The sequence below is a fragment of the Gouania willdenowi genome, chromosome 13 (assembly GCF_900634775.1).
Source record: "Gouania willdenowi chromosome 13, fGouWil2.1, whole genome shotgun sequence".
NCBI classification, from domain to species: domain Eukaryota; kingdom Metazoa; phylum Chordata; class Actinopteri; order Blenniiformes; family Gobiesocidae; genus Gouania; species Gouania willdenowi.
This window is the reverse complement of record NC_041056.1, coordinates 10,115,340-10,377,608: the sequence shown is the minus strand read 5'-3', so window position 1 is coordinate 10,377,608 and position 262,269 is coordinate 10,115,340. Positions and strand designations below refer to the sequence as shown.

The 262,269-nt window shown below is 38.0% G+C and overlaps 17 protein-coding genes and 6 non-coding genes across 35 annotated transcripts in view; 6 read left to right on the top strand and 17 right to left on the bottom strand.

Moving 5' to 3' along the window:
* ywhag2 (3-monooxygenase/tryptophan 5-monooxygenase activation protein, gamma polypeptide 2) overlaps positions 1-2,008 on the top strand; it is an 8,465-nt gene extending 6,457 nt beyond the window's left edge. The window contains exon 2 of the mRNA XM_028464390.1: positions 1-2,008. This exon is cut by the window's left edge and continues 2,544 nt beyond it. The gene's annotated coding sequence lies outside the window, so the exon portion shown is untranslated.
* An 11,127-nt stretch (positions 2,009-13,135) lies between these two features.
* Positions 13,136-27,250, bottom strand: camkk1b (calcium/calmodulin-dependent protein kinase kinase 1, alpha b). 4 transcript variants are annotated; one of them, XM_028465367.1, is made up of 18 exons: positions 27,114-27,250; positions 24,188-24,505; positions 24,052-24,099; positions 23,920-23,973; positions 23,788-23,839; positions 23,555-23,694; positions 23,246-23,282; positions 23,143-23,164; positions 22,943-23,031; positions 21,594-21,793; positions 19,867-19,920; positions 19,714-19,787; positions 19,088-19,175; positions 18,881-19,009; positions 17,396-17,476; positions 15,414-15,517; positions 13,714-13,764; positions 13,136-13,414 (listed from the first exon to the last, which is right to left on the bottom strand). In XM_028465367.1, the coding sequence occupies exons 2-18, from the start codon at positions 24,437-24,439 to the stop codon at positions 13,333-13,335; spliced, it is 1,557 nt and encodes a 518-aa protein (XP_028321168.1). In that variant the 5' UTR covers positions 24,440-24,505; positions 27,114-27,250; the 3' UTR covers positions 13,136-13,332. The 4 variants fall into 4 exon arrangements, with proteins under 4 accessions (XP_028321168.1, XP_028321169.1, XP_028321170.1 ...); XM_028465368.1 differs by lacking the exon at positions 13,714-13,764; XM_028465369.1 differs by lacking the exon at positions 17,396-17,476.
* A 4,088-nt stretch (positions 27,251-31,338) lies between these two features.
* On the top strand, positions 31,339-35,090 carry LOC114474212 (vacuolar protein sorting-associated protein 37D-like). 2 transcript variants are annotated; one of them, XM_028464351.1, is made up of 5 exons: positions 31,339-31,552; positions 32,531-32,702; positions 32,874-32,947; positions 33,013-33,437; positions 34,226-35,090. In XM_028464351.1, the coding sequence occupies exons 1-4, from the start codon at positions 31,343-31,345 to the stop codon at positions 33,415-33,417; spliced, it is 861 nt and encodes a 286-aa protein (XP_028320152.1). In that variant the 5' UTR covers positions 31,339-31,342; the 3' UTR covers positions 33,418-33,437; positions 34,226-35,090. The 2 variants fall into 2 exon arrangements, with proteins under 2 accessions (XP_028320152.1, XP_028320151.1); XM_028464350.1 differs by lacking the exon at positions 34,226-35,090 and having other exon boundaries at positions 33,013-33,580.
* LOC114474211 (mitochondrial uncoupling protein 2-like) lies at positions 33,945-40,336 on the bottom strand. Its single transcript, XM_028464348.1, has 6 exons — positions 40,027-40,336; positions 38,804-39,011; positions 37,836-38,039; positions 36,988-37,089; positions 36,177-36,357; positions 33,945-36,091 (listed from the first exon to the last, which is right to left on the bottom strand). The coding sequence occupies exons 1-6, from the start codon at positions 40,150-40,152 to the stop codon at positions 36,001-36,003; spliced, it is 912 nt and encodes a 303-aa protein (XP_028320149.1). The 5' UTR covers positions 40,153-40,336; the 3' UTR covers positions 33,945-36,000.
* A 1,301-nt stretch (positions 40,337-41,637) lies between these two features.
* c2cd3 (C2 domain containing 3 centriole elongation regulator) lies at positions 41,638-83,488 on the bottom strand. 4 transcript variants are annotated; one of them, XM_028464633.1, is made up of 35 exons: positions 83,402-83,488; positions 71,412-71,478; positions 71,247-71,327; positions 70,011-70,280; positions 69,778-69,935; positions 68,983-69,161; positions 68,089-68,228; positions 67,877-68,009; positions 67,646-67,798; positions 67,400-67,547; positions 67,213-67,310; positions 66,251-66,454; positions 66,053-66,150; positions 65,848-65,966; positions 64,875-65,006; positions 64,355-64,786; positions 60,869-61,020; positions 59,998-60,241; positions 58,784-58,967; positions 58,506-58,689; positions 57,346-57,518; positions 57,122-57,257; positions 55,505-55,773; positions 54,758-54,838; positions 54,056-54,655; positions 52,471-52,815; positions 51,117-51,255; positions 50,967-51,031; positions 50,675-50,880; positions 49,822-49,952; positions 48,843-48,974; positions 48,564-48,751; positions 45,830-46,577; positions 45,522-45,636; positions 41,638-41,859 (listed from the first exon to the last, which is right to left on the bottom strand). In XM_028464633.1, the coding sequence occupies exons 3-35, from the start codon at positions 71,296-71,298 to the stop codon at positions 41,722-41,724; spliced, it is 6,546 nt and encodes a 2,181-aa protein (XP_028320434.1). In that variant the 5' UTR covers positions 71,299-71,327; positions 71,412-71,478; positions 83,402-83,488; the 3' UTR covers positions 41,638-41,721. The 4 variants fall into 4 exon arrangements, with proteins under 4 accessions (XP_028320434.1, XP_028320436.1, XP_028320435.1 ...); XM_028464635.1 differs by having other exon boundaries at positions 71,416-71,478; positions 83,402-83,487; XM_028464634.1 differs by lacking the exon at positions 83,402-83,488 and adding an exon at positions 72,918-73,047.
* Positions 72,460-72,623, bottom strand: LOC114475088 (U1 spliceosomal RNA). Its single transcript, XR_003675421.1, has one exon. It is a non-coding gene; the product is annotated as a U1 spliceosomal RNA (small nuclear RNA).
* On the bottom strand, positions 75,251-75,441 carry LOC114475093 (U2 spliceosomal RNA). Its single transcript, XR_003675425.1, has one exon. It is a non-coding gene; the product is annotated as a U2 spliceosomal RNA (small nuclear RNA).
* On the bottom strand, positions 77,300-77,463 carry LOC114475087 (U1 spliceosomal RNA). Its single transcript, XR_003675420.1, has one exon. It is a non-coding gene; the product is annotated as a U1 spliceosomal RNA (small nuclear RNA).
* LOC114475092 (U2 spliceosomal RNA) lies at positions 78,712-78,902 on the bottom strand. Its single transcript, XR_003675424.1, has one exon. It is a non-coding gene; the product is annotated as a U2 spliceosomal RNA (small nuclear RNA).
* On the bottom strand, positions 80,747-80,910 carry LOC114475086 (U1 spliceosomal RNA). The gene has a single exon (XR_003675419.1). It is a non-coding gene; the product is annotated as a U1 spliceosomal RNA (small nuclear RNA).
* Positions 82,174-82,364, bottom strand: LOC114475091 (U2 spliceosomal RNA). The gene has a single exon (XR_003675423.1). It is a non-coding gene; the product is annotated as a U2 spliceosomal RNA (small nuclear RNA).
* A 1,920-nt stretch (positions 83,489-85,408) lies between the features above and the next one.
* p4ha3 (prolyl 4-hydroxylase, alpha polypeptide III) lies at positions 85,409-105,601 on the bottom strand. 6 transcript variants are annotated; one of them, XM_028464647.1, is made up of 13 exons: positions 105,345-105,601; positions 97,522-97,676; positions 97,234-97,457; positions 94,093-94,242; positions 93,973-94,024; positions 93,741-93,898; positions 92,757-92,936; positions 90,142-90,206; positions 89,868-90,027; positions 89,703-89,765; positions 87,423-87,491; positions 86,633-86,729; positions 85,409-86,063 (listed from the first exon to the last, which is right to left on the bottom strand). In XM_028464647.1, exons 1-13 carry the CDS (start codon positions 105,530-105,532, stop codon positions 85,993-85,995), a joined length of 1,632 nt encoding a protein of 543 aa, XP_028320448.1. In that variant the 5' UTR covers positions 105,533-105,601; the 3' UTR covers positions 85,409-85,992. The 6 variants fall into 6 exon arrangements, 4 of the variants coding, with proteins under 4 accessions (XP_028320448.1, XP_028320445.1, XP_028320447.1 ...); XM_028464644.1 differs by lacking the exon at positions 105,345-105,601 and adding an exon at positions 98,358-98,617 and having other exon boundaries at positions 93,741-93,901; XM_028464646.1 differs by lacking the exon at positions 105,345-105,601 and adding an exon at positions 98,358-98,617 and having other exon boundaries at positions 89,919-90,027; positions 93,741-93,901.
* LOC114474112 (odorant receptor 131-2-like) lies at positions 101,457-102,618 on the bottom strand. Its single transcript, XM_028464147.1, has one exon. It carries the CDS (start codon positions 102,616-102,618, stop codon positions 101,587-101,589), a length of 1,032 nt encoding a protein of 343 aa, XP_028319948.1. The 3' UTR covers positions 101,457-101,586.
* A 1,699-nt stretch (positions 105,602-107,300) lies between the features above and the next one.
* LOC114474594 (odorant receptor 131-2-like) lies at positions 107,301-111,868 on the bottom strand. Its single transcript, XM_028465012.1, has 3 exons — positions 111,835-111,868; positions 111,093-111,337; positions 107,301-108,086 (listed from the first exon to the last, which is right to left on the bottom strand). The coding sequence occupies exons 1-3, from the start codon at positions 111,866-111,868 to the stop codon at positions 107,301-107,303; spliced, it is 1,065 nt and encodes a 354-aa protein (XP_028320813.1).
* Positions 111,869-113,345: 1,477 nt separating this feature from the next.
* On the bottom strand, positions 113,346-114,377 carry LOC114474593 (odorant receptor 131-2-like). The gene has a single exon (XM_028465011.1). It carries the CDS (start codon positions 114,375-114,377, stop codon positions 113,346-113,348), a length of 1,032 nt encoding a protein of 343 aa, XP_028320812.1.
* A 2,654-nt stretch (positions 114,378-117,031) lies between these two features.
* On the bottom strand, positions 117,032-119,928 carry LOC114474592 (odorant receptor 131-2-like). Its single transcript, XM_028465010.1, has 2 exons — positions 118,959-119,928; positions 117,032-117,171 (listed from the first exon to the last, which is right to left on the bottom strand). The coding sequence occupies exons 1-2, from the start codon at positions 119,926-119,928 to the stop codon at positions 117,032-117,034; spliced, it is 1,110 nt and encodes a 369-aa protein (XP_028320811.1).
* Positions 119,929-124,008: 4,080 nt separating this feature from the next.
* LOC114474589 (odorant receptor 131-2-like) lies at positions 124,009-126,245 on the bottom strand. The gene is made up of 3 exons (XM_028465006.1): positions 125,276-126,245; positions 124,159-124,322; positions 124,009-124,014 (listed from the first exon to the last, which is right to left on the bottom strand). The coding sequence occupies exons 1-3, from the start codon at positions 126,243-126,245 to the stop codon at positions 124,009-124,011; spliced, it is 1,140 nt and encodes a 379-aa protein (XP_028320807.1).
* A 1,708-nt stretch (positions 126,246-127,953) lies between these two features.
* On the bottom strand, positions 127,954-134,975 carry LOC114474586 (uncharacterized). Its single transcript, XM_028465002.1, has 3 exons — positions 134,913-134,975; positions 134,006-134,603; positions 127,954-128,321 (listed from the first exon to the last, which is right to left on the bottom strand). Exons 1-3 carry the CDS (start codon positions 134,973-134,975, stop codon positions 127,954-127,956), a joined length of 1,029 nt encoding a protein of 342 aa, XP_028320803.1.
* Positions 134,976-139,415: 4,440 nt separating this feature from the next.
* On the top strand, positions 139,416-141,209 carry LOC114474585 (diablo homolog, mitochondrial-like). Its single transcript, XM_028465001.1, has 6 exons — positions 139,416-139,555; positions 139,642-139,762; positions 139,845-139,970; positions 140,069-140,179; positions 140,803-140,899; positions 141,004-141,209. The coding sequence occupies exons 1-6, from the start codon at positions 139,416-139,418 to the stop codon at positions 141,207-141,209; spliced, it is 801 nt and encodes a 266-aa protein (XP_028320802.1).
* Positions 141,210-143,287: 2,078 nt separating this feature from the next.
* On the top strand, positions 143,288-148,556 carry LOC114474584 (diablo homolog, mitochondrial-like). Its single transcript, XM_028465000.1, has 6 exons — positions 143,288-143,424; positions 144,976-145,093; positions 145,183-145,308; positions 146,220-146,330; positions 147,047-147,143; positions 148,104-148,556. The coding sequence occupies exons 1-6, from the start codon at positions 143,288-143,290 to the stop codon at positions 148,307-148,309; spliced, it is 795 nt and encodes a 264-aa protein (XP_028320801.1). The 3' UTR covers positions 148,310-148,556.
* A 7,581-nt stretch (positions 148,557-156,137) lies between these two features.
* LOC114474583 (serine/threonine-protein kinase pim-1-like) lies at positions 156,138-156,989 on the bottom strand. The gene has a single exon (XM_028464999.1). The coding sequence runs from the start codon at positions 156,987-156,989 to the stop codon at positions 156,138-156,140; it is 852 nt and encodes a 283-aa protein (XP_028320800.1).
* Positions 156,990-167,383: 10,394 nt separating this feature from the next.
* LOC114474405 (diablo homolog, mitochondrial-like) lies at positions 167,384-173,667 on the top strand. The gene is made up of 6 exons (XM_028464698.1): positions 167,384-167,517; positions 169,571-169,703; positions 169,810-169,932; positions 170,698-170,808; positions 170,962-171,058; positions 173,013-173,667. Exons 1-6 carry the CDS (start codon positions 167,438-167,440, stop codon positions 173,219-173,221), a joined length of 753 nt encoding a protein of 250 aa, XP_028320499.1. The 5' UTR covers positions 167,384-167,437; the 3' UTR covers positions 173,222-173,667.
* A 14,327-nt stretch (positions 173,668-187,994) lies between these two features.
* nectin3a (nectin cell adhesion molecule 3a) lies at positions 187,995-227,141 on the top strand. Its single transcript, XM_028465766.1, has 6 exons — positions 187,995-188,211; positions 206,360-206,707; positions 214,253-214,552; positions 216,608-216,725; positions 218,198-218,349; positions 224,930-227,141. The coding sequence occupies exons 1-6, from the start codon at positions 188,025-188,027 to the stop codon at positions 225,580-225,582; spliced, it is 1,758 nt and encodes a 585-aa protein (XP_028321567.1). The 5' UTR covers positions 187,995-188,024; the 3' UTR covers positions 225,583-227,141.
* The last annotated feature ends 35,128 nt before the right edge of the window (positions 227,142-262,269 follow it).

Sequence of the window (262,269 nt, the reverse complement as noted above, 5' to 3'; positions counted from 1 at the left end):
TTGATATAGGCAAAATATAATCTTAAATTAAAACAACAGCTCTCAGAGAGCGCAAATCTCCACCAAGCCCCAAATATCCTCTTTTGCCAAATATTTGTAGGTATCTGTGAATGATCATGTACCATGATTATTTATATTTTAAAGGCTTGTAAGAGCCTTTAAAGATTTCTATCCCCATAATTAATAATCAAGTAGGTCAAAATGCGCGATGAAATGCACAATTTGGATCCGATCTGGGAAACCGAGTTAAATTTCATAAAGATCGATCAATTATGGACCGAGATATGCATTTTTGAAATTTCGCCATTGATGAGAGAAAGGGATTTTTAGATTTTTATTTTTTCATTTTTATTTTAAACTGATCCAGAATCAGAATATTGATTGAAGGTTTATCTTTGGTTGAAATTTTGTCCAATAATTTAAGTCATGTTAACGTAATCCTGCAAAAAGATAAACAAAGAAATAAATAAAAGCTAGTGAAAATATGACCTTCTTGGTGGAGGTAAACGTTGTAGTTCAGTCAGGATAACTTTTGTGAAATTGTTTATTAACATGCAGTTTAGACTTGGTGGTAAGGATCTGTTCTGGGACCTCTCTGCCATTCCATGCAGCTGAGTGGAAAGCTCGAAGCCAAGGGAGCTCCCCTCGCTTTTCCATGAGCTACATGGAAAGGCATAAAGCAGAGAGAGCGGTCAGCAGGTCCCCCTGGATCAGAAGCACAGATGTTAGATGGAGACACTGTTTAATTAGACAGAAGAAGGGGAGCTGAGGTGGAGGTGGGTTGCGAGGCATTTGCGGACGAAGTGTGCAGAAGTAGGCGTCTAAATACAGCGCCGTGACTAATTCTAACTAACGAGAAGCTTGGAACCTGATCTGCTGGAAGATTAACTGAATTAGGGGATGGATGCTGTCAGTTGTTAACAGCTACTGTCAGCTGGGGCTGAGCTATAGCTTGACTTCCGTGCCTGCCTGAACTAACGCAATTCTCAATTTCTATCAATATGAATCTAAAACTGATACTGATTATTTGCTATCACACAGGAAGTTGTGCCCATTCTCTCCAGCAGTGCCTCTGGAATTAAATCAGATAATTTAGGATTCGAGATTCATTATTCCTATTAGGAGCTGTGGCTCTTTTTGAGTTTGGGAATGGCTGCTTTACAGGTTTTGATCTGCCAGTGTTTAAGCTTCTTCACATTACACTGTCTTCTCTTCTGGGTCCTGCACCGCAACAGTCAGCACCACTGCACACACTTATTAACACATAGAAAATGACATGAAAGCTATTGTTTGGTACATTTATGTCTTCAGAACAAAAGGATTCTGGTTGTGAGCCCAGGCTTTTAAACATACTGCTGCTATAGCTCTGTAAATGATATATCTATATATTCAGAACAAATCTAAATATATTCATTTAGATGGTGGATTATTTATCTATTTATTTATTTTACGGGATGCCAGGTTTGATGAAAACTCCTGTTTTGTCAGTTGTGATGGTTTTCAGAAAGGAGAACCATAAGCCTTAAAGTCAGTCCCACTACCTTGGTCATGTATACCAACTACTGTATGTCACTTCCATGAGTTCAGAACGCACACTGTATGTCACAGCCACTTTAAAGTTTACCACTTTGCAAACACTGAGTTTTAAATATGTTAGCAACATGCCAGTGAATGCTCACTCATTGCCAAGAAGACATACACTGTGCTTGCTTAGTTTTTTTATGTTCCTTGGTGTTTTTCTTCTCTGTCATCATTCTTTGATTTTCAGTTTTGAATATGTTTCAATGTTGCCGATTGTTTCTGTGACATATAAAGATGCAAGTTCATCATCTGACGTACAAAAAAACGATGACAACAACAGCACTCAGTTACACATTTGACAGAGGAGGAACTGACTTAGGATGCTTTGGATGGATGATAGGAGCTCAAAAAAAGGATTGAGTTTGTATGATCTGAAGAACTGATTGATTGCCATTTGTTGCCCATTAAAGTTATTTGTTTATCTGTATTTTCTGATATTCTTTTATTTCTGTCTATAATTGAGCTTTTTACACTGATTTCAAAACACATTCATTTATCCTTTCCTCTGATACACTGATAGAGTACACTTGCCAGCACTCTAATAAAGAAAGTGTGACCTTATGCAACCCCTGTGCTCTGGGGGCCACATTGTGCGTGTGTGTGTGTGTGTGTGTGTGTGTGTGTGTGTGTGTGTGTGTGTGTGTGTGTGTGTGTGTGTGTGTGTGTGTGTGTGTGTGTGTGTGTGTGTGTGTGTGTGTGTGTGTGAGTTTGAACATATTGCAGTTGGACAGCTGCATGTGTGAAGGGTGTGTGTGGGTGAGTCTGTGAGGTGAGTTTGTATCAGCTGCAGTGCAGATGCTGTTATACATGTTAAAATAAGCTATAGCAGTGGTTCCCAAACAGGGGTACTGGAGAACATTGCGGGGATACTTGGAAAGATTTAACAAATAATTGAAAAAAATAATCAGGAAATGTTCATAGTTATTTTCCAGGCTGTTTTTTTTTTTTGCTTAATAAGATATTATATTTATTGAAATAGAATTATTTTATGCTGTAGAGGCCATTTTATCACACTTCTGACAATAGGACACAATAGGTGAGGAGAGCTCGCTGTTCCACAAATGAAAAAAGCATATGCAATTATGGCGAAGGTACTCATGATATGACAACTAGGCTATAGGCTACTTTGCTAATCTTTTTTATTTTTTACATTGTAGCAAATATAACAGGTTTTATTCTGCATGTGCCACATTAGAGTAATTGAATGCCAACATTCAGCATCTTTAGATAAAAGGAAATTATTTAAAGCTATGCACAGATGTTGGCGTTTACGTTCCAATCAGTGTTACGAAGGCTGCTCATATACGTGTGTATTTCAGCACAGATGCTGATTAAAGAGCTGCTGCTCCCTCTCACTGCAGCCTCCTGCTGCAGCTTGCTGCTGCTGCTGCTGCTGCTGCTGCACTCAACCCTTCATGAGATGAAATTCTCTGCTTTGAAAAGCTCGTCCTCGCCAGCCAATGGCAGGCGGGCATCCTTCCAGGCAGCCACCAATCCCGCCCCTGTTGCTAGGGCTATAATAAGCATCCAACCATCAGCCTGGCTCCTTGCTGCACTGCTCAGACACCTATTGCATCCTTTACAAAAAAATAAAAAATAAAAGCATGCAGCACATGGAAGGCATTAAGGGCTGAGAACCAATCTGTCTTCAAGCTGCTGTTTTAATGGACTGCTTCACTGTCAGGGACACTAGTGTCATCATTAGGACGTATCAGCGGTGATAATGCATTTCAAACCCATTGATGGACAATATAAATGATAAACCACTTCAAATTGATTGTTTTAATGTAAATTACTTTACAAATTGTTGGTTTACAACAGTTGCATCTGTTCACTTTAATTGTTTGTAATTTGCTTTCCTATGAGATTACATTTAGTTGTAAAGGTCACATCTACAGGAAATAGAAATTGTTCATCCAAGCTTACCTACATAATAGCTGCACTGTCACCCTCGTTACGTCAAGGAGGATTTCCCCAGAGGGGCAAAACGGCTCAAGTTTTCAGGATAACGTCACACTACAGAAGCCACTAAAACTCCACGGCGAGCGCTCGCCAGCTTCACTGGAGATCAGAAAAACACTTTGTGGAGAATTTGGAAGAGGAGCATCATTGATGATGGAATAAAAATAACTTGTGGTGTTCAGGTGTTTGATGGAGAAGATACAGGAAGGTTATTTTGGTCCTCTCCACTGTTTCATGAGCTCTTTCAGGTTTGTAGAAGATAAGAATAAAAGCGAGCGTCCCTTTTTTTAAACATGGTGCTGCAAAATAAAAAAGTCAATTATTCTAGTGTCAGTGTTGAAGGTTTAATGCTGGTGTTTCAAATGACCTGGACATCAGTAATTTTCTTTCTTTATTAACATAATCAATAACTCTGATACATGTAATCAATAACCTGATACAAGCATGATGAAGGTTCTCTGCTTCCTTTGCAGCAGGCTGCACTGGATGTCAAAGACCTCTTACTCTCTCTGACTCCTAGTTCAGAGTCCAGGGGTGGGGGTAGGACCTCCCCACCACTTCTTCACTATTTGCTGGTCCTGTGATAACCAACAGCGTGACTTCCTTGGTTCTCTTCTGATCCTGTTCCAATAATCAGTATCTGACACCATTCACTGGGTTGTTGAAAACTTTTGTCTAATTTTCAACTTTTAAACCCACACTAGTACAATAAATAAATTTTTCCATTTTCGCCCACAAGATTATGCCAGTTAAAATGTATTTAACCATTGTTGCACTGCAAATGAAGATAAAACACATATTTTCAGGCTGTGAAAAAAAACAAACTATATGACCAGAAAAAAAAAATCCCACGGCCACATGTGCGCATGACTGACACACAATAGAAGGTTGTCTCATTGTGAATGAAGCTAAAAATCCACCACACCATGCAACTCATCGTGATGAAATAACACGTAAGGCAACACCACTTCATGTGCCGACAATTGCTCATTTTAGACTTCTGTTATCCTGGCACAATATCTGAATATTGGAAGGAAATCGGAGTCCCTGGATGCAACCCAGACATCTTTTAGCCGTGGACAGTGTTGCTTGTTACATCCAAACAATATGTTTATGGATCATCTAGTAACAGGAGGGAGATGTGAAATAAAACCTCAACTAAAACCTTGGCGATTATTCTGTGAAGAACAAACCTCTTACCATCAATAAAAGAATAGATAGCTGCTTGAAAATATGTAAAAACTGTAGGCTAATTCTTATTTCAGGGTCTGCTGCTGGTCCTAGAGACTTATTATCCAACCTTCTGCATGCATGCAGATCTTATTGATGACATTAAATAAATTCAGGCATTTTGAGGTAGGAAAGCATCCTAAACATACAGGATTGAGGCTCTTAGTAAGAACCAATCACAAGTTTCCATTATTGTTTTGGAGGCTTTAAGAAAACCAAAATGTGTTTTTGGACTGTGAAAGAAACCTGGAGTACTCAGTGACATCCCACACCCACATAGATAAACACACAATACAAACTAGGGGTGTGCATTGCCATGAATCTGACGATACGATTCGCTATATGCATGTCACAATACAATATATCCCGATACTAAACAATACGAAATAGGGTGGTAGTTACTGTAGTGTTACGCTCTGAGTCAGATCTAAGTGTTTACATGTTATGTAGACGGTGCTACATAGTGAAGGTCACCTGATTACTGCAGCTTCACCCACGACACACCTGCCACTACATCTAACTACTGAAAATAGATACGTTTAGTGAAAGTTCGGGCGGTAGGTACACGTGGATGGACTGGTGCGCATGAATTTAGAATGGATTTACCCCCTCCTGAATCACACCGCAATGGCACCAAAAAAACAATAATTATACAAAAAATGCACAAAAAGACAACTGAAAGTTAAAAAAAAAACACGTAATGATGACTTCAAAAAACATACATTACAGAAAAATACAACAAAAATACACAAAACCAAATATTTATACAGAAAATTCACAAAACTAAATATTTACACAAAAAATACGCAAAATGACTCCTGAATCACACTAAAATGGCAAAAAAAAAAAAAACAGCAAACATTTATGCACAAAACACAACAGAAAGATACACAAATACACATGACTCCAAAAAACATACGTTACAGAAAAATACATCAAACAAAAAAATATCACCTACTGTTTACGTGCTATGCATATGATATTTTATTTTTTTTGGTTAACAGACATGATTTATTTATTTTTATGTAACAATTTAATTTAAAATACTGCCATAAATTGCCTTTTCTTTATTGCTTTTACATATTAAGAGTATTTTCATTTAGAAATATCCGTACAAAATATATCTCTTCCCTGGCACATGTCCCTTTAAAAGAAAGAGAAACAAACAAGGTTGACAATAATAGTATAGATTAAAAATCACAGGAATTTTCAGAATTCCCTCCAGTTCAAGATGACAATCTGTGCATTTAACATATCACTAAAAGGGGTTCCAAGTTTTTGCAAAGGTCCTCTCAGATCCAGATAGGGTTAACCTGAATTTTTCCAAATCCGAATCAATTTTTTCTTACACCCTTAATACAGACTACACAGTTAACCCTGGGGTACAGAAGTCTTTGACACTATTTGAATTGGGTCATTGTTTAAGCTGATTAGCGTCCATCAAAGTGCATCTACTGTTTGTCATAAATACAAGACAAATGGAGAAAAACTTCCCTGCGGCTCACAGAAGGGACAGATTTTAACATGTTTGTGATCTGACTCAATGTGATCAGCACCTCAAAAATGAACAAAAAAGAAAAGGAAAAAGATAATATCAGCACAGCCACAGCTCCAGAAATATCAACCCCATTAGGGGCCATGAAGAAGAGAGTTGGAGAGAAAGAGCGGCCCGAGAACTGAGACACATCTATAAATAGTCCTCCCTGCAGCCTGCGAGTATAGACCACAGACATGAAAAGTGACTGACTCTCCACAACAGAGAAGAAGACATTTGGTTTCATGTGTCCATCCCAAAAAAAGTGAGACTTCGTTTTATCAAAGGACACAAAATGATGATGAACTCTCGACTCTTACGTTCTCCTCTGGTCTTTTTTAACGTAGCATCATGAGACACGGGATGTTGACTTTTTCAGGACACAGAGACAGATGTTATGCATGACTGCTACAAAATAAATTATTCAGACTATCATTAGGACTTTCTATTATTTATCACAAAGTGCCACAATGTTCAACTGAAGGCTTTAAGAGACTATTTTAGGGACGCATCCTAAGACTGAGGGATACGTTGCATCTCACTTTATCTATAATTAATGCACTCTACAATCACTCTATAATGTTAATGTTATTTTATTTTTCAACTGAAGGTGATTTTTCATAACCATTGAGATTTTAAAAGACAATTTTAGAATGAGTCTGACAATAAATAACAAAAAAAAAACTATGGCTGACTATATGAGTATTGGGACATTTGGCAGCCTAGGGGCCACATATGGCCCTCTGTCTTAATTTGTTCAGCCCCCAACACGAATCACATACAAATTGTACTTCAAGATGTTGGGAGGAATATGAAGCCCAACATAGCAAAATGCACGACAAGTCAACAACAGTACAAAAAATGACAACAAAGACAAAAAAAAAAAACCACTTCAACACATAAAATTACTACAAAACATATACAGATTGCCTACAAAGACACAAATTGACAACATTACAGAAAATTGCTTCAAATTTACTGCACAAATTTAAAAAAAAAAAGTAAAACTAACAGAAAAATACAAAACTAACATAAAAAACATAAAAAATATTAACAAAAACAGACAAAGTTAGTCAAAAATGACTAAGAATGACACAGAAAGTCACAAAACAACAACGAAGCTCAGATTGATCATCATTCTAAATGCTGACATGAATTTTGATAATATGGCCCATCTGGGATCAAAACAATCACATTTTTGTGACCTCCAAGTGGAAGGACCTCCTAGAGGTCAAAAGTTTTCACTAAGACTTTCCCAAATTAATTTGAAAAAATACAATTCTTGATATAATGTACACAATATACAAATATTTCAAGCGCCATAAAACAGTATGTATTACTGGTAGTTTCATGTCACAGATGTTGGTTCTACCTTAGATGTTTTCAATGAAATGGCCCCAAACCTTTGAGGCTTTAGGTTGGTTCTTCTTCTGTTGGACAATTCTCCTTCACATTGTAAATGGTGATAGCGACACTGTGCCCAGCAGTTCATGTCTGGTACTGCAGCAAAAATGAAGCAGGAAACAGCCGCTGGTCTGATTTTATTATGAATTTACAACATTAAAACAACGCGTCGACGCCAATTTTTCTCGTCAACATTATCAAGTATTTTACTATCATTTTTTGCATTATTGTATATGTTTTACACATTGTGGTTCGGCGCAAATCTCGAGACAGTCTATAGACCTATATTTCATTCTACCGGTATTTTTTTTAAAAAAAATTATTTTCCCCAGCAAGAATCTTAAATTCAGCCTATGGTCTGTGCCTGACTGGCATTTTGTATTTTACTTTTACTGTGATTTTAGTCAGAGTCCAGTGATTCATTCTTTGCTTTTCGAAACAACCTTCAGATATCAACCAGTCGTCATAATAGACAATGTTAGTCTTCGTGGGTTTGCCTTGAGCTGGTGTGACTCATTGTGTCTGAATGCTCAGGGGATTCCCCACACTTACTGTAAGCAAAAACCATACCTTAAACAGAAAAACTACTCATGCTCTCACAGCCTGCAGGGGATGTACAGCTCATCTGAAGAGACCGGTATGCTCCCTGATGGGATTTTTTTATTTTTATTTATTTTTTATAGCAGTATTTGGCTACATTAATGAAACGATGGCAGCAAGATGGCAGCAAGGGAAAAGAAAAGGGATTAGGGTGGCAGCGTGAGGACATTTGTTAGTCACATTTGGGCAACAGCTTGAAAACGAACCATTGGGTGGGAAATAAAAGGAGTTTGGGTGTGGTAGCGAAGCACATTATCTCTAATAAACACGAAATGAAGACAATAAATATGCTTCATGTGGACATGCAGTAAAAAACGTGATAAAACTCATTAGATTTGATAAGGACGTTGTGTTACGACTCAGGGGGTGAGAGCTGTGGATAAAGAGCGGTCACATATGCTGAAGTTACTACTCCGTATGAAAGCTGTGTTATGCTGTTGCATGGCAACAGTTTCCACAGAAATCATTGCCCAAAAAAAAAAAACATTCTCTCTTCTCAGGTCTTCACAAAACTGCAGCCAGCAGAAACACTGGCTTTACCGCAGGATTACTAATGAACAATTTGAGCTTTTAGGGAATAAATACTGCGTTTTAATTCTTACTTTTTGAACATTTTGACGAGGAAGTCAAAGCAGAATGTGCCTTTCGTTGTATTTCTTATTATACATTTTTTGACGAATGTTTAATTCAGGTGACAGACTGTGGGCCTCTTACATCATGTTTTCTATACTTTTTTATAACACGAGTAACTCAAGACATTAAAGTAAGACTGATTATTAACAATTGATATTTCTTTCATTTCATGGCATAAATTAAAAACACTTGCCGTGGGCTGTGTTCCTAGAGTATATCACATTTACAGGAAAGTAAATAAACCAGATGGAGGGCGGATGTGCAGTTCCTCATTCAACATAAGCACCTCTTCTCACTCGTTCGAGAAAGAAGGGTTGTCTGGTGAGACATCTCACTCATATTACTCATAGAACCGGGGTTACGAAAGAAACCTATAGTTCTATTTCATAATATTTCGTGAGATGTCTCACTATGGGATATGGCAGCTCTCGTTGAGCAGACATTCTTATTGAGCGAATAAACTAGCCCGTAGAGTCCGTTATACATCAGGACAGCAAAACAGTCCAGCATGTAAACCCGGATAAACGTGAGAGACAAGGATCAACTCACCGCTGCAAAAATGTCCTGAACAGACACTCCTCTGAATAAGGCACAGGATGTGGCGTGACAGCAAGTCGAGTGTGCGTGCAGGCCCTCAGGCAGTTTCAGACCCCAACCCTCGAAAGCCAAAACATTGGGACCCATTGTTGTTGCCCCATAAGCAACAACTGTGACAGGTGTTGCTTATGGGTGCATAGCAACAGGCTTCCCCTGTGGGAAATAGAGCGCATAGCAGCTGGTAAACCTCTGCCAGCCAGTGCATGGCTGGCCAGTGAGGGGCCACCAAGATCAGTGCATGACCTTGCTCCCTCACCCTGGACAAAGTGGGTGGTACAAGGGCCAACAAGGGAAACGCTTGAAGTAGTGCACGCGGACAGCCGTGCAGGGAGAAAAATGCACACTGCATGTTTTTCTTCGCGATAAACAGATCAACCTCCCAACCAATTTCCCTGACATTCCAAACGTAAAAGTAAGGCGTGCGTAAGTATCCTGAACTTATATTTCCTGAGAAATCTGTCGTAGATCCAGGATAGGGCAAATGCCGCCCCCACCCCTCATTTTGGGACCAGAAAATAGCTGGAGTAAAAACTGCTCCGGGACAGTGCGGGTGGAACGATAGAGATTGCTCCTCTGCTCAGCAGAGAGCCTATCTCCTCCTGTATTACATGCTCATCACGCTACCCAAGGCCCACACGGAGCTGCGCTGGGTGCGGGGACACACACCTGTGACAGATGAAGTTTCCTTCACTGTTGCTGGGTCCTGAGACTGAGCAAAATCCTCACACAGTTCAGCTTGGTAAGCCGGGACGAGGGAGGACATTTAGAGCTCTCATTGAGAGCGCGCTGCAGCGTACGCCCTGCTCGAAAGGTCCGACTGAAGACGGTCCATCCCGGTCGGTAGCATCACTTACCTGTGAAAGTGCAGCACTTACCGAGCAGAGCAAGGTAAGCGCTGGTGGCTTCTCGACCTGTTGTGGTCCACAAAATGCATTTATACTTACCAGCGCCCGGGACTGGAATCTGCCTGTGGACAGTTCAGCTGATAAAAACACGAGATGTGCATGAGAGAGAGAAGAGGTGTTTGAATGAGGAACTGCACATCCGCCCTCCCTCTTATAGAAGGTGGGAATGTCCCTGGCAGATGGATAGTTCTTTTCCAGCCAATCAGGACTTGGCGGATTGAAAAAAGTGCTTCTGAGGGCTACAGGGAGTGTGTATCCCATAGTGAGACATTTCTCAAAATATTATGAAAGAAATAGAACTGACTTTTGTCTTGTTGCTGGACAGAGTTTTGCCTTTTTGTCCTACCTATAGGACACATAAGACTGGCCAGAATATAAAATTGTGTCTGATTTGAACTTTTTTCAGTTTTTTCGTTGTTTTCATCCTAATTTGAGTCATCTAACCTAAAAATTCTGGAGATAATTCTTTTTTTAATAAGATAAAGACATAGTGTAGGCCTCATAGATTTACAAATTAGCTTCAAAATTTGATTTAAAAGGTTAAAATTGATGCTCAAAACTTTGTTTTGATCTCCACTGTGAACACTCTCATTGACATTGTGGGATGTGGATTCCTGTAAATGGATGCAAGTGTTTTTACTTAATTCTTGATTTCTTTTGTTTACTCTGAAAAACTGCCAAAGTGACTTCCCAACACATTTCACCATAGGCGTAAAATACTGCATTTTATTTGGACAAAATTTATATTTGAGCATAATTTAAGTATAGAATACAGTAGTTTGATATTTAGTGTGTGTGATGTGTTGATTTGAAAAAGAATGATAATTATAAAAAGTTAAAGCATGCTGTATCTTAATGAATAGAATCTTCATCAAAGTGAGTCGTTTATTGAAACCAGCTCAGTGTGACACACCTGAACAGGTCTATACTAGGATGGATTTTTTGCATGTTGCAGCATCATGCCACTCCCTCACACACAGCACAGAAACATCTATTTTTAAAGCACCTTTAAAAAAAAGAGGAGGGAATAGTGATAGCAGTAAAGTGAAGCACAAGCGACATCAAAAGCTCATCGAGCAGGAATAATATTAGAAGTCCTATTACTAGTTTGCATATGCTTTCAATGAGTAATGTAATAGTTCATTTAAAGTTGATTTTTTTAAAAATAATTTTTAAAGACATTGTTTTACTGAGGCAGTAACATTCTGTCCATTCCCATAAAATAACAATTAATTTTAAAACTTATAATTTCACTTTACTTTTTTCCTTTTTACAAGTACCTTCAGTGTTATTTGTTTATTTATTGTAAATACCTGTGGAAAAAGGACTTTTATTCCCTAGAGCAAGAGCAGCAGCCCAGATATTAAATATTTTATTCATTTTTGTTCAAGGTTACTGCTGCACTCCTGCATGCAACTCAATGCTGCCCCCTGTTGGCTGACCCATAGACATACAAATATTTACAATCCTCCTGGTGATGAGTTCCATTGCATTTGCCATTTAAATAAACACATCAAACTATAATAATCAGACCAAACACACAGTTTTTTTTTCAGCCATCAGCTCTGGTGTCGATAAAGTTTGAAAGAATTTACTTTAAAACCAATGTATTCCCAAACATGTACTTGAACACCTTTTTCATCTGCTAGACTAATTAAAATCCATTAAATTATTGCAGTTTCCACAAAACAAAGCAAAAAACACAAAAGAAGCTTTGACCAAATCTGTACTTTTCTTTCTTTTTAATAATCAAAGACAAATTTCTCACATTCCTTTTAACAGATACCAGAATAAAATGATCTATGGCCCAGCGGCCAAATCTGGTCATTTAGAGCAGCTCAAGAAAATAGAAATCAGAGATAAAAACATGAAACATTTTGTAAATGAGCAACTAGATCAATTGTAGATATCGCAGCTCCTCCAAAATTAAAAATTCAATCAAAATTTAAAACATTCAGAGTTCAGTTTTCCAATTCTTATATCACATGACGGAGTTATGGCAAAAATTATTAGTTATGTTTATTTATATATTTACTCATACCTTATTCCTTAAGCCTTAGGTTGTAACTTTCCATTGTGTGCTCTTCATGTCTTCAACTTCGCTTCTAGCTCTAGGTCAGGTCACCCTCCCAAAAACACATGAAATCTTCAAGGCTAGACATAGAGGCACCCTCAATCATTTTTAACCTGAAATTGTTGAAATAACTCTTAGATTTTCCAAAATCTGGCAAAATTTCCTCAAGATATTCCAAGAAAATTCCCGAAATAAGGGAAATCTAAGTGAAAACCCTGCAGGGACTGTCGATATACTTGCATATTTTATAGTTAATATATCATTTATATGTAGAAATGGCAACCAGGGCATATTAATGTTGATTTTTCTCTTTTTCCCCACAAAAATCTGAAGCCCACTAAAGGTCAAACTGGTCCATATTTGGCCCCTGAACTAAAACACACCTGATCTATGGGATTTTACTTAGTTTGTGATTTATTGGAACGTCATAGCTGATGTAGATGCTATTATGGGATAGCTGGCCAAAAGTTAAGGATCAGATTAACTACCAATAATGAAAGAAAAAAACTTGTAAAAACTGTGATTTTGTATGTTTTTGGTTAAAAACATTTTGAAAAATGGTTTGTTCTCCTCAAAAGTAATTTATAAAATCAATACAGACACAATAAGAGGCCATTGTTTTAATCTTATGTTTATTATTGTTTGCAGATGTAAAAAAAAAATACTTCTATGAAGTATATCTACACTACGGGGATTTAAGTCTCGATATAAGCACACAAACGTAAAGCAAAATTTGTGTGACAAAAGACGTAAAATAAGCAACGTAACGTAAAAAAAAAAAAAACATAATCATGTGAAAATGTGACTTCGTTTCAGTCATTGCATTCAGTAAATGACTCGTCCTCATACAAGTCTTCAAGCTCCCCATCTCTGCTCCCGTCTTTGCTGGTTTTCCTGCAGGGGACAAAAGCTCAATCATGTTCTGGGAGTGAAATTAAAGTTAAGGTTCGGGGACTGACACCACAGCACGACTCATTTTTTCTCATCCACATTAACCTGGAGAGGACAGAGGAGACGAGGAACACAAAGAGCTCATCCACGTGTTGTTCTTTTTTTATTCTTGGTACAAATACCTGCTGAGAGCTTTGTGTCGTCGCGTCCGTCCTAAATCCTCTTAAGGTTGAACAAACAACTAAAGAGCTGCTGCTAAGCCACAAACGTTAATGCTGTACACTTTCATGTAAAGCCATTACCTCAGGGATGGATGAAGCAGAGGTGAAGACTTCAACAAGCCCAAAGATTCACTGCAGGAAGGAGATATAGTAGAAGATGCTGGGATACTGGTATTGAAAGCAGCATTACTAACAGATTTTTATATAGCCTTAGAAATTCCCTTAGAAAGATAAAGGTCGAAGTTAAACGAGGGGGTAAGAGTATCTGCTTTTTAAGCTCTAAACACCGTCCGTGTTGTTTGATGAATGCATTTATCTATGATTTTAGTAAAATTCACTCCCTCACAGGCTTTAGATGTCATATATCCTTTATTTATCCTTACTCCACTGTTTGTCTCCTTATGCAAGACTCTTAACCCCAAAACGCCCTTAACCCTGGGCACCTGCAATGACGCAGCTTTTCAATTACAATTACGTCTTCAATTATCCATGTTCACTTATAACTCAATTACAATTGCAGTGACCAGATTTGTTTCCATCACGTCACTCATTTTATGACCCGTTTCTTCCTGTTTTCAGAGTTGCGGGGGCATATTTTCCAATTACACTTAAAATTGCATCTATTACTTTTTCCCTGAATGTCAATTACAATTATGTTTTCAATTATTGAAGTTCAAAATCAATTAATCACAAATACCAATTCTGAAACAAGCAGAGCTTTGTGGTCAAAATTAATTACAAAAAAATTCTTAATTCTTAATTTTATGTACATAATATCCAAATACTTTAAGTGCCATAAAATACAGTGACTGTACAAAACATATATTAATTAACATGTTGTTCTTTTAAAAAATACTCGTATAATTTTGCAGTCGTAAACTTTTGAGATTTTAGGTTGGTTCTTCTTCAGTTGCGCAATTCTTCTTCACAATGTAAATGGTGAAGCAACACTGCGCCTAGCAGTTCATGCATCATACTGCAGAAAGCTGACGCCGGCTTGATTCTATTATGAATTTACAATATTAAATTAAGCGTCGACGGAAATTTTTTTGTAGTCAAAGTTATCAATTATATTAGTAATTATTTTAGCACTATTGTATATGCTACACACATTGTGGTTGGTGTGAATCTCAAGACGGCCTATATATTTAATTTGTTCTTTTTGCCCCACCTGGCAAGAATCTCAAACTCTGCCTATGTTTAGTTGTACATATTGCAGTAAATTGTCTTTAATTGACGTGAGGGTTGTCCCCTATGGATCCAAAAAGTTTGAAAACCCCTGCTTTAGAAAGCAAAGGGCTCATATAACATGTTATACTGGATGCAAAAAGCACCATGTTAAGATGAAAGGCAGCACCCAAAGGACATCCTCATTTTTGTTTGAATGTGGAGCTAAAATGCTGACACAGGGTAAACCAGCTGCTTTATCGGGCAGGTGTAATTAGCTGTGCTCCTCCAAACCACCCACAAAGAAAAAAGCTCATTATTGGGGAAACAGCTTGGAAGTCAATGCTGCTGTCTGCATGGGGGGGGGGGGGGGGGGGGTGTAGTTTTAACTTATCAGCAGAACAAATGCTTTCATCTGACTGAGTCTAAACCCAAACACAGTGATAACAATCTAGTCAGTGCTCAAAGATCAGATGTTTAGTAGATGTTGGTTGTGCTATTTATATCCAAGCATCTGCTGGCTGCATGCTCTGTTCTGTCCTGTTGGAGCCTCTATAATCGCAGCAGCGGCGCTTTGCCAGAGAAATGCAGGATTTGCAGAGAAGGCTACTTACGTAAGAAGTCCTCCAGGAGCAGACATGGACCTCTTCGCCCGCCGGGCCTGACACTCAAAGGGATTACTGAAGGAGCGCTTCCTCAGCATGTACTTCACCAGGATCTGCAGTGGACAGTCAATACACACACAGGTTATATACAGAAAACACACTAATGGCTGAACAAGGAGATGAGATTAGACTCAGGCAATGATCTATGCCACATACACTACAGGTCAGAAGTTTTAGAACACCAGAATTTTTCCAGTTATTTATTTCAATTCAAGTCGTGCAAATCTAATGAACAGCTTGAAATGAATTATACAAATAGGCCTTTTTCAGGGAACATTAAGTGGGTCAACAATTTAAATCTGTTCTGTTGAATCAGCCTTGAAAGCTGGTGCCACTAATTACTACAGGTGTTCTAACTTTTCTTGGTTACTTCCGACCCCCTCTGTCTGCATAAAAGCAGTGTTGGAACACACTGTGGTACCAGACCTTGATGAGCATCAGGTGAACAGTATTGTTTGTGGACTCAAATTGCTTATTTGTTGTATGCTTTCATTTCAGAGTGCAATGACACAATGAACTGAATCATTTTCAGTAAAAAATAAATGGATAAAGTGTGGTGTTCTACAACTTTTGACCGGTAGTGTATGTCAAACTCATGGCCCACGGGCCACGTTTGGCCCGTCAGATGATCTAGTCCGAAGATTTTGTTCAAACTACAAATTACTGCAAAAAAAGGACTTTTTGTAATTTTCCATATATGTTTGTAGATAAAATACAATAGGGGTTGCAATACTACATTCTTTACAGTGAAAATTTATGCAATTATTTTTTTAAAAGCCGCAAAATTATCCCACAGAATTCCAGGAAAACTGCATTACAAATTTTGAGAAAATTTGTTGCAAAGTCAAGGAATTTTCACCAATTTTGGATTTTGCTTGAAATTGTGCTCTGGGTCAATTTGACACAATTTATTGGCTATTAATCAAAAAATGATAGTTGACTTTATTAGTTTTGCTTCATATTTCATGACTTTCCCTAATTTGATGGGTACAGTTTATTGAGCATAAAATTATCATGAAGATATTTTTCAATGTGCTGAACACATGGTGGTGGCGCTGCACAAAAGGGGTCATATTCATACTCTTGTGGTCATTTAATGTTGTCAGTAAATTTGAGAAGATTTGGATGAAAACCATTTTTAATTGCAAATTGTTGAAAAATGTATCTTTATCTTTTCTAAAATCCTGCAAATGTATTAAAATTATTCCACAAAGTTTGCCCAAATTGAATAAAAATACTCAAGGAAATGTAAAGACTGGATATTGTGTGTAACTTTTATTACTTTACATATATTTATTATAGGGCAGAATATTGTTGAAATTTTCCCGCCTAAAATTTGCAGCCCACTTGAGATCAAACTGGTCCGTATTTGGCCATGGAACTAAACTATGTTTGACTCCCCTGACTTATCCTAATCTTTAAGCCTAAAAGCAAAAACATAAGTTAAAGATAAATTATTATTTTAAAAGTTCGGCCCTGATGGTGGCACAAGAGAACAGGTCACGTTTCATTACCAAGGGGTTATTTATGTTTTCAACAAATAAACAAAGTGGCTGACAAAAAAAACTTGGTCAACAATTTTCTGGAGGCAAAGATCCCTGGGGTCGGATTGACCCCAAGAGTAAAATGTGTTGATAATATTTCAGGACATTAGGAGAGTTAAAGTGGATTCATTCACACAGCAGAGTGTCTTCTATTATATGACATCATACTTTTTTAATTTTTTTTTTAAAGACAAACCTTTTTCTTTAGAATATTCAGAGATTAATTTATGTATTCACTGATTACACTATACTGTGCAAACGTTAGAGGCAGGAGTGAAAGCTAATATACTGTTCATTTTTCTATAGACTGTGGCTGATCTTTAGTCTTTTAACGTAAACTCAGAAAGACTCAACCATGTTGAGGTTATGACTCCGTGGGGCCCATACCATCATTTCCAGGACTTCTCGACCTTCTTTATGCTGAAGATAGCTCCCAATGATATTGGCTGTATTTTTGGAGTTGTTGTCCTGCATTAGAATAGAAGTGAGGCCAATTAGAAGCATCTCTGACGTTACAGCATTGAGGACACAATCATTATCCTGATCAAATCTATACTTCAGCTGGAGATACAAAACATCTACATCATCAGGCCACCTCTGGCCTGACCTTGGGGATGCAGTAGAACTACCTCATGTTGTGCTAAATTAACTCAATTCCCACAATTTGCTGCTTTAAAAATCACACCTGCCTAAAACGTTTCCACAGTACAATTATTTTATTGCTAATTATTACAAGACCATTTCGTTTTAGATGGAGATCTAAAAAGGTATTTTGGTTCTTTATTGCATGAATCTGACCTCTAACCCCCTAAGACCCAGTATTGGGGGGGGACACATGATTGCCTTCAGCTGTGATTCAGAAGAGATTACTGGATAAGAGCCTAATCAGAAACCAACCCAGGACAATTGTTCTGATCTGTAAAAAGTGTAAATATCTGCCTTATTCTGTGTTTTTCAGATTTGTTCAAAATGAAAATCACCATTCAGAAAAATCTGACAGACGTTGATGATGAATATATGTATCATCAGTATCACCGTTTTATAGGGCCAAATAATAACTAGTCAACCATCCACATAAAACCTTCATTATTATTATTTTTTTTTTACTTAAGTGCTTACTTTTTATTCCATCTTATTCTGACAATGCGTATAAATGGTCTGTGGACATTTTGCTACTCTATTCATCCAAAATTGTAATATTACATCTCAAAAACTTTTTTCAGCCATCCCCAAATTTTCATCCCTAAAGTGCTCGTACAACAGTGTTTATAAATTTATATTCATAAATCACAAAAATGTAGTCATTTGAGTAAAATGTAACTTAGTTTTAATTCAAATTTGGTCATCAGGACTATTTCAGTTATTTTATTTTTAAATTAGAATCTAGTTTCAGTCAACAAAATGACATTAGGATTTTAGTTGACTAAAATATACAAGATGAGTTTATATTTTTTTTTTTAAAGATTCAATTACCATTGATCAACCTGATTTGGGATTGTATTCATGTTTGTAAATACAAACATGACTGCTTTGATGTGATCAATACATAAAACCACATGATCACATGAGTTTTGATATGATTTCATCTCATGAGATACAATTACAGTTTAGTTTTTATTAGTCCACAAATATATATACATTCATTTCAATAGGTTTAGTTTTTTAAATTAGTCATAGTCGACTTATTGGCACTTGAAAAAGTGTAGTTGACAAAAAACTATGTTGAAAATTTTTAGTCGATAAAACACTGATTTGAAAGGTGGAAAAATATGTGTCATACAGGGTTATGCAGATCATAAAGGCTATTAAAATCATTACAAAGAAGCACAACAATCATGCAAAAAGCAAAAAGGGGGGGTGTGTGTATCTCACCACAGCGGAGAGGCTGGGGATGAGTTTGACGCTGTTCTGCACCTCCTCATCAGTGACCTCCACTGCCGTGCAGTGCTCCTCTTCCAGAGGGAGAGGGTTGGAGCCGTTCTCCGTCACCCACGGGTGCAGCTGAAGGACAAAAACAATCAGTGGAAATGTAGCTCTCCCTTTACATGTCACCTGTCATTGCACAGCATCAAGTCTTACCTTCATTTCAGGGATGGTGATTCTTGTTTCTGGGTTTTTGTCCAGCATTCTTTCAATCAGCTCCTTCACGTCGTCACTTGTCCATGGCCTGGTAAAAAACACAGACATGATGCAATAATAGAGCTTAAGATCATCATACAAGTCATTCATATGCACTGAGGGAATAACACATATTTGAGAACTGGTTTGAATGCACATTACTACAACATTGCAATGGGAAAGTTGCTAATTTTTAGAACAGAGACAACATGACTTAACATGAGCAAGGACCAACTAACACAGGATCACACACTTTGTTTTGAGAGACCCTTTTTGTCTGCTACTGAAACTCTGCAAATTTCCCTTTTGTGGGACAAATAAAGGATATCTTAACTCACAAAATGTTGAGTGGGGCACAGCATGGCCTCGCCCTACATGTCTACTGCTGGTCTAATGACGTGTGTCACTTCTTCTGGTCCTTTCAGCCCTTTTATACAGCTCCTCCTCCCTCTCCACCTGATTACTGATGTGAATCAGGTGTGTTGGTTGAGCGGTGGAAAGGACAGGCTGAAAGGCCAGGAAGCACCAGCCCCTAACACTGCTTAGGTACATGGATTTCATATGTTCTCTGTTGAGAGTTTTCTTACATGTCTGGAAAATCCACAGGTTCGTTCTTGATCTTGTTGTGCAGTGACACAATGTATTCATCATAAAAAGGACACTGGAGCAAAAACAAATACCACGGTTAAACATTTCCCAGTAAACAACTTGTGGATACATGCAGCAATAAACCAGCTCACCGTCCCATAGAGGAAACAGTAGAGAGTAACTCCCATCGCCCACACGTCAATAGCCTGGAAAACAAACACAAATGATCAGAATCAATGCAAAGCTCTCAGTGTGATATTAGGACAGATACGCTACTGTTAATATTTTACAGCCTGATATGATGAGTCACCAGAAGGGAAAGTAATGGATTACAAGTACTCACATTACTGCAATTTAGTAGCTCTTATGGGTACTTGTACTTTTTTGAGTATATTTCTAAATCAGCAATTTTACTTGTACTTAAGTATGTTTTAAAAGTGGTAATTAGTAACATTTCTACACCCAGCCATTACTAAGTAAAGTTAAAGAAAGTGTTATTTTTTATTAGTTTCATGATCTACATTGATCATAAAAATAATAAATGTTCATTGTCGTGCCATTTCTGATCAATGCTCACGCTTACCGAGTAAATTATAATTTTTTTATTTTAATATGATCAACAAACATTGTGAAACTACAAAAAAATGAAATGACCAGACAACAATCAAATGTATCACATCATAGCTGACCAACCAGATTAAAGGGAAAGCACGGCACCAAAACAGCATTGAATGGAGGTTATTTTCTCAGTTTTAGAGTTCATAGATTTAGCTATACAGTACTTAAAGCCTGAGAATTCTTCTTCTTCTTCTTCTATTTATTTGATAATAATTCATTGGTGTTTTTCTAATATAAAAAAAAGACAAGAAGACATGTCATCAACATCCCTGCCAGATTGGTTGTCATTATAACTCACAACTTTTTCCTAAATGTCCTAAATCTAAGAAGTTAGATGTATACATAAGAAAATATTATCACATCAGAATATAAAATTACCATCTTAAATGGTTTCTAAGAAAAGCTGTCCCCTTTGAAGTTACTTTGAACAGAGTAAAAAAAAAAAACGGCACAAGGGCAATAACGCCAGAAAAAATATTTGAGCACTTCTCATTTTCGAACTCCATCAAGGTATTGATACCCTGAAGCCACACACCGAATTTGGTTATCCTATCTTAAATGGTTTCTGAGAAAAGCTGTCCCATTTCAAGATACCTCGAATAGAGTAAAAAAACAGAACAAGAGCAATAACTCTGGAAAAAAATCATTGTGCGCTTCTCATTTTCAAACTCCATCAAGGTATTGATACCCTGAAGCCCCACACCAAATATGGTTATCCTATCTTCAACGGTTTCTGAGAAAAGCTGTCCCTTTTGAAGACACCTCAAATAGAGTTAAGGAAAAAAAAAACGGAACAAGGGCAATAACTCCGGAAAAAATTATTGCGCACTTCTCATTTTCAAACTTTTAACTCGGACGGACAAACGGACAGAGCTCAAACCTATATCCCCCTTCCACACTTTGTGGCGGGAGATAATTATACATTTTGACAAACCTTTTATTTTTTACAGAATAAAAAAAATTAATTCCAATTGTGCAAGATTTTATCTCTTCCTTTTTAAGTTCATACATGATATATTTACTGTATGCAAGGGAATCATGGCAAAATTTATCACCAAAAAATTAACGTGGGGGTGAAAGTAACTAGTAACTTTTACTTTGAGTATTATTTAATTTTCATTTTTATGTATGACTTACTTTAACGTGTACTTGAGTACAATTCCAATCAAGTAACACAGTACTTCTACTTGAATAGGATACATCAGTACTCTTTACACCACTGTGAGTCACATATAAAACATTTGATGAAGTTTGGTCTCACTTTGCCACTGAAGCTCTGCTCATGTTCGCTCATGCTCTCTGGAGCCATGAAGGCTGGGGTCCCCACGGTGCCGGACAGCAGAGCATCAGCTCCCTCGAACTCTTTACTCACACCAAAATCTGCAATTTTCACGTGACCGTCGTCTCCTAGCAGGAGGTTGGGGGGTTTGATGTCCCTGTGGATGATCTTGTGGTAGTGCACTGGGGGGAGAAAAACACAGTTTTTACAATTTACTTTTTAAGATTTATTGTCATCTGGAAAAAACACATTTAATAATTGTCTTTTTGAAAATCTCCAAAATACAATTTTGACCATCAAAGACGGCAGGGTTGCAGAATGCAAGCATATGAAACAAGCATTGAGAATTATAAGTGGAAGTGGATACAGGGAACATACAAATCCAATATTTATACAGCAAAAAATGTTAAAATTTCATAATTTGGTAGAATATTTTAAGAACCATGTACAAAGCTCATTTACAAATCTTACCCACAAATCTGCAAAAATAATCATTAAGAGTGAAAGTAATTATAAATTGCGAGGTATAGAGATATTCGAAAAATCCAAATAGAGAACATTGGCAAAAGAAAGGTGCGTTTCAGCTCAGAGGGTCAGACTATGGAACAATCTGATGATGACATCAAATTATCAAGATAATTTAATATGTTCAAAAAGAATGTGAAATGTATTATGTTGAAGAAATACGAGAACTGTATAGTGGATTAAAACGAGATATGACAATGACTGCATTGCAGTTTGCCTTTGTGTAATGTAATAATTGTTTTATGGAGGGGACAGATGTTATAAGTTTTACTTCTTCCTGCTCCTTTCCATTCATCTTTTCTTCTCTTTTTAATATGGAGGAGAAATAAATGTGACGTCTTGAATGAAATAAATAAACAAAACAAACAAGCATGTTATTGTCTTTTTCCCTTAAATTAATATTTAGCTATTAAAAACAGTTATGTCAATCTTTTGATTGATTTTTGTAGCATTTATTGCAGATTTGTGGAAATGTTTCATGTACATTTTCAGAAAATGGAGCTAATGATGCTATATGTGAAATGCTTCAATTGCAGATTGTTTTTCTGCAGTTGTATCTAAGTTGGAAAGTAAAGGACTTTGAAGAACTTGATAACTCGGACTCCCCGAACCAGACTCATGCTCAGTGAGAGCAGACAAACCTCTACCGCAAGGCCTCAATCTAAAGGAAATGTGCCTTAAAATCAAAAAGTTGTACCTAGCTGGAGACATACAGTGAAGGAAATCTACAGATAGATTGATACAAAACTTGTATTTTGAAGTAAAGCAATAAATTCAAAGTCAGGGTTCCAGTTTTGTAAACTCACAGTATTCGATTCCAAGAACTACATCCCTGAAGTAGAAGCGTGCGAGCTCCTCATTTAAAGGATCGTCTGTTGGCACCTCCATCACCGGCCTTTGCAAAGAGAGAAAAAGTTAAAGGAAAAATAACTTTAAAAAAAGCCTCCAATGTGATATGACTCTTCACACTATGTCTGAGTCAGAACACATGATGGCTCAAACTTACCCTTTGGTAACCAATTCGAAAGCTTCATGAAACAAATATTCAGAATTTAATGATGTTTAATATTTAAAGTGGATAAATTCATACGACATGTGTGATCCCATACCCATGTGGAGTCCATCTTCATCCGGGTCATCAAGTACCTACAAGACAAGTTTGAGCTTGTTTTTGCATTAAAATTAAGAAAAAGGGTTTAACTTTAAGTATTTTATGTTTTGTTGTTGTAAAAATTACTGCATGGACAAATTGGCTGATGATAGCTAGCAAAAAATTAAATATCCCAATATCCTCAATTTTATATTTTTAAGCTCTTTCCTAACTAAACCAAAGTCTCAGACTCTTATTGGTCAGTTTCACCATCCTCATGTTGCTTCTCTATTACCTTCTAAGTGTTAAATGAAGTCATTTCACTGACCTCCACCAGCTTCACAACATTGGGATGGTCCAGTTTCTTTAGGATGGCAATCTCCCTGTAAACTCTGTCCAAAGGTAACACGGCTTTTGGGAACGGGTCCAGCTGCTGCTGCGTGATTGGTATAGGTGATGATTTTCGACCTTTAAAGCGCACAGCCACAAACACAAACACTTCTCATCACGATGTCGGCAGGCAGGTGAATCCTCAAAAGTCCTGACGTGTGTTTGACTTACGGAGAAATCCACACTGCCTCATCAGCTTCTTCTTTGAAACTACTTTCATAGCCTGGGAAATCAGGACAACGTCAATAATAGTTATAGTAGGTAAACAGACGGATGGTGTAAAAGTTGCGCCTTTAAACGTACATAATACTCCTCAGAATCTTCGTTATAGGCTAATTTCACCACTCCATAAGACCCCTGTGATGGAGAAATAAAAGTTTTGCGTTACACTGGTTTTAATAAACACTGCAGGAGGAGTTATTCGTGTTTTATCACCTTTCCAATCTCATTCTTCAGTTTGTATTGGTTGAGCTGGAGACAATCCTGAAGATTAGAGAATTCATGGTCAATACAATTTGTTACTTTGTAAAACAAACAAAAAAAAACTCTCCACACTGATGAGGTTTCTCACATCTGCTCCTGTGATGGACACTCGTTTGGTCTCGATGGTCCGCTGTCGAGGAATTCGGTTTCCTCTCTCTTGCAGAGACATTTTACGATCTGAGAGTCGGCTCTTGTGGACGCCTGCGGTCCTCGGGGTGCCTGACCTATAGCCGTTGGTCGGGCTAACGTGGCTGGCCGCCATGTTAATGGCCGCCATCATTTCAGCCAGCTCACAATGATCGGAGTCCAGCTCGGACCTGCAATCAGCGTCTGTGGTCATTGTGTTTGGTGTATCAGCTCAATCACAGGTCAACGTTGATGGATCTGGAGAAGCTTCATCTCAGTGCTGAAAAGGAAGAAAACTGTCTCATGACTAAATTCATTCATTCCCAGGTATAATATGTATGGTACTTAAAGTCTGAGTCATGATCCTTAGCCAAGAGGTGTTTCTCAGAACTCTGTGTTCATCAATGACGTGCCATGAGCACTAGGGTTGGGTAGGCAGGGCGTTGCAAATCGAGACCACCAATGTCAACAACAATGACAATTTCATATGTTTCTGCTGGCAAGTGTTCATTCAATTCAACTTTATTTATATAGCACAATTTACAACAAAGTCATCTCAATGCACTTTTCAAAATATAAAATTCATAATGAGAAAGAAAAAACCCAACAAGATCCACATGAACAAGTATTTAGCCATCTAACTAAAAAAACATCGTAAAACACCATTAAAGAAACATAAACAATTATTCAAAAGCAGCCTCCATACTCTCCCAACAAAATTAATCTCATGACACGGCAGCACATCCGTTGTTTGTGTTGGAAACACAAAAACACAGAGAAAATGACAACAACAACAACTCAGAACAACCTCACTGAGGTGGATCCACAAAGCCGATCCTACCAATCACTGTAGAAAATGCGAACAATTTTCTGACCTTTGCTGAAGGTCTGGTAGCTCAAGTGTTGGTCTCCCATCTTTTAAAAGCTGTCGTTTTTCCTCAAAAGAAAGTTTGTTTATCGTCTCTGGCGCTGTTGTCATCCTGCCTGTAGTGTTATCCCGCTTCAAGCTAGAGAACGTAGCAGCGGCGGCCACGTGATATCAATTCACTAATGCACTGTGGACTTACATATAGCATTTAGCATAGCGCGGTTACGTCCAAAGGCAGCGTGGAGAGCTGCCTTTTTATGTAAATGGTTGTCATCTTGGGGAACTGACTGCGCATGCGCAAACACATAAAAACACGCTATGGGAACAGAGGCAGAGCAGCACTGTGCTTTTGGGAGGGGGCGTGGCCTCCTCCTGCCTTACAGCAGAGTGAGACTGTGCAGCATCTCTGCCGTACCAGGAAATAGCGATGTTTAGTCATTTAGGCTATGACAAGCACAAAATGCTGACACTTGCAAACTTATAGGTACTGTAGGTTATTGGAAATTGAAAAATAAATAATTTATAATTATATTATAATCAAAACAAAAAATCTAAATATCAGTTCACCCTTGGATAGGCACTGCCTATCTTGCCTACCCTGACTGCACATCACTGGTGTTCATTAATCCTCAACAATAATAAATGTGGTTTAGATGGAGAAGAACAAGATACAGTAACTTGTCTATCCAGAGCAACTTTTGCAATGTTTCTGCAACACAGTTATTCAATTTATCTGTTTTAACTTATATTTGAGGCTTAAAATCCATTTATAAAACCCTTTTCTCTTGAAGGCTTTGCTGGTGCTTTGTAACCACCTTGTGTCTCGTGCTGCTTAGTCCTGTTGTGGTGCATCAGCTGATTGTACAACTATGATACAAACTTTACATGATTCAACAACGTCTCTGAGTTTGTAAGCCAAAATAAATTAATGCTGTAGTTTAAAAGTAGAGGGCAGTAATACCAACATACTTGGATTTAGATAATGTAAAAATCTACTGATATTAGCAATAACGTATCTTCAAAAACAAAGAGTTACAGCATTATTACACATCTGTCAAAAGCATTTGCGCTGACAAATAAATTAAATTACCAACAGGGGAGTTGTTGAAGCAAATCTTGAAGAGGTGAATCTTTGTTACACGACACCTTTTAAAAGATTATGTTGTACCTAAGTTATTAAAATATGTTTGAATGTGTTATTGTCAAGCAGATGTTTGAACTATTTGCATGTAGCATAAAAACAATATGATACAAAGATAAATAAAGATCCCAAAAGTCATGAAAACTGAATAAAATACCATCTTGAGATCAATGGCAGGTGTACATAGGTGTACATAGCAATATATTTTCCATCAGAGAAATGCATCTTTCAAATCTTGCTGAAACTTTAGTAGCAATAAGTAATAAAAATTAAGGAAAAAAAAACAAAAAACACTGTTAATGTCAACAAAAAAATGCATTGTTGGCATTTTAAACATTTGCTATTTTATTAAATGCTTTCTAGTGCAGAGGGTTGATCTGGAGCCGACACAACTATGAAAGCTATTAGAAACCAATGACTTTTTTTTTTTTTTTGGTCGATATTTATCACGTGCTGTTCACAGTTTGAGATATAAAATGGACACAAAAAATAAAAACAACTTAAAAAAATGAATTAATGAATTAAAACACATTATAAGCCGGACTCACGGTTTCCTAGAATACAGCAGGGTGAACCTCTTATGCAACATACTGGGTAAGCTTTAACAGGCTTTAAGTAATACCTCATCCACAAAGAGCAGAGTGACACAAAAAGACAAGTTGTATTTAGAAATTCAGACTAACAGTTCCATAGTTTGATAGCTTGCAAACCTTTTTAATGTGCGTTTAGCTTTGAATTTAATCGGTGTTTGAATTATTGAAATAAAGTGATAAATAAGTAAAAATTTCACACATGTATAAAACAAAGGACTGATCCTGATGTACACCTCACAGCGTTAATGCAAATTTCAATAAAGAATAAGAGGAATGATGCACTCACACAGTGGAAGCGTCCTGGAGGTAGATCTGCATGCTGTCAGGAGTCCCAGTGAGTGTCAGAGCACCAGCAGCAGCAGCAGCAGCAACAGAACTGCTGCCCTTAAGGATTATCTGAGGCCACATTAGGCTGAGGCTGAGTTATTCTGAGAGTGAACACTAGAGATGAACATCAGGACGAGTCAACAACACATGACAGAGAAACACCACACACAGTCACACACCGTGCATGGAAACACGACAGGTAATCACATTTCCACATGTTAGATAGCTAATAAATATACAGTGATTAATTAGTGACTAATTACAGTAGGTTTCATATGTGCACAATTTGTCTTTCTGCATATATTGATTTAAAAGGTATTTTCAGGGGCTTTCAAAACTAATTCTATAATTTAAAAAAAAAATGGTTTATTAAAAATACTATTTTAATGTGGAAGCCCATTTCTGTCATTCAGAATTATGAGATACTAAGTCATAATTATGATCTTGCATCTCATAAACATGAAATGGTATCTTATAACTTAGTATCTAAATTTGTTTACCTTTCCTAGTTTTCTTTTTGCTGGCGGGAATGGGCGTATAGCCTCTATTCATAATTTGTTGCAGCTTTACACTACCGTACAACATCGATTATAACTAATAATTTACTTGTTTACTTAAAAAGTACTCGTTGAAATTATTTTTTTGTAGTTTTTTAGATTATTATTCTATTTCAAATTAAAACACCATCACATATTATCAAACAACTGTATTCTATAAGTACTTCCTCAAAAACATGAGTCTAGTTTCAAAAATACAGTACAAAAATGTAATTATTAAATAATTTTTTAATGAAATGAAAATGAAAATAAAATAATATTTTTGCAAGTTTTTAGATTAATATAATTTTTCAAATTAAAACACTGTCACACAAACTCAACTTTATTTTATACGTTCAATTCCTCAAATATAAATCTAGTTTAAAAGAAAATACAGTGTCAAATTCTTAAATGGTTAATTACCTAAATAAAAATAAATATACCATATTTGTAATTTTTTAGATTTTCATTCTATCTCAAATTAAAACACAATCACACATTCTCAATGTTCCATTCCTCAAACATAAATATAGTTTAAAAATACAGTTAAACTTTTTTCTTACAGTTTATTAAAAAATTAAATAAAAAAAAATGTAATTCTATAGATTATTATTTTTCAAAAGGTCTTTTTTATTCATTTCTTGTTATTCATATGTTTACTTTTGTAGTTATGATGTATATTTTCGTGTATCTTTTCTGTCATTTTGTGTATGTTATAGTAATTTTGTATTCAGATTCAGATAACTTTATTTGTCTCTGAGGGGCAATTCATTTTCAGTTTCTGTACATCCCGACCAAGAAACATGAAAGTCAATAACATATCACATGGGGGACAGGTACAGGGGTACTGGGGAGCAGCCACAAGAGCAGCACCTTGTTTCATAGATGAGAAATATGAAACAAGGGGTAAGAAGAAGAGAAATATTAAAAAAAGCAAAAACCAAACTGGGCCCTTGTAGAGAGGGCGGAGTTTGGAATCATGAAAAAAAATATTCAGCAAACATTGCACCAAAAACCAACAAACACAACGTTCAATATTCAATACAACAGCACGTTAGCAAAGGGAATGGGTCAAAGGATGGGTAGTTTGCAGGTCGGCCACAGGATGGCGCTGCCCTTACGGCTCGTCTCCTGCTGCCTCTGCAGGGAGGGAGGAGGGATGGGGGCCAGAGGAGTCGGTGAAATTGTGTGTGATATAGGAGTGAAAGTGTTCGTTTGAGAGATAAGCCTGTTTGCTGAGACTCACCTACTCTAGTTCATCGCCAATGACGTGGGACGGCGTTGCCGTAGAGATGACCTTGAGAGTTTGTTAGCCGATGCAGATCCAGGTGTTCATGTAAAGTGGGAGGGAAAGGTCAGAGCATGGAATCAACATCCATCTATGGAGATTGTAGAGAAAAACAGACCTTGGCAGGCTGTTCATCGTGGAGCCAAATGAAGATAAAATATGTAGTTGTCAGACGGGCTAGCCATTACATTAAGTTCCTGGTTCCTTCGTGTCAATAATCCAATGATGTGGCCATTTCACTTGAGACAAACTCTCCACTCCTCTTAAAGTTCACATGGGGGAATCCATCTTAGAGTTCTGAGAGTTCGGTCCCTTCTGTCAATGACTAGTGGCTTCCAATAATGCTGCCAACGTACTCCAAATTTGTGATGAATCAGGAAAATGCCAGATCCAATCAGCACAAGACCTGCTATCATATCCAGTCTGGTGGACGTCTTCCACGTCCTCAGAATATACGGACTCCCTATTACGCAGAATCCTTGTTGAAAATTTTGGCCAAAGGCGAAGAAAGACAAGCTGATCAATTCCATGATTTCGATTCAGGATCGGGATGTAGATAGAGAGACTTGTTAGATTAGAACAAGACAAAGAGCAGCAAGCGAGGAAAAGTGGGAGTGAGGGAGAACGTGTCCTTCTTCTCTGAGAGCAAGCAGGAAAGCAGTTTTGGCATTTTTGTGCGTATATTTTCTGGATCCATTTGTGCGTTTACTGTTGGGGGGGAAGAGGCGCACACACTTAGTCCGTGGGCCACCAGTTGCCCATGTCTGTTATAGTGGGTGACGTGTAAGTATATTTTGTGCGTGTGCACGTGTTGCAAATAACGCTAATAAAAATATTTTGTAGAGAAATGTGGTGATGGCGCCCCCCTGTGGAGGCTGGAATTTGAAGCGAGCAAAACTTAGAGCGCCTGGTGTTTCTGCTTCCTCCACCTTCTCTCTGCACTGATCAAACTATACGCTTGGTTTTTCAACCTTGGTGTTGTGACCCAACGTGGGGTCGCCCGGAATTCAAATGGGCTTGCCTGAAATGTCTAGTAATTGATTAAAAAATTACTGGTTAAAATTAAATTTTTTAGAATATTATTCTTTCTCAAGTTTAATCACCATCACACAATCTCAAACAATCTGTATTCTATACGTTCACTGCCTCAAATATAAATCTAGTTAAAAATAATTAAATAAAGTTGAAAAATTTGACGAATGAAGTATTGCAAAATATGGATGAAACAGAAAAACTTGTGCTGGCTGCCTTCATGCCCAAAGTTCATCTGCACAGATTAAAACTCCAGCAGTCGTCAGTCACTGATAGTGTTTTCAGTGACAGGAAGAATATGGAGCAGCTGCTCACAGAGTGTCTCCACATAAAGCAGGAACCAGAGACGCTCAGTGAAGGTCAGGAGGGAAACCAGCTTTGTGTGGAGCAGGAGACAAACACTGCTGCTTCTCCTGTTAAATGTGAAGATGAAGAGGAGAATCCTCAGGCCTCCCAGCTACACTGGAGACAACTAACAGAAGTCAACATAAAGGAGAAACCTTCAACCTGCAGTTTAAATAGAATAGAATCAAGTTTATTGGCCAAGTTATGTAAGTTATACACACGAGGAATTTGACTTGGTGAACTGTGCTCTCTCCAATAGTGTAAACATTAAATAATAACAATTAACTAGAAAAAATATATAACCATAAATATAAACAGTAGTTAGACTAATATGTGCAAAACTAAATAAAATAATATAACAAGATAATAATAATAATAATAATAATAATAATAATAATAAGATAATAGTGCAGTAGTGCAGATTAATTCATAAAAAGACAAACTGTGGAAATTAACAGCAAAGGACCAGAAGCAGCCCAGAACCCAGATCTAAGCAGTTTAGTAGACTGAAGTGATGATGATGATGATGATGATGATGATGATGATGATGATGAAGACTCTGATCAATGGCAGAAACCTCTGTCACAGTCTGATACTGAAGCTTCCAATGAATGTGTGGCTTGTAAAATAAATCATCACCCAGTGCTGATTAAAAAAATGAGAATCCACAAAGGAGAAAGACCATTTAAACGTGATGTTTGTAGTAAATGTTTTAAACGAAAGGATCACCTGCAGTTACACTTGACACAATCCACACAGGAGAGAAACCATTTAAATATCATGTTTGTAGTGAATGTTTTACCTGTAAGGCTAACCTGCAGTTACAATGCACAAAGAAAAGGAACCGTTCGGGCTCGGCTTGCTTTAATAGTTTATAAAAACTTAGATTCCAATACACTATTTATTTACTACTATATTATTTTTTATTCTTCAGAAAAGGTTATGTGTCAAATTAAAGTTTACACCAGTTACTTTCCACAGACGTACATGCAGTTTCCGACAGAACCTGAATGCAGCAGCAGGTGGCCCTCGGTGAAAACAGACCCAGCGGAGCTCAACAGCAAACCAGTCCGGTGGACAGTGGCCATGTGGCGGCTAAACGGAGCGCTTGGGGCCGGTGTGTGGAGCAGTGGAGAACTGCTGGAGCTGCTGGGGGATGAGGACCGGATCAACCTGATGGTCAACCGCAGCGACCAGGTGAAATAAATTAACCTGATCAAATGCTGTGCCGTTTTATATGACGTTATTTTTATTTATTTATTTATTTATTTATTTATTTATTTATTTATTTGACATTATTTGGGAGAACATTTTATTATTATTATTATTATTATTATTATTATTATTATTATTATTATTATTATTATTATTATTATTTATTTTTTATTTTTTTTATTTTATTTTATTTATTTATTTATTTTTTTTTATCTTATCATCACAAAATAATAATAATAATAATCAACGAAAAAAGTGTTCAAATGCAATTATTTGGGTCACAAATATTTTTTGCATTCAAACACTTTTTTATTTGACTGAAAATATGTATTTTTGATTGAAAGGTTGTTGTTATTTTATTTTTTATTTTTTTTAATGATAATAATAAAGACAAATCTACCTCCATATTAGTAGACTGTAAAGTCTACTAGTACAAGTAAAGCCAAAGGATTCACTAGTAGTAGTACTAGTAGAGCTAATGCAAATGAAGTAGGAGGGATTATAACCAAATCCAGCCCCCTAATTTGTTGTAATATTTTTGAAAGAGAATGGCAAGCCTGAATTTGCTGTTCCCCTTATTAGCATAGAATGCTCACAAGTGCCACTTTTTACTTCACTATTACACTAGTGGTCTACCTGCGCACAAGTAAAATTGACTCCAAATTCCTGTGGCTTTTTTTAATCACTGATATTAGATTTATGCTCAAACTGTTTTCCATAGATTTCACTATAAGTGCAGCCTGTGGGTTTAAGTTTACTGTAAATAACTGGAGTTAAACCAGACCAGGTTAACATCCTGGTCTCCTTGATGCTCATGTAGCAATTAGTTACTAAATGGCAAACCAATAATGATATTGTTCTAATAATGACAGTAGTTGTTGTGTTGATGATGTAGTCAGTGTTTCTCGTTCCACCAATCAAAGGTCAAAGGTTACTGTGTTCCTGAATGTTCCTCCCCAGGTTCAGAAGCTACAGAGAGCTGCAGAAAACATTCTGATCTCAAATCAGAAACTGGCCAAAGCTAATCTGTCTCAACAACCCAAACTCAGGGACACAAAACTGCTCCTCGCTGTCAAATACAAAGAGTTGGAGACGCTGAGGAACATCGTCCAGGTCAAACAGGAACTGCTGGGTGAGTGGGTGCTATTGGCTGCTGAGGCTTGTTCCTAACCCTTGTCGAATTATCAAATATATTATATGGAAATTTACTTATTTCTGTTGAGATTTGCTTATTCGTTTTCATTTATTTTTATATTCATTTGTTTGAAATGAATAAGCAAACACTGAAATCTTCTTTTTCCAGGAGAAAAATGCAGCTTGTGTTACGCTCGGCTGTGCCTCCAGAGGAAGATCGATCACGCAGAAGAAGAGATTGAGGTGAGGTGAGATGATGCTTTGAAGGCTTCAGCTCACAGTAACACACAGCGTGTTTCCTCTCCCAGCTGCTGCTCCGGAGGTTCACAGAGGGAAGAACGCTGCTGGAGGATTTCCTGGACGTCTTCCTCTCCTCCAGGATGCTCCAACACGTCAGGCTGGTTGTGTTGAAGAAGCTTCAGGAAATGATCAGAGTGCAGCAGACACACAGCCTGGGTGAAGTAGTTCAGAGTGTCTCTGAAGGCGTTTCTGAGCAGATCTGCAGCTCCTTCCTCCTACCAGTCTGCATCCACCCTCCGTTCCTGCTGCCAATAAATGTCATCCATCCTGTCACACGTTCAACTATTTCCACCGACGATTTTCTCGGTTTAGGCGTTTACAGAGTGGGCCTTCGATGGCCAGCGAGACCCGACCAACTTCAACCTCTGGGGCTTCATCAGAGGAGGAATAAGCAAGCACAGACGGAAAGATGAACTTCAGAAACTGCATCGATGTGTGTTAATATTTTATTTTTGACTGTAATAATTCATTTTAAATCTATCTCTTGCTCATATTTTAGCTGGTTGCGGTTGCTAAATCACCATAACTTCCTTTTTATCTCCAAATTTTAATCAGCATCCTAATAGAAAAGTTTAATCATACAACCATTGAAATAAAAAGGAGGTTTTTGTCATGATTTAAAAAAAACAATGTTTTACTTTTTGTCTAAAATATCTCTAAAACCAAACCAAATAAAGATTCACTGCTTTTAAAATCAAATAAATCCTCTGAAGATTTTGTGTAAATTTAGTCTAAATGTGAGTGAGTGAAACGAGACATTGACTAACATTAAAAACAATTCTAAAACTAGGACAAAAACTAAACTCCATATCAAAAAGAAAACCTGGACTAAGACTAAAGTTGCTGCCAATCATTAAAACCTGCTGTAGGATAGAATTAGATGATCAATGCATGCAAATATACTGCGAAAAGCTCTTTTTTAAATCCTCTGCAGCGTTGCCATTAAAACGTTGTGCCCTAAAGTTAGCAATCAATTCATCAATCCAAGCGTTTATGTTTCTAATCTGAAACTAAGCTAAGTACTAACTTGTTGGACTAAGTGTTTATTTTGCAGGGAGTTTTAAAAGAGACACACTTCATGCTGTGAATCCTGCTAAAGTGAAATTTAAGCTTCTGCGTCATTACGAACACCTTCTTATCTCCATGTTTACTGATAAGAGTTGTGTAAACTGTCATTGTGGGTTCATCTCTGTGGTTGTTCTGGTTCTCTATAACACACAGGAAGGTGAGCCAGAGGGTGGTGTGTTGTTCATCCAACCGGCTGGAGCGTGGACGGATGGTTGGCACCACAGGAGGTGATCATTAAGGTGGAGCGTGATGGTGGGCTTTTGTTCTACCGCAGACTTCAGTTACATCTTTGTCAGCAACCGCTTTTGTCCCACAAAACTCAAACTGGTGCAATTTTCTTGTCAGTCAACGGATTGTTTTGTTCCATTAACTTCTTTTGCATCCGCGTCTTTGCACTGACGTTGATTAGATTTCACATTCAAAGTGAACTTATTGGTTAAAATCAATTTTACTGAGCCAGGATCTTTATACAGTAGCTATCATTCAGAGGCAGGGTGGCTGATTTTCCACTGTGTGAGGGTGTTTACTTGCATATGTGTTTGCGTAGCTGCGGTTTGTCGCCCTGAAAGGACTGAAGTGGAGGATTATCCAACAGAGTATCTGTCACCACATACTCACATATAGAACAGGTATGAAGTGTCTCTCTGAGGGGTTAATGTCATTCAATGTGGATCAGTTTTAGATCCAAAAACTGCATTTATACCAGCTTTTTGCTATGAATATTTTATCTGTTGACTCCTATAAGATATGTCCTCCTAATTAGAACATTTGATACATTTTCATCATTTTCACTGGTGTTTTTTTTTTGTTTTTTACCTCATTCATTAATTCACATCTTTATAAATGTTAATATTTAACATACAATATTTATGCACTTTCACACTGCCTTATGTGTCGCATATCATGGTGAGCTTTAGAAAACATCATCATTATTAAGATTAAGATTAAATCAGGGCTTTCGCCTTTAATTGGCCATGTAATGTAATTACATTAATGGATTTGTCCTCTGCATTTAACCCATCCCTACACTATTAACCTATGCTGTTTTTATTTTTTGTTTTATTATCCTATGTTGTATTGTGTTTATTGATGTTCTTACTGTTTGCTCTTTTTTATAGTATAAAAATGTGTTGCTGCATAATGTGAATTTCCCCTCTGGGTATCAATAAAGGTATTTTATTCTATTTGAACATATCAAAGTGAAGCTCAGAAAAATTCCTGCATGATAAATCATTACATTTTTATTTAGAGTTTCTTTCCTCTTTATTTCACCATCATCACAAAATTCCTCAAAATGTTTTCAGGCTTTGACAAAATGTATTGCCTTATATTTAATTTGTTCATATTTTCCTCTAAAGTAAAACTCATTAAGTGATTAAGTGAACAGCTTTTCAGGTTTTTCCTCATATTTTCTGTTTTTGTATTAACTATATCAAAGGGATTGCGGTCAGACGGTTAAAAATGTTTTTTTGCAGCTATTATCACATTCATAAAAAAAAAAAAAATGGCATCAGTGCTTTGGGATACAAAAACTTAATTAAATCCGATATAATGTATTTAAAAAATAAAATAAAATAAATAATGACCAGTCAACACTATCTTTGGGAGACAGCAGAGAAAAACATACACAAAGTAAAAAAAGATTAGCCTTGGCTTGTTTTGAGTGTCACCATCAAACGTAGCCACTGGGTGTTGCTAATTCTTTTCAGGTTTTTTGTCTTTCTATCCCAACAGTACAGTGCAAACTTTGGGTTCCATCTGAAATCAAGTATTATTTTGAATACATTTAACAATATGTTAAAATTTTTGAAAATGTCCTCATTGGCCAGAAGACATCTGAGAACATACGACAATGTTTTCGTCCCTGAAGACACACTGATCCATGCGAGCTACAGGCCTTGAATTCTCCTTTGAAGCCACATCCACTGCTATAGTCTCACCAAAAGTCTCTTGATCTGCTCGTAGCTCACAAACATCACAATGTTCCAAGATCCCAGACGAAGAAACGAAGGCATGAAGCTGAAGAGAAAATAAAATATTCATTCACATCTTTAGTTTTTGGTCAAACGACTGCGCACTGCTCACTTCCTGTCACTGTACTGACCCTTTGTAAAATGCTTTAGGTCCTTCGTTGACCTGCATGGTTAGGGCACAGTTGATGGCACTGCTGTACTGGCCTGGCACTGAGTTCATGTAGCGAGTTTTCACCACATCCACTGGAGACGCCATGATGGTGGTGCAGAAACCGGCAGCGAAACCAGCAGTGAAGTGACACGGCATGTTGTCTGTAGGAGAAAAAAAAACCTAAGTGCTTCATGATTAGCCTATAGCAGACATAGGCAACTAGTGCCCAGGGGTCATCACTTGCGGCCCTCAGTCTAATTTTGTGCGGCCTCAACAACAAAATTGTAATTCATAAAGTTGGAAGTTATACGAAGAACAACATAATACACAAAACTCCAGAAACACAGAAAGCGATAGCAAAATGCACAAAATGTCAAGAAAAGTACAGAAGGTAACAACAAAAAGATAAAAAAAAAATATATACAAAAAATGTATCAGAAAACACACAAAATGACTGCAAAAACAACATGTACAAAAATAATTCAAAGAAGAATGACAGAAAAATATAACAAACACACATATTGACTTGAAAAACACACAAAAAAGACAACAAATATTTTCCATATTGTCGAGAAAATCTACAAAATCAATATAAAAACACATGAAATGTGTATTCTCAAGCTTGTATAAATGCTCAGATGGGTCATTCTTCTAAATGCTGACATGAATGTTGATAATGTGGCCCTCGGAACAGATACAATCACATTTTTGTGGCCCCCGCTGTGATAGAAGCTGCCCACCTCTGGAATGTAGGACACGAAGTGTGGAAAGCAGGAAGATGAAGCTCTCACCTGTCATCAAGTTGTAGTTGAGAATGAGCTCTTTGATGATGTCATAGGTCACCAGCTCAGAGCAGTTGACGATGGCGTTGCGGACGATGTTCGGCAGACACCCTGAGAAGAGTCATTATTATTGATTGAATCACATTACTTAACTACATGACAAAAAACAAACTATTGCAGAGAAATACTCATGCAGGGTGTGTCCAAATATGCAAATACTTCAGTGTGTTAATATGTTAGAGCAGATAGACAGCAAACACCTGCAGGACTACAGCCCTCCACAACTAAATTGCACCCCTTTTAATTCAGACAAATATCACAGGAAGATTAATTCTATTCAAGCCAGTGAGGCCAAGACGCTGAGAGTGTAGGAGCTGAACAGTGGGCGATCTATTATTATTATGTTTCTACTGCTGTTTATTTATTTGTCTGTTAGCAAGATTATATCAAAAGTATTTTACGGATTTTGACAAAATTTTAATCAGAGTAGGACCAAAGGTCATGGAAGATTATGGAGGGAATCAGCGTCAATATGTTGATTATAGATCACTTTTTAAAAACCCTATCTCTCATCATCGGCAAGTTTAAAAAAAAAAATGCATATCTCGGTTCGCAACTGACTGATCTTCATGAAATTCAACTCAGTTATGTCAGATTGTTATCTCCATTACCTCACCAAGTTTAATCTGGATTGGATAAGGATTACGCATTTCATTGCCATACATTTGGAACTCCTGTATTGTTAATCATGGGGATAAAATGTCTTTAAAGCCAGGCCCCAATATCTGGCAAAGAGGATTTCTGACGAAAAATAAAACAAAAGGTGTCACATGTGCCAAGGTTCAGGTGTGATTCACCTTTCCACAGGCCTCTAATGCCCTCGTCCCTGGTGATGGTCCTGTAGGCTTCGATGGTGCCACTGTATCTTTTCAAGGAGCCGCTCTCTGGAAGTCGAGCCTGAGCCTGAAACCTAACTTTCACCACGTCTGTGGGCTGAGCGAAGGCCACTGCCATCGCCCCCGTCGTGCTGCCTGCCAGCAGCCGTGCCACGATCCCAGGATCTGTAACAGTAGGAGTGGCTTTAATCAGTCAATAGACAGACAAAACAGTAGCATGATTATTGAGTGCTGCATACACTTTAATTTCAAATGTCCAGGAATCTGATTTTTACTGTAGGTGCTAATCTAACCTCCCTAATTAGGACAAATACGTTGAAATTACACAATAATAAACAAATAAATGAACACTTAAATCCTAAATCTTCTTTACCTCCTTATTTTGAAGCCTTATAGCAGTTTGCTATTCCACCACAGGGCGGCTGACACACGTGGAGCAATTAGACACATGCACATTAACTCACAGAGGAGAACATGCAAACCAAAAAAAACCAAAAACCTGGATTTACAAATGTATGGCTTTATTTGAAGTTTTATACATACGCTGTCATTAGCATGAATAAGGTGTCATGAAAGCTGTCATTAAGTGTTGTTTGTTACCCTAACCCCACGAGATCCCTCCACCTAACCCAAAAAATGCCAACATAGCGTCAAAGGTGTCATAATTTAGTGAAAAGTGTCATAATTCAGCGAACAACACTTAATGACAGCCTTCATGACACCCTAGTCATGACAGGTAATGACAGCGTAATGTCAACCTAAAATATAACACATCAAATGAAGTGTGACCCTGTATTTTACAAGGCAGCGATTCTTCCATTAGCTTAAAGTCTAACCTTTCTTTTCTTAGTACTTTACTGAGTGAAAGTCTTGATAATCGAATACTTCATTGTGTGTGGTTGAGTGTGTGGTGATGTTGGTCAACACACTTTGTGAGCCTCTAGCGTAAAAATCCTTCATGGTGTCGTACATGCCAACCCGGACTGAAGCGAAGCACATCTGTCTGTGTAGTCCAGCCACCAGCCCACTGTACAGACCCCTCGGCCCTTCTGTCTTCACGATGGTGCAGATGGTGCCAAAAACTCCTCTGTATTTCACCCCCTGGCTGCGAGAGGAGAGCCCAGACTCACCTTGGACCTGAAGACACATTATATTGCAAGTGTTATTTGAAAAAATAATAATAATAATAAAAATTCTTAATACAATACAGTACATTTCTTTAAGTTACAATAAATAGACAACGACTAATTTAAAAACTCACGAATCGATGAAAACTATAGCAAATATTTTTATATTACATCTTTTTGATTGAAATTCTTAAACCTGATTATGGCACCTCTTAATGTAAGATATGTTTTGATGTTTTGGAAGTAGGAATATGGTACAATTGCAATTATCCCCCGCCACAAAGCGTGGAAGGGGGATATGGTCATCCGTGCATCTCTGTTTGAGTCAAAGGAGACAGCTTTTCTCAGAAACTGTTTAAGATAAGATAACCAAATCCAGTGTGTGGCTTCAGGCTATCAATACCTTGATGGAGTTCGAAAATGAGAAGTGCGCAAATATTTTTCCGGAGTTAACTTTTTGCCCTTGTGCTGTTTTTTTTTTTTTTTTTTTTTACTCTGTTCGAGGTATCTTCAAAGGGGATAGCTTTTCTAACAAACCATTTAAAATAGTAATTTTATATTCTGATGTGATAATATTTTCTTATGTATACATGTAAGTTCTTAGATTTAGGAAAATGTTGTGAGTTATAATGACAACCAATCTGGCAGGGGATGTTGATGACATGTTGCTTCTGTATTCGATATTTTCTCTTGCTTATACATGATAGATTCAAAGCTCTTTAATGAGGGCGTTCCTGGTCTGCTGAGATCAGCATTTTTCAAAGGTTGGCAGCTGAGGCTCAGTGATGCACCACTTGAAGTACAGTTGACTCTGAGTGCTCTGATGCTACTGTTTATACCATGAAGAGTTTGATGGGTCTAATAAGAATGAGTGAGCAAAAACTTTACAATACTTAACCCCACCCCCCCTTAACATTTAAATGGGATCTCTGGCCTTGGTAAAATAATTTAACTACTCTGACTATTGTTATTGTCAGAGATACACACACAAAGTGGTTGGTATTGACTTTTCTTGTGAGTCTCACCTGCAGGCGCACTTTGGCAGTGTCCAAAGGGAAGGTGACCAGGTCAGCCACGCACCCAGCTGTTCCCGCAGAGAAGACCTTCACACATACTGACGGTGTCAGGTCTGTAGATGATGCCCCAGTCATCGTCTGAGCTGTGGAGCCTCACAGATATTTTTTAAATATATAAAAGAGCAGCCGTAGGTAATCAGACACTACACGTAGAGTCCATGATCTGGATGGTACTCATGAGTTTGGCAACTGGTGCAGACTTGGTCCTCCTCTCCCTCCGGTGCACCATTGCACCTGTAATGTTGAATCTTCAGTAAGGGAGTGACTCAAGCAAACTCTTTCAACAGCTGGTAGTCTTTGTTAACTTTTTCAACCCGCCCTTTTCCAAGCTGACACATGGGGTTACAGGTACAGCTCAGATGATTCATGTCACACCGGTTTGGTAAAGATTAGTAGCGTGGCCATGATGAAGGAATGTTAATCTAGGATGTTGTAAATAAATATTAAATAAGGTTCCATTTACCATCATCACAATAAAAAGTTCCTGCTTCCACATTTGGCACCTGTTAGTAGATGACATTCACCAGTTGGTGAAGAATATCTGGGATCTATAACATCTTTATGTAGTATTTATAAGATTCTCTTAACTAAAAAGACCAGTTCATGGGTGGAAACTGATGTACGGAAGCAGATTAGGGACATTTTTTATGGAGAAAAATCAAGAATAAAATCGAAAGTTGAAATATAATGTCAAGATTCGCAGGTTTGCTAATAAAGTCAAATCTACGGAAACTGACGAGGGCTAATTCACCAAATGACAACAAAAAGTAGATTATGGTCATCTACAAAAGTGTATTGATGAATGTGTTAAACTATACTTCAAAGTTGTGTTAAAAAACAAAGAGATTCTTTCTTTTTTAGCTCATAAACATAGCATTGTAATCTCTTTAAGTACAGTACCTTGAATGGATATTGCCAAAAATATAATCTGTTCAGAAGGAAAAAACAATCAAATTTGGATGAGGTGTAGCATTCAGTCCCGTCTGTGACTATTGAGGAGCTACGGAAACAGATTAGGGCCAGTTTTGATGACTGTTGTCATATATACTGAATTTGTCTTAGTCCGCTTCTGGAAATGTATTAGTAAACCTTCGACTTTTATCACAATATTGTATTTTGAGTTTATTTTCCAAATTTCCACTTTCATCTCAACATTATTCTTTACTTTTCTGTACTGATGAAAAGCCAACAATTGAACATTTTCATACACATTGTAGGTTTTAGACGGACGCAGGAACAGGACAGAATAAACTCAGGTTGTTGTGAGGATTTCAAATTACAACACAATCGATTTCAAGAACTCCCTGAGCATGTGTTGCATAATGACTTCAGCACAGACTATTTACAGTCGTGTAGAGACATTGAAAAGAGGACAAAAGTCAAGCTTTGTCTCACTTTGCAGAACTGCTCTAACGTTAAAATATGCTGAACATGTTTCAAACTTGTTTTAAAACCCCCGAGGCTCAGCACAGCTGCTGAACGCGAGGCGTAAACACAAAACAGAGCAGAAAATCTGCAGAGATTAAACATATTACATAATAACTACACACAAGACACATAGGGGTGAAAACTATCAACATTTATTTATACAAATCAATACAGTTCATGTACATAGTGGATTTGTGTCATTGGACACAACACATCCTAATGAGTCTCATCAAAGTGAGCCGCAAAGATTTTAGCTATTCTCTCCGTCTCTTTCTTCATGGATGAAGGCGACATGTCGGGGTGTCTGCGACGGCCTCGCTGAGGACGATCACTGTGACCTGAAGAGCTGCAACCCTGAGAAGACAAACATAATCCATCACCTGAGCGCTAAACCTAGCATGAATTAGGAACAACGCCACGGTTTCTTTTAAGATTTAAAGCTAGGGGAGGCGATTTCCTCCAGATACACTTTTAAAGTTTTTGGTTGAAATTGTCTTTATGTCCCGATAGAAATTAAGATCTTATGTGCTCTGAAAAAGGAACGAAGAAAATCTGTCATCTGTCGCAGCTGTAAATCTGTAATAACTTTGATCAGTGGAAAAAAACGAATCGTTTTTTTTTTTTGACTTATCACGTCTCCCTGTCTCCCTGCTCGTTCTCGACCCCTGGTATGCACGAGCTCACACTGAAAGCATGTCACCGCTGATAGAGCTTTTGGTCACGATTTATAACATATATAATGGTAAAGTTTATTGTTTACTTACTGCTGAATGAGACATGAGACAACAAAGTTTCTACACAATACAAGCGATGAGCTGAGTTCCTCTTCTGCAGCAGCTGTGCACGAGACGGAGCACAGAGGAGAGGGGCGAGGGGGGTAAAGGCGGAGCCGTCGGGGAGGCTACATTCAAAATCATGCTAGCTTTTGAAAATTGCCTACCCTACCTTTATAATGATTAAATATCCTTAAAGTTGGAAAAACTTTCTGTTCTCTCCAACAACTTTACTTACTTTTTTGGTCAACTTTGTCTTGATTTGAAAGGCTCCCTGACGATTATTTCCCCCTCCTTTGTCTATCCTGTCTCATCTATCGCTATTGGTGTGGAGCTGCCGCTCTGAACCAATCATGGGCCGCGTCTTCATATTGCGAAAAACAAACGAACACCCCAACAAACGAGAGTCAGCGATTTCGAGGACCTCATTTTTAGTGAAAAACGGGTCATATCTTTTTTAAACACCGCAGTATCGGCATGTATTGGTATCGGCCGTTACTAAGTAAATGGGTATCGGTAAAGGCATTGGGACAAAAAAAGGGTATCGGAACAACACAAGTTGCTTTAGGAAGAAACTGTGGAAATAAAGTAGAGAACCGGCAGTAAAGCCAAGCAGGCTGAGTGAGAACATGCAAACTACACATCATAGAGACCTTTTATCTCTGAGGCTAAGCCAAACTCCATAGCTCATTCTGCTTTGACAAGACCTTTTAATCAAATGTAGCTTAAAAACTACTTTTGTGATGACTGCATGCCTGAGTAGCTTTGTTTTCACAGCATTTACTTCATGTTAGTTTTATACTTTAAGTTGTTTATTTAGGCATTAAATTCAGCCTTAAATGTATTTTGAAATTCATTTTTTTTTTTTTACTTCATAATTTACCTTTTCCCTTTCAATTGCAAAATATTTTTTAAAGAAATATTTCTAATAAACTAAACTTGTTTTTCCTTTGATGTGTGTAATCATCTGTATTACACTAGCATAAGCTCACAACGTGAAGCTACAAAAACAAGTGAAATGTATTCAAAGGGAAGTAAAGCAAAGCATTATCTCCTTAATGGAGGCATGTGTCACTGTGTGGACCATTCAAACATTTATTGTCAAACAGGATCAACATGTGTTCATCTCCAGAGTACAAAACAAACTCGTTCAAACTGGAATTTCAAAAGGTAAGCGCACACACTTATTGTACAGACATTATAGGTGTGTCTGATGGCTCCCAGCATGCAATGGGGCTGAAAAAAAAATCTCCTGTACCGCCCATCCTCAATTTAAGGAAGTGCTTACCCGTTGGGAAATAGAGATATCGGTTTTGCGGTATATAAGCAGTGTTTTTTTTTCTTTGGGCGTGGTTGATCATCTTCTTTTCTGGTGGTTTGGCGGAAGATCGTTGCAGTGGTTTGGCTTCAATGGGTCTGTTTGGTGTTTTATTTTTTAACAATCAGTCATAAAAGCTTAAAACACTGGCTTGGAAATGACAGCACGTTTCATAAGTCATTCCATTCTCTTGCTGCAGCAGACTGCAAAGGACAACAAACCTGAAGAACAATTTGTTTTAGGTTTGCATCTGTATTGGCAAGTTTCCTCTTTGTGGGGGCTGTTGTTGGGAGGCTTGGTCTGTGGACCCGCTATCGGGGGCTTCCAGCCCTTATGTCCATTCAACCCCATACCCATTCTCATTCCACTCACACATAGTCTAGCACCAGGTGTTTCCATGCAGGCAGACCTGCTAATACTGTATCGTGTAAAACATGCAGTTGTCACAAAAAGATTGCACTACATACTGTATAGTATTGTCCTATGGTGACAGAGGGCTGGGCAAAAAATTGATTTAATCGATGAATCGAATTTGTAGATAAAAACGATTTTTTATTTTGCAAATTCGAGTTTAAAAAAAAAAAAAAATATATATATATATGTGTATTCATATATATTTATTTCACTTTTTTTTTTTTTCTTCCCACCACAGATTTTTCAAACTTTTTCACGTTCCAATGTGAGCCAGCCCCCACTTTGTTTACATGTATTTACCCTTTGAGTAGGATATATGTACCACAAACATGTAAAAAATTTTAATTGCACTATGCTGAGATGCTAAAGGAAGAGTTTATTATTTTTTTTAATTGTAATGTTATATGTTATAGAGTATGTAGTAGTAGTTATCTGATTTTTTTCTTATTATTTAATCACAACATTTAAGCTACGGTGTGCTGTTGCACTCTTGCTTAAACCTGGGTTAAAGCTTGAAATTGTTGAATGACTGAGTCTCATTTACTTTTTATTTTGGGATTGTTCTTTGTATTTTAACTCTTGAGGAGAATCACAGCAATAAAGTTGCACTTTTGACAATATATCTGATGCATTACTGCAGAACTAAATACTCTGTGATAAACAATAAGAGGTGTACTGTACATCTCATTAAGAAGAGTAGCTAGAATATTATTGGGCGATTATAACAACCAAACAACGGGTATAAATAAAATGTTAGCATGCACATGTACGTATAGAATTTTATGCTTGTGAGAAAACTGAGAAAAACTACGTAGCAACACTCCCTCTTGTGGATTCTGCAGAAGGACGGATGTAGTGTAAATTTATATACAGAATATGATGATCCAACATTTTTTTTAAATATCTATAGTTTTCTTTTACATTTTTTAATACAGCACCTGCACATCGCAGCTACAATGACATCTAATAGAATATTGAAACTATAGTCACATGCTCTTTTAGGTCTATTTCATTTATAAGACATAGTGCATGAAAAGTTTACTAAAATACTAAGGGAAATGACTATAAATCTATGGTAAATTCTAACTTATTGATAATCTTGGTTCTAAAACGTTCATCTTTTTGTATTTTTTTGCTGCTTTTATGGCCTTGAATTGCCCCTTGGGGATAAATAAAGTTTTATTGATTGAGTCTAAGTTCATAAAGATCGGTCAATTACAAACCGAGAAATTTTTTAAATTTTGTTAATGATGAGAGACAGAGATTTTTTAAATTTTTGAAGCTGATATAGAATCTGTATATTGATCCAGATATCCTCCAAATGTAATCTTTCATGGTGTAGGGATCTCCTTGGTGGATGTAGTAAAAAAAACAGTAGTACAATCCACATCATTCCATTGCTAAGACTTGAACTTTGTCATGTATCCATAGGACACTAAGAACCTGCTGTGAGAGGGCAGCTAACAGTAAAAGAATAGAGAAAGTGAGTACCAGAGGCTGATTACACTCACCGGGTTGACGAGTGTCTGTGAAAAAGACGGAGCCAAACGTATGGCTCTCATTGAAGCCTCCAGCTGGTGGGAGGGCAAAAAAAAATTGGGGACCTCCACCGGGTCCATCACAGTACTGTGAGAATCATGATTAAAGAAATTTAAAAAAAAAAAATACTCCTTTGGGTTCTTTCTTTGTATTTTACAACAACCCAACTTGGGATAAACTTGGACAATATTGAATAAATGTTAGTTTCTCCATGCAAACTAAGTCCAATAAAAACAAACCTAAAACTAATCGGTTTACAGATACTACAGATCAAGGATACCATTGGAGGTTCGTGTTTAGATTTCCCGGAGGGCCAGGTGCATTGTGGGTGTCCGTAGCATGCGTAGTGGTGGATAAAGGACTCTTTGGTTCTTTGTCTTGACTTCTATCAGATGTTCGTGGCTTCTTAACTTCCTCACTTTCTGTGTCAGATTGGTTCAAACTGTGAATCCATTGGTCCTCCTCTCTCGGGTTACCATGGATACATTTCTCCCGTTTGTCCATCTCTGTCCTCTCGCTCTCATCTGCACTCAGAGCAGAAACGTCCGCTGCTTCTAGACTCTCTAGTGAAGTCAGATCAGGATCTGAAAGGACACTGGTCCATGGACTGGTTTTGTCTGTCAATGAGGTCACCTCGTTCAGAGGCCTTGGCTTAACCAAGACCTCCACGTAATCCTCATTATCATCATCATCATCAATTTCCTCTTGCATGTCTTTCTCTGAATTGCCTTCACTTTCCTCCTCTGTCTCACTTACTTCACAGCTTTGTTTTCCTTCGTGAATGTCATGGATGACTTCTCGGCTTTTGTTTTCGTCTCTTTCCTCGGGCTCAGAGTCTGTGGGCTCCTCAGATATCTCCTGAGGTGACGAATCTGGAAGAAATGCAATGTTGGGATGACAATCTAGATCATTGTTTGCACTGCAGTCGTCCTCAGTTATGGTCTGATGGTTGTTTTTTCCAGCAGAAGATGATGTGGAGCAGCTCTGCATGGTGGGGAGGATTGTTTCAAGCTGAGATCTACGTAGACCTGAGTAAGGAGGAAGAGTTTATTATTGATTGAGAAAAGGTATTTAATCACAGCATGACCTCAGCTTTATTTAAGACCATAATCTTTTTCAAGAGGCTCACACTAGCGCCTGTTATTCAACGCTGCTGGAGATGAAAATGTTCCATGCACATTGCATTGTTGGATTTGGAGTTCCATAGACAGATGTATTAAAGTGTATTTATTTAATTCTTACTGTGAGTTCTTGTGTTTTTTTGGCAGTCAAGGAGGACAGTGATTGGCTTGACACCTTTTTTTGTTCTAGCTTGTTTCCAGTATTCCTCGTGATATCACTTCACTACGCAAAACTTTTGATTTTCATCAGATTCTGATTTTTCCATGTCAGTCCCAAAACAATCAATCATTTTTATTTTGCCACAACTTTCAGGCCATGAAAACACCAGAAATGTGTTGGGAAGTCACTTTGGCAAAGTGTTTGAAGGCAAACACAAGGGACTCCACATCCCATAATGCAATGCGTGAAACTTTTTAAAGGCAAGGCAAATTTATTTGTTTAGCGCATTTCATACACAAGGCAATTCAATGTGATTTACATGATTTAAAAGTGCAACAGAAGACATTTGAAGGTGCGTTCACACCGACTGAAGTCGATTAGTTGCCCATGATGAGTCGCTTGAACATTGTCTTGCTTTCTGGTCACATCGCTCCAGTGACGTGATGACCTAGTAAGAGTATGTGTCTGCAGAGCCGGTGGCAGCTCTGAGAGAGCTGCTGCATCGAGAGGGCTGATCACTTGTTTTCCGGCCGTACATTTACAGCACTTATCATAGACAGCGCCGCATGTACTTACGGTTTAAATGATAAACTTATGGAGTTAGTAAAGGATGAGTTTACTCAGAATATACTTAGAATGTAGGCTTATTGAAGGAGCATGGTGCTTTCATTTTGCCCCGGTAAGTTGAGGAAGTGTACAGTCGGGGGAGTTGTTGCTTGAAGTCGCTTGAAATATTCAAATTTTTCAACTTTGAGCGACAAGGTCGCACACCGGAATCACCCAAGTCGCGTCCTATACATTGATTTTGAATGTAATCTAGTCGCCAGAGTAGCTTCAGTCGTGTTTGGTGTGAACGCCCCTTAACAGTTTTAAAATGAGACTTTTAGCGCTGGTGCTCCCAGAACATCCCACATCACCCCCATTCTTTCTACTCTGCACTGGCTTCCAGTTAAGGTTCGAATAGAGTACAAAATATTAGTTCTTACGTTCCGAGCGTTACATGTTCAGGCCCCTAAATATATCTCGGACTTGTTGTGCCCCTACTCATCAGGGCGAAGCCTTCGGTCTTCAGGTCAGGGTCTCCTAAAGACCCCAAAAACTAAATTTAAAACCCGAGGAGACCTGGCGTTCCAGGCTGTAGCTCCCAGACTCTGGAATAACCTGCACCAGTCTCTCAGGGAGCTCAACTGTGTGGACACTTTAAAAAAAAAACTGTTTTCAGAAAAGCTTTTAGTTAACTGGATATTACATTTTTATTATCCTTTAATGTTGCTGCTCTTAAGATGTTTATGCACCCATGTTTTATCATTCTATTATGATGTTGCATTTGTATTTTTACCACAACTCTGTACAGCACTTTGTGATTTTATCTGCAAAAAGCGCTTTATAAATAAATGACTTACTAAACATCAAAATCAGCAGTAAAAACATTTTAAAATGTTAGCATTTAAACAATGCCAACAAACTCAAAGTCTTTTTTCATCTTTATTGTAAACACTCACACTGCAATTTGAGTTTCCTTCCATGCAAATCATTTATGATATATTGATTCATGAGCCCTACACAATGCATTTCTGCTTTAAAATGAACAATGTTATGAACGCTGAAGTTAAGTTGAAAGTTTAAGCCGTTTTACATTTGCTCTTTTCGGAAAGCGCCCCCCCCCCAAGTATTGCCTTCCCTTTTTAAACTTTTAGGTCAAAACAGGAAGTATAAACAAACTCTCAGCTCACCGTTGATGTCATTGACTTCTCGAACCAAGGGAATGGACTTGAGAAGCAGCTGAGACGCTTCGCTCTCTGAGTCCCTGTGTTCCCCTTGTTTAGAGCAAACATCATGTTGCGGCCTTGAAGGAAACACTGGCACTGAAAGCTTTTGGCTGAAATATCTCTGAATGTCATCAAGTTCACCGAGTTTCTTTCTGCAAAAATCATGAAGCACAGTCATTGGTCGGCTAGATAATACCGTCAAACAGGTCACAATGCTGTCATTCAGTGGTTTAGCAGCAATACCGCAGTGTTGAAACTAAGAAAGAGCTGGAGGGGTTGATGTCAGCAGGATGAGACGTGGTTTGTTCCTGCAGACTCTGATGGTAAAGGCGGACTCCATCCATGTGTTCACAATGGCGACTGCTCTCACTGGATCTGTCAGAGTTATAATAGCCACTTACTTATAAGGTGACAACCATTAGGGTAAAAACAGTTTAACTTTATATGCTTTTATACCTTTAGTAAAGCATTCATCAACAATTTTAAGACCAGGCACCACTTAACCCAGTGGTTACCAACTTTTTTTGGATTGCGACCCATATTTTACACATTTTGACACATTTCTGGTGACCTCAAATCATTCTTTTCTATAATTAGATTTTGATCATGTTTGTTATACATTGTAACAAATACAGAGTAGCCAGAATTAGTGCACGAAGTGACACGATGCACCATCTCAGATATTTTTATACTGTATTTCCTTATTTTTTGCTTTCTTTTTTTCTTTATGCTGAAGTTCATTTAAACTAGATTTATATTTGAGAAAGTGAAAGTATAGAATACAGTTGTTTAAGATTGTGTGTTGTGTTTTCATTTGAAAAAGAATGATTAAAACATTTAATACATATTTTTAATTAGTAATTATTTTTTTGACACATTCCAGGAGGCGACCCTACATGGGGTCACGACCCCAAGGTTGAAAAATTTCTGACTTAATCCATAAAAAACATACACTGTAAATACTTTAAAAATCGATTTAAAAAAAGTTAAACAAAAAAATACAAAAGTAAACAAGATTATAGATCCTGCTTTGACAACAACTACTAAAGAGAAATTAAAATTACAACTGAGCGTGACTTCTGACATCATTATGAGCAGCGTATTTAATTTGACCTCAGCAAATGTTTTGAGATTCTATGCATTAAAAACTGGAGATATTGTTGTTGTTTTTTTCCTTTTCCAACCAAAACTGCCCTTCATAGTTTCTCCTGGATGTTCTGACCTCTCAGAGAAGAGCCTGTCCGTGCAGTCCGGTGAAGAAATCTTCTGTTCTGGATATCTGCTGATGTGAGCAGGAAAGCTACTGTAGGTGGCTGAGGTTTGGTAGGTGATGGGAACAGACTGTAAAAAAGACTGTAAATCAAACAACGCGGTTTCTTTAAAATCTGTATTTTGTTTGTATGATTAATAAAAACACATAGTAGTTGTGATAGTGAAGCCAGTGATATAACATAATGAGAATAATTTAACTTTTGAGGAATAATTTAAGTTTGTTTAAATTACACACATGTACTGTATTACACTTGCACACCTGAGCAATAGAGCTCACAGAAAAGGAAAATAAAATAAATGCTCTGATTTGTGTGTTTTTGTGAAAGTATAGAATACAGTTGTTTAAGATTGTGTTGTGTTTTAATTTGAAAAAGAACAATGATTAAAATGTCGTAATATATATTTTAACTACATAATTAATTATCTTTGACACATTCCTGGCGACCCCACATGAGATCACAACTCCAAGGTGGAAAAACACTGATTTAACCCTTAAAAACAAACACTGAATATCCTTTAAAATCCTGTAAATCAAACACATTGCAGTTTCTTTCGAATCTGTATTACGATTTTACTCGTATGGTAATAAAGACATACTGGGATATATATTAGTTGTGATAGTAAAGCCAGTGTTACTAGAAAGTTTGAGGAATAACAGAAGTTTGTTTAAATTACACATTACACATATTTGCACACCTAAGCAATAACATTAAACAGAGCTCATAGAAAAGCAAAATAAAATAAAATGCTTTGATTTGTGTGTGTGTGTGTGTGTGTTTAACAGTGACTGTTGCATCTCTCACCGGTGAGTCTTTGGGAACTTCTTCATTCACAGTTTTTCTCAGAGCTCGCAGGCCTTCAATGCCCTTGAGTGGAGTGATGGACACTTTGAGCTGCCCGTGACATTGACCGTTCAAGTCTGTAATGTTGTACCAACCACACACGGACGGGAACCCACAAAGTAACGGAGACAAGTCAACAGATGCAAATCCGATGACTTGCTCCATTTCTAGAGAGACAAACCAAACCATAAGCCAACTAACGCATTAAAAAGATCAAAGAGACACAGGTCATGAGCTAAAGCTGCTCCTTTACCTCCTTTGTGCCAAACTTTGAAGACCAGGAACTCCCGAGCTTCAACCAACAACTGTTTTGAAAACCTGAAGTTGTGAAACCACAACCATGAGCATCATAATGAATCATCTACAGTCAAATGTTTAGGTTTAGGATGTGAGGAAACTCTACCAGCACAAGTGTTGATGGTCCCAGATTGGGCAGTCGGTGTTGGTTATAACGTCTGTGGACACGGGCTCAGCAGAGTCAGCAGTGATGTAAGAAACACGGCAACATGGCGACCCTTCGTTGCGCTCTGCTAGTGGACAACCTGTCAGAGAAACACATAGGAATGAATCCATAAACTTTCACCTTAAGCCACAGGTGTCAAACTCAAGGCCCGGGGTCCAAATCTGGGCCTTTAGAGCACGTGTCAAACTCAAGGCCCGGGGGCTAAATCCAGCCCTTTAGAGCATCCAACTCCACCAGTAGCAGAAAGCAAAAAAGTCACAGAAACCATGAATTATTGTGTAAATTACCAACTAATTCAGTTGTAGATAATTCCAAATAATATACAAATTCGATGCCCACATTTTCCCCATGCTTATATGACATGATAGAAGTCATTTTTAATCTGAAATTGTTAAAAGAACCTCAATTTTCCCAAAATCCTGCAATTTTCTTCAAATTATTCCACAATATTTCCCTAAATTACATATAAATGGGTCACTCACAAAATCCTGCCGGGACTGATATTTCACTTATTACTCATCTCATCCACTCCTACTGCTTCCTGTAAAGCATCTTTCTTTGAATAGCGCCATATAAAACTTTATTATTATTACTATTATTATTATTATTGTATATATTTTATAATTTTTTTTAAATCGTGGAAGTGCAAACTAGAACACAATAATGTTTAAATTACAAATGTTCAAGCCTAAAATCTGGGACCCACTTAAGATAAACTGCTCCACATTTGGTCCCTGTACTAAAATGAGTTTGACACTCCTACTGTACAGCATTCAATGTGGCCCGCAGGAGAGAGTAAAAAAGATGACAGAAAAAAACATGAAGAATCAATGTGTAAATTACCAACTAATTTGGTTGTTAATATCGCATTTTGTCAAAATACACAAATTTTACAATATTTCCAGCGCTCCCATCTTTATATCACATGATGGAAATCATTATTAAAAGCTAAATTGTTGTAAGAACTCTCAATTTTTTTTCCCAAAATCCTGCAATTCTCCTCAAATTATTCCACAAGATTTCCCAAATAAATTAAATAAAAATTAATTACAAAATCAAGTAAATTTAGGTGAAAATCCTGTCACTTATTGCTTGGATATTGTTGGTGCTTTACATACTTTACGTATCTTTTAAAGGTGGAAGTGCAAAGTAGGACATATTGTTGAAATCTCCCGTTTTCCCACCTATACGTATAATCTACGGCCCACTTGAGATCAAACTGGTCCGTATTTGGCCCCTGAACAAAAATAAGTGTGACACCCCTGCCTTAAACAAAGGACATCCAACGACTCACCTTTCAAGTTCAAATGCATCGCCCGGTCTACGGTGACAGTGACAGGGAAACACTCCTCCAGGCCTGTTTCTGAGCGTTGCACAGCTGTGGTGATGTCTGGAGACACTCTGGGAGTTCCTTCACTGTGCTCTGGTGGATGAGACGTTGTAGGTGCAGTTACAGAAATGAAGGGTTGATCTGCTTCTTCTACATCTGGAAGGAGGTCCTCCTGACTGTCAGAATCCATCTGAGCGTCAGCTTTAACAGAGACTTCTGTGGCATCGGAAGCTGACGTCAGCGAGATGTGAACCCTGAGTGCTGCTCCTTGTAGGTCAGCTGCTGAACGCCTGAACAGTGGATACACACCTGAAACATCACAGTCAACAAAGTCACAGTCAAGCAAAGGGAGCAGTAACTACAATTATTCACATTTCATGTCTCCCTGAATAATTTGACAACAGCAGTGTATATAAAGAGAGAATAAATAGTTACAAAATCCTGCAAGTGAAGCCTGTACATGTTCGAAAAAGAGTAAGAGGAAGTACAAACTCCTACCCCTTGTAATATCTAGTCCTGTTCTTTATTTCTATAAATTGATCTTCTCATAATAGATACATACATGTATTTAAACTATAAAAGGAGACATAATTCATTGATACAGTATATATCTATATAATTATACAATTCATATATGTCACTATACATTAATTTGTCCACCACATACATAAGTATATACACACCTGTTTATAATTTTTCTCCCTTTAGCACTTATGCTTAGAGAAGAGATATGTTATGGATTATGTTTAAATTTCTTTAAATTCTGCCAACTAATTTGATTGTCTAGTACAGTGGTTCTCAAACTTTTTTGGCTCAAATACCCCCTTTCTCTTATTTCTGAATCCAAGTACCCCCATTTGTCCATCTTTAACACTGAGTGATGAGACATTTTAAAGAATCTCAATTTGTAAATGAGTGGATAGTGCAGTGGTTCCCAGAATTTCTGGTGATCCCAAAGAGATAAAAAAAAAAAAAAAAATATATATATATATATATATATATATATATATACATTTATTTTTTTTACTGCATTTAAGTTTAACTTGATTTATGTTTTACAAAGTGAAAGCATAGAATTACAGTTGTTTAAGATTGTGTGTTATTTTGATTTAAAAAAGAATAATAATGAAAAAAATTTTTAAAACTAATTTCATTTTTCTGAAGTGCGACCCCACATGGGGTCCAGAACCCCAAGGTTGAAAAACACTGATTTAGTGGCTCCTGAATAGATTTATTTCTATAGTTTTTTTTTATAATTTCTGGTCATCTCACGACTGGGGTGGGCCCAAGACTGACACTTTATTTGTTCATTTTCCATTCTCTCTCTCTCAAGTACCCCCTGAAGTGCCATCGCGTACCCGTTCATTTGAGAAAAACCGGTCTAGTATAACGACGATAAATTTTGTTTAATTTACTTGTTTAATGTGATTGCCATCAAGAAAAACCCTAATATCAATATCATTTTTTTTTAAAATACGTAATTTGTGTTTTGTCCATATTAAATGACATAAAGCTAATTCTTTTTAACTCGTACAACAAAAATACGTACCAGTAAGAGTCTGCTTCTGTTGTGCGGTTTGTGAGAGGGACGACAAATCGATGAACGCTGAGCCCAACAATCTGTCCTTGTCACTGGGTCGTGTAGTTTTGTCTTTCTTGAAGGCGACCCACACCTGCACCTCCAGCTTCTCCTCTCGCAGATACCACAGTAAAGGCAGAGAGCTCCTCAGCTCCACAGTCTGACTTCCTTCAAAACCCACAGTGGCCTGTTCGCCCTTCCCGTCTTCCACCCGTGGGTGCTTCATCTGAGAGCAGAAAGCCTCCTGGTCGTAAAACCTGCATCTGAGGTAGCAGTACGTGGAGCGCTGAAGCTCATTCACGCCAGGCAGCAGTAGACAGTGGACAGGGAGCCACGCTCGAGGCATGGACAAAGTCACAGAGAGTTTTTTCTTATCGTGCTCCCAGGATTCCCCGTCCTCCAGACCTGTGGTGTCTTCCCAAGCCAAACCCTGAGCAGCTTTTATGACCCGCTCTCTGTCTGAATGGTGAGAAAAGCTGATGGAGATCTCAAGGCCGCCAACCGTGAGGTGCTGATGCTGTGAGGAAATAGTTTCTTCTGTAGAAGATATTCCAAACCAGCCAGAAATGCCTTTATGTTTAATAATAAAAAAAAACAGAAAAAAAACCCAGTGATCGAATCATTATTTAAATTTTTTTTAAAAATGAACAAGTCATCATTAGTGGGACCTACCTGTTTTTTTATGAATCAAGTCAACCAATGGGATTTTTACAGTGCCCAAAGTCAAATCTTTAGGTTTGGAAAAATCCATTGCTGCAACCATGAGTAAACATTACAATTATTAATCATTTTCATACATGTATTTTTACATTTTGCATTGAAAAAGATACATTTACTCTGAAGAGTTTAAGTTGTCCGCAAAGAAGTAACCACTAAAATTAACAGGTTTATACACTTATAGTAATCAAAGTGCTTCACAGAAATTTGCTAACGTTATTGAAAAAGAGGTTGTGAGACTAATGCACACAGAAGTATTTTAATAAAATAATTAAAAAGATGACAAAATAAGAAAGAGTCAGATATAAAAACAAAGCAGAGAAGGAAACAATTTTTAAAATATATAACATTTAAAGTTAAGAACCCTAAAAATCATAAAGTACTACATAAAAGGTAAACTGCATAAACAGGTTTTTAGCTTGCATTTAAAAATCGTGATTTGATGGTGATTAACACATTCTTATAGTTTGTTTTTGAGACTAGGCATTATAACGGAATAAAAACATCTAAAGCTAAAGAGCTTGGACATATCTAATATTTATTACAAAAGAAATAGAATAAAAACAGCTCTTTAATGTCAAAACATTAAGAATATCCTAGTGTGAAAACTAAAAGAAAAACATTTGCTCGTATTGAAAGTTTGCTTGGAAGTAGAATAGAAATCCGTACATTGTGCTGCGTGTGATAATAAGCTTTGCAAACCTTTGCGGTTGTCCCTGTTCCACACGGTAAAGATGGCAGACGCCTGCTCCAGCTGCTCAGCCAGGCTGCAGGTCTCCCCGCTGCTCCCCTGAGCCAGAAGATCACAGGACAACTCCGTATGATGGTCGAACTCAGGACAGAAGGTCCTGGCTGAAGTGCGCGTGCATCTCCGCTCACTGTCGGGCAGAAACGAGAGCTGGAACGAAACGAAAGGATTCAAGCCCACGCTGAGGAAGTAGCTGAACCCTTCAACTTGCTGGGAAAGAACCCTGAAACATAAAAGAGAAGGTCTACAGATCAGGGTTGGGGTCAATTACATTTTTCAATTGCAATTATGTCTTCAATTAATAAAGTTCAAAAACAATTAATCACAATTACTGAGCCAATAATCAAATAAAACATAGCCACCTCTTGTGCTAGCTTTCTGTAAGCATCTCGTATGATAACAGGTCAGTTTGACCCATGTTAGCTGTAAAATACACTAAAAAATTATATCTATCATCAAATTTGTTTGTCATCTCTTGGTTACATTGATAGACTTCCTTATCCATGAAATAATATGTTAACATTTTTGGTGTGAATGTCTGAGCCTTTTTTTTCCTGTCAGTAGATTCCTTGATTTATATAATTTTTAAATGGTAAAATGATCCTGAAAAGAACTGACAGGTAGTGGGAAAGTTTGATATGAAACTAAATGTAATAATTATTACCTATGTATGTGTAAGCCATAAAACAGTAACATGCTTTCCCCGGGTTTGCGTTTAATTGAATTGTAAAACACAGTTTTGAAAGAATTTTCATGCCAATTACAATTACAAAGTCAATTATCTGAACTCAATTACAATTCAATTAGAGTTAAAATGGCAACAAATATATTCAATTGCAATTACGTCATAATTGTAATTAATTACCAATTACCAAAGACCCCAGCCCAGCTACAAGTTTTTAAAGTTATGCTTAAGTCGCAATAATCTTTATTCTTAATCTTAACCAAATCCTTAAGTTAAATAACATATTCGAAACAGCAATGGCCTCCAATAAACTTAAAACTTTCTTTTCTTTATTTAAATTAGGGCTGAACGATTTTGGAAACTAATCAAAGCAATTTTTTTCCTCAATATTGCAATTGCGATTCAATATGCAATTACTTTTTTTAAAGGCATCTTGTCATGTATTTTTCAATGAACACAAGCAATAAATAAATCTGTTTCATAATAAACAATTTTAGATTTATTTAAACTTCAAATAAATATAAAAAATACATTTTAAAGCACAGATTACAACAATAAAGCAAACAAATATGTACCTCTTCAACATACCTAACTACATGAAACATGTAAAAGTGTGGACTGCACTTCTTAAACACTCTCTAAACTTAACAGGACAGAATAAAACAGGACAAAAAGAAAAAAAAATTAAATTGCAGCCTTTGCGATTACAAAATCGCATTTCATGGTATTGCAATAATATCGCATATGCAATTAACCGTTCAGCCCTAGTTTAAATAAATATTCTTGTTGTGTGAACATTTTTCCAACTTCAATCTGGATTGTGGATTTTTATGAAAGAAGAAGAAAAAAAATGCAGAAATGTAGATGGTCAGTCACTGTGATGTACCTGGCTGCTGCCTTCAGACCACACGCTCTGTGCACTTGAATAACGAGCGTCACAAGTCGAGAAGCCACTCCAAGCCCCGCCTGCCTGCCCGTTCTCACATGTCGGTGTTTGTATGTGATGCATACGTCGAGGAGACCTGGTGATGCAAAACCATTTAACAGGACAAACGGTGAAATGTAGCGTTACCTTTCTTACAGTGTGTGTGTGTGTGTGTGTGTGTGTACCTGAGGGCTGTGGCTGGTGTCCAGTACAATCGTCCGTCCTGGGAATCAGGGGCAGGGAAAACATCTGGGCCTCATTGGGATGTTGCCTCTGCATGGTGACCATGGCACAGAGTTTGGACAGTGGTAAACATCCTCTGGCCACGAGCTGATCCCTGACGTTTGGATAATAATACCTACGAAAATAATGGCCAATATTTATTTCTATCAGAAGTCAGTTGTAAAATATAATTTGCTAAGTGTGTGCTTGTAGTAATACAGTATAGTCACAGTATAATGCAAGATATTTTTTAACATCAGACCTGTATTAGTTTGAGTGAGCTTAAAGAGTAACTGAACACCAAAACCATTAATTCTGCTGAAAACAAATGTATTTGTGTATGAAGTAGTGCTGTTGATTGATAATAGTCAAACTCTTGACATTTGAGTCAAAGTATTTAAATTTAGCATCATTTTTTGTAAAAATGTAACAGTGGCTGGTCTCTGTGCGTTGAAACCCAGCTAACATAATTAAATATTCCCACTGTCCTCCATTTTGGTGGCTTCTCACGTCATTAACCACCACTGTTGGCTCCGCCTCTCCAATAAAAAGTAGCACCTGTGGACTCTGCAATCTGTTGTGAATAAGTTGGATTGGGCGAATTGTGAATAATGAAATATAGTGATTATTGAGTAGCTAGTTAGGGTAAGAGAGATTTTATGGTATAGACTCGGTGTGTCTTAACTGCTCCAGAGGAACCCCGCCCATAATCAAGGCATTTTTTTATATTTCCAGCCTAGAAGCACGTCAGTCAAAAGCTCATTGTTTAGTTACTCATTAAGATTGTAGAGTAGTAAAACTACAGACTCACGGTTCTTCTACATATGCTTTTTCTTATTTTATGTATTTATTTTACAAATGAACTAATTTTTCTATTAGTGCAAACTAGGTAAAAGGAAAATGCAAAGATAATTTAGAAAAAATCTGCATCTCTAAATAACCACAACTTTTTCAATCACATGGATCAGGTGTTTATTTTACGAGATGTTGTTGATTAGGTTGTGTTTTTTAGTGTTGTATCCGACACCTCTGAACTACAGAATATTATTTTTTTTTACCAAAATCACAGAATGATGTAAAATAGAAGCAACTAGAAGTGAAATAATTCAAACAGAATACATACCTGCACCACACTTCAAACTGGATGCCTCCTCCATTGCTCAGGCCCTGACTGGACAGTGAGCTGAGAAGCAGCCTCTGCACAGGAACTCCTTCAGGGGCCAGTAGCACATGAGTCTCAGTGTGACCAAACACTGGGTCAGGGACACAGAGGGTGGTCGTAGTACGAAAGGACCTCAGGTTCACACCTGTTTGGAGACAAGTATGAGGATACAATAAAATATGGAACAATAGATTTTTGCTTTTTTAAGTAAATGTGTAAACCTAGTGCATGTATCTTACTACTCTCTATGAGGTTTAGATCCTCCTCTGTTGCAGCTTGTTGGTCCTGACAGGGGAAAGTGTACTGGACATAGCAGTCAGCCTCACCCCACACCGTGGACTGCAGAGGCATCAGTCCGCTCACCTTCTCCACTTTAATCACAAACAGATGTTCTCTTAGAGGTTCAACCTGAGTTTTGATCCCCTGAGGAAAAGATAGGAAAGCAAAACAAAATGAGAGAATATCATTCATATCATACTATATATACAGAAAAGTGATTTTTTTCAACGGATGAAGACATAGTATAGGTCTCATAGATCAATAAATAGAAAATAATTTGCTGGATGAGAAGACTTAAAGAAGAAAATGAAAATGCAATTTGGATTATTCATTATCAATTTTATTTATGAGTCAAATAATGCAGCTATAATATTCTGCTAATGCATTTTAATTTTCAAATTTGCCATTTCAAATTGAATTTTGGTAACTATTTGCTGGGGCATCTTTTGAAAATTGAATCTTAAATGTAATTTCTATAATCATTTCAACTAAGTTACAAAATGAGCAGTCTTGAAGAAGCAAATGAAAATGCAGTTTGGATTATTTATTATTAATTTTATTCACAAGATAAAAAATGCAACTATATTCTGAAAATGAAAATGCATTTCTGTTAATTAATTTTAAATTGAATTGTGGTACAGATATGTTTCCATAGAAAAAAGTTTGTTTTTATCTCCATTGTAAATACTAATTTTAATGACAATGTTAGAAACGTTTTGTGCATTGCATTGTGGGATATGGACTGTGGAGTACCATAGATCAATGGTTCCCAAACTTTTCACAGTCCCGTACCCCTTCAGACATTTAATCTGAAGCCATGTACCCCCTACTCCTGCAGACTAATAAACATAATAATGTAATGTCATATACAATGTAGCCCCACAGCACAAATCTGACCCTTTAGACCAACAAATTTGGCTTGCTGGAGAAAGTTAAAAAGACAGAAAAACAAATTATTTGGAGAATCACATTTTTCCCATGACTGCAATCATTTTCAAATTAAAACTGTTCAAAAAAGTCAATTTTCCTGCAATTATTTAACACAATTTCCACAAATTCAATAAAAATTGACCCCATGACAATTTGCCCCCATACCCCACTTTGGGAACCTAGGCCATAGATGGATGAAAAGAAAGACATTTCGGGTGTTGCGTGTGTGTGTGTGTGTGCTGACCTGTGTGTGTGAATGACACTTATGATCCAGCAAATGAACCGGTCTCACGAGGTGCGGAAACGCATCCCACTCTTTGTCCCTTGATCGCTGAAGGGAAACAATTTGCTCCGATTGGCCCATGGCCAAAACAACCCTGAGGTTCCCTTTACAGGTGCCTGAGAACACATCGATGACCGGCATGTAGCAGTCCACACCGAGAACTGGGTACTGAGCCTGGAGAAGCAGTTGTGTGATCCTAGGATCCCTGCACAGGACATGAGCAAGTTTAATTGCTTTTTCAGAATATTTAATACTAACAATTTAAGGGGAAAAAAACCCCTTAAAGTGATGAAACACTTCATCACATATTAAAATTTTGGAAGGAAATCTAATCTAATCTGATTTTTTTGTTATTGTTTTTTAAAATCATGCAATTTCTTACAAATAATTCCACTAAACAATACAAAAATTGGTTACAAATTCAAAGATTTTTTTAAATGAAGATCCTCAGGGACTGATATTGAAAACTAGATCACAATAATGTTGAAATTGCTCTTTTTACCCCCAAACCTAAAATCTGTGGACCCCTTGAGATCAAACTGGTCCGTATTTGAGACCAGAACTAAAATGAGTTGAACACCACTGGGTTAGATGGAAGCAGAGAATTTGCTGTGGCGACCCCTGAAGAGAACAGCCAAAGGGAAAAGAAGAGGAATAAGAAAAAAACAAAACAAAAAAACCCCTAAAAGAACATTTTATTTAACTCAATCTTTAAGAAAGGTTTGACAGGTCAGTTCTTTTTTTATTTTGTAAAACTGAAAAATAGTGGTCAAGTAGTAATCAATTTTAGTAAATTAAAGTACAGACAGAATAGTGTTTCTCCATGCCTCACCTGAATGACATGTAAAATTGATGAAGAGGTAGTTTTACGAGGCCAAGGAGCTGGTCCTGCCCTGATACCCTTGTTTTCTGCCACACTTCGATCACCATCACGTTGTTCTTCATTCGTTCTAGCAGCCTGTTTGTTAAAGCTACGGGTGTGACCTGAAACACAAAAAGCAATCAAAGGATTTATTATTTATATTATTCCCCTTGGCATTTATATACCCGGTCAGTCACAGTCAGGTAACACACAGTGACGTGCAGTCAGGGTAGGCAGTGTAGGCAGCGCCTACCCAAGGATGAATTGAAATAAATTAAATATTAATTTAAATTATTTGTCTTAATTATAATATAATTATAATTTATTTTTCAATTTCCAATAGTCTACAGTACCCATAAGTTTGAAAGTGTGAGCATTTTGTGCTTTTCATAGCCCAAATGACTGAACATCACTATTTCCTGGTACGGCAGAGACGCTGCACAAGTCACTCACTCCTGCGCTGGATTACGGTGAAGGCCACACCCTCTCCCAAAGGCACACAGCTGCTCTGCCTTTGCCCCTCCTATCAGTGTATGGATGCACATGCGCAGTCAGTTCCTCAATATCAAAACCATTTATGTAAACAGGAGGATCGCTATGCTGCCTTTGGACATAACCGTGCTATGCTAAATGTTATACGTACGTTCACAGTGCATTAGTGTTTTTCAACCTTTTATTAGCCAAGGTACATCTTTTCATTAAAAAAATCCCAAGGCACACCACTAACCAACATTTTTTACTTTGTAGCCTATATTAACAATATACAGTCATTCTTATCAAAATGTCTTGAATGGCAATCAAATAAACACAAAGAAAAAAGTTTTTATGATATTTCATATTTCTTTTTTCTAATAAAAAGTGCAAATAACAATCTGCAGTCATTCTTATGAGTGTTTTTAATAGGAATCAAATGAACAACAAAAACAATTTATATATGAATTCTTTAAAAATACACATCAAGGAACATAAAATAACAGAAACAAAACAGAAACAAAAACTCTTTTCATACCTCTTAAATGAAATCACATTTAGACCAGAAATAGATTAACTCTTGCCAGCTGAAAAATATGAAATTGTCATTGGTGGTCTCGTTTTGCAACGCCCTGCCTACCCAACCCTAGTGCTCACGGCACGTCACTGATAACACATATGGTACAATGAAAAAAAAAAAGCATTAGCCACGCCACAAAAACAGTTCAATAAACATTTAATTTGAACTCTTTTAGTTCAAGGGCCAAATAGGGACAATTTCGATCACAAGTGGGCCGTAGGTTTTAGGCGGGAAAACCAACAATTTCCAAATGAATGTGCCAATGTTCTTTTAGTTCTATATTAGACAAAGTATGGAAGGCATTAACAATAAATATGCAATAACTGACAGATACAGATGACAGATTAAATGTCCTTTGATTGATTTATTTTTTGATCAACTTTTATTTAATTTAGGAAGATTTTGTGGAATAATGTAGGAAAATTTTCAGGATTTTGGAAAATTATTCATGTTTTCTCTGTAATTTTCACATTCTCCAGTGGGCCGAATCGAATGCTCTGAAGGGCTGGATTTGGCCCCCGGGCCTTGAGTTTGACACAAATGCTTTAAGATGTCTGACTTACAAGGCAAGGCAAGGCAAGGCAAATTTATTTATATAGCGCATTTCATACTCAAGGCAACTCAATGTGCTTTACATGATAAAACATTCAATTGTTTAAAATCAATAAGAACATTTAAATCAATAAGAACATTTAAAATCATCAGTAAAATCAATTAAAATCATCAGTAAAATCATCATTACATCAACAACATGACAAAAAATCTCTCTCTCAATCATATGCAGTAGAGAAAAAAAAGTGCCTTTAACTTTGATTTAAAAATGTTCACATTGGATGCTGACTTCAGCTCCGCTGGCAGTTTGTTCCACTTCTTTGCAGCATAACAACTAAAAGCAGCATCACCATGTTTACTGTGAACTCTGGGCTCCACTATCTGATCTGTGTCCATAGATCTGAGAGACCTGCTGGGTTCATACCTGACTAACATGTCACTGATGTATTCTGGACCAAACCCATTCACAGATTTATACACCAGCAGCAGAACTTTAAAGTCTATTCTGAGGCTGACTGGGAGCCAGTGTAAAGACTTTAAAACTGGAGTAATGTGCTCTGACCTCTTTGTTCTGGTTAAGACCCGAGCTGCAGCGTTCTGAACCAGCTGTAGCTGTTTGATGCTCTTTTGGGGGATTCCTGTCAGAAGACCATTACAATAGTCCAGTCTGCTGGAGATAAAAGCATGGACCAGTTTCTCCTGATCTTTCTGAGCCATTAAACCTTTCACTCTGGCGATGTTCTTTAGGTGGTAGAAGGCTGTTTTGTGATAGATTTGATCTGACTGCTGAATGTAAGATCTGAGTCAATCAGAACACCAAGGTTTTTGACTTGGTCTTTAGCTTTTAAAGATCGAGACTCAAGATAATTGCTGACAGCAGTCCTCTTTTCCTTGTTACCAAAGACAATCACCTCCGTCTTGTCATGGTTTAGTTGAAGGAAGTTTTCACTCATCCAGCAGTTTACTTTTTCTAAACAGTCACACAACACCTCAATGGGACCATGGTCATCTGGGTTCAGTGATAGATATAGTTGTGTGTCATCTGCATAGCTCTGATAATCAACCTTACAGTTCTGTAAAATTTGTCCTAAAGGAAGCATGTAAAGGTTAAACAGAAGAGGTCCAAGAACAGAGCCATGAGGAACCCCACAGGACATTGGTAATCTGTCAGATTCAAAGTTTCCAATGCTTACAAAATAGCTTCGCTCCTCCAAGTATGACTTAAACCATTGCATTACTTTTCCATTTAGTCCAACCCATGTTTGCAATCTGTGCAACAAAATTGTATGATCTACAGTGTCAAATGCAGCACTTAGATCCAACAGAATGAGAACAGATACTTTTCCTGAATCAGTGTTCAACCTTATGTCATTGATCACTTTGATAAGAGCAGTTTCAGTGCTGTGATGAGAACGAAAACCTGACTGAAATTTATCAAATATTTTGTTGAATGTTAAGAATTGACTCAGTTGGTTGAAGACCACCTTCTCAATGATCTTGGCCATGAATGGAAGGTTGCTGATTGGTCTATAGTTAGCCAGTATAGAGGCATCCAGTGTTCTCTTTTTTAACAGAGGTTTCACAGCAGCTACTTTCAGGGATTTTGGTACGGTGCCTGATTGGAATGAGCAGTTAATTATCTGACACAAATCAGTGACAATTGACTTTACAACAGTTTTAAAGAAGTTTGAGGGTATTGTGTCAAGGCAACACGTTGATGACAGTACTAATATTTAAAAAACAAGACCCTAAATATTTTTTTTTGTCAATTACAAAACAATTAAAGGATTTTATTCATTGCGTAAATACAACATACAACAGAACGACTGCTGTGTTCTTCTCGTGAGTCTTACCTGAACAAAGTTGAATGTTGGGCTTTTCTGACCCCAGCTGACCACAGATCTTGCCGTCTCATCACACCAAAACAGTTTACAATTCAAGTAAATGTTGGGTGCCTGCAGAGGTCCACAGTTAAAGTTTTTCCCATCTGGAACCATCAGCAGAGCGTGCAGCAACACTTCAGCGATTTCTAATTCAGGAGGAGACGTGTGGAGGACAGGGTGGGGATGTGCAACTTTTAAGGGGTTCTCAGGGGTCCTAACGGTCGTCCTTGTGTTTTCTATGTGCAGATGATTAAACTTGTCTTTGTTTGTGGGTTGAGATCTGAAGCTGAGGTTTGGATCAGGACTTGGTGCGGTTTGTGTGTTCGGTGCGTCTTTCCATGACAATTTGTTCTTACTTTTTTCAGAAAGACTTTTGCTGTCTGCTGCCAGCTCTAATGTCACCTGTAAAAAACATTAGTGGGAATTCTGTTGAAGGCTTTTGCGATCATAATTTTACAGTGAAAATAAATGAACAAATAAATAAAGCTACCTTTAGTGGTCCAATGCCTTGAGTTTGGATGTCATGCTCTAAGCTCTGAATGGGTAAAACAATGGACTGGATCAGCTGCTTGCTCTGCAGCAGACATCTCAGAGGATAAACTGCTGTTCCAATGGCAGAAGCCTGCAAAACACACATTGTTTAGAGCAGAAGTTCCCAGAGAACGGCAAGTTTTACCACAGCTCGGTCATAAAAATGTGACAGTCAGATCCTAGGGGCCAAGTTATGAACATTCATGTCAGCATTTAGAATAATGAATATTAATACAAGAAAAGCTTTTGTGGTCGTTTTAAATATTTTATTGTTTTTTTTTTGTAATCATCTTATGTGTTTTAAGAGTCATCTTGTGTATTTTGTATAGTTCTTGAGCAAGTCCCTTAACCCCCAACTGCTCCCACTGCTCCACAGGGATAGGTTAAATGCAGAAAACAAATTTCGTACACGTGTAAAAACATATGTCACAATAAATAAAGACGAAAGCCCTGATTCTTCTTCTTCTGTGTACTTGTGTTGTCTTCTATGCTTTTCTCTCATTCAGTGTGGTTTTGAAGTGAATGTGTTGTAGGAGTCATTTTTGATGTTTTCTGTAGTTTTGTGGTCATCTACTGAGTTTTTAGATGTTAATATTGGGTAATTTTCTGTCATTTTGTGTGTTTTTTAGGTCATTTTGTGCATATGCTTTTGGGGGCTCCACAAAATTAGACAGAGGGCCACATGTGGGCGCAGGGCCGGCAGATGCCTATATGTCTGACATGGGATATATAGTTATTTGATATCTGTGTATCTATGTGTGATGTGTAAAAAATTCCATTTTAATAATTTTTTTTGTTTGTTTTTTACCAATTACTAGACATTTCAGGAGACCGCACATAGGGTCCCGACCCCTGGGTTGAAAAACTTTAGTTTAGAGCCTCATAAAATTTTGGTTTTTCATTGACGACAGATATTATTTAAAGATACTTGCCTTTATTTGATTGCTTTTTCGAGAGAAGATCTTAAAAAGCAGATCAGTTTTTAACCAATGTTGAACTGTTGCTGTACTAAAGTGAACAGGAAAAAAGGAGGACTGGTGGAAATCCACAGCTAAAAGAAAAAGATATAAAAAAACAAATCGTAAAACACAAAAAACAACAACCAGAAATTTAGAAAAATAAACAATTGGGACCAACCTCCTTCTGTGATTTTACTTGACGCAACCCTAGTAACCTCGTGGCTCCCAGTTTTACTGCGAAGAGACATCGGGGCTGTGTACTCGACAAAATATGTGCTTAAAAATATAAATAGATAAATAAATTAACACATTCAGTCAGTACTTCTGCATTGATTTTAAAAAACAATGGGTGGATGTGAAAGTATTAGCTTCATACCACTTCTTGCTCATTAAAGGTCGCAGACATTTGCCATTACTGGATGTTTTTTTATGCGTGATGGCAGAACTGACTTTAGGCACCGTTAACGAGTTGATGGTCACTTTGAAAAGTCGGGTTGAACTTAACAAAGCCAACTGTTCCTCACTGAGGAGAGATAGTCGATCACAGTCATGCATAGGGTTGAGATGGACTGGATTAGTTCTGTAAAAGAAAGAAACGTTCAGAAAATTGACTAAAATTGTCTCTAATAGAGCTTTTCTTATCATATTTACTCATTTGAATCGAAATTATTTTCTGCATAAGACTTTTTGGACCCACTACAGGCTACATTGAGATGAAAGGATAAACAACATTAAACTTCTAAAGAGGTTGTTTTTTTTTTATACCATAAATTAATGGAAGAATGTGCTATAAACAAGCCTATAGATCAGTGGTTCCCAATCTTTTTTTCCCCGTGTACCCTCTTTGCATTTTTGGCAGATCATGTGTACCCCCTTCATATTATGAGCACTTTCGCCATAATTTCATATGATTTTCATTTGTGGAACAGCAGGCTCTCCTAAACCCTTACCTGTGTCTTCAACATTGGTTCCCTAAAGCTTCAATTTCTAAACAATGAGTGGAATTTAAAGTGGATTTTTTTGTCTCTTAAATACCAATGTCACCTTTATGTGATTACATCATAGTAATTTAATACAGTCTAATATGTAAAATGTAGCTAAAAATAGTGTCCTGTCATCAAGAGTCTGATGAAATGGCCTCTACAGCATAAAATTATCCTGTTTCAATAGATAACAAAAAAATATAACATTTTATTGAGCAACAGTGCTGTTAGTTTGTGGTGTATTTGTCAAAAACCAAAGTAGTTATATCTTCCCAAGTACCCCTCCAATGTGCTCCTGTAGCTCCTAGGGGCACGCGTACCCCTGTTTGGGAATCAATGCTGTAGATGAACTCACACTTCACTCATCTTAGGTCCAGACTGTTGTTTTTGTACGGAGGATATTTTCCCTTGACCATCCTCCTCAATAATGTCCGCTGGTGCTCTGTCCAATATCTAAAATCATAAAATCAGTTTGTTTCAAACATCCATAAATGTAGTAAATGTTTTAAGGGGGTAAAAATCAAAGAGAGTGGAATACTAACAGGATTCTTATAGAATAACTTTTCCAGTAAACTCTGATCATACTGTGGATCATTGAGTTCACTGTCTGCACACAAACTGCTCTGTCCTGAGAGAAGTTCCAGTGGGGAAAGACGGCCATCCCTGGCTTGAAGGATTGTTTGGTGTGAGCTTTGAAAATATAAAGAGCAAGACATAGAAAGTCAAATGTTATGGCCTTTTTGTTCTTTTCCTTTCACTTGGGGATTGAATACACACAGGTACCATACCTGCTAAGGAGCAAATCAACAGCAACGTCATCAATACTGGAGGGACACTCCCTCCCACAGTCTGAAACTAAAGCAACCAGCTCAGACGACTTTAGCTCAGAATCATCCTGAAGGATATTTTCAAGAAACTTTGCCGGGTGAGAAACACACAGCCTGCAGAGAGAAGATGAAAAAGATAAATTACAGAGTGATACTGTAGATGAAATACAGAGGCTTCTTATTAAAACTAACTTGGAGGATGGTTGAATGTTGTCCCTTGGGAGGGGCAGAGGAGTGTCTTTTAGAGCTGGGGATGGGTCCATTTCACATTTAAAGGCTGATACCACCATCGCATCTCGAAGCTTGTTACCACGCTGAAGAATAACTGTGGAAAACAAAAATAGTGATGAAACTGGTGATCTTTTATCAGTTTGTAGGTATGAATTTTGTAATCTGTGATGAACCTGAGAGGACGTCGTTGCTTGTTTGTCTGTGCGAGGACTCCTCATTGGAAACTGCACTTTCTTTATATTTTGGCGTCTGATTCTCTAACGTCTCTGGAAAATCTTTCTCTGCAGTTTGGAAGAATAGGTGGTCTCTACCTCTGCAAAATAAATAAAATAATATCAGCATCAGAATCAAACATTATAGTGTGGTTTGTTAAGGGAAGAATTGTGCAAATGTCTACTCTACAAGCATGAAATTTGGCACACTTATAGTTTTTGACCTGCTAAATTCAAATCTGCCAGAAGCCGGAGCTAATTCTCAGTGGTGGTTGCCATATTGGACAATTAAAATGGCGTCCACCCACAAACAGGTTTTTCTGTTACTACTTACTAGCCAAACAAAAGTCACATAATTAAAATTAAAAACAGTTTTCTAAGGTTTGGAATCCCAGGGATTCTAAATATGATGCCTATTTGACAGTAACCTTGACTGGCATCACCATATTGGAAAATCCAATATGGCCACCTGTGAATATTTAACATTGAACATTTACGACTAAAAATGTCTTTATTTTACCTTGATCTGGGATGACAGGCTTCTATGTTGTGAAATAAAGACATTTTAGGTCATAAATGTTCAATGTTAAATAGTCACAGGTGGCCATATTGGAAATGCCAGTCAAGGTTACTGTCAAACAGGCATCATATTTAGAATCCCTGAGGTCCAAAATCTTACAAAAGTGTTTTTAATTTGAATTATGTAACTTTTGGTTGGCTAGTAAGTAGTAACAGAAAAACCTGTTCATGGGTGGCCACCATTTGGAGCTGCGTAATATCATGACCCCCCTTGATACTTGATAATTGGCTAACAGACCAGACTATTATGAGTATTATGAAGTTTTGCTTCCAAACCTTGGAGTATTTCCACCGCTGTTCCCGCCAGATGTTTTATCGCTTCCAGATGTGAGCTGTGTGTGCTGCGAAGGCACATTCGGTGTTTTGACATGTCGTCCTTCGTGACTGATGTCTATGACGGGAGCTGAACCACTGCTGTCATAGGCTTCCGTCAGAGGCTCTATGGTCAATGAGACCTAAGAAAAAAACAGAAAGTAAACCAAAGTAGCACTGAAATTGAATTTGATAAAGAAACTTACAAACTAAAAATCTCAGTACCAGTAAAAAATATAAGGATTATAACTGTATACATGTAACAAATTTTAATAGCCACAAGGTAGCCAATCATTATCGGATAACGAATGAATTAAATTTAATTTGACCAACAAATGTATTCATGCATGTAAATAAAAAAAACTTGATTATGAACAAAAAGGAATATTTCCCTTAAACTTGGATTCTCACAAAACGTTCCAATACTAGTTCATTATATTGTGCACTGCACACACAGAGAAATACTGTTTAATACTCTTTTTCTCTACTGTGTATGATTGAGAGCAAGATTTTTTTGTTCATATTGTTGATTTAATGTTATTATTGCTGGTTTTTTAATGTTTTTACTGCTGATTCTAATTTTCTTATTGATTTTTAAACTGTTAAATGTTTTCTGTTGCACTTTTAATCATGTAAAGCACATTGCTATACAAATAAATTAGCTTTGCCTTAAAAAATAATATGAAGTCTATTCAGTCTATTATGACAAGTTGTTTTTTCCCTATTAGCAAAAAAAAAAGGAATAATGATTAGGCTCACATGTAATTCTCCCATCTTGTCAGATGTTGGCGATACCAGAGTGTAAGAGCCACTAATTGGTTGCGACAGAGTCAGACTGGAGATGCCAGCAACTTGAGCGCGAGCAACTGGCAAATGATCCGTCTTTGTCAGAACTTCCAGCACTAAAGACCCCATATCTGTAAATAGATGTCATCGTCAGGATTTAATGATTACATCTCCTTATTCTTGAAATTGTCAACAATTGTGAGTACCTGTTAGATATGAGGTGAACTGCTTTGGCCCACATCGTATTGGGAAGCGAGCTGTGGTCTTGATGGTTTTCTGTGACGGCTGGGATCCATCTCTGGGAAAGAAGTGAGTGCCGTTGGAAGACTCTCCCCACCAGCGAAGCCGGATGAAAACTGGTGATGGCGGCTTGTGGATAGCCCATAACAAACGGCTTATGGTCACACGCAGGAAGCATCTCAACTGGCCTTCAACCAAAGGTGGGAGACTGGTGGAGGGTGACACGTCGCTGGGGACTACCAGAGATATTCATTAATACACAAAAAATAACAAAATGAAAACTTGCATCTCAAAGATTGACAGAAAATGTGCTGATAATCTACAGGAACATGGTAAAACGCTGCTGATACACAAAATCCTCTTGTATGACGTTTTATTTCCCAGATGAAATGAATGATGATAAACCAAAACTCTATGTTATTTAGGGTTGTTTTCAAATTATTTATCTATGTATCAATCCACAACAGAAATGTAAACAAAATAGAGAAAATAGTAAATTAAAAATATAGACCTGAAAATAATACTGAGAAACTTTTCAATGTGCCATCTATAACTGACTTAAAGTATTTACTTTTCAATAATAATGTGACATAAGTACAAACACACACACATAACAAAGACTGTTTGTACGTATATGCATATGTTTAAATTTTGCATTTAAATTCTGATTTTCAATTAATATTTGTTAAATATTTCCATTGTCTTTTTATATAAATTTTTGTGTATTTTGTTTATATATTATTTTCCCTCATATATCAAAGATGAATTATGCATTTTTTTAAAGTGTTTTAACAGTTATAAATTGTATTTAGCCCCTTTGGACTTCGATCCTTCCTTGCACCTTTAATGTTGTCTTTTTTTTCTCCTTAATATGTGCTAAATAAATAAAAGATTAAATGAATGACTATGAGAAAAGCAAATTGGTCGTGAAACCTCTTCACATAGCTTTAGCATCAGTTAGCAAAACAAAAAAAACTGCGCAACATGTTTACCAAAAATAGTGGCAACTACTTTAATAAAGGGCAAAGTGCATAAGCATCATGCTAAGAACAACTAAGCCTCAAACTCAGAGATAATGCGAATATTTCAGCTAATCATTAACGTAGCTGCTATTGTAAAATACGAAGATTAAGGGGAATGAATAACAGCTACCAGTGACAGCGACTTAAAAGTTAGCATCTGTATTGCAAAGTTAGCTGTACCTTTCCTTTTAATGCTTTCGATTCTGACAGACCGGAGTTTCCTGCTCTTCATCCCTCATACCGTGGGTGACAGTCCGGGGTCTGAACGGAAGATGTTCATGTTCACCGGGTGATCTATTTCACATTAAAACACACATACAAAAGCTGGCAGTGCGGAATACAGACCGACCGTCTCCGGGCAACGAGCTTCACCAATCCCGCTTCAGCGACCGCTTATTTTGACAGATGCATTCTGGGAAAATAAGTTTATATTACAGCGGGAGTTGTAGTGAAGTTATGCTTTTTTAAAATTTTTTTATATATAAACACAACATTAAACTACATAATGGATAAAATACAAACCATACATGTATATAATGAAAAAAGAAAAAAGATACAACTGAAAAAAAATAAACTCATTACATTGACATGGAATCAAACTTACCGTCACCCTGGTCATGCAAAAAAAAAAAAAAAAAACATTTTAAACCCTGCATAAACCTCTAAATCCTCCTCGATATGGAAATATCTCGTATGAAACACGTTATAAGACACCAAAACAATGTTTTTTTCTGATCGAATAACAATCACTTCCGGTGTTTAAGTTCCACACGCACTTTTTCAGGTACTGCCCTCTGGTGGCCAAAACAGTAACAAACAACTGTAGAAAACAATAAATATAAAGAAAATATAAATAACACAAAACTAAAAGTAATTCACACATAGAAAATTCCAAGAAAAATAATAAATACAGTAAACAAAAAGAAAAAAGACATCCAACTATTAACAACATCCTGTGGAGTTTTTGTAATTACCACTTCTAACCAGGAATTACACAATAAACATCACACAGAGCTTGTTAAAAAAAAGTGATTATTACAATGATTAATACAAAATAAATGAATAGTCATTTCTACATTAAAATAATTTCAATGGGCAAAAAAGAACAATATGGTTAAAATAATATTTACCTTCCAGTTAATCATATATGGTACCGTTCCTCTGAAATTCTGAATACTTGTTATATGTAACCTACTAGTTACAGTGAATCCGTTATGGACAAATAAAACTGTTTCAACAAAAACATAATCTATATAGTGTAAATAACATCTGCAGTTAACCCGCTTTGTGCTTCACATCATCAATAGACATTGGTAACTGTTATGATTTTTTTTTACTATTGTACAATGTATCATAACACTTTATTTCTTTCATATTGTCTTAACATAATGATCAGGGGAGAGCGCGAACGCAGTCCCCCACTACCACAAATTATGCAGTCGAGATTCCCACATTTGGGGAATTCGTAAAGGTCAGCGTAGCCGCAGTGCAATGGCTAAGCCTCGCCCTAGGTGAACCTCCTTCATGATCAAAGTGTCTCCCCTGCCAGGTAAGTATGAGTTGTACACGGAGAACTCAGGGACGTCATTCACCGACAGACACAAGAGATTCACGATCAAACAGCTACAAGTTTTATTTTAACCTATGATCACAATTCAATAATAACGCTGATCAGATATTCACAATACTGATCGATTAAATGACATATTGGCGAATAATAATAGTTATAACCGTTATAACATGAAGAAAGTGTTTAGGTTTCCCATCATGCATTTCTGTGATTACACACGACAAACATGAGGACCAATGAGCTGCTTTATCGGTTCCTCTACATCCTTAACAAAGGTTTACCTTCATATATGTGCTTCATGTTGTTACATTGGAACATAAATACAATTGGTGGATAAATATCTCGTATGAGACACGTTAAAAGACACCAAAACTATGTTTTTCTGATCGAACTACGACCACTTCCGGTGTTTAATTTCCACACGCAGACTATTCCAGCTGCTGCCCTCTGCTGGTCAGAACGGTAACAAACAACTGTAGAGAACTAATTACAGCCTTCACATTATATTGGTAAAAACAGCAAAAACCCAGGCAGAACAAAATAAAAACGTTTTAATTAGTGGAATGTGTGACATTTTTACTATATATGCATCATGGAGTCACTGATAAGAGTCTTTAAGATGATTAGATTGCATTATGACACCTAATACAACGTCTGGACAATGGACTGCTGTTTCTATCATGTTATCTACCTTCACTGATTTTGTTTTTGTTCTGTTCAGAGATTCCGTTCAACTGTTTTCACAATGTTTATTTTTCTTTTATGTAACAATCATATTATTATAAAACCTTAAATCACCAAATAATGAACTCAAAGCACAACAACACAATGAGGGACAATTTTATAGATTGTGCCACAGAATAAAAGAGTATTCTAGTTAAAACTGTCCCTTCACTCACTGGGCTCAAGAATGAGATGTAATTCAGTACAAAACACAAATTACGGCCTTAACACTTATAAATGTAGATGTGAAATAATATTACACTTCTGTGAAATAACAAAATATTCAATTCAATTCAATTCAAATCTTTATTTCGGACACAGCGGCGGTCCATAGAAACAACAAAGTACAAAAGACATACACATGTACACCAAAACAGACAGATATTCCAATATCACATATTTACGTATAAGCTAAAACGCCAATGCCTCCAGAGCCTTGAAGTGAACCGAAGTGTATTCAGGGCAGGGTTTGCCGGTGCAGAAATGATGCCATTTTCAGATTTAGATATTCTATATATAAAGCTGAACATAAGGTTCCTGAGTACAGCAGGACATGTAGAAACACCAGCACTCACAAACATTTGGCTTGCACTGCTCCCTCTCAGCACATTGAGCAGCATCCTCAGGCCATCATTATATGCCACCTTAAGTCTCTGCATGGAACTCCTTTAGTAGTGCCGCCACAAGTGGGCAGTATACATTGGGGTGAAAAACGTTTTAAAAAGAGTTATCTTAACAGGCACAGAGCACATACTAAATTTTCTCTTCAGCATATTAGCCTGTGCATACATCATACGGCATTGTCTTTGTATATCCCTATCATCAGACAGGTCGTCACTCAAATTATGTCCGAGGTATTTAACTTCCTCACACGTTTTAAGGACAGTACCAGAGAGAGAGAAGACAGGAAATGATAACTCTTTGTCTTCCTTGCTTCTGACGATCATTATGTTACTCTTTTTACCATTAAATTTAATGTCAAAGTCAGAGCCATATTGGGAACATATTCTGAGTAACTGCTGGAGGCCAGCACTGGATGGACACAGGACAACCAGATCATCTGCGTATACATCAGGTGGTTCACAACAGCATCTCCAACCATACAGCCTGTTCTGCAACTGTTCAGTTGGTTGGATAACTCATCCATATAAATATTAAAAAGAAATGGAGATAAAATACCCCCCTGCCTAACTCCATTACATACGTTGAAGGGAGCAGATGTAAAATCACCCCATTTCACGTACATTGTCTGGTGTGAATACCAGAAAATGAGGATTCTTATAAGTGACATAGGAACCCCTCTATTTTGCAATTTAAAAAATCATTTTTCGTGATTCACACGATCAAAGGCCTTAGAGGCATCAATAAAACACATAAAAATCGTGGAATTTTGTCTGTTGTAAAAGTCTAGAATCTCTTTAAGAGCAAAAATACATGTATCTGTCCCATGTTTAGGTTTAAAACCAAACTGGTTGTCGGAGGTCAGGATAAACTGTTCCAGCCTATTCAATATTGTCCTCTCCAAAACCTTGGATAGGATACTGGCCAGGGCTATAGGCCGGTAGTTATCTGAACTGTTAATTTTCCCAGATTTATTTTTGATAATTGGCATTAGTAAAACAGATAAAATAGAATCAGGTAAAATACCATGGACTAATAATTGAATAATTTATAAGATTAGGGACAGAGTATAAATAATGATATGATTACCGTTTTTTCCTTACAACTATCAGTTTTCTGAGTTCCGTATTAAAATGGTCTTTTTTACTAAATACTTAAGAGCGGATCATTAGCAATAATAAACAGACAATTGATAACTGAATTAATAACGTCACTGTGGCCTGTATTTCTTTCATTATGTATTCCTCATTAATATTATCTTTACACTGTGAGGGGGTGCACCGTTCCTGGAAGTACTGCAATACCAGGTCGATGCGTGGAGTGGACGGAGCAAGCCCCTATTCCATCTCCCAGTTCCAAAAATCAATTTAATATATGGTCCCCGGATAGGGGACGTATCAGATATTAAACTGATAAGAACAGATACTACACTTGATCTTAGCCAAAAGGCCGAGAAGCGATACCTGAGAACTGTCAGAAACAGGGAAGTGATTCCCGTAAACCTCCTTTACTCTAGCGGTGGAAAATTAACACGATCACCTTTCGAGTCACAACACCACATATACGGTAATTCTTCAATATGGATGTATTGAGTTCATTCGCCCCTGGCGGTAACTGAGAAAAAAAACCACGTTTTAATCAAGTTTATGTGAGATGACGTGACCACGTGACCAAATCTAGTCCAATGGAAAGCAAAGAAGCTAGCAGCTACAAAAACAGTTCTAATGTTAATAAAACCAGACAGAAACAGTACACACACCAACGTAGATGGTACATTATACGGGTTTAAAGTGGACTTTGATGCACAGATATAACTAATCTGAGCGAATTAAGGGATTGTAGTTTATCCAGTCTCCATCGCCTGTGACGTAATGTTTTACTACCATCTAGTGGACAACCAACCATGCTACATCCTGCTGCTCCAACAGATTAATTAAAAAGTGAAAATCACAGTTTGTCTGTAGAGATCTAAAATATTTGACTAACTGGATATATGAGTAATGTTCAGACCTAAAAATGTATAAAAATGCAATCACTGAAGACAGATAAACTCTTAATAACCACTAATTGGGTGAATAAAGAACTTCTGATAAAACTCGTACATTGAAACAACTCACATTGTATAATATGCAGTATGTTAAAGTTAAACTAACAATGATGTGTCAATAAAAAGTTGGCATTTAGAATTACGGTATCACAACAATTAAGCGTAGCTCCTGTCCTTGTGTTTAAAGCAACTGAAAATTTGCAAGAAAACTCAAAGGTATACAGAGTATTTTTATTATTAACAGATGGTCAGAAAGATATGATAGATATGATAATATAATATATATATATAATTGAATAAAACAACAGGAATGAGGCTAAATTTCACATTTTTCCTTAGCTCAACCTGACCTGTTCCCTTAGCTTGCATGCTGACTTCGTTTTAAAACATTCAGACACCCTGATTTTTTCAGATAATAAGCACATATTTTTTAAACAATAAATGTTGTAATTTATAATAATACTTACTACCGGTAGTAATATGATTTCCCAGGAAATATTTTCCCCCTGTAAATAATATTGACATTTCCAACTGAACATAATCAACATTTTTATATTATGTTTATTAATTAAAAAAACAAAAACAAAAAAACGCACATTCTAACATAGACACAGTGGACGTTTAGAAGCAGCATCAGGACTCCATGAGCTAAATGTACCTGCATAAAATCTGACACTTAAATATCACAGAAAACAAACGTAAATAACACAAAACTACATGTAATGGTAATATTCACGTGGCGAAAATTCCAACAAAAAAATAAAAAATAAATAAATAAGCAAACAAATAGAAGACACTCAACTATTAACAACATCCTGTGGAGTTTTTGTAATTACCGCTTCTAACTAGGAATTACACAATAAACATTACACAGTGCATGTAAAAAATAAAAATAAAAAAAAGGTGATTGGATTATTACAATGATTAATACAAAATGAATGAATCGTCATTTCTATTTTAAGATAATTACAAAGGGAAAAAAAGAACAATATGGTCAAAATAATATTTACCTTCCAATTAATCATATATGGTACCGTTCCTCTGAAATTCTGAATACTTTTTTATATGTCGTCTACTAGTTATAGTGAATCCATTATGGACAAATAAAAGTGTTTCAATAAAAACATAATCTATATTGTGTAAATAACATCTGCAGTTAACCCGCTATGTGCTTCACATCATCATTAGACAATGTTAACTGTTATGATTTAATTACTATTGTACAATGTATTATAACACTTTATTTCTTTCATTTTGTCTTAACAAAATGATCAGGGGAGAGCGCGAACGCAGTCCCCCACTACCACAAATTATGCAGTCGAGATTCCCACATTTGGGGAATTCGTAAAGGTCAGCGTAGCCGCAGTGCAATGGCTAAGCCTCGCCCTAGGTGAACCTCCTTCATGATCAAAGTGTCTCCCCTGCCAGGTAAGTATGAGTTGTACACGGAGAACTCAGGGACGTCATTCACCGACAGACACAAGAGATTCACGATCAAACAGCTACAAGTTTTATTTTAACCTATGATCACAATTCAATAATAACGCTGATCAGATATTCACAATGCTGATCGATTAAATGACATATTGGCGAATAATAATAGTTAAAACCGTTATAACATGAAGAAAGTGTTTAGGTTTCCCATCATGCATTTCTGTGATTACACACGACAAACATGAGGACCAATGAGCTGCTTTATCGGTTCCTCTACATCCTTAACAAAGGTTTACCTTCATATATGTGCTTCATGTTGTTACATTAGAACATAAATACAATTGGTAGAGAAATATCTCGTATGAGACACGTTAAAAGACACCAAAACTATGTTTTTCTGATCGAACTACGACCACTTCCGGTGTTTAATTTCCACACGCAGACTCTTCCAGCTGCTGCCCTCTGCTGGTCAGAACGGTAACAAACAACTGTAGAGAACTAATTACAGCCTTCACATTATATTGGTAAAAACAGCAAAAACCCAGGCATAACAAAATAAAAACGTTTTAATTAGTGGGATGTGTGACATTTTTACTATATATGTATCATGAGCCACTGATAAGAGTCTTTAAGATGATTAGATTGCATTATGACACCTAATACAACGTCTGGACAATGGACTGCTGTTTCTATCATGTTATCTACCTTCACTGATTTTGTTTTTGTTCTGTTCAGAGATTCCGTTCAACTGTTTTCACAATGTTTATTTTTCTTTTATGTAACAATCATATTATTATAAAACCTTAAATCACCAAATAATGAATTCAAAGCACAACAACACAATGAGGGACAATTTTATAGATTCTGCCACAGAATAAAAGAGTATTCTAGTTAAAACTGTCCCTTCACTCACTGGGCTCAAGAATGAGATGTAATTCAATACAAAACACAAATTACGGCCTTAACACTTACAAATGTAGATGTGAAATAATATTACACTTCTGTGAAATAACAAAATAATTTAATAATTTATAAGATTAGGGACAGAGTATAAATAGTGATATGATTACCTTTTTTCCTTACAACTATCAGTTTTCTGAGTTCCGTATTATAATTTTCTTTTTTACTAAATACTTAAGAGCGGATCATTAGCAATAATAAAGAAATTATTGATGACTGAATCAATCACGTCACTCTGATCTGTACTTCTTTCGTAATGTATTATTTATTAATATTATCTTTACACTGTGAGGGGGTGCACCGTTCCTGGAAGTACTGCAATACCAGGTCGATGCGTGGAGTGGACGGAGCAAGCCCCTATTCCATCTCCCAGTTCCAAAAATCAATTTAATATATGGTCCCCGGATAGGGGACGTATCAGATATTAAACTGATAAGAACAGATACTACACTTGATCTTAGCCAAAAGGCCGAGAAGCGATACCTGAGAACTGTCAGAAACAGGGAAGTGATTCCCGTAAACCTCCTTTACTCTAGCGGTGGAAAATTAACACGCTCACCTTTCGAGTCACAACACCACATATACGGTAATTCTTCAACATGGATGTATTGAGTTCATTCGTCCCTGGCGGTAACTGAGAAAAAAAACCACGTTTTAATCAAGTTTATGTGCGATGACGTGATCACGTGACCAAATCTAGTCCAATGGAAAGCAAAGAAGCTAGCAGCTACAAAAACAGTTCTCATGTTCATAAAACCAGACAGAAACAGTACAAACACCAACGTAGATGGTACATTATACGGGTTTAAAGTGGACTTTGGTGCACAGATATAACTAATCTGAGCGAATTAAGGGATTGTAGTTTATCCAGTCTCCATCGCCTGTGACGTAATGTTTTACTACCATCTAGTGGACAACCAACCATGCTACATCCTGCTGCTCCAACATATGAATTAAAAAGTAAAAATCACAGTTTGTCTGTAGAGATCTAAAATATTTGACTCATTGGATATATGAGTAATGTTCAGACCTAAAAATGTATAAAAATGCAATCACTAAAGACAGATAAACTCTTAATAACCACTAATTGGGTGAATAAAAAACTTCTGATGAAACTCATACATATAAACAACTCACATTGTATAATATGCAGTATGTTAAAGTTAAACTAACAAATATGTGTCAATAAAAAGTTGGCATTTAGAATTACGGTATCACAATAATTGAGCGTAGCTCCTGTCCTTGTGTTTAAAGCAACTGAAAATTTGCAAGAAATTCACAGGTATACAGAGTATTTTTATTATTAACAGATGGTCAGAAAGATATGATAGATATGATAATATAATATATATAATTGAATAAAACAACAGGAATGAGGCTAAATTTCACATTTTTCCTTAGCTCAACCTAACCTGTTCCCTTAGCTTGCATGCTGACTTTGTTTTAAAACTTTCAGACACCCTGATTTTTTCAGATAATAAGCACATATTTTTTAAACAATAAATGTTGTAATTTATAATAATACTTACTAACGGTAGTAATATGATTTCCCAGGAAATATTTTCCCCCTGTAAATAATATTGACATTTCCAACAGAACATGATCAACATTTTTATATTATGTTTGATAATTAAAAAAAACCAAAAAAAAAAACGCACATTCTAACATAGACACAGTGGACGTTTAGAAGCAGCATCAGGACTCCATGAGCTAAATGTACCTGCATAAAATCTGACACTTAAATATCACAGAAAACAAACGTAAATAACACAAAACTACATGTAATGGTAATATTCACGTGGCAAAAATTCCAACAAAAAAATAAATAAAAAATAAACAAACAAATAGAAGACATCCAACTATTAACAACATCCTGTGGAGTTTTTGTAATTACAGCTTCTAACAAGGAATTACACAATAAACATTACACAGTGCATGTAAAAAAAAAAAAAAAAAAAAGGTGATTGGATTATTAGAATGATTAATACAAAATAAATAGTCATTTCTATTTTAAGATAATTACAAAGTGAAAAAAAGAACAATATGGTCAAAATAATATTTACCTTCCAGTTAATCATATATGGTACCGTTCCTCTGAAATTCTGAATACTTTTTTATATGTAGTCTACTAGTTATAGTGAATCCATTATGGACAAATAAAAGTGTTTCAACAAAAACATAATCTATATAGTGTAAATAACATCTGCAGTTAACCCGCTATGTGCTTCACATCATTATTAGTCAATGTTAGCTGTTATGAATTAATTACTATTGTACAATGTATCATAACACTTTATTTCTTTCATATTGTCTCAACATAATGATCAGGGGAGAGCGCGAACGCAGTCCCCCACTACCACAAATTATGCAGTCGAGATTCCCACATTTGGGGAATTCGTAAAGGTCAGCGTAGCCGCAGTGCAATGGCTAAGCCTCGCCCTAGGTGAACCTCCTTCATGATCAAAGTGTCTCCCCTGCCAGGTAAGTATGAGTTGTACACGGAGAACTCAGGGACGTCATTCACCGACAGACACAAGAGATTCACGATCAAACAGCTACAAGTTTTATTTTAACCTATGATCACAATTCAATAATAACGCTGATCAGATATTCACAATGCTGATCGATTAAATGACATATTGGCGAATAATAATAGTTATAACCGTTATAACATGAAGAAAGTGTTTAGGTTTCCCATCATGCATTTCTGTGATTACACACGACAAACATGAGGACCAATGAGCTGCTTTATCGGTTCCTCTACATCCTTAACAAAGGTTTACCTTCATATATGTGCTTCATGTTGTTACATTGGAACATAAATACAATTGGAGAAATATCTCGTATGAGACACGTTAAAAGACACCAAAACTATGTTTTTCTGATCGAACTACGACCACTTCCGGTGTTTAATTTCCACACGCAGACTATTCCAGCTGCTGCCCTCTGCTGGTCAGAACGGTAACAAACAACTGTAGAGAACTAATTACAGCCTTCACATTATATTGGTAAAAACAGCAAAAACCCAGGCATAACAAAATAAAAACGGTTTAATTAGTGGAATGTGTGACATTTTTACTATATATGCATCATGGAGTCACTGATAAGAGTCTTTAAGATGATTAGATTGCATTATGACACCTAATACAACGTCTGGACAATGGACTGCTGTTTCTATCATGTTATCTACCTTCACTGATTTTATTTTTGTTCTGTTCAGAGATTCCGTTCAACTGTTTTCACAATGTTTATTTTTCTTTTATGTAACAATCATATTATTATAAAACCATAAATCACCAAATACAAATAATGAACTCAAAGCACAACAACACAATGAGGAACAATTTTAGAGATTCTGCCACAGAATAAAAGAGTATTCTAGTTAAAACTGTCCCTTCACTCACTGGGCTCAAGAATGAGATGTAATTCAAAACAAAACACAAATTACGGCCTTAACACTTATAAATGTACAATGTAGATGTGAAATAATAATATTACACTTCTATGAAATAACAAAATAATTGAATAATTTGTAGGATTAGGGTCAGAGTATAAATAATGATATGATTACCTTTATTTTCCTGACAACTATCAGTTTTCTGAGTTCAATTTTAAAATGGTCTTTTTTACTAAATACATAACACAGATCATTAGCAAAAATAAACAGACAATTGATAACTAAATCAATAACGTCACTCTGATCTGTATTTCTTTCATTATGTGTTACTTATTAATATTTTCTTTACACTGTGAGGGGGTGCACCGTTCCTGGAAGTACTGCAATACCAGGTCGATGCGTGGAGTGGACGGAGCAAGCCCCTATTCCATCTCCCAGTTCCAAAAATCAATTTAATATATGGTCCCCGGATAGGGGACGTATCAGATATTAAACTGATAAGAACAGATACTACACTTGATCTTAGCCAAAAGGCCGAGAAGCGATACCTGAGAACTGTCAGAAACAGGGAAGTGATTCCCGTAAACCTCCTTTACTCTAGCGGTGGAAAATTAACACGCTCACCTTTCGAGTCACAACACCACATATACGGTAATTCTTCAACATGGATGTATTGAGTTCATTCGCCCCTGGCGGTAAGTGAGAAAAAAAAAACCACGTTTTAATCAAGTTTATGTGAGATGACGTGACCACGTGACCAAATCTAGTCCAATGGAAAGCAAAGAAGCTAGCAGCTACAAAAACAGTTCTAATATTCATAAAACCAGACAGAAACAGTACAAACACCAACGTAGATGGTACATTATACGGGTTTAAAGTGGACTTTGATGCACAGATATAACTTATCTGAGCGAATTAAGGGATTGTAGTTTATCCAGTCTCCATCGCCTGTGACGTAATGTTTTACTACCATCTAGTGGACAACCAACCATGCTACATACTGCTGCTCAACGCAACCCATCCATTCATCTATTTTCAGATCCACTTCAAAAAAAAAAAAGATCCACTTCTTCCTGTTTTTAGGGTCTGCTGGTGCCCATCTCCAGCTCACACTGGGCGTTAGGCACGGTACACCCTGGACAGGTTGTCTGTAAAGTGTAAAGATCTCATATATATAATATATATTTACATGATTCACAAATTTAATACATACCTATGTTCTTATACATTGCTCATGGGCAAAAAAAATGTACTTGTTTAATAAATCTATAGACATGTTAACTTTACAAAGTTAATTTGTACATGACAGTAGACACCCCTAATTTTGACTTACACAATAGCCAACAAGCTACATCGACATTTAGATAGTCTCAGGATTCATTAGAGCTTATTTTGAGCTTCAACTTTAATTTTAAGACATGTTTTCGCCACATTGTCTAATTAGCCTCGAGCTACATTAAAGCTAACGTTAGCTTTCATAGCATTAGCCTATAGATACGCACACACAGCTGAACTACAAAAGGCAGAATCTCTCCTCTTCTACATTAGTTTGAAAGTTATCAGGAAAGCAGTTTAAAACTCACCTCATAAAGATGTATCCAACAGGTGTTCAAATGGTCCTCTTCATCCACAAAATATGACGCATTAAAATGCAATCACTAGGAACACACACAATACTAATGATGTGAATGGAGAACTTCTGATATAACTGGTTATATCACTGAGAGTGATGTGTATATGGAGGTAGATTTTTGTCTTTACCATTCAATCCAAATTATAGTTCTCTTAATCAAAAACGTATTTTAAATTAAAAATAATAATTAAAAAAAACTTCACTTCAATCAATAAACACCTTTTCAATTAAAAAAAACGCTTTCAGAGGAATTCATCTTAAATGATATGCATTTGAACACTTTTTTATTGAAAAAGGTTGCTGTTTTTAGGATTAAAATTAGTCATATTTTGATTGAAAATAATTTTTTGATTAAAGCAGTATTTTTGGGGATTGAATAACAAAGACACAAATGTCCAACCCATAATATGGCCTAATTGAAAAAAAGATGACATCAATAATATATACATATGTTTATTTTTTTTAATTTTAGAAGTAAATATCATTTGCATTTGAACACTTCGTTTTTGCTCTATTTGAAAATGTGTTTTTTGATTCAAAATGTCCTTTGATCGAAAACACTTTATTGATTTAAGTAAAAAAATTTTTCAAATGAATAATAAAGACACAAATCTACCTCCATAGACGTGTTGAATACCAGCCAATTGATATTTAATAGTCCTTAGCACTGCAGAAGCCACCAATACTTCTGTTCAGAAATATACAGACTAAAAAAAATAATATTCGAAATGTTGATTAACCTATAAATGCTTGGACCAGCAGTTTCATAATCCTAGGGGTAAAAAGCAAAAGCAAACTTATGATACGGCCCCCAACTCAAATTCTAGGGGGATTTGCCTTCTCATATCCCTCCTGCAATTAAATGATTACAATCAAGATTGTAATACACCATGAACAGGATAATAATGAATTAAAATATAGGCGATAATGCACAAAAACATAAATTCCCTCCTACTGCCAGTGAATATTGTAAACGATAACTGAGAAAAAAACCAAGTCCGGCTATTTTCAGTAATGTAAACCAGGTTTTTTTCTCCTCTTTATATATATATATATATATATATATATATATATATATATATATATATATATATATATATATATACATATATATATATATATATATATGTGTATATATATATATATATATATATATATATTCTTAGCTGAACAGCAACTCTTATTAAGCAAAGGTACGACAGACAGAGGGACGCCATTCAAGCAGCAGGACATCCTGAGAGGTCACGCATTGGAGACGTCTGGTGCTCATGAAGTGTAATTTAATCGTGTACCGTGAGAGTAAGTTTGTAAAGTTCACAATCTGAAAACACAAAGTTTCAAATCATTTTCCAGACAGTAATAATGGCCACATGATACAATCATCTTAAAACAAATAGGCTCACTCCCAATGACCACTTCCTTCGACTCAGAGCATCAGTCACAAGAAGAGATCTATGAACAGAAGAAAAAAACAAAACTCTGCAGACAATCTGCTACAAATCAGCCAAGTATGGAAACAAGGGTGTCAGATTTTACCCAGAGGAGAAAAGGCAAGAATCCAAGAAAAACTTAACAGTTTTGTGAGCTGCACAGCAACATAGAACGTGAAAAAATGTATAGAAAAAAAATTAATTTTATGTGTAAAGTGATGAAGTGTCTCCTCTGTCAGTACCTCTCCTTTTAAAGGGGTTTTTAGGTGTCAGTGTAACATTCAACTGGTGAAATAAAATATGTCCATGTCCACCAACCAGCTATTTCCTGATCAGTCATTGTAAATGGTTGGACACTTATACAGACACATGCATGCGCAACACACACACACACAAAATACATTTTTGAGGAGAAAAACAATATCAATTTAATTTAACCAATGCGCCACCAGGAAGCAACTCTAATAATCTTTAAAAATCTATGAGGAAATTATACGGATTCTTTTTAAATGTTTTTTTTTTTTTTTTTTTAAATGCAGATTTTGAAGTTAAATTTCTAAAAGAAAAAAAGAAGGAAGAAGAAAAAGGAAAAAAAAACAACAGAAAAATTAAGGCAAGTACAAGTGTTTTTCACAGTTTCACTGTTTGTTACAGGATTCATTTGTTCTAATGATGCACAATACATTTTATTAATATATTCATCTATTTTTTACCTTGCACTCAAGTACAGTTATTGTTATTGTTTTACATCATTATCATTATTATTATTATACTTTTCTTTTCTTTGTTTTTAATCTTTATATAGTATCCAGTGTGGACAGAAAAGTAAGAACTTCCTTGTATAGGGAAACAAGTTTCGTTACGGTGCACATGATAATAAATACTTTGAATCTTGAATCTCTCTCCGTCTGCACATGTTGGATGAACGCAACCATTGTCCTCAGGAAGGCTGACCACCTACTGTGCTACACTTTGTGTCCTCTTCAAGTTTTCACTGTACCCTCGAGGAGCCGTGGGGTCAGGAGCCCATATGCAGGCCGTCCTCTACGGCTCTAGCCTTGCTTAGGCCACTGTGCGCTCAGGAAGCCATTTAGCTTCGAAGACTCTCCGTTTACTCCTCTGGATTAAGGCTACAGGGATGGTGGAACTCTTGACCAAACTCGTGGATCCATTTGTTTGCCACTAAACAAGATAATGGACATGTCTAATGTTATACAATAAAATAATCTTCAACTTTATTCACACTTGAGTGTTTGAAAAGTTTAAATACATCTGCAACCCTCCTGCTATAAAAAATGTAACATGTAACTAATACCAAGAGTAATTCTAGCAGGATTATTTTTGCCTTCTTTTTTAATAATATGTTATGGTTTCATTTATTCAGACAGCAGTTCCTCAGGAAATCCACTCTGATCTCCTGACATGTTTTGACTGTCAACTGCCAGTCTTCGTCAAAGGCGTCTGCTGATCGTTTTGATGTTTTCTTTGAAGTTTCCTTGACTTCCATGTAATAATTCTGAATAAATGAAACCTTAACCTATTATTCAAAAAAAAAAAAGAAAAAAAAAGAAAAATAATCTTGCTGGAATTATTGTGTAAGTTAAATCTCCTCATTTTTTGATCTGCACTCACGTGATGTCAAAGTCTGCACAAATGTGGTCCTCTCCTGGACATGAGATCAAGCGTCTCTATTTTGATTGTCTTACTATGTGAAACTTGAGGTATTGGACTCTGAACATCAGGCATCTCACCCCATTTGTCTCCAACTAGAACTGGACAGCCTGCATGCAGCGTGTCCACATCTCCTTCACCATTTCTATGAAGGTTCCACCAAAAGATGGCAGCTCTCTGAAACAAGCAAACCACAGAGGTGTCCCTTAGTCAGTCAAGAAAGCTGTTTATTTTAAGGTCATAATGCAAAACAAGGGTGTCAAACTCATTTACTTTCAGGGACCAAATAGCGACCAGTTTGATCTCTCGTGGGCCGCAGATTTTAGGTGGAAAAAATTAGATTTTTTTTAACACAATACTTAAAACTTCTATGTATAAATTACATATAAAGTATGTAAGTTACAGACAATATAGTAATAAGTGACAGATATCAGTCCCTGCAGGAAAATTCATTTCATTTTGTGACAAATTGTTTTACACATTTTTAGTTTTGTGGAATAATTTCAGAAAAATTGCAGGATTTTGGGGAATTGAGAGTCTTTTCAACAGTATGTGATTTAAAAAGAAAGACAGACTGCCATCATGTGATATAATCATGGGAAAACTGCGATCCCTGGCAAATATTGTGGAGTTTATTTGAATTTGTTTGTTTGGAGGCACTGAGGTATCTAATTCATTGTTTCACTGTCATTTCTATTTTTCTCCTGCGGCCCAAATTGGATCCTCTAAAGGATCAGTTTTGTGTTTGTAAAATTCACACAATCAATCAGAAACAACCCCATAATGCTACATGGAGAATAAACTCAAAGCAATGCAAAATGTTTCTTTACTTTTATTACAGTAAAACCACCTGAAGCTCCACATGTTTACCTCCACTACTGGAACACTGAAGTTGCCGTAGATGAAGGCTGTGGAGCCCCCGGCCTCTACAGAGCTCAGCTGTGGGGAAAAGAACGTGTTTTCAAAGATCATTTTACATCAATCAAATGAATCCTCTCTGTGTGCTGCCCCATTTGAAATTAATTATGCTATACTGTGTACATTTTAGAAAGTGTCTATTCGTATGGTTGCCATACGGACAACCCCCAGGGCTATTGGTACGGTTACCAAAGTACAAGTACGTAGCGTCTTAGGGTTAAGTTTAGGGTTAGGTATAGGGTTATGTTTAGGGTTATGTTTAGGGTTATGTTTAAACCAGTGACGTGCCGTGAGCACTAGGGTAGGGTAGGCAGGCCATTCCAAATCGAGACCACCAATGTCAACACCAATGACAATTTCATATGTTTCTGCTGGCTAGTGTTAATTCAATTCAGTTCAATCAAATTCAACTTTATTTGTATAGCGCAATTTACAACAATGTCATCTCAATGTGCTTACCAAAATATAAAATTCATAATAAGAAAGAAAAAACCCAACAAGATCCACATGAACAAGCATTTAGCCATCTAACAAAATCAACATCATAAAACACCATTAAAGAAACATAAACAATTATTCAATATACCCTCCATACTCTCCCAACAAAATGTATCTCATGACACAGCAGTGCATTCATTGTTTGTGTTGGAAACACAGAAACACGGAGAAAATGACAACAACAACAACTCAGAACAGCCTCAGGTGTTGGTCTCCCATCTTTTAAAAGCTGTCGTTTTTCCTCAAAAAAAAGTTTCTTTATCGTGTCTAGCGTTGTCATCCTGACTGTTGTGTTATCCCGCCCACTAGCTAGAAAACGTAGCAGCAGCGGTCACGGGATATCAATTCACTAATGTACTGTGAACTTAGGTATAGCATTTAGCATAGCATACCATTTAAATGGTTTTCATCTTGGGGAACTGACTGCGCATGTGCAAACACATAAAAACACGCTATGGGAACAGAGGCAGAGCAGCAACGTGCCTTTGAGAAGGGGTGTGGCCTCCTCCTGCCTTATAGCGGTTAGGAAATAGCGATGTTTAGCGATTTGGGCTATGAAAAGCACAAAATGCGGACACTTTCAAACTTATAGGTACTGTTAACTATCGGAAATTGAAAAATAAATAATTTATAATTATATTATAATTAAAACAAATAATCAAAGTATCAATTCACCCTTGGGTAGGCACTGCCTACCTTGCCTACCCTGACTGCACGTCACTGGTTATAACCCAATACCGCAACAATTTTTAGGGTTAGGGTTAGGTTTAGGGTAAGGTTTAGTCTTAGTCACGCGACCTAAACTGGCCAATGACTGACCTATCATGTCACCTAAACTGGCCAAATAGGGGCGCTGCGTATGGATAGAACAGTGGTATATTGATACGGCAACCGTACGAATAGCCACTGCTACATTTTAGGACATCCTCAGGCCTCAGCGTGAAGTATTAGTATCAGGAAAACCTCCGTCAGATGAAACGGCCTCACTTGTCAAAGCCAACAGCATCCGGCTTCAAAATAAAAGTCCTCAGACTTAACGACCTCAGGCCATAAAGCACAATATGGTGTTTTATTTTGAAAGAACCGGAAGTACACATGACAAAGTAAGTCAAAAAGCCGTTCTTTCCTTTTATTTTTCTAAAGTTAAAAGGTTTGATTGATGAATACATAGGTAAATAAAATTTTGATGTATCTTAACCTTTAAAAATAAACAGAAAACAACAGCTTTCAACTTACTTTCGTATCCGAAACAGCATATATTGATGATGTCTTGGGTATTTCCGTTTTTTTCAAAATACAATGTCATGTCGTGTTTTACAGACTGAGGCGGTATTATTTGTGGCCGCTTAGTCTGATGACTTTTATTTTGAAGCCTGAGCCCGTTTCATCTGACGGTGTTTGGTTTGACAAATTACAGAGGTTTTACACACTCTGAGACCTGAAGATGTCCTAAAATGTACATTGTACTGCTATTCAATCTCTAACATGATATCTAACATGACAGAAAGTGTAAAAATATTGATCAAGTTAATTGCATTAATAAACAACAGACATACAATGTAATAAAAGTCAAGGTTTAGATCAGATCCATTCAGAGTTTCTCAAGCCACTTGTTTCATTTTTTTTTTCATTATAAAGTTTTAATTCTGAGCCAGCACAAAGTCAGTCATTGTCACACCTCTCATTAATGCAAGAATACATGAAAATTGGCAAGTGAATTCAAAATGTACTTACGTACATCATGAATGTTGCAACACGATTCCCAGTTTTCAGCCGGTAGACCGGACTGGAAGGCGACTGGTTTATTAAAAGAAAAAAAAGAAGAAGTAAAAAGACATCATACATGATATCAGCTGTGCGACAATCCATTACAGCTGCACACGACTACTGAAAACTAACTGTTGCATGATCAAAATGTGGCTCATAATGGCCACCGATCCCATAATTCACCACTTGGAGGTACTCGCTGTACGGCTGCTTCACATTCAGACCAGTGAGCGTGGAGATCCTGTGGTCCAGGGTTGTAACAATGGGGTGTGCTGAGCTCTTTAGCCAAGCACTACAACAGAGAAACGGGCGTCAACACTTCAATCTGCAGCTGATTCAACACAGTTAATTATTTATTACATGCATTTATCAGTGAAAATGGAGAATACAAAGCAGTATATTGTACCTTTTACTGATACGATACTCTGCAGCTGCTTGTTTCTCTCCTGCTGCCACCACAGATCTCCTTAACTATTTAACAGTAAGAGGACACAGTCTGTCACATTCAGGAATGTTTCTGTCACAGCACATGTTTACAATAGGCTCCTTGTGTCATTGGAACAAAGTGGTTTAAGCATCAGGCTAGAAAATAAGTCAAATTTCCTGTTTTGCCCAGATTTGCAGATGTTTCTGATTATATTGCGCATAGAAATTCCAGCTTTGTACATTTTTTGATTTCTTAGTGTATTTACTTGTCTTCAGAATAGGAAAAGCAAGCAACACGAAGTGGAGCCTCAAACTAGTCTAAAAATTAAGTTTCATAAACCTGTACAATCTACTGCACTGATTCGCAAATTGGGGTATGCGATGGCAGTATAGGGGGTACTTGAGAGAGAGAGACAGTGGAAAATTAACAATCTTGGTCCCACCCCAGGCGTGAGATAACCAGAAATGATAAAAACTATAGAAATAAATCTATTCAGTGTCCTTCAACCTTGGGGTTACCTGAAATTTCTGAAAAATAAAATAGATTTTTGAAATTTTGAATTATTATTCTTTAAAAAAAGAAAAAATCAAAACAACCCAATCTTAAACAACTGTATTTCTGTACTTTCACTTTGTGAATCTAGTTCATCTAAAATGCAGTAAAAAAAAATAAAAAAAAATCTGAGTTCAAACATAATAATAATAATTAAAAAAAAAAAAATAATTCTAAAAAGAAAATGTGTTTCGGGTCGCCGGAAATTCTTGATATCAAAATGGGGTCACGATCCAAACAAGGTTGGTAACAACTGCACTAAATACTGTTTCTTTCCACTTTTCATTTACAAAATTAGATTCTTTAAAATGTGTGTTATCACTCTATAGTTGTTTTTAAATAGTTTTCTATGCAAAATGTTGTATTCAGGAATCAGAGAAAGTGGGTACTTGAACCAAAAGAGTTTGAGAACCACTAATCTACTCAACACTTCTCAGTTGATTATCCTGCTTTAGTCGATGTCTTCTGAAACTTTAAAATATTCAACCCTGTAAGGAAAACAGATTGAACTTATTTGAAATATTATTAAAAACCCGCTTTAAACCGGCTGGCATTCCTCTCACCACTGTGGGATTGCTGATAAAGCAGAATTTATGCCAATATTATGGTTAACAAATGTTTTTCATGCTGACAGCTAAAGCTCCCTTCAGGGTCTGTTTTCATTCAACACTGAGGAAACAAGGAAACTCCCTGAACTTTGCCAAAAGGCTCACAGGACCCATAGGACCACTGAGTAAATCCCTGATGTAACCAAGCTTAGGTCAAAGCTCTTGAAGCAGCGGCAGCAAATTTTGATTATTAAGTATTTTTGAGTGGTTTAGAAGAGTACCAGTATATGAACCAGTAAACCTCAGTGAGGTGTTTCGGATAGTTTGGGGAGCTCAACCAAGTTTTTGTAGTAATTGATCCCCAATATTCCCACTTGGATTCAAACCAGTTCCTCCACTATAGCGTCTTAATAGCAGGAAAACGCTGCATAGGCTCACATTTTAGTCAGATGTATTTTACCACTGAAATATGTGATTACAGGCAGCTACAGTTGAGCACCAAAAGCTTCGGTTCCACTGTCAGGCGGGGCCTGGCACAGAACTTTAGTTGGAACAAGCAAGATTATAGAAGCCCATGTCTCTGGTTTCTACAGATGTGAGAACCACACTGAGAATTCAGTGATAACCATGATTTACACCCTGCAGTAACATTTCTACAACATGGGGGGTAGTTAAACCACAACTAAACAGACAGAATGAGCCAAAGATGCAGCACTCGTGTAAAAAACAAAAACAAAAAAAAGCAAAAAATGTCATCACTTTCTGACTTTCTGAACACCAGAGGTAAAAGTGATGGATTACAAGTACTCACGTTACTGTAATTGAGTTGCTTTTAAGGGTACTTGTACTTTTTTGAGCATATTTCTCAATGAGTAATTTTACTTGTACTTAGCTACTTTTTAAAAGTAAAGTCATTTATTACAATTCTACACCCAACCATTACTGAGTAAATTATTGTTTTTTTTTTGTTTTGAAATGATCAACGGGCATTGTGAAACTACAAAAAATGAAATGACCAGACAACAATCAAATGCATCACATAAAACATAATGCCTAAACAGCTGTGAATGGAGGTTATTTTCTCTGACCATCACCAAAGGAAGAACTAGCAACACATACTGCTGCTTTTGTGGACTGAAGTGAACCATGAATGGCATAGGAGACAGTCCAGAGAAAACACCACAAGAGAGAGAAGCTGAAGATTATGCAAATCCTTGGTCGCATCTTTCTAAAATATTCATACCCATTTAAACATAGGAAAAGAGCATCATAATGCTATGTAAACTCTGCCTACCTTTTTAAGCTTATACATGAGATGTTTACTGTAGAGAATAGTGAAAGTAACCAGTAACTTTTACTTTGAGTACAAAGTGAGCTACTTTTTACTTGCACTTGAGTACAATTTCAATCAAGTAAGTGAGTAGGATATACAGTATCAGCACTCTTTACACCTCTGCTGAACATATATATATTGCAAAAAAAATGCACACTTACCCCAGGCTCTGCGACCCTTTTGATATCTTCGGCCTCTGTGTCAGTGATGAACTGATGGTAAAGGACGACATACGGCTGCAGGCTGAGCACCTCACGTCGGACAGGCTGCAGCAGCAGTGCCGGGTTGTTGTTGTTGTTGTAAATATCGCAGAAGAGTTTAGGGTTTTTAAAATGCTGTGGCTGCTTGGAGAGAAATGTATCTTAATTACATTAAGTTGTTTAAATTGCTGCTCATCCATGCAAAAATTAATCATCAATCAGTGGTCTTTTGAAATTTGAAATAAAATAAGTTCTAAAACCTTCATATTTTTTGTCCCAGACCCAATTTGTGGTGGTCAATGCAATCTTATAATAATCTTGTCCAGACCAGTTCAAAGCAACCAGATGTGCTGCATTGCGAAACCTTTTTAGGCCCAAGAGTGCAATTTTAAAAAAAAATTCAAAGAGAACTTGTTTAATGCTGTATTTACCGCCAGTAAATGAACTTGTTTCCCCCAAAACTCTTACTGAAATGGTTTATTATGGATTTTAATGCTTTATAATATTAGACGATTAAAAAAAAGCCCAAAAATCCCTAAAATCCAAAATAAGTGACACAAAAATAGAAGAACACAATCAGTGTTGTGGAAAGTGTCAACTTTTCTGTCCTTTGCGTTTTTTCCAGCTATAGATTTTCGTTACAGATGTTTGTTTGGACAACAGCCTACTTTTTTAATCACACAAGTGTAAAATCAGCACAATTTAGATTAAATGATCACTTGATGGTGACTAATTAATCAGAAAAAGTGCCTCAGATCTGATTTCTTCCTAATACTTGTATTACTGGTCTTTATCTTGTGCAATAAATGATGAATTGTTGAAATGTAACCTGACTTGCAATGGTAATTGTTTGCAGTTAAAGAAATATTGATTACATGAAGTTTATTTTTTACTTTATTTAATGTACCCTTGAAGACAAAAACAGTGAAGTTTGTTAAGGAGTACCTGAATGCCCTGAGTCTGGCAGAGTCTCTCGTACGAGTCCCGGGTCCTTAGATAGGTGGAGTCAGGTCTCCTCAGTCCTGGAGCTTTGGAAACATCTCCAGCCTCCAGCAGTTTCTCATATTTTTCGACATTCTGCAAAACTCTATCATTCCTTGGATCTGCTAGAGAACAGATAACCAGTATGAGCCCAAAGTTCACTTAAGGCAGACAAAGTAATAAAAAGAAGGCTCACCGTGATGAAGTAACTCCCGAGACAAGCTCAGAGCGTAGGAGATATTTCCTGTCTAACACAATGAGAAGATTGTCAGACTTTCTGTTTTCACATAAACATGCTTATTTTTTCTGTATTTACTTTGTATTGTGAGAAAGCCAGATGGTCCAGAGCATCCTCTAAGGTGCCTTGATTCTCAGGACTCCATTCTCCTCCTGTTCCTCTGAAGAGATGGACCGACTCCTCCATCCACTGCACAGAGTGGTAATAATCCTCCTGCTCATAGGCCACCTGTACACAACAATGTCTGAGTTAAGTTGGATCCATCCTGCAGAATTAATAGTAGGGCTGTGCATTGCTATGAATCTGACGATACGATACGATTTATGATTTGTGTGTCACAATACAATATATCATAGGTGGAGTTTGAGATTCTTGCCGGGGGGGCAAAAGAAAAAATACAATAAAATATATAGACCGTCTTGAGATTTACGCCAACCACAATGTGTGTAACATACAATAATGCAAACATTATTAGTAACATAGTTTATAATGTTGACTACAAAAATTTGTGTCCACGCAATGTTGTAAATTCATGATAAAATCAGGCCGGCGGCCGTGTTCTGCTTTATTTTTGCAGCAGTACCATATATGAACTGCTGGGTGCAGTGTCTCCTCACCATTTACATTGTGAAGAAGAATTGCGCAACAGAAGAAGAACCAACCTAAAGTCTCAAAAGTTTGCGACCGTTTCACTGAAAAACTGAGAAAAAATTCTCCTGTGAAATGTGTGACCTGTTGACCTGCACAACTCAAAGAATCGGAATCGAGAATCGTTTAGAAGATTAATCAAAATTGAGAATCGGAATCATTAAAATTCAAACAAGGCCCAAACCTAATTACAATATATCGCGATATCAATAATTACAAATTTCACCTTACAAGTACAAAATGGTATGAAATACAATTGAAGCAAATGGCAACCAATTGTATTTCAAGTACCAATATCAAAAACAAGTGGTATGTTTATCAAACTGTCAAATTACATTTTTCGTAAAAGTTTAAAGCAGAACTAAGTAATTTTTTCACCTTAATAAATCCTTCTCATAGTCCCTGTGAGGGTAATACAAGTGTTTATGGGGTGATTGGGGGGTCTCTGGCCAGAAAACAGCATTTGCAACTTCCCTGCCTCTGACCCGGTGGCAAGACGTACTGCTGCAGGCCAATACAAACTAATGCTAGATTATGAATTGTCTTTAAATTCACTTTTCTCAAACTTATATCATGGCGGAGCCAGCAAAAAAAAGGCAGAGAAGACCTTTGTCCATGGAGCAACTCCATGCAGTGACAGCTCAGCAGCGACACACACCGCGACGACAGTATGTGTCATTGCGCAACAGGCCCGCACACACACTAACAACCCAGTGCTCCAGCAGGCAGCACACACACAAATATCCATCCATCCATCCATCCATTTTCAGAGCCACTTTGTCAGCACATCACACACATTTCCTCACTCCCTTCCCTCCCACATCATTCATTTATTTTACTTGTCTCTCTTCCTCATATTGTTCACATGGCCACATGGAACTATTTGTGTGAAAGCACCCTTAGTGTCACTGTTGTATTATGATTTTTCAGTGATCGGTTGCTAACGTCTTTGGAGAGCAAAGGCGCGCATGTCGCTGTGGGGTGGGGCAGGCGGCAGTGGGTGTGGAGTGTTTACGAAAGTGACATAACCAAAAGGGACCTTTAGGGGTAATTCTTAGAAAAAAGTAACCACATACATCTATAAAAGTGCCCAGTATGTTTTATGAAAAATAAAGTGCAATCAAATGCCAAGCTAAAATGCAATAAGAAGTGAGATAGTTTAACAAGGTCTGATGTGGTTCACTGACACCTAGTGACCGGGCGTTTATGTGCTATGCATATGTTAGCACAATGAAATGCTTTTTTTCATTAAAAAAAACACACTTGATTCTGTGAAATATTGCGATATATCGCCAACAATTTTTCTTAAACCCTTAATTAATAGTAATGGAAAAGGACTTTTATATGATAGTTTGCTCATTCTTAATCAGTGAAACCAAATATATACCTTTAAACAGCAGTCACTGAGAATCTGCAGGTTTACGTTGACATAACCTGTAATCATACCAATAAATCACCAAGAATACATCATTATGGGTTGTCAACTTGTATTCAAACTGCCTTTAAAAGACTCCAAGTAAGGCAGGCTGTAGCTACAAACGCTTTACTGCCAAGTTAAAGCCTCCGTCACTGAAAGAGCTACAAACTCCACATCTTTACCACAGTCTAGTCAGACTGCTGCTGATGAACAAGTGGAGGCAGGCATGGCTCCGGAGCCGTGTGTGGTATGAGATAATGTCTTTTCCATACAGCAGCTGCTCTCTCCCACACAGTTCTCTGCCCTGACACATCAGCACTGCATGAATACTGTGGAAATTATTGACAGAGGGGGAAGCTTCGTTTTTTCCTCCTGTACACATGCTTAACGCTAAATGCTTCCTCACATTCGAAGCTTCAGGCCATCTTTTTCCACAGCACAATGACTGGCAGGAATGAGAACACACAGCTTACGTTTGAGCTCACTCTCATGGTTTCTCTGTCATTTTATTTTCTCCTGCGGGCCAAATTGGATGCTCCTAAGGGCCGAACTTGGTACATCGCCTTGAGTTTGACACGTGGGTTAAGAGGAGTCTCTAAATTTGCCCTATGAGCAACTTTTTGATTAAGTCAGTTACTGGGCCTGGGGGCCACATCCAGCCCATCAGAGCATCCAATCTGGCACACACAAAAGTTTTTTTTTTTTTACCTCTAAGTACTAGTTCCAGAGGGAAACTGATCATTAAGTAAACCACACCACAGAGGTAAAAACTACAGATATCAGTGGCTGAATGTAGTATTGATCACTGTAAGAAGGAGGTAATATTTATAGGTGTTAATGTGTTAATTTTTCATGCATTTGTTGTGTATCATCCCTAAATAATAATGTGTATTAAATGCATATAATAGTACTTTTTATCCATATTTTTTATAGTTTTTAAAGTTTCTGTTGATATTTTTGAATTTAAAATATAATATTTTATGTGTTGCAATGATTGAATTAGGCGGGGTGCTTCTTGTTGGCTTGTGACGCAGTTGTTTTTTCTCTATTTCTTTTAATCTTATTTGAATTCAATATTTTTCTCGTTTTAGTTTAGTTTACCAAGCTGGTTGTAAAAACAGATGAATGGATGAAATGAAATTAACTTTATACACCTTCCCAACCAGAAAGCAGTCATCTCCAGACAGTCGGGCGGACACCGCAGGCCTGTAAACATCGACGGACTCGCCATCTGTGACCTTCTGGAAGTGACCCTTGACGAGGCCGGAGACGCTGAGACCATAAACGTCCTGCAGCCTCATCAGTCCCTTAGCAGCTCCCTGGACGTCTTCCATGTTGGGCAGGTTGGCCTCCTGGTCCGTGTACGCAGACCTGAGGGCTGAGTAGCAGAGGGTGAGCTGGAGCTGCAGCAGAAACAAAGGAGACCCAAACTCACGTCCAACCTTCTATATTTTCCAGGGCTTCGTTGCTGTCGACCATATTTAGCCACTCTGAATGAAGGCGCTTGATGAAGGTGAAGGCCACCAATGGATTTGCCATTGCTGCTGCAGAACCTTTGTAAAGTTTAGTGTGCTGGTTGGAAACCTTGGTATAAAACCTGCATGAAAAGATGAACTACAATTAAAAAAAATTAACAATACATTACAAACTTTAGCTAGATAATTTTCCATAATCATAGAAGGCAAGTCTTTCCACCCTACCAACTCAGAGTTTATTATGCTACGACTCATGAACTTATCCAGGAAAGTATGATGCAACAAAAAAAATCAGTTGAATCAGGGACATAAATTATTTGTGACGTAGTATGAAAAGAAATCTATGAGCAAAATGACTTATTATTGATTGTTAATATATTCAGAAAAAGCTTCTTTTTCCTTGTTAAATTTTCATAAACAATAGATTTTATATTGTTAGTTATGGTGATATATTTGTAAGCCCAGAACATTCTTTTTTTATTTGCAGCTGTCCAAAGTTGACAGTGTTCTTAGTCATGAAAAATCTGCACGTGCTACATAAATCCCTGAGAACTTGTCCTTTTTATAATTCACTGCCCCTGGAGCTGCTCCTAAACAGTGATTTCACCACTGTAACAGTCTCATGAGTCCATTTAAACACACAGTCAGGGCTTCTTTGCTTTAGGTTGGTTCATTCTAAAGCACTTTACAGGCGTGTGAACACAATTCCAGGAGCTTTTGTGTTGCACAGATTCAGCGACATTCTAAACAAGTTTAAGATTTATAGATTTTTCCAACGTGTGAGTCATGTTTTGTGGTCTCACCGTTTGATGTCGTGCAGTCTCTGCTCTTCCAGGTCCAGGTACGTCTTCAGCTGCTTCATCAGTGTCTGTTCCACACTGATCGCCCTCCTCACATTCAGCAGAGACGTGAACATCTCCCCAAAACCTCCTGAAAACACTGCGACAAACAGCAGAAGAGGCCAAACACAAGCATGAGGAGCACACTTCATCCTCTCCACTAGTGGTTTCTCTCTGACCAGTGTTTCCAGTATTCCCACCACCAGCCTCTACTCCATTCCAGGCTTTCTACTCTACTCTGGGTTTCCCTGAACAGGTCTGAGGATCCAGATGTGACTCTGGGCTCCCCCAAAAGATCAGTTTACATGACGATGCACCACCAATGTAATGTGCCTGGGTCTGTGTGTGCGGTTCATAGTAGATTAATTAATAAAATAAAATAAAGTGATTATATTATATTAATGTAGATATCATAATAAAGTGATATTATTATAATAAAATAATAATAATAATAATAATAATAATAATAATAATAATAATAATAATAATAATAATAATAATAATAATAATAATATATTGTTATTATTACTATGACTTCCATTGACCTTAAAAAACACTAAAAAAGAAAAATAACCCTCTGTGGACATTTATTCATTATTTGTATAAAGTTAGTTAATGTTTAGTTGAGAGAAAAAGACATTTTGGTCAGACTTAAAACGAAAACACACAATGGAAGGACATTGCTTTACTCTGATGTTTTTTTTTTTTTTTTTTTTTTTTTATTTTTTTTAATCAAGTTAAAACCAACAGTGACATCTATTGGCTGAATGGAAGTATAACATTCGGTGTATGTAATACACAAAGTACATTGTTTATAAACGTTAGATATATTTATTTTTTTGTGGTTTTAATGTTGTTGGTTTTTGCTTATAGTTTAAAAAGTAGGCTCGATCATCTAGTATCAGTGAATAGCATATACATGTATGATGTTATATTTTCATTATATAGTGTTGAATTTCCCATATTATTGTGGCACAAATAAAAAAAAATTAAAAAATAAAGCATGACAATACATGTAGTATTTGATAATATACTATTCTGGATGTGGTTTCTCTCTGACCAGTGTTTCCAGTGTTCCCACCACCAGCCTCTACTCCATTCCAGGCTTTCTACTCTACTCTGGGTTTCCCTGAACAGCTCTGAGGATCCAGATGTGATTCTGGGCTCCCCCAAAAGATCAGTTTACATGAAGATGCACCACCACTGTAATGTGCCTGGGTCTGTGTGTGCGGTTTATAGCAGATTCATTAATAAAATAAGATATTATATTAAATTGATATTGTTATTATAAAGTAATATTATTATTATTATTATTATTATTATTATTATTATTATTATTATTATTATTATTATTATAATAATAATAATAAAAATAATAATAATAATAATAATAATAATAATAATAATATATTGTCGTTATTATTATTATGACTTCCATTGACCTAAAAAAAAAACTAAAAAAGAAAATAAACCTCTGTGCACATTTATTCATTATTTGTATAAAGATAGTTAATGTTTAGTTGAGAGAAAAAGACATTTTGGTCTGACTTAAAACGAAAACACACAACGGAAAGACATTGTTTTACATGTTTTTTTTTATTTATTTATTTATTTTTTTAATCAAGTTAAAAACAACAGTGACATCTGTTGGCTGAATCGAAGTATAACAGATTTTTTTTTATTTTTTTTTATTTTTTGTGGTTTTAATGTTGTTGGTTTTTGTTTATATATTAAAAAGTAGGCTATATCATGTAGTATCAGTGAATAGCATATACATTTATGATGTTAAATTTTCATTATACAGTGTTGAATTTCCCATATTATTGCTGTAAATAAAAAAAGCTCAGTAATGTGGTTTAATTTGTACAATTTATTCCTGAGAGTGATGTAGTTCAGAGAAAATAATACAATAACCATAATTCATAGATTTCAGATAAAAAATAATCTTGTTTATTTTCTTTCAAGCCATTGGGAGGTAACGTATCATGAATATATATATATTTATATATATATATATATATATATATATATATATATATATATATATATATATATATATATATATATATATATATATATATATATATACATATATATATATATACATTCATTGATTATTGAGACATTTTTTTGATACTAACACTATGTGCACATCATTTAATAAAGATTTAAAAAAGGAAATCACAGCCATTTTTTGGAAAAACCTGAGCCATCAAAAAAATCTATAAAAATATGCACAATTAATAAAAAAAAAATTTCAAGCATGAAAATAAATACATGTAGTATTTGATCATATACTATTCTGGATGTGTCCTCTCAGATTCTAATATATTAAGCACAATGAGATATAAATGATCAACAATTGTTCAAATAATATCCACACAATCTATATTTAATGTTTTATGCATTTTTGTGACTAATAATGCATTTATTAGTAATGATATTTATGGCTTCAGAGTCTAAAACGTTTAGACTGGATAATAGTGATTGTTTAATTATCATAAAAGACCTTTTAATACAGTTTTATCACATCTTAAGCCACAATAAAGATGGATTTAGTTTTGTGTTTTCATTGGCAGAAGATTTTACGGAAACCTATTGCATTCACTTGAAATAAGAAACAACATTTTCTCTGAATCATTTCTTTTTTTCTTTACTTCTGTTTTTCAGAGTAATTTTTTTTTTCAGTTTTTCAGAGCAATTTTTTCAGTTTTTCAGAGTAATTCTTTCAGTTTTTTTTGCTAGATTTCCGAGTGTGAAAAGGCTTATTGTAATGCCATCAATATGGCCTAAAGATAGAACTATCAAGTGTCTAAAACCAAACTGAAAGTATTTATTATTTTTTTTATCAAATGAAACAAGCTGGCCATGTTTGATGTCAATAAAAAAATAAATACAGCCATTGTTTCAAATGACACAAGCTCCGAAAAACAAGATAAAAAAATGAGCATGAAAAACAGACAAAAAAAATACCACAAAAAACAGAAGAAAAAAATGTGTCCGAACCAAAAAATTAAATATTCAGAATTTTTTTTTTTTTTTTTTTTTTCAAGTGAGTGCAATATGCTTTTGTAAAGAACAGCCCGATAAACAAAGCAAAACCTTCCCCCCCACCAAAAAAACCAAATATTCAGAATTTTTTTTTCTTTCTTTCAAGTGAATGCAAAATGCTTCTGTAAGATTTATCTTTCATCTACTTCTTTTGAGAGCTATAGACACTTCTTTGAATCCTACTAAAAACAAATCCTAACTTACTCTTTTGGGATACCAACAAGTTCTTCTGCATTTTAATCCTGACACAAGGTTGTACTCTTTTTTTGGAGCAGCAGAGGAAACTGTTCTGTATGTGTCGCCTCAGGGCTTGATCCCTGAAGCCGTAGATGAGCGGGCTGAGAAAACGAGGCAACAGAATGAAAAAGAAGTAGTTAATATAAAAAAGGTCCGCTGGATTCAAGTCTTTGTGCAGCACAATGAGAGTCTCAGTGATGGGGCGAGTGAAGGCCAGCATGCAGAGCAGCAGCTGGAAGCCGTGCAGCAGCACAGTGTACATGGCTTTGTTCACAGATGCCTGATCCTGTCTCATCTTCCTCGTCTCCAGAAGGATTCTCACATACGTGTAGAGGATGATGATGGCCACCACTGTGAAAAACAGAAAATTGCATGCGGCTCTGTACAACGTCTGGACAGGAGAGGAATTCAAAGTTCCAGGTGTACAGATCACAGGGGTGGAGAAGCCAGTGATGGCGGGGTCTACGTCCCCAATGGCATAATCTATCATGGGGTATGCACAGCTGATGACACACACTAACAAGATGATGACCCAGGTACGGTCTGAGCGCCAGGCGGCCGGGCGCTGCAGAGGGTAGATGATAGCAACATAACGTTCTAGTGACATTGTGGCCAAAATCAGAGGTGAACTCTGGAATGTGGCAGTGGAGACAAACAGCAGAGGGATGCAGAGGACCAGAGACAACTTTATCTGCAACATAGAAAAGAGGAAGAGTAGCACAGAAGAGGTGATCTGCAGGGTGTCGTTGATCAGCATGTAGGCAAACAGGATGTAACGTGAGGTGTCTAGAATCTGCCTGTGAGACGCAAAAATGTGCAGCATGACAACAATGCAGCAGAGGTAGACGGTGAAGCAGGGGATGACTGCACACACCTTAATGATTATTGTAAGAGGTTTCTGTGATGTTGCATTGGCAGGAAATTCAGTCACATTCATATTTTCTAAAAGCTTTGGACGATCTGCACCTGTTTAAAGAAGTATGTGTTAAATCACCCACACAAAGGAAAGAAATGATGAGAAATACAGCTCTAACCACACTGTATCATCACATCAGAATAAATATACAAACAGCTTTTTAACCACACAAATAAACCACACATTCAATACAAACAGAAATTTAATTTAATACTCCCTCTTACCTGAGAAAACGTCTATCTGGTAGAGAAGCTCTGTTCTCCACTCTTCTTCTTATAACATGTTTTACTAGTAAACATGCGCCTGCCCATCCGTTCAAACCCCATCATCAGTGAGTTTGACTCTATTCCCCCAGAGATACAACTTTCATCATTAAGAAAAGTGTGTGTCTCTGGGAACAGATTTCAGTGGATAGAGCACCACCTTCTTTTTCCATTCAATGTTTATACAACTTATCTAACTCTGAGAGTAAAAGCAAAGTTTCTCTAATTTTTCCAGTTTAAGCTTTGTATAACCATAGAAGATATAAATATGTAAAAATATTTCTCAAATTATAAAAGAGACAAGACAGTCTCCTGTAGAATTCAACATCAATCTGTCCACTACTTTTTAAAACACACTGCCATTAAAAACATCACAAGTAAGTTCTCCACTACTCCAGGGATTGTAATCTCCACTTTATTCCACACAAACCTTTCTTCAGTTAAATTTGCCATGTCTTCAGAGGGGATCCCATGGTGTTCCTAGACCAACTCCAAGCTTTCCTTCTAGCAGGACATAACCAGTAAACCTCCCAAAGGAGAAGTCCAGGAGATCCTCAGCAGATGACCAAACACCTCCACTCCGTGTGAAGGAACAGTAGCGCTAAGACATTCAGGGTTTTGGAGCTTCTCACTCTATCTTCAAGGCCGAGCCTGGCCACCCTGTGGACAAATCTTGTTTTGGCCACTTATACTAAAAACTTACTTTGTCCATCATGACCCTGAGCTCCTGACCAGATGAGGAACAAAATGTCAATTGACTGGGAGAGCTTTGCCTTTTGATTTAAGGCTCTCCACCACTCACTAGTGAACAAGATCCAAACACACTCAAACTCCTACTTTCGGCAAGGCCTCTTCTCTGACCTGCTTGTATGGAATCCACTCTTGTTGACAAGAACCCATGGCCTCAGATGTTTCCTCTTCCTATCATTGTAAAACAAAAGTCACCAGGCATTAGATTATTCAGATTCGTAGGTGGAATGTTGGATTACATAGCATCAAACCATTCCGGAAACATACAAACTCAAAGATCCATTTTTGTACAAATCAACAACCTACACAAGCACAAAGCCTGGCCATCTGCTGGTAGTCGAGGTTTGGTTGCAGTTGGGGGTTAAATATCGAGCTGAGGTATTCTTCATCCTAGTGTTTCCAGACTTCACTCAATCACTTTGTGGCAGTGAGTGTTAGTGACAAACAAAATAATAAGCCTGATACATGCCAAAATCAGCCAACAGACCATGAGCAGAACAGAACGTCTGCATTGAAAGGTTTTTATTGGGCACAAAAGTAAGTGGGCTAATGTCCAGTTGCATGGGAACTCTCTTACTGATTGTTGAGCAATGTGCAAATTCTGTTAAGTCAACATTTTCTGGGTCAGTTGTCTCAACTGTTGCTTTGGCAATTTGCCCAAAACGTTCTTTAATCCCAGTGGCGGGCCATGTATTTCACACCTGGGCCTTCAGCGAGGTCCTAAACCAGTCAACTCTGCGCCCCCCGGCCATATCTGGCCTGCTGGAGCCATCTGGTCCGCACCGACCCTGACACTACTTCATTACATGGAAAAAAGTGTGATTGATTAATTTTGTTCGTCCTGTCACTGCAGTCTTCCTCAGAGCTGTCATCCTGCTTCTAGATAGATAGATAGATAGATAGATAGATAGATAGATAGATAGATAGATAGATAGATAGATAGATAGACAGACAGATAGATAGATAGATAGATAGATAGATAGATAGATAGATAGATAGATAGATAGATAGATAGATAGATAGATAGATAGATAGATAGATAGATAGATAGATAGATAGATAGATGGATAGATAGATAGATAGATAGTAATCATGACTAACCATCCTCCCTGGTTGGCAAATTTTCCATAATCATAGAAGGCAAGTCTTTCCACCCTACCAACTCAGAGTTTATTATGCTACGACTCATGAACTTATCCAGGAAAGTATGATGCAACAAAAAATCAGTTGAATCAGGGACATAAATTACTTGTGAAGTAGTTTGAAAAGAAATCTATGAGCAAAATGACTTATTATTGATTGTTATAATATTCAAATAAAGCTTCATTTTCCTTGTTCAATTTTCCTAAATAATAGATTTTATATTGTTAGTTATGGTGATATATTTGTAAGCCCACAACATTTATTTTTTATTTGCAGCTGTCCAAAGTTGACAGTGTTCTTAGTCATGAAAAATCTGCACGTACTGCATAAATCCCTGAGAACTTGTCCTTTTTATAATTCACTGCCCCTGGAGCTGCTCCTAAACAGTGATTTCACCACTGTAACAGTCTCATGAGTCCATTTAAACACACAGTCAGGGCTTCTTTGTTTTAGGTTGGTTCATTCTGAAGCACTTTACAGGCGTGTGAACACAATTCCAGGAGCTTTTGTGTTGCACAGATTCAGCGTCATTCTAAACAAGTTTAAGATTTATAGTTTTTCCAACGTGTGAGTCATGTTTTGTGGTCTCACCGTTTGATGTCGTGCAGTCTCTGCTCTTCCAGGTCCAGGTACGTCTTCAGCTGCTTCATCAGTGTCTGTTCCACACTGATCGCCCTCCTCACATTCAGCAGAGATGTGAACATCTCCCCAAAACCTCCTGAAAACACTGCGACAAACAGCAGAAGAGGCCAAACACAAGCATGAGGAGCACACTTCATCCTCTCCACTAGTGGTTTCTCTCTGACCAGTGTTTCCAGTGTTCCCACCACCAGCCTTTACTCCATTCCAGGCTTTCTACTCTACTCTGGGTTTCCCTGAACAGCTCTGAGGATCCAGATGTGACTCTGGGCTCCCCCAAAAGATCAGTTTACATGATGATGCACCACCACTGTAATGTGCCTGGGTCTGTGTGTGCGGTTCATAGTAGATTAATTAATAAAGTAAAATAAAGTGACTATATTATATTAATGTAGATATTATATTAAAGTGATAATAATATAATAAAGTAATAATAATAATAATAATAATAATAATAATAATAATAATAATAATAATAATAATAATAATAATAATAATAATAATAATGTTATTATTATTATGACTTCCATTGACCTTAAAAAACACTAAAAAAGAAAATAAACCTCTGTGGACATTTATTCATTATTTGTATAAAGTTAGTTAATGTTTAGCTGAGAGAAAAAGACATTTTGGTCTGACTTAAGATGTAAACACACAATGGAAGGACATTGTTTTACTCTGATGGTTTTTGAAAAAATTTTTTTAATCAAGTTAAAACCAACCGTGACATCTGTTGGCTGAATGGAAGTATAACATTCTGTGTATGTAATACACAAAGTACATTGTTTATAAACGTTAGATTTATTTATTTTTTGTGGTTTTAATGTTGTTGGTTTTTGTTTATAGTTTAAAAAGTAGGCTATATCATGTAGTATCAGTGAATAGCATATACATGTATGATGTTACATTTTCATTATATAGTGTTGAATTTCCCAAATTATTGTGGCACAATTAATAATAAAAAAAAAAATAAAGCATAAAAACACATATAGTATTTGATAATATACTATTCTGGATGTGTCCTCTCAGTTTCTAATATTTGAAGCACAGTGAGATATAAATGACCAACAAATGCTCAAATACTATCCACACAATCTATATTTAATGTTTTATGCATTTTTATGACTAATAATGCATTTATTAGTAATGATATGTTTGGCTTCAGAGTCTAAAACATTTAGACTGGATAATAGTGATTGTTTAATTATCATAAAACGTCTTTTAATACAGTTTTATCACATCTTAAGCCACAACAGAGATTAATTTAGTTTTGTGTTCTCATTGACGGAAGATTGTACGGAAGCCTATTTCATTCACTTGAAAAAAAACCCAAAACAAATTTTTTTTTTCCTAATCATTATTTTTTTCTTCTTTTTTCTTCTGAGTGAAATTTTTTTCAGTTTTACTGACACTTTTGTTTTCAGTTTTTTAGAGTATTTTTTGAATTTTTTGGAGGAATTCATTTTTTTTGCTCGATTGCCGAGTGTGAAATGGCTCATTGTAATGCCATCAATATGGCCTAAAGATAAAACTATCAAGTGTCTAGAGCTAAATTGAAAGTATTTTTTTTTTTTTGTTTTTTATCAAATGAAACAAGCTGGCCATGTTTTATGTCAATAAAGACATAAATGCATCTATTGTTTCAAATAACATAAGCTCTGAAACACAAAGAAAAAAAATTACTACAAAAAACAGAAAAAAAAAAAAATGTCCGAAAAACCGCCAAAAAAATAGCCCAAAAAACATTTTTTATTTATTTTTTTGTCAAGTGAATGCAATATGCTTTTGTAAAGAACAGCCCGATAAACAAACCAAAACCTTCCCCCCCACCAAAAATAAAATATTCAGAATTTTTTTTTTCTTTCTTTCAAGTGAATGCAATATGCTTCAGTAAAATTTATCTTTCATCTACTTATTTTGAGAGCTATAGACACTTCTTTGAATCCTACTAAAACCAAATCCTAACTTACTCTTTTGGGATACCAACAAGTTCTTCTGTATTTTAATCCTGACACAAGGTTGTACTCTTTTTTTGGAGCAGCAGAGGAAACTGTTCTGTATGTGTCGCCTCAGGGCTTGATCCCTGAAGCCGTAGATGAGCGGGCTGAGAAAACGAGGCAACAGAATGAAAAAGAAGTAGTTAATATAAAAAAGGTCCGCTGGATTCAAGTCTTTGTGCAGCACAATGAGAGTCTCAGTGATGGGGCGAGTGAAGGCCAGCATGCAGAGCAGCAGCTGGAAGCCGTGCAGCAGCACAGTGTACATGGCTTTGTTCACAGACTCCCCATCCTGTCTCATCTTCCTCGTCTCCAGAAGGATTCTCACATACGTGTAGAGGATGATGATGGCCACCACTGTGAAAAACAGAATATTGCATGCGGCTCTGTACAACATCTGGACAGGAGATGAATTCAAAGCTACAGTTGTGCAGATCACAGGGGTGGAGAAGCCAGTGATGGTGGGGTCTACGTCCCCAATGGTGTAACCTATCATGGGGTAGGCACAGCTGATAACACACACTGACAAGATGAGGACCCAGGTACGGTCTGAGCGCCAGGCGGCCGGGCGCTGCAGAGGGTAGATGATAGCAACATAACGTTCTAGTGACATTGTGGCCAAAATCAGAGGTGAGCTCTGGAATGTGGCAGTGGAGACAAACAGCAGAGGGATGCAGAGGACCAGAGACAACTTTATCTGCAACATAGAAAAGAGGAAGAGTAGCACAGAAGAGGTGATCTGCAGGGTGTCGTTGATCAGCATGTAGGCAAACAGGATGTAACGTGAGGTGTCTAGAATCTGCCTGTGAGACGCAAAAATGTGCAGCATGACAACAATGCAGCAGAGGTAGACGGTGAAGCAGGGGATGACTGCACACACCTTAATGATCATTGTAAGAGGTTTCTGTGATGTTGCATTGGCAGGAATTTCAGTCACATTCATATTTTCTAAAAGCTTTGGACGATCAGCACCTGTTTAAAGAAGTATGTGTTAAATCACCCACACAAAGGAAAGAAATGATGAGAAATACAGCTCTAACCACACTGTATCATCACATCAGAATAAATGCAAAAACAGCTTTTTAACCACACAAATAAACCACACATTCAATACAAACAGAAATTTAATTTAATACTCCCTCTTACCTGAGAAAACGTCTATCTGGTAGAGAAGCTCTGTTCTCCACTCTTCTTCTTATAACATGTTTTACTAGTAAACATGTGCCTGCCCATCCGTTCAAACCCCATCATCAGTGAGTTTGACTCTATTCCCCCAGAGATACAACTTTCATCATTATGAAAAGTGTGTGTCTCTGGGAACAGATTTCAGTGGATAGAGCACCACCTTCTTTTTCCATTCAATGTTTATACAACTTATCTAACTCTTAGAGTAAAAGCAAAGTTTCTCTAATTTTTCCAGTTTAAGCTTTGTATAACCATAGAAGATATATATATATGTAAAGATATTTCTCAAATTATAAAAGAGACAGGACAGTCTCTGGTGGAATTCAACATCAATCTGTCCACTACTTTTTCAAACACACTTCCATTAAAAACATCACAAGTAAGTTCTCCACAACTCCAGGGATTGTAATCTCCACTTTATTCCACACAAACCTTTCTTCAGTTAAATTTGCCATGTCTTCAGAGGGGATCCCATGGTGTTCCTAGACCAACTCCAAGCTTTCCTTCTAGCAGGACATAACCAGTAAACCTCCCAAAGGAGAAGTCCAGGAGATCCTCAGCAGATGACCAAACACCTCCACTCCGTGTGAAGGAACAGTAGTGCTAAGACATTTGGGTTTTGGAGCTTCTCACTCTATCTTCAAGGCCAAGCCTGGCCACCCTGTGGACAAATCTTGTTTTGGCCACTTATACTAAAAACTTACTTTGTCCATCATGACCCTGAGCTCCTGACCAGATGAGGAACAAAATGTCAATTGACTGGGAGAGCTTTGCCTTTTGATTTAAGGCTCTCCACCACTCACTAGTGAACAAGATCCAAACACACTCAAACTCCTACTTTCGGCAAGGCCTCGTCTCTGACCTGCTTGTATGGAATCCACTCTTGTTGACAAGAACCCATGGCCTCAGATGTTTCCTCTTCCTATCATTGTAAAACAAAAGTCACCAGGCATTAGATTATTCAGATTCGTAGGTGGAAGGTTGGATAACAAAGCATCAAACCATTCCGGAAACATACAACCTCAAAGATCCATTTTTGTACAAATCAACAACCTACACAAGCACAAAGCCTGGCCATCTGCTGGTAGTCGAAGTTTGGTTGCAGTTGGGGGTTAAATATCGAGCTGAGGTATTCTTCACCCTAGTGTTTCCAGACTTCACTCAATCACTTTGTGACAGTGAGTGTTAGTGACAAACAAAATAATAAGCCTGATACATGCAAAAATCAGCCAACAGACCATGAGCAGAACAGAACGTCTGCATTGAAAGGTTTTTATTGGGCACAAAAGTAAGTGGGCTAATGTCCAGCTGCATGGGAACTCTCTTACTGATTGTTGAGCAATGTGCAAATTCTGTTAAGTCAACATTTTCTGGGTCAGTTGTCTCAACTGTTGCTTTGGCAATTTGCCCGAAACGTTCTTTAATCCCAGTGGCGGGCCATGTATTTCACATCTGGGCCTTCAGCGAGGTCCTAAACCAGTCAACTCTGCGCCCCCCGGGCCATATCTGGCCTGCTGGAGCCGTCTGGTCCGCACCGACCCTGACACTACTTCATTACATGGAAAAAAGTGTGATTGATTAATTTTGTTCGTCCTGTCACTGCAGTCTTCCTCAGAGCTGTCATCCTGCTTCTAGATAGATAGATAGATAGACAGACAGACAGACAGACAGATAGATAGATAGATAGATAGATAGACAGACAGATAGATAGACAGACAGACAGACAGACAGACAGACAGACAGACAGACAGACAGACAGACAGATAGATAGACAGACAGATACATAGACAGACAGACAGATAGATAGATAGATAGATAGATAGATAGATAGATAGATAGATAGATAGATAGATAGATAGATAGATAGATAGTAATCATGACTAACAATCCGCCCTGGTTGGCAAATTTTCCATAATCATAGAAGGCAAGTCTTTCCACCCTACCAACTCAGAGTTTATTATGCTACGACTCATGAACGTATCCAGGAAAGTATGATGCAACAAAAAATCAGTTGAATCAGGGACATAAATTACTTGTGAAGTAGTTTGAAAAGAAATCTATGAGCAAAATGACTTATTATTGATTGTTATAATATTCAAATAAAGCTTCATTTTCCTTGTTCAATTTTCCTAAATAATAGATTTTATATAGTTAGTTATAGTGATATATTTGTAAGCCCAGAACATTTTTTTTTTATTTGCAGCTGTCCAGAGTTGACAGTGTTCTTAGTCATGAAAAATCTGCATGTGCTGCATAAATCCCTGAGAACTTGTCCTTTTTATAATTCACTGCCCCTGGAGCTGCTCCTAAACAGTGATTTCACCACTGTAACAGTCTCATGAGTCCATTTAAACACACAGTCAGGGCTTCTTTGCTTTAGGTTGGTTCATTCTGAAGCACTTTACAGGCGTGTGAACACAATTCCAGGAGCTTTTGTGTTGCACAGATTCAGTGTCATTCTAAACAAGTTTAAGATTTATAGTTTTTCCAACGTGTGAGTCATGTTTTGTGGTCTCACCGTTTGATGTCGTGCAGTCTCTGCTCTTCCAGGTCCAGGTACGTCTTCAGCTGCTTCATCAGTGTCTGTTCCACACTGATCGCCCTCCTCACATTCAGCAGAGACGTGAACATCTCCCCAAAACCTCCTGAAAACACTGCGACAAACAGCAGAAGAGGCCAAACACAAGCATGAGGAGCACACTTCATCCTCTCCACTAGTGGTTTCTCTCTGACCAGTGTTTCCAGTGTTCCCACCACCAGCCTCTACTCCATTCCAGGCTTTCTACCCTACTCTGGGTTTCCCTGAACAACTCTGAGGATCCAGATGTGACTCTGGGCTCCCCCAAAAGATCAGTTTACATGACAATGCACCACCAATGTAATGTGCCTGGGTCTGTGTGTGCGGTTCATAGTAGATTAATTAATAAAATAAAATAAAGTGATTATATTATATTAATATAGATATTATATTAAAGTGATATTATAATAATAATAATAATAATAATAATAATAATAATAATAATAATAATAATAATAATATATTGTTATTATTACTATGACTTCCATTGACCTTAAAAAACACTAAAAAAAGAAAATAAACCTCTGTGGACATTTATTCATTATTTGTATAAAGTTAGTTGATGTTTTGTTGAGAGAAAAAGACATTTTGGTCAGACTTAAAATGTAAACACACAATGGAAGGAAATTGTTTTACTCTGATGGTTTTTAAAAAAATGTTTTTTAATCAAGTTAAAACCAACCGTGACATCTATTGGCTGAATGGAAGTATAACATTCTGTGTATGTAATACACAAAGTACATTGTTTATAAACGTTAGATTTATTTATTTTTTTGTGGTTTTAATGTTGTTGGTTTTTGTTTATATATTAAAAAGTAGGCTATATCATGTAGTATCAGTGAATAGCATATACATTTATGATGTTATATTTTCATTATATAGTGTTGAATTTCGCATATTATTGCTGTAAATAAAAAAAAAGCTCAGTAATGTGGTTTAATTTGTACAATTTATTCCTGAGAGTGATGTAGTTCAGAGAAAATAATACAATAACCATAATTCATAGATTTCAGATAAAAAATAATCTTGTTCATTTTCTTTCAAGCCATTGGGAGGTAACGTATCATGAATATATATATATATATATATATATATATATATATATATACATTCAATTATTGAGACATTTTTTTTATACTAACACTATGTGCACATCATTTAATAAAGATTTAAAAAAGTAAATCACAGCCATTTCTTGGAAAAACCAGAGCCATCAAAAAAATCTATAAAAATATGCACAATTAATAAAAAAAAAATTTCAAGCATGAAAATACATACATGTAGTATTTCATCATATACTATTCTGGATGTGTCCTCTCAGATTCTAATATATGAAGCACAATGAGATATAAATGATCAACAATTGTTCAAATACTATCCACACAATCTATATTTAATGTTTTATGCATTTTTGTGACTAATAATGCATTTATTAGTAATGATATTTTTGGCTTCAGAGTCTAAAACGTTTAGACTGGATAATAGTGATTGTTTAATTATCATAAAGGACCTTTTAATACAGTTTTATCACATCTTAAGCCACAATAGAGATGGATTTAGTTTTGTGTTTTCATTGGCAGATTTTACGGAAGCCTATTGCATTCACTTGAAATAAAAAACAACATTTTCTCTGAATCATTTCTTTTTTTTTTTACTGCTGTTTTTCAGAGTAATTTTTTTTTTCAGTTTTACTGACAATTTTTTTTTCAGTTTTTCAGAGTAATTCTTTCAGGTTTTTTTTGCTAGATTTCCGAGTGTGAAAAGGATTATTGTAATGCCATCAAAATGGCCTAAAGATAGAACTATCAACTGTCTAAAACCAAATTGAAAGTATTTATTATTTTTTTTATCAAATGAAACAAGCTGGCCATGTTTGATGTCAATAAAAAAATAAATACAGCCATTGTTTCAAATGACACAAGCTCCGAAAAACAAGAGAAAAAAATGAGCATGAAAAACAGACAAAAAAAATACTACAAAAAACAGAAGAAAAAAATGTCTCCGAACCAAAAAAATTAAATATTCAGAATTTTTTTTTTTTTTTTTTTCAAGTGAATGCAATATGCTACTGTAAAGAACAGCCCGATAAACAAACCAAAACCTTCCCCCCCACCAAAAAAAAACAAATATTCAGAATTTTTTTTTCTTTCTTTCAAGTGAATGCAATATGCTTCTGTAAGATTTATCTTTCATCTACTTCTTTTGAGAGCTATAGACACTTCTTTGAATCCTACTAAAACCAAATCCTAACTTACTCTTTTGGGATACCAACAAGTTCTTCTGTATTTTAATCCTGACACAAGGTTGTACTCTTTTTTTGGAGCAGCAGAGGAAACTGTTCTGTATGTGTCGCCTCAGGGCTTGATCCCTGAAGCCGTAGATGAGCGGGCTGAGAAAGCGTGGCATCAGAATGAAACAGAAGTAGTTAAAATAAGCTATGTCCCTTGGATTCCAGTCTTTGTGCAGCACAATGAGAGTCTCAGTGATGGGGCGAGTGAAGGCCAGCATGCAGAGCAGCAGCTGGAAGCCGTGCAGCAGCACAGTGTACATGGCTTTGTTCACAGATGCCCGATCCTGTCTCATCTTCCTCGTCTCCAGAAGGATTCTCACATACGTGTAGAGGATGATGATGGCCACCACTGTGAAAAACAGAATATTGCATGCGGCTCTATACAACGTCTGGACAGGAGATGAATTCAAAGTTCCAGATGTACAGAACACAGGGGTGGAGAAGCCAGTGATGGCGGGGTCTACGTCCCCAATGGCGTAACTTATCATGGGGTAGGCACAGCTGATGACACACACTGACAAGATGATAACCCAGGTACGGTCTGAGCGCCAGGCGGCCGGGCGCTGCAGAGGGTAGAAGATAGCAACATAACGTTCTAGTGACATTGTGGCCAAAATCAGAGGTGAACTCTGGAATGTGGCAGTGGACACAAACAGCAGAGGGATGCAGAGGACCAAAGACAACTTTATCTGCAACATAGAAAAGAGGAAGAGTAGCACAGAAGAGGTGATCTGCAGGGTGTCGTTGATCAGCATGTAGGCAAACAGGATGTAACGTGAGGTGTCTAGAATCTGCCTGTGAGACGCAAAAATGTGCAGCATGACAACAATGCAGCAGAGGTAGACGGTGAAGCAGGGGATGACTGCACACACCTTAATGATTATTGTAAGAGGTTTCTGTGATGTTGCGTTGGCAGGAATTTCAGTCACATTCATATTTTCTAAAAGCTTTGGACGATCAGCACCTGTTTAAAAAAGTATGTGTTAAATCACCCACACAAAGGAAAGAAAAGACGAGAAATACAGCTCTAACCACACTGTATCATCACATCAGAATAAATGCAAAAACAGCTTTTTAACCACACAAATAAACCACACATTCAATACAAACAGAAATTTAATTTAATACTCCCTCTTACCTGAGAAAACGTCTATCTGGTAGAGAAGCTCTGTTCTCCACTCTTCTTCTTATAACATGTTTTACTAGTAAACATGCGCCTGCCCATCCGTTCAAACCCCATCATCAGTGAGTTTGACTCTATTCCCCCAGAGATACAACTTTCATCATTAAGAAAAGTGTGTGTCTCTGGGAACAGATTTCAGTGGGGAGAGCACCACCTTCTTTTTCCATTCAATGTTTATACAACTTATCTAACTCTTAGAGTAAAAGCAAAGTTTCTCAAATTTTTCCAGTTTAACCTTTGTATAACCATAGAAGATATATATATATGTAAAGATATTTCTCAAATGATAAACGAACAAGACAGTCTCTGGTAGAATTCAACATCAATCTGTCCACTACTTTTTAAAACACACTTCCATTAAAAACATCACAAGTAAGTTCCACTTTATTCCACACAAACCTTTCTTCAGTTAAATTTGCCATGTCTTCAGAGGGGATCCCATGGTGTTCCTAGACCAACTCCAAGCTTTCCTTCTAGCAGGACATAACCAGTAAACCTCCCAAAAGAGAAGTCCAGGAGATCTTCAGCAGATGACCAAACACCTCCACTCCGTGTGAAGGAACAGTAGCGCTAAGACATTCAGGGTTTTGGAGCTTCTCACTCTATCTTCAAGGCCGCGCCTGGCCACCCTGTGGACAAATCTTGTTTTGGCCACTTATACTAAAAACTTACTTTGTCCATCATGACCCTGAGCTCCTGACCAGATGAGGAACAAAATGTCAATTGACTGGGAAAGCTTTGCCTTTTGATTTAAGGCTCTCCACCACTCACTAGTGAACAAGATCCAAACACACTCAAACTCCTACTTTTGGCAAGGCCTCTTCTCTGACCTGCTTGTATGGAATCCACTCTTGTTGACAAGAACCCATGGCCTCAGATGTTTCCTCTTCCTATCATTGTAAAACAAAAGTCACCAGGCATTAGATTATTCAGATTCGTAGGTGGAAGGTTGGATAACAAAGCATCAAACCATTCCGGAAACATACAACCTCAAAGATCAATTTTTGTACAAATCAACAACCTACACAAGCACAAAGCCTGGCCATCTGCTGGTAGTCGAGGTTTGGTTGCAGTTGGGGGTTGAATATCGAGCTGAGGTATTCTTCATCCTAGTGTTTCCAGACTTCACTCAATCACTTTGTGACAGTGAGTGTTAGTGACAAACAAAATAATAAGCCTGATACATGCAAAAATCAGCCAACAGACCATGAGCAGAACAGAACGTCTGCATTGAAAGGTTTTTATTGGGCACAAAAGTAAGTGGGCTAATGTCCAGCTGCATGGGAACTCTCTTACTGATTGTTGAGCAATGTGCAAATTCTGTTAAGTCAACATTTTCTGGGTCAGTTGTCTCAACTGTTGCTTTGGCAATTTGCCCGAAACGTTCTTTAATCCCAGTGGCGGGCCATGTATTTCACATCTGGGCCTTCAGCGAGGTCGTAAACCAGTCAACTCTGCGCCCCCCAGCCATATCTGGCCTGCTGGAGCCATCTGGTCCGCACCGACCCTGACACTACTTCATTACATGGAAAAAAGTGTGATTGATTAATTTTGTTCGTCCTGTCACTGCAGTCTTCCTCAGAGCTGTCATCCTGCTTCTAGATAGATAGATAGATAGATAGATAGATAGATAGACAGACAGACAGACAGACAGACAGACAGACAGACAGACAGATAGATAGATAGATAGATAGATAGATAGATAGATAGATAGATAGATAGATAGATAGATAGATAGATAGATAGATAGATAGATAGATAGTAATCATGACTAACCATCCGCCCTGGTTGGCAAATTTTCCATAATCATAGAAGGCAAGTCTTTCCACCCTACCAACTCAGAGTTTATTATGCTACGACTCATGAACTTATCCAGGAAAGTATGATGTAACAAAAAATCAGTTGAATCAGGGACATAAATTACTTGTGAAGTAGTTTGAAAAGAAATCTATGAGCAAAATGACTTATTATTGATTGTTATAATATTCAAATAAAGCTTCATTTTCCTTGTTCAATTTTCCTAAATAATAGATTTTATATTGTTAGTTATGGTGATATATTTGTAAGCCCAGAACATTTTTTTTTTATTTGCAGCTGTCCAAAGTTGACAGTGTTCTTAGTCATGAAAAATCTGCATGTGCTGCATAAATCCCTGAGAACTTGTCCTTTTTATAATTCACTGCCCCTGGAGCTGCTCCTAAACAGTGATTTCACCACTGTAACAGTCTCATGAGTCCATTTAAACACACAGTCAGGGCTTCTTTGCTTTAGGTTGGTTCATTCTAAAGCACTTTACAGGCTTGTGAACACAATTCCAGGAGCTTTTGTGTTGCACAGATTCAGTGTCATTCTAAACAAGTTTAAGATTTATAGATTTTTCCAACGTGTGAGTCATGTTTTGTGGTCTCACCGTTTGATGTCGTGCAGTCTCTGCTCTTCCAGGTCCAGGTACGTCTTCAGCTGCTTCATCAGTGTCTGTTCCACACTGATCGCCCTCCTCACATTCAGCAGAGACGTGAACATCTCCCCAAAACCTCCTGAAAACACTGCGACAAACAGCAGAAGAGGCCAAACACAAGCATGAGGAGCACACTTCATCCTCTCCACTAGTGGTTTCTCTCTGACCAGTGTTTCCAGTGTTCCCACCACCAGCCTCTACTCCTTTCCAGGATTTCTACTCTACTCTGGGTTCCCTGAACAGCTCTGAGGATCCAGATGTGACTCTGGGCTCCCCCAAAAGATCAGTTTACATGAGGATGCACCACCACTGTAATGTGCCTGGGTCTGTGTGTGCGGTTCATAGTAGATTAATTAATAAAATAAAATAAAGTGATTATATTATATTAATGTAGATATTATATTAAAGTGATATTATTATAATAAAGTAATAATAATAATAATAATAATAATAATAATAATAATAATAATAATAATAATAATAATATATTGTTATTATTACTATGACTTCCATTGACCTTCAAAAACACTAAAAAAGAAAATAAACCTCTGTGGACATTTATTCATTATTTGTATAAAGTTAGTTCATGTTTAGCTGAGAGAAAAAGACATGTAAAAGATGTAAAAGATGTAAACACACAATGAAAGGACATTGTTTTACTCTGATGTTTTTTGAAAAATTTTTTTTAATCAAGTTAAAACCAACCGTGACATCTGTTGGCTGAATGGAAGTATAACATTCTGTGTATGTAATACACAAAGTATTTATTTTTTTGTGGTTTTAATGTTGTTGGTTTTTGTTTATAGTTTAAAAAGTAGGCTATATCATGTAGTATCAGTGAATAGCATATACATTTATGATGTTATATTTTCATTATATAGTGTTGAATTTCCCAAATTATTGTGGCACAATTAATACAAAAAAAAAATAAAGCATAAAAATACATGTAGTATTTGATAATATACTATTCTGGATGTGTCCTCTCAGTTTCTAATATTTGAAGCACAGTGAGATATAAATGACCAACAAATGCTCAAATACTATCCACACAATCTATATTTAATGTTCTATGCCTTTTATGACTAATAATGCATTTATTAGTAATGATATGTTTGGCTTCAGAGTCTAAAACATTTAGACTGGATAATAGTGATTGTTTAATTGTTATAAAACGTCTTTTAATACAGTTTTATCACATCTTAAGCCACAACAGAGATTAATTTAGTTTTGTGTTCTCATTGACGGAAGATTTTACGGAAGCCTATTGCATTCACTTGAAAAAAAACCCAAAACAAAATTTTTTTTCCTAATCATTATTTTTTTCTTCTTTTTTTCTTCTGAGTGAAATTTTTTTCAGTTTTACTGACACTTTTGTTTTCAGTTTTTTAGAGTATTTTTTGAATTTTTTGAAGCAATTCATTTTTTTTGCTCGATTGCCGAGTGTGAAAAGGCTCATTGTAATGCCATCAATATGGCCTAAAGATAAAACTATCCAGTATCTAAAGCTAAATTGAAAGTATTTTTTTTTTGTTTTTTATCAAATGAAACAAGCTGGCCATGTATGATGTAGACACAAAGAAAAAAAATTACTACAAAAAACAGAAAAAAAAAATGTCCGAAAAACCTCCAAAAATTAGCCCAAAAAACATTTTTTTTTTTTTTTTTTTTTGTCAAGTGAGTGCAATATGCTTCTGTAAAGAACAGCCCGATAAACAAACCAAAACCTTCCCCCCCACCAAAAAAAAAATATTCAGAATTTTTTTTTCTTTCTTTCAAGTGAATGCAATATGCTTCAATAAGATTTATCTTTCATCTACCTCTTTTGAGAGCTATAGACACTTCTTTGAATCCTACTAAAACCAAATCCTAACTTACTCTTTTGGGATACCAACAAGTTCTTCTGTATTTTAATCCTGACACAAGGTTGTACTCTTTTTTTGGAGCAGCAGAGGAAACTGTTCTGTATGTGTCGCCTCAGGGCTTGATCCCTGAAGCCGTAGATGAGCGGGCTGAGAAAACGAGGCAACAGAATGAAACAGAAGTAGTTAATATAAACAAGGTCCGCTGGATTGAAGTCTTTGTGCAGCACAATGAGAGTCTCAGTGATGGGGCGAGTGAAGGCCAGCATGCAGAGCAGCAGCTGGAAGCCGTGCAGCAGCACAGTGTACATGGCTTTGTTCACAGATGCCCGATCCTGTCTCATCTTCCTCGTCTCCAGAAGGATTCTCACATACGTGTAGAGGATGATGATGGCCACCACTGTGAAAAACAGAATATTGCATGCGGCTTTGTACAACGTCTGGACAGGAGAGGAATTCAAAGTTCCAGTTGTGCAGATCACAGGGGTGGAGAAGCCAGTGATGGCAGGGTCTACGTCCCCAATGGCGTAACCTATCATGGGGTATGCACAGCTGATGACACACACTGACAAGATGAGGACCCAGGTACGGTCTGAGCGCCAGGCGGCCGGGCGCTGCAGAGGGTAGAAGATAGCAACATAACGTTCTAGTGACATTGTGGCCAAAATCAGAGGTGAACTCTGGAATGTGGCAGTGGAGACAAACAGCAGAGGGATGCAGAGGACCAGAGACAACTTTATCTGCAACATAGAAAAGAGGAAGAGTAGCACAGAAGAAGTGATCTGCAGGGTGTCGTTGATCAGCATGTAGGCAAACAGGATGTAACGTGAGGTGTCTAGAATCTGCCTGTGAGACGCAAAAATGTGCAGCATGACAACAATGCAGCAGAGGTAGACGGTGAAGCAGGGGATGACTGCACACACCTTAATGATCATTGTAAGAGGTTTCTGTGATGTTGCATTGGCAGGAATTTCAGTCACATTCATATTTTCTAAAAGCTTTGGACGATCTGCACCTGTTTAAAGAAGTATGTGTTAAATCACCCACACAAAGGAAAGAAATGATGAGAAATACAGCTCTAACCACACTGTATCATCACATCAGAATAAATATACAAACAGCTTTTTAACCACACAAATAAACCACACATTCAATACAAACAGAAATGACATTTAATACTCCCTCTTACCTGAGATTATGTCTATCTGGTAGAGAAGCTCTGTTCTCCACTCTTCTTCTTATAACATGTTTTACTAGTAAACATGTGCCTGCCCATCCGTTCAAACCCCATCATCAGTGAGTTTGACTCTATTCCCCCAGAGATACAACTTTCATCATTAAGAAAAGTGTGTGTCTCTGGGAACAGATTTCAGTGGATAGAGCACCACCTTCTTTTTCCATTCAATGTATGTATAACTTATCTAACTGTACAACTTATTTAACTGTTGCTTTGGCAATTTGCCCGAAACATTCTTTAATCCCAGTGGCGGGCCATGTATTTCACACCTGGGCCTTCAGCGAGGTCCTAAACCAGTCAACTCTGCGCCCCCCGGGGCCATATCTGGCCTGCTGGAGCCGTCTGGTCCGCACCGACCCTGACACTACTTTTTACATGGAAAAAAGTGTGATCGATCAATTTTCTGTCACTGCAGTTTTCCTCAGAGCTGTCATCGCTGTCATCCTGCTTCCTTGTGTGATGCGTTAAAACAGCTGATCGGGGCGGGACCGTGTCATTTAATCCGTCCTTGCACCATCGGTAGGGGATGTTGTCCCGAATGTGTGGGATTAATACCATTAACAGGGACGAGGAAGGGGCATGCATGCTCTTACGAGCCTGGGGCTCTGTTTGTTGTCGACACCGTGGAGGCAGAGAACTGACACAGCCGAGTCAGAAACATTTAATTTGAAAGTCAATTTTTAGTAGGCATCACACTGTTTCCAAAAAGGGTGCATTCTGCCTCCGGCGGGCTCAATTCAGACTCTACCACCACAAGAGGCACATTTTGGGGCTCGGGAGGAGCAGACCTTTCCACTGATATCAGACATGTCCCAATCCCAGCTCTGAATGTTAAGTTATCACGTGCCGGCAAGGAGCCGAAGTAGAGTTCACCCTATGACGTCACAATACAAAAAAAGCCAAAGCTGATTCAACAGCTGACATTATCCAATCAAAACGTACTGCGCCCGCTAGCTGGCTAAAGTGTTACACTGGTGCTACAGCAGGTCAGGCATACAATAGCCAACTCAAAAGCTGATTGGTTAATGCCAGAGTATAATTTCCATTCATTTAAGCTACAGGTGCCCACACTGTTGATTCTGAAGGCCTGAGGGCAGATTTTAGACCCTGGCAACACATGATTGCTGAATATGATTGGATAAAAGCTCTAATATAAAGGCCAGACCTCCAAATATCAACCTGAGGCTGGAAGCACTGCAACCAAGAGGAAAGCTATGAAAGACTGTTATAAATATGAGGAATAATTTAGTACATATTTGGAAAAATACATCAAAATTAAATATATGTATTCTGATAATGTTTAGGGCAGCAGACAAGGCCTTGCTGGTCCTGACGGACCAACGCTCTTTAATTCATGTCCATACTTATTAAGTCAATGTGAAGAAGGTTTGTGTGGTCACTTAAATGGTTTGTAGTTCGCTCAAGACTGCTTTAATACAAAGACAGTCCATTTATTATTTTGTGGCATTAAAACGTTAGCATGTGTTTGTTAAGTTAATTGTCCAGATGCTGACATCCAACAAAGTTTTCTTCGTTTTCTTCTTCGGTCCGTATGCAATTGCAAAATCTGCCTATAGCCAGAAACGCCTATGCATTTATTTTTATCGAGCCTCTCCAATAAAGACAGATACATATTGGAAATATTCAACATACTGTTTACATGTAAAAATGTGAGTGCACTCAAAAACTTGGCTAAATTGAAGGTCACACTGTCAGGCACATGACAGGATAGCAGTGGATGTCAGTTCAAAGGTCATCATGTGTCAACATTGCTGTTTAAGTTTGTTTGTGACATACGTGAGCAAAGATAATGAAGGTGAAAATCATTGACATTTGACGTAGGCACTCAGACAGTCTATTGCAGGGATGTGGCGCCCGTGGCTCAGTGGTAGAGTGGGTTGTCCAGTGAGTGGGTTCAAATCCCGCTCTAACCGAGTCATTGTCGTTGTGTCCTTGGGCAAGGCACATTGCCTTGTATGAGTGATTATGAATTGTGCATGTATGTTGGTGGTGGTCAGAGGGGCTGTAGGCGCGAATGGCAGCCATGCCTCTGTCAGTCTGCCCCAGGGCAGCTGTGGCTACTTTGTAGCATACCACCACTGGTATGACTGTGTGAGTGACTGGTGTGAATGAATAATGGTTTCTGTAATGCGCTTTGAGTCTCCTCGAAGAAAACGCTATATAAATCCAAGCCATTATTATTATGTGCGTTTATTTACACAGGTCTCCTGGCTGCGGGACCTTCAGGTCCAATGGTCTGCATAGGTGAGTCTGCTCTATATGAGACACCTATGCTAGCTAGGTGGATGGGAATTTTAAAGATGCTAAAAAAGGCAAAACATGCCATTATATTTGCCAGTTTTTGATTTAATTAAGAACCCCAAAAGGTAAAGTTGTTTTTTTGTATCTTAGTTTCTTTCTTTTAAGGGAAATAAGCAATTTAAAAACTGCAACTCAAGGGGAATCACAGGAAAATGGTTGAACGTATTAAACATGTTGTTAATGATAGATTTCCTTGATTGGTAACAATTTAAAATGTCCTTAAAAAACTTAGGGAAACTTTTCACATTTAGTCACTTCATCCTCTCCACTGGTTTCTCTCTGACCAGTGTTCCCAGTGTTCCCACCACCAGCCTCTACTCCAGTCCCGGCTTTCTGGGTTTCCCTGAACAGCTCTGAGGATCAAAACACTGACTACCTGGGTCTCCAGCGAACGGATTTCGGACTCTACCCGGGAATGATGCACATATCCGAGCACTTTTGTAAAACCGATGAGAGAAGCAGTATGAAAGCGACAGACCTCCTCTCTTTCCACATTCCTTCTCCCAAGCTTTTAACTTGTGATTGTTATGCATTTTTTTTTTTTCTGTATGCACCTTTATTATTGTTTGTTTCTTTTTTTGATTTGTGTAATTGTTTTAACAACTGTAAAGTGTCTTTGAGTTTTTGAAAAGCTCTTATAAATGAAATGTATCATTATTATTGATGGGGCAGCGAGATTTCCGAATGTGAAAAGGACATTATGAGTTCTCACTTTGAAAAGGTAAATTTATGAGGTACACCATTCACAAACCAGGTCCATGATTATTTTGATTAAGCTATTATTGTAATTCAATTTACAAACTTGAAGGAAATGCACAGGTCGTACACTAAACAGGTCGATAAGTAAAACGTACTGATCTGTGGAAGCATATGTGTACTATAACTCAATTTAAAATGGAGTAACAGAAATGCTTTCATTTTTTCAGAATGTAGCTGCATTTTTTTAACACGTAAATAATGCAAACTGCATTTTCATTTTCTTCTTCAATGTTGCTCATTTTGTAACTTCATTAAAATGATAAAAGAAATTGAATTTAAGTTTTAATTTTCACAAGATGGCCCAGAAAATAGGTACCAAAATTCAATTTGAAATGAAAAATTTGAAAATGAAAATGCATGAGCAGAAAGATTGATGAATTGAAGGTTGTAGCTGCATTATTTGACTCATTAATCAAATTGGTAATAAATAATAAAAATTACATTCTCATTTTCTTCTTTAACACTGCTCATGTTGTGACACAGCTAAAGAAAGTAAAGAGGTCATTGCATTTTCATGTCCCACCCTCCGCGAAAAGTGTAACATAATTCAATTTGACATCTCAATCCCACACGGCGCAGCAGAGCGACGTCAGTGGCTGCTCTTCTTCGGGGTTGGTTAGCCTGCTTTTTCCAGTCACACCCCCATGTTTCAACTTTTAGCGTAGCGATACAAGAGTTGTTTCTACAGTGGATTGAATCAAGAGAGAATCGAGACGGACTCAAAGTGCCAGAGTTTTATTATTTCCTTTCATGACTGCAGCACGCGAAACACCGCCAAACAGAGTCAATCACAGACAAAAGGTGTGTGTTCACTGTTATTATCACTACTACTGCATCGTCTCTGTACCTACAGTGTGTTTTTGTGTGTGTGTTTCATTAACAGTAAACAATGACTGACATGCTGTGGAGGCTGCCAGAGGAGCAGAATGACGTTATGTTTAAAGCGATCGTTACAGCGCTGTCCCACTCCAACTCCCTGCTTCCTGGGGCCGTGGACCTGGTTACCTCGCTGCTCCCTCTCCGCTCTACGCCGGGGTCGGGGTCCCCTTACCCCCGGCGTGACTGTTGACCGGAGCAGTCGACACATCGCTCGATACACTTTAATACTTTGTTTGCATGTTGCAGTTTATACTGAAAAATAAAGTGCACGTTTTAAAACCGTCCCTTTCATGTTTGTGTCCAACAAAACACACATAATTTGGTAAGTAAAAATCAAGAAAATGAAAATGCAGTTTGGATTATTTATTATATTCATTTTATTTATGAGTTAAAAAAAATGCAGCTATATTCTGAAAATGAAAAAGCATTTCTGTTAATCCATTTTAAATTGAATTATGGTACCCATACAGTATGCTTCCACACTGGTCAGATGATTGGTTACTGTTTAAAAAAGTCAGGAAAAACCTGAATTTTCAGCTTGTGTGCAGCATTAGCTTTAGCAGCTAACTCGGCATTTCTGCCTTGGAAACAAATACCACGTTTCCACAAAAAAATCTTTCAAAGAAACAATGCTTACAGTAAAATAATCTAAATCTCTGCCAGACTTGTTGTCAGCAAAGGCAAGTTTATCTCTCTTGACCATTGAACTCATGTGCGAGAACTGAACGAGATTTCCGGGTGTGAAAAGTAATGCCATCAATATGGCCAAAAGATAGAACTATCAAGTGTCTTGAACCATGTTAAAAGTACTTTTTTTTTTAATCATTTTAACAAAAACAAAAAAGTCCAATAAACAAGAAAAAAAATTGTACAAAAAACTGAAAAACAATTAGTCCGATTAACAAAAAAAAGTTAACATGAAAAACAGAAGAAAAAAAATTACTTCAAAAAACAGAGGAAATACATGTGTCCGAAAAACTGTAAAAAATAGTCCGGAAAAAAAAAAAAAAAATTCAGAAAAAACAGATTTTTTTTTCAAGTGAATGCAATATGCTTCTGTAAGATTTATCTTTCATCTACTTTTTTTGAGAGCTAGACACTTCTTTGAATCCTACTAAAACCAAGTCCGAACTTACTCTTTTGGGATACCAACAAGTTCTTCTGCATTTTAATCCTGACACAAGGTTGTACTCTTTTTTTGGAGCAGCAGAGGAAACTGTTCTGTATGTGTCGCCTCAGGGCTTGATCCCTGAAGCCGTAGATGAGCGGGCTGAGAAAACGAGGCATCAGAATGAAACAGAAGTAGTTAAAATAAGCTATGTCCCTTGGATTCCAGTCTTTGTGCAGCACAATGAGAGTCTCAGTGATGGGGCGAGTGAAGGCCAGCATGCAGAGCAGCAGCTGGAAGCCGTGCAGCAGCACAGTGTACATGGCTTTGTTCACAGATGCCCGATCCTGTCTCATCTTCCTCGTCTCCAGAAGGATTCTCACATACGTGTAGAGGATGATGATGGCCACCACTGCGAAAAAAAGAATATTGCATGCGGCTCTGTACAACGTCTGGACAGGAGAGGAATACAAAGTTCCAGTTTTGCAGATCACAGGGGTGGAGAAGCCAGTGATGGTGGGGTCTAGGTCCCCAATGGCATAATCTATCATGGGGTAGGCACAGCTGATGACACACACTGACAAGATGATGACCCAGGTACGGTCTGAGCGCCAGGCGGCCGGGCGCTGCAGAGGGTAGAAGATAGCAACATAACGTTCTAGTGACATTGTGGCCAAAATCAGAGGGGAACTCTGGAAGGTGGCAGTGGAGACAAACAGCAGAGGGATGCAGAGGACCAGAGACAACTTTATCTGCCCCATAGAAAAGAGGAAGAGTAGCACAGAAGAAGTGATCTGCAGGGTGTCGTTGATCAGCATGTAGGCAAACAGGATGTAACGTGAGGTGTCTAGAATCTGCCTGTGAGATGCAAAAATGTGCAGCATGACAACAATGCAGCAGAGGTAGACGGTGAAGCAGGGGATGACTGCACACACCTTAATGATCATTGTAAGAGGTTTCTGTGATGTTGCATTGGCAGGAATTTCAGTCACATTCATATTTTCTAAAAGCTTTGGACGATCAGCACCTGTTTAAAGAAGTATGTGTTAAATCACCCACACAAAGGAAAGAAATGATGAGAAATACAGCTCTAACCACACTGTATCATCACATCAGAATAAATGCAAAAACAGCTTTTTAACCACACAAATAAACCACACATTCAATACAAACAGAAATTTAATTTAATACTCCCTCTTACCTGAGAAAACGTCTATCTGGTAGAGAAGCTCTGTTCTCCACTCTTCTTCTTATAACATGTTTTACCAGTAAACATGCGCCTGCCCATCCGTTCAAACCCCATCATCAGTGAGTTTGACTCTATTCCCCCAGAGATACAACTTTCATCATTAAGAAAAGTGTGTATCTCTGGGAACAGATTTCAGTGGATAGAGCACCACCTTCTTTTTCTATTCAATGTTTATACAACTTATCTAACTCTTAGAGTAAAAGCAAAGTTTCTCTAATTTTTCCAGTTTAAGCTTTGTATAACCATAGAAGATATAAATATGTAAAGATATTTCTCAAATTATAACAGAGACAAGACAGTCTCTGGTAGAATTCAACATCAATCTGTCCACTACTTTTTAAAACACACTTCCATTAAAAACATCACAAGTAAGTTCTTCACAACTCCAGGGATTGTAATCTCCACTTTATTACTTTATTCCACACAAACCTTTCTTCAGTTAAATTTGCCATGTCTTCAGAGGGGATCCCATGGTGTTCCGAGACCAACTCCAAGCTTTCCTTCTAGCAGGACATAACCAGTAAACCTCCCAAAGGAGAAGTCCAGGAGATCCTCAGCAGATGACCAAACACCTCCACTCCGTGTGAAGGAACAGTAGCGCTAAGACATTCAGGGTTTTGGAGCTTCTCACTCTATCTTCAAGGCCGAGCCTGGCCACCCTGTGGACAAATCTTGTTTTGGCCACTTATACTAAAAACTTACTTTGTCCATCATGACCCTGAGCTCCTGACCAGATGAGGAACAAAATGTCAATTGACTGGGAGAGCTTTGCCTTTTGATTTAAGGCTCTCCACCACTCACTAGTGAACAAGATCCAAACACACTCAAACTCCTACTTTCGGCAAGGCTCTTCTCTGACCTGCTTGTATGGAATCCACTCTTGTTGACAAGAACCCATGGCCTGAGATGTTTCCGCTTCCTATCATTGTAAAACAAAAGTCACCAGGCATTAGATTATTCAGATTCGTAGGTGGAATGTTGGATTACATAGCATCAAACCATTCCGGAAACATACAAACTCAAAGATCCATTTTTGTACAAATCAACAACCTACACAAGCACAAAGCCTGGCCATCTGCTGGTAGTCGAGCTTTGGTTGCAGTTGGGGGTTAAATATCGAGCTGAGGTATTCTTCACCCTAGTGTTTCCAGACTTCACTCAATCACTTTGTGACAGTGAGTGTTAGTGACAAACAAAATAATAAGCCTGATACATGCAAAAATCAGCAAACAGACCATGAGCAGAACAGAACGTCTGCATTGAAAGGTTTTTATTGGGCACAAAAGTAAGTGGGCTAATGTCCAGCTGCATGGGAACTCTCTTATTGATTGTTGAGCAATATGCAAATTCTGTTAAGTCAACATTTTCTGGGTCAGTTGTCTCAACTGTTGCTTTGGCAATTTGCCCGAAACGTTCTTTAATCCCAGTGGCCGACCATGTATTTCACAACTGGACCTTCAGCGAGGTCCTAAACCAGTCAACTCTGCGCCCCCCGGGCAATATCTGGCCCGCTGGAGCCGTCTGGTCCGCACCGACCCTGACACTACTTCATTACATGGAAAAAAGCGTGAGCAATCAATTTTGTTCGTCCTGTCACTGCAGTCTTCCTCAGAGCTGTCATCGCTGTCATCCTGCTCCCTTGTGTGATGCGTTAAAAACAGCTGATCGGGGCGGGACCGTGTCATTTCTCCTTCCTTGCACCGTCGGTAGGGGATGTTGTCCCGAGTGTGTGGGAATAACACCATTAACAGGGACGAGGAGGGGGGCACGAATGCTCTTGCGCGCCTTGGGCTCTGCTCTTTGTCGGCACCGCGGGGACGGAGAACTGACATGGAGAGACATTTATTTTGAAAGTAAATTTTTAGTAGGCGTTATACTGTTTCCAAAAAGGGTTCATTCTGCCTGAATGTTAAGTTATCACGTGCCGGCAAGGAGCCGAAGTAGAGTTCACCCTATGACGTCACAATACAAAAAAAGCCAAAGCTGATTCAACAAGCTAACATTATCCAATCAAAACGTACCGCGCCCGCTAGCTGGCTAAAGTGTTACACTGGTGCTACAGCAGGTCAGGCATACAATAGCGAACTCAAAAGCTGATTGGTTAATGTCAGAGTATAATTTCCATTCATTTAAGCTACAGGTGCCCACACTGTTGATTCTGAAGGCCTGAGGGCAGATTTTAGACCCTGGCAACACATGATTGCTGAATATGATTGGATAGAAGCTCTAATATAAAGGCCAGACCTTCAAATATCAACCTGAGGCTGGAAGCACTGCAACCAAGAGGAAAGCTATGAAAGTCAGTTATAAATATGAGGAATAATTTAGTACATATTTGTGGAAAAATATATCAAAGTTAAATATATGTATTCTGATAATGTTTAGGGCAGCAGACAAGGCCTTGCTGGTCATGATGGACCAATGCTATTTAATTCATGTCCATACTTATTAGGTCAACGTGAACAAGGTTTGTGTGGTCACTTAAATGGTTTGTAGTTCGCTCAAGACTGTTTTAATATAAAGACAGTCCATTTATTATTTTGTGGCATTAAAACGTTAGCATGTGTTTGGTAAGTTAATTGTCCAGATGCTGACATCCAACAAAGTTTTCTTTGTTTTCTTCTTCGGTCCGTATGCAAATGCAAAATCTGCCTATAGCCAGAAACACCTACACATTTATTTTTATCGAGCCTCTCCAATAAAGACAGATACATGTTGAAAATATTCAACATACTGTTTACATGTAAAAATGTGAGTGCACTCAAAAACTTGGTTAAATTGAAGGTCACACTGACAGGCACATGACAGGATAGCAGTGGATGTCAGTTCAAAGGTCATCACGCGTCAACATTGCTGTTTAAGTTTGTTTGTGACATAAGTGAGCAAAGATAATGAAGGTGAAAATCATTGACATTTGACGTAGGCACTCAGACAGTCTATTGCAGGGATGTGCGTTTATTTACACATGTCGCCTGGCTGTGGGACCTTCAGGACCAATGGTCTGCGTAGGTGTGTCTGCTCTATATGAGACACCTATGCTAGGTGGATCGGATTTTTAAAGATGATAAAAAAGGCAAAACATGCCATCATATTTGCCAGTTTTTCATTTAATTAGGTACCCCAAAAGGTAAAGTTGTTTGTTTGTTTGTTTGTTTTAAGGGAAACAAGTAATTTAAAAACTGCAACTCAAGGGGAATCATAGGAGATTGGCTGAATGTATTAAACATGTTGTTAATAATAGATTTCCTAGATTGGTAACATTTTAAAATGTCCTTAAATAACTTTGGAAAACTTTTCACATTTAGTCCCAGTCTTACTGTCACTGGCAAAGGTCTTCCTATTAGAACATTTGTAGTTTTTGTTCCATGTTGTTTCTTCCATGATGATGATGATGATGATGATGATGATGAAATCTGTTTTTGAACTTTAAATGAGTGCAGGGCACAAGGGCCAAGTCCTGTGTTGTTTCCCCACTGCTCTGCGTACGGTGCGTATGGTGATAAACAGACTCACAGATCATTAACGTAAAGCCCCTGAGTCCAACTCTGCAAACTGAAGTTTTCATTTGTTTGGAAAACAAATGGACCAAAGTCACTCAGAGGGGCTCGTTTAGCCATTGCGTAATTTCTGCGTCAGCAACTTGGACCGACAAACGTATCAACATAGAGACTACAGACAAATATATATCCTATAATTATGTTATAAATATTATCATACATGTGTATGTGAGTGTTTTTTAAGCTTTTCGGCATGTATTACAAACAATGTTTTGTTATTTTCTGTATTTTTGACGATTGCACTTTTACATTTGTCTTTTATGCAGGTAAACAAGCTAAATTACTTTGTGTGTGTTTTTTTTATTATTTATTATTATGATGTTAATTGTTCCCAGTTAGTTCAATACACTTAAAAATGTGTTATTCATCAGGATTATTTGAGGGGCAATGGGTGCAGGTGAAAGTTCACATTTGTTCAAAATGGGAAATACCCAAAAAAGTTTGAGAACCACTGGTTTACACACATAGGCCTTCAGACACAATGAGACACGGACCCAAGACAGAGAGAGAACAGGGCACAGAGACAAACATGGACACACAAAGGGACAAAGAAAGACAGGGAGACATAAATGTTACCACATGACTGTTGCCATTTTTTAACATTGATTATTTTTGTGCAATGTAAATGATGCTTCTTTAATGTCTTTTGCGTGAACATTGTTCAATATCACACTTGCATTGTTGATATAGATATAGATATTATAGTACATATCAGATGCTGAAGTAGATATTAGTTATTATAGTGGATTTTCTAGTTAAGTGATATTATTGTTATTATAAAGTGATATTATTATATCATATTATAGATATAGTAGATATTATAGTAAAGTGACATTATTATTATTATTATTATTATTATTATTATTATTATTTTATTATTATTATTATTATTATTATTATAAAGTCTTTGTTTAACAAAATGACTTCCATTTATCTGAAGAAACAAAAAATAAAAAATAAATTATTCATTATTTGTATGAAGTTATAGTAAATGTTTGGTAGAGAGAAAAATACATTTTGGTCTGACTTAAAATAAAAACACACAATGGAAAGAAATTGTTTGGCTGAGGTGACTTTTGTATCAAGTTAAAACCAACAATGACTCTTGGCTGCATGGGAGTATAACAAACATCAAACCATGTTTTGAAGACATCATGTAATATGTACCGTTTAACCTTTTAATAGTACTGTTTATAATTGCTACATATTTATTTTTGGGTTTTAATGTTGTTTTTTTTTTTTTTTCAAGTTTAAAAAAATAGTCAATTTAATCTAGTAGCAGTAAGTAATAAAGGCATATACATTTATTTAGATTATGTTTCCATTATATAGTGTTTCCTCTTAATATTATACTGTAACTAAAACATTTTTTTATTTTTCAAAACTCCTCAATGGTCTGCTTTAGTTTGGACATTTTAGCCCTCAGGGTGATATAGTCCAGAGAAAATAATAAAATAATAATCCAAAGTCTTAAGATAAAACCTTATCCGTTTTATTCATTTATTTATTATTTGTTTATTTAGGAGGGACAGAACAGAGAGCATTATTACATTTAAAAACAGCAACCGATGCCATGTCCATGGGCCATATCATAAATATATTTACATTTATAGCATTCTTTCATTTCATGTCCTTTTTTTCTAACTTTCTCTGCACAACACAACAAGAAGTGCAATGCACGTTTTTTTTTATTGCAATTAAATAAATTAATCAATTTTATTGCATAATTGTGACCATCACCAAGGAAGGATAAGAAACACTTTATTAAAGGGAGGATATAAAAAGAGAGGGCAGTGTTACACCAAGGTGAGGGGAAAGGGAACAGGGAATAGGGAGTCAGGGTAGGAAAATGGGCAGTGTTACATTTAGGTGAGTGGGAATGGAATAGGGAAGAGGGAGTCAGGGTAGGTATTGGAAGGGATGGGGAAGAGTTGACTGTTTTGAAGTGAGAGTGAGATGTGATATTATAGTTGTGCATATTGTGCCTATTGTGTTGTGTAATCAGTTCAGCCAGTCTGGTGACAAGTGTGGAGAAATTGAGGCGGGTGACAAAGCACCAAGCTCAGGTATAATTGGTGGTCGCTGTGAAAAGAGGGAAGGAGTGAGTGGTTTTACCTGGTATGTTATATCAATGTGTCGAAGGTTAAGTCCAGTACGAGTTTATCCCACAGCCCAAGGCATGCCAGTGCATCTATGACCAAAGTACGTGCAAGAACCCAAACGCCACCCTGGGCCTGAAGATGCAGCCATGCCGGCAGAAACAACAGGAGCCAAGGAGCCCCAGGCCATCCCCCCACAAAAGAGCAGCCCCCCAGACACCCCAGAGATCCCAGGCCGAGAAGCAGCCTCTGCCCCCCCCACACACGTATGTGTGTGTGTGGCCGCAAACGCCACACCGGCCCACAAGGTCTTCCCAAGTGAGTCCCGGAGGGGTCCTGAGCCGGCCCACCGCGCCAGCGACAACCCCAGCAAAGGCGCACCCCAGAGAACAAAACCAAAGCGCCCAAACAAGCTGGTGGAGCCACCCACAGCAACCACCGCTACGTAGCGACCCGGTATGCAGGAGCCGTTCCCGAGCAGTTACTACCCCATAGCCACCCCCAACCCAGACCCCCACGGACCCCACCACCCAAGGCCCCCCATCTGGCCCAACCCCCAGCCAACCCACCCAGCCTGGCACCGTAACAGGACGATTGTGGAACTATTCTTAAGAGCATTTTGATACAGCTCAAAGAGATTTGCCGAAGCCACAAAGCAAATAGAATTCTGATCATACCTCATTATTTTCAGTTGTAGACTTTCTAACATCCACTTAGAACTAAACCATAGATGAGCAGGCTGAGAAAGCGAGGTGTCAGAATGAAACAGAAGTAGTTGAAATGAGCAATGTCCACTTGCTGCCAGTCTTTGTGCAGCACAATGACCAATATATGACCAACAGATGCTCAAATATTATCCACACAATCTATATTTGATGTCCTATGCATGTTTGTGATGAAGAATGCATTTTTTAGTAATGATATGTTTGGATTCAGAGTCTAAAACATTTAGAATGGGATATGATGATTGTTTAACCCTCCTATTATCCATGGGGTCAATTTGACCCCATTCAGTGTTCATCATTCAAAAAATAATAGTTGATTTTGTGCTTCATATTTCATGACTTTTCCTAATTTTATGGGTATAATTGATTAAGCATAATATCATCATGATACTATTTTTTCAATGTGCTGAATGCATATTGCATGCATTGGTGTTCCTCTGGGGTCAATTTGACCCCAAGTTGTTTCAGCTGTGTACAATTTGTCTGTCTGTGTGTGACCCATGTGTGATCGTACATCCACCCACCTGCAGGTGCAGTGTTCATACGTACATGATATGGGGGAGGAATCGATATCCCCAATTTGGAACAGCGCTTTTGCGGTGAAAGTGACGTAGAGGAGGATGTGTCTGAGGACTTCATAGTGAATAACCCCAGATATGTTTTAAAAAAGGAGATCAAAAAAATCAACCAGCATGGTTTATTCTGTGAGAGTCATGAATGTGCACACCAAATTAGAAAATATTTGAATGAAGGATTTTCAAGATGCACTAACTCTAAAACTGAAACAGGTCAAGGTTTCATGATCAAGGGGTTATTTATGTATTCAACAAATAATATTGAAATGCCTGACACCAAAACTTGGTCAACAATTTTCTGAAAATCATTTTCCAGAGGCAAATATCCCTGGGGTCAGATTGATCCGAAATGTAAAATGTATTAGTCATATTTGAGGATAATAGGAGGATTCATTTTTATAAAAAAAAGCTTTTTAATGCAGTTTAATCACATCTTAAGCCACAACAAAGATTAATTTAGTTTTGTGTTCCCATTGATAGAACATTTATTTTTCAGTCTTTTGAGAGCTATAGACACTTCTTTGAATCCTACTAAAACCAAATCCTAACTTACTCTTTTGGGATACCAACAAGTTCTTCTGCATTTTAATCCTGACACAAGGTTGTACTCTTTTTTTGAAGCAGCAGAGGAAACTGTTCTGTATGTGTCGCCTCAGGGCTTGATCCCTGAAGCCGTAGATGAGCGGGCTGAGAAAGCGAGGCATCAGAATGAAACAGAAGTAGTTAATATAAGCTATGTCCCATGGATTCCAGTCTTTACGTAGCACAATGAGAGTCTCAGTGATGGGGTAAGTGAAGGCCAGCATGCAGAGCAGCAGCTGTAAGCCATGCAGCAGCACAGTGTACATGGCTTTGTTCACAGACTCCCCATCCTGTCTCATCTTCCTCGTCTCCAGGAGGATTCTCACATACGTGTAGAGGATGATGATGGCCACCACTGTGAAAAACACAATATTGCACGCGGCTCTGTACAACGTCTGGACAGGAGAGGAATTCAGAGCTACAAGGTTGCAGTTTACAGGGGTGGAAAAGCCAAAGATGGCAGGGTCTCGTTCCGTAATGGCGTGATCTATCATGGGGTAGGCACAGCTGATGACACACACTGACAAGATGAGGACCCAGATACGGTCTGAGCGCCAGGTGACCGGGCACTGCAGAGGGTAGAAGATAGCAACATAACGTTCTAGTGACATTGTGGCCAAAATCAGAGGTGAGCTCTGGAAGGTGGCAGTGGAGACAAACAGCAGAGGGATGCAGAGGACCAGAAACAACTTAATCTGCAACATAGAAAAGAGGAAGAGTAGCACAGAAGAGGTGTTGTGCAGGGTGTCGTTGATCAGCAGGTAGGCAAGCAGGATGTAACGTGAGGTGTCTAGAATCTGCCTGTGAGATGCAAAAATGTGCAGCATGACAACAATGCAGCAGAGGTAGACGGTGAAGCAGGTGATAACTGCACACACCTTAATGATCATTGTAAGAGGTTTCTGCGATGTTGCATTGGCAGGAATTTCAGTCACATTCATATTTTCTAAAAACTTTGGACGATCAGCACCTGTTTAAAATACACATTATATAATGGAAGAAAAGATGAGAAATATAGCTTTAACCACACTGTATCATCACACCAGAATCAATATAACATTTCTTTTTACCACACAAACAAGGCACACATTCAGAAATGTAATAGAACACTGGTTTCCATTTTTGTGCCACTTACCTGAGATTGCTGCTGTCTGGTAGAAATGCTGTGTTCTCCACTCTTCTTCTTATAATGTGTTTTTAGTAAACATGCCCATTTGTTTAATCCCCGTCATCAGTGAGTTCGACTCGATCACCCCAGAGATACAACTGTCATCATTAAAAAAGTTTGTGTCTCTGGGAACAGATTTCAGTGGGGAGAGCACCACAGCAACATACAGTAACTTCTATAACTATTAGAGTGAAAACAAAGTTTCTACAGTATTTTTTCCCCATCATGTTACCTGTTTAAACTTTGTATAACCCAGAGGTGGGAACAAGTCACTGCTTCTGGAATCTCAAGAAAGTCTCAAGCCATGTCACTTAAGTCCAGAGTCAAGACAATCAAGTCCAAGTCAAGTCTCGAGTCAAGGCCATTGAAGTCCAAGTCAAGTCAAAAGTCCTCAACTTTAATTTACAAGTCTTAACAAGTCAAGAGTACATAGTCGAGTTGCAAGTCCTGTCGAGTCGAGTCTAAAGTCATCAAATTTGTAACTTGAGTCCAAGTCAAGTGCAAGTCATGTAACTAGAGTACTCACCTCTGGTTTAACCATAGAACATATAAATATGGTGGTTTCAGGCTGTCCACCACTATGCACCCTCACTTGTGAACAAGATCCTCCAAACATACTCAAACTCCTACTTTTGGCTGGGCCTCTTCTCTGACCTGCTTGTATGGAACCCACTCTTGCTGACAAAAACCCATGGTCTCAGATGTTTGCTTTTCCTATCATTGTAAAACAAAAGTCACCAGGCATTAGATTCTTCAGGTTCCAAGGTGGAAAGTTGGATAACAGAGCACCAAACTATTCCAAAAACATACAAACTCAAAGATCCATTATTGTACAAATCAATAACTTACTCAAGCACAAAGCCTGGCCATCTGCTGATGGTCAAAGTTTGGTTGAAGTTGGGGGGTTAAATTTTGGCCTGAGGTATTCTTTATCCCAGTGTTTCCAGCAGACCTCACTCAATCACTTTGTGACAGTGATTGAGATTGCAATTGTTGGCCAACATACTATAAGCAGAACAGATCATCAGCATTGAAAGGTGTTTCTCGGGCACAAAAGTAAGTGGGCTAATGTCCAGCTAGGCACTCAGACAGTCTTTTGCAGGAATGTATATTTCCACATGTCTCCTGGCTGCGTGACATTCAGGACCAATGGCATGTGTAGGTGTGTCTGCTCTATATGAGACACCTATGCTATGTGGATTGCAATCTCAAAAAATAAGAAGTTTTTGGAAAGATTATAAAAATGGCATCAAAATTGCAACTAGTTACCCTGAAAGGTAAAAGTTTTTTTGTTTGTTTGTTTGTTTGTTTGTTTGTTTTAAAGGAAACAAGTTTTTTAAAAGCTGCAACTTAGGGGAATCATAGGAAGTCGACTGAATGTATTAAATATGATTTCCTAGATTGGTAACAATTTAAAATCTCCTTTAAAAACTTGAGATAACTTTTCACGTTTAATTTCTAATCTTATTGTCACCGGCAAAGATTTTCCCATTAGGACTTTTGGGATGTTTGTTTCGTGTTGTTTATTCCATGATGATGATGATAATGATGATGATGAAATCTGTTTTTGAACTTTAAATGAGTGCAGGGCACAAGGGCCAAGTCCTGTGTTGTTTCCCCACTGCTCTGCGTACGGTGCGTATGGTGATAAACAGACTCACAGATCATTAACGTAAAGCCCCTGAGTCCAACTCTGCAAACTTAAGTTTTCATTTGTTGGGAAAACAAATGCTCATTTAGTCATTGCATAATTTCTGCGTCAGCAACTTGGACCGACATAGATGCATCTTATAGTGAACAACCACTGGCTCATAGATTCTTTGTAAACAAGAGGTTTATAGAATTCTACCAGACTTTGGTATAACAAATGAGAAATAGACACTACAGACAAATATATATATATATATAAAATTATATCATATGATAATTAGAAAAAAAAAAAAAAAAAAAAAACTGTCAACCATTGTTGTAAGAGTGGGATACTGTTGAGAAATTTTTCATCTCTGAGGTCCAACATTGTCCTTAGTAATTATCAAATGTGATTTTTCTGCAAAATCTTTGAAGAACATGCTGTTTCCAGTTTAGTATTATACACATTAATATTTTAGCTTTAAAATGTAAATGGGTTAACATTAAAGTGGCTTTATTGTCATTAATCAATAAGATATGGATTAGTTTGTTTTTTTTAATCCTAAATGTATACAGTAGATTCCCATTGAGATGCAGAAATCAGAAACACAAATTATAGCAGGTCTTCTTATACAGAATGTTATGTCAGTGCAGATTAACCTTACCAACATAGTTACATATACAATATGGAGAAAAGTATTTGGATGAATGACCATTTTGCCTAAAATCTTTGACATTATACTTATATCTCACAGACTGTTGAAGGACTCATTAAATGAGTAATTTTGACCAAAAAACTGCTAAATGATCTAAAAAGCAGTCTGAATGTTTCACTCCAATAGATATTGCAATGTTTACAGGCAGTGGGGCCGCGTGATGTCATCAATCACAAGATTGGTAGTAAAGCGCGGTAGTAAAAACTGAGATTTGCATTTAATTGGCCAAGTGGACCCCTTGCGGACTCTGGTAACAATATGGTGCATAATAATGACTTTTGTTCGGCATAGATCTTGGAGGATCCCTTTAAGAAATGATTCCATGCAAAAACATGAAAATAAAAAGTACATCTTCTGAGAGGTAGCTTCAAAAGAAACCCAAAATCTGACTTTGGTCTGAATACACCATGATGAAATCTACTCAATGACAAAATTCTACAAAACAAGCAATAAATAGAGATAACAAGGCTCGCAGCCAGTGGACCATCATTGTGAAGATAACATGTACTAGTTGATGGTACAAACAGGTTTGACATATAATGACTTCTTAGGACTGTATTAAAGAATTTTTTTCACGAAATGATTCCAAATTGACTTTTATTTGTCAGTACCAGTTTCTTTTTTTTCAAACATAAAATGAGTTTATTTTGTGTGCTATAATGGAAATATTATATTCAAAATGTAGGATAGATGTGATTTCTAATGACAAAAGCTACAGCTATTCCTTATTCATCTACACAGATTGTTAATGCTCTTGCTAGGTTATTGTTATTGTTAAGCTAATGTTAATGCTATGCTAATGTTAGGTTGATGCTAATATTAAACTAATACTAGGTTAATGCTTAATTTAATGCTATTGCTAGGTTACTGGCGGGCTAATGTTAATGCTAGGCTAATTTTAATGCTAGGTTAATGCTATTGCTCAGTTATTGATATTGCTAGACTCGTGTTAATGCTAGGTTAATGCTAATGCTTGGAGTATGCTATTGCTATGTTAATGCTCGGCTAATACCAGAGGTGTAAAGAGTACTAATATATCCTACTCAAGTAGAAATACTGATACTTGATTTAAATTGCACTCAAATACAAGTACAAGTAAGTCATACATAAAATACTCAAGTACAAGTAAAAAGTAGCTTAAATAAATAATGCTCAAAGTAAAAGTTACGAGTTACTTTCACTCCCCACGTTTATTTTTGGTAATAAATCTTGCCACGGTTCCCTTAAAGTAAACATCTCATGTATAAACTTACTGTATAAATATTTTCAGGCTCTAATTATAGCTAAATCTATGAACTTCAAACCAGTGCCATGCCAAATGTGCAATGTGGGTATAAACAACATAATAGGTAGAAACCTACAACCTGAACACAAGAAAGTGACTGAACGTTGATCAGAAAAGGCACGACTAAGAACATATTGATTTCTGTTCAATGTGCCTTCAATAAACTGCTGACCTGAAATCAGTTCAGTAATTGGTTTAAGGTACCAATGAAAAAAAGATAATTTACTCAGTAACTGTTGGGTGTATAAATGTAACAAATTACTTTACTTCTTTTAAAACGTACTTAAGTTACAACTTTCACCTCTGCACAAAGTAGAGTCAAGAGTGTCCGTCTTTCCTATCTGATGCGTGAGTGGATAACGGAAAAGACACACATTTGACAGCCAGTGTCAACAGATCAATAGGCCTTTAACTGTTATATAACCAGCAGCACTGCTCTACTATAAATACTTGCCATTCATTCACAGAGAGACAGATCAGCTCAGGAATAACTAGTAGTCTTTCTTTTGCTCGGATTTTCTGAGTCTCACATTTTGAATATAGTTTTCAAGAGTTTTTCACTTCATATCAGTCATTTTTCAACATGCAAGCAGTCCGTCAGTGTTTGGTGTGTGCGAATCGTGCTGCAGGAGGACTTCTGAGAACTCAGATGGACTTTTCTCTGCTACACATCAACAACAGAGCAGCGTTCAGGATAGGAGCAGCCTGCAGTCGCTTCCTCAGGTAGGCCTTAGCACCAGCATGTACCTGAACACCACAGTGAACTATGAACACTTTACACCACATGTTTCTTTGCTGTTCTCCTGCAGCTCCTCTGGTAGAAGGATGTCTGGAGTCCATAAGTTGGGGGAAGCAACAACAACAACAACCCCTGCAAAAGCACTGAAGGATACTCGTGGACTTTTTGATATCCCATCCATACAGGACCAGGTATGTAATGTTTGTGTGCAGTGACCTGCAGCTGCACTGAATGTGGTCAAAGCTTTAATTGAGACACTTTTTTTGTTTGCAGCAGATGGAAAGCCTGTCATATGACTCTATGATCAGAAGAGCTGCCTCCCTGGTGACAGACAGCTCCAGTACGTTCCTCTCTCAGACCACAGTGGCTTTCACCGATGCCCTCAAAGACTATTCAAAGGTCAGCTCACAACTTTTCTACACGTTTTGTTTTTTAATCAGTGTTAGAACTTATTGTCCCTGACCTCCTCCTCCTCTCCTCTGTTTGTTTCCTAACAGGCTGTGCACTCACGCATTGCTTTCCAAAAGCGGTATTTGGCCTCACTTGGAAAACTGACTGCAATGGAGGAGGACCTGCTCCTGCAGGTGATCAATGGATGGAGAGCTGAGGTGTGGATAATCAATGGAGCTTTTGTTGTTTTCTGCTTCCTCTAAGTCACATGTGTCAAACTAATTTTAGTTCAGGGGCCAAATACGGAGCAGTTTGATCTAAAGTGGGCCTGCAGATTGGACCTGTGAAGAAAACTAGTTATTTTACCCCTACTTTGCACTTCCAGGTATAAATGACATGTAAAGTATATAAGGTACCTATAATATCCAAACATTAAGTGTCAGATATCAGTCCCTGCACAATCTACATTTACATTTCCTTGATTTTGTCACCAGTTTCTAATTAACATGGCAAAATTTTGTGGAACATTTGGAGAAAAACTGCAAGATGATGCATGAAGATTTTAAGTTGTTTCAACAATTTGCTGACTGCCATCATTTGATATAAGCATTGGAAAATTGTGAGCCATGCAAATGTGTGTATTTGGAAGGGCTGATTTATTTCCAACTGAAATATTTGGTCATTTACACAATGGTTCATGTTTCATCTGTAATTTTTACTTTCTCCCGCAGTCCAAATTGGATGCTCTGAAGGGCTGAATATTTATTTTGAGTTTGACACATGTGCTGAGTGCAACAAAGAATCAAATCCCTTATATTAAGTGTATTTTTCTCCTTAACAGTCCAGTAAGAGACGAGATGAGTGCAAACATTATGAACAGGCCTGGATCAATGCAGTCAGCCTGAGTAAAGCAGCTGCTGAGATAGCCCAGTCCTCTGGTAAGTGAACATGGCTTCACCTGCTATTACTATTACTAAACTGGTGTTTTAAACCTAACAATCTGTCTGTGAGTTAACAGAAAACCTTCCTCTCATGTTTTCAGGAGCCCAGCAGGCGTCCGCCTCAATGATGTCAAACCTCCAGGTGTCTCAGTCACAGGTGGAGGAAGCACGGAAAGTGTCTGTGGATGCAGATAAGAAGTTAGCTGAGACTAAAGTGGAGGAGATCCAGAGGATGGCAGAGTACACAGCTTTCCTGGGAGATGGAGACGAACACGAGATACACGAGGCTTATCTACGGGAGGACTGAACGAACATCAAAATGATCCGATCGCTGCAGGGCTTTTTTCCCACGAGTTCTTCATTTTAAAAGCCCAAAAAAACGCTCTAAAAGTCAATCAGCGAAGTTTAAATTATAACTTGATCTTGTATGTTATGATGATCGTATGAATCCGAATCTAATCATGTACCATGAGTGATATAGAAATATATTTTGTTTACAGTTGCACTGGTTCTATTTCCACTGATGTGAAAAGTGAGGTTTGCTGTTTGTAAAGCCATTTATTTAATGACATTTTTACATTATTGTTTTTATGCTGTGCATAAATAAAATTCACAAAACGGAATCTTGAGCATTTGTTCTCATATTTTGTGTGTTTGTCAACAGTTTGTGATTCTAGCAAATCATATTTTTTTATGACACATTGAAAAAACCTGACACTCACCCCCCTAAAAAATAAAAGTGGCTTCATTTACCTTCAGATTTTCTCACTTTTAATGTTTGAAGTACATCCCACCCCTGAATAAAAATTCAAAACTTATTAATTGGTATAGATGATTGAGAAGTTCTGCTTTTTTTTTTTTAAAAAAAAAAAAAAAAAAAAAAAAAAAGTAAGAGAATGTCTCTCTGTGTGAAACTTCTAAAGAGAAACATTTCATTGGTCGGCCTCTGGGATTCACTCACCCTTTGGTGGTTGATCTCTTAGCAAATAGATTTCATTGTTCCATTTATCAAATTAAAAAAAAAAATGCTCCTCGGATGTTTCAATGTTAAGGAATAAAATGAATAAAATAGTTACAATACGATCAATTATTTAAAATATAGAATCTTTCCAACTCCCGCAGGATTCCACTTATATTAGAGATTAAAGGCTTTTTCTTCAATCAATTAATCAGCTATTTTTTACACAAACAGCAGCATGTTGTGCAGATCAAATGGCATCATGATATCATGCTAATGATGGCTGCTAAAGCAACAAAAACACCAAGGTGTAATAAATGCAATTTTTTATAAATCACTTTTAATATACATGGTAAAAAACATTGTTTAAAATCAATTCATATAAATGGTTGTTTTTAAAGATGCTCCTAATCCCTATAATCCCTTTGCTAACCATAACCTCACTATTTTTACTGCTAATCTATGTATATCAGTTTCAGTATAAACCATCAAATGTATTTCTTCTAGACATTGAAAATAGTTATCACTATTTTAAAGAAAGTATCAATATAAATCATAATGTATATTTACATGTTAGCTAATGGCTACATGACAAACCTCACCATCATAACTATAATCATTCTCCAAGAATAAAGTTAATCCACTCGCTTCCTCATTTAAAACCTTTGTACATTGCAAAGTTAATGCGTATAACAGCCAATAATTTAAATATAATTCATTTGAATTACCTTTTTATCTTTTTGTGTTTGAAAACTATACTAGTATCTGTTTAATAAACAAGTCATAATGGAGTTTCAATAACAAGAGTTTCACCTTTTAACTTTTTGCACATTTAAACTGAATTCTAAAAATGTAATACAAAACCTTAAACCTCATGGCAGAGATCAACTAAGCGTCACTGTGTTGGTTTCTGTAGTAAAACTGGTTCCAAAACAAACAATAGATGAATAGAAACAAACATAGATTGCACAAATGTTAGTAGGTCCAGATAATAAACCAACTAATTTAGAAAACAATGTGAGATAATTTGATTCTGATGATGATGTTGCCATTTTAGTGTTTGCTACTTTTCTGCAGTTTACGGTACTTTTTGAGGTAAACAACAGTCACTGTGCTTTCTCATGGACGCAACCTCCAACGCAGGTCAAAAAAAAAAGGGCTCGTTCGACAAATATGTGAATGCGAATGTGTGTAACTTGCACGTATGTCAGCGACGTGCAGATAAAGGCAGAGACGCACATTTGACAGCAAGAGTCAACAGATCAATAACCTTTGTGCAAACGAAGCTGTGCTACAGCCTCATATAAAGCCACAGGAACAGAATCCTCATCACATTTTTGCAAGAGAAACCTGAAAGGAAGCGAGACTACTGAAATAAATCTTACTGATACCTATAGTTTTTCACCTTATATCAACAAATTTTCACGATGCAAGCGCTTTGTCAGTGCAAGATGTGTGCAAGTCGTGCTGCAGGAGGACTTCTCAGGACTCTGACAGACTTTTCTCTGCTGCACACCAACAACAGTGCAGTGCTCAGGATAGGAGCTTGCAGTCCTTTCCTCGGGTAGGTTATAGAATCATTTACAGTATTTGGCAGCCCCAGATTGTGTGAGTTGTCCCACTTAAAAAGAAGAGCGTGGTCAATGATTTTCATCTTAGTTACACGCCAACAGTGAGAGACAGAATTTGAAAAAAAAAAAATAGATTGGTTCATCCCCAGTCTTGTGCAGGTGTACAATCCAGGTGTCTTTAATACAGATGACGAGTTCAAACAGGTGCCATTAATACAAGTAACGAGTGTAGGATCTATTGTATGATTTTCAAAGAATTTATTTGTATCTGGCACCTACAAACAAGCAAGAATTCTGTCTCTCACAGACCTGTTACTTCTTCTTTAAGAATCTCTTCTGTCCTCCACTCGTTACCTGTATTAATGGCACCTGTTCGAACTCGTTATCTGTATATAAGACACCTGTCCACACCTTCAAACAGCCAGACTCCAACCGTCCACCATTTTTTACATTCTGTCTCTAACAGTTGAAGCGCGCCGATGATGAACATACAAACCGTGATAGAGTGGGACGTCCAGTTACCAAAGAGTTGAAGGTTGGAATCCTGCTCTATTCAAGTCATTGCTGTTGTGTCCTTGGGCAAGATTATTTACCTACTTTGCCTCGTATGAATTGCGCATGAATGTTGGTGGTGGTCAGAGGGGCCGTAAGTGCGAAATGGCAGCCATGCTTTTGTCAGTCTGCCCCAGGGCAGCTGTAGCTACATTGTAGCTTACTACCACCGGTATGACTAATGTGAGGGACTAGTGTGAATGAATAATGGTTTCTGTAATGCGCTTTGAGTCTCCTTGAAAAAAAAGCGCTAAATAAATCTAAGCCATTATTATTAGGAAGTGTCTCCTAGTACGTAATACGTATCCAGATACCGGCATTCTATCCTTCCAAAAGATGAAGTCATGTGACCACTTTGTGCGATGAGGGTTAGTTAGTCTGTAATGTAGTTTCACATTAGGGTTAGTTAGTTCGTAATGCTGGTTTGGGTTAGGTAGTCCGTAACGCAGTTTCGGGTTAGGGTTAGTTAGTTCGTAACATACTGTAGTTTTGTGTTAGTGTTAGGGTTAGTTAGTCTGTAACGTAGGCAAGGCAAATTTATTTGTAGAGCGCATTTCATACACAAAGCAACTCAATGTGCTTTACATGATCAAAAAGTGCAACAGAAAACATTCTACAGCTTAAAATCTATAAGAACATTGGGTTAGCATTAGTGTTAGTTAGTCCATAGTGTAATTGACGTAATAACACAAATGAAAAAACAGTGCGTGGCGTCTCATTGGCCAGTTTAGGTCATGTGGTGTACCTATCATGTTACCTAAACTGGCCAATGAGGGGCGTTGCGTACGGATAGAATGCCGGTATATGAATACGTGATACCTATTGATAGTCACTGCAATTATTATTATTACTTTCACATATTTTTGAATGGGGCAACTTGCACAATCAGTAGCTGCCAAATCATTTTTTGCCCCACCGTAAAAGGATCCTAGTTGGTTGGTTTGGTACCTGAAATGACCTAAATAACATGTTTCTTTGCCGTTTTCCTGCAGCTTCTCTGGGAGAAGATTAACTGGAGCTCATAAATTGGATGGAACAACAGATCCTTCAAATGTGAACACAGCTTCACCGAGTGATACTCGTGGGCTGTTTGGTATTCCTCTGAAAAAGGTGAGTTACACAAACCGAGCATTGAGGTGCCACTGCACTGATGTGTTGCTAAATAAATAAATGGATTACCAGTCCTGTTGTGTTTGCAGCAGACGGAAAGCCTGTCATATGACTCTATGATCAGAAGAGCTGCCTCCCTGGTGACAGACGGCTCCAGTACGTTCCTCTCTCAGACCACAGTGGCGTTCAGCGACGCCCTCAAAGACTATTCAAAGGTCAGCTCACAACTTTTCTACAACTTTAGTCACAGATTACAAGTACTCACGTTACTGTAATTGAGTTGCTTTTATGAGTACTTGTATTTATTTCTAAATCAGTAATTTTACTTTTAAAAATAGTAATTTACATTTTAAAAGAAGTATTGTAATTCATGACATTTCTACACTCAACCATTACTGAGTAATTTATAATTTTTTTGTTTTAAAATGATCAACAGACATTGTGAAACTACAAAAAATGAAATTACCAGACAACAACTAAATGCATCACGTCATAGCCGACCAACCAGATTAAACGTTTCTCAATTTTCAGAGATCATAAATTTAGCTATACTTAGAGCCTGAGAATTTTTTTCATTTTGAATTAAATTTATTGTTTTTATTTCATCTAAAACAAAGAATTTTGAGAAACCTTTTATTTTATACAAATGCCTTTGTGGAAAATAAATTATGTTCCAATTGTTCAAGATTTGGTCTCTTACTTTTTAAGTTTATACATGAGATATTTACTGTATACAAGGGAACCGTGGCAAGATTTATTACCATAAATAAGCATGTGGGGTGAAAATAACTTCGAGTACTATTTATTTGAGCTACTTTTTACTTGTACTTGAGTATTTTATGTTTGACTTACTTGTACTTGAGTACAAATTTCAATCAAGTAACAGTACTTCTACTTGAGTAGGAAATATCAGTACTGTTTACACCTCTGGCTTTAGTTTTAAATTCATAATTATAATACATTTTATTTAAAAGCACTTTTCCAGAGACTCAGACTCTTTACAGGTTAAAAACAACAGCAAGTACAGTGATTAAAACAAAGAAAATGTAAATCAGAAAAATGAAAAAAAAAAACATCATGTTGTGATGGCTTATAGTCCTTGACCTCCTCCTCTGTCCGTTAACAGGCTGTGCACTCACGCATTGCTTTCCAAAAGCGGTATTTGGCCTCACTTGGAAAACTGACTCCATCAGAGGAGGACCTGCTCCTGCTGGTGATCAATGGATGGAGAGCTGAGGTGAGACCACAGTGAGGTCACACAACACGATATCACAGGAGAGGGGGGGGGGGGGGGGGGGGGGGGGGGGGGGGGGGGGGGGAGTGTGAAACTGTCACGTTAATTCATCTATTGTTTCGTGCCTGCCAACACAATTTTCTTAATTTTTTTTGTGCCCTTGTGAAAGAGCAAAGGCCTTATAAATAAGTTATAAATAAAAACAGGTCACACTTTACTTGAAGTTTTATACATATAGCTGACATTACGCTGTAATTATCTGTCATTAGCATGAATAAGGTGTCATTAGGTGCTAAATTTTACTACATTATGACACCTTAGGGTTAGGTGGAGGAATCTATTGGGGTTAGGGTAACAACGGACCTAATGACAGCCTTCATGACACATTATCCATGATAATAACATGTGTCATGCCATAATCATGACAGTGTAATGTCAATCCTATGTATAACACTTCAAGTAAAGTGTTACTAAATAGTGTGGTACACCTAAGAAGAAGAGGTTGGTTATGATTAGGCCTGGGTTCAGGGTGAGGGTTTGGGAAATAACTTCCAATTTAAATACATCAATTTGAAATGTGTTCCATGCAGCAGAAATCCTGTTGTATAACAATAAATTGATGATATACGTGACAGTTCCCACACACCGTGGAGACTTGGCTGGCTCATTGTGAATTTATTTCTCTGACGACAGAATCTTGTGTTTTTTGTCCCTTACAGTCCAGTAAGAGACGAGATGAGTGCAAACGTTTCGAACAGTCCTGGATCAATGCAATCAGCCTGAGTAAAGCAGCAGCTGAGATAGCCCGGTCCTCAGGTAAGAAAACATGACTTCACTGTAAATATAAGAATTAGGGCTGGGCGATATGGACCAAAACTCCTATCTCATCATTTTTTCTCAAAATAGTGATATATATTAATCTGGACATTTTCAACTCTAAGTCTTACCAGAAAGACAATTCTGTGTTCAATTTGCTGATGTAAAATTCCGTACAAACACATTTATTACCAAACAGCTGCACAAAGTGTTTCCACGTTTAGCTTTTTCTCCTATAAGGGACAGCACGTGTGAGTGAGTTCTGTAGTGTGGCCTATTTAGGGGAAGGTGTGTGTTAGGACTAACTCAGTGATCCATCTCACTGTGCATTTCAAAGCTGTTCTGAGAAGTAACGAAAGCAGCGACTCCTAAAATGAGTATTTTATTACAAAATAAGCTATAAAAATATGTATCTCAGAAATGGGAAAAATTGTAAAGAAGGTCATTGTTTGACTGTACTTATGAATAATATTAAATACTTGTATGATGTGATTTGTACTGTGATTGTAAAAAAATAAATAAATATATCTCAATATAGGCGATATTGTCTTTTTCTATATTACCAAAATGGAAAACTTGATATATCTTGAATCACGATATATTGCCCAGCCCTAGTAAGAATACAAGCAGGCTGTTATTACGACTGCTCTGTTTGAACTTTGGCAGTGGCTATTTGTACAGTTGCCGTATCAATATATTGACATTCTATCTGTACACAGCGCCTAACCCTATTTGGCCAGTTTAGGTCATGTGATAGGTCAGTCATAGGTCAGTTTAGGTTGCGTGACTAAGACTAAACCTAACTCTAACTCTAAAAATTGTTGTGATATTGGGTTATAACTTAACCCTAATCCTAACCCTAAAACGTTATGTACGTGTACTTTGGCAACCGTACAAATAGACACATTGTTAGACTTTTGTCAGTGAGTTAACAGAAAGCTTTGTTGCACATGTTTTCAGGAGCCCAGCAGGCGTTCGTCTCGATGAGGGCAAACCTCCAGGTGTCTCAGTCACAGGTGGAGGAAGCACGGACAGTGTGTGCAGATACAGAGAAAATGTTGACTGAAACTAAAGTGGAGGAGATCCAGAGGAAGGCCGAGTACGCAGCTTTCCTGAGGGCCAGGGTTGAACGTGAGACAAACGAGGACTATTTACGAGAAGACTGAGATTTACAGACCCAAGCATGAAAAACTGATGTGAAATCTGTAACCATGTGACTGAAACATTTATATCTTTCTCTTGTTGGAACAAAAAGTTAATTGTAAATAGAAAAAAGATAGAAACTCTTTAGATTATTTATTTGCTAAATTAATATCAGGTATTTTACATATTGTGTTTTAAATACGGTGTTTAATTAGTTTTCAAAGTGTTAGTGAATGAGACTTTAACGTTTAAGTTAGGAAATATAGAAAAAATGAGCAAGGGGTAGAATTAGATAAGTTTATACTTCTTCCAACTCCTTTCCGTTCATGTAAACTTAGATGCGTAAGAATTTGAAGACGTAATATACTGTTTTCTTGTTAATTTATTCTAAATGTTTTTTAGGTTGTCATTTATATGGATAGAACTGGTCCGGTTGTTCCTTTTTCAGGGATCAAATCATTTATGTTTATTAAAATATAAAAAAATCAATATTAACTTGGCAGAAATTTGTTTTTATCATGTAATTCATTGGGCTGGAGTAAAAACAAGTATTAGTCTATTTAGTGCTTTTTATTTTAATGCATTATGTGTCACACACTGTGCAGGCTAATAGACCCCATGCAGAAGCCATTAATCAACATTTGTGCATTGGAAACAAGCAGCAACAACAAGCAGAGGTGTCTCGTGGGAAAACTGAACGTACTGTTCCCTGCTTTGTTTTCCTGAGTCGATGAATCCTCTGAATGTAAACACAACACATGACATCTCTTGTGGTGACTAAAAGCCTGCGAGACGTGTGAGTTAATTAACGGATTCATTAATTATTTACACTAACTCCTGCGAGGTTTGTCTCACACAGCTCACAACAGAGTGGAATGTTCTAGTTGGGAAAAGTTTTGATGCTCAACAAAACTAGTTTAATAAAAAAAAAATAACATTTTGCCTGTGACATCATTTGTCATGATGAATGGTTTGTAGACAGAGTAGGGCTGGATGATTTCGCCTAAAATAAAATGTTTTTTTTTAAAGAAAAATTCGATTTGTGATACGATTATTTTTTTTAATGCACTTAAAAGTGACTGCAGACCTCAGATATTTTGTCAAAAGTGCAACTTTATTGCTGTGATTGTCTTCAAGAGTTAAAATGCATAAAACAATCCCAAAATAAAAAGTAAATGAGGCTCTGTCATTCAACAATTTCAAGCCTTAACCCAGGTTTAAGCAAAAGTGCAACAGCAACTTCACAGTGGCTTCGCAGAAATCAGATAATTACATATTTTATAACATATCACATTACAATTAAAAAAATAAACTCTTCCCTTAACATCTCAGCATAGTGTGGATAAAAAATTGAACATGCCTGTGGCACACACAAAGTCTACTCAAAGGGTAAACAAAGAGGGGGCTGGCTCACAGTGGAACGTGAAAAAGTCCGAAAAAAACTGTGGTGGGAAAAAAATATATATATATATGTATATTTTTTTTTAAACTCAAATTTGCAAAATAAAAATTGTTTTTATCTACAAATTAGATTAATCAATTAAATTGATTTTTTTTGCCCAGCCTTAAGACAGAGTTGCAGTTTTGTGATTATATCAAAAACGTTCCCATTGTCATGGTTTTCTCCTTTTCTGCCAAGACACTGCAAACAGTGACATTTTAATTTTTGTCTGATAAAATATTTATTTTTTGTAAGAGTATGTACTTCAATATCTTTTTTTTTTTTTATTCGATTTAAAACTTCTTGGTAAGCCAAATGTTCCTGTTCTGATGGCAGATCATTTTGCTTATTTGAAGCAATACATCACCTATTTTACTTAACGCAAGCAAATGTATCAAATGTTGATGCCAGGCATGTTTAAATTTGGTTAAAACATTCCAAATTCAACCTTCAGATAGCCCAGTCAATTACAAAGCTAGTTTTTTCCAACCCTGAATATTGCAGGTCCATTACAGGGATCTCAAACTCATGTTAGTTCATGAGCCAAATACAGACCAGTTCCAACACAAGTGGGCCCCAGGTTTTAGGCTGGAAAACAAACTATTTCAACATTAATGTGCCCATAGTTTGCACTTCCAGTTATAATTCAGACAAAGTATGGAAGGCGTCAACAATACCTTAGCAATAAGTGACGGGTACATAAATGTCCTTTGAATATGTATATTTTTATTTAATTTGGGGAGATTTTGTGGAATAATTTGAGAAAAAATGTAGGGTTTTGGAAAAAAATTGAATATTTTTAACAACAATTTACAATGAATTATTTGGCTCATGTTTTCTGACATTTTCACTTTCTCCTGCGGGTTGATTTTGGCCCCGGGCCGGTTAAAACATGCTTTGGAGCAATAACAATACACATTTTGCACAAACATAGGGGAATACAATACATTGACACTTTTTATTCTTTCTTATTTTTAGGGGGCCAAGCCCGCGGGGCCAGGGACCAGCGGTGCTAGGAACCCTATTGTAATCTTAAGGATTTTTATTATGTTTATTTTTATTATGTTTCCTTGGGTAAAAGTGGTGCTGCAGGCTAAACTGTGCAAGGTAGGGCGGTGCCCTTTGGTGGTTGGGTAAAAAACCCCCAGGGGACCTTGGACGCAAAAAATCACATATGTCCGCCAGCAGGTGGTGCCATAACAAAGCGCCACCTTCATATCCACAGATTACTTGAATAGCACCGAATCACTTGGGCTAGGCCACGCCCATTTCTGCCCAAACTTTTCTCGGAGCATAATCGCAAAAACTGAAAAACCTACTTTTTCCAACTACTCCTTGGGGTTTTGTCCAATCAGCGTGAAACTTGGCACGTAGAGTCTTCAGTTGGACATAATCTCCAGTTAACCCTATGAGTTTGTTCGGGTAATTTATGCGCAAATTATTAGCGAGTAAAGTTTTCTAGCTAGCTATAAAAATGCAAACTGGTGCATATCTCGGTCAAAATAAATGCTAACAACACCAAATCTGAGATCCTTAGTTGGCATGTGACTGTGAGTGTATGCGCCAAATTTGAATGATATAGACCACAAGGGGGCGCAACAAATAATGAATATTTATATCTCTTAATTGGCACGACCAATTATTACCAAATTTGGAGGGTATGATCTTGGGTCCCTCCTGAGGCGATATCTCAAAGTTATTCACGATTGGTCAAAGTGGGCGTGGCTTATTACATCATAACACATAAATAAACAAACATTTATTTCTGCTGAATTATTATGTTGAGGGCAGTGAAATTTACAGGGTAGATATAGAAGACCACACAGACCACCCATACCAAAAATTGTGCCACTAGGTGGCGCTATAATTGCAAAAACATTTTTGCCTCTAACTTTCACAATTTAATTCACATCTTTATAAATTTCATATCCACATGTTCCTCACAAAGAGTTTCATCATCTGAGATAGGCCACGCCCACTCCCACAGCACATTGCTCTTTGTAAGTCACGACATATCAAAAAGATACTTTTTCAAATTCCTCTTCGGGCTTTGTCCAATCAGTGTGAAACTTGGCTCGTAGCGTCTTCAGTTGGACCTGATCTAAAGTTGATAAAATAATTTTGTTGGCTCAAAATATGCGCGAATAATTACTGAGTACATTTTTCTAGCTAGCTATAAAAATGCATAACTGTTGCATATCTCGGTCAAAATAAATGCTAACAACACCAAATCTGAGATCTTTGGTTGGCATGTGACTGTAAGGGTATAAGCAAAATTTTAATAAATTACACCACTAGGGGGCGCTGCAATAATGGAATATTTGTATCTTTTAAATGGCAAGACCAATTTTTACCAAATTTGGTGGGTATGATCTTGGGTGCCTCCTGAGGCCATATCTCAAATTTATTCGCGATTGGTCAAAGTGGGCCTGTGTCCTGACGCTCGCCACGAGCCCGTCATCCTTCGTGACGTAGTTCCACGGGCTCCTCGAAACCCGGGGGCCGAGTCGCGCGGGAAGGCTTGGCCACCTTTCATAACTGCTTGCAGTTCTAGTTTTATTTCTTTTCTTCTTGAAATGTAGCAATTTCATAAAATCCTACTTAATTTGGATTAATGTTGATTTGTGAGTGGAAGATGAGTGTGAGCTCTTACAGTAAATTAAAGTAGATTAAAAAGGCAGTCTTTATGAAAGAGTGGTATAATTCCGACTAGATAATTATTATAACGCTAAATTTGAAAAATGTTGTGATTCATTTTGGGTTAAATGATTTAGCCAAGGAGGAGTCTGAGGTGTTAAAGCAGGAATGCTAAAAACTGTGAGCTGTTTGCAGCCTAAAGTGTTCATCAGTGGCCTGATACCTCCAGTCCGCAAAGGAGATCTGAAATTCTCAAGGATTTAATCTCTGAATAAATTTTTGTCTTCGGCTTGTGCTGCCCTTTCACTAAATTTTATAGAACATTTTCCTATTTTTTGGGAACGCCGTCATCTTTTTAGAGCAGATGGACTGTGTCTAAACAAGGCTGGAGTAAAACTCTTCACATCCAACTTGTTTTACTTCACCAGTCACACTGCTATCAGTCCTGATAAAGACAGAGGACAACATGTACCATCGGAGAGCAAAACAACAAGGAAAGAACATGGTGTCGATGAGCTTCCAGCAAGAAATCAAAATCACCAAAATGAAGAGGTCAACCCAACCCCCACATCTCAGGACCCACCTGCTTCACCCCAAAATTCACCTACTTCCACCTCATCCAGCTTTTCTCCTACCCCTCCCTTCCTGGATTTAACTGCCCAGATGAACGAGCTGGTTCTGGCTCGCACAAGACTGACACCCCACCCTATACCCCACCATGGTCCCATCTTATCTCCTCTAATGAACCAATCTGCACCAACCATCCCTCCTCGACGATACCAGGCCAAGAATCACTCTTCTCCTCAAGCCAGCTGTGTTCATCTTAGAGCGACACAGGTCTGATGTGTGCTGGGTCCGGACTGCAATAGCTCTATTTTTAGGAACAACCAGAAAAAGTCAGGGCCTTATGGAGTTAATGCAGCTTCTTTAATTCCTGTGGTGACAGGTAACACAGGTAAAATTGTGAAATTAAAGAAAAGCAAAAAGCTTTATAGAGATAAAAATTTGACTCCTATAACATGTCATCCAAAAAGTCCACCAGTGTCTCCAGTAAAGTCTTTAAAATTAGCTCTTCTTAATGTTAGATCTCTTGTTAACAAGTCACTACTAATTAATGATATTATTTTGACACATCACTTTTTATTTCTTAATTAAACGTGGTTGAATGATGGTATCAGTAATACTATTCTCAATGAAAGTGCACCACAAGACTTTATTTATTTCAATAAGTGTAACATCTGGTCCCCCTACTTCTGTGTGTTTAAAGAAAAGTTACATAAATGACAACACAAGTGCACAGTTTATGGAAGCCATTTGCAACGACACCAACATTGAGTGGGGAGACAGTTGATGATTTTTTGGATGAGTTTAATGCAAAAGTCTGTAATGTCATAGATGTGGTGGCTCCAATCAAAACTAAGAGAAAACCAAACACAGAAAACACCTTGGAGGAGGACTGAGATAATGCAGAATTTGAAATCTGACTGTAGAAGAGCTGAGCGTAAATGGAGATCAACAAAACGCCAAATTTATCTAGAACTATACAAAATAAGTTTGCGAAAATTCAATGATGGCTTGTTCAAAGCAAGACAGCAATATATTTCTGAAATTATTGCCAAAAATGTCAACAACTCTCGCACGTTGTTTCAGTTCAGATAGGTCCAACTACGTGTACCCCCCATCATCCAGCCTCTGTAGGGATGCTGATGCTGGACTTGAAGCGTACTCCGAGCCCTACAACATCTACTCCCTCTCAGAGCAAGTTTACGAGGAGATCTGTGACCCACCTTCAACCGTCCCGTCTAACACGTGTGGGTCTGAGTAGAACCAGTCTGTCCTTCTGCAGGGCCGAGCTGTGGGTGTGGGTGCAGACTACCAGCAGCAGGAGGCGGTGGGATCCCGTCTGAGACACTACGACGAGCGCTCGGACGGAGAGTTTGACAGCCCGGAGAAGGAGGCGGAGTTTGCGCCGTATCCTCGGTCCGACAGCTGTGAGCAGGAGGAAAATGACACCAGTGGTACCAGTGGTTCTGGTGGTGCTGATGCAGAGCTCAGAGACAGTCTCAGTGCACAGAGTGTTATAAACAGCACTGAGAGGCAGACTGAGGGCAGCTCAGAGGATTCTGCAGCAGACAGGAGCAGTCAGGAGAAAAGAGACGCCATATCACTAGCTATCAAAGGCATAAAGGAGGCCATAGAGGAGGTGAAGACCAGAGCAGTCAGATCTCCTTACACCCCCGACGAGCCAAAAAAACCCATCTGGGTGATGAGACAGGACCTGAGCCCTACAGCTGAGTGTGACCTCTAGCCATCACCAGGAGGCGATGTAAGTGTTCTCAGTTACAAACACTAACACCTCATTCCCAGGGTCACCACTGTTGTTTTGTGGGTAGAGGTGGACTGGCCGTCTGGCATACTGGACAATGTCTGGATGGGCCAGTCCGGTCCACTAAGTTTTTTGTTTTTTTTTTCTTACAAATGAGGGGAGGCAGACATCGTTACAGGTGGCCAAAAATGGTCCAAAAGTGGCAAAAACGTGGCAAGGAGTGAAAAGTGAATAAAATAGGCCAAAAGCAGTTAAGAGTGGCCAAAAATGGCAAATCAAGAGGAACCAGATGGTAACGTCAAAAGGTAGCTTAAATGGGCAAAATGTGGCAAACAATAGTTAAAAAGGGTAAAAATGTAAAAAAAAAAATGAATAAAGTGGTATTTATTGGGCAAAAGTTAGCTTATTTGGATGAAAAGTGGCCAAAAACTTAAAGAAAAGACAAAAATGGGATAAAAGTGTCAAAAAGAACTTGCAAAAATAGGGAAAAATAGGGAAAAAAATGGATATTTATTGGCAATAGGTAGCTAAAGTATGAAAAAAGACAAAGGAAATTGCAAAATGGTCAAAAGAAATAGGTAAAAAGGGGATTCAAACTTTCCCCTTTTAAGGTTTTCTGTGGGAATAATAATTAAAATTGAGACATACAGAACCACACGTTGAGCATCACTGACTTAATAACAGCTTCCACATGGTGTCACTGATAATGTAGTGGGCTGGTCTGGATAGAAAATGTTTGTTTATTGTTATATAATGAATTAAATATATAGAACGTCTCCAGATTCACACCAACCACAATGTGTGTAACATATACAATAATTGATGATAAAATGAGGCCGGCGGCCGCTTTCTGCTTCATTTTTGCTGCAGTACCAAAACATGAACTGATGAAATCCAAAATGCAGCTTGAAATGTTCAGCACCTCCTGTTACTTAAAGAATGAGAGAGTAAAGTAGCTCAAATTAAGCAGTGTTATTACTTATGATGTTCTACATGATATATGATACAACACTGGATACATGTGCTTTAATATGTGAAATACACTTTCACATGGAGGGATAGACTTGTTGTCAGTTGTAAATCACTAAGTTAGACACAGGTAGGATAGAATAAAATGATACATAAGGATGAAAAGCATTTAAAAGTCCAACAACATAGATTATGGCATTAGAAGAACTTTATTTCGCCTTCGCTGAACGCTGAATGCATGCACACTCCCGGCTGCTGGCGGACGCCGATTTTGTCGGGGAGGGAGGAGTAGATTGGAACAACAACCGCTCAATCCACTGCTTTATATCCAGACAAGCGCGCACTGAGTGCAGTGTTTGCTCGTTCTCTGTTCCAGTCGCTTGTTTTCTCTGTGCATCACTACAAAGACTAATGAGTCTACGGAGCACCCGCAGTGTCCGCCATGTGTTAAACAACTTTTAGGTTTGTGAGGACCAGTTCACTCCAGCCAGGGATGTAGAAGTAGATCCTCTAAGGTTGGACGTTGCATTGGGTCCAAGGCCAGACACTGGCTCAAGAAGTCATTACATTCCATCGATACATTTTCCACCACCTCGTTGTCTTCTTCCATGTACACCAATGTATCGAAACTATCCATGGTACAGATAATATACAGCATGACTCCGATTTGCCATACCGTCGTAGCCTCAGCCTTGTAAGTTTCCTCACGAATATGTTCTGGTGGTTCATATACTGGAGTTCCATAGAAGTCCCTGAAGGGCTCGTTTTCTATGAAATCCCCACATCCGAAGTCGATGATTCGGACTTCAGGAGTTCCTTTGTTCCTATTAAGCAGGATGTTATTCAGCTTCAAGTCTCGGTGGAAGACGCCATTTTTGTGCATTAGCAATGCGGCGTTGACGATCTGTTTGAAGATGACCTTGGCCTGGCCCTCTGGTACAGGTTCTTCACATATGTAATCCAACCCGTCCACTGTGTCCGGCAGTCGTTCCATGACGATAATCACCTCCGTCTTTAGGTGAAAGATGTCCATGAGGCCAATCACGGCAGGGTTTTCAAAGCTGCCGTCGCAGAGACGACCGGCCGCCTGCTCCATGAGGACCACCTCCAAGATCTCATCATAAACATTACCCTGACAGTTCACTTTCACAAACTCCACGTCCTTCTTGGAGATATGTTTAATGACCACAGGTGTAGAAGTGGACCGACATTCTCCAGTGTAAACCTCTGAAAATCCACCTTTACAGAGCAGTTCCTCTTCTTTGTATCTGCTTGTGAACTCCTCGCTGCTGCTCAGGACAGCTGAATTGCGGTGGAATGTTGTTTTCATGGCATCAGGGTGATGACAAGAATATTCCAGCCCTTCAAGCAAAGAGTCATTCAAGTCTGTTGAAGATACATTTGGGTCTGAACCAGTGGAAGATGAAGGAAAAGATGGTATCCTTTCCCAGGTCAAAGTCTTTGGATTTATGATGGTCTTACTACAACCAAACCCTGATGAGTCTGAAGATGTGAATGACAAGTTTGGAAACAAGATCATGTCCTGACTGAATATTTCTTTGTCTTCCTCCTGCTGTGGTATCTGCTGTGGGATGCAGCTCTGCTTCACATCTTTGGATTTGTCCTTTTTGAACCTTTGGAAAAACTTCCTAAAGTGTCTTTTAATGCTAAAAATAGCCCTATGTAAAAATGATGAATTATTATTATATTTTTTTCTATTATTGTTTCTTTGGAAAAGTTTCCTCACACAGCCAAACATGGTGACAGATAAATTAGGACTAAATGAACATAAAAGGCAACGAAAGAACCAGTAGCATCGTTGCCTCAATGACATCACAGAACATTCCAAAGGAAGACTGTTGATGATGTCATAGGTTCAGTTCCTGTGAGCTTATTTAATGATAGATAATGTAAATAAAAACAACAAAACACAAAACGACTAAGATTTCACAATAAACAACTCAAACACAAAATGACTCCATTAAGACATAAAATAACAAAAACACAAAACAGGCTGAGGCAGAAAAATATCCTCAATTATTTTTCAACATGTATTTATTTTACATGTATCTTACAGACTTAATTTCCACTGAATGTGAAAATAACTAGTCCTTTGTAACAAAGTAACTTACCCAACACTGCATGTAAGTTATCAATGCAATAATATGCCTTGATCAACTTTAAATCATCTAAAACCCATATCTTATGATATGCAGACATACTATCAGATTATACCTGACATAAAACAGACACTCTGTGGTTCAAGACATTTTTAGCCTCATTATGTTTCAGTCAACATATTTAATTCACCTAGGAATGCTTTGTATGATTGTACATGTGTTTGTCTACAACATTATGTACAGTAGTTAGGGGGCCAAACCCGCGGGGCCAAGGAACCGCGTATGTAAGCATATGCGGTTCCTAGGACCAGCGGTGCTAAGAACCCTATTGTAATCGAAAGGATTTTTATTATTATTATTATTATTATTATTATTATATTTATTATGTTTCCCCCGGTAAAAGTAGTGCTGCAGGCAAAACCGTGCAAGGTAGGGCGATGCCCCTTGGGGGTTGGGTGCAGAACACCCCGTGTACCTTGGACGCAAAAATTCACATATATTCGCCAGCAGGTGGTGCTATAACAAAGTTCAACGCGTTTTGGCCAATAACTCCCACACCGTTTGTTGCAAATTTAAAACCTTCTGCTCACACCTGTATGGACTAACACTCACCTCATTCTATGTATCAGTTTACAGTAACTTCTTGGAATGTGCGTGGCATTCGCTCACAGGCTAAAAAGATTAAGATATTTGACTATGTATCAAGATTAAATGCAGACATTGTCTTCTTTCAAGAAACTCACTTACTTAAATCAGAAGAAAAATCCCTGACAGATTCAAATTTTAACAAGATATATAATTCATGTTTCAATTCCAGACAAAGAGGAGTCTCGGTTCTTCTCAACAAAAAGTTACCCGTTAACATAATCAACTCCGTCATAGACCCAGAGGGTAGATATATTATTATCAAAGTAGTAATCTATAATAAATGTTTCACAATTCTTAATCTATATGCCCCCAATAATGATGACCCTGATTTTTTCCATAGAATTTTCTCAGAGCTTTCAGACCTTTCTGCAGACTCGTCTCTAATCATCGGAGGTGACTTCAATCTGGCGCTCAACACATCATTGGACAGATCTAGTAAGTGCTCAAATACAAAACCATCTCGATCTGCTAAAGTATTAATGGATTACATGGAAGATCTTGGAATAGGAGATGTATGGAGACTGAATAACCCAACTAAAAAAGAATATACCTTCTTCTCCCCCGTGCATAAATCCTTCTCCCGAATTGACTTTTTTCTTTCAAATAATTCCATCGTACATAAGATGTCATCTAAAATACATCCTATAATTATTAGCGATCATGCCCCAATATCCCTCACCCTGCAGTGTGACTCTAATCAGAAAGTATCCTCTCTATGGCGCTTTAACACTTCATTACTTAATGACAGTAAATTTGAAAAAATTATAAGAAAAGAATGGGAGGACTTTCTATTGACAAACGACTCCCCGGAAATATCACCGTCCTTACTCTGGGAAACTGGCAAGGCTGTCATTAGAGGGAAGATTATATCATACTCTTCTTTTAAGAAAAAACAGGAACAGATAGCAGAAAAAACACTTGAAGAAAAGATCAAAGAACTTACGGAAGAATACGCAGCTAACCCTTCTGAACTTTTATGGGAAAAACTCCAAAATACAAAACTTAATCTGAATATCATCTTATCTAAAAAAACCGACTTCATTTTGCAACAATTACGATACAAAAACTTTGACTACAATAATAAATCAGGCAAATATTTAGCAAATCAGCTCAAACATAATAAAGAAAATTCCTTTATAGCAGCAATTTCTGATAACGCAGGTCAAACTTTAAACTTACCTCAGGACATTAATAACATCTTTCATGATTATTATCAAAACTTATACTCATCAAATTTAAACCCTGACCCTGAAGATATTAAAACCTTTCTTAATAAACTAAACCTACCACAGCTCACTATAGATCAGAAAACCACCTTAGACTCACCATTAACCTTACAAGAATTACAAAATGCTTTAGATAGCATGTCAACAGGCAAAGCACCAGGTCCAGATGGGATCCCTGCTGAATTCCTTAAACATTTCTGGTCAATGCTGGCTCCACTATTTTTCAGAGTAGTAACAGAGATCAAAAATAAAGGGCATGTAGGAGGTCACATGAATACAGCGAACATTAAATTGTTACTTAAACCAGACAAAAACCCCATATTACCCTCAAGCTATCGTCCCATCTCACTTATTAACACAGACTTAAAAATTATTTCCAAAGCACTCACATCCAGGTTAGAGAAAGTAGTACAGTCAATTATACACCAAGACCAGACAGGTTTTATTAAAAATAGACACTCCACAGACAATGTGAGAAGACTGTTTAATGTGATCAACATGGCACAGAACTCTAAAAAGAAAACAATAATCTTGTCACTCGATGCAGAAAAAGCATTTGATAGAGTAAACTGGTCATTCCTCCTAACTGTCCTTGGCAAATTTGGCTTCGGAGAATCATTCATACAATGGATCTCCACCCTGTACAATAAACCTAAGGCCTCAGTAACCACAAACAAAATAACATCCCAAAGCTTCACACTGCAGAGGGGAACCAGACAAGGCTGTCCACTCTCACCTTTGCTTTTTGCAATATTCGTTGAACCTCTCGCAGCAGCTGTACGTCAGAACTCTGTTATTAAAGGAATCCACTCATCCATCTCAGAACACAAAATTAATCTCTACGCGGATGACATTTTACTCTATTTGGAAGAACCGCAATCCTCTTTAGAGGAAGTATTTAATCTAATAAACAGCTTCTCTAAATTATCAGACTATTCCATTAACTGGACAAAATCATCAATCCTCCCTTTGACAAAAAACTCTTGGAATCCTGAACACCAAAATCCACAACACCCCTCCACCACAAATACAATTAAATATCTAGGCTTAAATATATCACCAAACTTAAATGAATTAATTAAACTAAATCATGATCCGATGTTGGACAAAGTCACAGAAGATCTGCGGAGATGGAACAATCTCCCCATCTCACTACTTGGCAGGATAGCCTCAGTTAAAATGAAAATCTTACCAAAAATAAACTACTTGTTCTCAATGATACCACTGAAACCACCAAAACAATGGTTTCAAAGATTAGATTCTACAACTACAAAATTCTATACTAGAAATAAAAAACCTAAAATAAGCCTTTCTACCCTTCAAAAAAACAAAGACGAGGGTGGTTTAGAAGCCCCTAATTTCATGCATTATTACTTAGCAAACCAAATACTATATTTAACAGAATGGCTAAATCCAAAAGAATACTACAACACCTGGCTAGAAATAGAACAGTTAGACTGCAAACACATTAAACTCTCTGATCTCCCTTTTATCACTGCGACCCTCAAACATCACAACTGCTTTAAAAACCCACTAATTGCCTCCACACTGACTGCATGGTGGAAAGCCCTGGACATCACAAATAGCCAATTAAAAACTAGTATACTCTCTCCAATCTGGCACAACCCCGACTTTAAAAATAAAAAAACACCACTCTATCTGAAGACATGGGAAGAGAGTGGAATCACTCATCTCCAAGACCTTTTTGAAAATGACAAGATCAGGTCATATAATAATCTAACCCAAGCATTCGATATAAATAAAAGTAACTTTCTACAGTACTTACAAATAACAGAGACAATAAAGAAAACCACTCCACTAGACTTAACTACGTTACAACCTCCAGAACTGGCTATATATATGAAAAAAATCTCAACAAAATCAAAAAAACTCTCAAAAATATACAGAGCGCTTTCGAACACTAACTGTAATTACTTACCAATCGCGAAGTGGGAGGCCGAACTCTCAATCACCCCGAGCACTGATTTCTGGGCAGAAATTTGTTGTAATACTTTTAAGATGACAAAAAACACAAACCTTCAGCTAATTCAATACAAGGTCCTCCACAGATCCCACATTACCCAACAGAAAATGCATAAAATGGGCTTCTCAGCAACAGACATCTGCTCTCAGTGCACCCAGAATACAGCGGATTCCTATTTACATGCCTTATGGCTTTGCTCCCCAGTTCAACACTTTTGGATTCTAATCACTGAAAAACTGTCCTCCATTTTGGACTACAGAATTCCTTTATCTCCAAATCTTTGTTTGATTGGAGACCTGACAATGCTTCAACCTCCAGCAAACCAATCACAATCAATCCTTGCGGCACTAGCCATTGCAAAAAAAACAATATTACTAAATTGGAAAGACAAAAAATCCTTAAACATAAACCAATGGCAAAATCTCCTCACAGAATTTATTTCCATGGAAAAGATGTCTGCTCTCAGAAAACAAAAAAAAATAACGTGCTTTGAGGAGCGTTGGACTCCTTTTTTAATTGCATTAAATCTAAATTTTTAAAAGCCTGATGATCTAGCCTGCAAGCGACTGCCAGCACCACTCTTTACTAACGCACTAGCCCAACTGTAGGCCGGGGCCGCCTTGGGCCTCTGGGGTGGTCTTGGTCAGGGGGGCTGGGGTGGGTTGCCGGGGTGCCTTGTTGCCTCAGCACGGGTGTGCATTCCTTCTGGGTGTTCACGGGGTCCCGGGGCTGTTTGATTTGGCGCCGTTGCCCCTTGCATGCGCATCTGGCTGGTCTCTGGGGCTGGGGCCCTGCGTGCTCCCCTGCCGCTCCTTCCCCTTGCTCCCTGTCCCCCTGTCTCGTCCTCCCCCCTCCTCTTCCTTGCTCTTGCGCCCGCCATCCTGTGGGGTTGGGTTTGGGGGGCTCCCGTTGGCCTGGGGCACTGGTGGGGGGGCTGTGGCTCCCGCCTGGGGGACGGGCGGTGCCGTGCCGGGTGGGTTGGCTCGGGGGTGGTCTCGTTGGGGGGCCTGGGGTGGTGGGGTCCTTGGCTCCGGTCCGGGGGGATCCGGGGTGGGGGTAGCTTTGGGGGTGGCTGCTGCCCGGGGTCGGCGATTGCCTCCTGGGTTGCTGGGTGGCGGGGTGTGGCTGTGGGTTGCTCCGTTGGCCCTTGCGGGTCCTTGGCTTGGCTCCCTGGGGCGCACCTTTGCTAGGGATGTCGCTTGCGCGGCGAGCCAGGCGGGGCCCCCTCGGGGGCTTTTTGTACGACCGCGATGGCCGGGGTGTGGACGTTATGGCTAGGGGGTGGGGTGAGGGGTGCTATGGGGCCTCCCCGGGGGTCGTATTGGGCGGGTGTGCGGGGGCGCGGCGCGTGGTTCCTGGCCCGGTGGATCGGCGTTGGGATTGGCTGGTCTGCTGGCTGGGTGCACCGGGCGCCGTGGGCGCGATTCCGGGGCGGGGGTGCCCCGGGGGCGGATCCTTGGGCTACGTGTCCGGGGAGGTGCTCTCCGGCCATCTGCCCGGGGACCGGCCGCGGCTCGTGGCGGCGCTGCGCAGCCTTGGGCGGGGCGGGGCTGGTGGCCTTGGGCCCGCTGTTGTTCGGGGTGTGCTGGCGTCGGGGGGGTGTCTCGTGCCGGTGTGTGGGTCGTCGGGGATTGCCTCCGTGGGGGGGGGGGGGCTCTATTGGCGCCGTTGGTGTGGGGGGGCGGTTCCGGGCTGGGGGTGCTTCGGTACTCTGGCTTGCCGGTCCGTGGCTGGCGGGATGGCCCTGCTTGGCGGTGGATGGCGTCCTCTCTCGTCGGGGGGGCCGGGGCCGCCTCCCGGTGGAGAGTGTTGTATCGTGGCGCCGGGTGGGCCTGTGCTGGCCCTGGTGCGGGCATGGGCCTCCCCCCTGCTCGGCCGCTCCCCTTGGTGGCGGGGTGGCGTTGCTCCGGGCCGGCGGGCGGCGGGGGTCGCCCCCTGGGGCGCCGGGGGATGTTGTTGGTGCCTGGCTGTACCCGGGGGTGGGGGGTGTCGCCGTGCTCCGCGGGGCCGGCGCGGTCTGGGGGGTGCCGTGGGGGGGGGTCTCCGGCTGTGCTGTTCCGGGGCCCGCAGTGCCACTTGCCCGTCTGCGCCATCTACCCTCTCGCGTGGCCCGCCACGCGGACGGGCCCGGCTCACACTGGACAGGCCTCCTACATGTTCACTTCACCCCACTCCCAGCTGGTCTGGCTCACTCACTAAATGCACCACACACCAATACCCAACCCTTGGGGGGCTGGATGGTGGGGCTGGGGGTGGAGGGGCCCGCCACCTGTGTTACTATGTAGTGGCGTGGGGGCGGCCCTCCCACCTCTAGTTGCCCTACTAATCCCTCCAATTTTAATCGCATCTCAACATGTCACCCCCCGGAGGGTGTATCATCATTTACACCCTCCGGCCTATTACACCACATACACATAAATCCACAGAGGCTGGAGGGGGAGCACCGCTCCCCTCCATCCCCCTTCTTTTAATTACACCCCATACATTCACCAAACACACACATTCACACAGGGGATCGGGAAGTGCCTCTCCATTGGGGAATGGAGAGGCACCATAACAGGGTGGTGGGTTGGTACACATATTTGGGCCTCTCCGGTGGGGGCCTGGCCCCTCTGTTGGTGGCTGGGCCACTGCATAGAGTAAAAGCACATCAAGATGGTGCGGTCGGGCGTGGCGGTGGGTCACGGGGGGGCTTTGCCGGGGTTTCTCCTTGCGGGGTCTTTCCGGGCTGTGTCGGCCGGGTGGGGCGCGGGGGTGCCTCTCCCCCTTGGGTGTGGCTTGGTGCTTGCTTTGTCTCCTGGTGGCCTTGGGGGCGGGCCCCGCGGTGTGCGGGCCCGGGGCGGCCTGCCTCGCCGGTTTGGGGGGTGGGTGTGCTGGGGGGGTGCTGGTGTCCTCACCGGGGTTGGGGCAGGGTTGTTTGGCGCCTCGGGATGATGCTGTTTACTGGGGGGGCGGCGTTAGCTGTTTCGATGGTTGAGGTTGCTTTCGGCCGCCTGGTGGGTATGTCCTGCCATCTGCGGACTGGTGGGTGGGTCCGGGGCATCTTTGGCTGGGGGCTGCTGTCCCGCGCTGGATGTGTGCCGGTGGGGTGCCTCCGTCCCCGCGGTGGGGGTCGCCGGTTGCTCGCGGGCCGGCGGGGGGCGCTGCCCCGTGGCTTGCGCTGTCCGGGGGGCGGCGGGCCCTGGGCTGCTGGCCTTGTGCCGTCTGGGGCTGTGCGGTCCTGCTGGGCTGTGGCCGGGACCTGGGCTGGGGTGGGGGGCGCGTCCCGGGGGGCTTGGCCCGGGGGCTTGCCCTTGGGGGGTCCTGGTCCCTGGGGGTACTCCTGGGGCCCGGGGTGCTTGGCCGGCTGGCCGGGCCGGTCCTGGCGGGGGTCTTCTGGGGCGGGTGGCGCGTGCCGCGCCCTTGCATACCTTCTGGTGCGGCCCCTGCTTGGGCAGTCCCCCGTGAGGCAGAGTGTCGGGGTGGGATTAGGGGGCCACATCCCGGCGGGGCGGTCTGGCTTGGCCTCTGGAGGGGGCCCTTGGTCCTTGGCTCCTTGGGGGCTTTTCGGGTGTGTATGGGGGGGGCAATGGCAGCCTCTCGGCTTGGGACCTTGGGGGCGTTCGGGGGGCTGCTTGGCCGTGGGGTGGTCGCCGGGGGCCCCTAGATCTCTCGCTCTTTCTGCTGGCCCGACTGCTTCTTCGGGCCCGGGGGCGGCTCATGGGTTTTGCAGTAGCGGCTCTTGGAATCACATTTGTCATGGACGCACTGGCCTCGGGCTGTGGGATAACACTCATACTGGGCTCAACCATAGACACGTTGTTCCCAAATACCTGTTTTATGTAACTTCCACTCACTTCCTCCTCTGCTCACAGCCACCACCATTATTCCTAAGCCGCACACTGGTCACCAGACTGGCTTGATAACACAACAATAAGCACAATATACACAACCACAATTTCACATCACATCACTTGAAACTTATTGATTATTCCCCACCCATTCGTTTTCCTATCTTGTATCCCTCCTCCCTGTTAACTCCCCCCCCCCCCACCCCCCTCACCCTGGTGTAACACTGCCCTCTCTCTTTTACATCCTCCCTTTAATAAAGTATTTACCCTTCCCTAGGGAGGGCTGGTGATGGTCACAATTATGCAATGAAATAAACTCATTTATTTAATTGCAATAATAAAATATGCATTGCTGTTAAAAGATTGCACTTCTTGTAGTGTTAACCTTCAACAGCATGTGCAAACAAGGTGAAAAAAAAAAAAAAAAAACCTTCATATACACAGATTTCTTGAAATGCACTTAATCACCTGGGCTAGGCCACGCCCATTTCCGCCTAAATTTTCTTGGTGCAAAATCGCAAAAACTGGAAAACCTACTTTTTCCAACTACTCCTTGGGGTTTTGTCCAATCAGCGTGAAACTTGGCACGTAGAGTCTTCAGTTGGACATAATCTCCAGTTAACCCTATGAGTTTGTTCGGGTAAATTATGCGCAAATTATTAACGAGTAAAATTTTCTAGCTGGCTATAGAAATGCAAACTGGCGCATATCTCAGTCAAAATAAATGCTAACAACACCAAATCTGAGATCCTTAGTTGGCATGTAACTGTGAGTGTACGCGCCAAATTTGAATGATGTAGACCACTAGGGGGCGCTACAAATAATGAATATTTATATCTCTTAATTGGCATGACCAATTGTTACCAAATTTGGAGAGTATGCTCTTGGGTCCCTCCTGAGGCGATATCTCAAAGTTATTCACGATTGGTCAAAGTGGGCGTGGCTAATGACATAATATCACATAAATAAACAAACATTTATTTCTGCTGAATTATTATGTTGAGGGCAGTGAAATTTACAGGGTAGATATAGAAGACCACACAGACCACCCATACCAAAAATTGCGCCACTAGGTGGCGCTTTAATTGCAAAAACATTTTGGCCTTTAACTTTCACAATTTAATTCACATCTTAAAATTCATATCCACATGTTCCCTACATGTTCCCCTAAAAATTTAACATTTTTAAATCAAAGTGAAAGGCACTTTTTTTCTCTACTGCATATGATTGAGATATTTTTTGTCATGTTGTTGATGTCATGATGATTTTACTGATGATTTTAATTGATTTTACTGATGATTTTAATTGATTTTACTGATGATTTTAAATGTTCTTATTGATTTTAAACAATTGAATGTTTTATCATGTAAAGCACATTGAGTTGCCTTGAGTATGAAATGCGCTATACAAATAAATTTGCCTTGCCTTGCCTTACATAGAGTCGCATTTTCTGACATAGGCCACGCCCACTCCCACAGCACATTGCTCTTTGTAAGTCACGACATATCAAAAACCTACTTTTTCAAATTACTCCTTGGGGTTTTGGTAAAAGGGTACCCCTAAGGGTACATGTACCCTTAGGGGTACTTCGACACAGCTCAGGAGGAACACAGAAACATTTGTCAATATTTTTTTTCTAAAATTTTTAGACAGATTACGCTTTCTCACAGACATTTTCTTTACCTATTGATAATGCATTGTGACACAGCTCTTTAAAATTCTTTTTTTTTTTTAAAAAAAAGGTGAAGATCAACACCTAAAATGGTCAAAACATCAGAAAAATATGAGTGAAGCTTTCAGACAAGCCTTCGAAGACAAAATAACAAAATAAATACGGGGTGCAATGGACAAAAAAGGTTGTAAAACACTGTGCTAACAGACAATACATTAAACACATAACCAGTTTAGTGTTTCATCAGCAGAGGGCAGCATAACTGCGAAATAAAACCCAAAGCGGAACCTTTGGTCGCATGGTGAGGCGGGTCCTATTTATGTGGCGGACCAAGATGGCTGCGCTCTATAGAAGTGTAACGTACCTCAGTTTCATCAGGTAATTCCTTACATTTTGTTGTTTTAGATCGCAAGTGACTCGTTCTTAGGTGTGTGTTTGTTTATCTGACCATTTATTAAACATTACAGGCTCAAATTTGGAAGAAAATTTAGATAATTTTGCCTAAATGTTGTCATTGAAAACAGGAAGTGATTTTCATTTTGTACATAAACAACTAATGGTTTTTAAACGATAAAAGAAACGTTTCAAGAGTGTGAAATAAAGCAGTCAAATGATTCACTTTAAATTATTTTAAACAATGTGTTACAATATGTGTGAATGTTGTTTAATCAGTGAAATGTTTAGCAGGTAATGTTTGTCACAGAGAGTTGTGCGTAAACATCAGCGTTTTGTTTTTCAACACAATGAAACTATTGTTGTGTCGTTAGGAAAATTATTAGTTTTAACAAAATTAAGTTTATGGCATTTCCACATGTTTTACAGGAAAGTCTTGAAAAATGTATATAAAAATAAGTTTGATGTTGGACATGTTTAGATTTTGATTGAACACTAGAATATGTTCTCAATGTAAAAAAGAAAAGAAAAAACTAGACGAAACCTCCCCATCTAAGGTTTTGCTGTTACTAAAATGCAGTTATTAATTTTCTTCAACAATCAACATGTTTATTTAGCTGTTTTAAGAATAAGTCCGTAGATATTTAGATGAAAAAACCTAAACATAATTTTCAAAGATAATGGAAGCTCAACTGAACAAATACCTAATGTAATGTGTGTATATATATATATATATATATATATATATATATATATATATATATATATATATATATATGTTTATATATTTGGTTAGCTGATGATCTTTTTTTTTTTTTAAATACCTAATTTCATTAATTAACAAGCAACATGTAAATTTCACAGATAACTGTCATCAAAAGTACACAGCTTTTTTTTTTTTTTGTATATATTACACAAAACCAACAAATACAGAAATACAAAAATGAATAAATAAATAAAATTAAAAAAATAAACTAAAATAAATTGTTGATAAATAAAAAGTGTAAATGCCTTTTTGTCGCACAGCCTTTAATTAATTTATGTAATTGTGAAGTCTACTTGGTCTATTTTCAGAGTAAATTTTATTCATGTTTTGCAAGTTATCTCTAATTATTTCATCGTCTGAAGGACATGGAAACAACAATTCTCACCCAAAAATAAATCTTTGGTTGAGAACGGTAGAGCAAACTGATAATCTGATCAGATTTACAGGGCACTGGAATAATTTTACACAACTATAAATGCTTGGCAGGGTTCAGTCTGGACAGGTTATCAATCCACGACAGGGAAAACAGATATTGATACTCACAGAAATGCACAATAATCTCTATGTTCAGTGTAAAACACCCACAATGACTTGACATTTGTACAAAATAGGGCTTCAACTTTTTTCTCCCCACAAAAATCTGTATTTAAAAAAACAAAAAACAAACAAAGAATCATATCAACTGTAGCAGTTCAATATGATTAGATTGCATGAAATGAGAAGCAGCTTTGAGATCAGCTATTAGGGATACAACTTTTTCATTTCCGATATTGATCCGATATCAGCATGAATCATACATGCCGGTACTTTTATTACATTTTTTTTTCTTCATTAAAAAAAATAATACTTATTTTGTAGTGTGGAATGTTAGAAAAGGCTTGATCAAGTGATTTTAATCAAACAGAGAACAATAGTCAGCAACAGTAAGGATGAGAAAAACTGATCCATTTATTATTAACCAATTGGTTACATAAATTTTAACCTTCAACATAATATCTACAGTATTCTACAATTGAATAAAATACATTTAAAAATTAATTATGAAATATAAATCGAAAATTTGAATTCGATATTCGTTTTCAGGCTGATATCGGACCGATATCCGGTCTCAATATCGGATCGGGACACCCCTATCAGCTGTGTACCGGCAATAGTGTGTGAATTGTTCAATTGCTACATTTAACCAAGGGGACTAAATGTGTCTTTCTGAACTGTATAGACTATATTTATTTCTGTCTTGGTAACATTCTAATAGTTTTTTCTTTGGTTAAGGACTCCAGCGCGAGTCCTGCTCAGCTGCAGCAAACCTGCCTTTCACAGGCTTTCCAGATGGACTAATGTCCTCCGCTCAGGTGTGGCGTATGTGGCTGCAGGTACAGCTCTGTGTGCTGTACCGTTCAAACAGGTGAGCATCAGTGCAGAGCTCTGCAGCTAGACTTCTCAGGTTAGGAGTCACCAGGTCTGTGTCTGTGTCTGTGTGTGTGTTTGTGTTTGTGTGTGTGTTTTTGCAGGCTGAAACACTCACCCACGACTCCCTGATTCGACGAGCCGCCTCCCTGGCAACAGACAGCTCCACCACGTTCCTTTCTCAGACCACTCTGGCTCTCATAGATGCTATCACTGAGTACTCTAAAGTAGGTGGTGATCTTTTGTGGGATTTTCAGATTTTAAGTGTCAAAAGTTTAGTGTTTACTAAAAAAAAAATAATAATAATTCTCTCCCATTATATACGATAAATACTGAAAACCCTTTATTTTTTCATTTATTAATTCAATCCTGAGTAAGTAGTTTTATTAACATGGTTATACGTGTCTGTGCGGTGAGGTTGACAGCTTTTGGAGTCAGGTTTACAAATACAAATGAAATATTAGAATGTTGCATTCGAACAGCATCTCATCAGAGCTACAGAAGATCAACAGAGGATCATTTAAATTAGGTTCATTTAAACTAGGTTGATCACAACTTAATCAATAAACCTGCTCAGATTCAGTAAATCATTGATCCCTGAGAGGAAATTGGGTGACATTAATGCTGCTGTTATACATCTTTATATGACGTATAAATAATTAAAAAGGAACAGTCAGAATAATCCATGTCACACTATTTGCATCGCAGACCAGAACAGTTTGTGAGAAATCTCTACTTTTCTTAATTGAAAAAAAAAAGTTAATATTGGTTTTCAATGATTGACAGTGCACGTCACTGGTCTATACTCAACATGTCTATACACAAACATTATCAGTTCTTCTATGTTTTTTGGTGGTGCAACTAATACTTTGGTTTCTGTTTAGAACGCGGTCCTGGCGAGTGTGGACTAACAACCATTAGCTTGAATGTAACCAAAGGATTTGTTTGCATTGTGCGTTTCAACCGTCTTAACTCCTTGTGCTACAAACCAGGCTGTGCACACGCTCATCGCTCTACAAAGACGATATCTGACCTCGCTGGGAAAACTGAGTCCAGCCGAGGAGGATTCAATCTGGCAAGTGATCATCAGCCAGCGCGCAAAGGTCAGTCTGTGTTGCTCACAAGGAAGAAAAAACATCAAACAAAGAATGTTGTTGTATATTTTTGATGAATATGGCAGCAGAGCTGGAAAAGGAACAAAGAAGCAGACTGATAGATCTGTTCTTTGCTGATGTTTTTGTTCTCTGGTCTGACAGGTTCACGACGGACAAGATGAGTGCAAGCGTTTCGAGTCCACCTGGGCGATGGCAGTGAGGCTGTGTGAGACGGCAGCTGAGGCGGCGTACGTATCAGGTGTGTAGAGGAAACCTGCTCTGAGTTATTGGGCTGCTGAAACAGCCAGGATGTAACAGTCAAAGCAGTTGTTTTTCTCAGCTCTGTGTAATAGTAAATAAAGTGTTTAGCTGTGAATCATCTTGGCGTTGGGTCAGGGGTTGCTTTTGCGGATCATTTGCAGTCACTCCACGAGACTTTGTGTGAGAAACAAAACGAAGACGATGGACAAGGGGAACTTCCTAACGATCAGATGTAGTGTGTGCCACAGGTGAAAATAATGGATTACAAGTATTCATGTTACTGTAATGGAGATGTTTTTATGGTTACTTGTATTTATTTGAGTATATTTGATTTATTTGATTATTTTTCTCAAAATGGCTATACACCATATAAATCTTGATCATTTAAATTCAAATTAGGTCTGACCAGAAAGACAATTCTTTTTTTATTGTTTGCTGTTGCAAAATGCCACATAGGCAGGTTTTTTTTTTTTTTTTTTAATTATTATTAACACTTTTGGCTTTTTCTTCTATAAGGGACAGCACGTGTGAGTGAGTTCTGTAGTGTGGCTTGTTTAGGGGAAGGTCTAGGTTAGGACGCACTCAGAAATGCATCAACTTATGCTGTTCTGAGAAGTTGTGAAAGCAGCAACTCCGAAAACAAGTATTTTGATACAAATTAAGCTATAAAAACATATGTATATCAATATAGGCAATATTGTAGTTTTCTATATCGCCAAAATAGAAAACTCAATATATCTTGAATATTGATATATGGCCCAGCACTACTTAGAGCCTTATAATTATTATTATGAATTTAATTAAATGGTGTTATTTCAGTTTTATTTTTATTTTGACAAACATTTTATTTTATACAGATGCCTTTGTGAAAAATAAATGAAGCTCCAATTGTGCGAGTTTGCATCTCGTTTATACATGAGATGTTTACTGTATGCAAGGGAACCATAGCAAGATTTATTACCAAAAGTAAATGTGGGACGGTGAAAGTAACTAGTAACTTTTACTTTAAGTGCTATTTAATTGAGCTACTTTTTACTTGTACTTGAGTATTTTGTATATGACTTACTTGTACTTGTACTTGAGTACAATTTAAATTAACTCAGAGTACTTCTACTGGAGTAGGATAAATTAGTACTCTTTACACCTCTGGCATTAGGCTAGCAATAAATTAGCTTAGCATTAACCTAGCATTAGCCTAGCATTACCATTAACTTAGCATTAGCTTAGCTATAGCATTAACATTAACCTAGCATCAGTTTAAAATTAACAGACACCAATTATCATCATAACATTAGCATTAACCTGGAAAAAACAATAACCTAGCAATAGCATTAGCCTAGCATTAACATTAACCTTGCATTAGTCTTGCAATAGCATTAACTAAGCATTAATCTAGTATTAGCTAAGCATTAACCTAGCATCAGCTTAACATTAACATAAACCTAATATTATCGTAGCATTAGCATTAGCCAAGCAAAAACAATAACCTAGCAATAGCATTAGCCTAGCATCAACGTTAACCTAGCATTAGTTTAGCAATAGCATTAGCTAAGCATTAAGCGAGTATTAGCAATGCTTTAACCTAGCGTTAGCTTAACATTAGCATAAACCTAATATTATCTTAGCATTAGCCTAGCAAAAACAATAACCTAGCAATACCATTAACCTAGCATTAACAGTCTTTGTGTATGTGAATAAAGAATAGCTGCAGATTTTGTTGCTAGAAATCACATCTAACTTACATTTGAAATCTAATATTTAATCATATCAAAACTATTTAATTGAGCTACTTTTTACCTTTACTTGAGTATTTTATGTATGACTTACTTGCACTTATACTTGAGTACAATTTCAGTCAACTAACAGTAGTTCTACTTGAGTAGAATAAATCAGTACTCTTTGTCATGAGAGCCTGTGAACCTCAGCGTGTGCTTGTTTGTGTGTGTCTCCAGGAGCAGAGCACGCGTCCATCACAGCCAGGACCAACATCGTGGTGGCCAACACGCAGGTGGAACAGGCTCGTAAGATCTCAGTGGATGCAGATAAGAAGCTGGCTGAGACCAAAGTGATGGAGGTTGAGAGGGTGGCTCAGTATGCCTCTTCCTCAGAGAGCAGTAATGATGAGGAAGATATTCCTGAGGCCTATCTAAGAGAAGACTGATTTATAATAAAAACAAACAAAAAAATCCTGAAGGTGTCGGAAAAGTGTTCCATGATGAGTCATTCTTTGTAGACTGCGTTTCAGCGTCTATGTTTGGATTGGATGACTGCTATCAATCCATCATTGCTGATCATTTAAATATGTTTATGTTCAGACTTGCTGGACTATTTCCTCATCCTACCCCAATGAACACTTTCAAAATAAAGCTTGTACAGATCACACGGCTACAATCTCAAAGGAGCCTCGCACATGCATTCAGTTTTCTAGAATCTAGAGGAACTACTGAGTAAACCACTGAAAAGTAATGCTGCCTGATCTTATTCAAGTATTTATTTCTGTCATTGGTTTCCTGTAGACCATATTGTCACTTTTTGTCTTGGCCTTCTTAAAATTGATGTTTTGTCAAAGAATATCTGTAATACCAATAAATGTGTACATACATAAAAGGGTTCATGTTTTAATTAAATGTTCTTATTACCTCCGCCAAAGAGTGTATGTTTGTTAGAAGGATTATGTCAAAAGAAGTGAACAGATTTCAACAAAATTTTGACCAAAGATAGACAATGGAAATTGCCTATGTTATGGTTTCATTTATTCAGACAACTATTCCTCAGGAACTATACTTTGATCTCCGGACATGTTTTGACTGTTTACTGCCAGTCTTCGTCAGAGGCGTCTGCTGATTGCTTTTATGTTCCCCTTGATGAATCTTGCTGGAATTATTACGCGCAAGTCAAAGAAACATCAAAGCGATCAGCAGACGCCTCAAGGTGGATTTCCTAAGGAATAAATGAAACTTTAACATATTATTCAAAAAGAATCTTGCTGGAAGTATAATGGAAGATTCCATCATAGCTTGGAGGTGATCTAGATAAATATACAGGTTCTAGATCAGTTTCAAAAGTCAAAAAATCTCTAACACTGACGTTTATTAATTTTGACTCATTTGTGTCAGGTTGGTTTCTCAATCACCACATTGTTTCATCTGGATTCTGCATTTCTTTGAGATTTTATGGGGGGGGGGGGTGACCATATATTTGGACTTATTGTATGGTTATTAGTGGAGATATACAGTACATTTCTTCCAAACCTTTAAAGTATAAATGGGCATGGTACCTGATCACTGATCCAGAACTGCCAATATCTGGCAAAGAGGATATTTGGCACTTCGTCGAGGTTTGCGCTCTGTGCTTTTGTTACATTTTATTTTTGTTAAACTTTCATTGGATTTCATGTTTGAAGTATTCAAATTGTGAAAAAGAACAAAAAATAGTGAATCTATGAGAAGCATCTGTGTCTACTCTGAGTAGACTGTCACCTTAACTTCATCCATTCGTACTAGATTTAGTGTTTAGGGTAGGGCTTTTCAACCTTGGGGTCGTGACCCTATGTGGGGTCACCTGAAATGTCCAGTAATTAATCATAATTTAAACATCACAAACAATCTTAAACAACTATTCTAATCTATACTTTTACTCTTTCTACAAAAAAAGTCTAGTTATAATAAAATAAAGAATAAAAATATCTGGCCATGGCGCATCTGGTCAGTTTTTGCACTAATCCTTTACACCAGACAAAGGAACTAGCGGCCTGGGGGCCACATGTGGCCCTCGGTCTAATTTTGTGTGGCCCCCAAAACAAAATTGTAATTGAGGAAGTTGGAAGTTATATGAAGCCCGACATACATTAACTCTAGAAACACAGAAAACGACCGCAAAATGCACAAAATGATAACAAAGACATTCTTAACAACCATTTAAACACAAAATTACTACAAAATAGTAAACAAAACAACTTCAGAGACACACTAAATGCCAACGAAATTGCACAAAATGACAAAAAAATACGCAAAAAGACAACAATAACACAAAAAATACATAAAAACCCACATAATGACTCAAAAAACATAAAAAAAGCAAAAGAAATTCACCATTTTGACGAGAAAATAGACAAAATAAATTCAAAAACTCACTCACTCTAAAAATTAAAACAAAAAAAACACTCACAAAAGGACTACAAAGACAAATTATTTGATTTTTTTTCCTGTGTTAATGCTCAGATTGGTCGTTATTCTAAATGCCAACATAAATGTTGATAATGTGGCCCTCAGATCAGACACAGATCACATTATTGTTGGCCTGGCTGTGATAGAAGTTGCCCATCTCTGCTGTATCCTAATTTGTATTTGTATCGCAGTATAACAAACATGATCAAAAAGTTATTATGGGGGGGTCACCAGAAGTTTGTAAGATCAAAATGGGGTCACGACTCAAAAAATGGTTTGGAATCACTGGTCTAGGGTTTGCAGATTAAACCACGTTTTACTGCATAAGATTCCAACAGGATTAAAGATGGTCTTTGATAAAATAATGTTTATTTTTTTAACTACTTTGTAAACAGACTTTTAGCCCCCTATATTGTGTAATGATGTAATGGGCCCAGTTTCTTGAATTGTTATTGATGTGCATGTCGTTCACAGATTTACCCGTATTTGCTCCTCTGAAAGAATCTCCTTTGTGCTTTCCTTCCTATTCAATACTTCTTTCACTCAGCAACTTCACCTTCACAGCTAATTGTCCATGTCCTGACTTTCTTCTGTAGAGCTTTTAGGACGTTTTCCCAACCCATCTCTGTCATTGTCATTGTCAACGCACCATCTACAACTCTACATCTGTCCACGCTGTCACAGAATAGAAAAAACAAACCAGGCTTCCTCTTTAGATAATGTTTCTGTTGGCAGGAAACACCTGAAATACATTTGATTACATATACATTACATGATTGTATTCAAAGAGAACTAAAAGAATCACTGAGGAGACACTTTGCAGCTTTATTAAAGTGCTGATTTCTCAAAACCCCTTCAAAATAAAGTTCACTGTAACATTTTATTGCATGTACTGTAAATATATGAAATCTATTTTTAAGATCTTATCCACCAGATGGCGATGTAAACCAACTGCAGGTTACACCATGTTTCTCTTCATTGGGGTTCACACAACAATCAATCAATTGCAATGTTTAAATACATTTTTAGCATCTATTGTTTTTAAGATTTTACTTGTACCACAACAATTTTCACTTGTTTACCTATTAAACATTGCATAATATCTTAATTTACTTAAAAGTAGCATCTCACAAAAGTAAATGCTGTGTTACATCAGATATTATTATATTATTATAAGTCTCCAAAAATGCATCTGTACTTTATTAGTGGCAATTTCACCTTAAAATGTTGACATTGCGTGAACAAAAGCAAACACAGGCTGGCTTTTTATTCATTATAAACTGCATGCTTTTCACTTCTGTTTTATTAAGTCACCACATCCACTCCCTATGATTTCATGTTTCAATAAATAATAGTAATAATGTAATTAAAATGATTGGTAAATACAATTTATTAATGGAAATGACATATTCACACCTCAAAAACTGACAAAAATAATCGCTGATGTAAAAGATTACAGAGTAAAATTAGCGCATAAAAATAATACACCCCCACTGTTAATTAGCTGGTGAGGCTACTTCCGTTATCACACTCGATGTTAGTACGCAGAATAAACTAAGTTAAAACCACCAGTTGATCAGAACCCTTAAAGGAGTGGGAATTAATCCTGCCAAAGTCCAAAAACATTGGTATATTATCTATGTTTTATTAATTGCCTTTCATATACATTTGTCAAATATAAGTTCAAAAGGCAAAGCTTTTTCCATGATAAGCATGTATATAATTTAATCTATATAACTTCAGGTAAAAATGTATTAAAACTGATACTATATTTGCACAATGGCAGATGCTGAAAAAAAATCTATAGGCCAATGAGTATCATTGGAAATCTGCCTAATGCACTCATTAGATATTAACCCCCTTTGTGTTTAAAGGAGCAGTTTCATTTATACTGCTTTACTGTAAAATAACTGGCCATTTGGGGGCAATCACTGCTGACAATCCCGTCTTAAATAAAGACCCTTAGGGTATGTATGGGGTGTGTATTTGGCATATTAAAAAGAGTGTACAGTACTGAGAACAAAAACTAATTATTGAGCTGCAGTGTAAATTAGTTCTACCTCTGGTTGTGGTCATTTTTGGCCCCATCTATTCCCACTTGATGTCATTTAAGTTGTAATATATACCTCTAATCTGCCCAAATGTTCTGCTGCACTATCCTGCAGCTCATTACAGCAGAGAGGCCCACAGCAAAACTGTAAGAGAAGTCAGCAGCAAAAGTGACTACTTCTTCTTCTTCTTCTTCTTCTTCTTCTTCTTCTTCTTCTTCTTCTTCTTCTTCTTCTTCTTCTTCTTCTTCTTCTTCTTCTTCTCCTCCCTGCTGGAGGTGGTCAAACCCTGTCAGGAGTGTTACACCTGGTTGAGGGGGTGGTGGGGGAGGGGGAAGGGAGCCGGGAGGAGAGACTCAAAGCAGGAAATAGAAAGGGTGGGGAAGAATTAATTCTTTTAAAGTGAGAGTGAGATGTGAAGTTGTAGTAGAACATATTGTGCTTATTATGTTGTGTAATTAAGCCAGTCTGGTGACAAGTGTGAAGCTTAGATATAATGGTGGTGACTTTGGGCAGAAGGAAGGAGTGAGTGGTTATACCTAAAGCTGGTATTTGGGATCAACGTGTCAAAAGTTAAGTCCAGTACGAGTTTTATCCCACAGCCCAAGGTGCCATTTTGCCTCATCTCACTTGGATTAAAGTCCTCCTGCATTCTCAACGAAGACAATGCAGTGTATTAAATTATATACATTTAAAAATATATAGAGTAATGTTTGACTTCATTTGATTTGATTTATATTGATCATGTGAATGGCAACTTAAAAACAGTTTAAAATAAAATAAAATAAATTTACACCAAGAAATAAAAAAGTATCTTGCATCTTCAAATTCGTATGCATCTTAGTTTACATGAACACAGTGTTATATAAAGAAGTTTTTTTAGTTAATGCAGAGCTGCCAAGCATCACCCTTTGAGAGTGACAGTCACGCAATTTGACGCATTCGAACACCACACGCCACACTTGACATTTCTCACGCTTATATTTCCCCATTCAATACTATATTATACTATTTTTCTTTGTGATAATGAACTGTGGTCCTCGTGACTTGCCGTAGCACGAGTAACTCTGATTGACTGACCGAGATAACCAATCCCAGACCAATCCATGTGTCCTGGTGCCTAAATCTAACCAACCACGGCAGGCGTCACGCAATAATGAACCAATTAGAAGCAATGTAAGGCGGGTCTTGACGAGCCATCCCTAAGACACCTCACACGATACGCACCGACTTGTCGCTATAATGTAAAGGCTACAAAAAAGTAACTTGAATTTGATAATGCATGATCATGTGGTCAACACATGCTAATTGCTCATTTCTTGCCACACATAAAGCATGCATATTTAACTGGCACATTGGCGGTTAAATGAATCTGTTCACACACAATTAAAATCTTGTTGGTTTAATTATCTTACCAGGGATTTAAAACTTAAGGTTAACCACAGGTGCAGGAAAGTTGATTGTCTGTAGATGTTGCAGGAGGTGAAGTAGGAAGGTGCTGAGTCATTGCACAACATGATTTATTTTAGTTTAACAAATTTGTATATCTTGATTTTATTTGTCATTAATTATTAATAGCCTCTGTAAAAAAATAACTATTTATTTCAATAGTTTTTTTAAGCTATAGGGAGCCATTGCATAAGAGCCACATGAGGCTCCAGAGCCGCAGATTGCAGACCCCTGGTTTAGGGTTAGAGGTGTGCAATGACTGGCTTACCCAAAGTGACTAGTGAGGAATGCCATGTTTAACAAAGGCTGTTTTCACAGACTTGGGAAACCCAAACGTCCCAGACAGGCTGTGTGTGCATGGATGTGCACCAACAACTGCTCGCAGAGGAGGTGGAGCAAAAAGACCAAGTTATATATTTGCTGACTTGGAGGCAATCTTTTATTATTTTTTTTGCTGCATAAAAACCCTCATTGAGGTAACCATAATTACAAAAGGTTGTGGCTCATAAATGCTCCTAAACTATTTAGTGCTACTGAGTAGCTGACTGATTATGCAGTGTAATGTGTTTTTTTTGTTGTTTTTTTTTGTAATTGGCCTCTGAGAAACTATTTAGTTTCAAATGTGTGTGCATTATTACAAGTTTGGTGGTATAACTAAGCTGTGAGTTATCATCACATAAAACCAGCGCAGCCTCCGCACTACTGTGCCAACTTTACTGTTGCAATGCAAAGTAGCCCAGGAGGAGAGATTGATTGGTGAAAAGGGCAGCACTTTCACCTGGGGGGGATTTATAGCAGGATATAAATACAGCACTAGAGGGCATAAAGGCAGAGGTGGGGGGTGAACTATATGGTGACACTGCCAGGGGTGTCAAACTCATTTTAGTTCAGTGGCCAAACATGGAGCAGTTAGAGCTGAAGAAGGCTGTAGATTTTTAGCTGGAAAACGAGTAATTTTTAAATTCTTTATTTTTCTGTATTTTTGTTTGAACCATCACAAAAAAAAAAAGTTCACAAAGTGTGGCATATAACACAATTTGACAGATAAAATAATAAAGTAAGTAGATGCATGTGGTCTTTACAAGTTGTCTTTCTTAAAACAAAACTCAGAGAGAAATAAAAAATAATAATGAAATAAAATAAAATAAATCTGGAAAAATCTTTTTTCCATGTAGGTTTGAACAATAGTATAATTAAAGAAAAGAAAAAGAAAAGAAAAGTGTACTTAGTTTTATATCTCAGCACGCATACCCACATACAACACGTAAAATATATAATTGACCATAGTTATACTCAATACAATTACAAATTAAATTTAAATGGACTTACAGATATTCCTTAGACCATCTTTTTTTCTGCCCATTTGCCACTAAAACATTTTATCTTCATACTCAGAAGTTCAAAAATATACAATTCTTCTCTTATCACATTAACAGTAACTATATACAAAAGAACAAGGAGAGTTTTCTGAAGGGGGTGTGATGGAAAAAAAAGAGCAATTTCAACATTATTGAGCCTGAGTTTGCACTCTTACGTATACATACAATACAAAATATGTAAGAAACTGACAATATCCAAGCAATAAGTGACAGATATCAGTCCCAATAGGAGCTTCAGTATAAAATTATTAGATTTGTGACCAATTTTTATTTAATTAAGAAAAATATAATGTCATATTCTAAGGAAAATTCAAATATTTGGTGAGAATTGAAACGGTTTAACATTATTTTATTTTGTGACCAATTTTGTGGAATAATTTGAGAAAAATTGCAGGATTTTGGAAAAAATTGAGAGTTCTTTCAACAATTTGAGACTAAAAATGACTATTGTGTGATATAAGCATTAGGAAAACTATGATAGCTGCACATATTGTAGAGTTACATATGGTTGTGTATTTGTAGGTACTGGGTTAACTGAATTATTTGGTAATTCACACAATGAGTCATGTTTTCTCTGTCATTTTCACTTTCTCCCATGGTTGGATGCTCCAAAGCAGCGGTTCGCAAGCATTTTTGGCTCAAGCACCCCCTTTCTCTTATTTCTGGATCCATATCCCCCCTTTGTCCGACTATAATCTTTTGCTCAGAATGCTATAAAGAATAATTATAGAGCATAATGATGGAATGGGCAAGCGATAACACACATTATAAGAATCTCATTTTGTAAATAAGTGGAAAGAAACAGTATTATGTGCAGTGGTTCTCAATCTTTTTTACATTTTTTTCTAGAATTTGTTTTTGATCATGTTTAATCTCAGATGAAAAAATGTTTTACTGCATTTTAGTTGAACTAGATTCACAAAGGGAAAGCATATCAATACAGTTGTTTAAGATTGTGTGTTGTTTTCATTAAAAAACAATAAAAACAATTCAATTACAACTATTTGATTTTTTCTGAAATTTCCGGAGACCCCATTTAAACTTCAGGCGACCCTACATGGGGTCCCGACCCTAAGGTTGAAAAACACTGATTTAGTGGCTCCTGAATATCACGCCAAAGGTGGAACCAAGACTGACATTTTATTTGTTGATTTGATCTCTTTCTCATTCAAGAACCCTCTGTAGTGCCATTGCGTACCCCCATTTGAGAAACACTGCTGAGTCTAAAGGGCCAGGTTTTGCCCCCGAGCCTTGAGTTTGACACATGCTTTAATCACTGTGAAGCTGATCTGCTGCACCACAGAGGAGGGGGGTTACATTTGCAGGAGACAGTCTCCCTATGGTACATGAGCTGGGACATCCAGGCAGAATGAAACCAGCAGCTCAACATGATGGAGCCACATCGAAACGAGCATTTTTGCTTATCTCCAGCAAATAAATATTATGTGCACTCCAGAAAGTGCTGAGGGAGCAGGTTTATCACGCCAGGCTTCGATGAATGATAATAACACTGCTGCACACAACTCACGACTCCTCAATGTGTAAAATCTGTAATTATCTCTCAGAAAAAGAACAATGCAGGAGTGTTTCATGGCCACTTTGTTTTAGGGCAGAGTCATTGCGGCACAGTTTTCAGCACATTATTACCTATGTGTCATTGCTTTGTCCTTCAGTGTCTCATCTCCTGGGGTTTATATTAACTTTCACTCACTTTCCTGTTTTTCTGCCTTTTCAGAAAACATTAGTCACTCATTGACTAGAAACTACGAGGCTTGACAATATCTTCCCCAACTTTCCCCCTCAGCTATAGTTCATATGATGCATCAGACACTGTCAGAGGAGCTAATGGACCACGAGTGTTGATGGTGCTCCTATTTTAACCTCTGTAAAGGAAGTCATATTTTCACTGGCTTTAATTTATTTGTTGTTTGCGTGCAAGAATTCCTTTTTGTCAAAAGTACTTTGACAAAATTACTATCACAGAGAGGGCCATAAAAATGTGATTCTCTAATCCGAGGGCCACATTATCAACATCAATGTCAGCATTTAGAATAATGACCAATCAGAGAACAAAGAACAAAGGGTTTTGTCTTTGTAGTCCTTTTGTGTGACTTCCTTAAGTTTTTTAGACATTTTGTGTGTTTTTAAATTCATTTTGTCTATTTTCTTGTCAGTATAGCAATTTTTTGTGGTTTCTTTGTGTTTTTTTATTGAGTCATTATGTGTTTTTGTTATAATTTTTGTGTTATTTTGTGTGTTTTTTGTCATTTTGTGTAATTTTGTTGGCATTTTGTGTGTTTTGGAAGTTTTTGTGGTCATTTTGTGTGGGTTTGAATTTATTTCTTTTTTTGTCATTTTAGAGCAAATTTTTGTGGCTTTTTCGTGTGTTTTTTTTTTTTTTTTTTTGAGTCATTAGGTGTGTTTTGTTATATTTTTGTGTTGTTTTGTGTGTTTAAGTGGTTGTGTAGTGTGTCTTTGTTGTAATTCCCTGTGTTTTATGAATGTTTCTATTTTATTTTATCTTTTTGGCTTTTTGTTGTTATTGTGTGTACTTTTGTTGACATTTTTTGCATTTTGTTGTCGTTTTGTATATTATATTGAGTTTCATATAACATGAATTACTATATGGTTTTTGGGGCCGCACTAAATTAGACCGTGGGGGGCAAGTTACCTATGTCTGCCTTACACCATGGAAGATTCCATTAAATGATCCGGATCAATATTGGACTGATTCTAGATCGTTTTTAAAACATTTTAAATCTCAACCTCTCATCATTGGCAAAAAACTCATGTCTCAGTTTGTGATTAATCGATCTTTATGAAATTTGACTCAGTTATGCCAAGCTGGTTTCTCAAGTACCCCACCAAATTTAAACTGGATCGGATCTCGATTGTGCATCACATTGGGATTTTTCAAAAAATGGGAGTGCAGATACATTTCGACCTACTGCAGTGGTTCCCAAACTGGTAGTTTGGGAACCACTGCAGTACGAGGTAGTGTTCAAGTTCATTTGTCAGTTTATTTTTTAACTTCATAGTTTTTTTTTTTTTTTTTTTTACATGCACGCAGACTATTTTTCCATCAATAATAATTTGTGGCACAACTCTTTAAAATACACCAATAGGTTCTAAAATGAGCAAAACATCAGAAATAAATCAATAAAAAAAGGCCTAAATTCAAGGTTAATGTTGGACAAGACACAGGAAAGAGTTTAGACGAGCCTGAAGAGACAAATACAGATTTTTTATAGATTGTCATGGTCCCACTTGCAAAATGACTACAAAAAGACAAGAAACAGGTGTAAAAAAATACAAACGTCTCAATTTGTGCATCAAGCACTCAATGAATCTGCATAATAGGCAACAAATATTCATAAAATATGGTTTTATGGACTGGAGGAACTCTGAAAAACAGATAAAGGTTAAGCAACTTTGTGATGAAACTCCATCGGCTCATTTCAGCTCCAAAGACAGTAATCAGGTGTGAAAAGTAAACAGTTGTTTGCATGACTAAGCGGTTTTTATGTGTACGTAATGGCTGTTTTTATAAACGTGCCCTTTAGAAAAGAAGGTTTTTTTTTACTGAGGATGCACGATGGATCAAGCTAAGGCACTTCTTTTGTTGTGTGGAGTCTTTGTGGTCTAGGACACTTTTGTAGTTTTTTTGTGTGTAGCCTACTGGCCTCCTCCCATGCTCGAAAAATGTGTTTGTTTGGATCATTTTAGCATTTAATTCAAACTCATGTGACCCAATTCAATGACTCAATTTGCTCATGAGTCCTACAGTATGATTCAGTTTATTATTTGATTCTTTCACAACTTTTACAATCTGTGTGAAAGCAAAGAAAATTAATAAAGTTAGTTTGAGATTTAAAAAAAAGATAAAAAAATAAATATAATCTACCTGTAACTTATCCATAGATCTTGAAGGTGGGATAGGCTCCAGCACAAGGGGGTACGCTATGAAACTAGATTACCTCCTATCGCGCTAACTTCCGGGATTTAATCAGTGTGTGCTGTTCTACAAAGCTCGCTAACGTCTTACGGATCTAAACCACCATGGTAACTTAGGTAGCATGACTAGCCTGGTCGGGACCAGGTTTTGTTCTGGCTAGGATCTTAGCAAGTGCTAAAGCCCCGCCTCCTGAGTCCTGACGAATCAGTTCTCAGAAAACGACCTGCCCATTGTTAGAAGATCCTGGTTGGTGCCGATCTGACAGCTGCGTTTAGGAAAGAAAGATTATTGATGGATAAATGCAATTCTTTCATTTCCTGACAACATCAGCAGGAACATACTACAGTGAAACAATGTGCTCTTGTCCCAGTGTGTGTGATAAAGAGAGGTCTACCTGAATAGAAACACATGTGTGCTGTAATAAAGTTTAACTGATCAGAGCGCTGTCCGTTTATCATCCAGTGGATTAATAGCATAAATTATCTCACGCTTTTACGCATTAACAGTGTCAGCAACTTCCTGCCTGGGTTCTTTCATTCCTGCCTTTTCTGTAACAACAGTGCTGTTTTTGGTCTGATTTATGGATTTTAATCATTCATCATTTTAAACTTAAGCAACACCTAACCTGGTCGGGACCAGGTTATGAAGTGGATCAGATCTGAGCGAGTATAAAGGTCCTCCTCCTAACCAATCCCTCCCTGCATACTAAAAAAAATGTATTTTTCAAATAAACATGTGTTTCAATTGTTTATTTTCTTCCCACTTTTTTGCTCGTTGTATATTTTTTAGTGCAGTTTCCAAAATGCATTGTAAGCTACATTTTTCAAATAATAACAAAATGCTTTGTTATTTCCAAGGAAATTAAGCATTGTCCAACTTTTTATGCAGTTTCGACACAAGTTAATAATACACTATAGCATTGATTTTAACATTTGCGTTATTGTGGGGAATTCATTGTGTTCTGAAATCAATGTGTACTTTTTATTTTTTTGCATTTTAAATCTCCTGTTTGTACTGTCATTGATCTATTTTATTGTACTTTGTGTTTTGTGTGGGTGAAGATGGAAATTAAGTAATGTTTGCTATAATCTTCTTGTTTTAGGTTCGCATTATATTTACATATACAGAATCAGAATACCTTTATTAATCCCAGCGGAAAATTTCATATGTTACAGCCACAGAAAAAAAACACAAATAAAAGAATAAAACATTTAACACAGAGGAAAGGAAGAATAAACGTTAAATAAGTGTATAATTAAGTAAAATACTTTAAAAAAAAAATAGGGATCAGATACACACACATTACAGTAGTAGAAAATAAAGTACAATAGATAATAATAACAATAATAATAATAATAATAATAATAATAATAATAATAATAAAAATAAAATAATAATAATAATAATAATAATAATAATAATAAAATAATAATAATAATAATAATAATAATAATAATAATAATAATAATAATAATAATAATAATAATATGATACAGATATTTACAAAAATAATACAAATATACAAATGTGATTTAGATATTTACAACAATCAAGCTGTGAGGTTACAGTGATGAATTATACAGTATGATACATATTCACCTTTAGATTTCTCCCAACTCCTTTATTGCACTTTTTGGTCGTGTCCTTTCATGTAATAAAATGTAAATGTTTGCATTTTACATCATTTTATAAACAAAACAATATTTTGTAAACATAAAGGATAATTACGTCTCCATTAGAGATTTGGGGTTTGAGTCATTCTGGTGAAGGTACTTGTCTGTCTGTAGCCATTTGATAAACTGTTGCTCTGTCCTGCACCCTGAAGCAACGCTGTTAAAGGATAAGCAGGTACAGAACATTAAACAAGTAACAGTGTTGCAGTTTTGTCCTGAACAGAGTGAAATGGTTTTTGAGCTCAGACAGGTTTAAAAATATCTTGCGATCGACCCTGTGATTATTTCGTGACCACTCGCTGTGTTTCCTTGCCATCATTTTGTGCTTCTTTCTGGTTGTTTTCCTTAGTAAGTGGTCATTTTGCATTTCCGCTGAAGTGTTGTAATAATCCCCCTTCTTGTTATTTTGGGTATTTTTTGTTTTTCGTCCTCTAATCATTTTCTTGTTATCTTTAACTAAACACAAAAAACAATCAGAACAGAAGGATATTATCATTACGTTAGTGGTTAATTTGGTCACAAATAAAACATGTTAACAATAATAATGTTGGTGATCATTTGTGGGGAAATATATAGTCCAGGCATGTTGTCAACGTGACTGATAATAGGTTAGCATTGCAAGTAAGGTTCACTTCAATAAATCAATTGATCAAGCAAGTTTTATTTATACCAGTGGCTCTCAAACTTTTTTGCATCCAATATATATATATATATATATATATATGAATCAAAGTACCCCCTTTGTTTGACTTCAACATTTTGCTCATAATTTTATGCTATAGAGCATAGTGATGGAATGAATGAGTGATAGACATTTAAAATAATCTCATTAAATAAGTAGAATGAAACAGTATTTCGTGCCTCCTGAGTAGATTTATTTCTATAGTTTTTCTCATTTCTATCATCTCCCACCTGGTGTGGGACCAAGACTGACCCTTTTATTTTCAGTTCATGTTCTAATCAACACCATTTTAATGATCATCACCATTATGATTATCATTTTAAACTAAAAAGAAACATAAAAATAAAACCCCATATTTTTTTCCATGTTTTATTTTGTTAATTTCTTCACTTTCTCTGTCTCAAGTAGCCCCTGTAGTGCCATTGCATATACCCTGAGGGGTACATGTACCCCCATTTGAGAAACACTGATTTATACTATAGCACTTTTCATTTAACAAATGTAACACAAAGTGCTTGTGTTTGTTTGTTTTTTCTTGTCACGCTTATTTTTTCTTTTTGTATTTATTTATTTATGCAATTTGTGTCATACTGTATATATTAAATACTAGTATATGATTAATATTATGCACATGTCATGTACGTATGTATGTGTGTATATGTGTATGTATGTGTTTGATGTGCATGTATACACTGTATATATAAAACTTTGTGAAGATTAGAATATATCTTAAAATGTAAATTGATGAAATTTGTGTCTTACATATTAAATAGTATCTGATTAATATTATGTACATGTCATGTACTTTGATGTGTATGTATGTGTGTATATGTGTGTATGTATGTGTTTGATGTGCATGTATAAACTGTATATATAAAACTTTGTGTAGATTAGATATTAAATGTGTATTGTAAAAATAGTAATATTATTTAAAAATGTTTTGTAATATTATCTGGAGCAGGGGTTCTCAACTGGTCTCACCCTGGGATAATCGCGACTCACTTTTTTTTTTTTTTTTTTTAGAATTTAAACAATCAAATTTTGTTTTTTCAAAAATAGCTGTTGAAAACACACATGTATAATCTTTTTTAAGACATAAATCTATATATTTTCCTGTGCAACTTCACAGCATGCCTGTCTAAACAAAAAGTTTCTTTCAAAATAAAAGACAAGTCCAACATGAGAGCCATTAAATATGTATTCATTTTTGACCAGCTGTCCACGTCCCACCCAGTACAGGTACCCACTTTTGGGTCCCGACCCACCAGTTGAGAATTGCTGATCTGGAGAGCCTTGTTTGTTTTTTTGTGATGAGGTAGGTGTGTTTAAGCTTGTGCTTTAATGTAATCCCTTCAAATTGAAATTGGAATTCAAATTATTTATTGTTTTGCAATAGTAAAGATAGCTGGATCTGAATGGGAGCTAAATCTGGTTCCCAATATGCTCGGAAAGCATCACTGCAAAAAACTCCACATGTGGTCGGATTTGGCTCCGCGGACCTTATTTTTGATACACAGACGGAACCACGCGTTTGTGCGCGTGCACATGCCGTCACGTGGGTTCTTGTCCGCCGTCCCGCGGGAAGTGGTCCGGCCCACGCGGTCCGGTCGTCATGGAGAACTCCCCCCCCTCCCCCTCCCCCTCCCTCCTAGAGCAGCAGTCAGAGGGTGAAGGAGGACGGAGGAAGCTCAGCACAGACACGAAGGCAACCATGGAGACCGGACCGGTGCTTAGGAGGACCTTCCCTTCCAGCGGACTGCGACTGTTCACGGCCCTGCTCACGGTGTGCGGACTCACGGGTGAGTTCTGAGCTCTGTTTGTGTTACTTCTACTGGGAGAGGATGAAGTTACAGCGCCTCCTGCTCGGAGGAATCAGGGATAACTAACTAGAAACCTGGCTGTAGTCGGCATGGGACCGTTAGACCTGACTAACCCTGATTAAAGTAGCTCCATGTGTGCGAAGTTATCTTTACTAAATCATCACTTTGGTGTTAAAATCACCTCATGGACTCTGCTGACCGCTGCCTTTGAAGCTCAGTTGTTCATTTGAACGGAAAGTCGACAATAGTGAAGTTATCCTGAAGCTAATTATACCCTGGTTAACTTAAACTTAGCTTAGGAATGCAACTTTTAGCTTCAGTTTAAGGACACATACACTCATATGTAGCTTTTCACAAGTGTTATTTATTATCTCAGCTAACGGGATTCAGAGAGAAGGTGAGGAAGGAAAGACATTATTGGAAAGTTAGCATCAAATGTCACTAAATTGCTTTTTTTTTTTAAAAAACTTTTTTTTTTTAACTAGTTACTTCATATATTAAACCTAGCAACGAATGAGTGGGCAATTTGGGGATTAATAATAATAATAATAATAAAAAAATAAAATAAAAAAAAAAACAACATACATTTTCCCACAATTGTTTGCATGTTATGTACCTAACAACATTTTGATATGATTTATTTATTTTTGAACATGGAAAAAAAAAAAAAAACACATACAAAAAAGGAATGTCACAAAACAAATCAAAAACACAAAGATTTCAATAAAACGTTTACACGTTCAAAAGTAGGAATAAGTCTGACCTACCCCTCTTATAACCAGTATAACCATTTTATCTATGAGCTACTTATACATACACATATATCCATACATACATATATATGCAGATATACACCTATACGTACATATATACATCAGGTACAGTCACTAAAATTGGTCCATTCTTCACCATTTCTGTAGCTGTAACCTTAATAGCATAGTAATATAGTTTTTTTTTTCACCTCCAAACTACCTAAAAACATTCAGACTGTTTTTTTTCATAATATATCTCATCATATGAAACCTTTCTATAAATATATTGTTTAACAAATGTTACTTCTATGATCATTGCTGATAATTACACCAAGAATATAGCATCTGTGTCAACACTAAACTACTTGTAAATTGATTTCATTGAGGTTGATTAATAAAAATGAATGACAGTCACAACAGGCTGATAGCATGATGCAGAATAAAACATCTGAATAGTGAAAAAAAAACCTTTTTGAGGCATATGAATGGGGAAAGTCAGTGTTCCAGGCCAGGAGAAGAAGTCTTTGCAGGGGCAAAGAGGTTGCAGGGGAAAATGAAGACATATTTCAACTAAGGGAGGCACTGCAGTCACAGAGTCTGTGGAAGTATTGACCGGCATTTGGGCTCCATGCCAGCCAGAGCACCTTTAAGGGTAGCTGTCCCAGTCGGAGCGCTTCAGTGTGTCTAAAGCCCTGAGCTGAGAAAACAATACATGACACGCAAAAGAAAAAACAGCGAGACAAATGCAGGCGGATGCTTGAGTTACCGCTGCAAAGAACTCAGGAATGCAACATCTCTGTTATTGTTTTTTTCTCTTCTCTTTTTTTTCCTGGTGACAAAAGCAAAGCATTCGATCAATGCAATGTGAAGCAAACAACTTATTCCATACAGGAAAAAAATGGGAAATTGTACAATATTTGCTCTGTGGAGCTGTGATGGTTGGATTTATGACTTATACTTATTTCTTATTTTTGCTTGACTGCATAAAATATTTGTGCATCTGTTGTCAGTCACAGCTCTAAATGCTGTTTCTGTTCAACATACAGTAGTGGAGCGGGTTCTAGTCAGTAATAAAAAAAAAAAGTGTAAGTGCTGCAGTTAAAGAGTTTTAAAAATGTGTATTTGTGCTTACATCAGCGAAAGAGCTACATTTGTTCATATAAACATTCATGTCAGCATTTTTAAAAAAAAAGGTCCAACCTGAGCATTAATATACGAAAGAACAGTGTTTGTGTATTGTATATTTTTCTCTAATTTTGTTTTCAATTTGTTAATCTTTCTCTTTTGTGTATTTTTGTTTTCATTTTGCATTCCTTTCTGGGTTTTTCTTTGTGTATTTTTATTCTCTTTTTGTGTATTTGTCTGTAATTTTGTGTTTTTTTTTTTTTTCTTCTGTTTTGTGTATTCTTCTGTCATTTAAGCATTTACTTTGGGGGCCGCACAAAATTACAGTAGATCGATGTGTCCCCTGGGCTGCCAGTTGCCCACATCTGCTTTAAATGGGTCGGCGACTTTAGATGTTTTGTAGATTATCGTTGGCAGAATCATTCCCAGTTAATGGAAATGTTTGCTGTGCTCTGACACCATTCATATCCTGTCAGCTGCTATCTGTAGGTAGTTAGGGGAGGGTATCTGGAACAACTCAACTTTGACCCCTGGTGGCATTAATCACTAAACTATGTTAACTTGGTTGTATTTTATTACTTTTTTCTCATAAAATGTGCAATCTAAGCCTGGGATTGCATTATGTTTACCTTTTTGTAATTAATCATAGCATTGCTGCATCCTTAATTTTGTTGTGTGGTGTAGTTATGAAGCATTCTAAATGTTCTTCACTCTTTTAAAGAATCTTTGCACTTCCCTGCACATCATATATTAACTTTGACTTTAACACATTGTTGAATGGCTTTATAATAGTCTTATACACACCCGTGTGACAAAAAGAGTTGTGACGCCGGTTTGCTAATCCATGCCATTTCCTGAATCTCTGTAATGTTGGGTAGGGCTGGGGGGATGTGTTCAATGAGTGGTTTCTGACTATGAGGTCTGTAATTGAAGAGCAAAGATTTGTGGCTCCTTTTCGGGGCGGCACGATTCACTGTATAAATAAATAATAGAGTAATACACCTACCTTAATGACAGGCTTGATATGTATCCAGAATTAGATTTCTTCAGTGGCACAGACTGAGGAAATATGGTGTACAGATTAGGGTGTATCGTGCTCATTAAGTGTTTGCAGGATTTTATGAGGATTTTTTTAGTAAGGTGATGATAATGACACAGTTTTGTCATCATGGGGCAGCTTGGGTCAAGAGCTTCTCAGTTTTCCTTCAAATCTTGCAATTTCTCACAAACAATTCCACAAAATTGGTAACAAAATCAAGATTTTTTTAAAGTAACTTGAACTGATATTGAAAACTGGGGCACAGTGATGTTAAAGTTGTTTTTTTTTTTTTTCCACACCTATAACCTGCTGCCCACTTGAGATCAAACTGGTGCGTATTTGGCCCCTGAATTAAAAGGAGTTTGACGTCCCTGCTATTAACACTACACATTTTTAATTTAAGGTTTAATTTCCACTTTCAGTTCCTAAACTTTTGTGATGAACAAAGAAACCTAGACTGGTGTATATTTCATCTACTCATTATTATTTGCTAAAATTTGACCGATGATTGTTGTTTTTTTGTGTTTTTTGCCTCCACATCTGTGGGTTGCAGCTGTCGTATCGATCTAATTATTTCTATATCTGCTCTTTAATCCTGTTTCTGTGAAGCAGCTGCCTGAACACTGTTAATCACGTTAATAACATGAAGCCATCAGCAGCTGAGTGTGAGGCTTTGTTGTGGGGGTGTGCAGGCTGTGTGTGGGGTTATGAGAGCAGGCTGCAGCCACCAGCTTCTGTTGACCCCACTCTTTTCTTCCTCGTACACCAGAGGCTAGGAAAATGAAAAGCAGCTCCCCAGTGGTCCATTAGTGAATTTATAGCCGTAAAGAGCAGTTTTAGCTTATCGCTGAACTTGTCTTTAACAATAATCATTCAAAGGACTCTGCTGCTGTTACCCCAACCACATGGATCTGCCATTTTAACCAGTTCTAACAGAAAATACTTCAACCACTAGGGTGGCATAGGGCTGGAACTATTTTGGGGAATTTCCATGGAAACCTAAGCTTGTGAATTTCGGGGAATATTCAAAAATATTAATTTTTCGTTGGAATTTTTTTATTGGAACCATCCAGAATATTAGAGCTACTTTTAAATAGCTTATGCTGATATTGTTGTTGATGCCAAATATGTTTTCCCAACTATATTTAACAATTTAACAACCTTCAAATTCCCTGAAAAGATTCCAACTTTTTACAACACTTGATGAAATGGTATGTTTTTTTAATTGTATTATTTTGAATGGATGCTAATATTGATATGATACACTTATTAAAAAGTACTCCCAATTTGAATTCCAATAAATAATTCCCATTATAAGTTTGTTAATTAATAATTTCAAAGCTTAACTTCCTATGGAAATCTACCCTTTTTTGCCCTTTACAACCACTTTTTTAATCTCTTTTTTGCAGGTTTTTAACTGACCATGCAGTGGCCTATAACGAGAACAAACACACTCTCCAATTTCTATTTTAATTTGTGTCCCACTTTTTTGACTGCGTTGCTAGTAATAGGCCAGTAGGCCATGTTGAAAGCCAAAGGAAAAAGGCTCAGCTGCCCCATCAATGCTAAGTGATTTAATTATATTGGAGAGCTAGAAGAGTTAAAAAGTGATTTTTGAAAACAATATTTAAGTAATTTTTCTATATTTGCATTATTGTTTGGTTTCAAACCTACTTTAGAACACCCCATTACAACTATTGTTTATTTATCTTACACAAAATAACCCCCCACTCACTTCTAAGTCTGACTCCAGGGGGTTTGTGAGAGAAAAGGTAGGGCAGATTGTTTGGATGAAACATATAGCGATCACCTCGGCTCTGGAAATATTCAGTTTTAAAGAGTTATGATTGACTTAGTTTTTGCAACATTAGATGATCTATATACTTTTTATCCTAATATAGAGTTTTCTGTACTTTGACATAGATAGCTTTACATTTGTTAGGCTAATTGGACTTATCTGCTGCTACTGTTACAGCAGTTTGGCAGATTGTGAACACTGATGCTTTGAGTGCCCCAGAAAAAAAAGTTTTAAACCCCTCAAGGATTGCATGTCCCCTTTTGTCAAACTGTGTAATCACACCAAAAACAGACATCACATGTGTCCAGGTGGCTGTGCTTTTAAAACGACCATAGTTGTTGTCATCACTGTGTGTACTACAATTTGAGCAATGTCATGAGTCCTTTATACATTTCACATGTGATCGAGAGGTCACAGCTGTTGAATCTCACCATCCAAAATGACTCTTTAGCTCAGCAGCAGCATTGCTGCAGTAATAAAAATATGTTATACCTCATTATATGAACAGTTCGTGAACACATTTTCACATGAGCAAAGACTGAGTGTGTGAGCACAGCTTTAATCCTTAGCTCAATGTTCATACAATGCATACATTCCAACCAAAACAACCGCTGGAGGTAATTTGAGGTCATTCAGGCCTGTGCTATTGTCGAGTTAACCTAAAGTCTAGTCTATGGCACTCTCTCAAGGTGTTTGTTCACTTATTTCTGACTGAAACCTAATGTGTTTCACTTGACAAATAGGTTACACTGTAGGAATGAACACACTCCTGGATGGACGGGCTGTGGTAGTCACAGCAAGAAATATATGTGGGGACCTGCTTATCATTGTGCAGATCTTTCATCTTGTAGGGACCTCCTTATCTTTGTGGGGACCTGCTTATTTTGTGAAGGATACACTTTTTTGAGGGGGGACGGCCTGCTTATCTTTGTGGGGACCTGGTTATTCAAGACAATCAGCTTACTTGTGGGAGGATATGATTATTTGTGGGGACCTGCTGACACGCACACACAGATATGTCAGTCCCCACAAGGGTAAGCAGGTCCCAACAAGAAAAGCCAGTTCCCTCAAACATGAAGGTCCCCACAAGCTAAGTGTAACTATGTGTCGAAAACAACAATTAACACAAGTTTTGATTTATTTGCACATAGAATTAAATAAAGATAAATAAATTTGTATTGTCATATGTTCAGGTACATAGACAAAATGTGTGCTTTTTTTAACCCATCCCTGAGGAGCAATGGACAGCATCCAGAGAGCAGTGAGGGTTAAGGGCCTACAGCAGATTTGAACCAGCAACCCTCCAGCCACAACTCCTTAGTGGCCATTAGTAAATTGATGTGTTTGCCCCTGTAATAAAAACCCTCAGAAATCATCACATTATTCTTAATCGTTAGCCTTATTGTCTGGCTTTGGAAGTCACTCCCACTGCTTCTGGTTGTGTTTTTACTCAACAGGCAGTTTGTGTGGAATTAGCTGATTCAAGTGAAAACAAAAGGAAAAAATGCATTGAAACACATCTACAATGCTAATATTAGGACTGTTATCAACCACTGCGTGTTGCTGGTATTTTAAACATTGACAGGATTTGACTGTTTGAATCAGTGAGTCATAGGAAACAGTTTTAGTAGAAATGGTTTCCAGATATTTCCATGGTTAATTACATACAGTGAATGAACAGAAGGAAACTTTTCAGAGCCTTTTTTTGCTTGCTGTTTTCAGGAGGCGGGGTTTCCCCCCAGCACCATAGATCACACTGTGCCACAAAGCAAAGGGTCATTTGGATATACTGTGGCTCCACAGTTCATCTTATGCTAGGAGTACATGCATTTTGTGCTCGGTCAGCAGCTGATTCCCCAGGAGGCGAGCCTGGAGGTTATGGGAAACAGGTGTGGCTGAGGTTCAGCCTTCATTCCTTGTTTGTTTCCATCTTCTCAGCTGTGGGATGGGCACACAGTTGGCTGTGTACGATGATGACACACCCCTCAAGCACCACTTTATTAACACTAACCAGTCAAATGCTGTATGAGAACAACTCAAGCCTCTTTAATGAGCAGCAGAAACTGTACTTTTCCTGCAAGATATGCAGCTTTGACTCAATTTACAACATATTTCAGGGTCTTTTCTTCCCCATTTCTTTATTAAATGACATGGATACTAGATTTTGAGTTCACTTAATTTACTAGTGAAAAAAGAACACTCTGAGCATCAGGACCCAGCCCATATGTGAGCTGGAAATGTTCTTTTCATGCATTATTTAAATTAATGGATACGCTTCTGAGTGACAGACCAAAACAATCACTTACATGTACTTGTAGCATTAGCTGACCATTTCATTGCAAAAGAAGAAGCAGTAATGGCTAAATGCATTGCTTTTAAAATCATAAACTTTTTCAATATTCCTTTTTTCATCTCCTGATGCACCAATTACTGTTCAGGGTCAACTCTCAACAGGCACTAGACAGGAGTACACCCTGGACAGGGTGTCAGTTAATCGCAGGGCACCTAACGAACAAGTCATTGCTTTTAGAGCTATACAAAGATAATGATGAGATATGCATTACTGCACTGAGATGAGATTATGCTGCACTGATGAGAAGAGCTGTATTCTACCTCATAATCTTTATTCAAAACATTTTAGAAACCCATATCCTTATGTAGGACTTTAAAAGGTTGCAAATATGTAATTATGTTTTTGGATTGTGGTGTATAGAATATCATGTAGTGTATGACAAGGCTTGATAATATGATACTTCTTTTATTTTGGCATTCCAATGAGAATTTTAATCACATTTATTTTTGGAATTTCAATACAAAATAATGGTTCAGGAATTAACGGAAGATCTAGGAAACCATTCACCAAAAGTGGTCCAATAACAGTCAGACAGATTAGCCATTTCAATGCTAAAGTTAGTGAATACACATGTATTCTAGCATGTTGCATTAGACACATTAAGATTGGAACCTTCATTATATTATGATGGTTGTGATTATACATTTGTATTAATTCGACTTGTCATAATTTTACAATGTGGTTCCTTTAACACATCCAGCTGTTTTTGTGGGTCCACCAGTAAAATGTAGCTTTCTTAAAGGTCAAATAGCATTGCTTCATTGGTTTGCCGTCAACTGAAGTAGACTTAATTCTAGAAATCTAAAATTGGGACTAGCATGAGAATCATTTGAAAGAAAAACAGTGTTTTCCTCTCTAGGGTCTCTTGGAGTATTCAGAAATACAGTATATTTTCCATTACGTTCAAATGGTCTAATAACAGTACAATAACCCATTTTGTCCCACTGTATGGCTGTGTGGTCTGTGATTAGTACAGAAATATATTTGTCTTAGTATAGAATAACATCAAAGCCACAGACAGACTATTTATTACTAGTAATATATTATAACACACACACACACACACATAATGCATCTTAATCTGTGTGTACTTTGCGGTGGCCTTTTGTTTTGATTATAAGTAATCTCTTCTTACAGGTCTCCAGTTTAGGCGGGTCCTCACCATTATTACCAAGTCGCAGCAAAATTTAAGACCTTTTGTGTGATGCAATCATTCTCTGGACATTTTTAGTTAAAGAGATAAGCTGCAGCTCTTTTCCATTGTAACAGAAAGTCCACAGTAAATCCTTACGCTTATAAAGATGATTACTGGTAGTAACAAAATGTTTATTTGGTGTCTGTTTTACTCAGTAGATGGGTTTCCATCACAGATTTTTGCAAAATAAAAGCGATATTTTGAAATGTCTAAAGTATAATTGCGCATTGAACATGTTTCCATTGAAGGTTGTTTTGGGCAGGAGCCTCGTAACTCCTGTTAAATCTCATCCCGCTAGACTTCGCTGCAGGAAGATGGACGCTCCAAACCTCCTTATAACCCTCTGCATTCCTTTGTTGTTTGCTGTCTAATGTGGCAGTAATAATACTAAAGTATAAGGCTAAGAAATGTCTTGGTCTCCTCTTCTGTCTGCACGTACCGCGCCATGTTTTCTCGGAGAATGTGACCAGGTATTCTGTGTCGTCTATTTGTGGAAAAAGTATTTCCATAGCGCTTTTGTGAAACTTTTTAATAATGAAACGTCTAAAATTCTTCCTCATGAAAGTGTAAAAACTTTTAAGCGATATTTGAGTGTTTTTTAGAATTTGGGTGTTTTCATTACCAGTTTCTATTGCGCAATTTAGATTTTGAACATTTACAAGGAAACACAGCTACTGACAGGTGCACAATTAAAGACTAATCAGTGTTATTCACATCACCTGTTGGTGGTCATATTTTTCCCATTATGTTGATTTGGTGTGCCACAGCACATGAAATAATCCTTCCTGTTTTTTGACTGATATATACATATTGTCTTGACTTTTTTTGTTTTGTACATGAGTTTCCCACCACAGTTTTGTGTGCACATACTAAAATACCAACGACCCCGGCAACAAACAATAACAAATCCTACACAATAAGACAAGGATGTTTGTTTGGCTTTAGTACACAATGGTAGACATTGTCTTTCACGGGCCCTACAGCATAGCTGTAGCTGTGGGGTCTTAGCCTAGAATAACACTCTCTGTCAACAGTATTGATCTCTTTCTGTTGAGCACTGATTTTTTTAATCAAAGGTTACTACACGATCAGAAGTGTGCAGCACTGTGGTGACCCAGAAGAAATGCTCTTAAAGAGTATAGTGACATGTGAAAGAGACCTGCCTGCCACTTTTTTAAAGACCTGTCAGTCGGTGTTTGTCTCCACCATGAAATAGTTCACTAAAAAAGCCTCCCACCCTCACTGGGCACAATGCAAGGAAGGAAGGGGGTAGATTAGAACTGGTATAGTGACTAATGATTCTTCACACTGCTAGAAATTTTCGAAGGATAAGGGCATGCAATAAAACACACATTTGACCATTCAGTCTATCCTGTTTCTTAGTGGGACACAGTTATTGGCCTCTAATAATCAAGCAATGGTCTGGACTCTCAAGAGACTTATGTTGGGCTTTTAGCCGCTGTCTGGTGACCTCTTTACCTCAGCCGGCACTCTGGAAGTAAACAATGGCAAACAAATGGCTCTACATTGGCTCTTGACTCCTTTATGTTTGCTTTGTTTAGAGGTGTGGATCCCTTTAGATCCCTAAAGGATTCATTGACAAAATCGTCAAGTGGTTTTCCAGTTTGTTAGTCTGGTTGCCTACTAAAAGCTCTAAAAATGAGAATATGTTTATTTTTTTTCTCGTGTTTTTTACTTTCTTCTCCCTCTGTCCTTAAATCAGTCATTTCAACCTTTTCTGTCTTGTGTACCCTGTGAGCCTTTTTGTCATTCCACGAGGACGCCCTTACCTCTGTTATTTTGTTTCCAGCACTTTGTCTTTCCCATGAATCCTCTCCGGTATTGGGAGCATCTGTAACTGTATGTGTTAGCAATTTATCCATAATCTTTTTTGTGTCTTTGCAAAGTTGCATGAGTAACTTCAAAAGTTACGTCAATAGTTTTTAAACAAAAGCCCTCTGCGCAAACCTCTGTCAAGTGCTAAATATCCTTTTAGCCAGATATTGGCAGCTATCTGGAACATTAACACTTTAAAGGCTTGGAAGAAATGGCTATCCCCATCAATAACAATACAGTACATCCAAATGTATGGGAACCCCCATGTTTTCAAAAAATATGTATTCAAATAATTGAGGAACTAACCCTACGTCACATAACTGAGTGAATTTTCGTAAAGATCAATCAATTACGAACCAAGATATATTTTTTAAATTTAGCCAATGACGAGAGATAAATATTTTTGGATTTTTTAAACTGATCCAGAATCAGTATATTTATCTAAATCTCCTCCAAAATTGAATAGACTCTTCCATGGCGTAAGGCTTTGGTTAAAATCATGTCAAACCTTTTAAATACTTTTTCTGATGTAACCCTACTAACAGACAAACAAACAAATAAACACTGATGGAAATATGACCTCCTTAGGGGAGGTTAAAAAAAGATTCTATCTACCTCTTTCATTTGTATACCCAGATCTCTGTCAGACACAGTCATTATAAACTGTCTGTTTGCTCTAGAGACTAAATTGTGGTTAAATCAATAGCCAGAACTGACAACTATGGCTTGTAATCGACACCCGTGTTAACCAACCCGCAGAGTGTCTGAGTGGGTTAATTGCTCTTTTAACAGCGTAATCAGCAGTCACTGCAATACTAAAAAAAAAAAAATCAATGTTTCGGAAAGCTATTTTAATTCAAACAATTTGAACATTTTTGCAAAGATTTCTGTTTGACTTGAAGTCACAAGTTGAGGTAACTAAACAACTGGTGGATTTCTTATTTCTTATTTTACACACCAACCCCCACCTCCCTTACATTTTCTCTGTTTTTTGACTTGGAAAATAAGGAATTAACCTGCAGTCTGTGCCCCTTGCTGGTGTTTTGGTGCCAATGGTAGAGTAAAAAAGTGGTGTTAAATCTCTGTGGTCATTACTGTGAACACGAAGCTCATTCATAGGAATGCTATTTAAAAAAATATATATATATCTTTAGACGATATGTAGGTCCAGTGTTAAACATCCAGACTGTAAAATAACTTCAGTAAATCAAAAGATACAAATTCAAATACTACCCAATATTTGCATGACTGACTGAGTTCTATTCATTCTTATACTTCCTTTTAATAACAGCAGTATTACTTGTTTTAATGTTCCCATTCATTTTCTAGTTTTCTTTAACTTTGGGCCGTACTCTCTTGTGCACAGAGCTTTGTCTGCATTCTTCTCCTGTGAGGTCTTCAGATCGCTTCCTCATAAGTCCTGTTTGACATAATATTATATGCATGGAGTTTGTCTACACAGGAACATGACATACTGCCTACTTTGTTGCTCCTCGTGAATGTCTCTGGCCGAGGATTCCTCCCTCATCATCTCACAGTCCTGACATAGTCTTCCAGCTTTATTGGGAGCATTTCAAGCCAGGAGACGGCCTCCTCCGGGGAGGTCAGGGCCGTGGCTGGGTCAGTCCTGAGGAGGTGGAGGTTTAGCCTCATCACGCAGCAGACATGGAATGTTTGCGCCAGTTGCCAGGCAAAGAGGAAGGTTTTGATTTAACGTTGCATTTTGCTAGCAGCTTGTCGCAATTAGTGATGTCAGGAAGGAGAGAAACAAATATGAATTATTTTTTAAAAGCCAAACATATCCTTCCCATTAGTTCACTCTTTCCTTGAGTTTTCCAGAAAAAAGAGGGAAAAAAAGTGCAATGCATTTTTCAAATGAGGTTTAGAACAGTAGTTCTCAACCCTTTCAGCCTGCGACCTCCAAAATAAAGGTTCCAGAGACTGGGGACCCCCACTGTACCTGAAAGTGGTTGAAAGCAGACATAAACATTGAAGAACAGTCATGTGGAGACGGGGCCATTTATAAGAGGGAAAAAAGTGGAGACCTTTTTGGGGCCCATCCATAAAGTCAGCAAAATGATGGTTCATTGTTCTATGAATCTGTGATAAGCACATTTATTTATTCATCTGATGTAAATGCTTTTTTTAATCAGAAATGAAATGGGTTAAAAGTGACCTGAAAAGGTGGTGAATTGTGAATTTAAAAACCACAGAAATTGGTTCAAACTTTCAAATTAGAAAATGAACAGAAAGTGGTAAAAAGGGTTCAAAGTGGCAAACATAATTGTCAATAATGGCCATAACAAATGGTGAATGTGGTTAAATTGGAAAAAATAAGTATGAAATATGGTTAAAAGTAACAATAATGGGTCAACATATGTGACATCAGGTGGGAAAAGTGGTGGAAAGGGTTTATAAGTACTTGAAAGTCTTGAAAGTGGAAAATATGTGCAGAAAAGGCATTAAAATTTGATGGGGAAGTGGCGGGAATGGGAGTAATGTAAAAACAAAATCCATTGAAGGGGAAAAATATGGCAAAAGGTGATGAAAACAGGTTAAAATATGGCAAGTTTGGTGTAGTTGCAGATAAAGGGTAAAAATAATCAAGAATGGGCCCAAATTGTTTAAAAAAAAATCTAAGTTTCTTGAAAGCATCTGGCGACCCACTCCCAGTGTCTCGTGACCCCAAGGTTGAGAATCCCTTGTTTAGTAGACCAGGGATCATTCTGTCCAGGTAAAATTATCTTTGTTTAAATGGATATAGGTTTTTAATCAAATATTTTTGTTTCTTTCATGGTATACCTAGTAATAAATGTATTAAAACGCCATAGGGAGCTTTAGATTTTGCTGCATGGCATTTGTGTATCCTTTGTTTATCGCTCTGCTTATGCTTTGCCTTAATGATATGTCACAGTCCTGTACTGTGTGAGCCCTGGCTGTGTTCTGCGATCTACCGGTGCCAAGTTTTTTTACCACTCTCGCCCTGGCTGTAGGTATCCCATGAAGAAGCCATCTGTCTCTCCCTCCCTTAATAGTAAGGGTGGAGTCCTCTTTAAACACAACCCCATTTGCTCCCTCTGACTCTTAACACAAACAGAACATGGCATAGATGGAGTCTGGTTTCTCTGTGTGCTTTGACAGGGCCAGAAAGCTGACACAGAGACCAGCAAAGTGAGTACAGTAGCAGTTGGTGGTGTCACGTCAGGTAGCTGCAGTATGTGGGGCATGTTAGAGTAAAGTCTGCCTCCAAGACATGTGTCCGCACGCGTCAACAACACAATGTCACACATGTCGAGTGTGAGACGACTGAGGTGAAGCATCACTTTTACCAGTTTTCGACTTCTAAATACAGCGACTCCCATCAAATACGTTTGTATGATGTTGTTAAATGTAGCCGTTTTTTCATAAGCCCAAAAACTGGAGAAGCATCAATAGAAACAGCTGTCCTGTCAGATCATATGACTGTTGGATGGAGAACACAAAACCAACTCGGCTCTGACCCTGATCCCCCCCCCCCACCCCACATGCACCAGCGCACACTCTTTGACAGGAGAAATGTTAACATTGTGCAGCACATGCACTGCAAAGCACACTGGAGCACTGCAGGGTCTGTTTTAGTCCAGCTCATAATTCAAAAGGTCAGGATAAAGATATGAATAGACGGCTGAATTACTGGAGCGCGATAGAATAGTAATCATATTGCAACAGTGGCTTGTGATTCACCCAAGTGTCTTCATCAAATGGACGACTAATAAAGAGTTTAATGCTTTGATACGTATTTAAAGCTGGGAAGCAGTTAGATCAGTTTACATTACAGAGGGAGAAATGTGTGAAATGCTTTTATAGATGAGTTAAGCTAACAACAGAAAGATGGGTTTAGAGTAGGGGTTAGGGTGGTTCACAAAATTAATGTTCCCCAAATTTTGCCAGATCGCTTTTTGCCTTGTTTGCATTGACATTGCAAGCATCTTTTACCAAAAATGGAGTCCATCACTGCACATTTAGGGGTGGCACCCTTTTTCACAATGTTGACGATTTTTCTATTTTCAGGAATAGTGTTTGAACTGTTCGAAAGTTCTTACTAATTTAGTATAAATACAGGGAGAAACTATTAATGACCATACTTTCCTTTATATCGTGAAATTTGCGCATTTTTTGGTTCAGCAATACAAATTGTGAAAGTGTGCCACTCTGTTCTTCTTGTTCTTCTTCTTGTGTTGTACACTAGTTAAAATAGCTACTCCTCTGTTATTTGTGAACAGATTGGGCTGAAATTTGGTGGGTATAATCTATGGATGTGTACGCATCGATGCTCAGAGCCCAATTTTTGATTTAAAAAAGAAAAACGAAAATCGTTTTCTCATTTATTTGTGAGTCAAATATTACGATGGTTGGTGGTACCGAATCATTGACACATACCAATATATGAATGGGGCCCATTACTCTATGTGCAACAAGGGTGCCAGGGCGACCCCATTTTTCAAATGACTACTCCTCTGTTAATGCTTGTTGAATCGGGCTGTAATTCAACATGTTACATGGATATTTTATGAACGTATGTCTCTTTTTGTTTTATTTTGTTTACACTGTGTAACCGAGTCGTTTAACTGAAATCTCAGGAACGTGGGCCCGGTCGTAGTTCCTCCGAAATTGTTCGCACAGATGTTCAAAATCAATTTTTTTTTTATACCATTATATTGTGAACCACCTTAGTAGTTTGCGTGTCACGATACGATACATCCCGATACTAAACAGTATGATATACATTGTGATTTATCGCAATATCAAAAATCACAAATTTCACTATTTTAAGTACAAAATGGTATGAAATGCAATTTCTTTTCTTTTTTTGTTTTTTAACTTGCAAAAACAAGTAAATGGTAACTAACTGTAATTCAACTACCGATATCAAAAACAAGTGGTATGTTTATCAAACTGTCAAATTAGATTTCATTACTTTCATCACTTAAATTATTACTTTTGCTTCTACAACCGATTCAGAATCTGTTAAGTTTTTAAATTCTTAAAAACAAGTAACCACATACATCTGGGCGGCAATGCTCCTTGCCTTGGTTGCCAACCGCTGTAAAACTACACAGTAAAAGAAGAAGAAGAAGAACCACGTACATCTATAAAAGTGCTCAGTATGTTTTATCAAAATTAAGTGCAATTAACTTCCAAGCTAAAATGCATTGAGGAGTGAGGTAATTTAACAAGGTCTTAAGTGGTTCACCAAGACCTAGTGACCAGGCATTTACGTGCTATGCATATGTTAGCGCCATTAATGTTTTTTGTTTGTTTGTTGAAAAACATGATTAGAAAACGATACGATAATCGTGTGGTGAAATATCGCGATATATCAGAAACAATTTTTTTCTTACACTCTTGGTGAGTAAAGAAATGGAGCACCACAACAACGTAACATACATTTAAGACTCAGTATTCATTCAAACATAATGACCGACTCAAACACACATGGTCACACACTTGTGTCTTTTTTTGGATGGGAGCAGGAGTGTGTGTGCGAGTATGTGAGTAATCACTGAAATTACAGGGGACGTAATGGAGCACAGGGAGCCTTAGCCTCTTTGGCTATACTCCTCACAAACCAGGGTAGCATTGCTGTGGCTTACCACTCAAAATAATGCCAATGGCTGAAAATACCAGCCGGTGGACCGCTTTTCTAAGCTTTACAGCATGCACATCCGAGACTAGGTACAAAGTGGAAATTTATGGCACAAAATATAGGTTACTGTAACTGCAAACTCCTTAAGAAAATGTGCTGTTTGAATATTTTTAGTGGACTCACAATTTATTGTTTGTAAACCAAACATGTTACCAAAAAAAAAGTGGAATCACTCATATACGATATATATTTAAGCCATGTTGTAAATCATTGTCTAGCCCGAGGATTCACATTTCTATCAATGACTCACTTTGTGGAATTATTCCCCAAGTGGGTCAGTTAACAGTTTATTTCCTTTCCAAGCAGAAGCCATAACGTGTAATTTAGGATTTATTTCAGGTTAGATTTCCAAGATGCTGCATTTATTCCTATTGTGGATGGTTTTCTTTGTTTTGCTGCAGTCCTGTGACACCACGCCTTTCATTTGTGTTTAGTAGACATGGGAATCTTGGTTGGTCAATTCTATCTCGGCTTGCTCTAAAAGTCTTAAAATATGTAAATAGAAAGAAGAGACAGATTCTTGCTGAAGTCAACAACAAGCTAAAAGAGTTTTGGGTTTTTTTTATAAGCAAAGAACGTATTTTAGAGCGACAACAGTTTCTTTTTGAAAAGATTTCCCAATGCCCACCCATTGAGATTACTGGGTTACTCATTGCAAAACAATAAGATAAGTTTTCACATTAGCAGTTGTTCTCACCAAATCTCACTCATGTTCAACCATTGTGTCCTCCCTAAAAGTAAGAACAAAAAAACTGTGGTGGGCCTCCTGTCAAATTAAGAGTCTCGTAAAAAAAAAAAAAAGCTGGATTAGGACCATTAAATTGCTTGTTTTGTTTCATCTTCTTCCAGATTTTTTTCCCGCTGCTTTCCTAAAAGGTGCTTCGATAATTAGCGAGAGGAACAGTCTGAGCATCCTGTGGTGAAAGTGTGTTGGTTATTAGGAGGGAATGCCGAGCACTCAGAGATGAAAACTGGTCAGCTTTTAACCTCAGGAAACCATCATATATGGAATAATTGGCTATTAGTGTGACCAAAGAAAAACAAGTTAACATGCTGTTGTGTACTCTTTGCATTGGAAGAAGTTGGAAAAAATACTGTACTAAAACCACTATAGTTTAAAAACAAAAAAACAAAAGAAGCTCTCGTGTGTCTTTACGTTCAGAAATCACACTCCCTTTCCTCTTAGTTAACAGGAAGTGCAGTCTTAAATAATCCATCCCCCCATTCTGAGATAGTTGGAGTCTCTTACTACAAAATGAACTGAATATTGTCTGAAGAGATGTCCGTGATCATTGTTTTTTAACCTTGGGGTCGTGACCCAATATGGGGTGGCGCAGAATTCAAATTATATTTTGTTTTATTCTGATTGAAAGTCGGTTTTTGTAATCTTTTAAATTATATATTTTTTTCAAAATAAAACACCACACACAATCTCAAGCAGCTGTATTCTATACTTTCACTCCCTCAAATATAAATGTAGTTTAAAAAAATACAGTTTGAAAATGTTATAATTCAACAGTTAATTCAATAAAAATAAAAATATTTTTGCAATTTTTAAAAAATGTATTATTTATTCCTCAAACATAAATCTAGGGAAAAATACAGTATAAGACTGTTATAATTCAACAGTTAATTAATTAAATAATAACAATATTTTAGTAATTATATTTTATTACTCTTTTTCAAAATAAAACACCAAACACAATCTCAAGCAACTGTATTCTATACTTTCACTTCCTCAAATATAAATGTAGTTTAAAAAACAGTATAAAAATGGTATAATTCAATAGTTAATTAAATAATAATAATATTTTAGTAATTATTTTAAATTATTCTTTTTCAAAATAAAACACCACACACAATCTAAAGCAACTGTATTCTATAATTTCACTTCCTCAAATATAAATCTAGTTAAAAAGAATATAATATAAACATTGTATAATTCAATTAAAAATACAAATTATATTTTTGTAAAAATGTTTTAATTATTCTTTTTCAAATTAAAACACCATACACCATCTCAAGCATCTCAGTATAGAAATATATGAGCTGGTGCATCTGATCACTATAGTGCTACTCGTAACATTATATCACAAACATGATTAAAACAATTATTAAATGGGTTCACGACCCAAAAAGGTTGGGAATCACTGCGGTTATAACGCAAATGTATATGAAAATTCCTGTTATAGTTTTCAACATACAATTGTTTTCTCCTAATCCAATGAAAGTACATAAACTTGAGAAATGTTGTTTCCCTGTTTATTTATTACTGCTGTATATGTGATGACTGCTGTATTTTGTTTGTCCAGAGCTCATCTCTGTCCTTTTTTCTCTCAGCAGGTGTGAGCGCTAACCAGGTGGCCGTTGCTGACAAAGTGAATGCAGTGCTGGGGAAGAACATTACGCTCAGCTGCAGAATAGAAGTGGGCTCCAACCTTAGTCTCACGCAGAGCTCCTGGGAACGCCGCCTCCCCTCTGGCACCATCACCCTGGCAGTATTTCATCCGGAGTTCGGAACTTCATATTCGCCAGATTATGGCAAGCGCATTTCATTTGTGTCGCCATCAGTTAGAGATGCCACCATCACCCTGGAAGGAGTGGGATTTGCAGATATTGGGTCCTACACCTGCAAAGTGGCAACGTTTCCCTTGGGCAATACACAAGCATCAACCTACGTTAATGTATTAGGTAAAGTACTGCTCTGTTTTGTATATTCTTGTCCTAACAAAGTGTAGGGGACCTTTTGTATGGTCATCTGCACAACATGCACATTAGGGACGTGGATCTTTGGGTGTCTCACGATTCGATTTGATTCCTTTTCTTAGGGTCACGATTCGATTCAAAATCGATTCTCGTTTTAACCGATTCTCGATTCACAAATTGATACAATGCATAGTGTGTTAAGGCAAATTATGGCATCAAGGCAATACAGTTTGTATAAGTTCATTTTAAATAAACTGATTCCAATGAGGTAATCACACAAAGGCAAACTCAAGACACAAGGTAACATTTATTCATGCATGCTAAACAAATAAAAACTTACTTACTGGACAAGAAATAACTTGCATGAAGAAAATTGCCTAAATAAAAGCTTACGCCAGCTGCCCCTTTCTTACAGAAGTATAGTCTTAACTCTCAGTGACTACAAGAATGTATACAAAACAAAAAGGTGGGATAAGAAAAAGAGTGGAGGGGGTCTGGGGGGAGGTGGGTTCCGTGGCCCCCTCGTGTCTGCTGGGTTGGGCCCCTCAGCCTCTTAGGGCGCTGGGGCTGCCGGCTGAGTCAATTTTGGATTTCTAAAAAAAATTATTATTATATCTTATTTCGTTATTGATATACATTTTTCCTTTCTTCATCCCATTCTTCTTTGGGTGTATGCTGTCGGGTTATCACATTTTTGTTTGTCCCTGTCTTTTGTCTTGTATGTTGCAAAAAAATAAAAAAAATAAAAAATAAATATATATTTATAATTTGTTTATTTATTTAAATAATTTTTTATAGTTTATGAATCGATTCAGAATCGTGGATGATTAGAATCTTGATTCTTATGTGATTCAATTTTTTTCCTCCACACCTAATGCACATACAGTATATACACTTTATTTTAAAACAGCCCTTTTGTTCCTGTTGCAAACATTCAGACAGAAAGTAGTGGCTTTAGTGCATGCAACAAGTTAATTGCAGGGATATGATTGCAGATTGTAGAGAACATTTCAAATATTCTTAAAATACCTTCTAAAGCTCATTCCCAGAAGATTGTGTAAATTGTGTTGTTGATTCTACATGCTTTTTTTTCTCAACAAACAAATGTTTAACTATGGATTTTTTCTCATAAAACATAGTTAAAGCATCCAGTGTATGAAGAATAACTTCTTAAAATGTTGTTTCATTAATTATTTGTTTTGTACTAAGCAGAGTGCACATCATACAGAATTTAATGATTGTCAGTAACTTGACCATTCTGGTGTGGTGGTTTATTGATGACGTGACAGACAGAAGTAAATGAAGGCCTATTGGTAGTAGTATGGCGAGGTGAAAGTACAGCTGAATGTAGAACAGAAAAAAACAGTTTAAAGCAGATGTAAAGGGCTAAAGACATTAAAAAAAACATAGTTTAAAAAAAATCTAAATTCAAAAATGAAAGTGCTGAAGAAAAACAATCTAAATCAGCCAGCAACAGTTTTAAATTAAATGCTGATACAGTGTTTTAGTTGGATTATTGTCAATGTCTGATCAACCGAATAATGTAAAAAGATAATTTCCCAGCAACATGGGATTTTATTAACCTATTATTCATGGTTTTTCATCTGGAAAGCAAAGGAACGCCTACATAAAGAATGAAAACAATTAGGACATTTAAAAGGACATGACATCAACAAAGAAAGGTCCAAACTTTAACGTGTTACCCATCAGATATTACACTAACAAGCCTAAAATTGATAAATTAAGTTAAGTTTAGAGATTATTGGTGAACTCTGGCTTTTGTATTGTTTCCATGTTTATTCAAGTGCTTTCATTCTTTTCAGGCCGGGCTATCGGACTCAAAACGCCACTCACTTTGTTCTGCTTCTGCTTCTTTTTTTTTACTCTGGTTGTTGTTGTGTACACTAGTTAGAATTGCTACTCCTCTGTTATTCGTGAACAGATCGAGCTAAAATTTGGTAGGTATAATCTATGGAGGTGTAAGCATTGACACTCGGAGCCCGATTTTTGATTTGGGGCTCAGGGGGGCCCCAAAAGGAAGAAAAAAAAATGAAAGCCGCTTTCTCATTTATTCGCGAGTCAAATATTACGTCGGTTGGTGGTCTGAATCATTAACACATACCAATATATGAATGGGTCCCAATACTCCGTATGTGGGCCAGGGGCCTCGTTTTTCAAATGACTACTCCTCCGTTAATGCTTGTTGAATCGGGCTGTAATTTGACATGGATAATCTATGAGCAAATGTCAAGAGCCTCTCTGAGACTTTTTTGAAAAGGGGAGGGGGATGGGGGCCCACCTCCTTTTCCGGTAATTTCAAAATTTTTCGGAACATAGTGTGAAGTATCATTTCAAAGGCAATTCAACGTAGATTGCGATTTGATGTCGCACAATTTCATTTGTTTTACTGGGTGGAACCGAGTCATTTCACTAAATTCTCGGGAACTCGGCGCAGAGGCGTTCCACGGGCCCTGCCGTAGTTCATCAGAACTTGTTAAGTAAACCAAAGTATACATTCCAAACATTCCATTTACTTGTATAATCAGCAGATGTCATGGTACACATAAGGACGGACAGATGAACTACACCCTGACTTTAATGGTGATAGAAACCTTTTTCTTTTGGAATAGTCATTATCATATATCACAAAGTCACAATATCTGTGCTTGTTTTCTGGCTCTCCCTTTAATCTCAATGTCTGCAACTACTCATAGGGAGAAGAGATACTCGAGAGTGCTGCAGCAACTGTGCTGCATTGTCAGAGCCAAAGACCTCTGCAGTATGTGCAATATGACAAGAAACAAAAGGGGCAAAAAACAAATAAAGTGAATGAATTACAATAAGCGTTTGAGTCTGTTTGTTGGCAGGCCACAGAGAACAGACTAAAAATCACAGCATACACAAGGGTTAAAGGGAGATCACTATCAAGACTAGGTTTTCTTCACTTGTGTCAGCTGCAAATAATTAAACTATGTTGACCATGAATGGAATTCATTTTCAAGATGTGGATCATTCATTCAGTTTATTTTTTCCACTTTTCCAGTTACTGTTGTGTACTCACTATGACTGTAATGCAGTGGTTAGTGAACCTTCATGTCACCACCGCACCATTTAAGTTAGTTGGTCTGTTTGTAGTCCACTTCAGCCCTTTACTAGAGGTGCAATGGTTAAAATTGGCAGCATGCTTTTGGTATTGGATGTTACAGACTAAAGGGTGCTCAGCACATGGCTTTGGATTTTTATGATCTCTCTGTTTGTTAATGTTAGAGGAAAGCCAAAGCATTTTAACCTAATGTGGTGACATTTTCAATAAAAAAATACATCTTCAATTATCCATGTCCAATTACAACTCAATTATGATTACGGTGACTGAAATGTAATAATTGAGTAGATAATTGTAATTTTATTTGTAATTGGGAAAAATGCCAACTACAATTAATCACAATTACTGAGCCTTTAATAAATAAACCCATAAAACGTGACCTCCTTGTGTTATCTCTTATGATAACAGGTCAGTTTTAACCCATCTCCTAAATCAGCTGTAAAATACACTAAAAATTATAATCTATTATGTAATTTTTTTCTCATCTCTTGGTTACTTTGTTAGGCGTCCAGATCAATGTAAATATTATTAATGTTTTTACTTATGTGTAAGCCATAGAACTGTAACACGGTTCCCCGGTTTTACGATTAATTAAATTACAATTGACAGTTTTTATAGAGTTTGAATTTCCTTTTCTTTTTTTTAATACCTTATCTGCACATGCTGTATAAGTACTGCAATCTTTTTTGTGACAGCTATGCATGTTTTATTATTACAATTAGATACAATTATTTATTTTATTGCATAATTGTGATCATCACCATCCCTCCCTAAGGAAGGGTACGAAATACTTTATAAAAGGGAGAATATAAAAAGGGATGAGTAGTCAGAGTGCAGAGTAGTCAACTATTTTCATTTTCAATTACAAATACAATAATCTGAACTCAATTACAATTCAATTATGATTACAACCACAACAAATTCTTCCAATTACAATTATGTCATAATTATAACTAATTATCTACTACGTGATTACAATTGTAATTGATTTCTAGTTGTGTCCTCACTGGTTTTACTGTTCATCTTCAAACATCTGGCCTTCCTGGTACTTACAGTATCTTCAAGATAAAGTTGCGGTAGTTGCCAAGGTGTTGGTCTTTGTCTGCATTACCTAATATTGATGTGAGAGCAGCACCGTATCATCCAATAATCAATGTCTTAAAGGTGCTACTTGGCATCCATACGATCCCCCCTCATCTGTTACCACTGGCTCTGTCATCATGGTCCAATGGTTTCTATAGATAAACAGAGTGGATAAGACAATGTAGGTGTTGGTGTTGAAAATCTATGTCAGCAATATGCAGCTAATCATTTGCATCTTGATTACATTCACTGGTTTAAGAGAATTTTGAATGGATCTTTCCCTTAGCCAATCAGGTTTGAGTACAGAAGGGTCGTCCATTTCCTACTTTTATCAGAGGTAAGATATAATGACTGTCTGTTCCAGGCCTCATGTGATCTTCCATTGCTGCTCTTGGTTTGATGCAGATTATTTTTCTAAAGATCTGGTAATGGGGAGTCCTGCATTTCTGTCAATAATTTCACAACAAGCTTTAAAAATAGTCCTTCCATGCGCTTGTTTTTTCTTCATTTTTTCTGTTTTTAGTCATCCCTTTTGCTCTATTTATATTTTGTTGCCTTCTTGGCTATTTTCTCTCTTAAAGTTTGTAGAATCGGTCCAGTTTTATGCACTGCAAGAAGGAGAGAGATTTTAGGGTCTTTCCCTTGGCTTTCTCGAATAAGCTCAAATGTCTTAATTTGTGTAGAGCTATCAACTCTTGCAATAAACCAATCAAAAAACCTTGGCCGAAAGCTTACTTACATTTATTTTGACTTATTGTATTATACGTAGCTTTGTTTTCTTGAAAAAGTTTAGGTCTCTTATTTCTTAATGGACTTTATTCTTTTAGACAAAAACCTGATGAAAACAAGAGCACAAACCTCAGCCAAATATTCTCTTTACCAGATATTGGCAGTTATCTGGATCAGGGATCCTGATCATGGTTCTATGATCATTCACACTTTAAAAGCTTGTAAGAAATGTATTGTCCCATTAATAACAATGAAACAGGTCGAAATGTATGAGCCCCAATGTTTTCAAAAAATCAGGATTCCAATCCGGATGAAACTTGGTGGACATAACTGAGTCAAATTTCATAAAGATCGGTCAGTTACAAACTAGGATATGAATTTTTAAAGTTTTGCCAATAATGACGGATAGGGATTTCTGGATTTCTAAAAGTGATCTATTGTTGATTAAAATTCTGTCAAAATCTGTTCAGTACTTTACTAACAGACAAATAAATAAATAAATGGATGCCAGTGAAAATATTACCCTCTTAGCGGAGGTAAGGGCTCTGAGAGTCTCAATATCACAGTAATATTGTTTATTTTATTTAACGCTCCTCTTTTTTCAATGTTTTTCCTCTGATATCATAGTTTAGTGCAGGAGTTCTTAACTGGTCTCACCCTGAGACCCACTTTTTGCCACAGTCTTTAAATCGCGACCCACTTTCTTTTTTTAGAATTCAACTAACCAAATTTAGTTTTTCCAAAAATAACTGTTGAAAACACACTAACACACACATATATATATATATATATATAAAATAAGAATAAATAAGTGAGAGAGACATTAAGTATTCATTTTTGACTAGCTGTCCGCGACCCACTTATTGGTCCCGGCCCACCAGTTGAGAATCACTGGTTTGGTGCACACATCTAGATCATTGTGTATCTGCAACGGATCAATGCACATACTTTGCTGAATGGTAAATCATTAGCCTTTTCACCACACTGTTCCCGTTCATGTGAACCACTCACTTTATTTTCTGACCACTCCAAATAAACATGTCTGAGGTTTTTTTCTCTCGTTTGTAGCAGCAAAGCCCTTAAACCACCACAGAGCATTGTTAAAAGCCAGTCATCTTAGAGTGAAAAATGTGAGGTGGGGGGTGGGGGGGGCAGTGACTTGTGTCTTTGTATTAGAGCTGCCAGGCTTATTTTTGGAAACCTGGAGGAGGGTGCCTGTCAGTGTTGGACTGGAGAAGGACAGGAGGTGTCTTTAAGATGATGACCTTGTCTAGTGGATCATGTGAGCGTGTGCTTCCACGTGTTCCCTTTAAAACTGTCACCAAAGCTTTTTAGTGGAACAGCTGCTGGTGCTCTTTAAAAAGATGGACAACACAGTGTGGTGGGACTAAACACAAGGGAATTCTACTGAGGCTCGTACATTACTAGTGTAATGTCAGGAGTCAGTTGACTGCAATCTCCCTTTTTTGTGTACATGAACTCTATTTTTTTCACCGCTTTGTCATGGTGAACTTTGCCCTTTTGTCATTTTAAACAGTTGGTGAATACTTTTAGATCTGAGTGTCATTAGTTTATGGGCTCACATTCCAAAAAGCTTTGTTTTGCTTTCTTTCTGCTGAGAAAATCTGTGCTTCTTCAATATCTTTAGTCATTCTCCAAAAAAGTTAGTGTAATACTATACTGGTAGTTTGCTCTTTGAAAAGTGTGAAGTAACTGACACCATCACCCTCGTGTACAATTAACTTAAATACAAACACACCACAGTTTATATTGCAGGGGCCAACTCCTAAAGGCTTTGTGTTTATCCCATAGGCTTATGTATCAGTTAGGAGCTTTCCCACAGACTAATTGATTTAAAAAAAACTAAACAAATACTGATTAAAATTACATTTTTGTAAAAAAAGTTTTTTATTCTTTCTCAAATTAAAACACCACACACAATCGCAAACAACTGTATTCTATATTTGCACTTTCTCAAATATAAATCTAGTAAAAGGAAAAAACTGAATAAAGATAAACGAATTAAATAATAATAGAAAAATTAATTATATTTTTGACATTTTTAAAACAATCTTTTTTTAATCCAAATTAAAACACCGCACAATCTCAAATGACTGTATTCTTTATTTCCACTTCCTCAAATATAAATCTAGTAAAACAAAAAAAAAACTATTTAAAGATTAAATAGTTAATTTAATAATATTTTTTTTCAAATTAAAACACCACACACTATCTCAAACAATGGTATTCAAACATGATCAAAATTAATTCCGAAAAAAATTAAAATCTCTGTGGTTGCCAGAAATTTGTGACATCAAAATGGGGTCACCAGCCAAAACAGGTTGGGAACCAGTGCTTTAGAATGACCTATAGATGCCCCTGTCCTGTCTGTGCATTACATTGTCTGGAGCCCATAACAGTAAAAAGTGTCTCTGCACAAATGGAACATAGACCATAGTCCTTAAAGCACATGTGGTGAACTGGAAGTTCATAAAGCTTTAGTGGTTCATTATAGCACAGCCACGAGATATTATCTATTCATACAGGCACACAAATAATCAATATTAATTGTTCATCTTCACTTTTTCACTGTCTCTCTTCCTTATTTTTAACAGTGGAGCCAAAGGTGTACGTGTCAGCGGGCCCCGCGGCGCTGCTAGACGGCGCTAACGAGTCACTGGTGGCCACCTGCATTGCGGAGCGTGGCCGTCCTGCTGCTGAAGTGTTCTGGGAGACTGAGCTCTACGGCCGGACCGAGATGCAAAGTCAAGAAGAACCCAACGGCACCACCACCGTGCACGTCCACTACATGTGGCAGCCGCAGAGCTCCGCCCAGGGGAAGACGCTCACCTGTGTGGTGCGCCACGCCGCTCTGCAGACAGAGTTCCGCATACCCTACACACTAAATATTCAGTGTAAGTGAGAAACTATTAGATGACTGTCAATTTTTATTAAGTAATGTTTAAATATTTCGTCTCTTCATTAGGGGTGTGCAATGCATTGTCATGAATATGATTATACGATTCACGATTTGCATGTCATGATGCGATATATCCCTAAACAATATATTATAATTGTGATATATCACAATATCAATCATTACAAATTTCACCTTTACAAGTACAAAAAGGTATTAAATACAATTTATTTAAATTATTAATTTACTTAAACTTGCAAGAACCAGTAAATGGTAACTAACTGTAATTCAAGTACAAATATAAAAAAGAAGTGGTATGTTTATCAAACTGTCCAATTACATTATTCAAAAAGTTTAACCTTTGCTTTAACAACAGATTCTGATTCTAAGTTCTTAATTTTTTTAAAAAAAAGTAACCACATACACCTATGAAAGTTTTATGAAAATAAAGTGCAATTATCTTCCGAGCAAAAATGCATTGTAGATTTAGGAAGTTTAACAAGATCTGATGTGTTTCGCCTAGTTTATGTGCTATTCATACAGTGGAGCAAAAACTATTTAGTCAGCCACCAATTGTGCAAGTTCTCCCACTTAAAAAGATGAGAGAGGCACGGGTGGTGTGTTTGGGATCATTGTCGTGCTGAAAGACCCAGCCATGTTTCATCTTCAATGCCCTTGCTGATAGGAGGTTTTCACTCAAAATCTCACGATACATGACCCCATTCATTCTTTCCTTTACACGGATCAGTCATCCTGGTCCCTTTGCAGAGAAACAGCCCCAAAGCATGATGTTACCACCCCCATGCTTTACAGTAGGTGTAGTTTTCTTTGGATGCAACTCAGCATTCTTTCTCCTCCAAACACGACGTGTTGACTTCTACTTTGGTTTCATCTGACCATATGGCATTCGCCCAATCCTCTTGTAGGGCCTTGCCTACTGTATTTATCAGTTTTACGTCTAAGTTCAAACTCCGGGATAAAAATGCCAAAATTGATCTTTCTCTTGCAAAACTGCTCCATATTTGGCCCCCGAATTAAAATGAGTTTGACAGCCTTGCTCTGACCTGTGAAGCCTAATCTCACCAACGAACTACTGTAGAACAAAATCTGATAAAAGATTTCTAAGTGTATAATTTAAAGAGGCTGATTGGTATGTATTGTATTGTATTGTAAATAATTAGAATTAGAAATTTGGCTTTAACAAAGGCTTTTTGGTCTGAATATTTGCAAATCAAATGTTAGTTATTGCGTTTGCTCGCCAATAACGGATACCAAGTTAAAGTAGTATCAATAGCAGCATGCATATTTAAGCACACTTAAACTATAAACATAATGTAAAGGGTAATAATAATTGCAGCACTCTATGTGCAGCAGTAAAGTGTAATGTATATCTCATGAATATTAACCCCTGCTGCTAGCTTGATTTATGAGCAGTTTGCTCACCATATTCCTCTAGCTCCAGGAGCAATTTAGGAGTCATCCTAATGTTCCAATCATTGATGCATGTTCCTGTGTGTTACTGTGTTTGAACTGTGTGAGTGCAGGCTAATGAAGGTATTTTATGAAATATTGATTAAGTTTCAGCAGGAAGCAGGAGACTGCTAGTGAAGACGCAGCAACAACAGGTTTAATGCAGGAAGGAGGCTCACAGCTCAATAAATCATGTCAGATGCACAAGGCAAGGGGTTTTTGGTGCAAAAGAAGCCCAAAGTCAACACTGGACTGATGAGGGTGAATGGAACTGGAGGCGTCTTTTTGTGCACCGTAATGAGTTCCTTGTATGCCCTGCAAGGGAATCAATGAAAAACTGCTTCTTGGACCAATGTTGTCTGTTGTAGTGCTGTCACCGTCTAGTTTATTATTAGTGCACTTCATGTGTTCTCTATCTTCTCCATCTGTCATTTTGTAACTTTTCACCAATCCTGGGACAATGGCTCATTTGTTTACTTGGCTTGCTCTCACCAACAGACTCAGCATTTGTTTTGTCATCATGATTCTGTTCTGATAATAACATGCATTGTTACAATCTATTCTCTTTGTGTTTCTCTTACAGTTGCACCAGTGGTTTCATTAGAAGGAATTGATAAAAACTGGTATGTTGGTCAAACTAATGTGAAGTTCACCTGTGGTGCCAAATCCAATCCACCACCTCGTCACTTCTCATGGTTCAGGTCAGTATATTCTATTGGTTTATAATGCTTTTGCTGTTTAATCCCGAAATGTAAAGCTTTAGCCATATTATATCTATTATATTTTCATTTTAAATGTTTTTATGTAAATCTTGTTTCACGTTACACACTTCTAAAGTTAGAGCCAAATTCCAGCAAGTTAATTTTGTCTTCTTTTTTAATAATATGTTAAGGTTTCACTTATTCAAACAACTGTTTTCCAGGAAATGTACTTTGATCTCCTGACATGTTTTGACTGTCAACTGCCAGACTTCTTCAGAGGCATCTGCTGTTCGCTTTGATGTGACCTTGACTTCCTCATAGTAATTTCTTCTTTCATTCAAAAGGAAGACAAAATTTGACTTGCTGGAATTACTACGCAGAAGTCAAGGACACATCAAAGTGATCAGCAGACACCTCTGAAGAAGACTGGCAGTTGACAGTCAAAACATGTCAGGAGATCATAGTCAATTTACTGAAAAAAAGTTGTCTTTAATATGTCATGGTTTTATTTATTCAGTTAGATCCTTCCAATTAAAGCGGTGCTATCTCATGAGTATTGCTTAATTTTAGTTAAAATTTTAGATAAATGCGTACATTTGGCTTTTAACTGTTTTTTTTTTTTTTTTTTTAGAAAGAGGTATTTATTAAATCCAGTGTAAATGAATTAATACTGGGAATAAAAAAATGTATATATGTTTGTGTGTGCGTGTGTGTTTGTGTGTGTGTGGAAGCTGCAAGAAAACATGATTGACATGTTGAGTTTGTAATGTTTACGGTTACTGCATGACAGATCAGTAGCCGTGTGTTTCTCTTGCTCATCTCTAAACTGGGTTCAAGCAAACCTAAATCAAAGCAGTGAACCAAAGAAGCTTCTGTCAATAAATTACTGTCAGCATAACTGTGCAGGCTGGACGCTGGAGCTGTCGAACGCTTTGCTGCACTAAGAAACTATAAATAACACATTCCAAACTGATCCTGTATCAGAACAGCAGTGGCCAAGCGGCAGACTTTGAGCATCACTGAACATCTTCACTTCACATCTTCAAATTGAGTGACTTGCTGCAAACTACTTTTCAATTCCTCTTAATTTTCCAGTTCAATTAAAAATGTATACTCAAGGTCTTACACTGCTTCCCGACCCACCAGTTGCATCGCTTCTTCAAATCTCATCTGGTGAAAATGTATCTAGTTCAAAACCATATTATTCAAAAAGAAGACAAAATAACGCTGGAAGTCAAGGACACATCGAAGTGATCAGCACATGCCTCTGAAGAAGACTGGCATTTGTCAGTCAAAAAATTTAAGGAGATCCAAGTAAATTTCCTGAAAAACTGTTGTCTGAATGAATTGAAACCCTAACATCAAGTTAAAAACTCATGCACATTAGTTGATGTTAAAGAATGGTTCTACAGGCTGGTGTGAGATCATCTGCTCACTGACATGACTCGGTCTGTCATGTTTGCTTATTCTAGGCTTGATGGAGCAGTTCCTGATGGGGTGGTGATCTCAAACAACACCCTGGTTTTTACTCGCCCTTTGGAGCGCAATGACTCTGGGATCTATCGATGCGAGGTGATGAATGACATCGGTCTTCGCAGTCAGGACATCAACCTCTGGGTACAAGGTACAGAACACATCCACAGTTTCAAAGTCTCTGTTTTGTTTTTTTTGTCTCTGTTGGTTCCTACACATTTTTCTTAGCTATCACGACCAGGTATATTTTCAGCAGCGATTAAATCTCTATATAAATATCTACTTCCTTGCCAGGATTCCCCCTTTTTACAAATTCCTGGCAACAGGCCAGCATGCAGTGCGGATGAAAAGTATCAGTGCCAAGCGTTTCCACTGTTGTGGTTTTGGCAGCATGTCTCCGATAAGCATAGTTTGTATGTTTGCTAGAAAATTAGATATTAAACATTGTATGGCTGTCTTCCTTTTGTTCTGCATACCAAGTAATTAATTTTTTTTTGTCTTTTTTAAATACTTCAGAGCACAGGCTATGCTCTGACGGCCACCCGTCGGCTGCACAGCCTCTTAGGTGAATAGATAGGGATCCGAATGGGCAGGGGATGAGCTGTTGATTTCAACACTTAGATTTGTGCTCACGCTGTGCTTTTGGAATTTTTCCAAATCACCAAGAAAATCTGATGCAGTGCGTTAGCTGCTCATTTGGAGCACTGTTACTTCTCAGGCAGGAAAAAAAACAAAGGAGAAGAAGAAGCCTGTGTTGGTAATGTTACACTAATGTACTACAGTAGTCCCTTGCTATATTGCGGTTCACCTTTTGTGGCCTCGGTGTTTCGCAGACTTTTTTACAGTGCAATTTTGGATGCATTTTTTACAGCGAATGAACGTGCATTGTGTTCTGCATCCTGATTGGCTGCGTTCACCCACCAGCGACACATCCAACTCTGTGAGTTTCACTGCCTGCTGAAGCGAGGAGCTGCGCTTCTTTTTCTCCTCTCACAAACATAAACAGCCAGTGAAAAAAGAAGATGTGATTAGCGGCTAATGCTATCCTAGCTCAGTGCTACAGAGAGAACTTTTACCTGCCACTACCACCTCCTCGCTGATTCTCCTCCACGCCAAATCCTCCCTAGTCCGGTCTCGTTTATAAAGGCCGTGTCATACAGCTCCAGGTGGTCACATGCAGGTTCTACTACAGACCGGTGTCTGTGTTGATGTGACGTCATCGCCAACAAAGACTCTGAATGCGTTCGGCATCAATGTCTGATCGCTAGCAGTGTGTCTCTGAAGTGCTGTATGTTTGAAAACAGGTTTATGTTTTAAAATCTATGAAGGTTTGAACTTTGAGAGAGTTAAAACAAGAGAGAAATGTTCATTCCTGTCTGAGAAAAGTGTATAAAGTGTGTGGTGAGGGGTTTTTACAGCCTTAAAACATGTATAATAATTGCAAAAAATAAAGCTGACTACTTCGCGGATGTTGCCTATTGCGGGCTATTTTTAGAACGTAACCCCCACGATAAACGAGGGACTATTGTACTCATTAAGTTTGACGTCAAAATGAATATGTAGTGTGTTCACTTTAGTTAGTATGAAATGATTGAGTATTCTAGAAATACCCGAATGTATACTATATCGAGACATTTTTCAATTGTACGCGGTAGCACTGGGCACACTAGTCATACTCAATCGCCCCATGATGGGCGGAACGTAAAATGGTCCTGGGACCGGCTTCAAGCAAAAAATCAAACATTCCCATTTCAAAACAAAAGCATCTCCTTGTCTTTGATGAGTTTTCCAATGCTTTTGTAAATAGGGCTCTTGTTTTGAAGTTTTTGTCAGTAGCACAATGGCGGGTATCCAAAATGTCATCATGAAATGTGTTTTTCGCAAGTTTTATGGAAAAGGCCACATGTTGCAATTCTACTTGGTCACTTTGTCGCTTAAAATGCTTTCAGAACTTTCAAAGGTGGTGAATTAACAGAGATATTTAACTTCAGTGTGCTTCAGGTTTTTGTCGTTGTAGGTTCAAAATGCATCTTGGGAAACTTTGAAATATACTTCAGTGGGAACAGTCATCATCTTAATCCTCCGAACCATACTAATAGTACATAGTAGACAGTATATACTCATTGAGTCTGTAGTGTATAGAACGGGGTGGGCCATTTCGAACACAGCTTTAGTGTGTGATTGTCTGACCTATTTACTATACAGTGCTATAGGATCAGACAATCAACAAGTCTACGAGTGCCTGCACCACCCTGTTGCTCCATGAATGGTAATGCACCATTTCTCAACTCTGTCATTGTTTTCTCATTTCCTGCAGTTCTTTTTACTACCAACAATGTTTTGTGCTCTATGTAACATTTGGTTCATTTCCTATGTTTGTTTTAAGCCAGAAGTATTTCACTTCACTTCAATTCCACTTTATGTATATAGCACAATTTATTTATATAGCACAAATTACAACAATGGTCATCTCAAAGTGCTATCAAAACATAGTATAATTTCTTTGTGTTGCTAAGGAATTGTAACACAAACTGAGTCCAGTTCCATGTTCACAACTGGTCAAACGAGCCAGACTTTAAACAATCTCTGCCATGGACTAGACTGGACTAGAATAGACTCTCACTACCCCTGCAACTCTGTATGGGATAAGCAGGTACAAAAGGCTACACTTTAAATTCTATAAATACAGTTTGGAGACCTGCTGCTGTTGCTAAGGCATTGATTGAGGACTTGTTGTTAAACGCATAACACATTAAAACCTGCCTGCTCTGCTTTCCTCATCTGTCTGTGTTTGGCTGCTTGAGTTCATTACTGTAAATGCAGGGCGTGGATCCTGAGAACTCTGTATCTCCTGCTATTTTCACTTTCCCCTCGCTCCTTTTAATCCCTTTTCAGACAAAGTATTTGCTGCTTTTGGACCGGTGCTCCTTTAACACACACATGTACAGACAGACAGTATAAATTGGAGGGAGTCCCCCTCTCAAAAAAAAAAAAAAGGCTTTCTCTGTTTATTACTGAAATGTAAAGCTTTAGCCATTTTGGTGCAAAGAGCTGATGTCTTATTTAAAATGGACGAGCATCAGTTAATTGTTTGGCTTTTCTTGTTATAAATCTGGACGTGGGCATGTGGCTTCTTCTTCTTCTTCTTCTTCTTCTTCTGTTGAGCTCAGTCCTTTTCCCTCCCCTCGACATAGCAGCAACAGATTCCCATATTTCTGTGCAGCCTTGTGGTTTTTGGCTGCTCGTCCTTCAGATGAGCAGCTACATGGTTGCAGATGCTTGTAAGCTCTCTGGGGTTGAAATGTCTCACTGCAAAGCAAGAAAAACACTGCTACAAATGCTGGTACAGTGGTTCACAGGGCTGCCTTCGGTCTCCTTCATCCTCCCTCCTCCTTGTGATCTCCTGATCCTTTATGCTCACACACTGTGTGTAATTACAGGTAATGTGATGCTTACTCAGTTACCAAATTGTGGAAATCATTAGGGCTCAACAGGGATTCCAGTATTGATAACTAGTGCCTGGAAACCTCCTGGTGATGCAGACCTCCTATTAGAGCTTTGTACTCAGCTTTGATGTTCCTGCCCAGCCATTGGCCACGGTTATATGATGTTTTTAACTATTATTAACTATTCTGAACGAAATAACTATGAATTAAAGTATAATAATTATGAATTAAAGTATTCTGTTTGTCTGGTCATTGGGAAGGGTTCTGATTGGACAGGCGGAAAAAAATACATATCGAACCTTTTCTTTTCGGCTACAACATAAAAGACCGCATAATAAGTACTATTTTCACTTTTATTTTGATTGTAGTTTTGAAGCAGCAGCTCGACAATAACATGCTGTTTCACTTTGGTAGCTGAGCAGGAGACGGGAAATGGAAGACCGTACTCTGGCCGATCAGAGCCAGCGGTTAGTGCAACGGTTGTTCTACCTCCACTCTACAGGTTTTTGAGCGAAAAGAGAACTTTCGGACAACCAGCGCAACGTTTGTGAAGCTATGTGTCCTGTTGCAGGGCTTTCATTAAAATTTTATTTATTTATTTGAATTTCGACATTAGATATTAATCAATGTGTCAGCAAACAGCGTCAACATAAATATGCCAGAGTTAGCACAACAGCTAAAATTGATCTGTTGTCCTTAGGCAGATAAAAGTTAAACAATAACATTTAACATAGCGTTAAGCAACATGACCCAATGAGACAAACATTAAACCTGACTGATGACAGAAAACACAATTCCACATATACTATTTAAAAACAACGGTGAGGAGTTATCTACACAAATATTATCTGTGGGTGTAAGACTGGGTTGTTTTCAACCAATTTTTGAGAACTGCTTTGACGGTTGGGTAATTCGCACAGTTTCTGATGTTTTCTGGAAGTGAATTCCCTAATGTTGTGCCACCGATGAAGCCTGTTTCATTTGCTGATGTCAGTGTGAAAGTCTGCATGTTTATACTTCCGTCCATCCACTCTTTTTATTATATCTATGACAGAAAAATCATGGAAGATGCAGGAGACCAAAGATATCTTGCCTTGGCTTTTACTTGCACATGGTAGCACAGCACCAGACAGAGAGAGAGTGACGTGATCAGTTCTTGCTCTATATAACTTCCTGTCGGGCTAACTCATGATGGAGCCTAGAGCTCCCTCTAGATACATCTCAAGTCCCAGGGTATTACAATATCCATGTCTTCTACAGCTCCTATGAAATAAATAGTCTCGGCTCAAGTCCATCCCTTGCTTCGGGCGGCCATCTTGGATTATGTTGTCACCAGCGCGTCATTGCGACAGGACGAGAATGCACAGAACGACCGGAATTAATTTAAAGTGGAATTAACGTATACAAGATTGAGAAATTATTCAATTCAGAATTTGGATCAGAATAAGCCAGTCACTTACTTTAAATTTAAGTTTAATTTGGAATGGCCATTTTCATTCAGAATTAGGTGTTTCCAAGGTCAGTTTAAAGAGGATTTAATTTTTATTCTGAATTAAAGGGGAATTTAAGCTCTCATGTAAACATAGCCAGTGACTATCAGTATCAGGATGCTCTCTGTCCAATTGGCTGGAGGTCACTGGAAGCACTGGTCGTAACCTTGACTTCTGTGGTGCCCTTTACTTCAGCTGCTCCTACAATCAGCAGTCACCGAAGGACAAAATCAGATGCAAGAAGCTCACATTGATCGCACAGTCTTTCATCGTCTCATATGACTTCCTCTCAGCAGGGTTAAGAGAGAAAAGAGGAAGAGCTCATCACACTCACTCAGATGCTCATGAGTGTGTGTCCTCTGATCCTCTCGCGATCACGCTAACACATTGACATCCAGCACTTAGCATTTCCGTGCGTTCTGCTCACTCCAGCAGAGCCTTTCTGTCTCTGGAGACGCACGGTGTCATAAATTCATCTTAAAGCCTTTCCCACCTGCTCAGCCAGTTGTTACAGAACATAAAGTGCCGTCTCCCTTCTCTTTAGTTTTATGATTTCTCACTCCATCTGTCCTGTGCCTTCGGTATAAAACTTTTCGGTGAAACTTTCCTTAAAGTTTTATACACAAGGCTGACATTACGCTGTAATTATTATGATATGACACCTGTCATTAGCATGAATAAGGTGTCATGATGGCTGTCATTAAGGGTTGTTCGTTACTCTAACCTCACTCCACCAGTGGTTCTCAGCCTTTTCAGCCCGCGACCCTCAAAGTAAAAGTTCCCGAGACCGGGGATCCCCACTCTACCTGAAGGTGATTGAACACAGACATGAACATTAAAGAACAGTCATGTGGAGACAGAGCCATGTATAAGGGGGAATAAAGGGGAGAGCTCTTTGGGGCTCATCCATAAAGTCAGCAAAATGATGGTCCTTTGTTTTATGCATCTGTGATAACCACATTTATTTATTTATCCAAACAATATACACTGTTATCCGGGAAGTTTATTATTATTTGTGCCCCAGTATATAGTCATCTTAAAGATGTAAATCTTTGTTTTAATCAGAAATAATAGTGACCAAAAATGGTGGAAAAAGGGGTGAAATGGAAACCAAATATAAATTGGTTACAAGTTGCAGATTAGAGTATGGTCAGAAAAAGTGGTTTAAAAAAAGTGTTAGGGTTTCAAAGTGTCAATATCGGAACAATAAGTTTAAACTGGCAAAAAATGGGACTGACAAATTGTGAATGTGGTTAAATTGGCAAAAATAAGCATGACAATAATGGGTCAACATATGCAACATTAGGTGGGAAAAGTGGTGGAAAGGGTTTAATAAGTACTGAAAATGTTTTAAAAGTGGGGGGAAAATGTGCGGAAAAGGCATTGAAATTTGATGGAGAAGTGGCAGTAATGGTAGTAATTTAGCAAAAGTGCATTAAAAGAGAAAAAAGGGATGTAAATACAGTAGGTTAAAATATGTAAATATATATATATATGTTTGGTGTAGTTGCAGAAAAAGGGTAAGAATAAGCAAAAATGAGCTCATATTATTCCAAAAAATATTCCTAGTTTTTTAAAGGCATCTGACAATCCCCTCCCAGTGTCTCGTGACCCCAAGGTTGAGAACCCCTGCACTAGATCCCTCCACCTAACCCAAAAAATGCCAACATAGCTCCAAAAGTGTCATAGTTTAGCGAACGACATTGTATTCATGAATATGACAGATAATGTCAGCCTTTATGTATAAAACTTCAAGTAAAGTGTTACCAACTTTTCTTCTATGTCCACCCTGCAGATCCGCCCCCCACCACGGCCGCCCCCAGCACCACTGCGTCCCTGCTGCACGGCGCTGGAACAAGCACAGCTCTGGACCAGCAGAGAGCCCATTTCACCTCCCCCACCCTGGCATCCTTACTGGACACCAGTCTGGGGACCATAATCGGCGGGGCTGTGGGCGGAGTTTTGTTCCTGATCCTCCTGCTGATCCTGGGCGGGGCTTGCTTCATGCGCCAGCGGCGAACCTTCAGAGGAGACTACTACACCAAGCAGTACCTGGGTCCGTCCGACATGCAGAAGGAGTCTCAGCTGGATGTGCTGCAGCCGCATGAACTGCAGGAGGTCTACGGGGACAAGACCAGCAAAGGCAGCCAGGATCTAAAGCCCAAACTGGGCGGAGACATCATCTATCCTGATTATACGCCAGAACGCAAAGACAGGGACAACTGGGTGGACAGGGTGGACTCTCCCCGCGGCCTGAAGGATGGAATCTACTACCCAGATCATTACAATAACCAAAACATGCACCCCTGTGGCCCCCCCGTGCACAGCACCATAGTTACCAATGGCTCCCCCTACCTGCCGGAGGACTGCTATGACAATGGCACCGATAGCGACTATGTGTCTCACATGGATGGATCAGTCATCTCTCGTAGGGAGTGGTACGTCTGAGGAGAAACTAGTGAAACACAGACATGTGAATGACAAAAACAATAACATGACTGCAGGTCATTTCAGTTGAAAGATAAACACACTTTTTCTCCTGCTTCACACTCCTCAGCGCTTTGAACACAACTCGTTTGCCTTGATCGTAACCACTTAACCTTAAGGACTGACTGGTGTGACCGTTTCACACTTTGTAGCATTTCAAGGAGCTACGACGACGGCCTTGACGATGTAATTATCTGTGGATGAAGCTAAACGTTTGTCTTCCTGTGAATGAGGATTTCCTTTTTTTTTAACGATTATTTGCTCGTTTTGTATCGGCACCTGTCCGAGTGTCCGTCTGCGCTCACAGGTCAGGGCGTTCAGACCCTCATTAGTGAAGTATTTATATCCTGACCTGTCTGAGCTCTGCTCCCGTAAAAACCACAATACCTCTGCACCATCTCCTGATTGCTTTCTTCTTCTTTTTAAGAGGTTCATCATGTCAAAGACTAGTATTTCAAACACCCTAGAACTGTGTCAATGTTAAGGTGAAAAGGAAAAGTCACGAGAGTGAAAGGGAAGCTCACGTCGTATGAAGGGAAATACATCACTGCACTGCAAACTCATACAATCCCATTGAATCTGTTCTAAAATGGTTAAACCTGTCAGAGATGTCATTTCTTTGCTCCTAAAATCTACAAACTCTCAGCAGTCATGGCCCTAAATTTTATTTTATCATGCGTGTAAATGTTTTTATGTGCTTCAAGTTCATTTGTTTACAAGTGTAGCTTTGTAAACTGATCTGTATAAATAATTGGTTAGAAATGACTGCACCTATGTTATAACACAAAAAGATATGTTTGAGATCTTTTGATTTGGGATTTCTATCTTCTCATTTTTCAGACAGGTGCCAATGTTCAATCATATTTAGTAGAGAAAACAAATGTCGTTCAGTAAACAGTGTTTAATGAGCTCCTAATAGGAATTCATGGTTAAAATAAATGCAACTGTGACGTTATCAGTTAATGTTAATGCAGTCCTGCTGAAGAAACGTTCATAAATGTAGTGAGAAAATATTAACCACCTCCTAAACTGGTTCAAATTAAGTTTCTATTAAGTCACACTGAAGCAGTAAAAAGCACAACTCTGTTTTTTTATTTCACTTGTGAACATTAAAAGGCGGCCAGGCTGACTTCAGCTCTTCATATCAGGCTACACTGCTGAACCACCCCCCGTCCCCCCCCTTTTTTTTTTCTTCAATATCATCCACTTTCTGTCTGTAAAACCAGCACCAATCAGCCATTATAGTTTTTATTTTTTCCCAAACCCAAGATAAAAGTGATGTGTCATTAATGCCAGATGTGACTCTAACAGCTGTCATCATCTGGCATTATGTGGCTTCATACACCGCTAACAGTTTCACTGCTCGCTTGATGCTCCGCAGTCATGACTCACTGTTCAAAATATGCAGCACAGAGAAGGACTCGATAAAAGTGACGCTTAAATATCGTTTTGTGTGTGCGTGCGTGCGTGTGCGTGTGCGTGTGCGTGTGCGTGTGCGTGTGCGTGTGCGTGTGTGTGTGTGTGTGTGTGTGTGTGTGTGTGTGTGTGTGTGTGTGTGGCTGCTGACGTCAGCTCCTAGCTAGCATGCTAATGTTTGGGTTTGGTTCCACTGAGGGTTAGCCATGGAAACAAGACATTTTAATCCAGAAGTGAAAAAACTGTGATGGATCTTCTTTTTGTACGTCTCCTACAAACAGCAAGTTTGGAACAAAAGAGCTGACATCATCAGTGATCTCATCGTTTCCTGCTTGATTTGAACTTGCGCGTTTCCATTCAGTGCCTTTTTTTTTCCCCCCCACTTTGTTTTCTCAGGAATGATACACGGATCAAAGTGGCCTACGCCGAGTTTTGCTTACAAGGGAAAACGAAGCCTTTTTCAGAAATGTCCCCTTCTCATCAATCAGTGGAAAAGCTCCGCAGATGTGTATTAAAGTCAGATCAGGACAAAAGAGTGGGGTTGTGTGTATTTTGTGATCTCCTCTTATTGGTTTTTATTTTATAAGTAGTGCAGCTTTTTCTATTTTTTAACCCTTCTCCACCCTTCTTGGTTGAGACGTCTGAGAATAAACTTCTTTAATCTCCCTGGCTCTCGCACACACCCGGTCACCACACGTCGGCCACTGCAGCGAACAGTCCTCACCCCAAACCTTCAGCTTTCTAATTAACTTTTATTATGTTTCCCCCCCACCTTCTTTCGTTGGACTTGGTAGCAGCTGTGCTGGAGGCCTGTGATAAATAGCACATCCAGTGACTGCATGTACATTTTATTTTTTTGTTTATGCTGTCTGATTTTTGTTTCGCTCACTTCCAAAACTGCTCGAAGTGATGAATGTGTTTGTGATACTCGTGACTCTTCAAGCAGTTATATGTAAACTAAGTTATTTGTCACATGTTTTCAGCGTCATTTCTGATCACTAGTGTTCATATTCATGTACATATCAAGTGTAAAGTTAGGATAGGAGTTTCCTTGTGTACAGTTTGTTTGACTTGCCAGTGTATGGAGGTAGATTTGTGTCTTTATTTGTCAATCAAGAAAAAAACTTTTCAATCAAAAAAAAAGTGTTCAAATGCAATTATTTGGGTCTCAAATATTATTTTGCCAGAACTAAAAAATATTGTATACAATCAATCGCCTCAATTTTTTTTAAGTTGGTTAACTTAAAAGTCAAAATTTTCCAAAACTTAAAAGGTTGGATCACTGGCTACTTGTATTTTGATAAAAGTTAAATGAAAGTGCTGTCTGAATTAAGTTTATTTTTAAATAATCCCTATTTGAAACCACAGAATAACAGGATTTAATCATTCTTAGAATGTAATTACTTAATTCTAATAAGTTGTGTATTTAAGTTTTGCTTACTGATAGCAAATGTAATTCGATTTACTCAGAAATGATAAGTTAAAGTGAGGTAAAGTTACACCAACTTGACATAATGAAGTTAGCAGTACTTTTTCTACAACTTTAACTACAAACTACTTAATACATTTATTACTTTGAACGTTGCGGTTTACAGTGTGCATTTTAACACTTTTTTTTAAACTTGATTGAAAATATTTATTATTAATCAAGGTAAACTTTTTTTACTTGAAAGGGTTTTTTTGATTGAATGATAAAGACACATATCTACCTCCATACCAGCGCCTTAATGTTCTGAGCAATGCACAGAAACGTTTTTTTTTTTTTTTTTTTTTTTAAATAAGTCACTGAAAGCATTCATGTTGTTATCTTTAATGTAAAATATTTTCATGTATATTTCGACTTCATAACTTCAGCTCTGTCTGCGTCCAAGCACCAGAACGAACGAAAGGTTGGTTGTCATGCCTTATACAGTTTGAATGGACACCTGTAACAAGTTGGTTACTGAGAGAATAAATGAAGCAAGGTTTCACTGGGAATATAAGCAAGCCAGAATCAAAGAAAATATGATTGTCCTGTAAATAGTTATCCTGGCTTTTTTTTTTTATAATATATATCTCGTCAACGATCCTGTTTTCACTGCATTTTTTAAAATTTGTTTATGAGAGTTTGTGACCAATTGCGGTATTTCTATGCCCTTCTTTGAATGGTTTATGCCTGAGATAAAAGTGTGATAGATTATTGTATTCTGTTTTTTGCAATTAAAAAAACACAAGTATTGCACTCCAATGTGTCCAAAGGTCTTGAATCAGAACGCTTCAGTTTTACATGTCTTCTGGCTACATTTCAATGACAGTGAAACTGAGCACGAAGCGGAGCACGTAGATTCATTTTAAATGACTCCAAGTGTTGTCACATCCAGCCTTTCATTACATCACGTGTCAAACTCACGGCGCAGGGGCCAAATCCAGCCCTTCAGATCAGCCAGTTTGGCCCTCAGAAAAATGACAGAGAAAACATGAATTATTGTGAACTACTAAATAATCCAGTTGTGGATATCTGAAATTCACCAATTTAATGAAACTCAACAATATTTTAGGGGCTTGCATTTTTCTTTTGTTTATATCACATGAATGCAGTCATTTTTATTTGCAAATTGTGGAAAGAATTCTCAATTTTACGATTTCACAAAATTTGTAGCATTGTTTTGTTTTTTTTTCCACACCGAAAATCTGCGGCCCACCTGAGAACAAACTGGTCCGTTTTTGGCCCCTGAACTAAAAGGAGTTTGACATCCTTGCATTACATAGACATGTCAGTTTAATTTGTGGCAGAACACTCCATTTACCAATCAGAAACTCAACTCATCTTTCCTATTGGTGTTGTGCTAGATTAAATAATGACTATGCAAACTGACCAAATATAATAGCTGCTCAGCTGTTCCTCAGGAGCTCACTAACCATGCAACCTATTGTCATCTGTAGAGAGTGAAAATAGATGTGGGACCAACTGTAGTGATGGATGGAAGGATAGATGGATGTTACAAACTTTTCTACCATCAATGTCATGGAAAGGCAAAAACGTAATCTTTACCATTCTAATATTCTCAGCTTCTTCACATTATTAGATACAATTTATGACTTTGACCAACGAGGTGTCAAACTCACTTTAGTTCAAGGGCCAAATACAGACCAGTTCAATCACAAGGCCACGGGTTTTATGCGGGAAAACGAACAATTTCAACATTAATGTGCCCAAGTTTGCACTTCCAGTTCTAAATTAAGCATAAAGTATGGAAAGCATCAACAATCTAAGCAATACGGGACAGATACAGTACGTAAATGTTATTTGATTTATTTATGTTTTTACCAATTTTTATTTAATTTGGGGAGATTTTTGAAGAGAAATTGCAGTTCTTTCAACAACAATTTACAAACGAATTGTTATGTAATTTACACAATGATTCATGCTTTTGCTGTCATCTTCACTTTCTCCTACGGGCCAAATTGGATCCTGTGGAGGGCCGGATTTAGCCTCCGGGCCTTGAGTTTAACACGTGCATTAAACAGTGAATGGTCATGGTATCATGATCTGGATCACTGCCAATATCTGGCAAAGAGGATATTTGAAGGTGGAGGTTTGCGCTCTCTCATTGCTCTTGTGTCATAAAATAGTGATAATTATTGTCCCATCCTCTCCTGTGAGCTAATAACAACACCTGGTGGCTATTGCATTCGGCTGCTGGTTTTCAATGATACAAATTCCAGTTTCAGGATATGAGACAATTCTTGAAGTAGTTTTATCACTGAAAAGGAAGATAAAACACTATAACAGTCCATATTCTTAAGGTAAGGCTTCTGTTTCTTTCACGGTGGAGCCTGCCATTATAAACACCCACGTTTCTACGGTGATATGTCGTTTAAATGTTCTTTTCCTTTATAGACTATAAGACTCTGATTTACGCCATTGTGAGGAAGAAATCATTGGGACCAGGAGCCATCTGTCTCTGTCACTCTCACCCTTCCTCCGCTGTCTTCACCTGAGTACTGACTAAGTGAACCATCCAACACTGCTTAACTCAGCACCCTCTTCATCAATGAGTCACAGATTGAAGCAAGTATATCTCTTTTTTTGGTCACACCTGCACTGACCACCCACTTCTCCCCTCCTGTCAGACGTTAGTCCTCGGAGAGTAAGATGTGTATCCTTAGATAATCACACCTTAATTATTCCCTGGAAACATGAACTGAATAATCCACAACAGCCTCCCTAATCCGGGTCCTCCCACTCTAAGTGCCAGCGTTTAATCCCCAGGGTTGACCTGGCTTTGGATGTGGCACAAACACAATTAATACAAGTTGTTTCGCAAAGTGACAATAACCCCTCCTAGTTCAGATTAGGGACTCCAAGGAGAAACCAGATACTTAATCCCTTGTGGCATGTTGGAGTGAAATCTCCATTTCAGACTTTTTTACTTTCATCGCCTAAGCATCCACTCCAGCCCGACCCAAAAGCACTCACTCTGTCATCACGGTGCTGGCTGACCGGGATAACCTCAGCCTAATCCATCACAGCTACCATCTGCATGTTTGTGCAGGTAGGGGGTGTAAATAAGGCCATGTTGGTGGGCTTAGGTTACCATACTGGATTTTCCTGTATGGTTCTTTTGGCATTTGGCTACAAAAGCCTCCTTTCACACCTAATGAATCCATCAGCAAACGTGTGAAGTTTTGTTACCTTATAAAGCAGAAAACGCTCCATTTCTCCATTCTAGAGCCTACCTAGAGAAGTGGCCAGCGGTGGACTGGCCATCTGGCATACTGGGCATCGTCCCAATGGGCCGTCAACCCGAAGTTTGGTTCACTACGTTTTTTTTTTCTTTTTTCTTTTTAACAAGGGAGTGAAGGCAAACATGCTAACAAGTGGCCAAAAGTGGTCTAACGTGACAAGAAAAGAGTATAAAGTGACTAAAATAGGCCAAAAGCTGTCAAGAGTGGCCAAAAAATGGGCAAATAAAGAGGAACCAGGTGGTTTGTAATGGCAAAGGGTAGCTTTAATGTTCAAAATGTGGCAAACAATAGTGATAAAGGCCAAAATGTAGGGTGAAAAGGAAAAAAAGTGGTATCTATTGGGCAAAAGTTAGCTCATTTGGGTGAAAAGTGGGCAAAAATTGGATAAAAGTGTCAAAAAGAAGTTATGGATGAAAAATAGGGAAAAAATTCTGGCAAAAGGTAGCTAAAGTCTGGAAAAAGTGCCAAAAAAGGGGTTAAAAAGTTTCATCACTTTTAAGGTTTTTTTGGGGAATAATAATTAAAATTAAGACCACATGTTGAGCATCACTGACTTAATAATGGCTTCTACATGGTGTCCTCTGATAATGTAGTGGGCTGGTCTGAACAGAAAATGCCAGGGCTGAATTTTTATCCCGTTCCACCCCTGGAAGTGGTCTTCAGGGTTGGTGTGATCATTACAATTCCACATCTGTATAATTTTCCCTTTTCTGATGTATTTGGTTCTTTTACACTACAAACATCAGTGAGAGGAGCCCACCTGTGTTTCTGCTTCACTCCAACCTCGCTCACTAAAAACACTGATCCTCAGCTAATGAATGTGAGTGCAGCACTGGGGGTGCTCACATCAAAGGCCACAGCTGACTGAGCTGAACAGACAAGTTGTTTGAGCTCACGGGATCGGAAATAATGAACCGCTGCAAAGGGTGGGAGAGCCCGGAGTAGGTACAACAAAAATGTTGTCACATGGCCCGTGGTCCCGCTGGCCTTTGTCTTAAGTGTGAAGCGTGTGAAGCTTCAAGGCGGCAACGACCACCTGTGGAGATGGAAGACAACAAGTCAGAGATGTTAAAGCTGTTGGGGACAATAACTAACACACATATAAATAAATTGAAGGTATATCTTTCAAAAAACAGGAAAATTGACTCATAAACAAAGGTTGATCAAATTCATAGGTGTAGTTTGAGATTGTTGCCAGGGGGGGCAAAAGAAAAAAATAGAATTAAATATATAGACCATATCGAGATTCACGCCAATCAAAATGTGTGTAACATATACAATAGTCAGTGGCTATCCGTATGGTTGCCGTATCAATATACCAACATTCTATCTAAACTGGCCACTCCTCATTGGCCAGTTTAGGTCACGTGACAAAGACTAAACCTAACCCTAACCTTAACCCTAATCCTAAAAGTTGTTGTATTTTGGAGTTATAACGTGTACTTCAGTAACCGTACCAACAGCACCGGGGGTTGTCCGTATGGCAACCGTACAAATAAACACTTTCTATACAATAATGCAAAAATGATTAGTAACATAATTGACAATGTTAACTGCAAAAATTTGCATCATTGCATCATTTAATGTTGTAAATTATTGATAAAATCAGGCGGCTTTATGTTTCATTTTTCCTGCAGTACCATACATGAACTGCTGGGTGCAGTGTCGCTTCACCATTTACATTGTGAAGAAGAATTGCGCAACAGAAGAAGAACCAACCTAAACTCTCACTGAAACTTATACTACATACCTGAGGTAGAACTCACATCTGTGACCTGAAACTAACAGTAATATGTTAGAATCAAAGCAGCAGAAAACTATTTTATATTTGAAAAAAATCTCAATAACATTTTAACATGGTTGGCCACCTGACGCGAGCGCCAAAAAATAAGTTGTATTGTAAGAACAACAAATGAATTAATATATAATTTGTACAGTCGCTGTGTTTTATGGCACTTCAGATATTTGTATATTATGTACATTATATTAAGAATTTGGGTAAACTGTAATGAAAACTTTTGACCAAACTCCACATATGGTCAAAGGTTGAATTTGCCACCGGCAAAATTGTTTTTGACTCCATCACAAACAATCAGTTTGTTGAAAAATGAACATGTGACTTGAACTTTGGAAAAGTTTGGCATGAGAAGTTTTTGGAATCTCGTTGAAGAACGCAATGACAGCATCTAAACGGAAACATTTCTTTGAGGAGTGTTTTTACTCCTCAAAGTTTTTTACAGTGACTTCTTGTGTTTCTTTACCAGACATGAAGACAGTGATCCCCTTGAAGCCATTTTTGTTCTGGTTTGTTCACAATGTTCCCCTATAACGTCACCCCATGAGACATTTCATTTTGGCTGTATTCGGGTGTGTCCGTTGAAAGCCACAATGTCGACATCAGCCATTGTTTTGGCACAACTTTCAATCCGTGAAAGTCTCGCTTTGTTGTTTTTGGGGCCACGTGCGTACGCATCAGTAATGGATGAGAACAGCTTTTGGTTGAAATAAAGCTACAGTTTAAAGAAATGTCCGATGTCGTCCCCAGAAGCTTTTTAAAGTAGTCTCGCAATGAGCCATTCCCGTTGCTAAAAAAACTCTAATTGAAATCACATGCATGTCTGAGGCAGAAATCGGACGATCTAGAGTCCACTCTGCATGCAGATCAACATTTTATCTGCATGCAACGGTTTATTTTTCAGAAAAAAACTAGTCTAGACGTGGCGTATCATTGAAAATTAACTGAAGTAAAAAAAAAAAAAAGCAAAGTCACCAAGATAATAAATTAAAAACAGAGGAGAAATCAGGAGTAAATCTGTTCTGTCTACTCTGCGGTATAAATGACTTCTGACAAAGACATGAGGATGGGAACCGGGACAAACGCTCCTTTGTGCAGAGACTCCTCTGAGGCCCAGAGCGAAGACAATGAGAGGATTCAGCAATGAGACGCATTGTAACCGTGGAGCAGAACGGATACTAGCTGTGTGCTGTAACTCTTCTGAGGCTGCACTTTTTTACGCTGACTCTGCAACTTTTCCAGGTAAGCAACAATATAAAGAAAACCACTACTAGATGAATATGTTGTTACCCCATATAAAATCAAACTGATTCCCTCTGGGTTTCAGTAAAAATATATTATTTTGTAGCTTTTGAGGAACTGACAAACTGTAAAGACAAAAAAACACGTCAGCACAAACGAGGCTGACAGCGTCAAGATCTCACACACGTGGCTTTGAGTTTATCTTATGGATCAGCCTCTAATTAGGCTCATGGCATTCACAGGACTCTGATCAGGATGGGTGGGCCGCCATCTTAGCTGGACAACGAGACCCCAATGTCCCCTAAGCATTGTTCAGCCGTGCTGAGGCCGATATAATCTTTAGTGAATTTTAATCCCTGCAAAACAATGCAATGGTCCCTGGGAAATGTCCCCAAGGTATTAAAAAGAAGAAGGAAACAGCAACATGTATTTGAAAGGAGTGGAACTGAAACACTGCATAGACTGGACGTGCATGTTTGTCCCACTCAGGATTTGAATGTTTTGACCAAATGCTCACAACTTTAAAGTAATAATACAGGTTTGTTCTACTTTCTGCATGTTATCCTTGAACAGTCATGGATTTTCCTTTTGTTTCCTTCTATAGTCCAGCATCTATGTATGATTACTGTTGAGTCAACCCAGAGATGGACTGGTGCAGAGGCCAAAGTGACCTCTGCCTTTCACCCTCAATAAACTGGGATGGACACCAGCGACCTACAGGGTGGTGTATGGGGCGCCCATTGTAAAGTTGCACATCCTAAAATAAACCTTTTTGCAACATTCAGCAACAAACCACTTTTAAAAAATGTACTGTATGTCATTTTTTAATATATTACTATTGACCAAATTTACAGCAATGTTTGTGAAATTTGTCATATTTACTTGCTTGTAAAAATATAAAGTCAATGTTAAATGTAAATCTAAATGTTGAATGCAAATCTAAATGTTAAATGTAAATCTAAATGTTAAATGTAAATCTAAAGCTAATATGCAAATTCACCAGAAGGACCATAATAAAATCTTACTGATGTGAATGAGTTCTATTCAGATGGAGTGATTGCACTCCACATTTAAGATTTAACATTTATCATTTAGATTTACATTTATTATTTAGATTTAAATTTAATATTTAACATTTAGATTTAAATTGACACGTTTTTACGAGAAAAGTAAATATCACAAATTTCTCAAACTGTAAATCTGGTCAATAGAATCGTAAAAAAAATTTGCATACGTTTTTTAAAAGTGGTTTTGATGCTAAATGTTGCAAAAAGTTGCGCAAATTTACAATCGCATCCCTGGTGGACTACTGAGATTGCTCATATTTTAAATGCAATTATCAAGAAAAAAATGTCATTACATTTCTTAGCAGTATATAAAAACAATTTTGGTTATGACCTCAGTTCTGCTGCACTTTATTCATTTGGACCAAAACCCATTCAGTGATTCCCATTTAGCAGTCTATTCTGAGGCTGACTGGAAGCCAGTGAAGACCTTAAACTGGAGTAATGTGCTCTGACCTTTGCACTGTTGTGAACCAGCTGCAGCTGTTTGATGCTCTTTAGGGAGTGTCCTGTCAGAGGACCACTGAGTTTATGGCTCCATCAAAGTAATGGATTACAAGTACTCACGTTACTGTAATTGAGTTGCATTTATGGGTACTTCTAAATCAAGCAATTTTACTTGTACTTAAGTATGTTTTAAAAGAAGTAAAGTAATTCGTTACATTTATACAACCAACCGTTACTGACTAGATTATTCTTTTTGTGATTATTTTTTTACATTTCTGTTTCATGGTCTCACATTGAACATACTCCATATGTTCTTATATCTGATCAATGCCCAGCCACTTTCTTATGTTCAGGTTGGGGTTTTTGCCTATTATGTTATTATCCACATGGCACTGTTTTAGAGTTTATAAATGTAGCTATACTTAGAGCCTGAGATTTTTCTTTTCATTTTTAATGGAATAAATTGGTGGTATTTTATTTCAAAAAGTATTGTATATTTTGACAAACCTTCTATTTTATACAGATGTCTTTGTGGAAAATAAATTAGGTTCCACTTGTGCAAGGTTTCCTTTTTTTAAGTTCATACATGAGATGTTAACTGTATGCAAGGGAACCGTTGCAAGATTTATTACCAAAAATAAACATGGGCGGTGAAAGTAACTAGTAACTTTTCCAGTGAGTACTATTTAATTGATCTGCTTTTTACTTGTATTTGTTTATTTGATGTATGACTTACTTTCTTGAGTACAATTTCAATCAAGTAACTGCCACCATGTTGCTCTTCCAGTTTTCACAAGATCAAACTTTATTTAATGCTGGTATCTATGGAATAAATATGGCGGTATTTCCCTCTGGGTTTTTCAGGTCTATCATTGCTGCAGCCATTGAGAGATCTACTAGAGTGCACCAACTTTCTCTTGGAGATTGATCACCTTCAGCAGAGGTTGTTCTCCATGTTGGCATTGGGATGTTTACACCAGCTGGGACTAACCTCTGTGTTTACATGGAGCATGTTTGATGTCCTACTGTTGATGCTTTGGATTGTCATTTATGTATTGTCTCAATCAGAGGATCTTCCTCTTGTCCTGTGGACATAGATGTCCCTGTAAACATCAGAAGACAATGAGGCTAAAAAAAATCCTCCAAACATCTCCATCCATCACTTTCAGGCTGAAAGTCCATCTGTCTGTCTGCACGTCTGCTGTTCTCCTCACCCCCCCCCCTTGTTGTTATTTTTAGTCTCGTGGCTCTGTTTCGTTCACCTGCTCCGATCCATCAGCTCTGTCTGCGTGTTCCAGTGAGCAGCTAGACCTGCTGCTGTGCTCGCGCCTTGACCGGACATGTCACTGACTGTGTGTGTGTGGAAGGTGCTCATCATGTGACCATCCTGACCCGCCTCCTTCATTGTCAGAGCTCAGACCACCACTGGAGGTTGTTGTTTGTTTGGTTTCTGAAAGGTCACCAAACATTTTTCCTTCAGTAGAGAAGGTTTTTTTACTAGCTGAGCATGAATATGCAATTTGAACCAAAAATCAAAATAATCCTATGGCCAGACACTTGAATAAATACCACAATGCCAATGATTCTTTACTGTGCATTGTGGGTATTGAGCATTTTAAACCTTTGATTTGAGGAGGGGATAGAATCCAGAGGCTCAAACAAAGGGAAGCTTTCTGAATAATCGGTTGGACGCTTTATAATTTCTTGGTTTAAATGATGATTTTGACCGATCATGTTTTTTGTAATATATGTTGGGTTGTCTTATTGTTATTATTTTTCAGGTTTGTTCTCTCTTTCATGTGTTGCTGATTACTTAATTCACCTCACCTGTTTCTCCCTTTCATTGTTCTGTCTGAGTCTGTGGGTGCGTACGAATAGTTCCTCCTCTCTCCTTTCCTATCCGCTTTTCCTTAACCGTGTGGATGATGTCACTGGGTTAAGGAAAGGTGTTAGGAGACTTCCTAAAGGGTTTAGAGAAAAAGCCCTGATGTTGTTTTGCCAATCAGACGCACTTCCACTAGGTGCCTGGTTTCCCAAGTTTTTTTTAAAGTTTGATTACATGTTCAGTTCTAATCTGCTTTCATTTTTTACATCTACCTCCAATTTGTTTTTCTATCGTGTCCGACGGTCACAGATGAGCCTGTCACACTCAGCCGTGCGGCTTCGTGATAGATCGCTGCTGTTCAAGTCTAACAGTCAGGTCATGAGTGTTTTTCTGATGCAATAACATCAACACGGTCTCAACATGGCTGGATTTATGGCGTTTGATTTACAAGGAGTGCAGAGAGATCCTCTACGTGCGGAAAGCTGACGAGAATCTGAATTGTCAGTAGTTTCAACAGCTACCATCATGTTACAACTATTTCTGTCTTGGATTTGTTGATTTACTGTCAGTCACCATGTCACTTTTTATCTTTACAATTCAGGAGTTGACCTGTTACCAGCAATTAGGGTGACTATATTTTGATTTCCAAAAAGGAGGATATTTGGGCCGACCTTGACATACTCAAAGTCAACGTTTTCTTGAATCTACCTTGTAACGGCAAAATACAATATCATAAATAAATAGGTCTCCTCCATGAACCGCCACCTTAACGTGGTGGAGGGGTTTGAGTACCCAAATGATCCTGGGAGCTATGTTGTCGGGGGCTTAATGTCCCTGGTAGGGTCTCCCAAGGAAAACAGGTCCCAGGTGACGGGTCCGACTAAGAGCGGTTCAATAGCCATATATGTACATTAAACAACAAAGGCAGTTCACGTCACCCGGATTGGCGCTACCGGGGCCCCACCTTGGAGCCAGGCCCGGGGTTGGGGCTCGAGTGCGAGCGCCTGGTGGCCGGGGCTTTGCCCACGGGCCCCGGCCGGGCAGGTTTTCGTCCTGGCCGTGGAACTGTGGACCAGCTCTACACCCTCAGCAGGGTCCTTGAGGGGTCATGGGAATTTGCCCAACCAGTCCACATGTGTTTTGTGGACCTGGAAAAGGCATTTGACCGTGTCCCTCGGGGATTCCTGTGGGGGGTCCTCCGGGAGTATGGGGTATCGAACCTCCTGATAGGAGCTGTTCGTTCCCTGTATGACCGGAGTCAGAGTCTGGTCCGCATTGCCGGCAGTAAGTCGAAATCGTTTCCGGTGAGGGTTGGACTCCGCCAGGGCTGCCCTTTGTCACCGATTCTGTTCATAACTTTTATGGACAAAATTTCTAGACGCAGTCAGGGCGTTGAGGGGGTCCGGTTCGGGGGCCTCAGTATTGCATCACTGCTTTTTGCAGATGATGTGGTCCTGTTGGCTCCAACATACCGTGACCTTCAACTCTCACTGGATCGGTTCGCAGCCGAGTGTGAAGCGGCCGGAATGAGAATCAGCACCTCCAAATCCGAGTCCATGGTTCTCGACCGGAAAAAGGTGGAGTGCCTTCTCCGGGTTGGAGATGAGGTTCTGCCCCAGGTGGAGGAGTTCAAGTACCTCAGGGTCTTGTTCACGAGTGAGGGAAGGATGGAGCGAGAGATCGACAGGCGGATTGGTGCGGCGTCTGCAGTGATGCGGAGTCTGCACCGGTCCGTCATTGTAAAAAGGGAGCTGAGCCAAAAAGCGAAGCTCTCGATTTACAGGTCGGTCTACGTTCCAACCCTCACCTATGGTCATGAACTTTGGGTCATGACCGAAAGAACAAGATCACGGGTACAAGCGGCCGAAATGAGTTTCCTCCGTAGGGTGGCTGGGCTCTCCCTTAGAGATAGGGTGAGAAGCTCAGTCATTCGGGAGGGGCTCAAAGTAGAGTCGCTGCTCCTCCGCATCGCGAAGAGCCAGATGAGGTGGCTCGGGCACCTAATTAGGTTGCCCCCTGAACGCCTCACTAGGCACGTCCCTCCGGAAGGAGGCCCCGGGGAAGACCCAGGACACGCTGGAGAGACTATGTCTCTCGGCTGGCCTGGGAACGTCTCGGGGTCCCCCCGGAAGAGGAGAGGGAAGTCTGGGCCTCCCTACTGAGGATGCTGCCCCCGCGACCCGGAAACGGCTAAGCGGGCGAAGATGGATGGATGGATGGAAATAAATAGGTTGTTATTGTCCATATGGTTTAAAAATGCATTTCTGTCTTTCTCACAAAGATATGATATATAATAGAAACATTGCCTCCTAGAAATTAAAACAATAACAAAAAAACTCAAGGCTTACAGAACAGTAAATAATTATTATATATCATTAGATAACCTTTTCAATTAAATCCATTGCTATTTGGTATTTTTTTAATCTCTTTCTCTTTTTCTTGGACTTTGGTCTTCTTTTTCTTTTCCTCGTGTGTAACGATTTCATCAAAACTAAGCTGCATCAATAATGATTATGTCATGTATGAGCAAAATGACTGTAATGAACTAATTAATATGTTCCTCGAGATGCCTTCAGGGTCCCTGGGAAACACCGACAATTTCAATCATCAGGGGGGCTTTCGCCTTTATTTATTGTCATGTATGTTTACACATATATGAAAATTGTTCTCTGCATTTGACCCATCCCTGAGGAGCAGTCAGGGAGCAGTTAGGGGTTAAGGGACCCTAAGATTACAAGCCTGCTTCCTTAACCACTAGGCCACCACTCCCCTAATTTGTAAAATATTCCCATACAGCCAGGACAAGATGTAAAAAAGGACACGTCTGGGTAAATCCGGATGTATGGTCACCCTACAGGTAATAACAAGGCTAATGTAGATAGAACTTCCTTTCTAATGTCTAATGTTTCCTTCCTCAAAAGAACCTAAAATGCATTTTGTTTTTTAGATTGTTGGCGTAAACGCACAACAATGCTGTAGTTTAGTCTGAAAACACTCATTGATACAGTCAAACTCAGTCAGATTATTTATTTCACGTTTCATAAAATGTAACCTAAAAGCTAAAGAGAAGTGCTTCTGTTTCTGTCCTTTCTTGTCTAGTCATCTGATAAGTGCTATGAAAAGACTTTATTCAGTTGAGTTTCTTTTGGGAATAAATAAAAGCAGCTTTCCCTTTACGCTTGTGACTTTTCATTGATTTCAAGTCTCTTCCATAAGACGTCATGAAGTTTAAACTTTCTGTTCTCACTATTAATAGAAATGTGTTCTTCTGCAATGAGAACCCAGGATTTGTTTTGGGAATTACAGCTCTCTTAGACCTCAATTGTGAGTGTTTTTTTTTTGTTTCGTTTTTGCTTCAGGGCTTTTATTTACTGTGGTGCATCACAGTCTTAATTGATTTTAGGCTGATTAAAGTAGATGTCTTGATCATTGACCTTATACCCTTGTCTTTAACACAGCCTCATTCATGACTCAACTATAGCAGTGAAACCTTCTTCATGTGTAAAGATCAAAGTTATGATCGGGACTTGTACTTCCAGCAAATACAACATTATCCTACCATCCTCCTCTATATTGTATTGGACTTCTGTCACAATAGTTTCCATGATGAGCACTTGACTTTGTAATCAAAGATTGAAACACTTTTGACTTAATTAAACATAACCGTGATCATACACAGAAGCAGGTGAATGGAGACAAAGGGGAAAAGAGGAGCTTCATTGTTTCTTTACTATCAAAGTGTGCCTGGACGAAGAGGTGAGGATGAGGTGAAGCTGCAGCGCACGTCAAATCGAATAAATTACTTACAACTGTGAGATTCGTCTGTGCGGCGGGGGGCCCATTTAGGGGGCTTTAAAGTTGGGCAGCGTGAAGTTTTAATTAGTGACTCACGCTGCGACGGTCAGAAGTTGAAGGCTGTCGGTTCCTCAGCTTTAGATGAAAGAGAGAAGATTGAGCAATGGTGATGGACCAGCGTTTTCACTGTTGATGTCAGAGATAAAAGAAGGGTTGTATAAATCTTTGTGCGTTTGTGAATGATTGAATAAAAGTCGTATTACTCTCCACCTGTTAGGAAACAAATGGACTCCCAGTAAATCTCTTTCTCCTTCCGTCTTTCTTCCAACCTGTCAGACTGAACCTTTGTCAGGTAAGCTCAGGCTTATTGGCTGTAATGATCATCTGTGGCTTCCAGCTGACCAATCACGTGTCGGTGTTTTGGATGAAGAGAAGGAGGTAGATGCACTTGGAAAGTGAATGGAGATGCTTTTTGTCTAGTAGTAGGAAAGAGTGATGGTGTGAAGAAATCTACGCAAATACACATGCTTACCTTTGACCTTTGCTTTTCACAGTGACGCAAAGCTTTCAATCTGAGTTTAGAACTTGAATAGTTTTTCAGGTTTTTCCCTGTTTGTGGGCCTCAGTCTCTTCTTGATTAGAACACTACTGTCTTCTCAGTCTCTAAGTGCAAAGAGAATAAATAGGATTCCCTCTTGTCTCCACGCAGAAGTGTCCAATCTACTGATTACCACCGCTCACTATTTAAAGATTTTTTTCACTAATAATGGTTGTTGAATAAGTGTATTGTAATATCCTGCTGTTTTATCAGTATTCTTCTGTTTCCATCTTTGGTCGGTTGGTTTGGTTTGCACCTTTACCTACTTGTTTTGGTCTTTGTGGGTTTTGTTATTAAATTACCTTTTGCTTTGAAGGACTCTTCTTTATTTTCTCTGTGATTGGGTCATCAACACTTTACCATTCACAACTTGACAATGTGAAGAGAAAAAAAAGGGCCAGTTTGTGATACAAAACAGTATAAAAGTCATATAATCTGTTTACAATACAGAGCTACTGTTAGAAATATAGATCATTTTATATATGTGGTTCTACTAAGGTACTTGCAACAGCAAATTTCAACCAAAATCAAGGAAAATTCTATGTAATCTAATGTATTTATTATCTCCGCCAGTAATATTTTCAGCAGTGTTTATTTGTTTATTTGTCTGTTTGCAGGATTACATCAAAAGTACTTAAGATATTTTGACATCATCTTAACAAAAGCTAGACCTTATGTCATGGAAGATTCCATTAACCTTTGGAGGGAATCCAGATAATATATTGATTCAGGATCAGTTTAAAAAACTTAAAAATCCCAGTTTTTCATCATAGGCGAAAATTAATATTTAGGTTCGTGTTTGATTGATATTCAAGTAATGCGTTATGTCGGGTTGGTTTTTCATTTATGCCATTGAGTTTCATTCAGGTCGGATCCAGATTGCACATTTTATTGCGATTTCTGGAAAAAATGGAGCTGTACTGCTGATACTTTGGACCAACTGGTTTTTAAAAGCCTTTAAGGTACGAGTGATGCTGGTACCATGATCAGGATCATTGATCCACATATAACTGCTAATATTTGGCAAATACGATTTATGCCTTTTAACGGAGGGTTCCACATTATGAGTGCTCTTGTTTTGAATATAATGCTATTTCAATCTGTTTTAATTAACTAAAAGCTGACAAGCGTATTTTAGGAACATCAAGTAGCAACAGTTTGAATCCACAAACTCAATAAAAACAAGTAAAAAGTGTTATTTGAATTTATTTGACTACTTTGCATTATTTATGAAATGACAAAACCGACTTTTTTCTTCGGTAGATGTAAATAAGAAGAAGTGTTCAGACTCCAGACTTTAGAACTTTTCCGGGATGGACCACAAGGCCTGATGCATTGGTTAGCAGTGCCTAGATCCACCCATTATGCCAATGTGTGAAGCTGCGAGGAGAAATGTATATTTCTTTGGTTCAGATAATAAAAGAGATACAGTATGAGGTTCAAGAGGAGTATGTTGAGGAGGGTATTTTTGCATCGTAATTGTGCCTATTTTTTTTTTCTCATTTTCAGGGTTTAAATAAATAATTGCAGCTGTTGACGTTGCTTGATTGCGTAAGACAATAAAATGTATCTTTGAACTCCACATCACTCTGCACAGTCAGAGCTGTTTTCCTTCCTAATTAGCTGAAAATCCGGGCGCCTCCTGCAGTGATATCAGACCCAATGTCACGGGTTCTTCTGCTTTTGGATGGCGTGCACGTTTTTGTAAAATCCTGCCTGGGATGTCTTACCTTCAGGGGTTACGCGTCGACCAATCCCAAGCCGGGAATCCGTCAGGAATCTGGTAACCGTAACGATATACATTCATTTTTAGCCCGCTAGTAATCCCACAATGCAATAAAAGTGTCTGGTCTCTGTGTCTGGCTCCAGTATGTCCAGTTCCACTCACAAACACATCCCAGTTTTCCCTCTTAGCGTTATTGAGGGAAAGGAAAATCTCAAAATAGGACTTTAGATTTGTATCTCCCATTTAAAATTCTACATGTCATTAAAGAACTAAGTAGGTAATTAGACATAGAGTTGTAAGTGCTGTAAGTTTGTAAGTTCTTCTCCTAACCCGGATAACAGTGAGGACAGAGGTCATGGTCATGTGATCTACTTTGTTTATGTTAGTGCAGAGGTTGCAGCTTAACATGTCTCTGAACCCTGAGACTTCAACATCTGGTTTTTTAGTCTAATCTGAACAAACAACACTCAGGCAGTATGCGTTTTAAAGATCCATGAAATCTTATTTATTATATGATATATTTTATGATAAAGTCATATTTTCCAACAAAATAATACTGTGAAAAAGTTGTAGGCGTATCCCATTCTGCTTTAAGGACTATTCTAAACCCCCAAAACCATTATTTTCTGCTGTTACAGATTGGCAGAAAGCGCATCCCGTCAATCAGAGAAATCTGCTGCACCTGTAGTGTTGAGCATGGCCGTGGGTCATTGCAATCAGCTGGACTGGAGTTTATATAAGGAGGGTTTTCACTCTCACTTTGAGACATGGAAGGTTCTGCACCGAATGCTGGGCTTCTTTCAAGATTGAGTTTGAATGTGTGAATGGTTGATCCAATGCTGTTTTCTAGCAACACATCATGTCAGCGAAGTGGACCCCTCATGCTTGACTGCTTTGTGTCTCTTTTGTTTTGGGGGAAAAAAAGCCTTTTCCCACATTTTAACCACCACCAAATAAGATTTGAATGAGTTATTTATAAAGTCAATCATTTAACAGACAAGGCACTGATTTCCACCTGAAACTCCTGAATTTGCCTCATTATCTGATGTATTTAGATCTTGAGATGAGCCCCCAACTGTTGTGGCAGTTTTGGATGAAAGAGACAAAGTCAAGCTTTAGGGTTGCTGGTCAGATGTGGTCACTGGGTTCATTTGGACATTGGGTTTTGGGGGACCATACCGGTCTGGGATTTGATGGTTAACAGGCTGTCAGTGTGTGTGTCTCAGTGAATCTGATGTTGTTCAATACTCTCAGGGTTTTGTATGTTGCTGAAAGTGGCAGCCATAACAATAGCAAAGCAGAGACCTTGGTGAATGCTATCAGTGTGCAAGGGTATCTGGCCTGATTCATCACATTAATCCATTGGATGGGATATCCCATCCAATGGATTAATGTCATAAATAATGTGACGCTTTTGCGCATTTATAGTCAGATGATGAAGCATGTGTCTCGATCCATATTCAGTTAGTTAATTTATGACTTCACTCGTCCGCACATACGGTCGAGACACAGGATTCATCAGCTGATTGTAGATCAGTCCATCAGATATAAATCTGATGGACTGATCTGCTATCAGATATCTGCCTCAGCATGTGAGCTGCAAACAGAAACATGCCCAATAAGTTGGTTAAGAAAGCGGCTCTGCTCTTGGAACGACCCGGTGGAGATTATTGAACAAAAATGTCCATTTTTTTTTCTTTTTTTTTTCTGCATACAACTTTGACAGTCAGACTTCACAACAAACTGTTGCACACTGCACGCACACACATACACACAATCACGCATCCTTCATAATCTGCTCAGAAAGGAAGAGGCATGCAAACAAACTGTTGATTGTTCATCTAGATTTGCACGTGACCACAAAGGCCATGTTTAGATAAATGTAAACAGCCTGATAGGAATCATCAACGTGGTAACCTTACAATCCAGTGTTTATCCTCTGGAGGCGTTGAAAGTGTTCTCTGTGCTTACGTCATCCACTTTGTGTCACGGGAGCAGAATGAAGAGAATAAAGCGTGGATGTCTCAGTCCACAACAACTTCCTCCTGCTCATCTGAATGAGCCAAGACCAAATACCTCCAGCGTGTCCCCGACTGACCTGAGACCCCATTACACATGGATGTAGGCGCGTCTCACCCGTGGGGGATGCAACACCCACACTTTCATTAGAACAAAAACGAATCCCCTTCACTTTTCAGAGAGGATTCGTCTTTGAAAATGTATTGGTCCTGTTAGATTGATTGAATGGTGATCAAGCCAATCACAGATAGCCGTTTGACAAAGCCGCAGTTCCGAGAAGATAAACGAGAGTTAACAGCAAAACGCGAAAGTGGCAGAAACGTGGCAAGAAAAAAAGTCTAAAGTGACTAAAATGGGCCAGAAGCAATCAAGAGAGGCAAAAAAAATGACAGAAAAAGGAAATGCGTGGTATGTAAAGTAATGTAAGGGTAGCAAAACATGGCAAACATTTGTGAAAAAGGGTAAAAATGTGAAGCAAAAAGAGACGAAATGTAAAGAAAAAAGGAAACAAGTGTTTAATGGCCAAAATGTAGTTTATTTGGATGAAATGTGGCAAAAAATGGTTAATGAATCAACAAAAAATTGATGTGTCAAAAAGAACTTGCAAAAATGGGAAATTTTTTTTTGGAAAAAGCGATATTCATGAGCAAAATAAAGCTAAAATCTGAAAAAAAACAGTTTTTTCGGTAACCCAAGGTCGCCTATCCCAATGTTGGGGATTTGGGTTGGCCTGAGACAGTACCAACACCTTTAAAACACGTCCCAGGTGAACAAGGACTACAGAGAAGTGCGAAGAATCATTGGACATGTAGGATTTTAATGGACACTACTACAGGGTGAAGTATGTAAGCTCTGAGGAGAGCGGACAGTCCGCGCAGAGTTCGTTGTGCGCGGGGTCCACCTGAGTATGTTTGAGCCTTTACACGCCTCTCCCATCAGCGGGTCTAATCACTGTCCCGAAGCACGCAAAAGTCTGGTATTGGCAGGAAGAAGATGAATGATCAGTGAATATGCCACCCAAACATCACACCACAAGCCAGCCATCAATACTGGGCTTTGTAACAAAGAAAGGAGTCACATGTTAGAATATTATTTTTATTTTATTTTTACTGGAAAGAATAATTCACAGACCAAAGTAGATTTTGAAGGTTTTTAATTCTTCTCTATGGATATGGATATGGATATGTTTTTTGTTTTAAACAGTGTAAAGCAAATTCAGCCATTTTATTCTAAACACAACAAATAAGTCATAAATGTATTCCTTAAAACCATTTATAATGTAATTGTGGAGCTAGGCTTCACAAACTGTTTAAAATTTGTGTTCAGGATTTATTGGCGGGTCAGAAATCAACTCTGCGTTATGTAACGGAGCCATCATTAGCATACACCTGACAGTGCTGCTGAAAGACACCAAACTTCCGCAGCCTCCAGTGGATGCAATTTCAACTTGTAAATGCATCATGCAAACAAAAACTAGATGAGAAAATACATTATGCTAAAAAAAAAAAATGCTACGAAACAGAAGAAAAGCCACAATTACACTAATATAATGCAACAAAAGCCACCAAATAGCATCATTTTTGCAATATTTTCCAGGGGGTGCATGCCACCCAACCCCCCCCCCCCCCAGTAGTCGCACGCCATTGGCATGTAGCGCTGGCGTTGCCACAGTGATTTCTCGCTGTGAGTTTTAGCCTTCTTTTTTTTTTTTTTTAGCCTACTATTATTTTTTTTTTTTTTTTTGGGACATCACTGGTTATTGTTACATTGAGTCTTGTTTATGGCTGGACAGTCGTGTATCAAATATGAGGCAGTTTGAACTTTGAATATAACAGATATATCCTTTTTTCTATTATGGCGTGCTATAGTTGCTAACAGTGAGCATGGCCGTAAATGGTGCCAGTCGAAAATGCAAGGCATGATGGGAAATGTTTCAAGGCAGTCATGGATATGTTTAGGCAAGTGTCATTTGTGTGAATTTTGAAGCTGATCAAAATTTGTGTGTTTTTGAAATTGTGGGGTGCTAACGAAATATAGCATTTCTTGGGCGAAACGCCACTTTTGTCCTTGACTGAAGATGGCTGACTTCCTGTTTGGTTTTGGGGTGTGGTCATCTATAACTTTTTACTCATCTTAGGGTCAAGAATTTTGTACTTATTGTTCAGTTCCATCGCATTTTTTGCATTTGTAATGTGCGAAAAAATTTTCAACAGGCCTGAGATGCATGCAAATTTTGGTGAGACTTCGGGCATGCTCAGGGGGTCAATCTAGCAATCAAACGCATGATGGTAAAATAATTAATAAAAGCAAAAACAATATGTTTGTCCTATTCTGGTACTTCAGACTCTAAGATATAAAGAGCCACACGTTTAGTATCACTGACTTAATAACAGCTTCATCCTGGTTTTAGTAAATTAATTTAATAAACTAAATTGGGAGTCAACGGGTGCCCTACCCTTAGTACACCCTCACTTTTAAAATCACTGCTCCACCCCTGCATGGATGTCTGTGTTGCATTATGTGATCATGTTCTGTGTGAAGTAAAACAAACACAATACGTTTTTTTTTGTTATGGTTTCCAAAACATGAATGGTGTGATATTTGCCTCCAAAAATAAACGTGAACCGAAAGCACAGTGTTCAGTGACTCCGCGCTGTATACTCAATACAGACAATGTGAAACCTATTGATAATGCTGGCTTCCTTCATGCAGTTCCATTTCATGCAGCTGGGCCTGGAGCTGCTGTAACCCGAGCAGCATGAATTAACCGTACCTCCTGTATCACTTATTCTGCCCGTAGGTGAGCGCACAACCTCGTGAAACGAATGTAATAACAGAGGATCATGTGAGGTGAGCTAACGCTGTGATCATAAGCACATGTAAAACAGAAATATCGTTTTTTTCTTTGTAGTCACGCATCCTCTGACTTTCTGTTCTCACCTCCTCTAAACTCTAAGGTCACCTCAGCTTTCAATGAATGATTAGTCTGTCTGAGTCCTTCACAAGGACAACACAGACACCTACAGACAAACACAATCACATTCCAATTCACTTTAATAGACAATCTATAGACCAGGGGTGTCAAACTCATTTAGTTCAGGGGCCAAATTTGGACCAGTTTGATCTCAAGCGGGCCACAGATTTTAGGCCGTAAATGAGCAATTTTAACATCAATTGTGCCCTAGTTTTTTTTTTTTTGTTTTTTTTTTTTACACCAGTCCCTGCTGGATCGTCACTTTAAAAATCTTCATTTTGTAGCCAATTTGTGTAATTTAGAGGAATTTTGTGGAATTGTTTGTGAGAAATTGCAAGATTTGCAGAAAAATTAAGAGGTCTTTCCACAAATTGAGATTAAAAATGACTGCATTCAAAGAAAAATACAAACCCCTAAACATATTGTAGAGTTTCATTAAATTAGTGAATTTGAAATATCTACAACTGGATTATTTACACAATAATTCATGTTTTCTTTGTCATTTTTAGTCTCCTGTGGCCTCCGGGCCTTGAGTTGGACACATATCCCATAGACTGTAAATAACATAGCATGCTTCTTGTAGACCAATGAGCTGGAGAACATGCAAATTCCACACAGAATTGAATTCACTACCTATGTTTGTTTTGTTTTGTTTCATGTTTAATTCTTTACTCGGGGGGGTGCAAGTTTAACACCCATTGGTTTCTAACCTTTTATTTTAGGTTTGTTGAACAATCACAACTGAATCATGAAACATTTTGGATTAAATTTTGTGACTTCAAAACAATCATTTGATATCCGAAAAGGAAGGAAGCACATTGTTTGGATTACAACTTTAAAAAAAAGTTCAACACCACTAGAGCTGATCAACCTCTTTAGCATTTGTTCGAGGAAATGTTCGACTGATTCGTGACTAAAGCCTTTCTCACAGACACACAGGCCGCCAGCAGTAGCACAACTATCGCTTAGCATTAGGCAGCAAATGCTGAGTCAGCAAAGGTACAATGAAGGTCGGGCGGTGTGTTACTGGCAGACTCAGACAGAGCCAGAGCGGGCACTCAGGGACATGCGAGGAGACACTTAAAGGCTCTCATCTCGGAGAGGTGTCTGATATTCAGACAGTGGAGGAAATAAATATGTAGGAATGTTACTTTAACTTCTGTTGTCATTGTTTTGGAGGTGATGTTTAGGGGGGCGGAGCATCAGTGCAGTGTGCTGCAGGAATGCACCAGCTCAATGGTTAGTGGATAAACAAAAGGAGCTTAGGGGATATCCGAGGGCCCAACTTCTGTGTGTGTGTGTGTGTGTGTTTGAAAAAAGAAGTTAGGCTAGACCTCACAGCCTAATGTTTGTATAATGATACCTTTATGGTCCACATCGACAGTCCCCAAATACAGCCGTGGTTATTTCCCCCTTATTTCTTGGACATCTTGGAGCTATAGTTACATACACTAATAATTATGGAAAACCAAAAGCAGTCGGAGAGCTCAAACTTCTGCCAAGTGCTAAATATCCTCTTTGCCAGATATTGGAAGTTATCTGGATCAGTGATCCTGATTTTGGTGCCAGGATCATTCACAACTCATTTTAGTTCAGGGGCCAAATATGGACCTCAAATGGGCCACAGACTTTAGGTGGGAAAAAGAACAACTCATTGTGCCCTAGTTTTTTATATCAATTTAATTCACTTTAAACAGTCTTGATTTAGTTACCAATTTTTGCGTAATTTAGAGGATTTTTTTGGAATTGTTTGAGTTCTTTCCACAATTTTCAATTAAAAATGACTGCATTCTTGTGACATAAACAAAGAAAAAATGCAAGCCCCTAAAAAAATTGTGGAGTTGGTGAATTTGAGATACCTACAGCTGGGTTATTTGGTAATTTACACAGTTCATATGTAATTTCTATTTGTGATATAAACAAAAGTACAACTGGATTATTTACACAATAATTCATATTTTCTTTGTCACTTACTGTCCCCTGCAGGCCAAATTGAATGCGCTAAAGGCCGGATTTGGCCCCCGGGCCTTGAGTTTGATACCTGTGCTTTAAAGTCTTAAAATAAATTTGTATTTCCATTTACAACAATACAGTTGGTCCAAATCTGATCCATGTGATAAAACTAGGTGGGGTAATTAAGGAACCAACTTGACATAACTAAGTCCAGTTTTATAAAGATCTGTCAATTTTGAACTGAGATATTAAAATGTGTTTTTGACACAATCCTGCAAACCTGTAACTTATTACTTCCTTGGTGGAGGTAAGAAGTTACTGTGTCTGATTTTCAACTCTGTATATTCACATATCAGAAATTTCTGAAACTAAACATTCTCAAAAGGTTTTTCCCTTCAGTCTGATCTCTAACAAACACCTTTCATTTTTATCATTATAGAGAACAGATACTGATCATTGTACAGCAGATTTTAGTTTGTCTATTTGTGCATTTTAAAATGATCATTTTCAAAAGTCATAAAAACGTGATTCAGTGCCTCTTAAAAACTTCAGACATTAAAAAAAATGCTAAAGCGTAAAATCTGTTTTGCTTCAAGGATATCTGCAAGTGAGCATGTCAACGTCACACACACAGACCCAGGGATGAACTTTAGTTTCTCTAAAAATCCTTACAACTGCTCATGTTTGAGGTTTTCTTGACATAAACTTGAACCAAAAGCTGGTCATACGACATTGGCCAAAATAATGCATAACATCTTCGTTCATCTCTGATGTTTAAAAATCAGCTTTTGATTTATACTCATCAGGTCTGGCAGCACTTCTTGGCCATTGGTTTTTGCAGAAAATGAAAATCTTCCTTCAGGATCTTCAGGTGCTACATATCTGCACAGCCCTGCAGGGGGATTTAGTCTGCACTGGAATATAAGTATTAAAACAGGTGCAACTGAAGGAATGGAGATATCATATTAGGTAACAAGGGAGAAAAAAAGAAAGCAAACATAGCCTTGTCCATCACAGAGGTCTGAATGTGTGTGAGGGATGAATGAAGAGTGAAGAAGAGAGAACATTCAGGCATGATTCAGGTCTATAAAAGTCTATTGATTTGCTGCTCAGTCCCTGCCTGGCCGGTGCCAGAGTAATTTGTCCCTCTAGTCTAAGGTTGCATGTGAATTTTCTGTTGTGTCAGCTAAGTTTAGTGCAACGCATGCTTGGCTCTGTAGAGGTGAACTCTCATTATCCCAGGCTGCTTTAATTAGCAGCTCGCTGTCAACGACTCACACATCTTTGACTCATATATTCCTTCCTCCGACTGCAAGGGTGGATATGTCCTCCTCACGCACGGCAGATGGACAGACTGTGTTACAAACTCATCTGAAACTCATGAATTCAACAAATAACACATTACTCTTTTAATATGAGAGCAGCAGGCCAACATGTGAGAAATATTTTTGCAATGATGGACGAAAACAGCTGTTGTACAGTAAGTGACTTTGCATTGGATGATTTAATTAAAAAGAGGGCCAGTGTGAAGTTGTGGGTACAAAGGGTGTTTCTCAGAGAGACGGTCATGTGTTTAAGCCCTAAGTTGTTCTCTGTGGAGCAGTTTGCGTGTTCTCCCTGGCTTCTTTTCACGGCCCAAAACTATCTGTGGGAAGCGACTGACCAAAGGAGCGTAAATGTTCCTTGTGCCTCCCAGAAAAAGCCAAGCAATATATTAGTTTAGAACAGTGGTTCTTAACCTTCACAGCCCGCCACTCCCAAAAAAAAGGTTACAGAGACCAGGGACCCCCACTGTACCTGAAGGTGGTTTAACACAGACATGAACATTGAAGAACAGTCATGTGGAGACATGGCCGTCTATAAGGGGGAAAAATTCAAGAACTTTTTATTGTTATATAGTCATCCTAAAGATGTTAGACTTGTTTTAATCAGAAATAAAATGGGTTAAAAGTGACCAAAAACGATGGAAAAGGTGATGAAATAGTTTTAAAAAACACAAATTGGTTAAAAGTTGCAAATTAGAGTGGCCAAAAGCGGACAGAAAAAAATATGTAAAAAGGGTTCCAAGTGTCAATACTGGAACAGTTAGTAAGAAAAATTAGTTTACACTGGCAAATAATGGGCATGACAAATCCTGAATGTGGTTAAATTGGTAAAATAAGCAGGAAATATGGTCAAAAGAGGTTAAAAGTGACAAAGAGGGTCAACATATGTGACATTAGGAGGGAAAAGTGGTAGAAAGGGTTTATTAGGGCCAATAATGTCTTGAAAGTAAGAAAAATGTGCAGAAAAGTCATTGAAATTTGATGGAGAAGTGGCAGTAATGAGGGTAATTCTCATATTTCCTCTAAATAACACAAAGATTGGAAAGAAAATCCAGATAACAAAGATTCTATCAACATAATGTACATATTAGTGATGTAAATTCTTATTTTTAAACACAATCTAGCACACAAATAACTAAGAATCTTCTGCTGAATCATCCAGTTTGGCTGTAGTGTCTGTAATGTAGTCACTGCTACCTATCATATCCAAAAATGATCAAATAAAACTCCTTTTATGTTGCAATGTAAACACAAACCAGCGGTGGTGTTAATGGTGATGCTAAGAACTCCAGATGGCCACAAAACCAGACAAAGCTGAATTTTGGCAGCCTTACAATGTATGAAGGACAGAGGAGAAATTCCACTTAATGCTCCAAAGTAATTTTAATAGAAACAAACTGAATTTCCTTTAAAAGGGTCTGGATCATATCATTGGTTTATTGGAATATTTGTGACATGTAGTTGTGGAAGTAGCTGTAAATGTGTGGGAAAGTGTTTGGGTAAATAACTCCCACCCATGCAATGCCACTTCTTTCTAATGATGATTAGTAATAATGTACAGTCTTAGTTATATTAACAATAATGATCAGATGCTGTTTTTGAAATTTCATTCAGCAAAACCTTGGCTGGTGCCATTAAACAAACTGCCACCATTTTACCAAAAATAAGTGGTTTAATTTTTTTTCTCGCCTTGCGTTATCCAGACTCATATATTGCACATGGTGAACAGAGATGCAGCTTACTGATGTGACACAATGAGTTTGCAAGAAATACGCATTCTTGAGGCACTGTAAACAGTATTTTCAAAATCAATTATTTCCTTGTGAATCAAACATAAAAACTCATTTGAAAACAGTTTAATCCATTAAGATACTAACACTTTTATCAATGATATCAAACTAGTGTCTCCAAAGGCAACATGGAGCACTCAGAGCGCAAATCTGCAATCCACATTATGCTCCAAAACTTCTTCTGGATCGTCTCCAACATCAAACTTCTTCTTCCTTTTAACATTGTCTATCAGCTCACCAAATTTCATTTAAATCCTTTCAGAACTTTTTGAGATATCCTGCTAACAAACATCCACATTAACAGTTAGACGGATAGATGGACAGACACCAATGAAAGCATGACTTCCTTCGTGGAGGTATTGTTTTGTTTTTTTTTTTTTTATCAGATATGACTGTTTGCACCTTGGCCACTGGTCATTAAGTAAGTGTGATTTTTGTGGAAGGAAAAACAGAGAAGATTTATTTTTTTTTCCAAAACCTCTTACGTGAGGCCAGGGCAGGCAGGATTTTTCAGGAGGAGGATCCTGGCAGGGATGTGGACTCGACTGGGTGCCGGAGGACCCCAGAGCCTGCAACGAAATAGAGGTCGGTCCAAAAAGAAGGGCCAGCCCCGCCAGTCCCCTAGATTCCAGGCTAGTGTCCCTGTTTCTCCTAGCTTCCAGGCTAGCGTCCCTGTTTCTCCTAGCTTCCAGGCTAGCGTCCCTGTTTCTCCTAGCTTCCAGGCTAGCGTCCCTGTTTCTCCAAGCTTCCATGCTAGCGTCCCTGTTACTCCTAGCTCCCAGGCTAGCGTTCCTGTGTCTCCTAGCCGTCAGGCTAGCGTTCCTGTGTCTCCTAGCCATCTCCTAGCCGTCAGGCTAGCGTTCCTGAGTCTCCTAGCCGTCAGGCTAGCTCTCCTGAGTCTCCTAGCCGTCAGGCTAGCTCTCCTGAGTCTCCTAGCCGTCAGGCTAGCTCTCTTGAGTCTCCTAGCCGTCAGGCTAGCTCTCTTGAGTCTCCTAGCCGTCAGGCTAGCTCTCTTGAGTCTCCTAGCCGTCAGGCTAGCTCTCCTGAGTCTCCTAGCCGTCAGGCTAGCTCTCCTGAGTCTCCTAGCTGTCAGGCTAGCTCTCCTGAGTCTCCCCGCACCCGGCCGCCTGCTCTGCCGCCAGTCCCGGCTCCCCGTACCAGGCCTCCAACGTCACCACCAGTGCCGGCTCCCCGCACCAGGCCGCCAACTCCCAGCTTTCCTGAGCCCTCTTCGTCTGGCCCTCCGGAGGTGTCACTGGCTGTCTCGCCCGCGCCCTCTTCGCCTGGCCCGCCGGAGGTGTCACTGGCTGTCTCGCCCGCGCCCTCTTCGCCTGGCCCGCCGGAGGTGTCACCGGCTGTCTCGCCCGCGCCGCCTCATGGGAGGCCGCCCGAGCCCTGCGCCTTGGCCTCGCCGGCGCCGCCTCATGGGAGGCCGCCGGAACTGTTTCGACCCTCCTCCGGGTCCCCCACCACCCTCCCTGTCTTGGTGTTTTGTTTGGAGCGTTTGGAACCCGCTCCTTATGACTGCGGGATCATTGTATGTTGTCTTCCCTCCTCGTGTCCTGCTGAATCTGGTCCTTGCTCCCTGAACCTCCTGTCTTTTTTGGATTTAAGTTTTGTTTTGGTAATAAAGATGGACTGGTTTCTAGAATGCATTTGGGTCCACACCCACACCGGACCGTGACAGAAAATGTATTAACTGTAAATCATGTGCAGAAAAGTCATTAAAATGTGATGAACACGTGGCAGAAATTAGAGTAATGTAGCAAAAATGCATTAAAAGGAGCAAAAATACAGCAAGAAAGTGATGAAAATGGGTTAAAATAAAGCAAGTTTGGTGTAGTTGCAGAAAAAGGTTCAAAATAAGCAAAAAAATCTGAGTTTCTTAAAGGCATGTTGTGCCATTTTAATATTACAATATCTAGCTGCAGGATTGTCCTTACTTTAATAAATACAAAGATATTGAAAGAATAAAGTTGTTTATAGCATATGAGATTACATATTGGATGTAGGGACATAACAAACAGGCTTTTGAAGTACAGACAGCCACAGACTCAGTCTGTTGGTAGAAGGGTCCTGCAGGGGAGGAGGCCAGGACAGGTGCCAATGTAAGGGGAGGGGGGGTTGTTTACCCTCAACATGTCACAAAAAACCAATGCCCGAACCAAAACCATCTGCCGTCAGTTTCCTTCATATTCTCATTAAAACCGTTTGCTTGTTCACCCATCAATATAGAGAAGTCCCTCTGTTGACATTACAGCTACAAAGTGGGACACATTGGTCACTATTCTGATTTCCACCAGAAAACAGACACATTTCATTCAAATGGATTGTAAAGCAGTATCACTTATGATAAAGGCCCTCCTTTGCTCTATCTGCTAATAACTGAAATTACCTGATCCATCTCACTCTCTCCTTGATTTCTTTGAGTAATTCCCATCAACTAAATAACCATTAAGCTCTCAGCAGTCCGCCCTTAGTTTCTGAAGCACATAAATGGCAAATGACCAGAACATTAGATGCATCGTCTTCAGAACTGAAGTATCACTGTTTGAGTAATTCCCACCAACTAAATAACCATTAAGCACTCAGCAACTGGCCCTCTTAACTGTTAAAGCACTCAGGAGCATCAGTAAAGAGGAGATTGATATGCGGAGTACATCTCAGACAGGAAAACAGCTTGAGCACATGTTTATGTTATTTGAAGATGGTCTTTCTTTAGCATTTTTCTTATTTTAATTCAACATTTTGCTCACCATTGCCATTATAAAAGTCATTTTTACATTGACACTAGCTTTGCATGCAGACCTGCCAGTGTAAGTGGGTGTGCGTTGTTTTGAAGTATGTACACAACAGATCGTTTAGATCGTAAGAAAGCTTTTGTTTTGCTTCCTCTGATATTTGATATCATCAAACATTTCAGCACCAACAACGGCTTCTGATGATGAGAATGGTGGAGGACATAAGTAGGTCTGTATTTTCCAGATGTAGCTTCCAAAGGATTAAAAAACACGATTTTCCTTCCTGCACATGTTTACAATGTGTTTCCCAAACCATGGGTCAAGAAGTAGAATGCGTCACAGATGGGTTTTCACTGGGTTATTCATTGAGTTGGTATATCGTACCAATGTGAAAGCGTATTATTGGTACTAGCCTTGTGATAAAATGATAGGTGAGGTCGATGTAGAAGTTTTCAGAATCATATTTACGAAATGAATAGACAAGCTTTTTCACCATTCAATTGAAGAAAACAAACATTTTGTGGACTTATTTTTACTAACTAACTTAAAAAATGTCTGTTACAATGTCTGTTACCCCTTTAGTCTAACAAAGACCCCTTTTTTTTATGAGGCAGGAGCGCTGTGTGCCTTACCTACTCACTTTTCACTGCAGTTTTATGATAGTCAGTACTGTGAGACTACATACAATAATACATAAATTATTTAACTGTCTTTTCACTTCCTGACAGGGTGAACCTGCATGAAAAATGAATGAATCAAAAAAGTTGGTAACACTTTACTTTAAGTTGTATACATAAGGCTGACATTACACTGTCATTACGCTGTCATTAGCATGAATAAAGTGTCATTAAGTGTCGTTCGCTAAATTATAAACCTTTGGCGCTATGTTGGCATTTTTTGGGTTGAGTGGAGGGATCTAGTGGGGTTAGGGTAACAAAGGGTTAGGCTAAAGACTGACACTTAATAAGAGCCTTCATGACACCTTATTCATGCTAATGATAGGTTGTTTGTGGCAGATTTTATGACTTTCCCCTCTCATCTTCACTCATGCTCAGTTTTCACAGTACATTTTGAGTGTACAATGAAATTTCCAGTGATTTCAACTCAATAAAAGAGACAGCTGTCCAAATATATTGTTTCAAATTTTAATCACAACACCTAAAAGCAAATGGGGGCTGCTCTGACAGGATCCGGTGCATATTAATAATGTCAGCCTTATGTATAAAACTTGAAATAAATTGTTACCAAAAAGTGTGCAACCTAATTCTCCATTTAGGAGCCAGTAGAGTGAACCATATGCTATATGTGTTGCTATTCTTTAGGCACAGAGAATAAATATATATGTTGCCTTTGCATCATGTCAGCATATACTGTATAAGTGTTGACTTTTGTAATTGGGAATAAAAAAGTTGGCAGTAAAGACAACACACTACAATCAAACTCTGACATCATGCAGTTTAAAAACATCTTGTATTAACTATTTTACTGTTAAACCTTAAAACATGTGTATTTGGTGATTATAGAGTTACTCAAACACTGCTTAAAACCATTGTGCAATTCTTTAAATGTGTGCTAACAAGCCTTTTTACTCTGTATTTCTGATCTATGCTGTTATGACAGATGATATCTTGTCCAACTTTTGGCAAAACCTTAGCGGGGCTTCAGCTGCGTCATTTAATCAATGTCATAAAAACACAGTTGCAGCTTGTTGAAGTGCCTCTTTCAGCCAGTGAATAAAAGTTTGTCAGAATAACTTTTGGGCTGACTCATTCATTCTTTATCTCTGCGGACCCCACATGCCCAAACTTATGGACGTGATCTATTGTCCGGTATTGATGCGTACTGATCTTAAACCAATAATTCTGTTTTTTTTGTTGCTGTTTTTTTCCCCCACAAATGCCAGCAGTGTCACAGGCCAAAAGTGGTATGTGACTGGGATTGATAATGGCAAATGACAATCAATCAGGATTTTGTGGTATCAGTTCACAGCATTTTGTGTGTGTGTGGGAGGAGGTGTGTGAGAGGATTGGGGAGGGGGTGTTTTGCTGAAATTTAAGCTGCAAATGAATACCAGCAGGAGGAGATGGTGCAGATGATCCCTGGTCTTCCTCCCCAGGAGAAAACAATGATAAAGTTCCTCTGAGTTAAGTAGATTTTCCTGCGGGTTTGACACACAAACAGGCAATCGTGCATACGCGTTATTACCGGCTCATGCTTTCCACATGTGCGCTCATTGAAAAAAAGTGATAAAGAGAAAGACAGCACAGGAGGAAGAGGATGTTATTTGTACATCTGTGAAACTTAGAAATGTCTCGTCTGTCAGTGAAAAGCATTACCTCGCAGACAGCGTGGAGCATATTGAAGGTTTCCAGACTCCTTCTCCAAAACTTTGTCCGCCCACACACTCACCTTGGGGAAATAACCCTGTAGATTAAATTAGCAAGAATATGTACATCCATGTCTACATCCTCACCATTACAACAAGATTCAAGGAAAAGTTTCTATTCTGCGCACCATTCTTTTAAAGTGTCTGTTTGATGCATTTCAGAGAAGTCTGCAATCTTCTGCACTCCCAGTCATGTCTGAATGAGAAACAATGGAACAATAATTGCTCTACGGGCTGCGTCAATGAGTCTGTGCTGTGTATGGGAAGACTTCAATGTTTTTTTTTACATAAAGTGAAGAAAATCTGTTGGAAGGACTCCACTGAAAAAAAAAAAAAAAAACAGCACATTGTTGTAAACTCTTACAAAAACACAAAATGTTCTCTTGTATGTTGTTTAAATTTCACGTAGTCACATTTTTTTGTACTTGTGGAAATGCTGAGCTGTCTCTCTCACTAATGCTCATGAATTTTGTGTGATGACAATGAGAATATCATTCTGAATAAGAATTGAAGAAAATGTTATCTCCTGACATGTTTGTCAACTGGCAGTCTTCCTCAGAAGTGATTGCTTTGATGTACTGTATTCTTATAAGTTCTCTCATAAGGAAAGCATCAAAGCAGATTGGCCACGCCTAGAAATAACTCATAAGGACACATGAAAGCCATCAGAAGATGCTTTGATGCTTTCTTTATGAAATAACTCATAGGGATACATCAAAGCAATCACCTCTAAGGCAGACTGGCAGTCGACAGTCGAAACATGTCTGGAGATAAAATTTCCTGAAAAAAAACTTGCCTGAATAAACAAAACCTTAACGTATATTTATGATCTTGCTGTAATTATCTAAAGTTAATAGTATCGATACTCAAAAAAGTATCAAGACTAAAACGTTATATCCGGATACAATACTACTATAATTTGAAAAAGTATCGATACATAATACTTTGATTTCTTGCACAGTACTGCCTCAAATTATTGTTCAAAATGCTGTTGTTTATTTTATTTTATTGATTTTTTTTGCACCTCCTTGGATTACCCGAAACTTGTTATCATAGTTGAAGTTTCTTTGAGCACAACTTTTAAGGATATTATCATTATTATTTAGCCTGTGGTTCTGTTAATTGGTATTTTTGCATTTTTTTTGTTTGTTAATAAAATAATTTCTATTAAATTTGGGGGTCATTTTTCTTTTCCCTGTGGCATCAAAAATGGAATTGAGTACTGAACATTTTCCAGAGTATCGGTATCGAGCTGAAAATGTTATTGTCGTGACAGATAGTATCTACTTAAAAGGATATTATCTTCCTCTGAAGCTTCACTAGGTAAGGCCAGATAGGATGAGATGTTTTGGGTCAAGGCTACGCAAAGATAATCTCTCTCAACTGTCCTGGGAATGACTTGGAATCTCTACAGATATATTCTAAGAAGTTACAGGAATTCAGGAAGTTTGAAATGAATAATAGCCACTTCCTCTCGATGCTACAACCCAATGTGAAGCGATGTGTAGAAAAGCGGATCATAGCTGGTGGTAACCAGAGGTGGGTAGAGTAGCCAAAAAAGGTACTCGAGTAAAAGTACTGTCACATCATAATGTAAATGAAATTTACTCAAGTAGAAGTAGTCATCCCAAATTCTTAACAGTAAAAAAGTACTCAAGTACTGAGTAACATCTTATTTATTCAAGACATCAAAATCACAACATCTAATCTTAGAGATTATACATTCAAACGCTTTGTAAGAAAACGTGACAAATAAAAGCAATTTAATCTTGTCTCCTTTACATAATTTCCTTACATCACCCTATCCTCTCTCTGCCTCCCACCTCTCCTTTCACCCCTCTCTATACCACCCCATCCCCTCTTCAAGCCTTCCCCTCCTCTTGATTCTGAACCTCATTTTTCTATATACTTTGTATCAGTATTAATTGTATATAGATTATTATAAATGAACTGAAAAACAACTGCCAAAACTTAAGAGTGACATAAGCTCAGGCTTTCCAGGGTGACCTGCATTTTCTTGAGGCAAGAGAGTCACTTTGTGAAGTGTTGCGGTTAATTTTCAACAGGAGCTGAATCTCAAGGTTTTTCCCAAGCAGTTTCCTCCTTCTGACCCTGAAAAGGATCCCAGCGTGACTAAAAAGTCTCTTCCAGGCTTCAGAGGCAGGCAGACCGGTGTTGAGCTTGACTGGCAACTGCTTCACTTGAGGGAACGAGTGTAAAAGCTCCAGAGGTGAGTAGAGTAGCCAATAACGCTACTCGAGTAAAAGTGCTGTTACATGTAAAAGAGTAAAATGTCACTCATTGCATGAAGTTATCCCGCTCATGTGCATTTTCCCAGGCTGTCAGTGCAAACAAACGAGTCCTTCACTCTTCGTTGATGACAGCATATCAAACTGTGATGTTGCTCTCACACACCGGCAGAGGAGAAAAGTGTCTTTGCTGATGAAGTCTTACTACATGTGTGTATGTGGAGGGTATTCACCTCTGATCACAAACCTTAGAAAACATACTCAGTTTAAGTACCCTTGTTGTCGTACGTACATAAGGCTGGGGTTGACAATTACACTAAGTCACACGTGTCAAACTCAAGACCCAGGGGCCAAATCCGACTTTTAAGAGCATCCAATTCGGCTTTCAGCAGCAAGCACAAAACTAGAAGTTATGAATCATTGTGTAAATTACCCACAAATTAATACACAAATTCAATGAAACTCCACAGTAGTTATTAAAGTTATTAAAATAACTTCACATTTTTCCAAAACCCTGCAATTTTCTTCAAATTCCACAAAATTCCCTCCAACTCAAATGAATTGAAACTAAAAAT

What these genes read in the sequence shown, in the direction of transcription:
- camkk1b (XM_028465367.1), bottom strand. Translation starts at nt 24,439, where the DNA reads ATGACCACAGACGCTGATTGCAGGTCCGAGCTGGACTCCGATCATTGT. An exon ending in GAGAAGTCCTGGAAATGATG is followed by an intron (nt 15,518 to 17,395) that starts GTATGGGCCCCA and finishes TGTCCACTGCAG; the next exon opens with ATCCTGGTGAAGTACATGCT. An exon ending in GCTCCTGGAGGACTTCTTAC is followed by an intron (nt 13,765 to 15,413) that starts GTAAGTAGCCTT and finishes TCCTTCCTGCAG; the next exon opens with TGAATCTTTGGGCTTGTTGA.
- LOC114474212 (XM_028464351.1), top strand. Translation starts at nt 31,343, where the DNA reads ATGCAGTTTCCGACAGAACCTGAATGCAGCAGCAGGTGGCCCTCGGTG. An exon ending in TGGTCAACCGCAGCGACCAG is followed by an intron (nt 31,553 to 32,530) that starts GTGAAATAAATT and finishes GTTCCTCCCCAG; the next exon opens with GTTCAGAAGCTACAGAGAGC. An exon ending in ACGCAGAAGAAGAGATTGAG is followed by an intron (nt 32,948 to 33,012) that starts GTGAGGTGAGAT and finishes TTCCTCTCCCAG; the next exon opens with CTGCTGCTCCGGAGGTTCAC.
- LOC114474211 (XM_028464348.1), bottom strand. Translation starts at nt 40,152, where the DNA reads ATGACTGGGGCATCATCTACAGACCTGACACCGTCAGTATGTGTGAAG. An exon ending in CTGCCAAAGTGCGCCTGCAG is followed by an intron (nt 39,012 to 40,026) that starts GTGAGACTCACA and finishes ATGTGTCTTCAG; the next exon opens with GTCCAAGGTGAGTCTGGGCT. An exon ending in CATTAGAGGCCTGTGGAAAG is followed by an intron (nt 37,090 to 37,835) that starts GTGAATCACACC and finishes GACTCTTCTCAG; the next exon opens with GGTGTCTGCCGAACATCGTC.
- c2cd3 (XM_028464633.1), bottom strand. Translation starts at nt 71,298, where the DNA reads ATGAAGAGCAGGAAACTCCGGTCTGTCAGAATCGAAAGCATTAAAAGG. An exon ending in GTTCACCTCATATCTAACAG is followed by an intron (nt 69,936 to 70,010) that starts GTACTCACAATT and finishes ATCTATTTACAG; the next exon opens with ATATGGGGTCTTTAGTGCTG. An exon ending in CCTTTAATGAGCAAGAAGTG is followed by an intron (nt 66,151 to 66,250) that starts GTATGAAGCTAA and finishes TATATTTTTAAG; the next exon opens with CACATATTTTGTCGAGTACA.
- p4ha3 (XM_028464644.1), bottom strand. Translation starts at nt 98,545, where the DNA reads ATGAAGTGTGCTCCTCATGCTTGTGTTTGGCCTCTTCTGCTGTTTGTC. An exon ending in AGCCCTGGAAAATATAGAAG is followed by an intron (nt 97,458 to 97,521) that starts GTTGGACGTGAG and finishes TCTGCTACTCAG; the next exon opens with CCCTCAGGTCTGCGTACACG. An exon ending in TTGCAACATTCATGATGTAC is followed by an intron (nt 87,492 to 89,702) that starts GTAAGTACATTT and finishes TTTTCCCCACAG; the next exon opens with CTGAGCTCTGTAGAGGCCGG.
- LOC114474112 (XM_028464147.1), bottom strand. Translation starts at nt 102,618, where the DNA reads ATGAATGTGACTGAATTTCCTGCCAATGCAACATCACAGAAACCTCTT.
- LOC114474594 (XM_028465012.1), bottom strand. Translation starts at nt 111,868, where the DNA reads ATGTTATACTTCCATTCAGCCAATAGATGTCACG. An exon ending in TTCAGCCAATAGATGTCACG is followed by an intron (nt 111,338 to 111,834) that starts GTTGGTTTTAAC and finishes GGAATGGAGTAG; the next exon opens with AGGCTGGTGGTGGGAACACT. An exon ending in AGACTGCACGACATCAAACG is followed by an intron (nt 108,087 to 111,092) that starts GTGAGACCACAA and finishes TCTATGTTGCAG; the next exon opens with ATAAAGTTGTCTCTGGTCCT.
- LOC114474593 (XM_028465011.1), bottom strand. Translation starts at nt 114,377, where the DNA reads ATGAATGTGACTGAAATTCCTGCCAACGCAACATCACAGAAACCTCTT.
- LOC114474592 (XM_028465010.1), bottom strand. Translation starts at nt 119,928, where the DNA reads ATGAATGTGACTGAAATTCCTGCCAATGCAACATCACAGAAACCTCTT. An exon ending in CTTGTTGGTATCCCAAAAGA is followed by an intron (nt 117,172 to 118,958) that starts GTAAGTTAGGAT and finishes TGTTTGTCGCAG; the next exon opens with TGTTTTCAGGAGGTTTTGGG.
- LOC114474589 (XM_028465006.1), bottom strand. Translation starts at nt 126,245, where the DNA reads ATGAATGTGACTGAAATTCCTGCCAATGCAACATCACAGAAACCTCTT. An exon ending in CTTGTTGGTATCCCAAAAGA is followed by an intron (nt 124,323 to 125,275) that starts GTAAGTTCGGAC and finishes TCCGGTCAACAG; the next exon opens with TCACGCCGGGGGTAAGGGGA.
- LOC114474586 (XM_028465002.1), bottom strand. Translation starts at nt 134,975, where the DNA reads ATGAATGTGACTGAAATTCCTGCCAATGCAACATCGCAGAAACCTCTT. An exon ending in CTCTTACAATGATCATTAAG is followed by an intron (nt 134,604 to 134,912) that starts GTGTGTGCAGTT and finishes TACCCTCTGCAG; the next exon opens with TGCCCGGTCACCTGGCGCTC. An exon ending in CTTGTTGGTATCCCAAAAGA is followed by an intron (nt 128,322 to 134,005) that starts GTAAGTTAGGAT and finishes TCTCCATGTCAG; the next exon opens with TTCTCCGTCCCCGCGGTGCC.
- LOC114474585 (XM_028465001.1), top strand. Translation starts at nt 139,416, where the DNA reads ATGCAAGCAGTCCGTCAGTGTTTGGTGTGTGCGAATCGTGCTGCAGGA. An exon ending in TCCCATCCATACAGGACCAG is followed by an intron (nt 139,763 to 139,844) that starts GTATGTAATGTT and finishes TTTTGTTTGCAG; the next exon opens with CAGATGGAAAGCCTGTCATA. An exon ending in CCCTCAAAGACTATTCAAAG is followed by an intron (nt 139,971 to 140,068) that starts GTCAGCTCACAA and finishes GTTTCCTAACAG; the next exon opens with GCTGTGCACTCACGCATTGC.
- LOC114474584 (XM_028465000.1), top strand. Translation starts at nt 143,288, where the DNA reads ATGCAAGCGCTTTGTCAGTGCAAGATGTGTGCAAGTCGTGCTGCAGGA. An exon ending in CCCTCAAAGACTATTCAAAG is followed by an intron (nt 145,309 to 146,219) that starts GTCAGCTCACAA and finishes GTCCGTTAACAG; the next exon opens with GCTGTGCACTCACGCATTGC. An exon ending in TGAGATAGCCCGGTCCTCAG is followed by an intron (nt 147,144 to 148,103) that starts GTAAGAAAACAT and finishes ACATGTTTTCAG; the next exon opens with GAGCCCAGCAGGCGTTCGTC.
- LOC114474583 (XM_028464999.1), bottom strand. Translation starts at nt 156,989, where the DNA reads ATGAAAACAACATTCCACCGCAATTCAGCTGTCCTGAGCAGCAGCGAG.
- LOC114474405 (XM_028464698.1), top strand. Translation starts at nt 167,438, where the DNA reads ATGGTGAGGCGGGTCCTATTTATGTGGCGGACCAAGATGGCTGCGCTC. An exon ending in GTGCTGTACCGTTCAAACAG is followed by an intron (nt 169,704 to 169,809) that starts GTGAGCATCAGT and finishes GTGTTTTTGCAG; the next exon opens with GCTGAAACACTCACCCACGA. An exon ending in TGAGGCGGCGTACGTATCAG is followed by an intron (nt 171,059 to 173,012) that starts GTGTGTAGAGGA and finishes GTGTGTCTCCAG; the next exon opens with GAGCAGAGCACGCGTCCATC.
- nectin3a (XM_028465766.1), top strand. Translation starts at nt 188,025, where the DNA reads ATGGAGAACTCCCCCCCCTCCCCCTCCCCCTCCCTCCTAGAGCAGCAG. An exon ending in CACGGTGTGCGGACTCACGG is followed by an intron (nt 188,212 to 206,359) that starts GTGAGTTCTGAG and finishes TTCTCTCAGCAG; the next exon opens with GTGTGAGCGCTAACCAGGTG. An exon ending in AACCTACGTTAATGTATTAG is followed by an intron (nt 206,708 to 214,252) that starts GTAAAGTACTGC and finishes TATTTTTAACAG; the next exon opens with TGGAGCCAAAGGTGTACGTG.